This window comes from Lytechinus pictus, chromosome 14, assembly GCF_037042905.1.
Source record: "Lytechinus pictus isolate F3 Inbred chromosome 14, Lp3.0, whole genome shotgun sequence".
NCBI lineage: Eukaryota > Metazoa > Echinodermata > Echinoidea > Temnopleuroida > Toxopneustidae > Lytechinus > Lytechinus pictus.
The window spans coordinates 23,781,094-24,069,451 of NC_087258.1; the positions used below are offsets into that span (position 1 = coordinate 23,781,094).

General features: G+C 36.4%; 9 protein-coding genes and 1 long non-coding RNA gene across 13 annotated transcripts; 7 read left to right on the plus strand and 3 right to left on the minus strand.

The window, feature by feature from the left end:
* Positions 1-298: 298 nt before the first annotated feature.
* Positions 299-8,217, plus strand: LOC129276440 (uncharacterized). 2 transcript variants are annotated; one of them, XM_064109468.1, is made up of 3 exons: positions 299-619; positions 4,083-4,170; positions 4,715-8,217. In XM_064109468.1, the coding sequence occupies exons 2-3, from the start codon at positions 4,119-4,121 to the stop codon at positions 5,512-5,514; spliced, it is 852 nt and encodes a 283-aa protein (XP_063965538.1). In that variant the 5' UTR covers positions 299-619; positions 4,083-4,118; the 3' UTR covers positions 5,515-8,217. The 2 variants fall into 2 exon arrangements, with proteins under 2 accessions (XP_063965538.1, XP_063965539.1); XM_064109469.1 differs by having other exon boundaries at positions 303-576.
* A 13,470-nt stretch (positions 8,218-21,687) lies between these two features.
* Positions 21,688-67,091, plus strand: LOC129275676 (uncharacterized). Its single transcript, XM_054912176.2, has 4 exons — positions 21,688-22,256; positions 61,143-62,122; positions 62,515-62,725; positions 63,700-67,091. Exons 2-4 carry the CDS (start codon positions 61,361-61,363, stop codon positions 65,592-65,594), a joined length of 2,868 nt encoding a protein of 955 aa, XP_054768151.2. The 5' UTR covers positions 21,688-22,256; positions 61,143-61,360; the 3' UTR covers positions 65,595-67,091.
* Positions 66,424-78,816, plus strand: LOC129276901 (RB-associated KRAB zinc finger protein-like). Its single transcript, XM_064109169.1, has 5 exons — positions 66,424-66,474; positions 73,692-73,797; positions 74,297-74,470; positions 76,080-76,232; positions 77,849-78,816. Exons 1-5 carry the CDS (start codon positions 66,424-66,426, stop codon positions 78,814-78,816), a joined length of 1,452 nt encoding a protein of 483 aa, XP_063965239.1.
* Positions 78,817-83,996: 5,180 nt separating this feature from the next.
* Positions 83,997-104,740, minus strand: LOC129276438 (uncharacterized). 2 transcript variants are annotated; one of them, XM_064109454.1, is made up of 9 exons: positions 104,681-104,740; positions 100,676-101,312; positions 99,038-99,218; positions 96,482-96,600; positions 95,410-95,560; positions 94,196-94,354; positions 93,182-93,368; positions 89,426-89,541; positions 83,997-87,885 (listed from the first exon to the last, which is right to left on the minus strand). In XM_064109454.1, exons 2-9 carry the CDS (start codon positions 101,248-101,250, stop codon positions 87,706-87,708), a joined length of 1,668 nt encoding a protein of 555 aa, XP_063965524.1. In that variant the 5' UTR covers positions 101,251-101,312; positions 104,681-104,740; the 3' UTR covers positions 83,997-87,705. The 2 variants fall into 2 exon arrangements, with proteins under 2 accessions (XP_063965524.1, XP_063965525.1); XM_064109455.1 differs by lacking the exon at positions 104,681-104,740 and adding an exon at positions 102,148-102,167.
* A 6,114-nt stretch (positions 104,741-110,854) lies between these two features.
* Positions 110,855-136,985, plus strand: LOC129276437 (enolase-like). Its single transcript, XM_064109673.1, has 14 exons — positions 110,855-110,972; positions 115,093-115,190; positions 115,827-115,922; positions 116,570-116,628; positions 117,409-117,478; positions 118,172-118,305; positions 121,736-121,811; positions 123,015-123,104; positions 123,540-123,596; positions 125,732-125,877; positions 127,645-127,699; positions 129,967-130,168; positions 131,670-131,837; positions 134,947-136,985. The coding sequence occupies exons 2-14, from the start codon at positions 115,106-115,108 to the stop codon at positions 135,011-135,013; spliced, it is 1,305 nt and encodes a 434-aa protein (XP_063965743.1). The 5' UTR covers positions 110,855-110,972; positions 115,093-115,105; the 3' UTR covers positions 135,014-136,985.
* Positions 136,986-147,221: 10,236 nt separating this feature from the next.
* LOC135156704 (uncharacterized) lies at positions 147,222-147,372 on the minus strand. The gene is made up of 2 exons (XR_010295743.1): positions 147,328-147,372; positions 147,222-147,294 (listed from the first exon to the last, which is right to left on the minus strand). It is a non-coding gene; the product is annotated as an uncharacterized LOC135156704 (long non-coding RNA).
* A 1,826-nt stretch (positions 147,373-149,198) lies between these two features.
* Positions 149,199-171,266, plus strand: LOC129276436 (mesenchyme-specific cell surface glycoprotein-like). 2 transcript variants are annotated; one of them, XR_010295645.1, is made up of 14 exons: positions 149,539-150,037; positions 157,020-157,241; positions 157,626-157,766; positions 158,563-158,898; positions 160,007-160,166; positions 161,603-161,747; positions 162,857-162,971; positions 163,897-164,103; positions 164,669-164,734; positions 165,285-165,550; positions 166,892-167,109; positions 169,050-169,174; positions 170,019-170,412; positions 170,479-171,266. XR_010295645.1 is itself a non-coding variant. In XM_054912810.2 (13 exons), the coding sequence occupies exons 1-13, from the start codon at positions 149,740-149,742 to the stop codon at positions 170,117-170,119; spliced, it is 2,400 nt and encodes a 799-aa protein (XP_054768785.2). In that variant the 5' UTR covers positions 149,199-149,739; the 3' UTR covers positions 170,120-171,266. The 2 variants fall into 2 exon arrangements, 1 of the variants encoding a protein (XP_054768785.2); XM_054912810.2 differs by having other exon boundaries at positions 149,199-150,037; positions 170,019-171,266.
* Positions 171,267-190,733: 19,467 nt separating this feature from the next.
* On the plus strand, positions 190,734-209,301 carry LOC129276435 (mesenchyme-specific cell surface glycoprotein-like). The gene is made up of 11 exons (XM_054912809.2): positions 190,734-191,115; positions 195,848-196,069; positions 199,403-199,640; positions 199,833-199,974; positions 200,511-200,628; positions 201,504-201,704; positions 202,540-202,605; positions 203,616-203,899; positions 205,130-205,398; positions 206,617-206,741; positions 207,309-209,301. Exons 1-11 carry the CDS (start codon positions 190,905-190,907, stop codon positions 207,407-207,409), a joined length of 1,977 nt encoding a protein of 658 aa, XP_054768784.2. The 5' UTR covers positions 190,734-190,904; the 3' UTR covers positions 207,410-209,301.
* LOC129275675 (uncharacterized) lies at positions 208,819-212,555 on the minus strand. The gene is made up of 2 exons (XM_054912175.2): positions 212,294-212,555; positions 208,819-211,167 (listed from the first exon to the last, which is right to left on the minus strand). Exon 2 carries the CDS (start codon positions 211,162-211,164, stop codon positions 210,463-210,465), a length of 702 nt encoding a protein of 233 aa, XP_054768150.1. The 5' UTR covers positions 211,165-211,167; positions 212,294-212,555; the 3' UTR covers positions 208,819-210,462.
* A 26,393-nt stretch (positions 212,556-238,948) lies between these two features.
* On the plus strand, positions 238,949-254,170 carry LOC129276900 (mesenchyme-specific cell surface glycoprotein-like). The gene is made up of 12 exons (XM_064109170.1): positions 238,949-238,955; positions 240,278-240,496; positions 240,799-241,970; positions 242,599-242,918; positions 244,873-245,017; positions 245,677-245,788; positions 247,347-247,544; positions 249,044-249,112; positions 250,320-250,582; positions 251,555-251,772; positions 252,090-252,223; positions 253,483-254,170. The coding sequence occupies exons 1-12, from the start codon at positions 238,949-238,951 to the stop codon at positions 253,563-253,565; spliced, it is 2,940 nt and encodes a 979-aa protein (XP_063965240.1). The 3' UTR covers positions 253,566-254,170.
* The last annotated feature ends 34,188 nt before the right edge of the window (positions 254,171-288,358 follow it).

Consider the following 288,358-nt stretch of genomic DNA (forward strand, 5'->3'; position numbering starts at 1 on the left):
AAAAAATCAATATTCACAAGAAATATTCAATAAGTATTTAAAATGAGCGTGGCTTATTCAAGGCTGGTTTCCATGGTGATGCTACACATTACAACATTTGTAATGCCCAATTCCGAAAAATTCAGAAAATTTCCTTTAATTTGATGTATGATTTTGCTTTGATCCAGCCGGGGGGATTAAAGTCAAGAAATAAGGCACTTTTTGGCTTCTGGCCGCTCACCTAGTAGGCCCCCGGAGGATTATTTCGGAGGAAAAGAGTGCTTGATTTTGCAGAGACACCATAGATCTATTTACTCTTGCTGTTTATCGATAATTTCAGTAAGCCCATCACGTTTTCGTACGCATGCACGCATGCATCGCGCAGCCGCGGCTCGATCGACGGTACATGGTACGACGACGGATCGATCGGACGTGTGTCGCTCAAGTGCCCCGCAGCTCTGGCAGAGCTCAAGTCTGTTTACTGGGCCTACCCGTCGAACAGGAGAACAACCTTGAGAATGGCATTTACCGCCAGCTCCAGCTAGATACGGTACTCCGGGCAAATCTAACACTACAGTCTACAGTTCTCAGTCTGTGGTGAGTCCCTTGCCTAGGCTGAGTATACCAAGCTGAATGCAAGGTGAGGCCAGGGACAGTCAATTGCAAGCAAAATGGCAATGCAATGCCAATGCATGGGCCCATGGCCAATGTTGCTGTTGTGCAGGAGCCAGGACTCAGGAGAGAGGGGCAGACGCAGGCCAGCCAGGCTCCTAGAGAGTAAAAATAATTTATGATGGGGGGACCTAAAGCTACGCACTTTGTTTACAAACGATAAGTCAATATATTAAAAGACTATGGCAATTTTAATATTTGAATTTTTATCAAATCATCTTTCACAAATTTGTGATATTCTAAAGTTTGTATTATTAATCTAGTTAAACCTAGATTAGAAGTAGAACTTAAGAAAATATTAAAAAACTCACTAAGTCTAAGACTAAGTAAGACGAAAATCCCGCCGTGTTTTCCGAACACGTTTAGATTTCGCCGCCCGATGTAGAAGGGGTCCTAAACTAAAGCTACGCACTCATTGACTCAATTTATCATGCAAAGAAAAAGTATTTCCTCCTGTTCCCATGGTTCCTAAATTTCTAAATGATGTTCATAAGTTATAGGAAAATATGATTATGAAATCAAAGTGAATATAAGTAACTCCCAAATTCCAAACAGTTGCTGGTTTTCTCTGTATTTAGTGATTTATTGCAGCCTCTGTAGAAAAAACTGAATAGGAATCGTTCATCACGCTGCAGTAACAGCTCCATACATAGACAGCTGGCAGCCGTCTGTTTCGAGGAGTTTTTAAACATTTTTTGTTATTTTTTAAATTTCTCCTCATACACAGACGGCTCGCTATCGTGCAGCCACCATTAGGGGACTTACAATGCAAAATCCCCCCGTCGGGGCTCTTCAATTTTTGTCTTTAATGAATCAAACTTTTGAAAATTAACCCGACCGAAGTGCAAATTAATATTCCATCTTGGCATTAATTGCCAAAAAACGGGGATAATCAAGTTAAAAGGAACAAAAACAGTGACTTACCTTGGCTGTCGCGCAACTTCACTGCCCTGTTTTATCCGAACTTAATACACATAAACATATGGCCATTGAGTCCCCTGTACAGATCGCGCTAGAACTTCGGTCTCTGTATTTGGTGAGTGAAGCCAACGGAGTTCAGCTGAACAACCAACATAACAGAGACTGAAGATTTTGGTCTACTCCATACACAGAGTGCGCATTTTGCAATTGAAATTGCATGCGCATTGGAGTGGTGCGTAGCTTTAGGACCCCCTACCATACTAACGTATCCTTACCCTCCACAGAGCCAGAGATTGTGCACTCACACGTATTGCGAGGTTAGTATTAGTATACTAACCTCGCAATTGTGTCCCATTCATGTGCATGTACCGCGAAAAAAACCGAAAGTTGAAACTTTCGCCCCCGAGATTTCTAATTTCCTTCTACAACTTAGTTCTGAGATCTAGCCCTAAATCATGTAGACTCTTAACGTTAGACCTGAAATGGGATACAACTTCATTTCCGACATTTCTACGATATTGATTTCTTTTTAAACAAGAATTCATTAAAAAAGATGGGGAAAACTTGCCGCAATGTTTACGTCGCTTTTTTCTTTTTTGTTCTTCGCCAACGTTGCAGATGCATATTGAGTTATGCGTCTTGTAACGTTGGCGAAGAACAAAAGAAACAAGATGGCAATTTTAACATTGCGACAAGTTTTCCCTGTCTTCAATCATATTTTTCTTTTTTTTATGAATTCTAATAAAAAATGAAATCGATATCGTAGAAATGTCAGAAATGAAGTTGTATCCCATTTACATGATTTAGGGCTAGAGCCGCCTAGACTATCTTTTAGAAGGAAAGTCATGAAAGTAGAGATCTCAGGGGCGAAAGTTTTAGTTTTTTTCACGGCACGCACATGAATGGGATGCAATCCCTGGCTCAGTGGAGAGTAAGCATACATTAGTAAATGATTTTTACTTTCTAGGAGCCTCCTGGCTAGGGGAGGGGTGGGGAGTAAGCCTTGCTTGGCATTGAATTGCCATTGAATTTAAGATGAGTGTATGTTGGGAATCACCCATTCATAGTCAGAGACCTTGTGTATTGGAGTTGGGGAATTAGAGTTTGTATGTACAAGCTTGGATATCTGGGTGATCAAGTTGGGCCAACTGATATTGATGAATCCGCTGTTTCTTCAGAGTTTTTCAACATTTTCTGATTTTTTTTGTCCTCCTACACAGACGGATGACGGCTATGCTGGAGCGAACAACGGCCACTTAACTACAGCGTCTATGGAGAAAGGCTGCAATTCATCATCATTTTGCACCCTCCTCGATTACTCCTAAATTTTGCTCTTTGTTGATGGGGGAAAAAGGAAGGAATAATAAAGATAAATTTATATCAAATGCAATCAGCTCACCGCCTTTCTGAAAAATATGCTGGAATATTGAATTTTAATGACAAACAGATCGGGATCAGCGCCAGGTTCTTCGATTGCCGTCAGCTACAGCCAAGTGTACAGACGCGCCAGCGGATTGGCTGGCACGTTCGTATGCGCAGCTGTGCTGACAGCGATCGAAGAGGAACCTGGCTGATCCGGATCTGTTTGTCATCAAAGTTCATTAATTTCCAGCATATTCGGAAAGGTGGTAAGCTGATTGTATTTGATATAAATATTAATATATTCATTATTTCTTCCTTTTTTCCCAGTCAAAAAGAAAAATTTAGGAGTATTCGATAATTCGAGGAGGGTGCAAAATCGCACCCTTTCTCCACAGACGCTGTAGTTAAGCGGCGGTTGTTTGCTCCACCATTACGAGCCCAATGGTCGTCATCGGTCTATTGACGGAGGGGATGCCGAGGAGCCAGATGAAGTCTCAGCGGAGCGTACATGTATCCCTGACAGAAATAGACCTATTTATCGGTCTAGGACAGGGTCAGGGATATAGACCCTCGCCTTATGTATCAGGATTGAATAAAGTTAGGCCAAATCGTGGTAAGGCCTAGCTATATCAAGGCTAAGCCTAGGCTAGGGAACCAATCGTTTTTTTGTGTGTATTGGCGCACCTGTCTAGTGTACAAATAGGCTTAGTGGAAATAGGGAGCCAATGAACATGACCGAAGCGCTGCTGTATGAAGTGAACGGTGGTTTCTTATTTCACGATAATGCCAATTTAACTAGATTCTAGGACTAGGGCATGCGTTGTAGGGGTAGACAGAACATTTCGGCTAGCCTACTTTGACTTTGATTTTGTGAAACATACAATTTCGATAACTTCAGTTTTTATTTCAGCCATTGCCATTCTAGGGGAAATGATAGAAGGGGGGAGGGAGGCTGGGGGATCAAGGAAGGTCCCTAATATAATGCCATCTATGGTGATTCTTGTTTGTCCATTGTTATATCAGCCCAGGGCATGGGGGGGGGGTGGTCCCTCTAAGCCCCCTTCCCCAAGCCATGAGACTCGAGTCATATGGTGGACTAGCTGTTTTAACAGTTATATTCTTTGTTTTTTTCAATACTTGATATCCAGATATACCACAGAGGGACACCAACTTCAGACTACAAAATGCTGCGGCATTTTCTTTCAAGAAATTTCAATTCTCTCCATGGAATTTTTGGTAAGGATTTTTCATGTACGGCAATATTTACATCATAATTTCTAGTATTTCAATTTTACATTTTTGTTCAATAAATGAAAATGTAAGGTGATTATTGTGATTTTATGTGAATAGAGCAGTCTTGGAAGCAATCTTAGGCAGTCTCGGAAACCTGTGTGGAAATTCAACTTGTGATGTGCTTTTCAAGACCTCTCTGCCTGTTATACTGATTGAAGTGTAATGAGGACACAATTTATTTTCAGGAAGAGATCTTTCGTTGTTAGAATAATGAGTTTTGTCCAATATAAGGAAGATGATGTTAAGGGAAACAAAGTTAATGTTTGGGGAGGGGATTGGACAAAGGATATAAAGACAAAAGATTCTCCCCTAATGTCGTAAAGTATTAGTGAGTTGTAGTTTTTTTTCTTCCTCCACTTCTTCCTGTCCATCTGTTTCTTCTTTTTCTCGTACACATTCTTATTGTCGTCATCATTTTTGTCATGTATCACTGTGAGAATGATAACATTGTGACTAAAAATTCCTCTCTCTGATATGCATCCTCCAGGTTCATCGACAAATGTCCAAGCATGGAGAGGCCTTGGCCATGTGTCTTCAACCAAGAACCCGAGCAGTCCACCAAGGAAGCAGGAAGCAGTAAATGTGTCCTCACCAGCTGTCTGGACAGTCCCTGTTGCTGACCAGAAACAAGCACAGCAGCAAGAAGCTTGTCCTGATACCGTTAGCGTTCTTCTTTCTAGACTCTCACTCTCACCAGAGGAAGCTACTGCAACAGTCCGCTACACATTGCCCTCAAGGTCACCAGTGGCTCAGGTGGCCATCTTAGATCCGGTAGCAAGTGTCGCGATACCTTGGGATTGTCCAACCGCCGTCAAAGAGAACTCACTCGATGTCCCATGTCACCAGAGGATCGATGTCTTCATCGACGATCCTTCCTCTAATGGCACAGTCACAAAGAGAGCCACAAACATCTTGCAGAAGAGGCACCGGAAGATGAAGCGCCACCAGTACAAGAAGTGGCGCAAGCGCAACCGCTTCAAGCTTCGCACGCAGAAGCAGCGGCGCCGCAAGAAACAGAAGGAAAGGTGGGAGCGCCACCTGAACAGGTTCCGGTTTGTGGAGCTGAAACCATCAGAGGGTGAGCAGTATCTGGCCAAGAAACAAGAAAAGCTGCATCTGTATTTGACGTATCATGGTGTCGAGTTTGATGATGGTAAAGCAGATATAAAGATAGATACTGACGAAAGTAAGAAGAAGAAAAAGAAGGGACCTTCTTGTATTATACCATCTTCATTGCAAAGCAGTATAACACCTAAACCAATTTTGCCTGAGGGTGTGCAGCTGTAATCATATTTAGGTATTTATATTGTCAGTTGTATTGGCATAAGACAGGACATCAACTTCTCTGTAATTGGTCTCTTTACAAATAGCTTTCATACAACTTAGCCTTACAATAAATCCACACAGGCCCCTCAGTCTGTCTGTCCTGTGGTCAGTCAGGCATAGACCAGTTGTCAGAACCTGGGGCCCATCTTACAAAGAGATGCGATTGATAGGATCAATCGCAACTATGGAAAGCCAGCAAATTCAACATATAAAATGCATGTTTGTTCAAAAAGATTTGTAGATATGAATGTATATCCATAAATTCATTGATTTCTTGACAATTTGGTGTGTTCTCCTTTGTATACATACAAAGGACATTTTACAAATTTCCTGTATAAAAATTTTGACACTGATGGATTTCCATAGAGTTACGATTGCTTGGATCAATCGTAACTCTTTGTAAGATGGGGCCCAGATCATTGTTCAAATTGTTACTAATTTACTGAAACATGTCCTTCCATATATTTCACCAAAACAGCACTATAGATAAAGCAGCAACCCAATTTCAACCTGGTACAAAGTACATAGCAGATTAGCAATCAATTGCAAATTCGCAATTGATTTCAAAACTTATAATTGATTTAGGGACTGAAAATAGACTTGCAATTGATTGCGGGTTTCTTGCATTGCCTGAGACTTAAGTTTCAATTGGTAAATCCCATAAACATGATGGTCACTATTCTAATTGTTGTTTGCATGACATTTATGCATTTGCTGAAACTGTTATGGATGTTTGAAATCAATATTTTGTGATTTTACATGAAAATTTATTTAGGTTTTCAGATTGGTTTCCATGCCAAAACAGAAATGTGTATTTGGGGGGGGGGGGGGGGTTCATTTTGGTATAAAAAAATATTTCAAGCATGGACTGAGCTGAAAATATCTTTGTTTATAGTGTTCTTTAATAAAATCACTAAATATGTATATGGTAATGGATTTTTTTTCTCACATCTATTGAAGCCAGGGGAGTCCGAGTATTTCATGGATCTGCTTGTAAGCCATTTTACTTACAACTGTTATAAGCTACTGAAATACTTGCACCTGATTGGTGGAGCACCGAGCACAAATGTTTTGGTGAAATTCACTTGTGTTAGGCTTTGTGTAATAGTGAGCCACACTCTCCTTATTTTTTTTAAATCAAAATGGTAGTGCCTGTTTGCTTCCCTCTTGTGTCGGGATATTGGATTATCGATTGTGCGTGGAATTACTCTAAATTGGCAGTATAAAATAGAAGAGGATTCTTGGTTTTTACCTTGATTCTAAAGCTTAGATAATGTGTTGTAACCTTGACTATACATGTACATGTAGATCATCATCACTGCATGATGAGTGGTAATTGCAATGCATGGTAAAAAAAATTAGGAGCCCAGATGGTGTTACATAAAGCTGTTTGTAAGTTAAGAGCGACTTTAAGAACGATTGGTGAACCTTTCTTACGCGCGTCACCATCGCCAATGAATATACCATTTACCACAATAAAGGATCACCAGTCGTTCTTAAAGTCGCTCTTAACTTACGAACAGCTTTATGAAACGGCCCCCTGATGGTGTTTCATAAAGCTGTTGGTAAAGTTACGAACGACTTTACGCACGACTGGAACATGTTCTTAGGTCATAACTCAATTACATAGGGATATCACATAGCACAAGAAAGGATCACCAGTCGTGCGTAAAGTCATTCGTATCTTACAAACAGCTTCATGAAACACCAACCCGGGGTACTTAAACTTTCATGGTGACTGGATTACAATTCGCAGACACCAAAAGTTTTGAAATACCTGTAACATATCTTGATCTTTGAGGGTCAGTAAATTGGGCTCTCCCACCTGATACTCAGAGGCTTGCTTTGGGCATTGTTGGGCCGGGGACAGGGAGGCTGTGAATGTAACAGATAATGTAAAACTTTGGATGTCGGTTGGTCTTAAATCACAATTCCTTCCTGGGTGATTGATGGCACTAGTTTCATTCTGATTCTTTCAAATGAAAGTTGTAGGTTTGAATGCCTTTAATGTATGTGACACACTCTCAATGTACTAGTATTTGGAAGATATGCAAAATAAAAACGTCCTTCCATCTTTTTGTCTCTGCTAATACATTGTAGTTGCCCAATTCCGTTGTTACATTATGTATGTGGGCGATTCCATGCCAGAAAAATCAGCCATTTTCAGAAAATTTTTCAACCTGCTGTCCCAACGAATGAAGAACTTCAATTTGCTTTGTGGTAGTATCAAAGTACTACTGGGTAGACAAAAATATATTGTCCATATGTGAATTAGAGCTTAAAATGTTGCGTGTCGTACGGGACATTTCTGCGTCCCGTAGGACACACAACATTTCCATCTATAATTTACCCATAATAATTTTTTTTGTGTTGGTTATTAGTTTTTCACATGACAACCCACTATAGCTTTATCATTGACAAAAAAGAATATTGTATTGCTCAAGCATTCGGCTTGGAAACAAGAAATTGTCAAAATGTCCCGTACGACACGTATGGAATCGCCCATGTCATGTTTTTTTTATATATTTTTTTTAAAAGTAAATATGGAGCCCTGGAGAAATGAGGGCTCATTTAAGAAGGCTTTACTATGCCTATAGGTGTTAACCCGCCAACTGAACAAATAGTAAATAATTTTATTAGACATTAAGACAAATTTCAGTGTAATGATTTTTCAGATATTTTGTGTGAATTCATTCTCAGAGAGAGAGTGGAGAAGTGGAAAAAAGAGAAACATAGTTATTACAGGGTAGACTTAGTCCAAAAGAACATATACCAGACCCTCCATGCCCTTGGTGTAAAGTGTAGAATAGAAACTCCAATATTTCTCAATTCATTGATTTATTGATATGCCCAAATCTTTCTTTAATTTATTGATTCATTGACGAAAAAATCTAGAAAACAACAGTTATGATATCATGTGATGGAAAAGAAAAGTCTATGGTCTGTACGGTTCATTTCCAATTAATCTAATGCCAATTCGCCCAATTTCGAACTCGTCTACTATCATTTAGTCAACCATCATCAGTTTGTCCACTATACACATGGTCTAAATGCCAATTCGTCCACTCCCCATTTTGCCAATAACCAGTTGTTCCAATAGCCATTTAGTCCATATACATCTACCATTTGGTCTAATCGGACTGTTAATATTGTGCAAAATGAATGAAATGGATATTAGACCAATTGGTTATGAGACAAAATGGTGATTAGACGAAGTGATGATTGGACCAAATGGATGTTAGACGAAATGTCTAAAAAAAAGTTGTACATTGTTCAACTCTCATTTTGTGTGAAGTTTGGAAACAAATGACTTTTTTGAGCAAGAATCGTTTACTTGTGCTTATCACAATTTCTACAAAACAGTATCAATTAGCTTTCCGTGCCCAAACCGTCAGTCCTACTGTATATCAACCAGTGGCATTTTGAATTTTTGATGGGGTGACTAGATGACTAAAATGTGACAAAATTGTCCCCTCAAAGATATTTGGTTTTTACAGAATTTCGTGACCAAGAACTTTTTTTCAATGCCCTTCCTTCTCCCGTCTTCCTTTTTTTTTGTGGGGAGAGGGGGGGGGGGGGGGGGTGCCCCGGCCCCTATTGGTGCGCTGCTTCTGCTCTCGACACATCAAATATTCGTAGCCTCATCATGCCTATTAACAAATGCCCACTTAGCAGGAACTACCGTAATATTTTCTATGAACATTGTATGGCCTTATAAGAATTCAATTATTGGCTTTAATTTCGTTCTGGGGGCCCATTTCATAAAGGGATACAACTGTTGTAAAATGAAATGCCTCATTATGGCAACTACCATGGTAACAGGGCTCGGCAGCCTATCACAATCGAAGTTTCCATGGAAGTTACAGTCACGGAAAAATTTACAATCGTTTTACGTGTTTATGAAATGGGTCTCTGGTGATATCTGTCACTACGGTTGCCATAGTAACACAGTCGCGCGTGTTATACCGTTTACAATATGATGAGAAAAGTTGGGTAATATAACAGACGTGGAAAACAAAAAAGAAGCCTCTCACCATTTTATCACATTCCGGTTTCCTATTGCAAGCAATGATACTTTTGGGGTGAAATGGTTAAAATGCAAATTGGTTCATTTTTAGCTGGTTTTAAGAAGATATGGATGTTTTGCTTCTTATTTTTCATTCTCCTCTTCTCCTTCTTTCTTCTTCTTGTTCTTCTTCTTCTAGTTCTTCTCTTTTTCCCTCTTCTTCTAGTTCTTCTCTTTCTCTTTCTTCTTCTTCTAGTTCTTCTTCTCCACCTCCTCCTTCTTCCTCTTCTAATTCTTCTTCTTTTTCTTCTTTTTTGTTTTCTTCTCCTTGTCCTACTCCTCCTCCATTACGGATAACAATTTGCACAATAATATTAAACACGGATTAAAGTATAATATGATTTGATTTGATTTATTGTTTTCTTCTGAATCTATAACATTCATACATTATACATTTTTCATTACACAAAAAAAAATATATTGGTTATTGTTTTTTGGCATGAGTCATAGAGAAAAAAACATTACGAAATAAAATGCCATTCTGAATTTATGATCTACTACCAAGTGACCATCATAATCCATTGTTTTGCATCTCCTCGATATTATATTTAGCAAGGTGTAACAGAAGTCGTTTTATACTTATGAGAAGTACAAAGAAGACAGAAAATATGATGGGAAAAATAAATAGTTCGAGAAAGATGGGTAAAATGTATATTCGTTGATTTATTTTGTAAATTTACAAAGGAAGGCATGTAAAAAAAAATTATGACACTACTTTCTTATTTTTGAACTTTTATTTCAGATAATCTCAGGAACTTATTTTGTTTTTAAAATCTGAAGTAAAAAAGATCTTTTTTCAAATTCAAATTCAAATTCAAATTTATTTTTCATTCTTCAACATAATATAAATATGTACAAGATAATTGATTCAATTTAAACAAAAGCATGAACAAGATTCAACATTCAATAAGTAATTCAAATATAGATTAACGTGTATATCAATTTTAAATCAATATAATCAATATAATTAAATATAATTAAAATCAATATAAATATATATCAATGAGAAGAATGGAGGGGTCCACTAAAAAGCAAAGCTTGTAGAATGTGGACCCCTCAAAAACTTAGATACAAGGAATATTGAAATATACGTAAAGGAGTACATGAAAATAAGTAACATAAGTAAAATAAGTAAAATAAGTAAAATAAGTAAAATAAGTAGAGAGAGATAAAAAACTGCGGATTCCAGAGCAAAAAAATAAATAAATAAAAATAAATGGAATGGGCTCTGAGTATCGCTATACAAGTGGAGGTTAACAGATATCAATGAAAATACTTCGAAATTCATCAAAATAATGAACAGTATATATAAGCATGAGATATGAGTATAAACACACAGCTAAAAGTAATAATAAACACATTTCCTTCACCGTTGTCCTTGTACTTATTCAAGAGTGATGACTGCGAATAGATTAAATTACAATTAAACTGCTTACAGGCAGGGGCGTCGATCGATATTTCGGATTGGAGGGGAGGGGCAAAAAAAATGTCCAATAAATAAAAACTGAACTTGGCGCGCATAGCCGGCCAAAAATTTACAATTTTCTAAGTTTATTAGTCTTTTAGGCAAAATTTCATGGTTTTATAGAGCTTTCAAATAAATTTGCATTGCATATTATAAATTATTATACTTGGCAAAATTATGGGGTGGGGACTAAATCATTATGTTCGCCCCCAATATTTTCATGCAGGCGAGCGCCCCCTGTCATCCCCCAAGGATAGAGGCCTCTGCTTGCAAGGTCCTATAAATGGAGAAATACCTGTAATTTTTCAGTAAAAAAAAATGATCTCGAAAAAAGATTTCAAAGAATAAGAGGATTGGGGTTGGCCCCATGCCGCATACATTCGTAATTCCGAAGCTTCGTTATTCCAAAGGTTCGGATATTCCGAAGGTTCGTTATTCCGAAGGTTCGTATTTCCGAAGGTTCGTAATTCCGAAGGTTCGTAAGTCCGAAAACTAAATGAGGTACGTAATTCCGAAGGTTCGTTAATCCGAAAACGAAATGAGGTTCGTAATTCCGAAGGTTCGTCAGTCCGAAAACGTAATGATTAACGAACCTTATTTCGTTTTCGGACTAACGAACCTTCGGAACAACGAACCTTATTTCGTTTTCGGATTAACGAACCTTCGGAACAACGGAACCTTATTTCGTTTTCGGACTAACGAACCTTCGGAACATCGAACCTTATTTCGTTTTCGGATTATCGAACCTTCGGAATAACGAACCTTCGCAATAACGCTACAAATGTTCGGATTAACCATTACGTTTTCGGATTAACGAACATCGAGGTATATAGGCAATTTACGTGTTTCGGAATTACGAACCTTCGGAATAAAGAACCTTCGGAATTACGAAAATGCATGTCTAGATTACTGTTTTAGTATTAATGCAGTGTGTTCCTTGATTTTTTTCTTTCATAAACCATTAATGTCCCCTCGGGGCACCGATAAGATAGGTGAATGGACACCCATTTTCACGCTCTTCCCCAGCAGCAGACGTCAATGTCTTACCATAATTATGATAATGAATCGCAGCACCGGTTTTTTTTAATGGGTAACGTATATCATTAGGTTAGAATTGCCAGAAACGGATATAGCTCAGTCGGTAGAGTGAGGATTTCGGATTTCAGTGTCCCGGGTTCGATTCCCACTTGGTGTGCTATATAGTTTCTTTTGGAATAAGGCATTAGTCATCATTACCAGGTCTCTTGGAGAGGACTTTACGCCGTCGTTCCTCTGGTTGTTTGCTTACAAGCATCCTTTTTAGCAATTGTCTTTTGATATGGGGGTGGCGGGAAAGACGATTTTATAAGCGACGTCACTTTTATAAATGTCAACTAAATAACAAGGATAATAATTGTACAGTTGCACGACTGAGATCTCTCCTTTTTTATATCTTCATTCTCTTCTTTCTCTTTCCTCTCCTTTCCTCAGTTTTTTCTATGTAGGCGTATCCTGCCACAAGCCTTTATTTTTAGGGTATACGCAATCTTCTATAAATCTAACATGTACATATTTATATTCTTCATGACAAACTGATTTTGTATGAATTTATGTGTACGAAAAATGTAGAAATTTGTGAAATGGAAGGAGATAAATGTTTATTTGAATTGAATTCTTTAAAAAAAAAAACTTCTTGGGTAATTGGGCCGCCCCTTATACACCCCTGTATAGTACATTCGCTGTTCACTCTACAGTGCGTCCCAAAAAAACTATACACTTTTGAAATGGCTGCCAAATAAAAAAATATAGCACTTTCGAGAAAAACTCTTACATAATTATGGAAGCCAATTTAGTCAACTTTCAAATGACACCAAAAAGTTGGAAAACTATTTTTGCTTGAGCGAGCACTGCCCACTGAAACAAAGGGTATGAAAATTAGGATGGGCTGGAATTAGCCTTCCAATTTATGTCAGTTTTTGAGAGGCAAATCCTTTGGAACTTGCGAATTTTAGGGCGTTGTGATAAATTCATGATCAACCATGACCAGTTTTGGTTGTTTAAGCAAATTTCATAAATTATTAAATTGAACTTTAATGCATGAGTGAACACACAAATTACAATTTTTGGGCAGCATTTCAACTTTATCATGTGGATCTCAGCAATGTGTTCATGGGAGTCGGGAGAATTGGGGTGAGATAGGGCTTAAGTGGAGAAGTAGGTTGATGGAATAAGGGTCAACAGAACATTCTGCCCCCGCCCCCTCCCTACATATATTTCCCGCCCTCCCCTCCTGTTGAGAGACTGATGGCTATTGTCATGTACGCGGGAAGTCCAGAGCAGAATGTTGATTTAATGATAAATTCTGAATTGGGGCATCAACTTTTTCCTATCAATCATTTAATCAACAATTTATCAGTAAATCAACTCAACTCATTCAATGTGCAATGTGATTAATCAAACATTCAGTCTTTGTCAGTAAATTATTTCATTAATCATCATAATCAGTAAATTTCTTGGTAATCATTCTCGAAAAAATAAAACTGACCACCAGCCACCGGTCACTTGGCAGTTAAGTTTTGAATAGGCTACAATCCAGGAAGTGAGACCGTGAGAGAGAGAGAGAGAGGGGGGGGCTGGGAAATGGAGGTGGAGGGGTGCATATGATATTTAATTTGTAAAAGGACAAAAAGAAGAGGAATGCCCTTTTAACCAAGTCTTAGCTTATCTCGCCCTCTTGCTTGTAACAGGTACCATCACATTACTCTGACTCTCACGAACACACTTCTGAGGTCCACAAGATGAATATGCTACACTAAAATTACAATTCCTGTTCACTCATGCATCAAATTTCGATTTAGTAACTCATGAAATTGGCCGTATAAACCAAAACTTATCTCACTCATTAATTTAGCTTAACACCCTTAGCTTTGCAAGTTACAAAGGACTAACCACTCAAAAAAACTGTAAGGCTAATTCCTGCCCAGCCTAGCTGAGCTCAGTCTCTCAGGAGGAGAGAAGGGGGGGGGGGGTAGAGATGGAGGGAGGGGCTGCTAATTAATGTTCTGTTGACCTTTATCCCATCAACGTATAATTCACCTACTCAAGTCCTATCTTACCCCCTCTTTTCCTGATTCTCATGAACACATTGCTGAGATCCACATAATAAAGTCAAAATGCTGCTCTAACAATTGCAATTCATGATCACTCATGCATTAAATTTTTATTTAATAACGCATGAAATTTTCACAAACAACAAACTAATCACAACTGATCATTAACTCACCAAATAAACCTCAACTTTGCAAGTTTGCAAGTACCAAACAAAAAAAACCTGAAAGAAATTGGAAGGCTAATCCGGCCCACCCTTATTTTCATACCCTTTGTTTCAGTGGACAGTGCTCGCTCAAGCATGAATAGTTTTCCAACTTTTTGGTGTCATTTGAAAGTTGACTTTATTGGCTTTCCATATATATAAGTCTTTTCCCCCAAAATGATACATTAATTTAATTGGCAGGCATTTCAAAAGTGTATAGTTTTTTTGGGACGCACTGTACTGCATGCAAAGGGAAACACAGGAAGGGATGATGGATTCGTCCCACCTACAAGCATCTAAAGAGCTTTAATTCCAAAAGGGGCTAAATCCACTTTTGACCAAAATTGATATTTTTAATATAAATACATGCATCTTAGACGCGGGAATCAAATGCACCACATCGCATTTGAATTTTTCTTTTTGGGGGAAGGTTGGTAAAAATTGATTGCAAATTTGAGTTTTATTCCAAAAGGAGCTGAATTCAAAGCAGTTTTATTCCAAGAGGAGCTTAATCCACTATGTGGTTATCTAAAATTGGTTACTTTTGCTACTTTACATAAGTAATGCATTCATTTTTAGGCTGATGTTGCGGATACAAGTTCACACCATCAGCGCAAATTTTGATGAAAATAAACATAATTTTACTATTTTATGACTATTTTTGGATTTAGCTCCTCTTGGAATAAAACTGCTTTGAATTCAGCTCCTTTTGGAATAAAACTCAAATTTGAAATCAATTTTTACCAACCTTCCCCCAAAAAGAAAAATTCAAATGCGATGTGGTGCATTTGATTACCGCGATATCAAAAAGTCACTGTTCTTAGAAAAGATGATTTTTTTTTCTTTTTGTAATTTTAAATGGACAAACGTCAGAAAAGATGTGAAATGTACTCTGTTAGCAATATTTATGTGTTTCGTGTTCAATTTCCAATATTAAGCATGCTTAAATTTTGTTCCGAAAGGAACTAAATCTATGAAAACTAAAATTCAAAAACTTACTTAAAAATGATAATAAATGCTAGATTTTTAAAAACATTTAATTAACTATCATATATATCAAAACTAAAACAGCAGTGGATAAAGGAAAGGGGTGAATAAAAAACCTTGATTTACAGAAAAATGCCCAAAGTGGATTTAGCTCCTTTTGGAATTTCATTTCATCACTACAACCGATCTGCAGAAAATGTACGATCTCCAAAGTTATTCCCATATTAATGACTCATAAATATTTATTGTAAGTTAATCTTTATCGTAAAGTGGAACGTTTATTACCCCCTTGTTTGAAGCCCCGATGTGTGTATATGAGCTCCTTAGGCTACTTGATCACTGTTTTCAACTTGGCAATTTTCATCCATCTATCATCTAGTTTGTAGACGAATATTTGAAAGACTTTGGAAAATGTGCAGTTAAAATATAGCCAGTGGCGTATTGATTCAAAACATTTCTATGAATATGTGGATGAGCGAACGAGCGAGCAAAATTTGGTTTTGCCCCTTTTTAAAATACAAAAGTCTTATTTTGGGATACAGTTTGAAGCGCGAGCTCAATTTTTCTGATATGTTATGTCTATTGACATGAAAGTAAAACACTCTGAGCAGTTTTTGTGATCATGAATAAGATTAACTTTTTTAGAAAATAATTGCAAGCGCTAGCTGAAATTTTAATATACTGATCTGAAAATGAACCCGTTAATTATGGTTTGCAGTGACTGCATGACATATCTTACCGATCAAAATAATGCGAGGTCGAAGCGCGAGCAGATTTTTTTATTATTATTTACTTGAAATTCTAAGCACTTTTGTAAGCATGAACATAATGCTTAGGTATCTAACTAAACAATCGATGCAAGGTGAAGTAAATTTTTTTTTATTTCCCGACCAGAAAACTGGAAGTTATAAGCCATTTTTGTAACCATGAATAGGATTTGTATCTAATTTAACAATTACTGCGAACGCAAAGAGCGAGTTGGTTTGTTTTTAATTTTTCTATTCGAAAACTTTGCGTATATCTTTCCCAGTTAATCATGCGAGCGCGAAGAGCGAGCCGATTTTTTTGGGGATATTCTGATCTGAAAAGATGACACTTTAAGCACTAATTAAATAAACAACGCAGTGTGTAATCCAATGAACAATTAATTCGAGTGCGAAGCGCGAGCAGACTTTTTTATATACATAATTGAAAGAAACATATTAAGCACTGATTCTTCTCCGTATTCATATTCTTTTTTCTCCTCTTTATTTTCTTCATTTTTGTCCCTTTTCTTCTTTTTTTCTGCGTCGCCAATGGGGGGGGGGGGGGGGGGGGGGGATATCACTGTCGCTTCTTCCCCCTGGATCCGCCTATGCATACCAATATTCAGTTCCAATACTTCGTACTTTCTGACCGAATACCATGGAAACTCATTTACAGTAAAAAAAAAAAAAGAGTAACAGATGTTTAACTAGTAATTCTCACATTCATTATTGATTGATTGATAACGAATTTATTTCATTCCAAAATTTCAACAAGGTTACAAAGTAAAGCCAAATATAATATAACGTTATGAAATTAAATAGAAACCTTCTGAAAAGCAAAGCTTGTTATTGAAGGTTACTGAAATCATAGAAACATTAGGAACATTAAAAACCTAAGTTATTTGATAATCATCAAATATTTTGGCTTTAAATTAAGCTTTAAATTTGTAGTTAAAATCAGTAATAATATCCATGAATCAAAGAATGCATGAGGAGAGGCAAAGAGGAAAAATGGAAGAAGAAAGAGGTATGAGAGAGCTAAGAAAAGGAAATTACTGAGAGGAATAGATACAAAACATGAGATAAGAAATTAAAATGTAAATAATTATGACAAACACTTCCTAGCTGAAAAATTCTCCTCTGAACAAATGTAAACGTAAAGAAACAAAAGTTGTTAACAAAAACAATGAATGCACTGAAATAATTTGATGATTTTTCACTTCAGAATGCTGGCAGGTATATATATATATATATAAGTCCATTTCAGAAAATGTTGATCAATAGAGAAGAATCAGACAAGCATAATGCTGAAAATTTCATCAAAATCGGATGTAGAGTAAGAAAGTTATGACACTTACTTTTCAAACGTACAATTTAGTCACTTGCAAATGAGAGAACAGATGATGTCCCTCACTCACTATTTCTTTTGTTTTTTATTGTTTGAATTATACAATATTCCATAAGGACCAACTTGACTGAATAGTCGGGTAGATATGATCAAAATTAATAAATGACCGTCAAGTTGGGTATGACTGCGATTTTTTGCTGGAAGTTGTAGTATGGGGTGTCTTCTTCAAGAATCCGACGGGTGCCACCTGGGCACCCATGGGCATTTTTTTAAATTAACGTCATATAGGCCACGCCCACTTTTTCACATACATGTACCTCTTAAATATGAATTTCATATTTTAAGGAATAAACATGTCATATTTGGTATCAAAATAAAGCAAATGTAAATCTATGGATAACTGGGCATTTTAGTCACACATATAGGTCAGTTTAAGGTAATTTAAGGTCATAAAAGGTCAAATTGCTTGTAAATGTAAGAAATACATATATTGTAGAACATATCACGTTTTAAATACAGACAAGTTAGATATATTGTGAATCTATTGGCAAAGGTTAAGCTGAGGGTGTGCATATCAAGAATCCGACCGGTGCTACTTTGGCATCTTGAGGAATTTTGTTTTTGTGACGTCATAAACCACATCGACTTTCTTACATTCCTCTTAAATATTTAGCGGAATAAACATATCATGTTTGATATTGAATTAACTCAAATTCAAAATAAAATCCACTTATATATATTATATGAATCACTAGGCATTTCAAACTCTTCCAGGACAATCAAAGGTCATTTTAAGGTTATAAAAGGTCAAACTGGGCCACAAATGTAATTAATGCCGCATGTAATGTGGAATATCTCATGTTTGGTTGGGGGTGTATGTAATTATTAAGGATGTGACGAGTTCTGCCTCATCACCCTTTTATATTTCTGACGTCACGAACCAAACCCACTTTTCACATATATATATATATGGCCTATAAGAAATTATGACAGAAAGTGACACTTTACGTGGTTGGTAACTAATTTAAGCTTGTGGCAAGTAAAATGAAATTATAAAAGTTATAAGAGATTAAATACATGACAAGCTCACCTAAAGTGCAGTAATGTTAATGTAGGTCAAAAAATATCAGGCAATGTAACAAGACTTTGACCAAAACATGTAACATAAGCTTGGTATCATATCACCCATTTTCATACATAAAATAAAACTGCACAGTGTTTTTTTTTAGTTTATAATCATGCACAGTAAATAATGTATGACACAATTTCCGGTCTGAGATCAATTATGTTGGAGCCACCTAAATCACATTTTGTAGACAAGTATCCAATGAGACAAATTTGACATTTTACATCATCCTAACTCCACTACATTTTGTGCTCTCATTCATCTTCCAGACTGATTTCCCCCTCTTCAGTCTCAACTTCAGATTTCCTTGTATTTAGAATGACACAATGTTACTTACCATACATACGATACACGATAAGTGGCAAATGCTCACTCTGGTATTGGTGTGATGTTTTACCTGATTGCTAAGAAAGCATGAATGCTTGTAAGCAAGCAACCAGATGACCGACGTCTTAAGGTCCTCTCCGAAGGACCTGGTACTGAAGATTAATGCCTTACCAAAGGGCACTATATAGCGCACCAAGTGGGAATCGAACCCGGGTCACCGGAATACCAATCCCCCGCTCTACCGACTGAGCTATCGCGCCTCCAGAGCATGGTGGCCTCGATTTGAATCCACATGGAACAAGCTCTGATAATTATTCCTTGGGAGTAACTAATCTGCTATGAACAGGTACAGGAGTGTTCTCGTAATACTTCCCATCCCATCTGATCAGTTGCTCTCCAGATCAAGCTCCAGAGGAAGAGCACCTTTGACAATCTGATCATGCTCTTTTGCTGACTTGTCAGTTGGGGGTATATAGGCTCATGATCTTTGAATCATCTGACTTCTTGCTAAATACTATGAAGTAGTACCAAGTACATTTATTATATTAGTTAAGAAAGATGAAAAGTTTAAAAATTACCCCTTTAATTGATCCAGTCCTCTTCTTCACCATCGGACTCTATATATTAAGATCTTATTCGAGTAGCAAGTTTATTATAGTGGAAAACTTTCCCTTGCCAAATTGACACGACATGGTATCACAGCCTGAAAGGGAATTATCTGTTCAAAGCTAGCATTTTTCTCCAAACTTCAATGCAAAACCATTAATGTCAATTACTTTTCCATCAGTATGCAAAAGACTTGTAAACCCAAACTGAGAACAATGGTAGAACAGAAATGTTAGTGTCGTCAGAGAAAAATTATACATGCATCTAGACTACTGCCATTACATCTTCAGAAGATAGATGATAGTATATGGAACAGGATATTGGGTCTACCCGTACCTGTTCATGACACAGTTGCTGTTCCCAAGGAATTAAAAGAACCTCCTTGTCGATACAAGCCACAGCGTCACCCTGTTCTATAACTTTTAAGGATTAATGCAGTTGCTGGTCGGCCGTCGAAACACATATTCCATAATTCATACTGCAAGTGTGAATCAAAGTAACACAGATCTGGCAGAGGCATGTAGTTGAGATTGTTGGTGAAGGGGAATCTTATGAGCATCCGGTCGAAGAAGTATGGTACATAGGGTAGTTGTGAGAGGAATATAACAGGACATGGTGTGAAATGTTAATTGGTGTAGGTTATTTGGGATCCCATTAAATTATTTGATACAAAATGAGAAATTAAACGTTTTGTATAAAGTCCTGTGAAATTCAACCTTTCATGCGTGTAAATGACCCAAAGGACACCTCTACATGTGCTTCATTTTTTGGTAACCTTTATGTACATTCCATTTTCCATATATGCTTTAATCTGATACCAAACATGCTATGTTTATTTTGTACACTAGATAAGTCATCATTACGAGGTTGACCTATGTGAAAAGAATGGTGTGGTTTATGACGTCAGAAAATGACGTTGCCCAAGGTTGCCAAAGTAGCCCAGTTTCGTCAGATTCTTAATCTGCACGTCCTCAACATAACTTTCAGCCAAAATAGACCTACATATATAATGCCCAACTTGTTTGTATTCCAAACACGATATATTCCACATCATTTGCTGCATTACTTACATTTTGTGACCCAATTTGACATTTTATGTTCTGAAATGACCCTTAAATGCCATGGACACGTTTTAAATGCGTAGCGATTCATACTATGTGGATTTTATTTTGCATTTTATTTAATGTGATTTCAAACATGATATGTTTATTCCGCTAAATAGAAAAGTCATATTTAAGAGGAATGTAACTGAAAGTTGGTGTGGTTTATGACGTCAGAAAAATAAAATTCCTCAAGATGCCAAGGTAGCATTCATTGGATTCTTAATATTCACTTAACCTTCGCAAAAAAATGCATATAATACCTAACTTGTTTGCATTTAAAGTATGGCATGTTCCGCATTATATGTCTTTATTTTTTATTTTTGTAAGGCAATTTGACCTTTTATGACCTTAAACGACCTATAACTGACCTATGCGTGACTAAAATGCCCAGTAATCCATATTTTTGCATTTGATTTTTCATTAGTTTTAATTTGATACCAAAAATGACATGTTAATTCCGTAAAATATGAAAATCATAATAGGTATGTAAAAAAATGGGCGTGGCCTATGACGTCAATAACAAAAAATGCCCAAGGGTGCCCAGGTGGCACCCGTCGGATTCTTGGAGTAGACACCCTATACTACAACTTCCATGAAGAAAACAATCGCAGTCATACCCAACTTGACGGTTATGTTGGGGTTCTACTTGACTATGAATGATAGAAGGTAAATTGGTCATAAATGCATTGTACATCAACGGGGCGCCATTACTATAGGCATATTATAAGATATACTGAAATATTATGTCAAATCGAGAGTCAAAAATTCATTTTGCATAACAATTCAAATATTATTAAATAGGCATATGGCAGTGGATGTAGCCTAAATGTCTAAACTCATTGAATGTCTGTCTTTTGAGGTCACAAATACGAAATTACGAATATTGAAATAATAAAAGTGCGATCTTATGCATGTTTTCTTTGTCCCCGGATCATATTGTATTAACATGGCTTGTTGTCATCTTCCTAGTCTTCAACCGTGATAGCACTGCATGAATGGACTTTGGCAAGCACAATCTCATTAGCTAATTGGATTTCAACAAAGAACGAATTACCAACCCCCCAAAGCATTCCTATAACGAGAAAGGAAAAAGCGGAGAAGAAAATTGCAGTGCGTGTGTTTTACCCGCGCGGACAATGGTTTCTAAAATCCGTACACGCACCGTAACCATGAATAATTTTGTTCGTGCTGTGCGCTCTGCTGGGCGCCAAAAGCTGTGCACTTTCGATCGTTCTAAAACGTCTACATCTACGGCGGATAACATCCCGTTTACACACCGCATAATATTCGATAGTCATTGAGCGTCAACGCGGAGATTTACTCTTTCGTTTTAAAACATGCTCGTTTTCAACAGGTTGTATTATAATGTGGAATTCAACGCGTACCTCTCTCTTTCGCCGTGTTTTGACAAGGAATTTGAGGTAGCTTTGCACACTGTAAGGCCAACGGTGATTGAAATCCATACTGACAGAGTGTCAAGTGTATGGCGGGCTACTAATGCTTCACTTGAGGATTTAAACCTTTGTCTTAACCTCAATGGTTATTGGAATGATATATACCAATGATGGATATAATAACACCCGGTGACGAATCAGCAGAACAGTGTCCTTGAGCTTGCACCATAATGTCGTAAAAGTGTAAGTATTCGACATTATTAGTGCGAAATAGATAGGCCAATTTATGTATTTTTTTTTATTAAAAATGAATATATTTTATGTTTATACTGTTGAGTTTGTGATGACGAAGTTGTGTTTGTGACTGCATGAGGCCAATTGTCAGTTTTCCTTCTTTATATATACTACACTCTGAAAATGAAGTGCTAATGTAGCACTTAATTTCCTTGTATAGTGACTGCACTTTGAGTGCTGATTTAGACATTCAAAATAATTTGAACTAGAAAATCAGAACTTAAAGTGCAGTCACTATACAAGGACATTAAAGTGCTAAATTAGCACTTCATTTTTAGAGTGTAAATTGAATGTTTGTATTTAGCACTTTCACAAGCGAATATAATGACTCTTTTTCATTTCATGAAAGATAGCCACCACCTTGCAATAGCAAAAGTTGTCTGAAAATAATTTAGTGAACTGCGATCTCCTCATTTTTTCACACCAAAAAATACAAGCCTTAATTCTTCCAGAATTAAAGACACACCAATTGATAGCGATGTCAATCTATACAATTTGATGTGCACATCATCACAAAAAGGGGTGGTGATTCTTGTAAAATTAAGATATTGATAGTAATTGTAAACATTAAATGTTGAGCATTAAATTTTGATTGACAGAGTGTGAGAGAGATCCCTGAATTCGTGATCATTTTAATTGGGTCAATCAAATTATAATCCTCTTTTTTATGTACTTTCCTTTAAAACCCTCTGGCCCAATATTCAGATAGTTTAAAGATAATAAAATCTAAGTGACATTGATAATATCTATTGGACGCCACTGTCAATCTGAGGTGAAATATGATGCACTGGGAAAATACGAGTATTGTATTAAATGCTGGTAGAATACAATCGACGCCCTTTACCATTCCATTCCCACCCATGTCTAAAGAATGGAATATCATAATTCAATTGGATTCAATTTAAATTTGTTATGAATTGGGCGCGAGGGACTGCATGATGCAATGGAATATAGGCATACAATGTATGTCGATTTCAGCTGTTTCTCCGATATTACTTTGACGATTTCTGTAAAAATAGATATTTATGACTAATAATGAAATAATTATAACAAATTTAGTCTCCAATAGCGAATATTCTGTCAAGAAAACCCTCTAAAATACGCATCCTCTTAAAACCACACGAAACTCCTATGGTAATGAATACATTTCGATATTTAATTACGTTTATTACATTCATTAGAAAGATAGAATTAATTATCGTTGGGTACGTCTTTTACATGTTTATATCTAGTGCCATGAATGTTCTTGTTATAATTATAGATCATTGGCCATTACTGTAAACAGCGGGGGAGGGGGTGGGGGTGTTATTTTCTATATGTAAAGGGCACTTGTTTGCTGTCTTCCATATCTCGCTATAATGGTTTCGAGGTGACATAACATTTGCTCCTGCGACAATTATTGCTCTGGGCTTGATTTCGTCAAAGATGTAGGGTTATAGGCTCAGGGTTGCGATATGGTTTTACGTTATAGGTTTAGGCTTAGGTTTGGGATAGGGTGTAGAGTTGAAAACAGGATTGAATTTAGTCGATTCGTGTGTGAAATTCATAGCAGAGCAATAGTCGCTGGAGCAAGTGCCATACGACCGGTTTTGAACATTAAAATATTAATGGACCCCACTCCCCTCCTTATTCAAAATGTGTGCTTGCTCCCATTTTTTGGTGAGCGAAAAAATTGATGTGCCATGCATGTTCCACCACTTAGGAAGTACCCTAGCGGCTGCCGACATCAATTATGATATAAAGAATAACTTCTTTCGACATTTAAACCAGAATTCTTAGGGAGGTAGTCCATTATCCATACACTTTTAAACGGTTTGTCGGTGATTAACCAATCCTTAAACAACATTAACTGTCCAAACTGTGTGTAGAATTTCCCAAAATTCCAAACAGTTGGTAAGGTTAATATACTCTGCAAAAACACCAGTGTTAATTTAACACCAACCAGGTACATGTATCTACTGTATATAAAAAACACCAGATAAGTGTTGAAACAACACCAGTTTAGATTCAAATCGATATTGTTTTGACACTAATTGGTGTTGATTAAATGCCGATCTGGTGTTAACCTTACGCCAAACTGGTGTTGTTTCTTCACCTCTCTTGTTTTTCCGATATAAATATCAGAATTCAATTCAATTCAATCATGGTTTATTTCGTATAAAAACAATACATGTTACACAGCCAAAAGGCTGAAATTCGCAGGTTTACAATAAACGCCGGTGTTAATTTACACACTGCAAAAACTCCGGTGTTGATTTAACACCAGCCCGGAATCTATTATGTCCACACCAGAGAAGTGTTAAACAACATCGGTTTTGGTATTAGCCTAACACCAGGTAGGTGTTTATACAACACCAATTAGTATTAAAACAGCATAGGTTGATTCCAAACTGGTGTTGTTTCAATACATCTCTGGTGTGGACATATATAGATTCCGGGCTGGTGTTAAATCAACACCGGAGTTTTTGCAGTGCACCGGCGTTTTTGCAGTGTATGAACAGCAATTTCTCTACACAAATTAGTCGATGTTGACCATGTGTGGACATCCCTGTATGCTGGAAAGAACACAGTATCACACAGTGTGGTCACAGTGTGTTCACAGTGTGGACTCTGTGAAAATATTATTCACACTGTAAAAATGCTCAAATTCAACAGTGTGAAGAGATATTTTCACACCGTGGACACCTCGACAGTGTGACTGTTCACAGCGTGTTCACATGGTTGACTATGTGAATACGTGATTCACACTGTTGAAATGCTCAAATTTAACAGTGCATGTGAAGGTGATTTCACATCGTGTTCCACATTGTAAGCACACCGTGACACACACAAACTGGGACACTGTGTTATTTCGAGTAGGGATAATTTGCGCAGTTTTGCTTAGTTTCTATGAGGTGCACAACGAAATTCACCCAAAAGATTGTATAACAGAATTGTTCAAATAGATATTCCGCTTTTGATTTATTTAATTTACCTTGAAGAGCAGTGAGATATCGAAGAAATCGGAAAACATCACAATCGCAAAGAACACCGCCAATTAGCATGCTTGTGAGACAATATTATTACGCAATCCTTTCTTATGCTCTCACCGCGATACTTGCATTTGGGCTTGCATATTATTATTGAATGAGAAATTAGAAGCCCCAAAATTCCACGAGCTTGGAAAATATGAAAAGGAAGGGAAAAGCGTGGAATATAATATTATTTGTAGAATACCATGTCTAAATCTATTACAAAATTATATTGTTTTTGCTCGTTATACCACTTACTTAAATATATCATCTGAACATACGTTCACTCTAAAAAGATTGAGTAATTTTTTTACCCATTATTGATTTATAAGGGAACATGCATGTTTGTTGGGTAAGACTCTATCCCATAATGCAAAATTCACGTTTTATGGGTAAATTTCGACGAAACACGTCGTAAAATGTGCACAATATTTGGTTTCATTTTGCCCAACAAACATGCATGTTCCTTGTTTACTCAATATTGGGTACAAAGGAAAAATAACAAAGAAAAATTGCAAAAAACGTGCCATTATTTTTTTTTCACAATCATCTTTTCGGAAAAGATAAACGAAATCAAAATATAAATTATCAAAAGATTCATGTTCCGCAACTTATCATTTCATTAAAGGCGCGGGGGGGGGGATAAAAAACATCCTCAAATATCTTCAAATTTTTTTTTACACAGGCTGATAACGATTGGTATGAAATATATATTGGAAAAGAAAATTATGATTTCTTCTTTTCTGAAGATCTTTGTCGCGTCATTTTTCATTTTCTCCTGATGCTCAAGGCGCTTTGTGAAAACGAAAAAACAATGTAATTAAAACAATGATAAACGATCTTTCTTTGTGTGGAGTCTTCAAGCATATGAAGTGGCACTTGGGTACTGTATTGTGAAAAAATTCTTAATGGACTGCGTTTTTAATTTCCGTTGAAAGCAAGTTGAGTCTTGAGATACGAACTGCATTAATGTACCTATAACAAAGCCGGATATTAATGGGGTGTCATGGGCAGAAGTATATGTAAGTTATGCAAGGTAAATTTGATAGAAAACTTACACAACAAAAAAGACCCATAGACCAATCAAAACACCCATAGACAAATCACGATAGCTCTTTTGGTATTTTAATTTACAGTTGGTAAAATTTAGACCAACTGTTGAAAACAATTTTGCATATGTCTCGTAGGTCAGAATATTCAATCAACTGTTTCGTATGTTCAAAACAATATTAACGTAACTTTTTTTTATTTTTTACCTTTATTGCGGTGAATGCTTTCGAGTAAGTAGCGGGCGCGTCGTGGTCTAGTGGTTCTGACTCTCGCCTTTCAAACAGAGGGTCGTGGGTTCGCATCCTAACCATGGCGTGTTTTCCTTCAGCAAGAAATTTATCCGCACTGTGCTGCACTCGACCCAGGTGAGGTGAATGGGTACCCGGCAGGATTAATTCCTTGCATGCACTGAGCGCCGGTGATGGTAGCTCGAGCTAAAGCCGGGGTAATAATAGCAGCGCTTTGTATCCTTGGGCAAAAGGCGCTTTATAAATACAGCTATTATTATTATTATTATTAAATATCTTAAAGTTATTTACGTATATATACAAAAAACAGAGTCAGACTACCTTGACTTAATATTTCATTCAAAATGTTATCAAAAATAGGTACGCCATCAAATCTTTCTCCACAAATACATCAGCTCGGAAATCTGCTAAGCAATCAAGCTCCTTAATTTGTACCCTTCTTTCGACTCAAACAAGCTCAGTTTGTTTGGTTCTGGATGAACAAGCTATTACATATTCCAGGTCACAAAAAAATGTTTGTTTAGAATTCAGCATTTGATTTGAGGGTAAAACAGTTATAAAATGGGTATATCACTATAGGTCACAGTCCCCTACACATGCCTATACCACAGATACACATTTTTGTTGATTTGATAATAATTTGGTCGGGTAACGCACAATTCGGCAACAATAATATTTAATCATATAAAAAAAAATACAAATTTACATGAACTGACTCGACGACTGAACTATATATAGTCCACTATGATCTGGTTATGATTCTGGTCATCTTATACCCATCCTCGAGGAGACGAAAGATATATATGCTAACGTAAAGTGAGATGCAATGGATCGGAAAATTAGGAAACTGACCGGAGTTTGGCCAGCCAACCAAGCTCATGAATTTATCGCGAAGCTGCAAAGAGATGGGAGAATTACATGGCAGGCCTATACGGTACAGTTCTACCGGGCATGGTGGCTCAATGGTAGAGCGTCCGCCTAGGTGTCAGTTTTTTTTAAACCCCCCTGTAGGCGTCCGCCTAACTGTAGTGGCTACCCTGGGTAAATAAAACGTTATTGTTATTAGTACATTCACTCTACATAGTAAAAAGATTGATTGGTGTACATTGGTGTAGAGGAATACAATATTCATTTTTACTCCGGTGTTAATTTTGTTGGTGTGAGTTCACCACCTGTAGATTCTATTACAGCACATTTAGTTGTTTCTTTTAAACTCGTTGGTGTTGTGTTCAATTTCTAGGGTGTAATCCTAACACTTCGGCGTGGCCCTCTTGGGATACTAACTGGTGTCAGATTTTTTTACACCCAGTTGTACTGTGTACTGACAGAACGTGAACCATATTTAAGCATTCTTCGAGTCACAGGGACTTAAATAATAGGCCCATATCTCTATGGGATAATATCTTTGTTTATTCGGCAATTTCATAGTTATAAAAATACACAAGAAATCCAATACAAAACAGTAAAAAAAAATATCAAAGACGTGGAACACAATTATCGTAACAACTTCCAGAGCGCTAAATCTCGCAGCCTGCTGAAAAGAGAGCAACTATAAATTTACTTAATTATAATCAATGAAAATTTAATTTTGTGATGGATTTTGACATAATATTCAGAAAATGACATCATAATTTACCCTCCCCCTTTCCTTTTCTTCCTTTTTCCCCCTATTTTTATTTTTGGAACTTTTTTATCTTTCGGGATCACGTGACCCCACACAAATCCACTTCACACAGTATACACCACTGATGTATGCTATAATTTATACACATGCAACTTGTCACCGTTTTCGGGCCGGGTATCCCTATCATCAGCTCATCTTTAAATCAAATTAGCTTAGATCTTTTGGGAGAAGGAGGAAACGCATATTCGATGTCTCCAAACAGAATGGATGTCCGAACAATAATTGTACCGGTAGTCAAACAACATGACGTGAGGTATCATGATGCATCGCTCACCGTGTTGAACGTGAGGTAAAATAAACCTGGGGCCCGTTTCATGAATCTTGTTACAATCCACAAATCCGCAATATCAGTTAAAGGCTACTGAAATCCTTCTGTCTGATTGGCTGATGTTGAATTTGTCCTAGAAATTGTGCATTTGCTACTATAACGAGAATTCATGAAACGAGACCCAGATTGAGAGAGGGGGGTATATGAAGACAGGCTCCGATACATAAATGGAGGACATTTTGTTTTCCCTTTGAGTATCCTGAGCAATGAAACTTTGATGAAGACCTTCGCCTGGCTCGCGGCGCCCTGCGGGATGAGCGCAGGTGAGAGCTGCTAACACATCTATCATTTATGAAGACGCCATTGGGAGTGTGTGCAGCGCCGGTGCCTTGGGACCGGACGCGTGTATATCTTCGACATCAAATAACATGAAAACGAGTTGGTGGGACCGAGGAAAACAACTTGTACACACCTCTAACATCCCCTGACATGAGTGATCGTGAGCTTTTCTGTTTACGGAGAAGCAATGGCGTGGTGTAACAGATAGGTCTTTTACTAACCCTACAAGGGTAATGAATGGTTGGAGTTACTTCTGATGGAAATTACCAGAAATGGAAGAAACAAGGCGCTGTCAGCGCGAAGTAAATATGCCAATGGACACTTTAGTAACCCGGTTTAGTAATAAGATAATGGTTGTTACTTTTTCTCCAGAATATGAAATTACTAATTTGCTTCACTAAGCGCTGTGCCACAGCGCAAGCTTCATCAGAGGACGTTTAGCGTTTAACTTTATAGTAGATGACAGAGAACCGGGGCTCAAATTCCGTATTCTTCACAGCCACTTACTATCTTAATTTTACATTCATTAAAATCATTTAATTTATTGATCGCCATGTCTTCAGATAACACTTGTCAATGACAAAATAGCGTTTCAAAGATGCGAGGAAAGATAATTTCACCCCGTATCCCAACTTAATCAGGTTTTATCTGTTTTATTATTTGCATTTTAATTTATGTTTCTACCATCGCATAGAATTCAGCCTCACTTTCTAAAGTGCATATTTCCAATGTCAAGTGATGTCCGAAAAACGAACGATTTTCAAACTTTACCTTTCTTCAAATACTAATAGAAAATCTACGGTTGACCTAATAAATTTTGATACAATATGTTTGCCAATTTTTATTACATGTACTTCGATTCATATAAGTAATTTGAGCATTCAAAGTTTTTAGTACACAGTATCAAGTCAGATATGATTATTTACATAATTATGTAAATAACCGGGTACTAACATTTCTTTAAAGTAATTCAAGTATTTAATTTTATTTATTTATTTTTCACCACGGTTAAAAGCACATTCAGCATAGCTGTTTTTCAAAGGGCCGTGATACAATATACAATATTCAACACACAAAAAATGATCATAATTAAAAAATAAAGTAATCCATACAAAATTAACAATATTACACGAAGACAAACAACTAAAGTGTATGACTAAACACTACATAGTGCAAGCAGCAAGTGGGATATCAAAATTCATTAATCTTGCAATTAAGTTTACAATTAAAAATTTAAAGCAGCATTATTCCTTATATCCACTCCTTGTGTACCCCCGCCATTCTTAAGTGAAATCAAAATAATTCTTAATTATTATGTCTCATAAAAGCTTGAATCAAAGCACATCCATAAGTTATTAATGGTAGCCTCATGCCGAGAGAGGGGATTCGTATTTGTTTTTTGAAGCTGACAGTGGAGCTTTTTCTTTTCAAGTCATTTGTATGATCATTCCAGGCAATTGCACCTCTATAATACTCCAATCGCCTTTTCCTATAATTTGTTTTTACTCTGGGAATGCAAATACTATAATCCGATTTACGGGTTCGATAGTAAGATATTTGATAATTAAATCGTCTACTTATCATGCTTACATACTCTGGAACAGCTCCGTACAATATTTGCTGTATCAGCATTATCTTTCTCGTGCTAAGTCTTTCTGTGACTGTGTCAATTTGTATATAGTTAAAGATAGAGGGCTTCTGCATGTTAGATACCTTAGGGAAGCCATCAATACTTATGTGAGAGCTCGCTTTTGTAGCAAAGTTAGTTCTATATATCCTTTACCTGTATAACTCCAAACTCCATCACAGTAGTCTAAATGGCATTTTATAATAGTTTTATACAATATTGGAGCATTATTTTGGAATATATAAGGTCTATTTTTTTTCAAAAGATGCATACATTTAGCAATCATGGGTTTCATATGACTGATATGAGCTCCCCAATCTAGAAATTCGTCTATAACAACTCCAAGGTTTTTTTTTTCTTCTGGTAACTCCTATTAGCAATTGACCATTCAAAGATACAGTTATATCATTATCAACTTTATGAATACGATTTCGAGTACCAACAAGAACAAATTCACATCTAGCTATATTCAACTTTATTTTGTTACATGCAACCACATTGATACTGCTTGGAGATCACTGTCTTTCTAATTCTGATTTGATAACAGTAACGCTTTTGGAATTTAAATAAATGCATGTATCATCAGTATAAAAAGATTACTTGGATTTTTAAAATACATTGCCAGTGTCATTTTATTTAAGTAAATATTAAATATGATTATTCTATAAGTAAATAACGCAATTATTAAGTCTGATTTACATTATTTTATATTACTAATTTAAGTATTCAGTAAGTACTTCAGTATTATTTAAAAAATGATATACATTGTTAGATAATCATAAGTAAGAAACGTAATTATGATATAGATTATTTCATTAGTCTTCAAGTATCTCAGACTTTGATTGAAGCACAAGAGTGATTATTTTAAGTGATTTCAATGCTTAAGTAATATAAGCTCCTCATTACATTTATATCTTGAAAGTGTCTGCGCGATTTTTTTCCTGGGTTTTTTTCATCTATAGAACTATGTTAAATTCCACATGATTCAAAGAGCAGTGCTTTTTTTTAAAAAGGCCCTTGTAATGATAGCCTGTATGCATGCAATCGAATGTAAAGAGTATACTGCTCAGTTGGTTCACTTATAATCGAATCGTGAGTAAAATACTAATGATGCCAGATTCGCGTATCGATTTCTAAATCGATTTAAATGGCAGCCAATATCAAGATCATTTAGTCAGAGAAGCATGAATCTTACATGCTCAGCTGAAAACAAGAATTAGTTCAAACTGCGACATGAACTAGCTTTTTTGTGTGCACCAGCAATCATCAATTTCGTCACAACAAAATATCAACAGCAACAAAACAATTTAAATATCAAGAGATTGAATAATATTAATAGTAATTACTTCAGTATTTAAGAATGATATACATTAGTACATATAAGTAAATATCGTGAGTATGATACACATTATTTCATAAAGTCTTCAAGTATCTAAGACTTTGATTAAAGCATAAGAGTGATATAATTTCATATGATAAATGATTTCAATGCTTAAGGAATATTAAGCTCCTAATTACATTCAAATCTTGAAAGTGTCTCGACGATTTTTTTTCCTGGGTGTTTTTCATCTATATATTAAGCTCAACATGGGTCAAAAGTTCAGTACTTTTTTTAAATAAGACCTTTGTAATGACAGCCTGTATGCCTGTAATCGAATGTAAAGAGTACTGCTCCGTTGGTTCATTTATAACCGAATCGTGAGTAAAATACTAATGATGCCAGATTCGTGTATCGATTTCTAAATCGATTAAAATGGCAGCCAATATCAAGATCATTTAGTCAGACAAGCATGAATCTTATATGCTCAGCTGAAAACAAGAATTAGTTCAAACTGCTACATGAACTAGCTTTTTTTGTGCACCAGCTACACAGAGACGGGTGAGTGGGGGATTCTAATTATTAGATAGCAATTATCAATTTCGTCACAACAAAATATCAACAGCAATAAAACAGATTAAATACCAAGAGATTAAATAATATTAATAGTAAGTACTTCAGTATTTAAGAATGATATACATTTGTGCATAATTTAGTAAATAACGTAAGTATGATGTGCATTATTTCATAAAGTCTTCAAGTATCTAAGACTTTGATCAAAACATAAGAGTGTATAATTTCATATTATAAATGATTTCAATGCTCAAGGAATATAAGATCCTCATTACATTCATATCTTTCAAGTGTCTGTACGATTTTTTCCTGGGTGTTTTTCATCTATAGAACGATGTTAAATTCAACATGATTAAAAAAGCAGTGCTTTATTTTTAATAAGACCTTTGTAATGATAACCTGTATGCATGGAATCGAATGTAAAGAGTATACTGCTCAGTTGGTTCACTTATAATCGAATCGTGAGTAAAATACTAATGATGCCAGATTCGCGTATCGATTTCTAAATCGATTTAAATGGCAGCCAATATCAAGATCATTTAGTCAGAGAAGCATTAATCTTACATGCTCAGCTGAAAACAAAAAATTAGTTCAAACTGCTACATGAACTAGCTTTTTTTGTGCACCAGCTGCACAGAGAATGTTGAGTGGGAGATTCTCATTATTAGATAGCAATCATCAATTTCGTCACAACAAAATATCAACAGCAACAAAACAATTTAAATATCAAGAGATTTAATAATATTAATAGTAATTACTTCAGTATTTAAGAATGATATACATTAGTACATATAAGTAAATATCGTGAGTATGATACACATTATTTCATAACGTCTTCAAGTATCTAAGACTTTGATTAAAGTATAAGAGTGATATAATTTCATATGATAAATGATTTCAATGCTTAAGGAATATCAAGCTCCTAATTACATTCAAATCTTGAAAGTGTCTCGACGATTTTTTTTCCTGGGTGTTTTTCATCTATATATTAAGCTCAACATGGGTCAAAAGTTCAGTACTTTTTTTAAATAAGACCTTTGTAATGACAGCCTGTATGCCTGTAATCGAATGTAAAGAGTACTGCTCCGTTGGTTCATTTATAACCGAATCGTGAGTAAAATGCTAATGATGCCAGATTCGTGTATCGATTTCTAAATCGATTAAAATGGCAGCCAATATCAAGATCATTTAGTCAGACAAGCATGAATCTTATATGCTCAGCTGAAAACAAGAATTAGTTCAAACTGCTACATGAACTAGCTTTTTTGTGCACCAGCTGCACAGAGACGGGTGAGTGGGAGATTCTAATTATTAGATAGCAATTATCAATTTCGTCACAACAAAATATCAACAGCAATAAAACAGATTAAATATCAAGAGATTAAATAATATTAATAGTAAGTATTTTAGTAATTAAGAATGATATACATTAGTGCATAAATAAGTAAATAACCTAAATATGATGTGCATTATTTCATAAAGTCTTCAAGTATCTAAGACTTTGATTAAAGCATAAGAGTGATATAATTTCATATTATAAATGATTTCAATGCTCATGGAATATAAGATCCTCATTACATTTATTTGTTACTTGGATGGAGTTAGATACTATTCTAGACGTTGAAATCTTGCTATTGATGTGAAAATCTCAGTTATTTTGTGATCGTCTTCTTATGTCTACCTTTCTAAGGAATATAAGCTCCTCATTACATTCATATCTTTCAAGTGTCTGTACGATTTTTTTCCTGGGTGTTTTTCATCTATAGAACGATGTTAAATTCAACATGATTCAAAAGCAGTACTTTTTTATTAAATAAGACCTTTGTAATGATAGCCTATATGCCTGTAATCGAATGTAAAGAGTACTGCTCCGTTGGTTCACTTATAATCGAATCGTGAGTAAAATGCTAATGATTCCAGATTCGTGTATCGATTTCTAAATCGATTAGAATGGCAGCCAATATCAAGATTATTTAGTCAGACAAGCATGAATCTTACATGCTCAGCTGAAAACAAGAATTAGTTCAAACTGCTACATGAACTAGCTTTTTTGTGCACCAGCTGCACAGAGAAGGTTGAGTGGGAGATTCTAATTATTAGATAGCAATCATCAATTTCGTCGCAACAAAATATCAACAGCAACAAAACAGACGAAATATCATCAGGTTCAATAAGACTAATGCAAAGACGCCGGAAAAATATTTTGCTATTGGCTTTCGTGTTCCCCTCCGTTTTCATATTATGTGGATGTGAGTGTCCGTATGTGAGTGAGAGTGTGGGTGCCGGAGAGGGTGCTCGGACGTGTGTGTGAGTGGGGTGCGTGCGTGAGTGTGTTGCGCTCACGTAATACCCTTTAGTAAGAATAAATGAAATAAAAAATATAGGAAATTTATTTTGAGTGTAGTTTTTTTTTAAGAGAAGGAATTAAGGAGAACCCCAAAGGATTGGTATGGATAGGTGCAAGTCTATATACACTACAACAGATGCCTTATATATCTTTATAAACAAGAAGTTACAAAAGGGCGTACCTCGATTGACACGTACCTAGAGTGAATGAATTAATCATGACCCTTTTCCGGCAGCTCCTTCGTCCAGGGAGAAGGCGTTTCGAGGGTGAAACTCGTGCAAATTACGAAGAAATGTCAGTTTTGATGCAAAAACGTAGAATCAGTGATCAGGTATCGTATCCCTTTAGATTAGCCGTTATTCATTCCGTTTTGTAGTTGTCATGGTTGCAATATCTTGTTTTTATCTTCTATCTGGCGACATTACGCGGTACGCCTGGCAATTTCGAATTCATCACAATCACCATATTATCGCCAATATCATCATCATCACCATTATCATCACCATCATCATCATCACCCAACGCTTGCCAATGCTACAAACCGGCCCAAAATGCAATAATTCATGCGACAACTCAATCAAAGCTGTCGATGGGACAAATACCGTCTACAACTCTACATACATTTGCCCCCCCCCCATCCCGCCAAACCAAAGTAAAATGGGGGATAGAGTCTTAGGCCCGTATTCTGAAGTCGGGTTTAAATTAAACTCTGGTTTAAAGTTGTGGTTTAACTATAGAGAGCCAATTGGAGCACAAATCCCTACACATGACATCCTATTTATTAACTTATTTGACATAAACATTGTTCATCATTGTGTATTGAAGTATTCTAAATTACTTTTCTTCATTATGAAAGCAACATGAAACAAAATAGTAAACACGAGAGATATACAATACAAACATAATTTTTGAATTCTTGACTCCCCATAATTTGAGCACAGATCGAGTTAGACCGTGGTCTAAGTCAAACCCGACTTCAGAATACCAGCCTTACTATTTTAAGAAATAAAAAAAATGTATTCACTCTCATTCTGCTAGTAGATGTTTATTCTTGCAAAGGACATTTATGAATGCAGATAATGGCAATGTGAACGAATTTACCTTGATATCACTTATTTGAAACAAAATGACCAAGCGCAGGGACTCTCCATGAAAATGAACGAGATGTTATTAGCATCTGTCATGTACTTGGTGCTGTCGAAATCCTTTAAACTTTCACTAATTATTAATAGGCGAATGATTTTCTTTGATATTATTATTCTTATTATTATCATATTAAGTAAGTGTTTGGTACCGCAAATCGTAAAATAGCCTGAAAAACGGACATACTGAAGCTTTTCGACATGCACTCATCGGAGTAAAATCGCATGAATGACAATAGCCGATTTCACAATTGCTCGTGCGATTGTTTGCGACCATTTGGTCACAATGTAAGTTGCACAGAATCGCAATGGTTGTAAGCAGTCGCACACCAATGGTCTTACAACGCTAGAGCAAAACAATATATATAATAGAACCGAAACTAGACAATGGACGCTAAATGGTGAGCCATGATTGGCTGTCAAGGTATGTCGAAAAGCTTCAGTATGTCCGTTTTTAAGGCTATTTTATTATCATATTATTATAATCATTATCATTTTTATTATCATTATAATTATTATTATTCGCGAATTAGGCCTATTATCAGGCGAATGCCTTTCTTTATACAATCTCTATAATGCTCTCTCATTCTCATTTTTCATTTTATCAAATGGCCGCCATCTCCAAGCAAATTTAGAGTGAAAGCGCAAATTTTCTCTTGCTTTGAATTCCAAATCAAGAGGAATAGGTGTAACTTTGTAACCGTTCTAGGCCGTAATATTTCTGTATGAATATACATTTCTTTGTGAATTATACACCGGAAGGGTGTTTCATAAAGCTGTTCGTAAGTTAAGAGCAACTTTAAGAACGACTGGTGAACCTTTCTTACGCGCTCAATAATTACCAATGAGCATTTAACGGTGAATATTATTTACCACCGCAAGATATAGGACCACCAGTCGTTCATAAAGTCACCTTTAATTTACGAACAGCTTTATAAAACGCCCCCACCCCTGCTTCAATTCACTGCCAAGGATAGGGGTGCAGTACCCGATACGCCACCTCCATCTTCAGTATTTATCTCGCTATTCGTTGTGTTGCCGCTAAATGTGCAACACACAAAGGTGATGATACTTGATCTCACCAACTGAATCCCTTGTTTTCGTTCACGCCAATTTTCTCGGCTACACACGTAACCGGGCGGCAATCCTCTATGCGGCGTGCAACCTGTTACGTTCCCATGACAACCAATTAATGACTTCCATAGTGCAAATTAACCCGATATACATGCATGTGCACTGGTATCATTCCTTAACACTGCTGAACATGCTGGGTGCTGTCAAAATTTCGTGTATAAGCAGACGATCATGAAATGTGAAACATGACTGTGCCATCTCAACAGATGCATAATTACAAAATTCATCGTTTATCGCGCGCGCATGACGACTTCGTTCTGCTAGAAATCACGCGTCTACAATTTTTCTATAGCATGCCTTTCACTAATAATAGGCAGCGTAACATAAGCACTGATAGTCTAGAAACCGGTGCTATACTAATGCTTATATTACTAAGGCTATATTATTTTCCTTTGAAATAATCATCTAATGCTGCTACGCTCACAATAATACTTCAGGCTGGTAACGGTTTTTTCCTCGGGTAATAACCTCGATCTTCATTTGACCTTGCCGAGGGAATGGAAATGAGAGAGGCAGAGAGAACAAAAGATCGAGAGAGTAACAATGTGTGTGTTTATGGTGGTTTGAAAGAATGAGAGAGAGAGAGAGAAATTGGGGCGTGGGACTTGAAGAATGATATCACCGTGTAATTTTTACAATCTACAATACTAATTGAAATGAATCTGTATAAAAAAATACCAAGAATAGATTAAAAAAAAAAAAAAATCTGAATGCTCTCTGTAACGCCATCTTCCATTTGAGAAGTCTCAAGGCCGCGCTGCGTTGGTGGAGAGCCAGGGGGCAATTGCCCCTGTGCCATCAATTTTCAAAACCTGTGTTATTCATTTCACGTTCTCACCACACAAAAAAATCTACAAATAAAAAGGAATGCACTCGATGCCCCTTATTAATTTCTTATTGAACCACCAATGAAAATAAATCCTCCGTTGTAGGCTCAGTCGCTTTTCTCCCCCGCTAACATTATATTTCAAAGCATTCCGCCCCAAGGGAAAATAATAATGTGTACGCCCATTCCATGAGCTTTCATCATGTACGTTAATGTTTTTCTCCATTAGAGAATCGTGTATATAACGTTTGCTGGCCGGCCGATATGGTCATCGTTGGTGTATTTGTTTAGGTAAGAAAGCATCTTTATTCACGCATCATCGTCACTGTGACAACAAGGACAAAGGGCATTATGATTTGGAATTCAGAAAGCATCTACGATACAAAATTGAAAAAGACGAAGTTGGCGAGTTGAAGCAGAATAAATTACGTGAAATTGATTGCAGGTTTCACGTCGCATCTTATTTCATGATTCTCTTCCTGAAATCAGAAACGGATCTAGGTAGTAAGTAGGGATGATTAATTGGTCTCACTTTTCAGTGTTGTAGCCGGTGTATTGATTTGAAAAATAAGATATAAAGTGACTTCCTGAGCTCCTTCATTTATAGATACTGCATCCGCCCTTGTCACAAAAAGATAGGAGACTTGCATAAGCAAGTAATAATGTTTACTAGCCAGTCTCTATCACACAGGAGCCTCCCATTTTCTCAAATACGTTCCTCGAAAGTAAAAATCTGGACATGCCATGCTCAAACCGATGTCCCTGAACGTTCTTGATAATCAGTCACTCGAGGGTTTGGTTATTATGTTTTATAATCATGATATAATTGCATCTGGGTCCGGTAACACAAAACTTAGCAATCGCTGTAGAACATTTTTCTACGATTGATTGCATTGACTACAGTGTGCAATTAATCCTAGAAACCAATTGTATACGATCCACCGCTAACCTTATTTTGTCACGGGACCCATGTCTGTTTTTTTTTCTCCTTGAATAAACGATTGGACATCCTTTTCTTAGATCGATGTCCCTAAATGTTCTTGATAATAATTCACTCGAGGATTTGGTCATTATGTTTCACAATCATGATAATTTCATCTGGTTTAGTTTTCCTATCGTATAGAATGAAAACAATTATATGTCGTAAGTATATTCCATAAAACTGAGTAGTATAAATAGACTGTACAAACTACAATATGTTATCGTTTGCACGATGGATTATTTATTTTACGAAGTATTTTTTTGGTTTGACTTGTAGCTCGAGCTTGCCCAGTTGAAGTCATTGATCCCGAACTTCTCAAAGCATTTAGCAATTTTTCGGGGACAGAATTTTTCGAAATAATTTTATGTTAGGAAAATCATCCAGTAAGTGATCATACATTGTCAAACTAATCATTGTAAAAAATATGTTTTTTAAAAGTAAAATTTAGTATTTTGATCGTGCTCATTTATTTTCCAAAAGGTCATCGCTTTTCGTGTATTAAATATGTAAAACATTCGGTCGACTCTTAACTAATCTGAGTTCGATTTCTCAGAGGTCTTCCTAATTCGATTCGAATAATTCGTGGAGTTCTAAATGATCAATGTTCCATCGATCTTCAGTTGGGTTAGGTGATTAGTCGAATTTTGAAACGGTCCAACCATCAATTCCTTTAGGGCATCTGCGAGTTATCGAATTCAAAGAGGAAAACTTTTTCGTCATTATCTTAAGGATGAGTGGATTTTAGAAGTACTGTATCGAAATTTGGCATACTATCATTGGTTTATACTACTTTCATTTTTGTCGTAAAATGATGGAAATTCACCATTGAACGGAAAGAGAGAGGGGGGAGATCGAGAATGAAAGAGAGGTTTGAATTTACTTTGTTGGAGCTAAATGCATTACTTCGTAAAGATCTACTTAATGTAATTCAGACTACATTTTAAGGGATTTAAAAAAATTGTCGAGTTATGATGAAAGTTTATATAGCCATACAAAACAGAGAAAAGAAAATATAGAGCGAATGAATAAATAAAGTGGTAACATACTGATTATAATATCACTCCTGCTTTTTTGAACACTTTAAAAAGAACAAACTAAAAATAGGATCAACAACCAATTTCTTTACATACAAAAATTAAACAACTTTTCACCTATAAAAGAGAAATCCTAGAAAAAATCAGAACTATGTAATGATGATTTCATTGGTGGGGAGGGGGTATCTGAGCTTGCACTGCAAGTTCATGCACCTTAACTTTTATATCTCTTTATAATAATTTGAAGTTGTCATAGAAATTGTAATGTTAATTTAATTTTTTATATCCAGGGACCTCGGGGAAGAACAGATGGGCTATATTAATAGCCCATCTGAAACGAGTCATCCCTACGATACGTATAAGTTTTATATGTTGTATTATACTCATTATTTATGTTATGATTCTGTTTTAATAATTTGATCTTACAATGTATATTTTGTTTATACTTATATATTTTTATCGTGAATAAACCAAACCAAAAAGCCCAGAACACGCTACAAGAGGTATAGTTTACACATCAAAGGTGTGATGTAGTTGAATTGGTATTCTCCCCAGAATCACCCCGACGGGAATTCCCCTCTCCTAATTGGTTACGGGTGTTTCAATCAATAAACTACATTGGTTAACCACATTCTGAGCAGTAATTAGATGGCAGTGTATACGGTAGAGGTAAACTTGGAATATTACCACCACTCTCTTAAAATCCTTGGACCACAATTCAGAATCATCAAGTGGAGACAATTTGAAAACAAACCGCAACATTTGAGACTATTAATGAAGAAGTGAGCGATTAAAGAATAAATTATATTCTTTATTCCTTTTCGCGTTGTCACGATTGTATAGGTGCATATACATTTCCATATGAATTGGTTTTTATTGTGGAGTGTAGTACTGTACTACTAGTACTACTGCTCCTACTACTACTACTACATGTACTACTACAACTACTTCTACCACTACCACTAATTCTCCTCCTCCCCCTACTACTACTACTATACTACTACTACTACTACTACTACTACTACTACTACTACTACTACTACTACTACTACTACTACTACTACTACTACTACTACTACTACTACTACTACTACTACTATACTACTACTATGACTACTACTACTACTACTGTGACTACTATTACTACTACTACTACTAGTACTACTACTACTACTACTACTACTACTACTACTACTACTACAACTACTACTACTTCTATTACTACTACTACTACTACTACTACTGCTGCTGCTGCTAGTACTTCTACTACTACTACTAACTACTACTACTACATAGGGTCCATGCTGCTGTAGTCTTGTAGTTGTTTGATATAAAAATGTTGTGAGATGAGTGGGCAGATAGAACACTAGTAGGCGTAGCTTAAATCATAGATGCCCAGAGCTATCTTATATTCAATGTTATTTCTCACATGTAATAATTCGAGCTAAATCCGGGGTGATACCAGTTGCATTTTGGTATCCTATGGCAAAAAGCGCTACACAAGCCCACAAAGGCATATTATTTACATAATTATTGCTGTTAAAATAATACAGACAATGCTGATACGTCTTTCGATAATTTTATGGATATCTTCATGCATAACCTCAATTCTTCTATTCCATTACGCAGAAGCCGTGTTTCAAACTATAAAAAGACTCCTTAGCTTCCTTGGATAACCAAATCCCTACTTAAATCTATAAATAAGAAAAGTAACCTTTTTTACAAATACAAAACTACTCCAAACAACACAACCAAATCCAAGTATACTAGATATCGTAATGTTTTAACAACTTCATTGCGACTATAGCTAAAAAGAACTATTACACTTCACAATTCGATGCTCATAAAGGCGATTTAAAAAAGACGTGGAAAGTTATAAATGATGTCTTGAAAACAAAAGTAGTCTCAACTCTTATTTCGAGAATTCTAGTTAACGAAACCGAAGTACAGGAATCTCTCGCAATTGCTGAGGAATTTAATAACTACTTTGTTAATATCGGTCCAAATTTGGCGCGAAATGTCTTTGAACCTAATTGTAATTTCAAACAGTTTTAAAAAACGCCAAACCCTCAATCGTTGTTCTTAGATCCAATTTTAGAGCATGAAGTTTTAGACATAGTTAACAATCTGAAAATAAACAAAAGTGCTGGGTTCGATAGTATATCCAACTCTTTGCTTAAAAAAGCAATTGCAGAAATTTTATCTCCCCTAACATTTATTTTTAATTTATCATTATCTAATGGAACTGTGCCGAAAAAAAAATGAAAACTGCAAAAGTTATACAAATTTTTAAGAAGGGTAGTAAAGAAGATCTCGGAAATTATCGCCCAATATCACTTTTAACTGCACTCTCCAAGATTTTGGAAAAATCGATTTATTCTCGCACAGTGAAGTTTCTTACAAAGTATAAATTCTTATTTGATATTCAATTTGGTTTTCGACAAAACCACTCGACAACTCATGCCCTTTTATTTTTGGATAAAGTTGGCCGTGCAATTGACAAATCATCTCATACCGTTGGAATTTTCCTGGACTTCTCCAAGGCCTTTGATACCATCATCCATGATATATTATTGTACAAACTGAGTAATTATGGTATATGAGGAAAGGCCTTGGAGTGGTTCAGGAGTTACCTAACGGACCGCAACCAATGTGTGAGTATTAATGGTCAGAATTCCTACCCAAGACGAATATCCTGTGGCGTTCCACAGGGATCGCTGATGGGTCCTTTGCTCTTTATTCTTTATATAAACGACTCCAATATAGTTCTGAAATTATGTCATTCATCCTTTTTGCGGATGATTCCAACATATTCTACTCCCATCACAACCCCAAACTCTCCTCGATACTGTCAATAAATAGCTAAAAATGGTTCAAAGTTGGATAAATGCTAATAGATTATCTCTAAATGTTAATAAAACTCATTACATGCTCTTCAGTAATTCGCTCTCGACACTTCCTGGTAATTTATTTATACATAATACTCCTTTAGACCTAGTTGAGTCAACACAATTCCTCGGCATATATATAGATTCTAATTTATCGTGGAAGAATAATGTGAACTACTTGTGTAAATTATTGTCTCGCAACTCGGGAGTTTTAAATAAACTAAAACATGAATTTCCACACCATATATTACTATCCCTATACTTCACTCTCATATCATCCTACCTCAACTATGGTATTTTTGCCTGGGGCAACGGGGCAAAATTTCTGCTTGATAGGATTTTATTACTCCAGAAACGTGCAATTAGAAATATTAACAATGTTGGTTACCTATCTCATACATATTCATTATTTTTAAAAAATAAACTCCTTCGTATTTTTGATCTTTATATTTATAACTTAGGAATCTTTATGTATCAGTTAAATGCCAATGATATACCTTCTGTTATTGCCTCCCTTTTTTCAAAAAATAGCAGTGTCCATGGATATCCCACTCGGCAAAGTAATCTTTTTCATCTTCCTCGTGTAAGAACTTCGTTTGCCAAAAGGAATATCACTTTTACAGGTCCAAAATATTGGAATGCCCTCCATAATGAACTATTACATTCACCCTCAATATATGTCTTTCGACGAAAGCTGAAACACCATCTTCTTAAGGACTATACTTAGTACGAACACAGTTGTGTATCTTTCTATCAGTTATAGCCTCACTCCATTCGCTCTACCGGTTTATACTGAATTAATTTGTTATGTTTTATTTTCTCATTGCTCTTTTATCATCGTTGCGCGTGGGTTGTCATATCCTTGGAAGTCATGCCCCGGCGCAGGGATCTTTGATCATTTTGATCATTTTGATCGGACGTATTTTATCATGTGGTGGTACCTACTCTTACTTGTTGCCCACCCCCTTGTCGTCCCTTCCGCTCATTGCTCCCTGATGCCATAGATTACTATCATTACTATATATATATTTTTTTTTGCCACTCTTAGCAATAATTATTTCCATGCTCCTACAGGCTCTAATTCAATTTGTTACTTTTACACTTATTATTTTTACTCATTATTTATGTATTTGTGTATCCCCCGTTTTTGTTTACTTTTTCGTTTGCTCTTTTATTTATTCCTCTATTTTTCTTGTCGTATTGATATTTTTGTGGGACTCTCACTGCATATTCTTTGGAGCCTTTAACCAACACGCTCTGCTTTTACTTTTGGCTCCTCATATCCGCATCTCTCATTTTCTTTCTTTCTTTGTCATTATTCTATAACCAGTTACAAGAATACATTATAGTACTTTTTTTCTATTGTTATATTAGGTATACATTTCATATTTTACGATATTTATTTATGCTTATCAATGATAATTTGTATTGTATGATATTACTGTTTGTATTGAGTTGTTGATTTTGTTGAAAATGTGAAATGTTAATATGAATAAACCTTGAACCTAAAATGATTATTATATTATTATTGTTACAATGATTATTATCATTATTTCATTATTTATCCAATGTGGAGTGTCCCCTACATAAGCACACACACCCACTAACCCACCCTTACACCTACACAATCACACACACAATACACATATACAACACACACGCACACACTTTAAACACATACACACACATCCGCCACACATACAGAAGAATGAAAAGTCAATAATAGTCACAAAAATCGAATGATTGATAGCACTGTGCTTTCTATTCTTAATGCAGACAGTAGATCATGTAGATAGGCCAAACTCCTTTCACGAATGTACATTCTACCTTTCATCGTTATTGACAGGTCGGGCATGGTAATCACGATAATGGCGTCTGACACAATGCATCAAGATGCATGCCTTGGTGATAGTGCTACTTGCATCAATTCTTCATATCATCATTACTATACCCCACATATCAGCCGATTACAACACCCTTTATGCCCTTAGTGAATGTAAATAGGCCTTTTATCTCTTCACTGGATTCGAGAAAACCCGTTTTGTCGCAGTTCCATGATCATCCATTTGATATTCCATTTTCTCTTCTATTCCCCAAACACCGATCATGGAACACCTTTATTAGTACGTCGGAGATAGGGAGAGGGGTTGCCATGGCAACACTGATGAGCCGAGAGCAATATCTTCGGCCTCATTTTTTTTTGGCCAGAGTCAGAGAATCCCAAATATACCTGCCTCATAAGCATGCTGAGTTTCACCTTGTGAGAAAAACTGGGCTTCGTTTCACCAAAATGAAATAAATTGCAAGGAAAAGATCACACGGACAAGTGACACCGTGTGATCTCTTTCTTGCAATTTTCATGGTTGTATTCAGTAAAAGTGCTATTCAGCAATAATTCCCATTTATCATATATATATATATATATATTTCATTTTTAGACAATCCTGTATCTAATCAATCGGTTGAAGGTAGAACAGACACTTTGTCTAACTGGTGCACTGTAGCCATCTATCCATAGTTAACAGAATTAGAGAGTGTAAATCTGAATTATGCTGTGGCTATAAGGTAAGGTTGTGGGATTTGGACCCCACCTTTTATTATGAACCACTGGTCCACAGGGATCTGGAAACGATTTTTTTTTACTGGGGGTGCTGTAAGTTTTAAAAGCAAAAACAAAAAGTTGCACTACAAAATGAAGGTCATGTTTGTTACATTTTTACACATCTTCCAGAACACCTGGGGGTGCTGCCTTTAGAGAATAGTACACGCAGCACCCCCAGGAAATGTATTTGGGTGCTTCAGCACCCCCAGCACTCCCGCTTCCCACGGCCATGCTGGTCCACCATTATTACTCAAACATGCTTTTGACTTGTGTCATATAGCCTATCTAACAAAGTAACACGGGCTTCATTTAATCGTGCATGGTTATCCGATTGGCTATATCTACTCAATCAGTTTAATTTGACTTTTATCGAATTACATCAGCGTGCCCGACATGACCGAGATATTGCGTTGTTGGTAGTAGGGTCCTTGGTAGTACCCTATATTTTCGTCCGGGATTTTCGTCCATACACAAGCGCTCGGTACCAGAAATAGAAATGCGAATTAATAGAGTGATAATTATATATAAAATGTTATTTCTGTCCTATGTGGTTTTATAAACGTGCTTTAAACTTGTAAAACTTTTGTTTGTGTACATGTATATGTGTGTATATTTTTATTCAAATAAAGAAGACCAGTACTGGTTTAAAAGAAAAAAAATAAACGTGCTTTAACACTCGAAAACAGAGACCAATTCTATTCTACTTTTGTTTCACCAACATCATACAGAAAAAAAGGGAAAACATGAAAACAGGGAAATATTAGTGGCACAATTAATTCATAACATATTCGATAATGAGAACAAACCGTCAACCGCAGAACAATACACCCCCAAAGAAAAACAACAGTTAAATAGTCTGTGAGGCGTAATTTTTTTTCTTCCAAAATGTAATATTTATTTCAATACAAGTCGATTTTTCCATTTTTTTTAATAGGGACGGAACAATTAGTTAACAAGGAACCAATGAAACGATTTAAAGATATTAAATTATGTTGTATACTTGGGGATTTAACTGTAACTGTGCAAAATGAACATATTTGATGTTTTCCGGTGTGTTATGATTTATTCACTTAAATACGGTGATTTTTGAAATACCATCAGCCATAAGGCTATTATTCAGCAAGTTCATGAAGTCATTATAAAAGAAATGAACATAGATTATTATTACGCAACAAACAATCTTTTAAAACGTTTACCGTAGAAGTGAGATGCATAGTCATATATGCTGGTGGCATATTGTGTAATTGTGCACCATGGTGCGATCTTTTCCTTCATTATGAGATTATTGATATTGCCCGTAATAATGGCTGTAAATTAAATCGGGGGAAAGTCGGTGGGAGACGGCGATGTGAATTAATCCTGTACACCCAGGGCAATCATTTTCTCATTTAATAGCAGAAGCATTCATGGATGGCCCACTGGAACCGTCACACCAACAAAATCGTCTCTAAATCGATGGACAGTCTTGTCATTGAAAATGAGTGCAATCGTTTTGATCGTCATAGGTCTATTTGTGTTGGTGAGACTGTGACGAAACGTAGCAGGAAGATTATATCATGGGGATGGGTGTGCCGATTTATTAGACAAGGTGTGTTTCATGATGCATTTTGATCAGTGATTTTCCACTGACGAACTTGCTCTTGTGCAATCAGGTTCAAGGGTTTCGATAGCCTATTACACATATCATTGACTATTTTTTTCGTGAAATGCTCCCGAGGATTCTCAGTTTTTTTGGTGTGATAACGGCGTGATCAAGTGATCAAAGGAGAATGGGGGCACATCAGGGAGCACCATGCCCCCGATTATACGATGAAAAAACCTATTATGTAGAATCTGGCCCAATCTATGGAGTATACCTGGTATAGCGCATTTTCCATGTAGATTCACACTTCGTTACACCATGTTGGCCACTCAACAGTTCAGATACTTCAAAAGAATGATTCTGAATAAAGACTGTCATGCATCTTAACGTCGTGGCGTGCGCCTGTAATCCAAGCTTTGTGGGGGGGGGAGTTACAAATTGATGCAGAGGTTCGAGTTCCAGTCACGTCTTTCGGATGGTGACGTTAAAGGTCGGTCCAGACGTAAATAATCATATCTCATTGATACACGTCTGACAAAACTCAAATACACACACACACACACACCCACACACACACACGTTCCTCAATTGTTATACACACCGAAATGGCAATCAGTTGGGCAGAGCATAAGATATCAGTACTGTGTTCTTGTTCTTAAAGTACGACTCATCTAGAAACATTGATATGTAAACGAACCCCAAGACACACAATTCTTTAAATTGCCCCCTTCAACTTTCCCGCGCAAGGTCAGAATATAAAAGAAATTTCTTTTCATATTTTCATGTTGAATGATGTTTGTTTGATTACGGGGTGCCTTTGTTAAGCAGTTTTTCAAAATTGAACAGGCCAGCGTACCTACAATATTAAATGAATAAAACAAAATAAAAACAATACACAAATTAAAGAGACCATTTTGAGCAATAAACACATTCAAAGTTCATCAGCAGAAAAGGGTCTTCAAGAGCTTCCTGAACCGGTCCGAGGGTATATCAGCCATCAGGAAGGTTGTTGGTGTATTCCACGGTTTAGCAGCAACAATAGAAAAAGAAATGCTACCAGCAATCAGTATTAATCAGTGTAGAATTAATGAATGGACCTGGGCGTATCTGTTTTGTGTAAGAGCCAGAGCATTGTATAGGATCGCAATCACATCAATGAAACCGACTCCGGCCCGACTGATGATTATGTCATTGGAAATAACGTGATAATGCCATCGTCGGAAGGAGTCGGTTTCACTAGAGGTGTGACAGAGACATACATGTATCAGCCAAACAATGTTGGTGTTGAAAACGTAATTATTCAATTATGATTTTCTATTTGTATTTTGTTATGAAAGACACACTCTCCACGTGGTGACAGACCTACTTCTAACATGATAGGAGCAAGTGCTTCAGATTTACTTGAGATAGAGTGTTTTGTTGATGGCAAAGATAGATTCAGTAGAATTGTATAGGCCTGAAGTCAACGTTTTCATTTTATACCATGGATGACTATAACAAGGATGAGTATTTCAGTCCCATAAACCTCGCTTTTCATAATTATGCATCTTTCCCAAACTAAACCACCCGTCGTTATGTTTTTATTCATCGTATGTGTTTGCTTTCACAGTGGTACTTTCTCCAAAGGCGACGCATGGTATTTTAGATAAGAGAGGGTGGGGGAAAAGAACTAATCGGTGACGTATTTTTTTTTCTTTGATTGAATAACACATGTATAGTTAAACGAGACTTCTATCTTGGTTTCATGACTTTTGTTACGGCGATAATTGCTCAGCTCTAAATTCCACACAAACTTAAACCCTAGGTTTAACACTACAGTGCGTATCAAAAAAAGTTTACACTTTGAAAAAGCTCTGGGAATTAAAAAATATACAACATGTGGGTAATTTTTTGACATATAATCTTGGGTTTGGGTCTCATCTATCAAATGAAAGTAAAAGTTTTGACAGAATGTTACACTTGAGTGAGCACTGTCCATTTTTGTAAAGCTCGCAGAAATCTGTTTGCGCAGAAACGCTCGTTTTCACGCTGTGTCAAGGGGAAAGGGCGAAATCAAACTTACATTGTGAAACATTTCTCATACATTTCCCTTGCACTTTCAGTCAATTGAAATAAAACGGATACATTCAACCATTTTGTAACAATTTTCCACCCAAATTGAAATTTCAACACTTAGTAAGCACAACCTTTACAATTTTTGTGCCAGCTGGATCTGAGGACATAACTGAATCTGAACAAAAGTTTTTATCATTTAAAGTGGGTTTACATTTCATTTTTCATTTAATACTTGTTTTTCCACACTTTTTCCAAGCTTGAAAATGATTAACACAATGAAAATCGAGCCTAAGTTATTTCATGTAATTCACAGCTCAGTGTAAAGCAAATGTCGTCACGATGGCCTCGGTGTGTGGGGGAGTGGGGTGGGGCGCAATGCACTCTTCGAAGGGTTTTGGGAAAGGAAACAAGTTAAAAAAGGTTAAAGAGATCTTCAAATCAATTTTACTAGCTAAATTTCACTTGTTCTTCATGATTAAGGTCTACTTTTATTTGCATAACTATTTCAAAGTTCTGCGCAAATCATTTTTCACTAACTTTTCAAAAGTAAGTGGTGCTCACTCAAGCGGAAATATTTTTCGACAGTTATATCGTCATTTGATTAAATGGATCTGTACCAATGTTAAAATGTGGAAAAATTTTCAGGATATTACAAATGTATAATTTTACAGGATTTTTTTCTAAGTGTAAACTTTTTTTTGATACGCACTGTATATCATATCCTAAACCTAACATAAAACCCTTTTGTAACACTAACCCTACCTCTTAGACGAAATTAAGCCCGGAGCAATTGTCGCAGGAGTAAATGTCGTGTCATCTCTATCTTTGATGCTCTTTTTTCTCCAGTTTTTTTTATATTCACAAATAAAAAAAGTCTAAGGGGGCACCCCGCCGCCCCTGTATGCCTCCTAGCCACCGGCAAGGCTTCACCATTAACGTCGATAATGTCAACGCCCTTGGCTACATCACGCGGAACAAATGTTAGGGATTGTATGTACGTCATCCTGATCATTGGACAGTCACCAGACTGAATGATCTATTTATTTTTTTATAAGACAATACATACGTCAGAACAATATGGAAATGTAAACATATTATGTACAATGTGCGAAGTTGATTCTTATCTTCCGACATTTTCGGAGTATCATTATTGCGTCGATGATTTCAAATATTTGCAGTCACACAAGCTTGAAAGGGAATGCTTGCATCATTGTCATTTACACCTACTAATGAAATGCCAACCCGTGAAAAACAAGTCAGAAGGTTGAATCTAGATCTTGAAATTTTAGACATATTCGTGAAAAATACATGTACAAATCCCTACATAAATGTACATGTATATAGGACAGCTAGCTTATTGTAAGTGCTTATATGTGTTTGAAAAGGCTCTTGTCAAAGGGTTAAGATAATTGAGAGTTTTAAGTGTATTTTTCATAGTGTTAAATGATTGAAAGTTTATTCATCCAGTGCATTTTGCCAAAATTTCAAATGGTCTAAAGTGTATTAATCAAGTGTATTCACAAATTAGTGTTAAATGCTTTGAAGTGTATTAATCAAGTGTATTTACCAGTGTTAAATGTTTTGAAGTGTATTGATCAAGTGTATTCACCAATTAGTGTTAAATGCTTTGAAGTGTATTAATCAAGTGTATTTACCAAAGTGTTAAATAATTTGGAGTGTATTAGTCAAGTGTATTCGACAATTTAATAGTGTTCTATGCTTTGAAGTGTATTAATCAAGTGTATTTACCAAAGTGTTACATGACTTGCGGTGTATTCATCAAGTGTATACACCATGTTCATATCTACTCATGATAACCATGGGTCGTGGTCGAAATCTGCCCATCAATTGCTAACTACGTTCCAGTCGCGGTGTAGTGGTTCTAACTCTCGCATTGGGTCATATGTTTCAAATCCCACTGCGACATATCGTCCCTTAGTAAGGCGTTCATATACAATCTACCACTCCCAACCCAGGTGCTAATGTATTCCCGGTAGGATGTGAAAGCCTAAGTAGTATGCCTCCGAAAAAATAGAAATAGAAGATTAATCAGAACTAGAAGAAAAGATAATGTTCATATTAAATGCATATACTGTGTTAATTCTTAACAGTATAGGCGAGAATATAATGAACCACTGGTCCACCATCATCTCTCGAACATGCTATTGACTGGTGTCATATAGCCTATCTAACAAAGTAACACGGGCTTCATTTAATCTTATATTGTTATTCGATTGGCTATATACTCAATCAGTTTAATTTGATTTTAATCGAATTACGTCAGTATGTCTGACATACCTATAATAGTAATGGGAAATAAATGGTAAGGTATACGAAGGTATAAATAGTGCAATAGAGCGTTCCTAATTACGGATTATTATAATATTATTATAATTTGTGTCCCCATCGTTACAATTGTCATTATCATCGCCATCATTATCATTGTTGTTGTTATCATCACCACCACCATAATCGTCATCATCACCACTGTCATCACCACTACTATTATCATCATCACCATCGTCATCATCACCCATCACCTTCGTCTTTACGTGGTAGATTGCTACGTGTATAACCTCCTATTGGTATTATGATGCAGAATTCTACACGTACATTCGTTTATTCACTCACCATTCACTGAAATCGCTCAGAAAAAAATCTTATGTCTAGAACAAAAACATGAAAAAAGAGAAATAAACGAGATTGCCCTTTTAAGTCTATCTCTTGGGATATCCAGCGATATTTCTGGATTTGTTATTTCTGCAACGTGAATCTACGCACGTTAGCTTCAAGTCCATGCGATCCTATGGTAAGCCGTTGATGCCATGAACATCGAAGAGGAACAAAAAATATAGTTTGAATTCGTCTTCAAAATCGTTCCCATTATTCTGCCCCCTATTTTAGAGAGTAGGCGAAACTATAAGATATAGAAGAAGAGGTCCTCTTCTTTTTGCCATGCTGCGCGTGTACCCAAGAGCGCCATCATGACATTCTGATGGAGGGGGGGGGGCGAACAAAATGTGACTTCATTTTAATAATTCTCAGTAAAATTATTCAATTGAGATTAAATTTGATTAAATCAAATGATACACAAATTATACACAGCCACTAGGATTAAATTAATACACATGTATTATAATAATAATAACAATAATTGTATACATAATGATCATTCGTTAGTCATGTTAGTATATCAGTTAAACATACAGATACATGTACTCATTATCAGTATGCTTAAAAAGTAAATTTGCATCTCCAAAAATTAATTGTAGCGCCACTATGTGTTAATTGTTTGTGATTCGTATGGCGTTCCATACTTTATGGTTGACTCGGTCACGGTAATAAACTACCTTCACCCCTAACCTGAGATCGTCCGGGTTTTCCTTTATTTATGTAATGGCGTGGTGGCACCGTCGGGATCTGAACCTAGACCATTCGACTCAGTGTTATTCCAGGCTCCTAGGGAACTTTATCCAATCCGTGGGACCGGGCGCTCGAATGTAACTTTTTCGTGATAATGTCAGGTTAGCTCTTTTTCTTAGGTGAATCGTAGTCCCACATACTTCTGAAGATGTATGGATTTGCATCAACGCAGCGATGCGCCATTGCCGTGACCGGGCCCATTTTTGGTGATGCGTCGAAGAGGCGGCGCGCTCCAGCCCCCCATTTTCCTGCTGTCGTGCAGGGGCAGCAGGAGAGTGATTGCTTTGTACAAGTAGAGGTACGAAGTGGTTGTACCATTAATATGGTGAGCAAATCAGTTGTTGATCATTGTGTTATTGAATTCGATGTTGTTGATTATGACAGTGTTGATTTTTCCGAGTCTGATGCTGATGATAACATTCCTTCGGTTGGGGGATTCCCCATTCCCAGGTCGAGTGTGATTGGCAGTAGTTCTTTTGTGCTATCTTACGAAGATTATAACCTATGGTTTGATGGTTTAGTGATTGCAGATGACGCGTTTGTAGGTCTCGGTCTCAGAGGTGATATCCTCGTTAGTGCACCGTTCATGGAGCACAATGATGTGATGGTTAGGCCTTCCAAAGCTTTAATAACATTTGGTGACTTTGGACTTGAGTTCATTTACCACGATTCCAATGAACACCAGCCTACAGATCTCACACAACCACAGCATACAAACGGTAGCTTTATACAATACAAACATGAGAGGGAGCGGGATAATCCAACAGTTTGTCTTCATGACAAGACTGAGAACGAGATTGAATGTGCGATTGTTGATACATCCAATAATGCATGCCTGTTGAGTGAAGCTTTCTCTCATTGTGATGTGACAGTGAGTGAACATGAGTGTGATGCACCCCTCAGTGTCAGTAACCATGGTTACCAGGATTCTGGATATGAGAGTGATGATAATATCTTACATGAAAATGAAGGTGACACGATGAGTGATGATTATATCTTACATGAGAATGAAGGTGACACGATGAGTGACGTTAACATCTTGCATGAAAATGAAGGTGACACTATGAGTGATAACATCTTACACGAGAATGAAGGTGACACAATGAGTGATAACATCTTACATGAGAATGAAGGTGACACGATGAGTGATGATAACATCTTACATGAGAATGAAGGTGACATGATGAGTGAAAGTGACATGATATGTCATAACATCTTACATGGGATTGTTGGTGATATGATAAGTGACAACCTCTCACATGAAACCATGAATGAAGATGAAAGTGAGGTTGATTCAGTACTTAATCTCAATAAAATGTCTAAGAAAATACATGAGTACAACAATGCCAAAATCTTACAAGGTATAAGTAATGACATCATGCCTAACACTGAACACGATCTCTCAGACACATATCATTACATCAATTGCAAACCAAATTGTGTTTCAAGCACCCCCAATGCCTATATGAACTCCCTCATACAGTTATTGATGTTTACAGCAATCCTGTTGCTGTTGGTTTCTTGGCTGTGTATTGTCGGTTTGCTAGCATGTGTCGAGAGGAACATGTCAATGTTCCAAGTCCTCCGGTCTTTCTTACTGAGCATAGCTCTGGGTCTGTTAGTTCGTCACATGACGGTGTTGAGCACTCCGATGTTGTGGCTTTCCCCGAAGGTTACTCGCAAAAGAATCGTACAACAGATCGTTGCATGCCTAAGTGTTCGGTTACTACATACAATATCGATGATAAGACCATAGCCGATTCGCATCGCGACAGTCGTGCCAAACACGCTTCGGTATCCAATTCGTCTTGCAGAAGCGCATCATATCGCAGCTACTATGCCAATCGCAGACTAGCATTCGAGTCGTACTGTCGTAACCATGTTGTTGATCGTACACGAACAACAGGTCTCTTCGCGGTCAACACACCGGTCGTTGAATCGTATCATGGCAGCTCGAACGGATGTAAACTCTCTGACAACTCCATAGCCGCTTTGAGTACTTACAAAGTATACTCCAGCATTGACTGTTCGTATGGGACATCTCCAGAGATGAATAGCCGACGTGACCCCGTCACTACTAGGTCCGTGTCGATGTCCATAGATCGCGACTCGCACGCCTCTCGTGTCGTTGAGCCCGTGTGCTCAGTTCCCGGCATTCGTTACCATGACAACTATGCCACGCTTAAGCCGACATATCCTCCTGATGCCAATGTTCCTGCTTCAACTACTGACCCCATTCGTGGTAGCTATCTTGATCCATTTGGTCCATGTTCGGGAGATACAGATCTTCACTGTACTAGACAGCCTTTAGTTGAGTACAATGGCAAGTCCGATCTTGTGATGGGCGTTCATTCATTGCCTTCTCCGGTGACTAGCCACATGGTCACTCTTAATGACAGAACCTATGATTGTCATCGGCAGGCCTCTTTCACTGGTCATTCTATGCTAGACCTTGGCTTGTCTTCCTTGCCTGGTCCTACCTGCTGTGACGCCTACCTTACCTGGAGTCTTACCCCTTGGAACCGTGGACCCCGACCGCCCTCACTAGAAGCCGGATTGGATCCTTTGTCTGAGAGAACTCTGGCTGCCCTTCCCCATGCAGGTCCAGGTCATCTCGTACCCAATAGACATTCAGGAATCTTCCATGTTTATCGTTGGCCTCACCTTGTTGAAGAGCCCCTTCTTCACATTCTACTGGACTTTGACCCCACTTGATTGATGCCTATACTAGGCAGCCAAAAGGACTGATACTTTGTCATCTGGACTTTGATGATTTGGACTTGAATTTTTAACTTTTGTTTCCCAGTTATTTTGCTTTTACATGTCTCGCTCATTAATTATCTTATTTTTAGACTTTTGGTTTCTGTTTGATGATCATTTGTGATATGTGACTTATTGCTGATGTTTGTTGGTTACATTTAGTGTGTGTTCATGTGGGTTTGCATTACCTTGGTTGTGAGGTTGGTGCGTTTGTTACTTCTTGGTTGCACTTGCGAATGAAAGGTTGTGTAATTGCTGATGTCTTGTTTTAATGGATGCACTTGTTTGTTGATTGCGTCTATCTCTTGTATTTTTTATAACGATGATACCATTGTGTTTTTTTTTAATCATGGTTTTTTTACTGAGAATATAATTGATAGGATTGCCTTTTTTCTCTGCCTTTATTACCCAATGCCTTTGTTATACACTTGCATTTATGACATGACTTTGATGATGTTATATGTTGATGGTGTTGACAGTGCCTGTTATCCTTTTCATATGCAGTATTTTACATGTTTTATAGCATAGTGCCCTCTTTGCGGAGTGTAGTGATTAATTTCGTTTAGACACAGTATAGTTATATTGATTGCTTTTCTCCAGTCAGTTCCCTGAAGTCAGCAGTTATTTTCTGCCTGGTTAATGATGTTTGTTTCCTATCTTACTTTGTGTCCCCTTTTTGGAACGCGTATGTTTGTTTTTGATTTTTCTTTTATTTTTTAAGTGAATTGATATTTGATCGTATGGACATTGTTTATCATATGTTTTTAAGTATTGCTACAGGCTTTTTTATACATGTATACATGCTAGCTTGTGTAGAGTGTGCAGATCTCTTCTTTTCGGGAAGAAGGAGAGAAATGGTGACTTATAGTATATTTTGATTGTTGAGTTGCTCATACATGTATTTATCTTTTGTTTGAAATCTAGGCGTATATGCATTTTGTTAAACGAATAACATGCTTGTTGATATTGTTTGTGCACCTTGTTACTTGGCATATTAGTTTATGTAGTATGTCTTATTGAAATTTTGAACTGAAAACTGTTTAAGTTGTAATAGTGTAAAAGTTTTAGCCAGGTATAGAGTTTAGGTATGTTACCATGTATTGCCTATCAATGTGCATTTTCAGTTGTCAGTTGAAAGATATTTATGTCACAAGAGGCTATTCCATTAGCAGGTGTTTTAATTTACATTTTAAAGATGATAGTTCAGTTGGTACTTGTTGAAGGAAAAGTAAGATTGAAATGATTGTTGTTATAAAGTAAATGCCTGTTTTGTCATTGAGGTGTAGAGCTGTATTATGTTTTAATTCGATAGTTAGCTGTCAGTAGAAATTTTTGGATTTGCTTGTATAAATGTATACAATCTTAAATAATCACGGGAAGGAAAAAAAGTGGTCACGCCACTATGTGTTAATTGTTTGTGATTCGTATGGCGTTCCATACTTTATGGTTGACTCGGTCACGGTAATAAACTACCTTCACCCCTAACCTGAGATCGTCCGGGTTTTCCTTTATTTATGTAATGGCGTAGATAACAATCCCTTGGACAGAATACCGCTGGAATATTCAGAATAAAAACTACATTAATACATATAACTTTTAAAAACTAATCAAAATTATTATTTTTGTTCTTATGAACATCCTAGTAAATCAAACCTCAATGAAAGCGTTGGAATGACATTTGGCGTTGGTCGCCAGCCATACTGCCGGAGTAGCTCCATCACTCACGGTTGTATGGCCAGAGAATCGATTTAGTGACAATAACATTGCCCCATCAGCGTACATCTAGTACAAGGCCAAGTCAGTCTAAAATCGTGCTTTGCTCACGAATGCACAGATTCTTTAGGAAACATTAAAGGAGTTGATCTGACATTAGAAAGATAAATGGGGCACAATGTAAGTATCAGTAGATTAAATGAAAAAAAAGTGGTGTGTGACTGCATGGAAATTAAATTATATGGAAACGATGCTTTGGGCTTTAATAATAAGAATGACGTTTTTATGTAAGTCGAGAGACAATACGTATAGGGTCTAACATTATTGTGCAGAACACTGATTCTTATTCCATCATCATTTATTTTGCAGTACAGTCATTTTTAGAAAGAGCTGTAATATAAGAAAACCCCTCCTGGACGACAACCAGAGGGGTGAAAACGCTGTTTTAATTTTAATACAACGTAGTTTATTTTATGGACTACACTGTGGCTGTTGAACAAATTTAAACAACCATGCTTAATTTATTGAAGATTAAATATCAAATACTTTTTTTGTTGTTGCTTAAGATTTTAAACACGTGTTTGATAATAACTTATACACATTTTAAACAGCATTTGTACTGTGAATGCGATTCCTACTTAGGAGTGCGGGCGCCAGTGTATTATGAGGGGTGAGGCCGGGGGGAGGGGGGGGGGGTGCGCAAGAATATCTAAATGTGAGTTTTATATTTTTCTCACATAAATCATTGTGTTGAACGACATAAAGTTTTTGTTTAATACTCCTTTATTCCCTTTTCTTACTCGTTTTCCGTCCTCCTTCACTAAATAAAAATGATAGAGAGCGGTCGCCCCTGCCCCCCCCCCATGTCACCACCCTATATGTGATGATGAATACAGTATCACTGTTCGGAGATATATGCCTTCATAGAAAACTGCACATGCATTAAGGTTCAATTATACCGTTGCCATGAAGTACCAGTTAATCTTTGTGTTTATGTTTTTATATATTTTTTTATTTTTTATATTGAATGGATTTAATAAAGGGAAATTATTGATGAAATATAAAATCGTTGGGGTATTTTTACATTTCCCCGCATTATGATTTGGATGAAATATCTGCAAAATACAAGATAATCTCAATGATAGTGATATTTAGGACGCACGATTTTACAGCAAACTGTTTAAGTGCGCCTGTTATGAATAATTCAACAAGAGGTTCGATATTCAAGATTTAAAAATCTCGCAAATACTAAGATAGTTTTCATTTTCCTATATATATCTTTTTTAATGAATAAATTAACATAGTAAAAGGCTTTTAACAGATCAAAGGAATCCTTTGACGCATATTTTAACTCATCATCACTCTCTCATCGAACTCTGATATGAACATAAAAGCATAAGGAATAATTTCAGAATTTGCTCATCCCCCCGGAATTAAAATTTGAAGGTGCAGGATAATTTCTTCCAACTGACAAAAAAGATAGCGTGTCAGATATCAAAGAAAAACTATAATGAAGAATGACGTGATGATTATTAAATCCATTTGGTTATAAAAAGATCGTTACGTGTTTTTAAGTATCCCCTCCCCCCAAAAGAAGGTTTGCAAAATCAAGAAGATCACATCATAGAATCATGATGATGATGACGATGTTAAAGATGCCGATGGTGATGATGGTGATGATGATGATTTTGATGATGATGATTTTGATGATGATAGTGAATAATGATAGTGATGATGGTGATGCTTATGACGTCGATGATGATGATGATGGTTGTGGTGGTAATGGTGATGATGATGATGTAATGATGAAGATGATGAATGTTATAATAAGGTAAAGTTTACGACAGCTGTGAAGATAATCATAAAAAAATCATGATGTTGAATAATTGATATGATAATGAAAATGTATGATTTACAAAGACAATAATAATGCTGATTATCATATATTAAAGGAACTATTAAAACATTTTTTATTCGGGATATGTGAACAGACAAGAAAACTAATACGGACCAAAAAAAATTATACATACAAAGATATAATTCAAAGATGATGGATGACTACACATTGTCGAGGTTGCCTGGATAGGTTTATGTACAATAAAATACAAATTATTAGGTGCATGCAGGCATGAGTTAATTCCAAATTTTGATTAAAAAATCGTTTAGAATAGCGGTGGTAAGCACGAGATACTCTAAGTAGAACAAATTGACTTTTAGCATTAAATTTGATTGTGTAATACTCTTCTAGAGTGTTTGTGTGTGTTTTTTTTATAATAATAATAACACGGTATTGTAGCTCTGTCTTGTCCAAGCGATGAACATCTATTTCTCTATAAGCCCATCCGATCGATTAAATACGATAGAAATATTTTTTTTCCAGTAATTGGTGGTAATTTTGCTGCAGTTCGTGACGCCCAAATGTTGCTAAAATCATCGCTGAGTTGAATGCTCATTTATAAAAGCGTCTGTATAAACATCTTCACATTTCTTATAATATAAAGAATATTCTTTCAGATAAAAATTAAAATATGTACATTTTAAAGACCAAATTGCTATTTGGCATTTTATAGAGAACTTATCCTGGCGACATAATGTTGGATTTAGGATGGCAGGTCAAAATTATTGTAACTTCGCCTTCAATAGAAAGAATGATTCTAATTAACTGTTTTAGCTATTGTTACCTATGGTAGGTACAATTTGAGGGCAGATTTATTTACGATTTACAAGCATAGAAGAGCAAGAACAAAAATAATAATTGACACAACAAATTCAAAAGAAAAGTTTCAGTTTTAGTTCAGCTTTAATTTATTTATTTCCAGCATGTTCAAAATAATAATTAACATTTATAAAACAGAATAAACGTCATTAGAAAATCTTCAATTACATTTGATATCGTAGGAAAATGGTCAGTATATATACATAAATAGTTGTTTCAATAAATATTTAGAAAATTACACAAATTACAGATTACAATTGACACTTGAGAATGAAAATGAGGTAACTACTATTTAGACATTAAGATATCTTGAACAAATAAGTTAATTCAAAGATAATTAGATAAAAACTAAATATATAAATAAAAGAAGCAGAGCTTGTGTAATTGCCCCTCTGGATATATATATTATAGTAATCTTGATTATAGGTTTGAACAGGAGAATGGATGGAGGTGAACAGAAAAAACAACATGGACAATTAGGAAAACAACAATAATGACGGGGGAAATAGAGAAGAAAACCAGATTTAGTTAGCTGAACATAATTTACGCTGCGGGATATGGACATTAATGACGGCCGTTGACGGGAAAACAATCGCCAATCACCACGAGAATGATAATTTTGGAATAAACATGTTCAAACGCGAGAGGGTGTTCTAAATTATTCATAGAATGTTTATTATTTCCCTTTTCAGGTTCTGTGCAAAATGGAGATTTTTGACAAACCAACGCTTTTAGTAGGGTTGCTAAGTGTTCTATAATGCAAGGTTTTGTATAATTACCCCACGATGGAGGAACTAAGTTGGATTTTGATATTATACTTGGACGACGAGCGAAGCTGTGAAATTTCCCACTGAGCTAACACCTGCCACGGTAGAGCGATGGCGCCGAATTATTAGTCTTGTTCAAGTGTTAGAGTTTTATCATTATCGTTTTGGCTATGGCTGTTGTTTTACAGTCATGTTAATTTTTTATTATTATAACATGATCTAAACAATATCAATAATGGTATTATCATTATCATCTATATTTTCAATATCGAAATTGCTATACTACCTTATCATCATCATCATATTTCTTTTCATATTTATCATTATAATTATCATAATTATTGTCGTCATCATTATTCTCATACTCGTCATCACTATCAGTATAATCAATTCAATACATTTTTTATTCAATTAATGGTAAGTGATTGCATTTTTTTAAAACAGTTGATGGGATATACCATAGCGGATTAACCATTATTATTGAAAGGTGGCTCATTGTGTTTTATGGAATGAGGCAGTGTTCGATAAAAAAAAAACTATATTGGCCCCCTTGCCTCGCAAATGTATTGTTCGGAATCATTTAACCCTAGCTGATTAAACCAATTTGATTAAAAAAAAAATTTTGCCAAAAGAAGAAGGTTATTACGAATAAAGCAAAAACATATTTTTACAGCTTGCGATGCGTCTCGGCATAGGCATAATTATTTTCACCCTTTCTCCCTTTTCCCTCTTCTTTTACATCACAGAACGGAAGATGGTGCCATGTTACCAGATAATTCGATTCCGGAAAAATACGAAGACGGATGATAATGAACAGAGGGAGTAAGGGACAGATTGCGCTGTGCTTTAAATGATCCCTCCGGACTTTGCCTTCACGTCTCCTAGATATATTATAATGTATCTTAGGGAGCAGAATCGTAGATCGGATTTAATTTGATCGAAGATTTATCGCACAAAATCGACAATGACCACGTTCGGATACATGGAGGCAAACTCGATGGCGTGGCTGGTGACGATCCCAGCGGTCGCCGTCGAGAACCTTGTCGCCCTCGTCATCATATCTTCGCGTAAACGTTGGAAGAGCCCCGATGTCCTCCTCTTCTCCATCACCCTCGGTCACCTCCTGTCTTTGCTCCTACCTCTCCTCCTCTACGCAGTCATCACCTTCACCAAGACCCCGTGGTCGGACGGTTCATGCAAGTTCTTAGTCTGGTGCGTCATGAGTTTCCGCATCGTCGGCGCGGTCAACATCGCTTTCATCTCGCTAGATCGGGTCTGGACGCTGAAATGGCCGAGCTCGTACCGCTCCCATAACTCCTCCCGTCAGACGGCCCGCACCGCCGTCTTCATGTGGCTCTTCGGTGTGGCCATCGGGACGATTCCACTCATCAGCTGGAGCAACCTGGAAGTCAACCAGACCTGCAGTTTGGTTCTCAACATCGCAGGGTACGGCTACGCCATGTGCATTGTCATCATCATCCTAGGTAGCGTGATCATTAGTACTGGTTGTATATGTACCATCGTGGTCAACGTCGCGTTCGTTTGGCCTCTGCTTGAAGAATCGTCCGATCCCAAAGACACTATCCCTCATATCGTCATCGAGAGCGAAACGGGTGAGAGGACATCGGCGGTGGTTGGGTCAAGGGACTCACAGAACAAACAGATTTACTACCTCGTGTCGACAGTGGTCGTGTTATATTTCTGTATTAATGGATTGCCTTTTGTGGTGAGTGCCTTATTACTCTTTCTATGATTCCATTTAAATGAAAGCTAATTTTACACAATATATTTTTACAGTGTACACATTTGGTCATAATGTTATTTATGAATAACAATATACCCTAAAACGGGGTGAATAAAGAAACTACATGTAGAAAGACATCAATCAAACGTGGAATGGAAATATTTAGTTTAAAAAGAAAGATATATAGTAAACCTTTCATAAGTAATCCGATTCTTTCCTGGGTTGGGCAACGTAAAAGTTAAAAGTCAGCCATTTGTTGTATTTCCATTGCATAATGTAATCAGTACAGCACAGGGTGTTTTTACCCTCTCCTGGGGCTAAACACGAACTCACATGACGACACTGTTTCTTTTCCATTTCAAATCACGCTGCAGGTTATCAACATTATTGCCTTCACGGAGGACGTCCCCTCGTATTGGATGTCGGTTACGATATCGTGGTGTAGCGTAGTATCGGCCTTTCTTCACCCACCTCTCCTTGTTCTCCTGTGTAACCGATACAAAAAGGTTTACGTGAGGTTCTTCCGATATATCGGCGAGAGCTGCGGCTGCACCCATGTCACACCAGCGAGACCTAGTTTGAACGGTAAAGCAGTTTGCTGGTGGCTTTAACGTTAGAGGGAAAATTAATCGGGGCATCTCACCTGAAAGAAGGTGAAATGGGGTTGTGTGGAGCGAAAGAAAATAATTTTAGAAAGCGGAAGAAAAAGGGAAGGGAAATGAGGGAAACCGGAAAGTAGTGACAGACCTAGTCATGGTACACACTTAAAATGTTGGGCAACTTACTGTCCACTGTGTTGGATAATGTTTGTTGGTAAAAAAATATATGCAGTATATTCTGGGCAATCATCATTCATATGAGCAAATTTATTACCCAATTATTAGTTTTTATTACCCACTTTGGGCAGATTTTAACCAATAGTTGTGTGGACAGTATGTTGCCCAGGGTTGGTTAAAAGTTCGGCATTTTTGCCCAACTATTTCAAGAATGTAATACAGTAACATTTAAAACATTTTAAAGAGGTTAGAACATGGCGTACGAGGAGAAATTGGTCATTTGAAATTGAAAATCTAATTTTTCTGCTAGTTTTATTACAATGTCTAAGAAATAATTTTCATATTTTACACCTTTCCATTCTTTTCGGTCAAACAGTACCAAGGAATCTAAGTTCGTTTCCGCGTAGGCCTTTATATCCATGATAGGAAGTTTTTATGCAACGACACCCCCCCCCCGGGGGTGTTTAATGAAGCTATTCGTAAGGTAACGCGTTTTACTCATGACTGGAACATGTTCTTAGGTGCTAAATCAGTTACGAATGCAGGGTAGGGATACGTCAAGAAAGGGTTACCAGTCGCGTGTAAAGTCATTCTTAAGTAACGAACAGCTGTATAAAACACATAAGAGGTATGTTGTCCTTTTCTACGTCTGTATCCAAGGGTTATAGGATTGATGAAAGAAAACGTACACTTTTTTAAATTGCGTCAAACCTGAAGTCAAAAGGCATGAAACGTAAAATGTGATATTAATAAATAAATGTGATTTTTTTCTGTCCTTCCTAGGTATCACACGCCAAGAGACATTCGATTCATTAGATGACTTCTCATCCGATGAAGACGACAAGCTTCACTTCCCATCCCCTGATTGGTCGGACAGATCATTCACAGGATCGTTCGAGGAGACACCGGGTCCAAGCTCGCAGCCTACCATCGAAGTGACTGCACCAACTACGACCAACTTTCAGACCGTCACCGTTGTCGAACACTCGCAGGTCGTCCAGAATGGAAAAATACCACCGAAGAAATCTCAAAGAACTCCATTGCAAAGTGGAAAGTATACGCCCAAGAGTTCTCCAGATGCAGTCTCGCCGACCAAAACAGGAGTTGAGTATGACAATGCTGCGTTTGTCGTTGAGGATGAGAACAAGAAGGGGAAAAGCAAAAAACAACGAAGTCCAAAGCTAACCCCAGAACAGAAGAGGGCAATCTGGCAGGGCCACAAGGGCGCCAGGAAGAGGCTTGAGGCTTTGAAACAGGCCAGTGCAGAAAGGGGTTCTTCTTCTCACTCGTCGAAAGGGAAAAAGACCCGGAGCAAGACTCGACAGGAAAAACGGGAGAAGGATGCGGATAATATTATGAAAGACAGTATACCCAATAAGAACAAGCACAAGCGACTTGAAAGAATCTCAACAAGGCAACATTCTTTGGACAGTTTAACAGTTCCAACCAAAAGGAGAGCTCCCATGTTATCGTCGAGATCGTTTGATCAGCCTGATAATATAGTGACTATAAAAGTCGACATTGAAAACAACGATCGTCAAAACAATTTTACAGATTTCTTACGGGAAGACAAGGAAAAATCCTTAAGTGTGAAACCTGTAAAATCAGAGGGAGAGACCTCACGTGGCAAAAAGAAGCGTAAAAAGCCTGAAAAGAAAGAAGACCGGACTGGGAGGAAAGAAAACTTCAAGAAGGACAACCTCGACACTAAACTACAAAGGGACCAGAAACTCACAGTTAGCCCGAATAGCTCCCCAAGTGCACACGAGAGACGAAAAACAGACGGTAATTCTCTACGTGGGCCGCGTTTTGAAATTTCCCGTGAAAACTACAACTCTGATTTCTCCAGCTTCGGCTCAGGTGAGCTTTATGATATACCTGAGGAATCGCCAGAAGAAATATTGGTTGAAAGTTCAGGATGGAGTCCGTCGACCGTTCGAGCAATCAGGACGCAACATAGAAACGAATTGGAGCCCACAAGTGATGGTAAAAACCGTGATGGAAATACTGTACCAAGAAAACATAAGGAAAGGGAGAGACCGAGACAAAGGAGTAAGTTGGATCTCACGGAGCCTGGCCTTCAAGTAAAAGATAAACGACCAACAAAAGGCTTGCTGAGCAGGCAACTCTCCCAAGATCACTCTAGGACTCCGGAAGTGAATTTGATAGAAATGACGGAACTTAAGAAACCAGGTTCCATTGAAAATATACCATTCGGTCATTTGCATGATAACAACGACGAAATGTCCTTCAACGAATATAAAGCTGTTGCAGAGACTGCAGTGGATGCTGACCAATCGAAGTATTACACATCGGGAGATCTCCAAGAAACGCATGTGAAGCAAGGTGATTATGGAGTTGAACGAGAACATTCGATTCTTGATGATCGCCCGACAGATCTTCCCGCAGATGCTGGACATCTTAGGGAAGAAGCGGAACATCGTGGGTTTACACTCCATACCCAAGCATGGGCATCGCTTAATTCTCCGCCAGGAAAGACACTGACTGAGCTAGAAGAGGTCCCTTCCGAACAGAAAGGACACTTGAGCAAGAGTAGGTCAACTGGGGATCGCCCCTCAGCAAAAGACTTGAGGGAACGGTACCGGAAATCGCATCTAAGTATGGCAGCCATATTCGAAAGTATCCAGGATGATTCACAGGAAGTTGTATACCTTTGAAAATAAGATATTACGTAAAGAAGATAATTATACGGATGTTTTATTATGATTGTCATTAAGCAGTTATCTAAATAAGTTTCCTTTACTTTGGAAAGCCTGTCCGTTCTCTAACAGTTTTTATTCGTGTGAACAAGACGAAATACTGTACCTTACAAACTTTACAGAGATCGCACAGACATACGGTTAGGGAATTACCGATTCAGGATGAAAACCTTTCCGACTTCTTGTCGAAAAACATTCTACACGATGTAAAAGAAGGTAACATAGCCAATTGTAAGCTCATTCAGCGCATGCATATAAACGCGACCACACTCCGTGCTTTGGGGTTTTAATGACATTCAGACGAAATGTCATTGGATAAAAGAAGATCGGAAGATGGTGGCATAGACAAAGGCCAGGGAATATTTACACATTTTAATGAAATTGCGGGAATCGAGTGTAGCGTGCATTGATTTTCATTGTTCACAGATGAGACCCTTTAACGTAAACTCTCTAATATCTAGAATACTTCTTAGCAATTTATGCGTGCAAGCATTCTTTCCATAATCTTGCCTTGATCTAAACGTGATGTTAAATCGATTTTGTTAAAAGTCCAACTCAAATTACGTGGCTCGGAAGTAATTTCATTGTACAATTAAAGTATTGTCTATCCACCCTTCAGCTAAGGCTGTAATGCAAGGCGTTGCTCCCTAGGAAACGAGCTTGTGATTACTTTTTTTAAAAGAAACTTATACCATGGTCACATTTGCTCTACGGCGAGTCGCAAACAGTCGTTTTATTAATTTTTACTAAAACCACCTATATGTAGCTGGTACAAACAAATGTTAAAATGGCTGTTTCCGACTCGCCGTACGGCTGCCGTAGAACAAATGTGACCAAGGTATTAATCGTGTTGGCAAATGCATCGATCGACCTCATTGTTGAAGAGTAAAACATTTGAACATTTTATGTGGGTGGATAATACCGGTATATATATCGCCAACTAATAACAAGTGCAGATATCATGACTATATTCGATGTTTTGTTCAAAGTATTAACTGGATGAGATTATGAGTACAATATTTTGAGATATTCAGTTTTGTTCCTACAAACTATTACTTTGGTAGATATAGTTACGTTACTTGGTGTTCATCTATCATTAACGTGATTGGTATCGTTTTCTAAGGCGTTAGAGAATGGTTCCGCTATATACCTAATTCAAAATTCAGCGCCAATACGAAAACTTACCAACGCTAACACCACCACCAACGTAACCTTAACATGAATCATTGGCGGCGGAAGCCAAAAAATTTAGGGGAGGGGTGGGGTCCACCTGAAATTTTGGGATAGGCACAGGTAAAAAATTTGAAAAGCAAAAAAAAAAAGGTTAGTAACCAAAATTTTAGGGGGACCACAAAATTTTAGGGGGGGTCGACCTGAATGGGGGGGGGGCGCAGGAAACAAAATTGACAATCAAAAACAAAAGAAACAAAAAAGTTTATCAACAAATAATTTTTTTGGGGGAACAGGAGGACACCCCCCCCGCTTCCGCCGCCTATGACAGAAATCCTTACACTAACGCCAAACCTAACACCAACACACGCACGAATCCCATGCAGCATCAACACGGCACCCATGAATCACCCACTGTGTAAATTTAAAGTAACGTGCAATTTTTGTTTTAACTTTTCAATATGCAAGTGGGATTTGAACCTACTTTTATAGCCAAATAATCACTAGTGTTTTGCATTACAGGGCAATGCTTTCAGAAATCATCATAGTGAAAGCTGCGTCTTTTAGTAAAGCATCAATCCAAATTTGCCATACTCGACCCAGGAGGTGCGGGAACAAGTAACTTCTCGTATTTTTTTGTTTACTCCTGGGGAGTGTTTCATGAAAGGACATGTCGGACGTTTTATCCGACAAGTCCCATTTTATCCGACAGTTACCATAGTTGCAGTGCTTGTCAGCCAATCAGAATCAAGGAAAGTTGTCAGATCTGACAACTTGTCAGACAAAAATGTTGATGAAACGCTCCCCTGGAGTTATGCATCTTGGTCGGAGGAAGGTTAGAGTAACTCTATCTAGACGGGCACTACCCCGACCTTTCCTCCGACTGGGCTTCATCCTACCATTCCTCCGACGAAAACAACCAACTCCTTGGCCGTGGTAGGGTAAATATCTTTGGAATGTTATTCCATCCATATTAATATAATTTTCCTACTACTATAGGATTCCACGTCTGATCGGTTTATTTTCATTTGGTCCAATGCGAATTCGTCCAATTGCCAACTCGTCTACTACCATTTGGTCTACCATCAGTTCGTCCCCTGGCTGCTATTCTCTCAAGCATTTTGCTTACGATAGCTGGCCACTGCATTTTGTTTTATTTGTTATTGCTTACATGTGTATCTATGTAAGTTATTTTTCTATTATGTAATTGTCACAATTTATAATTCTATCATTTATTTTTGTACTTGTTTATATGCATTATGATTACTGTGATTCATGTATTGAAATATCAATAAATGCAGAAACACCTGCAAAAGTTCGTCCAATATCCACATAGTCTTATTGCCATTTCCTCCACTCACCATTTCGTCTAATAACCGGTTGGCCAATAGCCATTTAGTCCATATACCATTTGGTCTAATTAGGCTAAGTGTTTATTGGGCAAAAATGAATGAAAATTAAGCGAGTATTAGACCAACTGGTTATGACAAAAAATGGTCATAAACCAACTGGTGACTAGACAAAGTGATGATTGGACCAAATGGTTATTGGACCAAATGGTTGTTAGACGAAATGTTGATGGACAGAATGGCATTATACAAAATGAAGGTAGACCATGTGGTGAGTGGACGAGTTGGCAGTGGACGAATTGTCAATTTAATGTCCGACCGAGGCAATTGAGATATTATGGAGAATAAGTTGATAGATTTTATGGTAAGTGCCTAATCATTGAAGGGGTCGGTCTATTTTTACATGTACAGACATGAAATCATAATTTAATCATTTGATTTATTAATCATTTCATAATTTATATTGCATATAAAGCCACACTGCCAATTAATGTCAAAACTTATTGTTCACCTGCGGTTTACATGGTATCAAACCAATAGTGCTTTTGTATGTCTTTTTGCATTCACAACACTTTATTGTTGTCTCTGATGTTCTGAACAAAATACATCGATGTGTGCATTAATATGTCAACTGCAACTTAAATTGTATAGGCCTTTCTGCAGTCTATGTGAATATTATGTTTTAATAAACACAAAATATATCAACGGTAAATTGTATGATTTATAAGCAATGGCGGGAGTATGAGAAAATGCTAAATATCGAACATTTTAAAAATTATGAAAAAAGAAAGAAATGTTTTTAAACATTTCATAAAAAAAAAAACGTTAAGCAAATGATTATATTTACGATAAAAGCAGTCTTTTGGCATGTTTGGTGATATTGATCTCAATCGATAAATCGAGTCCTGTAAACTAAAGGGTATTTTTAAATTTCTTTTGAACGAAAATAGCCTTATAGAGTCACCAGTTTAATGATTAATGTTCTATGCACTCATGTCCTATAAGTTCACCCGTCCTGTATCCTCGACCTCGATGCTTTGGTTCATTCTAAGTTTTGATGCACTGCGAAACCGTTTCTGGTCGTCGGAAGTATACAGGGATGTAACGATACATATAGATATATCATCATTATTATTATTATCACTGGCAGATCCAGGGGGGACATCCGGCCCGTGCCCCCCCCCCCCCCCTCTTGAGAGGCATAATTAACATTTGTACTGTAAATTTTCCGTTCTAACTACCCCTCCCTCCATTTGAAAGCGAGGACTTTTTTTTCTTTCTTAGATTTTGGGTGAAACCCCTTTCTTTATATAGGGATGTAACATTACAGATATATCATTATTATTATTAAGGGGTGCTTGATCACTTCTTTTATAGCCACACAACGAATAATAATGCGCTCACATTTTCCCGAGCAATAAATAAATAATAAAGGGTTTACACGTTGTACACTTGTGTTAGAGCGACAAATTTACATTACAAACTTTTATTATGTCTCTCAAAGGAAATGGGGGGGGGGGGGGGGGCACGGACCGGATGTGCCCCCTGAATCCGCTGTGCTGATATTATTATTATAGACAGTTTAATTAGATTCTTTATTTCATTTCCAACTCAAACAAGATACAAAGTAATATAAATAAGATTCAAATCAACTGATTGCCATTTAAAAGTAAACAGTATAAAAATAGAGCATATATGGAAATGAAAATGTGGCGGGGGGGGGGGGGGTCCAATAAAAGCAATGTTTGTAAAGTGTGGATCCCCTTAAAACAATTAATTAAAACAAATAATAATAATTGGGTACATTGTAATATACATGCGTATTTATAATAATGAAGACAAAAACTGAAAAAACGGTGAATATCAGATTTAGATTAAAAAAAAGGGATTTTGAATTGCAGATGAGTTCAGTCATACAGAATTGATACATTTTCAAATAGCGTGAGAACTGCTCTCTAAATAAAGGAGTGATCGAAGCAAAAATATTTGTTAAGGCTTGACAAAAATCCATGAAATAATAAAAGAAACTTGTAAGTTTGTAATAAGATACATTTTGTAGGCCTACCCCTTTCTGTAAAATAATCTTATCATGTGTTATGTTCAAATAAAAAATGGAAATGTATGGAATTTATATCATACGGTAAATGGGAGAGCTACTCGCATAATGACGTCAACAATTAAAAACTTTGATAATTAATATCTCTCTAATATTCCTTGGTTGAATTAACTCTAAAAGCAAAAGAGCTAAGCTGGACCCTAACCACACTCCACTCATGCAGAGTGAGACGAGGGACCAGTCATTTTGGAGTGGGGTTTACATTTCTTGAGAGTGAGTTATAGCTCTTTATGGAGTGAACACTGTATATTTTTTAAATACATTTTCACTCCAAAAAGAGGTATATCCACTCTCAAAAGATGTAAATCCCACTCCCATAAAGACTGTTCCCTCGTCTCACTCTGAGAGGAGTGTGATTATAGGACCAGCTTAGCTCTTTTGCATTTAGAATCACCAAAACTCCATCAATATTTCCTCTATCTTTTCTGGTTTTATTAAAACTAACTTATATTCAGGGTGAACTTCCTCTTTAAGTATAGACTGCACTGCTGATTGTAGAAATATAAATTTAGTTGTATAGTTTTACACAAGATCACATGACTTAGTCACGTCACATTCCTATATACTACATTTGTTGTATGTAATGGTTTCATTACTTAGGTGTACCGTAAATGAATCTCCACATAAACTGCATTCTTCTTTATTTTCATGTTATAACGGTTTATAAAGACTGGGTCTGGTCTGCTTTAAGACACAAGCTGATGCAAAATTTTATACCATTGTGTTTTATTTTTGTGTATTTATTTATACCGTCAAAAGTGCAATTTTATCAAATAAAAAACACGAAGTCACAAGAGCTCTTTCGGTTTCTGTTGCGTTTATTTAAAATAACCATATTTTTTCTGAATATAGATAACTATTTGGGGGTCACGTTGGTTCTGAATGATAGATAATTATTGCAAGAATATTCTCGGTTACGGTGTTTCATAGTCATTTTCTATTTCATGCCTACTACATAAAACAAAATATTATTCTTTCTTGAAAGCAGGGCGGCCTCGGAAACGGGCGGGGTGGGGGGCTGGGTGATCTTCAGCCCCCACTTTCAAACCGGGCTTTCAAAACCGTTCCGCGGCCTCTGGAAAGGGTTATGAATTCAAGGTAAATGAAGCAACTCAATCACGTTTATGTTGGTTGGCCCGTATTCTGAAGTCGGGTTTAACTTAACCTCGGTTAAAGTTAAACCCGACTTCAGAATACGGGCCATTGTCTTTATTCAGGTCAATGGAGAAGAAATCGTAATTACACGGTAAATGGCGACCATATAGAGCATGTGTGTGTGTGTGGGGGGGGGGGGGGTGGACGTGTGTTTGTGTATTCGTGGCGTGGAGGAAGAGATTGCGCTTGGTTTTATATAAAGAGTCTGTTGATAGAGGGTGTGTATCTTCTAACTGCGAACGGAGCAATCGATATAAGAATCACACATTATATCTTTATGGTATCACATAACTCTGTTCCTATAAATGTTTATTAAGTCTGAAGTTAAACCTGTGTCTAATTATCAGAACCACCCCTCATAGGATATGCTCGCACCCATGCATAAAATGACAAAGCAAGAAATATCATGTTGTTTGATTAAAATATGAACTGTCCTTCCATCGGAATTATTTTTCTAAAGGCAGGCCAATGTTGTATAATAACTAGTAATATATCTCTATGTAATAGCTATAGATCTACATGTATTTTGAAAAATTAGAGGAACCTGTTTTCTATTTGTGGCTGAAAAACGTCATGAATCGCGCATAATATTGAGTGGATTACCACGAAAAGCTTTTTTTTTCTCTCCGTAAGATGAAAATCAAATGTTTTTGTCATTTGCTTTTCTTTTCTTTTGATTCTCGATTCTCCCCGATTCTCCTTGACCTTGGGAATTAACTGCATGCTAGCGCCTGCCTTGCGCCTATAAATTGCAAGCTTAAGTTAGGTGATCTACGCATGCGTAGATCTGTCATGACGTTGTTCGATCGCCAGCAGCGCATGCATGCAGCGCAGCTGTACGTTCGATCTTTCTTGTTTTTCTGGAATATGCGATGGGGCAAAAACCGGGGGCAAAAAGGGCAGGGAACTAAGGCGACTTTATGTTCTATCAAAAATAATTTTAAAGAGTGTAGTGTAAAGACTCAAGTTAAGGCTCTATATTGTCAGACACCCGCGGTCCACTCTTCACATAGTCAAAGCCCGGCAAGGACAAAGACAAGACAAAGCCAAGTCTAAGGAAAGGTCTGGACCCTGGTGGTGGGAGTGGGAGCAGCTAGCCCCGGCAGCCCCCCGACGAAGTAAGCCCACCGGGTATTCTTAGCCGCGCAGTTTTTAACACCAACAAGTCACCAACATAGTCATAGAGGTAAGCTTAAAAAATTATTATTTTATTATGTTATGTTATTCTTATACTATAGCTTAGTTGTAATAGGTTAAGAATAGATCTAGACTTAGAGTTAGAATCTTTTAAACAAAGTAGGATGGGGGGTCGGGTGTCCGGACACTTTATATTTTTGAAGCCTTCTTGTTTGTCTGACTTTGTATTAGGCCCTACACTAAAAATATGAATTCAATACTTGTAATCATCTTCTATTTTGTTCTTTATAATATTACCTAACATTTTGTACTAAAAAATTACGAAACTTCGCTGGTAAATTCTTCCAAATGACTTTCTAAAATTGATCGTCCGGACACACAACCTGTCCGGACACACAACAACTGGGTATACCGGTACCGGTAGCCTGAACTGAACAAAGTAAAATTAAAAAGTCAAAGTCAGGTACCGTACGGTAAAAACTATAATGCCTGGGTGGGATGGAAAATAAATTAAGGCCAGCCCAGGGCAAGGCCCAGGGCAAGTCCAAGGCCAACATGGCCAAGGAAGGGCTCTAACAATATGAATCTAGTAACGTTAGACTAGTAGAGTATGTACATTAAGATTGTTATTAATCATATTGGTGTCACATTAATTTAGAATATGAATTTCTTTAGTTTCGGACTCTTCAAAACTTAGTCCTGACCTTTCTGATATTTTCAAGAGTAGAACCTAGATTCTTTTCTAATTCTAGATTAAGTTCTTGCTTGTGCTAAAAAGATCTCATAGAAATATTAGCAAAAAATGAATTCCTTGCCAAATACCACGACATGTCATATCCAGATTAAAAAAACACACACACATTTACACAAACCAATGGCAATGCCATGGTACATACCCCATATCTGCACAAAATATTTGACACAAATCTCTTTAAAATACAGGTAACACATTCTCTTGGGCCTGGCATGGGAAAGTGATTTGAGTGTCTTCTTTGGTAAGATTCATTTAGGTACTTCCATGTGCAGACAAGCAGGGCAGTGAAAACTTGGGACACTACGGCAATTCCATATGTGTCCACAGACAATAGTTCACACAAAATATAATTCTTTTCTTTTACTTTGTTTCAGCAAGTTACAATGAGAATCAAACCAAAAAACATTGAAGCTGTAGTACGAGGCATCCATGCTAAGAAAAGTTCTTATGGTCCCTTCGCTACAGAAGAAGCCACACAAGGTAAACATGGTGCATGATTTATTTCTAGCTTATGCTTTGTAACATAAGCAATCAATAATCATGGATAATATTTATCAATCTTAGGTCCTCTGCGCTAAAAATCCACAAGGACTTTCAAAATTGAAGTAGAGAGTGTAGTTCGAAGAAGATAAGGGGAAAAAAGATTTTCAAAAGCATTTACAATTGGTCATATAATGGATTGTATCTCTTGATGTTACATGGCAACAGTGTTTGCAATTGATGATAAAATTATTTTCAATGATAAATACTGCAAATATTGTTTAAAAAATACAGTATTTTGAATACATGTAGAATTTAATTTATTGTTAGTAGATACATACAATGTAGATACCTGTATCAATGTTAATAAGATTTCGTTTTATTTTATAATTTCATGGGCGCATGGCTCTAAAGTGTGACTTGAGTCACCCTTGGCTCTTTGTGAAACAAAATTCAAGCAAACTCATTGTCGTCCATGTTTTTTATGATCTACTTTAAGGGGATCGCACTCAACAGAACCATCATCTCTACCAAACATCACTTGAGAACAAAGAGGGAGAAAGAGAGATGCAGAATGAACAAGATATGGACTTTGTCTATATCGAGAGAGACCCAAAGGACGAAAGCTTCAAAGCTCATGTGCTTGATGCAGCCGTGCTCTCCTCAGTAAAAGGTGAGTGCCACAGCCAATGAATCCCTTGGAACAACTTCCTGCAGATGCTCCCTACGGACACAGCATTTTCATTTTCTTAAACTGTTTTTCAGTATAAATATTCTGGAAATATTAATGTTATGAGGCAGTGGTGCATCCTTTGTGGCATGTTCACAACCCCATGCTTGTGATACATGTATTTCAAAGGATCTCATGTGAAAATTAGGCATACCTTCCATTTATTGTATGATCGAGAGAAGACCTTAAACAATTTGACATGCCTAGATCTTCTTTAGATGTAAACATACTAAATGAAAAAAAAACTTATTGCAGGGAGGCATTTATTAGTTTTTTGTAATCAAATAAAATCAATATTAATCAACATTGATTATGAACTACAGGTATAGGATATTAATGCCAAAATCACAATTATGTAAAGAAAATTATTAAAAAGAATCCCAAAACATGGTTTTATCCATAATTAAATACTAGGCAGTTGCAATGTATATCTCAAGGAGAATAGCTTAATTATTTTCTCCTTTGAGGAATGATCACTTTCCCATGCCAAGGGAATGTGTGATACAATGTATCATAACAAAATTTGTGTCAAAACAAGGCATATGTAGCACTTATTGTAGGAGAAAGGAGCCCTAAAGCTTATACATGTACATCTTCATTAGATGTAAACATACTAAATTGAAGAAAAAAAAAGTCTATTTGCAGGGAGGCATGTTATTTCCCTTTAAATTCTTAAGCAGAGGTCAAGGAATGTATTGCCAACAGTCCACTTACATGTATATAAAAACTTTGGAACAAGGATAGGAACCTAACCCATGTTTTTCCAATGGTTAAAACCAAGCAATAGCGTCTGAATTTTTTGTTTCTTAAATATCTTCTCCTTAGAGGCATGATCACTACCCCATGCCAAGGGAATGTGATGTTTGTATTCTAAAGAAATTTATGTGAAAAAAGGCGTATACTCATTATTTTAGGAGAAAAAAAGAGATCTAAATAGAAAAAATGATATACATATCTTCATTAGATGTATACATACTAATTGGGGAAAAACAACCTATTGCAGGGAGGCATTTATTTTCTTTGTAATCAATGTTGACTATATGAACTGTCCTTGATTAATTGATTTATTTGCCCTTTCTTTCTCAAGAATACAATAAAATTGATAATGAGTAGCATTTATTTCTCTTCATGTAAGACAAGTTGCCAAAGCAATAAACTTTATAATGATATTAATAATATCTTGTTAGAATGCTTGTCAAGGAGTGGAGAAAGTGCATGCATTGTGTGCGGACATGTCAGGATCTGATGACCGGGGTAATCTATAGATCGCTAAGAGACGCCGTTCAGATGTTTTAAGCGCTATAAAAGTGGAATATTATCTTTGAGAATACTTATATTGCATTTTCGCTCGTTCAACAGAACTGGGCGTTGTGGCATATGTGGGGAAGTTGCAAATTGATGCAGAGGTTAAAGGTTCCAGCCCTGGTCACGTCTTTCTGATGGTGATGTTTAAGGTCGGTCCCAGACGTAAATAATCATATCTGATTGATATGCGTCTGACAAAACTCAAATAGACACACACGCTTTATTTCATTTCTTATTTTGCTTACAGCTTCTGACCTTCTTCATGAAGAAAATCAGGACAATCTAGCATTGGAGCGCCCTCTATCAGACAACAAGATAGATGAATGCAACAACATGGATTCTATGGCAGTGCAAGATACCAGTAAGCAAGATGGGTATGAAGAACAAGTAATAGCAACAGGTATATTAAAATACAATAGATAAATCACAATTCCATAATGAGTTGCTGAAATTCACTCTCAAATAACAGTTGAATGATCAAACACTTACAAAAAAATTAACACAATTATTTGTTTATTTATGAATTCATGAGTTATTCAATTTATGATGCACAAAGAAAAATATTGTAAATCATTTTGAAGTGTGATGTGTTATAGATATTTGTTATCCTAATCCATTCCATGGTTAAACTGAGATGTGAAGCTTGATGAAAATAACATAAATATCTTCCCTTTTGAGACTTGTTTGCTACCCTTTTCCAATGATATGTGACATTCTAAAGAAATTTACATCAAAATTAGGGAAATATTAATTTTATTGTAAATTTGTAAAATGCCTATCTTCACAAGATATGAACATGTTAATCGGAAAAAGCCCTAAAGCAGAGAGGTTATTCTCCCCATGTTTGGTGTTGTCAATATTGCTTATTATTAAAAGGTTTTGGGAATCTCATATTATGCCCATTTTAATGAAAGGAGAGAGAGAGGGGGAAAAGAGAAACCGTGCAGTCTACAGAAATCTTCTAGAGTTGATCCTACTTGATTTTTTTTTTTACGTTGGGTCTCATACTTCTTCCTAAACCTTTATTCAGTAAATGTTAATTGAAATTGATATTGTCTATTTTTAATTGATTAGAATAATTTTTCTTAATACTAAATTTGATCAAGATTTTTAAGAGGAAAGCTCCTGAGTTCTGTACTGTCCCATGTAAGAATCTGTAAAATGCTTATCTTCACAAAATATGAACATGTTAATCGAAAAAAAGCCCTAAAGCAGGGAATTTTTTCCCCCATGTTTGGTGTTTGCTTATTAAAGGTTTGGGAATCTCATATTATGCCCATTTTAATGAAAAAGAGAGGGGGGGAAGAGAAACCATGCATTCTTAAGAAATCTTCTAAAGTTGATCCTACTTGATTTTTTTTTATGTTGGGTCTCATACTTCTTCCTAAACCTTTATTCAGTATAAAGTGTTAATTGAAATTGATATTGTCTTTTTTTTATCGATGCTTAGAATAATTTTTCTAGCTACTAAATTTGATTAAGATTTTTAGGAGGAAAACTCCTGACAGAGTTCTGTACTGTCCCATGTAAGAATCAGCTACACAAAAGACTTCTTTGCCACAGTCTCAAAACGTGGGGAGAATATTGTGATGCAATATTATATTCCCCGAGATTTGATATATTCCCATCAGATAAATCATGATGGGTCCCTAAGCGTGATAATGACAAATACTAGTAATGGCAAAATCATCCTGCACATCTGCCTTTGGCTATTAACTGGAATAGATGTATCCAAGATACTGAAAGCCTGAAAGAAAACATGAATGTATATCCCGTAATTTGTTCTTTACAAGTTGTGCCTAACACATGGGGGTGTTAGTATGTACTACAGAAGTATAGTATTTTCACCAGGTAGACTGGATGTAGTCAATATTTACGCCCTGCTGTTAAGGCAATAAGCCCATTTTTATTGCAAATACATAATTTTTTTTTAATTAATAAAAATGATATAGAAATTATTTTTGCTTTAATTTTTACTCAATCAGTACTGTTTCATTTCCTTTCTTTTGCCTTCAGATTCAGATCTTCATGAAGAGAACCAGGACAGTCCAATGTTGGAGCGCCCTTTAACGGGCAATATGAGAAATGAATGCAACAAGGATTCAATGGAACTGAAAGCTACAGAGGATGGCATCGAAGAACCAATTCTCCCAACAGGTATAGATGCCAAACAAACCAGTCCAGGTAAAAATGATACTGGTGATACCATGATAAGGTGCAGGACAGATCTTACAAAAGTGAATGGTGAAAAGAATGGTTCTCTGAGTAGTTTAAGTGGTGATGTTAACAGTAGCAATGCCTCTGAAAATGTGCTAACAGAAAGTTCCTCTTCAAAGGCCAACATGATGGCCAAGTCTAAGAGAAAGACTAAGCCATTGACACACAGTATTCCTCATATTTCTCCTGACTATCACAAGATAAGTTTTGTATCAGAGAATAGCCTTAAAATACGGTTCAAAAAACGAGATCGCCAGTCTCAATGTAGCATTTGTAAAAGGTTTTTCAAAATCTCTGTTCTCAATGCGCATATGAGGACACATTCAAATAAAAAGCGCCACCAATGTCCTCAGTGTGGCAGGCGGTTCCGCGTCAAGAACACACTCATCGTCCATATGAGGACACACAGCGGGGAAAAGCCCTACGAGTGTTCTGTGTGTGGTAGGCGGTTTTCTCAGAGTGGGGCCCTGACCACACACTTGAAGACGCACTCGGATGAAAAAGCTTACCAGTGTTCAGAGTGTGGGAGACGGTTCACTCTGAGGTACACACTCATTATCCACATGAGAACACATTCCGGGGAAAAACCTTATGAATGCCCCGTGTGTCAGAAGAGGTTTTCTCAATGCTCTGGCCTGGCTACACATAAGAAAACACACGTTAGGAAGGAGAAACCTTTCCAATGCCCACTCTGTCTCAAGAGGGTATCCAACAAGGAATCTCTTGATTTCCATTTTGCAAATGAACATACATTGGAAAACCCGTAAGATTGCAAAGCTTACAAACATGTACCAAGTTTAATACGTATGACAAATGTTTGTATACTTCATAAATCGCTTTGGAGAACCCATGAACTTGTATTCGTAAGTATTAAACCAAGTTTGATACTTATGATATTTGATTTGTATACCACATACTTTGCCTCCATGCAATAAAAAATATTAGATGGGAAAGAAACAAGAATTAATGCACTAAAATTATACCAAATCAATTGCTCATTTTCATAACCAATAATAATCTTCATAAAATAACTTCAGATAAATGCAGATTAGTATTGTGATACTAATCTGCATTTATCTGAAGTTATTTGACATTATTGGGCTAATTATAGATATAAGAAATATACAGTCAAACCCTGAACTCTGATCTTGAGCTCAAACATTTAAGAAAAGTATAATTGTACATAGATAGGTTTCAGTGCAAAATTAGCAGATACATGTACAACAAACAATTACATATCTTTGTCATACATAGCCAATGGATGAGTTCCCCTCCATGATAGCCCAATCCCCCCTAAAATTCCCCAAAGTGAATATATTGGCGACCAACTTTTTAAAGTTGCTGGAAGATCAGACGCAAACAAATTTAAAGAAAGTCCAGAAATCAAATTTTCTACATCCAGCAGAATCATTGAGAAGTTTTTACTGCATATATTTAATTTGCTTGTTGCAAAAAATCAAAGAAATTGCCCCTAAAATTTGCCTCAAAGTGGAAATAAGATTGCCCCTTAAAAATGAAAATTATTTCCCACCCTGCTATGATCCATGATCCTCCAGGTCCCGTTGCATAAAAGTTACTATTATGGTAACTTGGCCATCCAATGGTAACTACCATGGTAACGCTGTTCACCAACCAATCAAAATCAAGGATTCCATGCAAGTTACCATTGGCAGGCAAAGTTACTTTTTTGCAACGGGGCCCTGATGCGACTTTATAGTAAACCTTTATGGGGTTTTTATACATGTACAGAATACATCCCTTTTTTTGGAACTGCCATAATTGCTTGCCTTATTTATTAACTGAAATATGTATGAGTACATACATGTATATAGTACAGTATCTACATGTGTAAAGTGCATTTATTTTCATTTTGGTGGGGTGGGGATTTCAGGGCCCCGTCTTACAAAGAGTCGCGAATTGATCTGATCAATCGCAACTATGGACGGCCAGCAACGTCAACATGTATTATGCATGTGTGTTCAAAATATTTTCTAGCTATGATGCATATTCATGCATTATTGTTTTCTTAAAAATTCACTGTGCTTCTCTTTGTTTACAAACGACATTGTGCAAATTTCCAGTAAAAAAATTATGACACTGATGGATTTCCATACAGTTACGATTGATAAGATCGATTGTAACTCTTTGTAAGACGGGCCTCAGATGTGACCAGTTGCAAGTCTATACTACATTGTACTTCCATACTTGCAATCTGAAATTTTATTTACTTTGCATCTATCTGTCTGAAATTGATTCAAAATTCCAATGATAAAAATATTAAATGTAGGAGAAATTATAATAAAGATCAAAAGATGAAGAATAACATAAAAAATAGCACAAGGACAAAATCAGAGGTGTTGGTTGTCTCGGAAATGAGAGATAATTTTGAAAATCTCATGTTTACATTCTATTTTATGATATATATTGTACTTCAAAATTTAATTGATATTTATTGCACTTTATAGTATATGTGTATTTTTATACAAAACTAATATATATTCATAAATATAAGGAACCTCAGGCCTCTGAACTTGCCATCTATAACTTTGATGTTTAATTGATATTCCTATTTGTGTAGATACCTGCAATATATGAAGTATGTATTTGAATGATTGTGCACCTGGGAAGACAGGGAATAATTTTGCTTTACAAATTTGAATACCGGTAGCATTTTTGGTCATCAGAAAAAAGCTCTCAACTATTAAGTAATGTACAGTCCTATGTAAAAACATGCTGTACAAAAGACTTTATGCATAGCAGTCTTTCAAAAAATGTGGAGCAAATTGTGATGCGATACCAGGAAATCCCTGGAAGATATGGCATAATAAAGCTCACATACATGCATATATTTTGAGTACCAAGTCAATGGCATGTTATGAGACAAAAAAATATCACAGAGGAAGAACATATATTTATCATGATTCCTGGGCCTTTGCAATAAGTCCGGGGTTCGATCCCCGGCCGCGGCACCTAAGCCTGTGAGCAAGGCATTTACTGGGCAATGCTCTTATCCTGCTTTCAAATAAATGGAAATGCTATAGGCATTATTGGTAACTTGGTGTGCACTTGTTTAAAAAAAATAATTAAAAAAGATGTGTAGTGTGGACCAACCAGTCTTAAAAAGTAAGCACAAATTGTGATTCAATTAAAGCTCATGTAAACTAGTGGTAGTAAGCTTATTAATCTGCCACTGAATGAATATGTGACCTGCCACCCCAAAACCAACAATAAGTCGACCAAAATGAATATTGAGATTATTATTGAGCTTAATAATTCACTTTCTAAGCTTTAAATTGAAATATAATGTTAAAATTGACCAACAATAACCATTACAAGTGCTTGATTGATTGTGGAGGAAATACAGCAAGAGCTTTAAAAAAAATGAGAAAACAAGGTTTGAAGTTCAGTGTTCACTCAAGCATGAGATGTGCATACTGTGTAATCTCAGTGGAACTTCTTAGCAGTCCAAAAAAAGTAGTGTCCAAGAAGCTCTTTCATCTTTTCTTTTCTTCAACTTCACGACTTCAAATTTTCACAGTACGAAGAAGAATTGCTCTTTCAGATAAGCTATTTTTTTATTTTGTGTTTTTGGAGGCTAAATTATACTATTTTGGCTATTTACAGAGAAGCTTACCTGGCGACTTATTGGTGGTTTTGGGTGGTAGGTAACATATACTGAAGTAAACTATATATCTACCTTTATTTAAAGAAAAATGTTTGAGATCATCTGAAAGTTTACTTATGATTTACGAGAAGTTTAATCCTGTTCTGAAAGGTGCCAAATGCTAATATGACTGCTTCTAATGAAATAAATAGCCAGGCTTAAAAAAATGTATTCTTATGAAAGTAAAACCCATGCAAATCTGGTTTGTTCATAATATTTTTTGTTAAATATGTAAAAAAGTATGTTGAATTTTTACTTTCTTGATCTTGTTGGTTTTGTATTTTATTGGGATTTCTAAAGTTGTTTTTCTGACAGACTTTTATGGTTATCTGATTGTTGATCTCACTTTCGAACAAAATGTCTTTTACAGGTTTTTTAGAATAGGTTATGTTGCTTTAAATCGACGGTCATCTATAGCAATCATTAATGTTTAAAATAAGGTGCAGTGTCTCATACACGTATGTTAATAATTATTGCATAGTATTCCATAAAGATAAGCATGCTTGATTTAAATAATAAACATGCTATTCAGCATTTTCCTAAACACTAAAAACACAAGTATCTAATGCCTGACAAGTAATTCTATAATGCATTAATTTCAAGTGGCAATCGCACAAACATGTACATAGTTTTTATTAAATCAAATGTACTTTTTATACTTAAATGAATTGTATCTCATATTTTGTACAGGATATGTATGTATTTTGAAGCCTGTAATTAGTTCACAGAAGCTGAACTCAAGTTATTGATCCAATTCAATTTTTACAAGAATATTCCAAATGTCATTTGACTTCAACTCTTGAGGAGTTATGGAGACTGATTTCTTGATAATATCTTTTGAAATTTATTCATTTTACAAAAGAATTGTACAGTTCAGATCTTCAAAATAAACGATCTTAAGTGACTTATTTATATATAAAGATTTTTCCTACTTTTTCAAATTATATTGTTCTAGAAGATGTCGAATGGTGTCTTGCTTTATGCCTAGAATGTTAGTATATTTTATAGTTCTAGGTTTCTCTTTTGATAATGTTGACTTTTTGGGTTGCCATATATAAACTGTTGATTTAATGATTTTGATGACATCTAAGAAGGCAATATTGATTATACATTTCATTAGAATAAATTTGAAATATTTTGTTTATATTTATAAAAATGCAGATTTTGGTGTTATGTATGTAAAGTTAGTTAGTACAACTGTTGTGCTATCTTTTGGCTTTAAAAAGAGTAATTGTGTGAGAGGTCATTTAAAATGACAAGTCTTACAAAGCACATGCAGATTTTTAACCAATTACATATCTTTCAAGGATTGGTTGATTACTTGCATCGAATGGTTAGAACTAAATGTCCTATATTCAAATTGTTTTATTTTTCATGTTTTACATCAGTATGTTAATATTTAGTAAAGAATGTATTTTTCTGAAATCAGCAACTATTTGTACATTTTCAATTAAAGTATTTATTTGAAAATAGCCATATTTGTTTTTCAATTGTTTTCTATTTCAATTTTGTTTTCTATTTCTATTGTTTTCTATTTCCATGACGGGAAAAAGCATACATACATGTACATGTACCATGCAATGCACTACCATTACTTGTTTTATTTAGGCTAGTTAATTTTTAGTTTTGAGAGACCAAAATGAAACTGTACCATTATCTGACAAGAGACTTGTAACCCCAAAACAACAATATTATATCAATCTCCTTATCTCTTGTCAGTTGCTAGTTCATTTCATCAGATATTCTCTCATTTCACAAGGTCAAGGGTTCAAATCCCATCGCAGCTAACCCAATCCCAGTGCATGAGCAGAAATAATTGTGAAATGGCTTTATTATATACTTTTCAATCATCCGATATCACACTGCTGGTTAGATTGTCTACATGTATGTAAAACACACGTAGGGGAGCATTTCATCAACATTTTTGTCCGCCAAAATGATGTCTGAAATGACGACTCTCCTTGATTTTGATTTGCTGATAGTTCCGATGGTAACTGTCGGGTAAAACATACTTTGTCTGATAAAATGTTCAAACAAGTCCTTTCATGAAAATGCTCCCCAAGGCCATGAATTAAAGTAATAGTAAATGTATGAGATTTTCTAGACTTCAGCTGATTACTGATATTTCAATTCACGGGTTGTTACTAACCCATTCTGCTTTCAGCATATTTTTCTTTCTCCCCCACCCACCCTCTTTTTTTTTCATTACAGAAGCACAACATCTACATGTCTTTCTTTTGCTATTTTGCATACAACTTAATAATATCCATGGATAACAAGTGTTCTATGACAAGATGAAAAAAAATTTATTTCAGATTAATATCACCAGAATATCCACCAATAAATACATTAAAGTATCAAATTATAAACTTGAAGCTTTTTATAATAAAATATGAATTTCAAATATATAAAAGTAGAAATAGTTCATACCGATTCAATCAATATACATGTATAATGAAATATTTGATTTTAATATTTCAAATTAGTATTCAAATACTTAATATAAAATGAAAGACAAGATTAAGATTTTTATATCAATCACAGAAGTATGGAAATGTTAAATCAAAATACACACAATTGCCAAGTTAGTACAAGAAATATAAAGGTAAAAAAGTAATAGGAAATACAGAGGACTATGCGCAACTTCACATTCATAACTGCCAAATCGCCCCTAAAATTAGACAAAAGGAATGCTTTGGGGCAACTATTGTATTCTAAACTTTCCCTTATATCTGCCACAAACAATATTAAAGAACAACATAGGAAATCATTATTCTACATACAGCACAATGAGATGTGCTTTAACAGCATAGCTGCATCGTTGAGCAAAAAAAATAGTCTGAAGTTTTCACAAAACATGTATGCCCAACACCAATGATATGCAAATGAGAGAGTAGATGCTGTCACTCACTCAGTATTCCATATTATTTCATGATATGAAATATAAAATATTTCGATTTTTGCAGATTTGCCAATAAGGAATCATCTTCATGAATTACGATAGGTTGCATAATTTGCAATGCCACATATTCAAGGAGAAATAATTAAACATTGTTACACACGGGGAAAAAAGTTTGATATTTCATGTAATACAACAAAAAAGAAAAAGTGAGTAATCAGTCCCCTCATTTCCATATTGACCAGAATGCGCATATATCTGTTCTGTGAAATTAAGCAAAACTTCATAACTTTCTTATATTCAATCCGATTTTGGAGAATTTGTCAGCATTATGCACATCTGATTTTTCTCTTTTCATTCAAATAAACTTTTTGCTGGGGTGAACTTGCCATTTAATAATAATAAATATTAATATAGGATTTGTATAGCGCACATATCCACCTCGGCTTAGCTAGTCTACCGATTCCGGTGCGCACAGCTTTTTGAGGAATTATTTCCTGCCGGTACCCATTTACCTCACCTGGGTTGAGTGCAGCACAATGGAGGGTGAATTTTTTTGCTGAAGGAAAACACGCCATGACTTGGAATCGAACCTACATCCTTCAGATTGAAAGATGAGAGTCTTAACCACTAGACCACAACGCCCCCATTTAAGGTACTGGCATATATATGAACAGGATATGAAACAGAATCATATGCACATGTTGAGTTAATACTACAGTAAAAATATATTCATTTATTTTTTGCACGTAGCATTACTAATAGAAAATCAAAGTACTTTAGTATCATACATTGTACAGTGTATATATGGATTAGCATAGGAAATACATAAGGGGCAACGGGCGATTTTGCCCTGATTGCCAAAATTGCCACTGAAAATTCCTCCACAATGCATGCTTGGGGGAAACCATTCTTTCTAGAGTCACCCAAAGATTTGACACAAACAATATTCAAGATTATTTAAAAAAATCAATATTCTAACTATGGCAGAAAGATGATATTTGAATTAAATGAATAATTGCATGTAGCCCTTAACCCTAAAAGGACTGAGCTATTTGAGATGTATTGAGGACTGGGGGGGGGGCATGATGCCCCCCCCCCCCTTCTGATCTCTGCCTCCGTTCATGGGAAATTTGGAACGCACATTCTTTACCACAAAAACTACAACCTATCTGTAGTATAAAAAAAATTCTGAAAATATTTTTTGTTTATTATGAATAAAATATGCAAATCATGGCCCCCCCCCCCAGTCCTTTTAGGGTTAGATTTAAAAAAAAAATATCCCCAAAATTCCACAATCGCCCCAATGTGGAAAAAAAAGAAACCCCTGAGAAATAAAAAAAATTATTTCCTGCCCTGATATGGAAGAACTGTATATTCATAGATCATACAACATTTTGATTAAAAATAAGACAGTTGAAACTTCCACGATTGCAAAGTCATCATCTCAAGACTGAACCATTCAATATCTAACAACATTTTTGAACTTGTATTTGAAGCAAATGTGTAATATAATGTGGCAATAATATTGTTTGAGTTGTAAAGAAATATCGAGTTCATATTTATGCTTGTATGTTATCGCTTTAATATCACAAACTTTAGTACTGTTATTCCTACTCTTAAAAAAAAAAAGAATTTCCCAAACTAAAGATTTGATGCATCTACATATTGATATTTTATTTTGATCGCATCCAATCAAAATATGTAATATGTAAGTTGAAATCACCAAATTTAACCAATATGACTCACATCTAAGCAATTTAAGCAACATGCGTTACTGAATGAATATGAAAGGCAGGGTTTCAAACCAAAATTAAATGAATAACGTTCAATGAGCCATGCCATTTTTTCATAAAAATATTTCCTGGATACAAATAGTATGTACCATTCAGGTTTGTTTGGTCAATTGCCTTTTCACACTGATATACGGACTAGCCATGCAAATTCCTTGACAGCAATTTTCTTTCATCTTTACTTGGCAGGTCTTATCTTGATTCCCGTTACTATGGAAACCCTGTAACACTAGTACTGAATGCTGATTTGACATCTAAAGGCGACCGCACACCTTACGACTGGTCTGCGACCCGATTTTAGAATAAAATGTAGTAGAATTTGATGCTAATATTGAGACTTGGAATATCTTACTGTGTAATGTTCTAAATCATCGTACGAATACCTATGATAAAATCTGTGACTATGGTATCACCCTTCTTAGAATAAAAGCGAATTTAATATCTAGTCGTAATGACGTCATAGCAGTCGTCCGATTGGCTACGATTTGAAACTAATTTGGCCTTTACTAAAAAATAAAGGCTTGCAAACTTTCAAAATGGTTATAATATTATTCTTTCAATTAATTTCTACCTCAAATAAAATGATATGTTCCATTCACATCTTCAGAAAATGAGCAAAATGCGATTTGTTCCAAAATCGGATCGCGAACAGTCGTAAGGTGTGCGGTGGCCTTTAAACAACCCAAAGGCCAGAATTCACAAAGATGAATAGCAAACCATGGTATTGAATCCACCAAACCGTGGTTTCAAACCATGGTTTATGCAGATTTCATCCTCAACACTTTTTCAGCACGCATACTGAAAAAGAGTCCAATAATGAATGCACACTTTTTGCCATTTGAGCTAAATTAATTCTTGTTGCTAAGGTTACTGTAATAATGAGTCTAGTCATTATGTAAATCAATAAAAACAACAGACACATTAATGATGTAACCTTGAATAGTAAAAAAAAAACAATTAATTTTGTGCACTGTGCTAAAAGTGCACATTAATTACTGGACGTTTTCTCAATGTAAAGGTTGAATCAAGTGTATTTAATCACTTATTACATGTAGTTTTTAAACTTATTTTTTTGTAATAAGTAATTGATCCAATGTCACATTTTGTTTTTTATTATTATCATGATTAAAGACTGCTTTTATACAGTCAGGATTCTGCATCCTTAGAATTTTTTTTCTTGTACAAATAAATACCAAACTACTGCTACTACTACTACTCAATTCAAGAAATTTTCATAAACCTTGATTTTAAACCATGGAATCAAAACTACCTTTGTGAATTTGGGCCTTTGAGACTAAACCTACAACGCTTCACGCAATCTCTGTAGATTTCTCCTGTTCCCTTCTTTCAACTGATGCTTTAGGTCCCTGAACTTATTCTCCAACCACTCTTCCGATCTATCAAGGTCACGTTGGTGGAACGTCGCCTCCTCAATCTCATCAAGTAAATCGTCCTCTGGTATACCAAAGTCCTCTATATGCTGCAATAACAGAGAGGAAAATTTAGATCTGATTAATCCCCCCTAACAGTTTTCTCTACAAATCTGTAACGCGAAAAGCTGGCCTTATTTAGTTTATTAGAGCAAAGGTTTAGTTTTGTGCAAAAATTAGAATAATTAATTAGTTATGAGACGTTTCATAGAATTTGATTACAGAGTTTTGTAGATTATGTCTCGGGTAATCCGTGTGCCGATTTTCATTGACGGCAGAGATCTTAAGTAGGATGAATCAGCGCCCCCCCAGTCTTGACCCTAAGAAGACAGGGGGGGGCTGATTCAGCCACCTCGACATTTTTCGCGATAAATCTGCCACGCAAATTTTTTTACCGCGTCGCTCGCTGAATTTTTACTTTCAAGTCTCGCGCAAATTTTGAGATCAAGATTGTGATCCCCGGGTACGCAGTTCTGAAATTACGCAACATTTTGTAAGTGCATGCAGACCCAAAATTGTACAAAAACGTGAAATTGTGTACAAATCCAAGCAAATAGTGTTTTCCGCCAAAATTCACAAATGCATCATTATTTTTCCTTTTACTGATTAAAATCAATTAATTCCATCTTGTTTATGGTCAAAATAAAGTCCACAACAATTTCCATTGAAGAAACAATAAAAAACACTTGAAAAACAAAGGAATACATATACAATTTTGAGAAAAATAAAACACATACAAAAATAAATAAAAAAAATAAATAAATAAAAGTACATTTGATCAGATTCCTATAAAGAGTTTGTGAACCAAAAATTAGCATTTTAGGGGCTGTATTTATTTGATTAAAGCATACTTTTGATTTTATGCATAAATCAGCATAAAAATAGCAATGAGATTTTTCACATAATTTGATCTTATAGTTTTGTAGATTATGCCACGGGTAACGTACGTGCAAAATTTTGTCGCAATCGCGCGAGAGACAGAGATAATACCGAGTTTTCATAGTCCTAGTTAAGGGGAAGTGGTGACACCGCTCGTTCAGTATCGCGTTCGTACAATAATGAAAACATTTTTTATTTCAGTCGACGTACCCGTACCAGGCCACAGCATAGACCAGCGTGATAGCGAATGGTCCATGAGCAGATGCTCGGCTGGAGGATCAGGCGTAGCACCACGCCACGAACCGGTGGGATGACTTGAGGTTGCGTCATATTATTGTCATCAAATTTGGTACCCACAGGCAAAATGTAGGCTGGGTCATTGTCGCCATGATAATTGTATTCATTTGTCAAATTTCTGTGTGAGCTGTATATATCGCAATGACGGATGACGCGGTGGATGTGCTTGGCCGCGCGACCCGCCAAGCATCTCTAGTTTTATTTATTTTTCACATAAAACACATAAACAATATCAACTTACACTTTTATATTTCTTACAGGAATGCTAAGAAAGGGCATGCAAGGATTGAAATTATCTTTAAAACAGCATACATTCCATAATGCTCTATGAAATATTGACATAAATTCAATAATAGTTTGGTTTGCCTGTGAAGCAATCCGACCATTGCAATGGAATTATATAATTATACATACCTCTCTCAACTTTTTTATGATAGCTGTCTTTCTGCTAACTGCCAGTTTAACGGCGAATGAGAATCTTGGCTTGGTGTAGCCAGTGCTAGGGGGCCTTGCAGAGTGGGGTATGTGTCCTGAAAGAGAATGGATTGAAATCTTGCTAACAATATATTTAAAAAAAACCCTACACACAATATTTTGACAATACTGAGCATTCCCATGCGTCACAAGCAGTCATATTGAAGCGGAACACAACAACAGGTAACCTGTGCACCAGATCATAAAACAATGCTTTACCATGGTTTGATGAGCAAGTTTATATTGTTTAGTCCTCCAATGTGAATGAAGAATGACGTAACTGGGAAAAAAAAAAGATAAATGCCCCTAAATGTTTGCTGTGACAGAAAAATTAAAAAATAAGAAGCCTCAAGATCTTTCTTCCTTGTGCATGTGGTGGAGACTAAACGCTATAGTCATGCACAAGCACAATACACATAAAGCGTTGTGGTGTAGCGGTTCTGACTCTTGCCTTGCAATCAGAGGGTCATGTGTTCAAATCCCACCATGGCCTAGCATCGTTTGGCAAGGCGTCAATCCACAATTTGCCACTCTCCCCCAAGGTGTTGAATGGGTATCCAGTAGGATGTAAAAGCCTATGTCGTATGCCTAGCAAATGAGTCTTGGAACTCTTATTGGAATGCTCCCCAGGGAGTGGAAAAGGTGCATACATTGTATGCGGGCATGCCAGAATCCGATGACTGGGGTAATAATATATCTGTTAAGCGCTTAGAGACGTTGTTTCGATGTATTAAGCGCTATATAAAAGTGGAATATTATTATTATAAGACGGATATCAAGGGTCGATCGGATCTATGTGGTGTTGCAAGAAAATTGCAATTGATCGCAAAAATAAAACCAATTGAAAGTCATGCATTTCATTGCAAATTTGCATACTCAAAATGTGCTTTACATGGGCAGCGCCCCCCCCCCCAAAAAAAAAAATATATATACAGTGCGTCCAACAAAAAAACGAAACCGAGATTTAGCGATGATTTATCATAACTTAATCATAAATACAATAGACAAATGACCTATCAATGTAAAGCTTAAAATCTCTTCTTTCATCTGATATTACTTAGATTATTCCTCATTCACGCATGAGTGAGCAAAAACAATTTGAAGAAAGGTTACCAAAAACTCATTTGGCGGGGGGGGGGTATCTGAATTTCAAAAAGAAAATCACATGCCTATAAAGTTCAATATCTGCTCTTTTATTTGATACCTTAATCACAAAAGATGGTCAAGAAGTAAGAAAGTTATGGTCCCTCGAAACAATGCTTGTATTTCCATAATTTCATTAAATAAACGTGTTTTCACCGGTTTCCCACAGAAGCTATCGCACGGTTAACAAAAGACTTAATGCATGGCTGATCGTCAACAAAACGGAGTGTCGAGTGAGTTTGAACGCTAGCCTGTAAAACCTCTTCATTTTATGAAATTAATGACATTCAAGCCTTATTTGAAATAAACAGAACTTTGTTATTTCTTGACCATTTTCTAAAATTGAGGTATCAAAATAAAGAGCAGATATTGAACTTTTAAAAAATGTGGTTTTCTTTTTGAAACCCAGATACAGCCCGCCAAATGAATTTTTGGTATCCCCTCTTCAAATTGTTTTTGCTCACTCATGCGTGAATGAGAAATAATCTAAGTAATTTCGGATGAAAGAGGAGATTCTAAGCTTCACAATGGTAGGTCATTTGTCTATTGTATTTGTGATTAAGTTATTATAAATCATCGATAAATCTCGGTTTCATTTTTTGTGGGACGCACTGTATATTGTATTTTTATGATCTGCTTCTTGCATCAAAGAGTATAAAATTATTTCCATTTGTTAAAAATTGATCTATCACTTGTAAAATAGCATCTTAAATATGCAATTGATTGCAAATATTTTCTTGCAACACCCCCTATAAGTGTCTTGTGCTTAACCCTATCTAGGCCGGGGTATTTTGGGAGTTCATATGGCCGGGGGGGGGGGGGACTCCCAGCCCCCCCTTGAGATCTCGGCCGTCGACCGCGCCTAAAATTGGCACGCGGGTTGCCTAGGACGTAATTTACAAAATTGTATAGTAATTCATTTCATGCGAATCGCTATTAAAGGAGAATGAAACCCTTGAAACCAGCTGAATCCATATCAAAGAGAAAAATCAAAGAAACATATTGTTGAAAGTTTGAGGAAGATTGAATGAATAATAAGAAAGTTATGAGCATTTGAATATTGAGATCACTAATGCCATGTAGATCCTCCCATTGGCAATGCGACCAAGATCTGTGATGTCACACACGTACAACTCCCTCATTACTTTAGTACTTATTTCACTTATATTCTCACTTTTATAGAGTCTATCACAAGGTGAGGTGTTCTCTTTATGAGAGGACAAGTACAGATGTTTCACAACATTATATCATTGATGGATCGTTTGTCATATGATTAGAATGAGCAAAAAGAGATGTTTTGGGGTATATTTTCAGTGTCCAAAAGGGGAGAGTTGTTCATCTGTGACATCATAGATCTTGGTCACATTGCCAATGGGAGGATCTCCATAGCATTAGTGATCTCAACATTCAAATGCTCATAACTCTTCTAATGCTAGTCCTATTTTACTCAAACTTTTGTTGATCTTATTCTTTGATTTTTCTGCTTTCACAAAAGCTAACTTGCTCCAAGAGTGTCATTCTCCTTTAAGTGATTATGCTAATTTATGCATACGGTAATTAGTATGCAAAATCATACTTTTTCCTCTAACTCCCTAAATAAAGCTCCAAATGTTCTACTTTTTGGTATAGAAACTCTTTGTGGTGTTCTTAGCAAGTGTACATGAAAAAATTGCAATATCAAATCATTTTATTATGTATTATATTGTTTTTTGCAATTTCTTATGTATTTCTCTGTTTTTTTTTACCTTTTGTTTTTCATTGTTTTTTCAATGAAATTTGTTGGGGACTCTTCTGAGATCATACAAAGCAAAAAATAAATACATTTAGACCAGCAAAACTAAAAATAATCATACATTTATGAATTTTGGTTGAAAACACAATTTGCATTGACTTTGTACACAAAACCACGTTTTTGAGCAATTTTTGGTCTGACATGCACTTACATAATGTTGCATAATTTCGGAACCACGTACCCGGGTGACGCAAAATTGGTCTCAAAAGTTGCGCAAGACTTGAAAGTAAAAAGTCAGCAAGCGTCGCGGTCAAAAAAATTCGCGCGGCGAAAATATCGCGCGATTCGTTGAGGGGGGCCTCCGAGGCCCCCCCCCCGGCCTAGATAGGGTTAAGATATAGACCAATGATCTATTGATTCATTCAGGAGCTTTAAAAGAAAACATGAAGGAAATCACTGTCAGTCAAGGAGAAGGAAGAAAAATGTGAATTCAAGAATGAAGGTCGGCAGGTTTACCTATTAGTCGGTCAGGTTATGGCAAACAAACTTCTTATGAGTAACCAAGGTTCAGGGATGTCACTTATGATTGAAAGGAAGTATGGAATTCAACAAAAATCCATTTCATGCAAAATGAAAGTCTTTTCTATGAAAGAAAAAAAAAGATTCCTACATGTTTCTGGAAAGTGGCATCCACGATGGTTTCAAATTTTCTTTGCAGATTTGGCCACAACATTTTAATCTTTTTTTTGGGGGGGAGGGGCTTTTACAAATTAAACTAGACTCAATTCCACTGGTAGGATCCCTACTAACAGTCCACCTACCATCGAAAATGACCAGGCGTCCAAATCTTGGATTGATGGCAGCGAATGCATCGTAATCCCGAAGGCTGATGCCCTCGTAAAGCTTTTTAGAGTAGGCGTCGAGGGGTTTGGTATTGTAGAAGATGGTCTCGCCGTAGTCACCTTGCCCAAGATCAGGGTTCATGTACACCACCATTGTAAATTCATCCTTTAAAGGTAAAAAAACAAAATAAACATTGAGATTAAACATGAAGAGGTGTTGAGGTTCAGTGGTTAAGTCTCTGGGCTGTGAACCACAAGGTCCGAAGTTCAACCCTAACACAGCACTCGTGTCCATTGGCAATTCGTTTATCTATGTTTGCCACTCTCCACCCAGGTGTAGTTAATGGGTACCCGGTAGGATGAAATTCCTTGAATGCTAGTGCGTCCGATCAGGGTAGCGTGCTGATAAGAGTAGCTGTGATAAAGTGTAGTATTCAACTCTTAGAAACATTGTATTAAGTGCTATACAAAAATATCACATCATTATTATTGTTATTAACATATATGCCAGTAATTGTGGTAATGATCTAAAATGAAATCAAACAGAATCCAATTATGGACTGACCACCTGCATTATTATGTAGCCTATCATAAGACAATATGAGCACTAAATTTACATATCTAATAATTGGATATCAAAAAGCTCCAACAAAGATGATCTCTTGAAATTTTCAGCCCATTTCATACTTGATAACGAGTTAATATTAAACAAGATTTAACTTTACAGATATTTCATTGCAATCCAGCACCCGATCAAAATAAATTTTGATGTAAGAACTGTAAACTTATCCCAGAAAACACACTGTTAGATTATATCATTCACATCACAACTGCTTAATAGGGCACATGCATTCCTACATGTATAATCTAGTAATGAGTTGGAATTCTGACATGTAGTGTGGGGGGGATTTATCAAAACTAAAGGTAGGCTTTCAAATCTTGCAATTTTGAAAAAGTATACATTCATCATCTTTCACCTGATGACTTTCATACCTCCCATTCCTCGCAGTCTTCATGAAGTCTCGTGTGATCTCCAGAGCGAACGATGTTGAGGGAGACATCGTAAGGAAACCATGCCCTCTGCTTTCCAGTGGCATGGGTAGCGACCTGCGAAAGAACGTCCCAAGTACTGCTCTTTTGGAAATCAAACTCCTGTGACAGGAAAGAAAAGAAGAAGTTCTCGTGATTATTTCACAACTGAAGTTTGCTCTAGGGCCCCTTGTGTTAAAGCAACTAAGATGGTAACTTTACCATCCAATGACCTACGATGACAATTATGCCCACTGGCCAATCAACATCAAGGATTCCAATGAAATGAAGGCTTCTATTGGCACCCCAAAACCAACAATAAGTCAACCAAAAATGAATTTTGAGATATTTATTGAGCTTGATTTAAGCATATTCTAAGCTTTATTAAAAATGACATACAACTTTCCAAAATTGATCAACAAAACAAGTACTTGATTGAATGTAGAAGAGATTCAGAGAGAGATTCAAATAATAAGGAGAAAAAATATTTGAAGTTTCACTCAAGCATGAGATATCTCTATGGGACTATCAAGCTGTGCACAAAAAAATTGTGAACCAAACACTTCTGTATCTCATCTTGAGTTTACAATTTCAAATTTTGACAGTATGAAGGAGAAAAATTACTCTATCAGTCAAGTTGGTTTTTTAATTAAAGACCAATTATATTAATCGCTAGAGGGTATTCATTTGTCTCGCAATCTACTATGGTCAACAAGGAAATTCGTGATCACTCTTGCAAAAAGTGTTCACTAGCTTACAAGTGCACCAGCTTTCGAGTGCCACTGCAACTCTTTATCAAGTGACGAAAATTATCTGATAACGTAGTCTATTTATACCAGTCCCCAGGACCGTACACACGACTGGTATAAATAGACTACGTTATCAGATAATTTTCGTCACTTGATAAAGAGTTGCAGCGGCACTCGAAAGCTCGTGAACTTGTAAGCTAGTGAACACTTTTTGCGAGAGTGATCACGAACTTCCTTGTTGACCATAGTAGATTGCGAGACAAATGAATACCCTCTAGCGATTATTTCAGTCCGCAATAATGAACCTATTTAGTACCAATTATATTTTTAGCAATTTACAGAGAACCTTCACAGGTGACTTGTTTTGTGGTTTAGGGTGGCTGGTCATTGAAATGCTACTTGAAATGTATCATGATCACCTGGACTTACGTCAAAGTTTTTAAGCCATGCCACATTGTCAGACAGCTCATACTGCTCCAGATTATAGCCTTGAGAATTGGTAATTGGGTATGACAACAGGTACGACCGAAGTGCCTCCAGGTGAACTCCCTCAAAGACACCATCATAGATTTTCACCTTCCTGTAAGCATAAGTAAAGACAAAAGGGCAATCCACAGGGTAGCGGACAAGGTACCGAAATAAGAAATCTGCCTCATATGTGAATTGTTGATTTATCACGAACCTAACTTTATAGACATTAAAATATTATTCCACATTCTTTCAAACTGAATGATTTTTTTGCTGTTTGTTTCTGATTTCAGATATTTCTCTTGAGATCTCAAACCTCCATTAAACTTCCATATATGGGACTGGGAAAAATCACTTAAGAAGGGAAAGTAAACTCTCAGAGCATGCCCCCTCTAGGGTCCGCCAAGGCACTGGCCAATTAACCCGTTGCCTACTGGAGCCGGCTGGTCCCTATACTAAGCCAATGGGAATTACAGAGTTGTCAATGGGTTAACAGACCCATACCCCCTGCCTGCCATTTTCCACTTCAAGACAAACCTGCCATTCCGCCTGCATGCAGCCTGCCATGATAGTCCTCCTCATTAATTGTACTGATGTCCAACCTTTTCCAATACAGATTAACTTAATCAGTATATGTAGGGGCATCGTGGTCTAGTGGTTATGCCTCTTGTCTTTCAATCTGAGGGATGTGGGTTCGATTCCCAGCCATGGTGTGTTTTCCTTCAGCAAGAAATTTACCCACATTGTGCTGCACTTAACCCAGGTGAGGTAAATGGGTACCCAGTAGGAATAAATTCCTCGATTGCTTGGACGCCTGTAGGCAGCATGGCTGAAGCCGGGGTAATAGCAATAACATTATCATGTATGCACTTTGAGCACTCCTCGGAATGGATATGTGTGCATTAGATATATCGTTATTATTATTAATATATATTTTCACACCAGAGTGTACAAAACTTAGTTAAGAGCGTTTCTCTTATTACCCAAAATTCTAATCAAATTTGGTAAGCAAGATAATTTCCTGAATACTAACCTGCCTTCAGTATCAGTAAACTGTCTAGTAAGGTGATTGTCAAGACTAAGCTGTCCTACAGAGTCAGATAGATGAGGAAAGGACTGCTTCAACAGTTGTTCCTTCTGTTCCTCTAATTCCTATTGAACAAAAAAAAAACACCATAGATGTCTTGTGACATGTTTTTATTTATTTTAGCTATCATCTCATCATCATCATCATCAATTTCAGTTAGCATTTTCCCTCATAAGAAGGGTTAGTTACTGACTCCTGTGCAATCAAAATCCTTTGGAAGTGCCTAGAGATGTTACATGCCCATACATGACATGTGCCGACGAAAAACAATGATGTAGTGCTGCAAGTCAGGCGCCATGTTCGGGTTCGGTTCGGTTCGGCAAGGTTCGGCAGAAATTTGCCGAACATTGGTTCGGTTCGGGGTTCGGTAATGATAGACTGATAAAGCTATAGTTCATTCAGGTATACGTAGCGTACCGGTAGACAATTTGTACTTGATTGACTGCATGTGCTCGCGTGTACCTCTGTCACATCAAACCATTTTATCTCTATCTTGTTGACATGAAACTATGAAAGTTATAGCGCTCAACGAATCAACTGTTATCTCGAATTTGATTATCTGATGACAGATTAATTGGGTAACTCACAGTTCTAAAATGGCGACTCTTCCATACCTGGACCACACTTTGGATACTTGCCAAATTAACTACGCTCGCACTCGTACCAGTACCAGCTAGGCCAGCGCATGCAGTCCCCTTGTAGCGGGACTCTGAGCTCATGAATATTTATATATACAGTCCGGCCAAACGTGATTGGCAATTGCATCACATACGAGGCGGCCAGCGCCAGTGCAGTGCACTGAACTGTAGGCATAGTAGGGCCAGGGGCGTGTCGAAGAAAGCGTGCTTATGTAATGCGCCTTTCGCTAATTGGCTCGATGGGTGAACTAAAACACCAATCGCATGTCGCTGATTGTCGCATCGGCACATACAGCCACGTGCTTTGTCTGCTCGCGAAACTCAGCTCACTGATTGAAGAGCAATTCCCGAGATTTCTATGATTTCATTGGTCAGATTTCATTCGACCATGAACATACAGACCAAGTGGGATGCAAAGTTTTATGACTGTAATGGGACAGGGGGAGTAGAGTGATCATCGAATTGTTTATGGTTAATTTTAGAAGTTGATAAGAAAGGAAAACAAAAGTAAAGATTGGGGGTCATTTTCCCCCAAGAGATGAATGTTTCCGCATGGCTTTATCTTCATTCAACTTGTCAACGAGGGGAAGGGGATCTTGCTATATGCTATACCGTAATCATTCATGAGTATTTGATTTTTATTTTCATCTGATTGTTAATAATAAAAAAGATAACTTCACCTCATCTCATTTCTATATTATTTGTTTTGCGTCTCTCCTTTCCATCTCTAACAGTCACTCACTTTATTTCCCACTTTCACTTGATCTCTTGTTTTCAAAACTCTTTACTTCTCTCTAAAATCATGAAAACTAGACAGTAGCGAGCCGACACCTCAATAATAATGTCAATCACCTCAATCAGATCTTTATTCTCCGCCGCAACAATACACGAGTTACGATCTTAATCACATCGTATCGTAATTCGTAATATTAATGGTACTTCATCTTTCACTTTCAGTTTATTGAGCTCGTTCATTCAAAATACTTTGAAGATTTTCAAACAAGAATCTTGTTCGCCACCTAAAAACAACAATATTTTAGATAATTAGATTTAACCAATGAACACTCATACAGTTTTGGTTTTCTTTACCATGCTTCGGCGATTCGGCCACAGAGCGAGAGATGATGAAAGCCAGTAAAATGATTATAGCGCAAGCTCGCGCAACATCATTCATCGGATCTCCTTTCTTAATCAGGGCCGTAAAAACCACAATGTCAACATGAAAATGAAAACAAAATCTAGTAACCGCAAAATATGCGCATACTTCCAACATAAAATTGCAAAGAAGATTCAATAGAGAATGCGCAAATATAATGATTAGAAAGGGTGTAAACTTATAAATTTATTAGCTGAAAGCCGTTTTTTTTTTTTTTTTGCCGAACTTCCGAACCAAGTCTTAGTGTTCGGTTCAGTTCTGTTCGGTTCGGAAGTGCCATGTTCGGCGAACTACCGTTCGGTTCGGCTGTTCGGCTACAGCACTACAATGATGCATCTTCCCAACAAAGTCAGAAAGGCAAATGAAAGGGAATATACATGTATGTAAGTCAACAGAATCACAGATTAATGCATGATCGATCAGTACATGTTTTGACATTGATTTGAGGTGCTAGCGATTTGAAATCACTCAGAGATACCTTTACAAATGATGTCTTACTCTTCTGGAAGACACATAAATAACTCACCTTCCCAACAAAGTCAGGAGGATACATGAGGGGACAGCGATTTCTAAGGTACTTTCCTTTTCATGAATTAGCCGGTTGGGATATTGGATCCCAACCGCCAAAACCGCTTCAGGTTCTGAAACAAAACAAAAACCTGTCTTGACCAAAGTTTACCCAGGATAAAGTAAAATTGTTGACTGTACCTGCCAGTCTTTGCAAGCAGCCTCAAATTTCTCTTTTGAAGTTGTGAGCTGTATAGACACACTGAGGAGATCCTCCAAGTACCCCATGGAAGGAGGACGATAGAGGGTCGGTATCGACGCATCCCAGAAGACAACACGCCCAGGATGTGGTCTCACCGTCAAGACAATGTCATACTTTGATCTGGCATAGAAGATAAAGAAAAATTCTACAGTCAAGAATTGAATTGACTTTATCAAAGGGGAATAACCCATGTAAAGTTGCTGTAAAATTCAAAACAAAACTAAGAGTTCTAAGCAGAGACGGAAGAACTGATAAACAAGATCAAGGAACAAGTAAGAGCTGATTAAACAAGGTTTCACTGTCAGGACAATGTCATTCTTCGATCTAGCTTGGAAGAAAAAGAAAAACTGCTGCGTTCATGAATTGAATAAATTTATCAAAGGGGAATATAACCCATGTGAAGTTGCTATAAAAGTCAAAAGAAAAACCTAGAGAAGCAGGGAGGGATAAGCTGATAAACAATATATAAAGTAATGCTATAGTCACAGATACCTTGACAAACACCATACAAACGATTTCATACTTATTGCCATGCATAACAACTGTTAGGCAATAGTAAAGGTATTTGTGAATGTGACCATACATGTAGGTTGTAGCATAAGATAAAGTAAGATCAAGTTACAAGTAAGAGCTGGTTAAACAAGGTTTCATTGTCAGGACAATGTCTGGCATGGAAGGAAAATTTATCTGAAAAAGGGATCGTCCCATGTGAAGTTGAGCTGTACAAGTCAAAAGAAAAACCTAAATAAGCAGTTCTAGGTAAGAGTTAATAAGAATAAGATCAAATAGTAAAGTAATATGAATGTTAAGTTTTTTTTTATACAGCTCACAACAATTGTATAGCACCCAACATTACTTGTAATTTTTATTAACCTTGCATTACATAAGTACATGGACTATGCCTACAAAAGGAAAGTTTTTCTCTCACACACAGTGCAAGTATCGTTGTGACTAGAGTTGTACAGGAGAGGGCTAAATATTTTCTATAACTAAAAGGCAAACTTTATATCAATTCAAAGCATTCGATAAAACATGTAATCACAAATCCACAGATATGTACAATAATGGGTTAAAAAAGACAGCAGAAAACATAACAAAAGTACAACTTTTGCAAACAAATCTTTTAGTACGGTACTTCTTAGTTTTAGGCCTGTATTTATATTCTAAAGTCTAGTTTAATTTAGACCATGGTCTAACTATGTGCTATTAAAGTTATTGGTAGCCTGAAATATTGAAACATTTGTTTAAATTGTACATTTCTTAAATGTGCTCTTCCTCATGCTTTGATGATGAAGAAAATTATTTTATTCATCATTTCCCGACAGTTATGGATGATACGAGACTCAAACAAGCTGATGAAAAGAATCTTTGGCATTCAAGATTTGTGTTATAATTGGCCAGCCATAGTTAAGCCACAACTTCAGAACAGAGTTTAAATCAAAAATTCAGAATAAGGGCCTAGTAGGAAAAAAACAATCCCTTCAACACTTCTCTACAACATACAGTACTACACTCCCTAAAAGTAAAACCCGATTTTACATGTATTTCAGGAAATAATGATTTAAATTGTTTCTCACCCTTTTGTTCTGTTCTGTAATGACGACACATAGAAGGACATATCTCCATAATCATCCTTTCGCCATTCTGACACAAGGAAGATGCGTAAAGCATATTCTCTCGAATACGGTGAGGACGCAACAACTCTTGGGGCAATGTTATCTCCTCTCCGAAGCACTTCGGACTGAATGGAAAATGGGTAGACGGTGGGACTACTATCGTTTGTAGCATAGCTGATGGCTTCAACCAACCTTTTCCAGGTGCGTGTTTGTGAGAACCATAGGGGATCTAGTCTCCCTGTCCATGGGATACTAGATGCTGCTGAGTTCTGGCAGTCGGTCTGTCCCGTCTCAGTGACCAACGTACAATGCTCGGGTTCATGACCTCTGACCTCCCATCGCACCTGACCCATGACATAGCTTCTGAGGAATGAGATGATCTCTTTTGACAGCAGCGAATCAAAGGCAGTGATCACTCGGTCATCTGGCGGAAGCGATCGCTGGACTACTACATGTTGTCCAAGGTCGTCTTGGGAAGTTGACCAAGAGTCATTGATCATTAACAAGATGAATAATGAGATGAAAACTATCCTCATAGTGAAGCGATCTTCCCACAAGACACTTCAGGAAAACCATCCACATTAAAGGCCACCGAGTCCTGTATTTAAAAGAAAAATAAATAAGTGTGTAATTAGATCAAGCTAAATTGGAGGAAGTAAAACTATTTTGAAAACTTTCTTGATGAAACCAGTGACTTCATGACTCCGAGCAGTAATTATTCACGAATGTCATAGCAAGTCCCTCAAGGCTCAACCACATTTCAAGGTCAATATGCCCACTGCTTTCCAAATATCATGATCGGGAACGACTGTATTTTGGCTTCGATCTCGACATCATTCAAATTCTCAGTCAGACATCGCTTGGCTTCGCCATAATTTTGATATGCCATATGGACCGAAGTTAGCGACCATTTCCAATAATCATGCGAACAAACGAATGGGCTGCAGGCAAATCAATGGTCGCTGACTTACGTCCATATCAAATTTACGGCAAAGCCAAGCGAAGCGATGACTGACCAAGAACTTGAACGATAACGTTGAGATCGGAGCCAAATACAATTACAGGCTCCGTTCCCGATCGTGGTAACTGATATTATGAAAAGCAGTGGGCATATAATAAAGTTTATTGACCTCGAAATGTGACCAAGACAGAGACTTGCAATGACATTTGTGAACAATATCTGGTGGGAAAATTTGCTCGAAGTTGCTGCGAAACTGCATTTGCACTTTTCACTCAGTCAGCCAGCCTGTCTGTAAAAAATCATTACACAAAATTACAGTTTACACTGATGATAATGTCATGTCAGACATTGTCACCATGTCCATGTCCATGCACTACAGTTTTCTTATATTATTTACTTTGACTTCTGAAAAACAAGCTACTGTATTTCTATTTGATTTGTTTTAAAACTAATTGTATTTGGATGTACGTACGGTATGGCCAGATCGCCTAGGCTAGGTCACCCAAGGGTTCATTACATGCCGCCGCGCACAGAAAAATCAAGCCATAGAAGTCGTGTGTTGTGGACCCAAGAAGTGAGATCCCAGCACGCGCGACCCACTAGTTAGAATTCCACTGCCAAACGCGGTTCGTGGTGCGAGGTTAGTATACTAATACTAACCTCGCAATACGTGTGAGTGGGGTCGGGTCAACTTGGACCACGGGACATCTCGGACCGCGGGCCGAGTTGTCCCACCCATTACGAGATTTTTTTTTCACAAATCTGCGTCTATTTTTCTGTCATTTCGTAATTTCTTGTAAAGATTTTCTAGAGATATGGTCTGATGGTAATGTTCTTCACTTTCTATTGCTTTTTTTTTCGCTGAAATAAAAAAAAAGGTGTAATTTTAGGCGTTTTTCGACAGCTCGCGATTCCCATAGGCGCGCGTGTATTAACTGTGTCGGTGCTCGGCTCGGCCCAACTCAACAACTGACTTGATTTTGTGATCATTTCTCCTCAAGTTACCACTTTTATCGCAGAAGGTGGACTTTCTTGTATTCCATTAACTCCATTTTCTCATCACAAGAATAAAATTTGGTGCATTTGCACGATTTTGTTAAAGTTTTTCACCTTTTCTCTCTGGTCGCAAGAAGCGAACAACCGATGAACGGTCCGCTGCTCTTCATCGCAATTCTACGTAGCTCGGCCGCCTAAACTGGCGGGGTGCAGCCGGTGGGATTCAGCCCGAATCCTCAATGGAAGTGGGCATGCACAGTCAAAGAGCTGAGCTTGACTGAGTGAGAGAGTGAACTAGAGCTTGAAGCTTGGCAGTGTCGTATAGGCTCTGCCTTTTTTTTGTAAATATTTATATATATTTTTTCATTTTTTCTATTTTTATTTTCCCTGGTGTAGAGTTTTAAGAGCTTTAATTTAATATACTTCAATTTCTTTGACTGAGTGTGTGACTGTGGTGTGGATGTTTGAGTCACACAAAAAATACTTTTACGAGGGTGGGGGCTCGGGGCGATTTCACTCCTGCCCCCGAAATGTGAAAAAAATATTCGCAGTGTAGATGTGTGGGCATGCCGGGCTGAGGGTAGCCATCAATAATAAATGTTTATTTGGGGGCTTAATTTTTAACTCAAAGTCAAAGAAATTGAAGCATATTGATTATTACAACTTAAAACTCAGCTCTCTACACCAGGGACACTCAATATAAAAAAATAAAATAAAATGAAAAAAGAAATAGGCCTAAAAATAATCAATTTGAAGTTAAAAATTAAGCCCCCAAATAAACATTTATTATTGATGGCTACCCTCAGCCCGGCATGCCCACACATCTACACTGCGAATATTTTTTCACATTTCGGGGGCAGGAGTGAATCGCCCCGAGCCCCCACCCACGTAAAAGTATTTGTTTGTGCGACTCAAACATCCACACCACAGTCAAAGAAATTGAAGTATATTAAATTATTATCTTAAAGCTCTACACCAGGGAAAATAAAAATAGAAAAAATAAAAAAATATATATAAATATTTACAAAAAAAAGGCAGAGCCTATACGACACTGCCAAGCTTCAAACTCTAGTTCACTCTCTCACTCAGTTAAGCTCAGCTCTGTTTGACTGTGCATGCCCACTTCCATTGAGGATTCGGGCTGAATCCCATGCACCCCGCCAGTTTAGGCGGCCGAGCTACGTAGAGTTGCGATGAAGAGCAGCGGACCGTTCATCGGTTGTTCGCTTCTTGCGACCAGAGAGAAAAGGTGAAAAACTTTAACAAAATCGTGCAAATGCACCAAATTTTATTATTGTGATGAGAAAATGGAGTTAATGGAATACAAGAATGTCCATCTTCTGCGATAAAAGTGGTAACTTGAGGAGAAATGATCACAAAATCAAGTCAGTTGTTGAGCGGGGCCGAGCCGAGCACCGACACAGTTAATACACGCGCGCCTATGGGTATCGCGAGCTGTCGAAAAACGCCTAAAATTACACCTTTTTTTTTATTTCAGCGAAAAAAAAAGCAATAGAAAGTGAAGAACATTACCATCAGACCATATCTCTAGAAAATCTTTACAAGAAATTACGAAATGACGGAAAAATAGACGCAAATTTGTGGAAAAAAATCTTGTAAAGGGTGGGACAACTCGGCCCGCGGTCCGAGTTGTCCCGTGGTCCGAGTTATTCCTGATTCGTATGAGTGAGGCTAGGTCTAGGACAAGTGCACTCATCCTACGAACGAGGTTATAATATATAATTATAAGTACATGTACATGCTCATGATGCTATCGGACATTACCCGGTACACGGCCCGGCTCTTCCGGGGAGCCAAGTCTGCATTACCCGCTGGCTTGTCGATTGAGGAGCAGCCTGGCGTGACCACCAGGTTCGATTACAGGCTGAAATTCTATAAGCCGCAGATTAATAAGCACATTTGACTGATGGCCAAGGGTTCCTCGGTTTAAAAATATAATTGAACAATTAAAATTAAATTACAAATACATACGATTGATGAAAACTCACTTCTTACTCAGACAGGTCCGCTTTGCTATTGGCCCTTGCAAATTGCGCCCCCTTCGCTTCAATTCGCAGGGGGAATTCCCGAAGTTCCCGAGGTTCCACGTACGTATACTCGTACTTGGTGGCATGTAGGATTTGATTTGGATTTGAAATCAATAAAATAAACTTGAAACTTGTAGGCCTATGTGCCACTCCAATAAAACGTTACTTTATGGGTCTCTTTGGGGGAGAAAATCCTTTAAATTGGTAATTTGATACACGGGGGGGGGGGGGGGTAGGGGGTTTAACCAACTGGACCCACCTTGGGCTGCCATATATTTATATAGTGAACCCCGCCCCCCTTTTTTTTTGCTTGTAAAAAATGTCTCACTACCAAAGTGACCTCAATTGGTAGCTAGTGAATCCCCCTTTTTTTGTTTTGCTTTTCAAATTTCTCGGTCAAAACCCCTCCTTGGAAAAAAAAGAAAAAAAGGAGAAACCAGATCCTAGATCCGCCCCTGCCCCGGCGACAATCACACCCAGGACCAAAATCCAATTGAAACCAGTTGGATTTCCAACTGGTTTCAATTGGTTTCAATTGGTTTTAACTGGTTTCAATTGGTTTTAACTGGAATTTAACAATTTCCAGTTGAAACCAATTGAAACCAGTTGGGCAACTGGAAATCCTAACTAGAACCAGTTGGGTAACTGAAAATGACTTCCAATTGGAAATGATTTCTAACTGGAACCAGTTGGGCAACTGGAAATCCTAACTGGAACCAGTTGGGTAACTGGAAATGACTTCCAATTGGAAATGATTTCTAACTGGAACCAGTTGAGTAACTGGAAATCCCAACTGGAACCAGTTGGGCAACTGGAAATCCTAACTGGAACCAGTTGGGTAACTGGAAATGACTTCCAATTGGAAATGATTTCTAACTGGAACCAGTTGAGTAACTGGAAATCCCAACTGGAACCAGTTGGGCAACTGGAAATCCTAACTGGAACCAGTTGGGTAACTGGAAATGACTTCCAATTGGAAATGATTTCTAACTGGAACCAGTTGAGTAACTGGAAATCCCAACTGGAACCAGTTGGGCAACTGGAAATCCTAACTGGAACCAGTTGGGTAACTGGAAATGACTTCCAATTGGAAATGATTTCTAACTGGAACCAGTTGAGTAACTGGAAATCCCAACTGGAACCAGTTGGGCAACTGGAAATCCTAACTGGAACCAGTTGGGTAACTGGAAATGACTTCCAACTGGAAATAATTTCTAACTGGAACCAGTTGGGTAACTGGAAATCTTAACTTGAACCATGTAGTTGTGTAACTGGAAATCCTAACTGGTACCAGTTGGGTAACTGGAAATGACTTCCAATTGGAAATGATTTCTAACTGGAACCAGTTGAGTAACTGGAAATCCCAAATGGAACCAGTTGGGCAACTGGAAATCCTAACTGGAACCAGTTGGGTAACTGGAAATGACTTCCAACTGGAAATAATTTCTAACTGGAACCAGTTGGGTAACTGGAAATCTTAACTTGAACCATGTAGTTGTGTAACTGGAAATCCTAACTGGTACCAATTTGGTAACTGGAGATGACTTTTAACTGGAAAGATGGGTTACTGGAAATGAATTCTAATTGGAACCAGTTGGGTAACTGGAAATAAAACTGGAACCAGTTGGGCAACTAGAAATGATTTCCAATTGGTTTCCAATTGGAAATTTTCCAGTTACCCAACTGGATCCAATTGAAACCAGTTAATTTGCATATTATCTGCCAGTGTGCACAGATTAATGTTTTATGAGATTCATCATCATTAACAATGCATCTATTTTTCTCTTTTCAATTTCAAGTACCACACTTTTTAAAGATAAGTATTTAGAATACTTTGCAGTGAAAACCATGTTCATAAATGTTATAGATTATAATTAAAACAGATTAAATGATAATTAGTACACCACTAACTGTTACCAAATTACATCAAATAAAAATACATATATCTGAAGATCTTCCATATAAATATATACATATGAAAGTCTGTATTTTATCAATGCCCTTTACATTGGTTTTAATAGACATATAACACTGCTTCTGTGTTGGCATGAGCAATAGTTAGTGCAAATGCTAATTAATTTGTAACTAATTAAGTTCATTCCAACTGGAAGTTCCAATTGGATCCAGTTGGAAACCAATTGGTTTCAACTGGTTCCAGTTGAAACCAGTTGCCTCCAATTGGTTTTAACTGGAACCAATTGAAACCAGTTGCCTCCAATTGGATTCAACTGGTTTTAATAGGGAAATTGGAACAACTGGAACCAATTGACACAAATTGCCAACTGGTTCCAGTTGCCCAATTGGTTTTAACTGGAACCAATTGGCAACTGGTTTTCAATTGGAACCAATTGGTTTTAACTGGAACCGATTGGCAACTGGTTTTCAATTGGAACCAGTTGTTCCAATTTCCCTATTGAAACCAGTTGGCCAACTGGTTTCAATTGGTTTTGCCCTAATTGGTTTTAACTGGATTTTGGTCCTGGGTGCAGATCTAATTCCACCGTGGGGTCCATCCCCCCCCAAAAAAAAAAAAGAAGAAAGGTGTGAGTTCAAGTACAGTGTTAACAAAACCAACACCATGCCACAACACGTACCGTTCTTGAAATCCAGTGGCGTAATTGAGCCCCCCTTCTAAAAAAAATTGAGGGGGCCATGTGGTGTTGGGCAAAATTAATGTTGTGGGTGAGCGAAGCAAGCCAGCAAAAAATTTGACTTTTTTTTTTTAATTACAAAATAGTCAAATTTTGTGATATATTTCGACAAAATATTAAAAAAAAATATATTACATTTCACCATTCTCTCTTTCCTTTTCTTTCCTTTTCTCTTTTGTTTTCCTTGGTAATTTTTTTTGGAGTGTATGACCTCAAGCTCCCCCCCTCCATCTGTACGCCAGTGTTGAAATCACTCAATGTCAATTTTCATTAAGTGACAATGAAAAAATTTTAAAAGGAGAAAAAAGGATAAGAATGGCAGAGGAAGAAGAATAGAGGAAAGGAAAAAAAGATAGAAAGAAAAGAAGTTAAGAAAGGAAACGGAAAGAGAAAAGAAAATGAAGGGGAAAGAGATAGAATGCTGCACTTTACAAGCTTCGCTTTCAGCAGCCTTCCCCCTTTACACCCTGTTTGTATGGTTATCCTAATAAATTCCTTGTTTTATTGATCATGTATGAAAATCCCTGGATGGAACAAAACTGGTTCTAAATTATTGTTGGAAATGGAAATAAATTAAATTAAATTAAAAGGAGAAGGGGGAGAAGGAAAAGGAAGACGGGAATCTACGAGGGGGGAAAAAGGGAGAAAAGGGAGGGCCGGATAAAGAAAATGAAGGGGTACGTAAGAGAGAGAGAAAGGAAGAAAAGAAGATCTAGGAGCTCATAACAGTAAAGGGAAAAGAGAGAATTTGAGATATGAAAGAGAGAGAAGGGGGAAGAAAGGATATAGTGAAAAAAGGGAGAGAAGGGAAAATGATGATGATAATAAGAGAGGGAGAGAGAGAAATAGAAGAAACTGAAGGGAAACGGAGAAAGAGAGAGGGGGGTATAACAGGAAAAGTAGGGAATATTTCAGATAATTTATGAAATAGGGCCTATTTAAAAAATAAAATAAAAGAGAATCAACTTCAGGGACGTAAATGCGCATGCATGATTAAACAAAATTGTTACCTTACAAATTAGGGCACAATTCACTATAAAAAATATACATGTTTTTTTTCCTATGGGATTTTTTTTTGGAGGACCAGTGTCCCAGTTCGATCCCCCCATTCCGCTTCCCCTGCAGAAAAGAAAGGGCGTTGATTTTTCATGTAACCTTACATAAACAGAGTGGAAATTGAATAAACTATAAAAGGGGCATGAGTCAGAAGTAATCATAAGACAAGGATCAACGCCTTTACATGCCTATCCTTTATTACACTTTCTTCTCATTTTCTCGATTTACATTTTCCTTCTCCTTTTTCTCTCCCTCTCTCTCTTTAAAAGGGCACGTAGACTTAAACATACAGATCGAGCTGGGTAAATTCTAACGAACACTTTATGCCTAAAAAGGGCAGTTGGCTTGTTACCTTCCAGCAGTGGCGCAATGAGCCAACAATTTTGAGGCGGCAAGATAGCGTATTGGGCAAAATTATTTATTTTATTATTATAAAAATCAAATTTTATAAATAAACTTTTGACATGAAATTCATTGGCACCCTTCTCTTTTCTTTCTAAAGCCTCCTTTTCTTTCTTGGTCGTGATTTAATTGTGTTTCTTTCAGTTGTGATTTTTTTTTTTTTTTTTTTTGGGGGGGGGGGAGTGTCACTGCCTTACAGTGCCCTCGGGAGGCAGTCGAGTGCAGATGTCTCCATATACTTTTCATGGATGCATGGGCCTAGATCATTCGTGTCATATATCATACACCTTTCTCCTCAACCATGAACTCCCTGTTTCAACAAACCAAATAATTTCAAGCGGAAATCCTACCTTTGTGACACGCTACAAAAAGATAATAAAAACATTAAAAAAAATAGAGTTGTAATCAGATCTAGCAGAATAGATCAGAAAGCAAGTTTAAAAACTTAGAATTTCCAAATTTTTAAAAACCGCTCAGCTAGCTCGGCCGATACGCTCACTCGCGGGGCCTGGAGCGGGGCGGGTCCGCCCATTTTTCATGCTCTTCTAATCGTCATTAAATTTTCTTTAGCAGGAAGGTCGTGCTTTAGGATGTATAAAGGTCTAGCTATAGATAATATCTACCCCATTCCTTATTTTCGGCGAGGACATGCTTACGGTTTTGGCAAAAATAAAGAAAATTATCGCTGCAGGCCGGGTGAACCTCAGAGCCCGTGCATCCTGGGGCAAGTTCGCCGGTTATGATATTATATAGGCGGAGCGAGTTTGCCCATAGGGAAAAACAGTGATATGAAACAAAATGATATGTTCAAAGACAATAAACACTTTTTTATTGAAACAACAACGCGACTTATATAGTTCGATGATAATCTATGAAAAGTTATCATGATTTATCCCGACATATATACTTGCATGCTATGTCATGTTTATATAAGGATATTTTTGCAGGCCTATGAGTTTATATGTAGATAATTATAGTGGGGCGGACCTATACCCTGTCAAAATAGGAGCGAACTAGCCACCCGGCCGCCCCCGCGGGCAGCCATTTTCTTTTCTCTTGTTTTTTAAAAAATGTACAACATATCAAATGGCATATTTCACGGTAAGCAAATACATACCTTTATAACAAAAAATGTTATAACTCCATTCATGAGTGTCTATGAAAAAATACAAGAAATTTGAAAAAAAATTCTTTTTTTACAAAGTGGCCTCGAAATGGACGAGTCGCCGTAATTCCGAGCACTACTGACCTCTCGCCAAAACATATGTTGCTACCTTGGTCAGGTTGAATTACATCATCAACAAAACCTTCATTCAGTCACAGCAAAGTGGAAAATCATGTGGTGGGCGCGGACCTACCCAGGGGTGGATATATTAGCCCCGCTCTCCCCGAGGCTGTATTTAAACTTGCATATATGGTATCACTCATAAATCAGAAATCCCCTCATATGAGATTATATGCCCATATGAAATTAAAAAACGAAACGCATGCACAGCTACATCAGACAGAAATGTAATCTGATGTGGAAATAATTATGTTTGCACCTATTTACCAGCATTTGACCTACTTGTACTGTAGGCCTATCATTAATGCCAATTGGCTTTGCCCGGCCCCCGGCCGCCCGGCCCCCTCCCCCCTGACCCTATATTTATTAACTTTTGTACAGAAGGAATTGAAAAAAAAATATTTATTCTTCTTTGCTTGGCTTTATAGTGGCAACTAGACAGAATTGACTATTTTTTCCCCACATCGTAAAATATAGGCCTATTATGTTCATAAAAATTTCAATCTTCAAAACAGTGGAGGGATCACCTAAGAGATCAAGCGAGGACGTCTGCGCCTGCAGACTAGGTTCTATGTATTAAGACTCAGTCAATAGTAGTTTGATAAAACGTTGATAAAACTAAGCGTTTTATATTATTAAATTAAAAATCAACCAAAAATATAATGTATTATATTAATTTTAATAATTCCTATTATTTCTTTTCTAAATATTTAAAAATATATATTTTATAAGATAATTTTTAGAAGTAGATTTCAGGCGCCGACCTTTGACCTACGTACGTACCTGCAGCAGACTCCTAATTCGTTGTGCAATTACTCCGAGGGCAGTTAGGATTTACCTCACTCGGTCTTTATAATCTGTGAGTAGACTTTATTAAGAAATGTAAAAATGTGTATTATTGAATGCTTTTGAAAATGAAACCTTTTAGTCAAATTTTTACTTGTTATAAGTGATCTTTCACTCGAGAAATCGGTCTCAGGAGGGACCGGTCGCGATCGTGGATCAGGCTAGCGAGGTCTACGTGCGAAACCAATGCAGCTGCAGAATCGGTCTGATGACGTGACCTGAGTTGACCGAATGAGGCCAATCACATCGCTATCTCCTCGATCGCCAGGCCCAGGGTCTTCCGCCTCAGCTCACGGTGCATGCCATGACATGACACGAGCTCTGAGTCTGAGCGTGACGCCAAAATTGGACATTTAATAATTAGATCTTGTCAAAACAGACTCTAAAAGTCTAATGTTACATGCTCAAGTCAAAAAATCTAGTCTTCCTAAAAATCCTAGACCTAGTTAGGCCTAGGCCTAACTAAAATAAAAATTAAAAATAAATGCGGAAGGGGAGCATTGCCAAATTTGCAAAAAATTCCCTTCGTCTTTAATTGAGCTTAACATTAAAAGTTAGACCCAGGCCAGGTTTAGGAAGGGCATAAAATAAAGAGAAAGAAAGAAAGAACAAAGTCAAAGAAAGAAAAGAGAGAACAATTAAAGAAAGAAAAAGAAAAAATGAAAGGAAGAAAAAAAAGTTCAATTAATAAATGAATTAAGGAAAGGAAAGACAGAAAGCAAAGAGAAAAACGAAAGCAAGCATGAAGGAAAGTAAGAAAGAAAAAAAAAAAGAAAGAAGGGAAGAAAGAAACTAAGAAAGGAAGAAGGAAAGAAATGAATGAATTCAATGAAAGCAAAACAGATATGAAGGATGAAAGAAAGTCCTGATAGAAAGGAAGAAGGAAGGAATTAATGAATCAATAAAGGAAATATTGAAAGGGAAAAAGAGGAAGAAAGAGAGAAAGAAAGATAGAACAGGGAAAGTAAGAACATAATTTATAAAGACAGTAACAAAGAAAGAATGAATGAGAGAAAGTCAAAAGGGCATGAAAGAAAGAAAGCAAGATAGAAAAGAATGAAACATTGAATGAAAGAAAAAAAAGATACAAAGAAGGAAAGAAAAAGGAAAGAAATGACAATTTGAGAAAGATCATGAGAAACGAACAGAAAGAAAAAAAGAGGAAGAAAGCTAAAACAAAAATGAGAAAAATCTCTTTAAATCCTACTCATACCATACACACAAAACACACTAAAATAATTATATGGAACCATATACTAGCCTATGAATTTGAGTGTGTGTTAATACCACAGATACGTGGTTGATACAGACACAAAACTCAGTCTTTTTAAGCCATAACAGAAGTGGTTTATTTCTCCTTTTACTGCTTGCAAATGACAGAGTTAAACCATTTTAAAAAGAAAACAAACATTTAGAAAGAGCATTTCATTGGTGTGAACTTTTGGTATTTATGGATAGAACAATTTTCTATGACTTTAAACTTATTTCAAGGCCTTTAAAAATATGATAATGATTAGCATCAATCGCTCGCACCTCAGCGATCGTGAGACATACAATAAATCACGCTATCTGAAATGGATTAAGGCATGCATGTAGCGTGCAATCGCTCCCATGAGCCTTAAAATTAGTCTCTGAGAACTCCACATGTATGTAATAATGTCGGTAGATTATGTGCAAATGTCATGAATATGGAATGAATGTATTATAATTTAATTTAACTTTTACTCTTAGGGGCATTAGTCAGTAAATTATTTGCACACAAAAGTGGTCGCTATCTTCACTAGATTTATCTGAGCATAGATCTACATGTTATTTATTATTATGGCATCTCCTTACAGGGGATGGCATTGCTACCTTGAATATTTCGATGGGGGGGGGAGGGTATTTTTCAATTGCATTCAGGTTATCCTGTAGGTCTATTCATTTTCAGTGAAATAATCAATGAATAGCCTCCCCCATATCAAAATATTATGGTGCTACTTCCCCAAGAGGTGTGTATCAGGGACTCGATTTTAAGGCGCGCGAGAGCGATCGCGCGCTACATGCGCGCCTTAATCCATTTTAGGTAGCGCGATTAATAGCGCGCCTCGCGATCGCTGAGCTGCGCGGAAATCTGAATGTCGCCCGGGCCCCCGGAATTACTGCCGAGTGATAACAACTCAACAGCCCACTAGCGCCATATGCTCAAGCTCCGCTTACCATTTAAAAATCATCAAAAATCCACACTCAAAATCATGAACAAGCCTTGAAAATAGCGAGGAGCGCAGTTTCAAATTTTGCGTCTTTTTTTCTGTACCACGTATTTCCATACACATGGTACCAGGTATGGAAAAAAAAATCAACGCAACGGTCGTCGCGGCCGGGAAACAGTTGCATGTAAAGGGGTCCATTATGACTACCACCATGTGCAATTTCGAATGCACATGTTTCCCCTAAAAAGGCCTACAGATATCACAATTCTGTGATAAAAGAGGAAATAAATACCAGAGTCTAGTAACCTAGCATTGGTGAGTTGTCATTCGGCTTTGCTTTTCAAAACGGCCTATTACATCCAAAATAAGTTACCTTATTTATCAATTATAACTAAGAAATCATTTGTTTTCTTTTTCTAGGGGATAAGGTAAATATCAGACAATAAATCATCAAACAAAGCTCCATCTATTTTACAAGGCCGGCGGCAGGCTCGCGCACGCATTGGCGTTTGTTCTAGCTAGCCAGTCGGAGCTCTGTCTCTCTGCCAGAGCTCTGGGGGACAATTCGCTCAGTAAAGGCCTCAATGATGGTGATTTTCTGTTTCAGACAGAGTTTACATTTCAGGTATATTATTCAAAACTGCCAATAAAGTTTGATGATTTCTTCATTGTCATGTATATTTAAGTTCTTAATGAATACATTCTCACCAAATTTAGACTCCCCCAGAGAGAAATGCAATTTTCATGGAGATCTGCGTTTTCAAAGAACTTCAGGAAAAGTTAGGGTATGTCACTCATCCTACGAACGAGGTTATGTGGGCCTTTATTACATGTACATGGCCGAGTACAGGGTATTGTACTGGAATAGACGGAGTAGAAATTAGATATTGAATTCATTTACATGTATATCCAAGTCCAACTCACAGTCACACACACACACACACCCACATCCACATCCAAGATTCTAAGCATGAAAAAATAACTTTAAAAATCATACAATATCAAACAAAAAGTAATATAATTCATTAATAAGTGAACAGGTATTCCTCAAAATACAAAAAGAGCATTTGAAAATAGCCCCCAAAATGCAAAAAGTAGCCCCCGAAATTTGACAAAAATTTAAAATGGAGCCCCCGAAAAAAAAAAATTTTCAGTGACTTAACTTTTAGCCAAAGTCAAAACCTCACTCAAACAGGTTTTATAACACACAATCTCATTACAATACATTGTAAAACAATTATATTTCAAGAATTACAATAACATGTTCAATGAGGTACAGCATAAATATTGCATAATCGATTATTTCCTTCCTTTGGTTGTTGATTGTAACTTAGTACATATATTTCCTCCATCCGTTTTGTTAATTGGACAAAACGCTCCTCTTGTATGTTGAAGAAGAGCTTTTTGCAGTGCTCCTCTACCGCTCTCCTTAAAAGTTCTAGGAGAGCTTTTTATTGCTCCCCTCATAATTATTAAACTGAGTCCCTGGTGTATGTGGGGGGGGGGGGGCTATTCCTTAATAAATGATAAGTTTTATAGATCTATGCTTTGATGAGTTTTATGACGTGAAGTTAGGGGCCACCTATGTGTACAAATAATTTAGGCCCCTAAAACCCAAGATTACCAAAATTGATAAGATAGGATTTGAAAAAAAAATAAACCGACCCTTGATCAGGAGTATATGATGGTCTCAACAAAGATTCGTGTATAAAAAATGAACATGTATACATAGTAGGCCTACAGGTATGTGTCTTTTACACCAAAAGCTGCAGTGTAGTTGTACAACTGGTCGCTCCGCTGAACTACCTTGGCTACCCTCACCAGTAGATAGACTGGAGTGTTGTATGTCTATGTTATCAAAACAGTGCATTAGATTTTAGAACTGAAACTGTACAGTATAAAGTGAAATCATTTTCTGCCTAAATTTTCTATCCTTAACAGTGCATAGTACATCATGCCAGTCACAAAGGTTTACGCCCGAGAGATCTTTGACAGCCGTGGAAACCCTACGGTAGAGGTTGACCTCACAACTGAAGTGGGTAGGTAGATTCCAGTTCAATTACAAGGTGACTTGGTAGAGGTGTATATGATATGCTACCCTCACTATGATGATACGATGTGCAGAACAATGTATCATTTAGATTTTATGTATTAAGATTAGCTTGAAATATTTATCATTAAGAATATGGAGGGGAAAAAAACCAAAATAACTATTAGATGTACATAAACCAGCCGTGAACTTTTGTTTTTTATTGAGAAAATGAGAAGTATTCATGGTTTATAGTAATAAAAAGAAAATGCCAGTTACCAGTGTGATATGAATGTCAATTGATCTTGATAATGAAATATAATGAAAGAATGTATTATACAAATGTTATGAATGCAGAAGAAAAAACAAAATGAAATCAATCAAATCTGTAATGAGTATCGTCAGAAGTTCAGAGCCGCTGTACTAATGTACCCGGTTATAAAAAAAAATTCAAATGATTGTTATTGTTACCAGGTACCTTCATAGCTGCAGTACTAATGTGAATGTCATTTGATTGTTATTGATATTAGTTATACTGTGCTAATGGAATAAAGGAATGTCATTTAATTGTTATTGACACAAGGTACCTACAGAGCTGCTGTAATAATGTTATAAATGAATGTCATTTGATTGTTATTGATACTAGGTACCTTCAGAGCTGCTGTTCCTAGTGGTGCTTCAACAGGTATCTATGAAGCCCTGGAGTTGAGGGACAAGGACCCTAAGAGATTCCTTGGCAAAGGTGAGATACTTTCTAGCAGAAACAATTATTTGTCGTGTCGGTGCAAAAATGCCCGTAACACCACACTTTTCGCGAATTGCATGTGTGCAAAAACGCCCTTAGCAGCATGCATAAGTGCATTGCATAAGGGCTTTTCTGTATGGACACAAAAAATTATACCTTTACAAACTACAAGATGAAGAGATTAAAACTTGTGTAAATGATAACCACCTTTTCTTAGAAAAACTCAGAGATTTTGTCTCACCTGCATAGCAGAAGCGAGACATAGGCCCAACTTAATGTCTTCTGATGATGGTGGTTTAAAAATGCGGCCCTTTCCAATGACTGGTACGGTTAGCAGTTAAGGCCTTCTGATAAGGTTGTGACAATATTTCATCACAACGGTTGTAAATGTAGTGGGGAATTATAGTAGGCATATTATATCATTATTGTGATAGAAGTGTTGCATCCGGGGTAGGTTTTCAGGAATTACTTGAGTAGTCACAAAGGTATTGAGCCGGCACTGTTCAAAGTTATGAAGTATTAGATTTAAGTATATTAAGTAGTTCAGAGACTGGAACCTATTTTAGTGTACTGTTATGATTGTATTGTTATTATTGTATGTTTTATTTATTTTTTTCATTTGTTGTCATTGTTTTGTATTTTAGGTGTCCAGAAGGCAGTCAGTAACATCAATGACATTCTTGGTCCAGCACTTGTTTCCAAGGTAAGTTACTGGTTTTTTATTTCTTTGACAAAACAGTTTGTTGTTGCATTCTGTGTTGTATCTAATCCAGCTAGATTCGCGCCTGGGCACCACTAAGTTGTCAAAATCTTTCACAAAGTTAAGTTTTTGAAACATCATCAGAACTTGGTTTCAAGGTCATTGGTCATAGGGGTCTTTAACATACATGTACATAAATATATCTCATGTATGCATATGTGCATGAGGAGGATCTGATAAGATTTGGAAGGCTCAAGGTGATAGGTCAAAGGTCACAGAGGCCATTACAAAAAAGCTAGATGTGTAGTTTATTCGTTCTGCCATCTAGCAATAGCTGAGGCATACATTTTGACTGCATGCAGTTGAGAATCCATCTTGTCATTTCTTTTTAGTATGTCAATAATACTTTATTAAAGTCCTTGTTTTTTAACACAAATAATCCTTTTTAATAGAAACCAAATCCAAGGAGAGAATCAATCCTCTTGGAAAAAGAATAATGAGAGGAGGAATTTAGAATAAGTTGCATCAAAATGGGTTGTAAAATAAGAAAGTTATGGAAGTTTGAAAAGTCTTGTTGCACTTTCTATAGGCATCATCAAATTGGCAAACATTCTTTAAAAATGGCTGATTTTGTGGACAACTCTCTATTTTTTTTCAAGTTGTTTAAAAATTTTCCCCTGTATTTTACGTATTTCTGATTATCTCCTCCTGACCTCCGTATGTGTAGTTTAAGTTTCCTTTAATGTCAGTATTGTAATTATGTATTTTTTTTTTTCATTCCAGAATGTTGATGTGACCAAACAGACAGAGGTTGATCAGATTATGCTTGACCTTGATGGTACTGATAACAAAAGTAAGTCAATCTTGCAAGGAGTTGCGATTGATCCCATCAAATACAACTATGGAAAGCCAGCATCCCCAACATCTAAAATTGCACCATTCTTTTTACTTTTGAGAAATAACACAATGTACTAGTATTTAATCCAATGACGGACTAATGTTGCACATGACTGCATTCTTGTTGCTTTCTCTTTTAACTCATTCTTCTTTGTTCATATTTTTTTTGAAAGTTTATGCAGCACTAGTTGTTATTCTGTCATTATTTGATGAAACTATATTGTTTGTGCCTGTACACCTTTGTAATTGCTGTCATGAGAAATGAAAAAAAAAAGCTAAATTTGAAATCAAGATATGATTTGGGAAAGATTGGTTTTCGATATTTGTCCCTGATTTAAACATTATTGCAATCTTGGGGTAGAAAGAATTGCTGTAAAAGATTAGTCTGCAAGCACAGACTCACATTTGGCACTTTAACCAATAACAGGTCTACAGTAAAGACTATATGCCAAAGGCTCTGTCTGTAGAGCCACCCACATTACATACTGAATCTAGTCTTACAATTTCAGACTCTGCATTATGCACTATGTAAATTGCAAAAACCAAGTGTCTGTGCCAGCAGACTAGTAAATGGTTGGCAGGAATGCCTTTAAAGTATTAAATTATATCACACTAATGGTGAAATGGTTGTGTGTGTTTGTTGTTACAGCTAAGCTTGGAGCCAATGCCATCTTGGGCGTATCTCTTGCTGTATGTAAAGCAGGGGCTGCCCATAAGAAGGTCCCACTCTACAGACACATTGCTGATCTTGCTGGAAACAAACAAGTTATCTTACCATGCCCAGTAAGTGCACTGTTGATGATGAATGATTATGATGATGGATGTGATGTTGTGTTGGGATCGTTCATATCTTAGTTGGGAGCATCAATGACCACACAGGAACGTTAGATGTACAATTCAATCAAGAAACTTTATTAATAATCAATCTTCAGCGATATTACATGTAGAGTTGACAAGCATATCACAATTAACGTACGTCGATGTAGATCTTAACTCTGTGATGATCTTGACTTATCTAATCCTCAACCCTTGGGTGTACACTCAATATATATTCAAGCTTCTACATAAATTATAATCCAAGTGTTTGGGTATAGGACAAAAGGGGGGTTTGATTATTGGGAAGGGGAAGGCAGTTCTTTGTTCTATGATTAGGGGCTGTTTGAACTATTAACAATAAGGGTTTTTATTGGTGTGGATTAAATAAATGAATAGGGGTTCTGAGAAGGGGGTATGGACATAAAAGGGATGGTTCTGAGAAGGGGTATTTTACATTATGATGTCTAGGCTATATGTATGTAGTGATTTATACAATCACTACATTACAGTGATGATGATGATGATGATGGTGGTGATAATGATGAATGATGATGGTGGTGATAATAATGATGATGCTGATGATGATGGTGATGATGGTGATGGAGATGATGATGATAATATTGTTTATGGTGATGATGATGATAGTGATGATGGTGATGATGGTGATGACGATGATGGTGGTGGTGGTGATGATCATGATGATGACAATGATGATAAATGATGATGATGGTCTCTACGCTCTTACACACATTTAATAAATGTGCGTAAGATGCAAAAAATAGGTGTATACCTCATGTCAACAGGTCATCAAGTAATCGATTCATGCTATCCCCTTTACATTCACTACACTGTACCGCATCTGAGCAGGCGCGTAGCCAGGGGGGGGGGGCGGTGGGGGCGGTCGCCCCCCCCAAAACGCCCCAAAAAGAAAAAAAAAAGGGGAAAAGGAGAAAAAGAAAAGGGGAAAGAAGGAAAGGTATAGCTTTCCTGTATTTTTTTCTTCTTTTTTTTTGGTCAAAAGAATAAAAACCTAAATGAGACGTTCTACTCTCTTCATACAAAATTTTGCTTCCGCGCTCTGCGCGGGAAAACTATAAAAATTGCCATTCCCTTTTGTTTCTCACACCTTTTTTCTTCTCCGTTTTTACCCTTTCCGGCTGTGGGAATCGTATATTCTTGCCAGAAGTTATAAAGTATACATGGGAGTAAAGAGCATGAAAAGTATTTTTTTTTCATATTGCATTGATACAAAATTTTGGCTCTTCTGTTCGGAGCGGGTAAACATTACCATCACTCCCCGAATCCCCAAATGCTATTTTCTTCCGCTTTTCAGCAAGTAATTTTTGATAGAGTATCTGCTCAAAGGGGGAGGCATTAAATTTGTGCCGTGCTATATGCAAAAGTATGTACGATATTAAACTTTATTCTATATCGATGCACATCCATCCCCTGTCTTGTTTTGCGCCATTGATTTGACATTTTGATTATCACTGAAGTTTCTTAAACAAAAGGAAGCGCTTAATATGAGCGAAATTACACAATTGTTTTTTCTTCCAAAATAAATCACAGAGGTTTCCGTACTTCGCGAGCAAGGGAAAGGAAAAGTCTCTCTTCTAGCTTGCGCCATCCCTTTCACATTATGAGCTCGTTTTTCTTCTCTAAGAAATATCAAAATTAGAACAGGTTAAAGTTTCAGAGGAATTTCTAAACTTCAGAGCTTCAATGCCATTCGCAGGAAGGAATAGGGCCTATTTCCTTTCTTTATATACCCGTCTTCTACTCTGTTTTGCGACTTGAGTTAACGAAATTTTAACATTTTGCAATCAAATCTGATGTGACCAAGGTAGGCACAATATTGTAGACTTATCATTTCTGTTCTCTATTTTTGTGAAACGTTTTAAGCTTCCGCGCTTCGCGCGGTAAGAGGAATTATTTCAAATTCTTCAATCTTTTCCCATTTTTTGGAAGCTCATAAGCTCAGAAAACTATTTTTTTAATCAAAGCAAGTCAATATTCGAGTTTATAAGGGTACTAGAGACGCAAGAAACGCCTTCTTTTGATTTGAATTTGATGAGATATCAAAAACTTCGCGCTCCGCGCGGTAGGGGGCAAAATCCCCTCTAGGGAGCGCGCGTGCGCGCGCTCTGTAAGTGTTGGCACGCTTTGCGTGCACTTACGGCCCCCTCCAAAATTAAATCCTAGCTACGCGGTGGCATCTGAGATCACGTGTTAATTGCATTGCCACATGAGTATGGCTTTTATAGTCAGACTTGCATATTTGTGAAACACCCCTCCCTCTGGGCCTCTGTGATTGATGAAGGTCGTTAAGAACACGTTGATATAGATCTCCATTGATAGCCACATACAGGAGTTGACTGGGGACCTTGTACATGTAGGTGACCTTGTAAGTGACACAGCCCAAGATGTACAGTGTGTACAAAAAAAGGTGATCCACACTCATTCTGTTGACTATATAGGGAGCTCAAGTGGTATAGAGTTATGAAGAAGAAAAAATGTTTTGTGAAGATTTATGTTCATATCTTATTGAATATTACTAATTGATTTTACCAGAACATGTGAAAAAAACTTCTCAGCTTTTATGGGTACCTCTAAACACCACATATGGATGAACTCATTATAATGAACACAATAAATATGATTTAATTTTTCTGGCAAGTCAAGCAGAGATGGAAATGAACAATTTCACTTGCACATGATCATTTTGAAAATCCCTTTTGCAGACTTTTCCAATTAACCCTTTCGAGACTGAGCCTGCATATATGTTGGCTGGAGTCTGTGGGAACCGTACTGTACTGCAAATTCAGTCTCCAACAGGTTAATGCAAGATTGAAATCATTGCTTTTCCATACTGACTGATCACTTTCCATTTATTTCACCCATTTCGACTGGAATTAAGTAATTGAAATGGAATCTGTACCTGTGTCTTCCATATTAATTAATACAATTATAATAACAATAATGGTTATAATGATAATGATGATGGATGATGATGATGATGATGATATATTGGTTCCATGACATTTGCTCCGACGACAATTGCTCTGATGGAAAATCTGCACATTAAGTCAAACATAAAACCTTACTTCCAAAACTAAATAAACCCTAATCCTTATTTTTACATTAGGCTGAACCAAAAACTCTATTACAATCCTAACTCTAACCCTATACCCTCTAAGATATTAAGACCAGAGCAATTGTCGCAGGAGCAAATGTCGTGTCACAGATATATTAGCTCTCTGAATTATAGATGACCTTTCTTTGAGTCACCTTTATTTTGACACACTCTGTACTTGATAACTACATATTAATGAATGGGATACCATTGTAACTTGACACCATGATGCTGTATCATATGATCTTCTCATCAATCATGCAGGCTTTTAATGTGATCAACGGAGGGAGCCATGCTGGTAACAAGCTTGCTATGCAAGAATTCATGTTGCTGCCCACAGGTTAGTTCATATAATGGCCGTAAGCAGCAGGGGAGTATTTGCCCCCAGAAATTTTGAAAATGTGCATTTTTTTACTGATAATTTTCACAAAATTCACCAAAAGTATGCACAAAATACTCCAATTTCACTTAACAACATGCCAAAAAGCGTCCAAATGACCCAGCCACAAATTTCTGTTTACGACCATGGTTAGCCTTCCTATGAACTTTGTAGGCCAGACAAAGGTAAAGAGGAGATATACAAGGTTGATATGTAGAAGGCCTTGACATTGAAATAGTATACATAGAGTTATACCATTTCATTCCCCCTATCACTTATTCGAATCTACATAACATATGATATTAATTGTTTAAAGACCTTCCAAGCAAATATATGGATGTACAGTGAAGAGTAAAAGAATGAATATCATATATTAGGCACCTTGTCAAAATTCAAAGCTGCGTATTTCCCTCAGAAATCATGCAAGCGTCTTTTCATGACTAATTTTCTTATTTTTTCATAGACGAAATAATGGGGAATGCAAGAAAGCCGCTATGAAAAAATGCAATTTGTAGCAGGATTTCCCGCTAAAAGATGCAGCACAGACTTATGACAAGTTTACTATTAAAGGGGAAGTTCACCCTGAAGAAAGATTTATTGTAAAAATAGCAGAAAAAAATGATTAAATATATTGGTGAAGGTTTGTGGAAAATCCATTTAAGATTAAGGAAATTATTAGAATGTCAAATTTTGGATTGTGACTTCATAAACAAGCAGCTGCCCCATATGTCATGCAATATAAAATGCCTAAATTTCAATTTTTTTAATGGCTTGTTATGACCTTTTTTTTTTCTTTTTAGGAATGGTTGTGAAATGATTTGTCTATTGATATACTGAATGTACAGTGAAAACCATTTTCATTGATTTTTTACCGCTCGATATGTAGGAAAGCTGCTCACATATGACATCACAAATCAGATTATTAAAATTCTAATAACTTTTTTTATTCTTTGATGGGATTTTCTCAAAACCTTTGGCATTATTATTATTTCTGCAATTTTTACAATAAAATTTTTGTCTGATAAAAAAACCAAATAGTAAAGCATCGAAAGTAAATAAAGAAAAGAGATTAGAGAGTGGGATTGATGACTGAACTAATGTCATATCTCCTGAATTATGAGTGTAAATCAAATTGATTTCAATTTCACTTTGATTTTATGTTAGGAGCAAAATCATTTCGAGAAGCGATGCGAATGGGAGCTGAGATCTATCAGAACCTGAAGGCAGTTATTAAGAAGAAGTATGGACAGGATGGTAAGATAAACTCCTCATCATGCTTCAAAAGTCGTGGATGAAAGATGAAGATATACTACTCGTCATGTTTCAAAAGCCATGGTTGTGTAATACCTCATTTTACCCGTTCATTTTATAGATGAAAGGTGAAGATTTACCTCATATATATTCATTTTATAGACTTTCAAGTTGGTTTGAATGCAACAGAGTATATTGTATAATGTGATGTTTTGATATATGGATATTTTTTGTTCAATATTTTCTGCATTAAAATGATACAATTCATGTGTAAAATGAGTTTACATATATATATAATGATATATTAAAAATAATAGGCTAACAAATATTGCATTCTGGCAAACAAATATCTGGAAGGATAATCAATACAGTGTTTAACTTTACATGGAAAATAATGTCTTCTTATGTGTAATAATTGATGTTATTTGTTTGATGCAGCTACCAATGTTGGTGACGAAGGTGGATTTGCTCCCAACATCCTGGAAAACAAAGAAGGTAAGCAAAATAGCGCCATCTCTTGATGGAGCTGGTAACATATTCCATGAATTACTCACATGAAATAGGACCCGGAGAGGTTACCTGTTTCATCCTTCCGACTTTGATTCCCTTTTAATTCTTTGATAGATTTATACTGTGATTTTTTTTTCTGCATTTAAATAATATAATACATGTAATATTTGTGAATCACCCGTCCCCCCACCCCTGTTTTGCTGAAAATGAATTTGCATTTGTTTTAATAGATTATGCCAAAATGCTAGTTTTGTTCAAGATCACCAGACCCCAAATGGCAATTACATTATATCTGCCTTTGCATCAGTAACTTGGCTAACCCTGGTTATTACTCCTTGTTCGTATTTGTGTCTCACCAGTACTTTCCATTTTTAAGACTAGATTGAAAACCTGCCTCTGTAATCTGTAATAAATCAGTAATTTTCATTGTTTACCAGGATGTATTATTATATGAGTGGTATTCTGATAGCCATGGTCTAGTTTAACCTGGATTAACCCTTATTAAACTGGGGGGGGGGGGGGAGGGGTCGAACTTTTTGACGATGCTGCTCGCTGACTTTTTACTTTCAAGTCTTGCGCATCTTTTGAGACCAAATTTTCGACGCCCAGGTAGTGGTTCCAAAATTACACAACATTTTGTAAGTGCATGTCAGACCCAAAATTGCTCAAAAACTTGATTCCGAGTACAAAGTCAATGCAAATTGTGTTTTTCAATCAGAAATCATAAATGAATGACTATTTTTACTTTTGTTGGTTTAAATGGATTTATTTCATGCTAATTATGATCGCAAAGGGTTGATAAAGTTCATCAGAAAAAAACAATAAAAAACAAAGGTTTGAAACAATAAAGTACATGTACATAATTAATTATATTTTTGCAATTTTTTGTAGATATTTGTTAAAAATGTAAAAATTGATTTTCTCACCAAAATTTGCATTATACTAGCTATATAAATTGTGTTAAAGGCAAAAACAAAATTTAGGGCAAATTTCATATGCTTATTTGCATGATTAATACAAAAAATATAAACAATCAATTTTTTGAAAATTTTACTAAACAGTCTTGTAGGTTACATCCGGCTCTACGCGCGTGCAAATTTTTGCGTCCATCGCACAATCAGTGGCCGAGATCTGGGGGGGGGGTTCAATTCGACCCCCCCTCCCGGTATATCCTGGTCTGAAAAAGCCCAGTTAAAATAGGGTTTACTTGGAATACACTTTTATCGAGTGCCAGTTATCAACTCATTCACCAAATAAAAATTATTATTATCCTGCTGCAAAAAAGTTATAATTGCCATGAATATGGAAGAAATATTCTGAAGCCCAGCTCTCCATAGCAGTGTGGTTTTAGAATTATAGATTACAGTAAGGTTAGCCTAAGAAGAATGGAGGGGGGGCTGATTCAGCCCCCCCTCAACATTTTTTGCGATAAATCAGGCGCGCAAATTTTTTTGACCGCGTCGCTCGCCGACTTATTACTTTCAAATCTCGCTCAACTTTTGAGACTAAAATTGCGACCCCCGGGTACGCGGCTCCAAAATTATGCAACATTTCGTAGGTGCATGCAGACCCAAAAATTTGAATTTGTGTACAAATCCAATGCAAATAGTGTTTTTTAGCCAAATTTCATAAATCATTATTTTTAGTTCTACTGATTAAAATCAATTAATTCCATTTTGTTTATGGTCAAAATAAAGTCCCTGAGAATTTCCATTGAAAAAACAATAAAAAACAAAAAGTAAAAAAAGAAAGAAATACATAAGAAATTTAGCAAACAATAAAATACATAAGAAAAGAAATGTGATGTTTAAATTTGTAAAAGTACATTTGATCAGATTCATATAAAGAGTCTGTGTACCAAAAATTAGCATTTTAGGGGCATTATTTAGTTAATTAGAGCAAAGTTTTGATTTTATGCATAAATTAGCATAATTGATTAGCAATTTTTGCAGAATTTGATCGTTTTGATAGTTTTGTAGATTATGCCATGGCTAACGGGCGTGCCAATTTTCGTCGCCATAGCACGATCAGAATACCACCCAATGTGTATTCTGTGCTTTATGAATATGATGTGCTGTCATTATTATCTTTTTTTTTTCTTTTGTTTAAATGATACACAGCATTGAACTTGATCATGGAAGCTATAAAAAAGGCTGGTTATGACAACAAGATCAAGATTGGTATGGATGTTGCTGCTTCAGAATTCTACAGGGATGGAAAATATGACCTTGATTTCAAGAACCCCACCACAGATCCCAGCAGATTTGTAAGTTATCACTTTATTCACTTTTTTGTCTCGCCCACCAGAGGTGACGGCGATCCAATTGTCGTCCGTCCGTCACAAACCTAATGACACATAACTCCACAACCGTAAGTCGCTTTTCAACCAAACTTGGATGGTAGATGGACTTGGGGGACCTGCATGTTATGCTGCAGTCGGAGGTCACATGGTAAGGTCAAATGTCATTTTTAGGTCAACGTTAAAGTTTACATGCAATACTCTCTTATGACACCTAACTCCGCAACCGTAAGTCACTTTTCAACCAAACTTGGATGGTAGATGGACTTGGGTGACCTGCATGTTATGCTGCAGTCGGAGGTCACATGGTAAGGTCAAAGGTCATTTTCAGGTCAACATTAAAGTTCACGTGCAAGGCTCTTATGACAAGTGTTATTCCATCCCAGTCATTTCACAATGAAGTTTCAATTCTGTTGCGTGCCCTTGCAAATCACGATATTTCTGGTTATTTTCATAAGTGGGCGAGACACAAAATCGCTTTTGCCTTGTTTTCAATTTGATTCAATTTCATGTTATAAAACAACATATACACATTTTTGTAAAGTGTATTATATTATACAAACTAACATCAAATTTAAAACGAAAGAACAAGTGAAAGGTTGCCTTGATTTATATATTAATATTTAGATAATTTAAACATGTAATGAAAGAGAACTTGAAAAAAATACAGATGACTTGTGAGAATAAGTTCTCAAAAAAATAAATTATAATATATTTTATCTAAATTATACATATCTACATCATTACAGTAACAAAGAATAAGACACATCAAAAACATAGGATTAAAAGAATAGGGAGATCATATCAAGTATAATTCATTTTATTAAGCGCTTTGATTCACTTTGCAGATTAGTTTAGAGGTAAAAGACAGTAGTTGCAGCAAACAATTATTTCATGAGAAAGTCTTTTAAATCAAGGTTTATTGTCAAAATTTTATCATGCATCTAGACCTGGTACATTAATTTATACTTATCTTTGTAAAATCATGAAATCTTAGCTCAAAATCTATAATTCTGATGATCATTAACACAGAAAAGCATATGTGGGACAGTGTATTAATATTGCTTCGAAAAATAGCGAACGTTTGATAGAATTCGGTGCTTATTTTGCTCATTTCTCAGCAATTACGCATTTTCTTCCAGAGCTATTGGCACATATTTTTTATTTATACATACAAACACTTTGGTGGTAATTTCATTGGATTCTGTTTGAACTCATTTTGAGATCGTTACCACAACTGGTATTTACCTTTTAAAAAAGTACTTGTCATTAGTAATTGAAATATGTTCTCTCCAAAATGTTCCTTTTCACCTACATGTAGTAAACTTCTTCAGAAAATTGAACTTCTTACCAAAACATATACAAACTCTAAACTATGTCTACAACTGTTAATTAAAAGACATTTTCGTTAAACTACCTTTACCAGACTATGACAGGAAATAAATAATATTTCACACATATTTCCCACAGTACTTACATACAGATCAATATCAGTCAACAACTCTCATTTCATCTAAATAACGAAATGATTAATTCTAACTGTAGACTTGTGATTTGTTACCGTGGCAATGGTCTTATTCTTTATAAGGTAATCAAAGTGTATTCCACTCTTCTATCATTCTCTCCCTCATCATCATATTTTATGAGCGTTTTATCACTTTCTTCCTGTTAAAAGAAAAGGTAGAAAAGAAATCAGCCTATGAAACAACAGTATTTGTTCTTAATTTCTCACAGATCTCCTCTGACCAACTTGCTGATATCTACAGGGGTTTCATTAAAGATTATCCAGGTATTTATCGAAAGTACAAGATATGATTTCAGTATATATACACTTTTTTTGCAGACCCTAGCCGGAGCTAACTTATGCCAACCTGAGCATATGTCTCGACTGGTTAAAGATATCATGTAGTTTAAAAATCTGAGCCAAATTGTTTAAACAACCTTAAAAATTGATCCAACAGTATACAAAGAGTGAATAAGAATGATTGCAATAGTACAATATTTTGCATGAGGTGAAAGACAGATGCTTTTCAATTTAATTCAATTTATATTTATTTTTCACTCATAAAAAGCAACAAACATATACACATGCAATATATTTGACATGAATGCACAAAAAAATCTAAAGGGAACATGAGTTAGGGCAGTGGCAATAAAGGAAGAACCTTATAAACGCCAACCCAAAACACTGAAAATGGTAAAAATTCAAATAACATAGAAATTGCCCTAAAAATAAGACAACAAAAAGCCAAACAAACCCTAGACAATTTCTTTTTGAAAACATTTAGTGATTCACTTTTTTTACAAATTTCAGTAGGAATTGAATGCCAAATGACAGGACCTTGATAAAATACAGTTTCTTCTGGACCATTCCATTGTGAACAAGCAAAATATAATTTCTAATTGTCGGGGCTACTTTTTACAACTTACTGCCTAAATCTGCAACATTGGTTAAGCTTTAACATCGCAATGAATGAGGATTTTCCAGGGCTATTTTGAGCATTTCGCCGTTCCCCCATGTAATTTTTTCCCTGATGGTGAATCTCCCACATCCCTTTTCCCCATAGTAATCACTTTTTATTAAATGATATTTTATTTGTTCCTCTTAATAATAATAATAATAACATAGGATTTGTATAGCACACTTATCCACCTTCCTAGGTGCTCAAGGCGCTCCTATATTACCTTGGCTAAGCTAGTCTACCGATTCAGGTGCGCACAGCTTTTTGAGGAATTACTTGATGCCGGTACCCATTTACCTCTCCACAATATGGATAAATTTCTTGCTGAAGGAAAACACGCCATGGCTTGGAATCGAATCCACGTCCCTCAGATTGAAAGACGAGAATCTTAACCACTAGACCACGACGCCCCCATCTTCAGATCCATCAGTTTACAATCACAAGTGATATAAATCAAGACCCTATACATGTACATAAAACAAAGCTCTATCTCTCTATCAACAAGACTACAAACAAACTTCAGAGTTACTACACATGAAATACAGATGTACAATTTCTCTTACATAACAATGTCAACGACATATAAGAACTACCTAGGAATCTTGTGTAAAAGATGACTTTAAATTTGTCACCAGCTACCCCAATACCAACTGTAAGTCGCCAGGGTAAGGTTCTCTGTAAAAAGCCAAAATAGTAATTTGGTCTTCAAAAAACCATGAATTTGAAAATGAATTTATATGAAACAGTGATTCCTCTTCTTCATACTGTCAAAATTTCAAGTTGTAAAGTTGAAGAGAAAACGAGATACAAGAGTTTATTTGACATGATATTTTTGCAGACTGCTTAAAAGTTTCACTATGATTGCACAGCGTGCTCATCTCATGCTTGAGTGAACCCAAACGTCACACGTTATTTTCTCCTTATGTTTTTGAAGCTCTTACAGAGTTTTTATCTGCATTCAGTCAAGTAATTGTTTGGGTTATTGTTGATCACTTTTGACAAGTTATATATCATATTAAAGCTTGGGATGTGCCTTTCAAACTCGATCAAAATCTCAAAGTTCATCTTTGGCGAGTTGGTTTTGAAGCGGCTGGTCACATTTAATTGAAAAAAACCCAAAACAAGTTCAAACCTAATTGTCCTAGAATGCATATCATTTCTATTTATTTGAATTCAGGATAAAAGATTACTGTCGATTAAATATCTTTCTCATGGGTATAGGTGCCGTGGAGGGGATCGAACCCCGGACTTTCAAATGTCTAGTGGGTGCCCTAGACCACTTGGCCATGGCACCTCCTTTAATTTTTTTTTAATGCTTTTTAGCCTTTATTCAGATAATATCACATTTTTCATGCATACAAGGGAAATAAATAAGTGAAGTACATGTATACAGCAATGTAACAAATGAAATATTATACATTATGATAAACATCTTTTTAACAAAGATTATCACAACCCATAATACAAACGGAGAAAACAGTTATTTTCACATGTATTTACTGTATAATAATGCGGGATTGTATGATAAAAAAAATCCAAACATTAATCCAAACATTTAATGATTTATTCATTTGTTGTCTACTGCCCTCTATAGTTTTATCGATCGAGGATTGCTTTGACCAAGATGACTGGTCCGCCTGGACTGCTTTCTGTGGCAGCACCGATATCCAGATCGTTGGGGACGATCTAACCGTCACCAACCCTAAGCGTATCCAACAAGCCGTTGACGTCAAGGCGTGTAACTGTCTCCTCCTCAAAGTCAACCAGATTGGATCGGTCACAGAATCCATTAAGGCGTAAGTCATCACCAGGGCCCCGTCTTACAAAGAGTTACGATTAATCCGATCAATTGCAACTATGGACGGCCAGCAACGTCAACATGTATTATTCATGTTTGTTCAAAATATTTTCTAACTATTATATATATTCATGCATTCATTGTTTTCTTGAGAATTCACAGAGCTTCTCTTTGTTTACAAAGGACATTGTGCAAATTTTCTGTAGAAAAAATTATGATTTCCATACAGTTTTGGTTGATCGGATCAATCGCAACTCTTTGTAAGACGGGACCCTGGTCATCATCCATAAGAAAATATATGGAAAAAAGGGTATTTTCAGGGGTGGGTGGTGGGGGCAGGGGGGGGGGGGGCGGGGGGGCGGAAGGGTTACTTCCATTGAAGAGTGAACAGCATCCATGAGAAAAAATATGGAAAAAGGGGTATTTTATTTTTAATATTATCTTTTTATTGGTTTATGGTTATTCCCGTAGGAACTCAGCAGGACAACATTTACCTGGGAAACGCCAAGCTGGTATATAACCAATTACCAAGGAAACATTTTACGTCTAGGTTAATCAGTCATAGTGGCTGACCTTATAGACAGATATTACTCTCGGGCCTTTTTTCAAAGTGGAGACAATGGCAGAGTGGGAATTCGAACTCAAAACCTTGCGATTATGAGTCCAATGCTCTAACCACTGGACCACACGACCCGGGGTAGGGGGGGGGGGGGTTACTTTAATTTAAGTGTGGACAGCATCAACAACAAGAAATTGTGGAAAAGGGGTAGTTTTTTCATGGGTAGGAGGGGGGGTTACTTCAATTGAAGATTGGACATCAACTGCGAGGAAAAAACATGTAGAAGGGTGTTTTTTTACGGGTAGGTGCAGAATGCGAATAGAGTGTCAAAAACGCGCCAAATTAGAAAGAAGGCTCCTACATCATAAATTTGAACGCGAAAAAGGTATGTAATATGCAGGACCTTTTGTAACCAGACCCATGGAGGGAAAATCCTATACTAGTACTGTACACCACCTTGACAAAAAGGCTAAATTTGAAATGGAATTCTTAACCACCCATACCAAACAGGAACCCAAATCCCAGATACTGTATCACAGTGCACAGTGCTTGTATGAAAATGGGAATATCTGGTTTAGGGTATTCCAATAATAATGAAATCACTGGTGGGGTGTGTAAATCTATGAAATCTGCACATAATCTGTGGTTAGGGTGCCGTTGTGGCCTGTCCTTTAATCCTAGTGTAGGGTACTTTCAAGGGCCATTCTTGTTAATGCTGTACCTTTTTCAAGGGAAATATTTTTTGTAATTTTTTTTTTAGATGTAATCATGCCCAGAACAATGGATTGGTTTTTATGTACATGTACATGAATCTTACTGCTAGGAATAAACAGCTTTTTCATGTTTTTTTAGATGTAAGCTTGCCCAGAAAAATTGATTTTTTGTTGTTGTATGAACAAGAATCTTAACTGTCAAAAATATTATCATGTTTTTATTTTAGATGTAAGCTTGCTCAGGACAACGGATGGGGTGTGATGGTGAGTCATCGCAGTGGAGAGACCGAAGACACGTTCATTGCTGACCTGGTGGTCGGTCTCTGCACCGGACAAATCAAGACCGGGGCACCATGCAGATCGGAGAGGCTTGCTAAATACAACCAGATCCTAAGGTAAGTACAGTAGAGGGGTCCCACAAGCAGCCGTGTTGGAGGAAGAACAATAAAAATCGCGGAAGTGGTTTATGGTACACCATGTGTAAAGTCCTGGAAGGACCGAGATAAAAGTGGATATAGATAGAGTTGAAATGGAAAGGTGAAAAAGTGGAGGTTAGGAAGTAGAGTATTCTTTTCAGAATGAGTGTAGTCCTTAAAAGGACCGTAAACCAGAGGGAGTAGAAAGCCGAGTAGTAATAATAGTTGTATTTATAAAGCGCTTTTTGCCTGAGGATACAAAGCGCTGCTATTATTACCCCAGCTTTAGCTCGAGCTACCATCACCGGCGCTCAGTGCATTCAAGGAAATAGTCCTGCCGGGTACCCATTCACCTCACCTGGGTCGAGTGCAGCACATTGTGGATAAATTTCTTGCTGAAGGAAAACACGCCATGGCTAGGATTCGAACCCACGATCCTCTGTTTGAAAGGCGAGAGTCAGAACCACTAGACCACGACGCGCCCACTAGTAGGCAGGGTGAGAGGCTTGAGTAGGAGGCTGCTTGGGCTGGTGAGTTGAGAGAGGCTTGAGTAGATGAGAGAAGGCTGGCTTGAGTCGGTGAATGGAGTTGTATAGCTGGAGCAGGAGAGAAGTCTCTGCGTTTCAGGCTGGTTGACTGTCCATCTTCAGTAAAATGTGTGATGATGATGATGATGGGTTCTTGTATAGCGCCGGTATCCGCCTCAGCTGGGCGCTCATGGCGCTTGCTCAAAAATAGGAAATATCTCACAAATTTCAATGTCTTTAAACAGTGCTTAGGATCATCATTCAGTTCAAGTACTGTCCTAGTAATGCTACAATTGAGTTATTCTTGCAATAATGTTGGAGTGGGGAACAGAAAAGTCTTCAGGTAAGACTCAAAAGTTGATTGGGTCTCTGCTCTCCTGATAAATTGAGGAAGGCTATTCCACAGCTTTGGTCCAGAGATGTAGAAGGCTCTGTCACCCCAAGTTGTGTGGCTGAGAGATTCTGTCAGCAATGCTTGATCTGCTGATCTGAGACTGCGTGTTGGTCTATGCTGAGATAAGAGCTCTGATATGTAGGGTGGAGATTTATCGTTAAGCGCTTTAAATACGAGGACCCCAAGTTTATAGGATATTCTCTGGTTGACAGGCAGCCAATGTAGGTCACGCAGAATTGGAGTAATGTGGACTCTCTTTCTTTGAAGGGATACAAGACGTGCGGCCATGTTCTGCAGACGCTGAAGTCTGTGCAGTTGATGTTGAGTCAAACCAGTCAAAATTGAGTTGCAAATGTCCAGTCGGGTTGTTACAAAGGCATGAACAAGGAGTTCAGCAACTTTCTTAGTTACATGCTTGCGGATCCTTCCAAGATTACGGATAGAGATACAGGCAGCCTTGGAAGTGCCTGTGACATGCTGCTCCATTGTAAGTGAGGAATCAAACACTACTCCAAGGTTTCTCACTTGATCAGAAGGCTTGATTAAAGAGTTGCCAATTCTTAGATGGTTTATTGTAACTTTGGCTCGTTGTTGACGAGATCCCACAATAAGGAATTCCGTCTTGTCCTTATTCATTTTAAGATAGTTATTAGACAGCCATTCCTGGAGGTCAGCTACACAGGATTCAATGCGCTGAAGTCCTAAATTGACCTCAGTTTGAGATGAGTTGACGGTACAGTAAATCTGTGTATCATCTGCATATCGGTGATACTGGAGTCCGTGTCTCTTGATGATGTGAGATATGGGCGAAGTGTACATGCTGAACAACTGCGGGCCGAGGACAGAGCCTTGAGGAACGCCATACTTCAGCGTTGATGAGTCGGATCTGGCACCGTCAACGGAAACATAGCTCGTCCTTCCTGTGTGCCAAAACATGATCAGTCGTTTTTATGGTCTGATGCACAGGTTTCTCATTGTTATGTTCTCCAACATAGCTGCTCATGACGTCACTTTGGATCCGTCTATGCTTGACTTTAACCTTTTTAAAAAATATTACTTTAATATAGGAATGGTCCGGGCTGGAAAAAATTTATATCTAAATAAATAGAGTAAAATTCACAAAGCAAAATGCTGAAAATTTCATAAAAATCAGATAACAAATAACGAAGTTATTGAATTTTAAAGTTTATCAATATTTTGTGAAAACAGTTATATGAACATCGTCATGAATATTTATTAGGTGGGCTGATGATGTCACATCCCCACTTCCCCTTTTCTCATGTTATTACATGATATCATAAATGTTTCATTTTTTCATACATGTGTAAATGATGTGTCTCCATTATGATGAAATAAGTTGCTGCAATCAATAACTGATGTACTTAATCAGTTGTCATTCCAATTGTTTTAGTTCTTGGCAGAAAAATTTTGAATAAACCTAATTTCATATAATAAAATACAAAAAACAAGTGGCGATATGACATCCTCAGCCCATCTAATGAATAACTTTATTTGTTATCTGATTTTGATCAAATTTTCAGCATTTTGCTTTGTGAATTTTACTCTATTTATTGAGATATGAATATCTCCAGCCTCGACCATCCCTTTAATGTCATGGCTGCGTTATAAAACGGTGATATGGGTCCTAATCAATTGATTGTCTGAAATTTATCATGTGCCCAGCTAGGTAACAGACAAATTTGCTAGTGACTGACTGGTTAACAAAGACTATTTCTATTGACTTGTCATGGTTTTGAGATGAGGGTGGTTCATTCAAATGACTCGCATCACTAATTTATTGACCTGTTTCTTGCGGGAACCTGGTGGTGCCTATAGTAAACCATTGAGAAACATGGATTCTAATACACTGCAAAAACTCCAGTGTTGATTTAACACCAGCCCGGAATCTATATATGTCCACACCAGAGAAGTATTGAAACAAAACCAGTTTGCAATCAAACGGATGCTGTTTTGATACTAATTGGTGTTGTATAAGCACCTATCTGGTATTAGACCAAAACGAAACTGGTGTTGTTTAACATTTCTCTAGTGTGGACATGTATAGATCCCAGGCTGGTGTTAAATCAACACCAGAGTTTTTGCATTGCAGGGAATGGGTTAAGTGTCACTGTAATATAGTTTATCCCCTGTATTGTTTTATCCACAGGATTGAGGAAGAACTGGGTGCCAATGCCGTCTTCGCTGGAGAGAAATTCCGCAATCCTCTCCTGTAAAGCTGTCCCTGTGAATGGCTGAAGGATTTTGGGTAACATTGTTGACGCAAGTAGATATAGCCATAACGAAGAGTTATACTGGTATTTTGTGACGATTTGAATGTTTCCCTCAGTTTGGATATGTGCTCATAGATTATGTAACTGATAGGATTTTTGCATGGTAGGTGAACACTAATAAACTTGACCCACTGAAATCTCTTCTACCTGTGATTGTATGAGCGAAAGTATATTTTATATATTCATGGTAAGATGTTCAAAATGTCTCCCTCTATAATCCAATATATGTCAGGTTTCAAGGAGCTTAGCATCCATGTAGGGTTTTACATGTAAATGTGAATAGAATAGTGCCCTCTTAAGGCTCAAACCTCCCCAACGATCATAGCTAAACATCACATTATTTGTCTTTTTGTTAGCTCATATGTATGGAATTAAATTTTTTATAATGTAATGCTAAAAATGGGGAAATTTGCTATAATCTCCTCCAATTTTTTAACTGAGCACGATCTATAGTGATCAGTGAAATGAGTTCCGGGATATTTTACATTAGTGCAAACAATAATTGAATGATATTGCATTTATATATATTGATCCCTACATCAATAATAAAATGGCTGAATGATACCTGCTGTATTAAAGTATTGGGATTTTTTTTCAAACACTGCCTCAATAAAACAAGAAATTGATTGGCCCAACGATAGTTGAATGACTTGATCTACAAAGATATGGCTCACGTATTAAGTTGTCTGAGGTCTCATCATGAATCTAAAAGATTTCCAGAATCAGATTTCTGTTTTGCGTATAAAGTGTTACTTCTCCGCTTCTGCTATAATGATTTGAATGTGTTGTATTGAGTTTTTGTACTTGATGTCTCGCACTAGAACATCTAAATGAACTTTGTGCTGCAGTATTACCAATGTGTTGCTGAGTATACAGTACTCCAAACTCCTCCTCTTGTATCATCAGCTCAAACAGGGTTCAACTCGTCTAAAGAAACGACAGCCAAAAACCACCTAATCTCTTGTGATAGAATGGAATTTTATGGTACTAAGAATACATTAGTAGTAAAATGATGTCAAACATTAAGTTATCATTTGAATAACATCGACTTTTACGGTATTAAGAATATATTATTAGTAAAATGATGTTATATATGAATAAAATTGAATTTTATGGTATTAAGAATACATAAGTAGTATAATGTTTTATTTGAATTATAATAAATGGGGAGTAATGTGTTTGTAATGTATCTGTTGCGATGCTTCCAGGATAGCTTCAATCAGTCGACATGTTCATTATATCATCATTAATGCATTTTACCCATGTAAACAAAGAATATATATCTGAAAGATAGATTTATTTGACATCTAGTGTTGTATCGATCCAAAAAGGACGCATTAGGCCAAGTAAAAAATAAAGAACATGTTTCTCGTCCGGGTTTCTCTTGAAAAAGGAAAACAGGCCATTTTATTTCCTCATTTTCATTTTTCTAGATGGTATCTATCAGACATTTTGTTGATTCAAAATGTCTGCTCTTTCATCTCCAAAAAACATCAAAATGGAGCAAAAGTATATTAAGTTGATGGAGACCATCCATGTACCTCTAACCCAAGGCACATGCCCCTTTAATATACAAGGTTTTTAGAGTACCACCTATAATGGCATGAGAACACATTTGTAAGTATATCAAATTCATTTTAGCTTAATAATACAGAGTTCTTGAAGGATTTTCATGATTTTTCAATGCCTTCAAAGAATACTTTTCTGTTTTATCGAAAATGAATAATACTTATAAAATTTTACGAAGCCTACAAATAAGTGCGGACGGGAAACGTGTTGATGTATTTTTTATTTGTCCACATTGAAATGGTTTTTATGTTACCTTTGAAGGTAGGTTTCCTCATAGAGGATGATGAGGTTATTTGATAACTGTTTGATGTGCAGTAATAAAATGGGAAAAGAGAATGAAAATGTGTATCTCTTCCAAGTTTTGTTATTTTTATTACATTTAGCTCACTAAAGGTAAAAGAAAGTAGTTGCAGCAAATCAATCATTTCACGAGAAAGTCTTTTAAATCAATGTTAAAGGTAAATTCCAGTTCTGGTAACGATCTCAAAATGACTTTTTACAGAATCTAATATAATGACCACCCAAGTGTCTGTTTGTATGAATAAAAAATATGTGCCAAAGGATTCTGGAAGAAATTGTGTAATTGCTGAGAAATAAGCAAAATAAGCCCGGATTTGGTCACTTCCGTCGGGTCTTTATTCCAGCAATAATAATACACTGTCCCACGTGTGCCTATCTGTGTTGGCGATCTTCAGTGTGATCGTATTTCAGCTTAGATTTTATGATTTCACAAAGTTCAGTTTATGTAACTGTACCAGATCTAGATCCACGATGATATAGTCATACTTAACCTTGGTTTTACAGACTTTCTCACGAAATTAGTGTTTTACTGCAACTACTGTAATTTAGCTTTAATGCTACCATATTATCATAGATCTAGTTCTGGTACATTGAAATAAACTTATCTTTGTGAAATCATGAAATATTAGCTGCAAACCAATAATTCTGATGATCACTAACACAAAAAGGCATATGTGGGACAATGTATTAATATTGTTTGGAAAAATACCCGACATATGGAATTCTGTGATTATTTTGCTCATTTCTCATCAACTACACATTTTCTTCCAGAGCCATTTGGCACATTTTAAAAATTTATACCATGTAGTAGGTGCATGTTTATACATACAAACACTTGGGTGGTTGTTCTATTGGATTCTATTCGAACTCATTTTGAGATCATTACCACAACTAGTATTTATCTTTAATATTGTCCTTGCGTGATGGATCTGTCTGGGAAGTGATGTATATGGTTATTAGGTAGGTCATGTTTATGGATGCAACAAGATATGAAATGTTGCATGTCATGGACTAGTTGACAAAATGGAGAGGGGGAAGAAGCGAGAGGGAGAGGGGAAGATGTGTGTGTGTGTGGGGGGGGGGGTAGAGAGAGGGAAGTAGAGGGGGCGGGGTATGTGGGAGGTGTGATCTAGGGTCAAGTAAAAAAAACATCTGTGAAGATAAATATATCTCATGAAATTACGTCCTATTAGCATTCGAAAGGATTATAGCCAGTATTTTTAAAGAAGAGAGAAGTATCATGGGGGTATGGTGCTTGGGGTTGTGTGAGGGTGTGCTTGTTTAATACATGAGGGTGTCACATTCCCCCACCCCCCCCCCTCCCTCCCCCTCCCCATTCCTCCCCCGACGATCAAAGCCTCTGAATGACCCCGGCACGGTGACGCACGATCTTGCCAACATTGATCAGGGGCCCGTTGCAGAAAGAGTTGCGTTTAAACGCAAGTCAGAAAATCAATCGCAAGTCCAAAATGCGCGCTGTTGATTGGTTGAAAATCAAGTTGCGCATGATTTTTTGACTTGCGATTGATTGCAACTCTTTCTGCAACGGGCCCCAGGTTATGAGTCACATGCTGTGCTAAGGAGCATGCGACTCGAGCGTAATTCCTTCTAAGCGTCAATTCGTTATCACCCCCACATATAAGCAACATTTTCATTGCCAAAATACTACTGGGGATTGTGTATCTGTTGGGAATTACCCCAATAGTTCACCCAACTAAACTCCTCAAAACAAGTTTGGAAATCTGACTTTGATCGATAATCCCTCCTCAGTTTTAGTGAATATTAATGTGTCGTTGATACCAATAAATATATCATTTAATTCTCTTTAAAATGACACCCTACATTATATGATTATGGTTCACATGGAGGTGCAGTGCCTTGAAATGTGGGGCAAGGTCGAAATTCAAAAGTTGCAAAATGATATGCGGTCCAAACTTGTCTGTTGTTATCTGTTTCTGTCCGTTGACGTACAATCACCAGCATCTGGTTGTCGCTATGTGATGATACTAAACTTGTCGGTCCTGCCCGTTGCCTGAACATCAACGATTTATGGAAGAATGTAACTGTCTTGAATAATAAAAAATAACCAATAATTATTTGACATCAAATATCAAATAAGGAAACGAAGTTTTAATGTTTGTTTATATATTTTTATTATTTGAATATGTTTTTTCAGTTTCTCACTTTCATTTTTTTTTTCGTTGATGCTCATAACCCTCCAACACCCTCCCCCGTGCATGTGAATAATATAAGTACAAAAGGTTACGATTACAAAGTATGGCGCAATATACATGATACACCTGATACCACTCAAATTGAAAATGATGTCAATTATCGCCTTGGGTTGTAAATTAAAGTCTCAATCTATACTTGTGTAGTGCATATAGTCTTAAAATTATGTTCCTTAGGGAATTTTCTCCTATCATTTTTTTTCTTCCACTTATTTGTTTTTCCTCTCAGTTTATTTCATCTTCTTAAGTGCATTAGTTTATTTGCTTCTATTCTATAAATAGTGTGTATGTTATGCTTTACTATCTGCCAATTGGAAAGGTCAAGTCCACCTCAACTTGACTTCAATAGATTTGTTCAAATCGTATGTAAAATAAGAAATTATGGCATATTGAATTTTGCGTAATCTTACAAAACACAAAACACTGTGTCCGGCGTTGGTGATATGCAAATGCGATATAATAAAAATAATGGCCCGTATTCTGAAGTCGGGTTTAAGTTAAACTCGGGTTTAAAGTTGTGATTTAAGTATGGATGGCCAATTGTTACATAAATCACTAACAGTAGAGATATCATATTTCAGCTCATTTGGCTCTTAAATCATTCATAATTATCTAGGAAGTATAAATAGATGATTGTCTATACCATCGATGCATCAGGAAAGAGCAGAGTAAACATAAGAAACGTACAACTTAATAAAAATTTTGATAATTTTGGCTTCCCATACTTAAACCACAATTTTAAACCTGAGTTTAAGTTAAACCCAACTTCAGAATACGGGTCCATGAGTTTACACACCTTTTTTTCTTTTATTCTTATGATACGAAATATGAAAGTATGGCATTTCACTTTTCAGTGTGTAGATGTATATCTTCACCAAATCATGATACAGTGTAAGTTCAAGTAATGGATATGATAATAATTTACACACTCTAAACAGATGTTTTTGACAAATAACACATTTTGCCTCCTTTCTACATTGGAACAAACATTTCCCCTCTTACACGCATTATGATATTTCTCCTTTCTCCTTATGACTGTTCTTTCTTTCTTTCCTTTTTCTCTCTTTCTTTCTCTCTTTCTTTCTCTCTTTCTTTCTCTCTTTCTTTCTCCCTTTCTTTCTCTCTTTCTTTCTCTCTTTCTTTCTCTCTTTCTTTCTCCCTTTCTTTCTCCCTTTCTTTCTCTCTTTCTTTCTCTCTTTCTTTCTCTCTTTCTTTCTCTCTTTCTTTATATCTTTCTTTCTTTATCTTTCTTTCTTTCTTCCTTTATCTCTTTCTATTATCTCTTTCTCTCTCCATTCCCCCCTTTCCCCTCCCCTCCATCTCTCCCTCTCTCTCCTTCTCTCCTAATTTCCTTTCAATCTATAGTTTTTCCTGTTATCCCCATCCCTAGCAGCCTCCAATTCTCTGTTGCTTTCTCACGTGAATGTGATATGTACAAACTTCTAATCACTAATTTCCTTTATGGTAGCCGGTGTGCAGTTATTGACCAATTCTTAAAGTACTTCTTATGTCTCCGCCTTGATCGAGGAAGTTGCATGTTTTTCATTAAGAAAGATCACTATGATTTCATTGCCCTATACCTGAAATACATCAAGGATTGATACTCCTACCAAGGAGTTTTCAATACTGGAGTTAATAGGGGCAACACATTTATTCTAGTATCTGCCCATAAAGGAAATAACATGTCGCCTTTGATGTTCGAAGTCGCAACTTACATGGGGGAAATTGAAAGTTATTTCTTGAGGAAAATTAATCTATTGTATAAATATTTTTCATCTTTTATTCTAATAATCAAACTTGAATTTGATCACAAAATCACGATAAAGCAGCAATACCAAAAAACTATTGCGCTAAGGAATTTAGCTAGATCGTTTATCACTGTTTAATAATTAGTGAAAAGAGCAAGAATTTGACGATTATTAAATCCGGATTTTGACACAGTTCCCGATATCGCTCCCGAATATTATAGAAGGTATGATGAGTTAATACAGTTCAGTTCATTTATTCATTCTGTTCGAGAAAAAAAATCCCCAACCATTAGGGCCTACATAGAGATGCATATAGGTACAAGTAAAACAACGGAAAGTACACAAAATATATAAGAACTTTAACGAGGTAGTTCCTAGCAAAAAAAGAAATTGATAAAATTTGCATAACTGAAATATTTATCTAAATTGTTGCAGATTAAGATCACACCGACAAACACCAGCAACCATAATAGGAGGGGGAGGGGGGGGGGGGGGGCTGCATGGCAATGGTTAATGTAATCATTTGGAGTTTGGATATTCGTCATTATATTTTCAATCTTTGATGGAATTTATACTTGTTGAACTCTTTACATCTTACGACGATTATTCCTCACTATATGGTGGACGGTTTATTTCCATTTGGTCTAATGCAAATTCCGTGTAATTACCAACTCATCTACTGTCATTTGGTCTATCATCAATTCATCCACTTTTCACATGGTCTAATTGCCATATCGTCCATTCACCATTTCGTCTAATAACCAGTTGGTCCAATAGCCATTTTAGTAGTCCATAAACCATTTAGTCTAATTGGATACATGTAAGTGTTAATTGAGCGAAATGAATGAAAAGAAAATGTGTATATACAGTGCGTATCAAAAAAAAGTTTACACTTAGAAAAAATCATGTAAAATTATAAATTTTTAATATCCTGAAGATTTTTCTACATTTTAACATTAGTACAGATCCATATAAGCAAATGACGATATAACAGTCGAAAAATATTTCCGCTTGAGTGAGCACCACTTACTTTTGAAAAGTTAGTGAAAAATGATTTGCGCAGAACTTTGAAATAGTTATGCGAATAAAAGTAAACCTTAATCATGAATAACACGTGGACTTTAGCTAGTAAAATTGATTTGAATATATATTTTGCCTTTTTTAACTTGTTTCCTTGGCCAAACCACTTCAAGGAGTGCATTGCGCCCCACCCCACTCCCCCACACACCGAGGCCATTGTGACAATATTTGCTTTACACTGAGCTGTGATTTACATAAGATGGCTTAGGCTTGATTTTAATTTTGTTGTCAAGCTTGGGAAAAGTGTGAAGAAACAAGTATTAAATGAAAAATGAAATGTTAACCCACTTTAAATGATAAAAACTTAGTGAAAAAATGCTAGAGATGTCTGGTATAAACTTTTGTTCAGATTCAGTTATGTCCTCAGATCCAGCTGGCACAAAAAGGGTAAAGGTTGTGTTGACTAAGTGTTGAAATTTCAATTTGGGTGGCAAAATTGTTAGAAAATGCTTGAATGTATCTGCTTTATTTCAATTGACTAAAAGTGCAAGGGAAATGTATGAGAAATGTTTCGCAGGGTAAGTTTGATTTCGCCCTTACCCCTTGACACAACGTACAAACGAGCATTTCTGCGCAAACAGATTTCTGCGAGCTTTACAAAAATGGACAGTGCTCACTCAAGTGTAACATTCTGTCAAAACTTTTACTTTCATTGGATAGATGAGACCCAAACCCAAAATTATATGTGAAAAAATTACCAACCTGTTGTATATTTTTTAATTCCCAGGGCTTTTTCAAAGTGTAAACTTTTTTTATACGCACTGTATAGACCAACTGGTTATAGACGAAATGGTCATAGACGAACTGGTGATTAGACGAAGTGATTATTGGACCAAGTGGTTATCGGACCAAATGGTTGTTAGACGAGATGTTAATGGACGGAATGGCATTAGACTAAATGAAAGTAGACCATGTGATGAGTGGACGAGTTGGCAATAGACGAATCGGCAGTTTACCTAGTGGACCGACGTGGCTGAAAAAAAAAACTTCGTGTTTTCACTGTACAGGGTAATAACATTTATTACTTGATCGAGCATTGTGATCATGGACCCAACTATTTACAGCAAACTTATGGGAGATATTAGATGAAATAATATTGAATGCACGTAATCAATACTGTTCCAACTCAAACGTGTATGCATTTCATGTTATATTTCGGGATTTTAAACGAAGAATAATGACCGTTAATGTGATCAAAAGAAGGATTTCTGCATATCCTTAATAGTTTCTTTTGTAATTTACCATGACTTGTGACCTTTCGGAAAACTACTTAGTAAATAGGTCTTAATAATTGTGTTGAAATGAAATAAAATGAAACGGCAAAGTGAATTCATTGGCATTTTGAATGATTTTTTATTAACTATATTTTAGGATCAAGCTCAGTGCAAATAATGACGTCAAAGTATTCAAGGGGACATACAAAGGATGTTGATACCAAAGGAGTTGTTTCTCTAGTGACTATCTCTTGTTTTAAAATCATAACATCCTGTGTTAAGTGCTTAATAACCATACTTCCACGAGAAATACATAAGATGTCTTATGAAAGATTTCCTTTGGTAACCAAGTCTACCGCTCGGCTATACATATTGCGTAATCACAAAGCATCGACAGCTTTCCGCACTAATGAATGGTCGTCAATAGTAGGCCTATTATGATATCACCCATCTGTCAACATTTTATATATATTGGTGAAAAAAATATTGAAATAAAAACAGCATCAATAAATGTAAGTTGTAATAAACACGTTAAAAACAGCAACAGAAAACGCCCAAAATGATACAATGACATTACTTCTCATAAAAGACCCTTAAAAAATGTTGACTCACCTTTTGTATTTGTAGTCTGGATTGTAGTGTTATGGAAATAGAGAATTCATATTTACAAAAAGTATATCTTTTAACAAGAGCGCGGTTTAGAATATATATATATAAAGTAAAGCCCAGTGGATATTTATGGGCAATTAAATAAGAATATAAAAAACTTACCATAAGAATATCTAGTCAAGCTAACCCTAATGATCTCATTGTTGGTTTTATTGAAAAAAAACCCGAAAATAGATATAAAATCAGTGAAAGTTTGAAGAAAATTCATCCAAACACAAAAAAATTATAAATTGTTAGTTTTTATATCTGTGACGTCATACATTACGCGAAAAGCTGTCCCGTAAATCATGAATACCCCTTGTGTTCATAACTGATTTTTTTTCTGGGGATAAAGTGAATCGTTTTCATTATGATTATGGTGAGAAAATGGCGCTTTATAAAATAAGGAGGAGGGGGAGGTGGTGGGGGGGGGGGGCTACTCCCATTTGCACGTCAAAAAATACAATAATTTTTTTTTATTATGTTAGCTTTTATCACAACATATTTTACAGAAACGATGAGCTTCCCCTTTAAATTGCCTCTTGTCAAAATCTCACTCAATAAGCATCTGATAGGGCTATAATTATTTTGATGACGTCATAAAAGAGTGACGCACTGCCCCATGATCCCTGAGTATGGACAAAATTATATACCCGCAATTTTCGGAGATAAACTCCCCTGTTTTAAGAAAGTTTTCTTTAATTCTTCAAATAGTTCATCTCTTTTGTTTTAAGTCGTGTAATGTTATCTGCAATCCTCGTCACTGGCGTAAATTCAAGCGGCAAATCTATTGTTCAGGGGGAAAGGGGGGGGGGGCGGACTTGAATAGCATGGTTTCGCGTACTCACGCCAGTAATTGCCATTAGAATATTAAATTTGCTCATATTTTACATTCTGAAAACTAGGATTACTGTTAAAGGTCATGTCCACCTCAGAAAAAATGTTGATTGGAATGAATAGAGAAAAAAAATGGGTGGACCTGTCCTTTAAAGTTGACTTGGCTCCTTCAAAACAACAATTGCTTTCATTATGATTATTAAAATTCCTTCGCTCAGTCTCTTTGCTTAATCCCACTTTAAAAACCTGAACAAAAGGAAGGAAAAGTTGTATTGTGGGTGCGTCGTGGTCTAGTGGTTCTGACTCTCGCCTTTCTGACTCTCGCCTCTCGACAGACCTGAGTCTTCTCTCCTGCTCCAGCTCTACAGCTCCATTCGATGACTCAAGCCACCCTTCTCTCATCTACTCAAGCCATTCTCACCTCTCCAGCCCAAATAGCCTCCTTATCAAGCCTCTCACCCTGCCTACCAGTGGGCGCGTCGTGGTCTAGTGGTTCTGACTCTCGCCTTTCAAACAGAGGATCGTGGGTTCGAATCCTAGCCATGGCGTGTTTTCCTTCAGCAAGAAATTTATCCACACTGTGCTGCTCTCGACCCAGGTGAGGTGAATGGGTACCCGGCAGGAGTAATTCCTTGCATGCACTGAGCGCCGGTGATGGTAGCTCGAGCTAAAGCCGGGGTAATAATAGCAGCGCTTTGTATCCTCTGGCAAAAAGCGCTTTATAAATCCAACTATTATTATTATTATTATTGACTTGCTGATGACACTCATCAGAGTATTGAAGTAAACTACATTTAGGCTATTTTTTCTCAACTCTATGAATTGTGGAGCGTTAGTCTTCTGACTTTGAAACAGAGGGTCGTGGGTTCGAATCCCAGCCGTGGCGTAATTTCCTTCAGCATTGCGCTGCACTCAACCCAGGTGAGGTGAATGGGTACCCGGCAGGATTAATTCCTTGAATGCATGAGCGCTGAATGGCAGCTCGAGCTAAAGCCGGGGTAATAATAATAACAACAACGCGCATCGGAATAGAATATTTCTAGAGAGATGGCGCTATATAAATGCCTATAATTATTATTACTTATAAACGCAAGATACTGTATAGAAGATCATGTTATGGGTCTATGAATTGATACGCTTGCAACTTTAGCCGCCAATGACATTCAACAATTTAAATAGATACAGTGAACAGAAGATCAAAAATATAAACTATATAAATAAAACAAAAAAATAAACTTTGAGCAATATACTCATATAAATATCTGCCTACCGCTTGTCCTTACCCAGAATGCGGTATATATGTTAATTATCATAAAATCCGAATAATAACCGTCAGATAATTGCACAAGAAAAAAAAAAAACGATGTACTTTTTCGAATTATTGTTTGAACTCAGAATATTTTTTTTCATCAGATTCCTCCTTCTTGAAATCAAACTGTTCTTACTTTGCAAGTGTTTTTTATTGTTGGAGATCAAGGTTCTTCCCAATGCAACTTTATTTCAAGATTTTTAATGAATTATTTACTAATTCCTTGGAAAACTCTCAGTGACGGTCACGTGTCTGGTTTATTAATTTCCCTTATTCCCTTCCTGGTGAGACTTTAAACAAAACTATTATTTCACCAGTCTCAATGGTTTGGTATTCATTCGTTTTTAGTCATACCGAAAAAGGATCTGACAGGAAAACTCGGTCGAACTTTTGACGCTGTTTTTGACCCTGTCTTCCCGGGCCAGGCCAGTCGATTTGACTTCATAGAAAGTAAATCCGAGTCTAGTCTCAAAACACATATCTACCAAACATCATTTATTAATTCATGTGTACATCGATATGAATGATTTTAATAGAACAGAATCACTGCATGATATTATTTGATAATCAAAGCGAGATTGAAAAGATTTATACAGTCATGAATAGATGATGGTGTGTATTAGTCGAATGAATCTGAATTAAGGATAATGTTATCAAAGCACAGCCGACCTGACCTTGTTTTATGCATAATGAAGCCTTGCATGACATGTAAATATTCCCGGAGAAAGTTCAAATCGGGATTTTTTCAGCCTAAAATCGTATAATAATTATGATATTAGGGTTACACTTCGTAATTCCGAAGGTTCGTAATTCCGAAGGTTCTTTATTCCGAACTCCGAAGGTTCGTAATTCCGAAACACGTAAATTGCCTATACCTCGATGTTCGTTAATCCGAAAACGTAAAAGGGTTCGTTAATCCGAACATTTGTGGCGTTATTCCGAAGGTTCGATAATCCGAAAACGAAATAAGGTTCGATGTTCCGAAGGTTCGTTAGTCCGAAAACGAAATACGGTTCGTTGTTCCGAAGGTTCTTTAATCCGAAAACGAAATAAGGTTCGTTGTTCCGAAGGTTCGTTAGTCCGAAAAAGAAATAAGGTTCGTTAATCATTGCGTTTTCGGACTAACGAACCTTCGGAATTACGAACCTCATTTGGTTTTCGGACTAACGAACCTTCGGAATTACGAACCTCACTTTGTTTTCGGACTAACGAACCTTCGGAATTACGAACCTCATTTCGTTTTCGGACTTACGAACCTTCGGAATTACGAACCTTCGGAAATACGAACCTTCGGAAATACGAACCTTCGGAATATCCGAACCTTCGGAATTACGAAGCTTCGGAATTACGAATGTATGCGGATATGAGGACACTTACATTATAAAACTCGGAGTTTGTTAGCAGTTTTATATTTCAATGAATTATAATTTGTTTTACCATATGCAATATTGTGCTATGGCCATGGGCTTGGTAAATTTGAAAAAAACTGATGGAATATCAGAATATAAATAGTTTTATTTTAGGCTGATTTCTGTGTTCTTGATCAAAATTAGTTACAAAAAACTATAGTTTTATTGATGTTTCGAATCAAGGCGGATCGTATTATTTTGGTAAATATAAACATCATTATAGTTGAAATGAAATCGGGAAGTTGAATTTTTCTCGCTCGCTTCACTCACTCTCATCAATAGCTATGCTTTTCTTGGGGTCCTTCCGATTTTTATTTATGAATTTTGTATTTTTTTTATTTTGTTTGAGTTTTTAATGGAAAATAAATGAACTGAACTCTCAATATATTTTTTAAAGAGAAAATAGTTGAAAGGCATAAACTAACTTACATAATGGTGTATACACACATACATACACACCCTCATACCCACACAAGCACATCCACTGACATATAGATGTGGGAGGGACTTGGAGGGCACTCCACCCTTAAAAGAAAACAGTTCCAGAAACCAAGAAAAAAAAGGAAAGAAAAATGGTGAAATAAGATTTATTTATTCTTAAAATGTCCAGATCTATCGCAAACTGAAATTTTCATTTTAAAAGGTCAAAATTTTGCTCTCTCGCTTCGCTTGCTCGCAACTTGAAAGAAAGTGATACCCAATATGCCATGTTCTGTACCCCTCAAAATTTAATAACATCACTGCACACAACCATATGGTTGTGTGCAGTGATGTTATTAAATTTTGAGGGGTACAGAACATGGCATATTGGGTATCACTTTATGTATATATACATACGCACCCTTCTTTTCCCACTCACACACATACATGCATTAGGTATACATGTGTATGCATCATGCAGTTGGTCGATATGGTCACCCCCCCCCCCCCCGTGAGAGAACATGACTTCTTGTAGAATCACGGTGGCCTGCTACCCATACTCCCAACTCTTGGAAGGATAGGGCTTTTCTACATATTCTATACATAAACGCGAAGAGCTACACGTATATTTCTTTCAAACTACAAAACATTAAGAAAAATTACAACATTGCTTTCTAAAATCCATGATGTAACCAAGAAGACGAAAATAAATTTGCTTTTAACGCTGTTGTTTCTTCTGTTTATTCTAATTCTATTTCATACTTTCATGGTTAAAGAGATTATCTAACATATTCTTCTTCTTTATCCTTCCCCAGTATTGTTTTCCATGAGCACCACAAATTATCACAAGTCCAATAGATATCCTATCGCATTAGGCCACACGCAGTCTGTACACAGTTAAAATGATATATTGGCGTTTATATTTGATGATGATGCAGAATAAACATGTAGATCAGAGGGTAAAGACCCTAAGATTTTAGAAAGAAATTACAATCAAACATTATTTGCTTTCGTCATGATATATTCAGGAAATGGTTACGCCCAACCTAGATGTATAAGTGCGCACCACGTCCCCGCCAACATCATCAACCGTGGCAATGTACTTTTTCTAAAACGTAGTCGTTTCTTTTTACTGCTAAGTACGTAGTCCCTGAAAGCCAAATCAAACCTGACTGAATGCTTAGTTGGATCTAAACAAAAAGTTAAACAAGCATAGCAGTAAATACAAAAATATCATTGGAACCGAATAAAAAATATAACGTAGTATCAGCCTCTGCCTTTCAATTCAATGAAATCATTTATTAATGTCATGGGGGAGCTGCACTCAAACCTGAAAAGTGACCATAAAACGTTCCAGAAAATCATTCAGAAAGCTGATAGGGGACCAAACGTTGCCGAATTGTATGACACTCAAGACAAATAATTGTCAAAATAGGTTAACAGTTTCAGGAACATTCGTATTGTCAATTCTGTAATATAATATAACTCTTTATCATTGGTCTGTATAGTAAAATAATACACCTTCTGGTCTTGCACCATGCATGCTTTTACATTGCTGGTTTCTATTTTTAACCGAAAACCCCTTTCCCCTCTTCATTAATACCCGGAAGAGCCTTTATTTTCACCTCTCTATGCCCGCTGGAGAGGGTAATCTACGTGTGACAAGGCGAGCCCTATTAAAAGAGGAACTGCTCATCATCGGCAATCACAAGTTGAGAAGTTTTGGCGAGAAGAGCACACAACAAATTCCGTCCGCACCAAGTTCTACCGGCGGACTGAGAACCACCTACACTTCGACTGGAAAAGGAAAACTTTGAGAGAGATAAATCAACTCCTTTGGAATACCCTGTTTATTCCAAGAATATTTGGAGATATTTTACATTTTGGTAACTTGTGACTGAAATATGCAATTGGGAGTATCATTCGTGCTCCTCTGTTTGGCCCTCGGGTCTACAGAGGCGACTATTTCGTTGAAGCCGTTATCACGAGTGTACCTACCTTTTAAAAAGTTACCGCCTGGAGCCGGAGGGACAGGAGGAGGTGGAGGGGGAGGAGGAGGAGGAGGAGGAGGAGGGGGAGCCGGCGGGAGAGGGAGAGCAAGAGAAGGACCTAACGGACCAAACCACGAAATGTATGGTATAAACAAAGGCGCAGCTTTCAAAACAGCTTATGACATGGACAAGAAGTTTGCTTATGTTGGAGGTAAGAATGTATATATGCTTCATTAATTGGTGAATCTTTGTGCCATTTTGTCAATAAATATTATAACGTTCTAGCTTATCAAGTGTGTCTAATAGGCCTGCGTAGGTATTGGTCTCACGCCCGGTAGTAGGAAGTTTTGGGCTGACTTAAGAACAAAATGAATGCATTATTTGTCAAATGCCCGTAAAATGACAAAGTACATCAAGCCTTTGTCGACAATTCGTAAATCGGAACTGCAGTTTCGTCCTAGCTTTAGAGCTGATGAAAACTAGCAGATATGTTATTTGTCCCGGAATCAAGGACTAAACTGCTGGTTTGATTCATCAATTTTCGACAAGTATTTCTTTGTTGGTCATGACGGGTATTTGTTAAGACATCTTGAATCCTCCGTACGTCGCTGAGTGAAATTTCCATCATTACCTGTAATTTGGCGGCATCTTAAGCTATGGTTACAAATGTTTGTACGAACAAATCGTTCCTACGATTCTGATTGTTCTTACGAATTATGAAGTTCGTAGAAATTCGTGCGAACGCCAGAACAACCAAAGACCGTCCGGAGAAACGAAATGATTTTTCGGTTATACAATGGCCCTATAATTCTTACGTTTTCCTACAAATGCTTTGAGTTATTCTTTTGTCAGACTTACGATTTCTGATGTCAAGTAATTCGTAAAAAAGACTGTAGGATTTAAGAAATAGTGTTTTAAAATCCTGTAACTGATGATATTTTGATGCTTTCGAGATGCACGCCAAGAGTCGTTCGTAAGAGCGCCATACGATTTTACGTTCTTAGGGTGTTGCTGCGAATGCCATAAGAGCCCTCTATGGACAGCCTTAAGGGACTTTCACAATCGCTCTTGCGATCGTTTGGTCACAATATGTGTTGCACATAATCGCAACGGTTGTAAGCAGTCGCACCACCAATTGTGAAAGGGGCTTAAGGCGTTCTTACGACCAACGTAAGATTTTATGTCTCTCGACCCTACAAAACCTTGCGTGGTTCTTACGATGTTCTTACGACATTCGTGAGGCCACCTTACGAATAGAGGTTTTCGTACGACGTTAACAAAATTTTGGACAAAACTATCGACCAAGATGCAAACAGTATAGACTGCATCACTAAAAAAAATCGATCACGGAAAAAAGAAGGAAATGAGAATTAATAAGTTAGTAGATTATATACATGAAGAAATGAGAAGCTAAATGTAGTACATTTTTCTTCGTCAGTCTGTATGTCCTTTTTACTTCCACTTGATATTTGTCTTCAGATATAAAAAAAAATTATAATTAAGAAATCTAATGTAAGAAGATGAAAAGGCGGAAAATTTAATAAAGAGTTTTCCCAATCAGTCAAACAATTTTTTCTAGTCTATGACAGTCCATTAATATTACTATAACCTTCGATTCTGTACTTTATAAGAGCTAATTCTCGGTTTGTTTCTTGAAAGAAAAATTAACACCACCAATGTTGTCATTGTTACAATAAGAGAACCTATTTAATTATTCCAGAAATGTTAATTTTGTTAGAGGTAAGGCAGGAAATGCAATATGCAGGGGCTTATTACTAGAGCATTCCCACCAAGTTGTCTTGCCGTTATTTTACAGTTTCCTATTTTATGCGTTATTTAAAGAAAAGTAACCCCGAAAACAGATAGCGCGACAAAGCAGTTATAAGCTGGTTTGTTGAGTGCACTATGCTGGGTGTGGGAGGGAGGGGAATGGTCTGCAGACAGGTGGGTGTTTCATAAAGCTGTTCGTAAGTTAAGAGTGACTTTAAAAACGACTGGTGAACATTTCTTACGCGCTAATTAATCACCAATAAACATATCATTTACCACAAGAAAGTATCACCAGTCGTTCTTAAAGTCGCTTTTAACTTATGAACAGCTTTATGAAACGGCCCACGGGTCTCAAAATAGTTAAGAATGATGTAAGTCATTTCCTGCCTTTCTTAAGATAGATCTCATGAGAATGAATCATTCTCTCCGGGATGACAAAATAACACGATCATGAACCGAGTTGGTGCTAACTTGAGCTTTGTTCATCTGAAGTTATTTCAAGATGATAAAAAACTTTAGAAGCAATTGCAAACATCGCTACAATCTTTTTTTTCCCTGAGTTTTGGTGGTCTGGATCTATTTCAAGGTAATCCAAATCTTTAACAGCAATTGCAAACCTCCATGGATAAAAATATAATTTCTTAGTATTGTTCATGCTATTACCGTCTATAATTTTTTTTATTCCTCTCAAATGTTATATTCCAAACAAGGAATAATGGATTAAACTTTAAAAAAACCTATCATCTTCTAACACGTTTGATATGCTTTGCTAATCACCCACTTGTCCACTGTCTTACAATTACTAACCACCCAGGCGCAGATCTGAATGTGAGGGCCGGGGGGGGGGGGGGTGTAAATGGGGTATGAATATGTACCTGTCATTTATAAAGACCCTTCCCTTTATTTTGGCTGGTTAGAATCTGTGCCCCCTCATTTGAGTATATCCCACGTTTGTCTCTCTTTACATCATTGGTTATTGATAATTTTACCATTATATATATTTTTTCTTGTTTAATGTATATCATGAGAATGAACAACAAAAGTCTGTTTTCAAATAATTTCAATGACAAGGAATGATTTAAGGCCTAATTACTCAATGCTGTTGCGGGTAATTGACATGTGGAGGATTCTTCCATAGCTGATATCGGTGGTGTGGTTAGCCCCCCCCAAAAAAAAAGAAAAAAAAAAAAACTCGAGGGGGCAAATAAATGGCGTATGGGAGAAATTTTGCTGAAATGTTGACCTCTTGATACAAAACTCTAATTTTGTGATAGATTTTTACATAATATTTAGAAAATAACTTCATATTTTAGCCATGTTCCTTCCTCCTCTTTTCTTGATCGTGGAACCTTTGGGGGCCCATGCCCCCCCCCCCCCCCCATCTATAGGCCAGCGGCTGATATTGATTATTGTCTTTGGGGGTTAACAGCTCCATCAGTGAATAATACCATCGTCAGGCTATACGTTCTAGGGTGATCTAGTTGTGATTTGAACGTGGCTGATCAACGTGACGGATGTGAGTCAACACCAAAGATAGCTCCATGGATATTATTCTCATAATATATAGTTGAAAAAATATCCGGGGATAAATACATGATTGCAATATGGTTATTAATTATATCGAGATGCTGGGGAGCGGAACAGGGTTTTCAATTACGCTTGGTTCACGACTCGGGCGTACAGAGGGGGGGGGGGGGGGCAAGGTTCCATGACCTGGGGTCCGTTGCAGAAAGAGTTGCGTTTAAACGCAAGTCAAAAAATCAATCGCAAGTCCCAAATGCACGCTGTTGATTGGTTGAAAATCAAGTTGCGCGTGATTTTTAGAGTTACGTTTCATTGCAACTCTTTCTGCAACGGGCCCCAGGATACAGAAAAATAAGGAACAAAAGAAAGAAAATAAAAGTAAAGACGGTAAACGATATATTATTTATTGAATGATTATATCAATATCCACACCACAAATGTTACATTTTCGTTTTAAAATGGTCAAAGGGTTCGCTCGCTCTCTTTACTTGCTCGCTACTTTTAAGAAATTTTCCCCACACAAGCTATGCTTTGCCATCTGATGTTTTTGATCCATTACACCATTAGTTAACGGTTCACATGTTTACGTATTGTACAACCAGGCGCCGAACCGGAGGGGGGGGGGTGGGAGGTGAAAAGGCGAGCTCCCTATCCAATATTTGTTTTTGCTTGCTAGTTTTTAAACAGGTTTTCGAGCGACGAGCAACCAACTCCATACCATAACCTGGTTAAACATGATTGGACACAAATTCAGTAATACGCCAGAGAGTTATTGTTTTACATATAAATTTGGAATAATTCGAGCGTATGCTGATCAGGGGTCCGTTTCAGAAAGAGTTGCGTTTAAACGCATGTAAAAAAATCAATCGCAAGTCCCAATGCGCGCTGTTGATTGGTTGAAATCAAGTTGCGCATGATTTTTAGAGTTGCGATTGATTGCGACTCTTTCTTCAACGGGTCCCCGATCAGCTACATAATCAGAAAAAAAATCATCCTTCCAAATAAAATATGGTATTCATCTTGAAATGCTATATTCCAAATATAACTGAAGTTGAAATGAGATCAGCTGTACATGTGATCCGTCGATTTCTTCACCAGATTGCCTTCTGTCTGGCTGGGAGATTAAACATGCCTAACGTCTACTACGTGTCTGTGTGTTCTTCCACGTATTTGTTGATTGAATGTCACACTTAGAATACATAATGTATTTGATAAGACATCTTAATTCCATAGCTTAATTATGATAAGATAAGATAAGATAATTATCCGTGATCGGATTCGATATTTGTTATCAAATATTATCTTGATACCACCCTCTCACATCATTTAAAAACATAAGCGAAACATAAGATGCCGGATATAAAAAGAAGCAAGACATGTTAAATTTGATGCGTTTATATCCTTTTTTATTCATAGATTAGTGATAAGCTTGATTGAAAATGTTGCAAACAAAACAAATCTAGACTTATTTTACTAAATGGATCCACTATCGTATAATTTTTATACTTGGAAAGCCCATTCCTGCACTGTATCATTTTCACGCGCCGTTGCAATATGATTGCAAGTACATTTAGATGTATATTATAAAATGCTCCTTTTGAAAATATTGAAGTGCCTTCTTAGGGGATACACTCCTTATAGACACACATCTGAGAAATTTTTTTCCCGAAAATGATAAAAATTGACACCATTCATCTTTCTTAGAATTTGAACTATGAAAACGCATCTCACTGAGCAACGAATGCTTGCGACTTTTTTGGATTCGACTTCTTTTCTAACGAGTATTGCAAACCCTTTACGAATGTGTTGCAGTAGGTTTAATGATGAAAGAATGTCTCATTAACTTTATAATACAATATCGTACATTATCTGCGATTAAGCAGGTGTTTATTATGAACGATACATCGATACATTCCACGAATTCTTCCAGGTTCAGTGCAGAATAGGGCGTATACTATTAATCATCTTCTCGAGACTTCGGAAACCTCTAATAAACACATTCGTCATTTTTGTCGGGTTCAACGGCAAGTGATTAAGCCCTGGCCTTTGTTTGCGGATTAACAGGCGATAATAATTACTTACATCCCATCACGTCTTTTCCACTCATTATTTTTATAAATAAATGAAAAAGAGATCGCCATGACGCGCGCAAGTAATACGTCACGTGACTAACATGGGCAGGAAATAGGTCTCAGAAACTATAAGGGTCGATTCCATCGTCCGTCCAATCACGACTATGCATAACCACCATACTCCTTATGACGTCACTTTCATCCCTTTAAATTAATTGATTGATATCCCTTTCCTTGACCACTCAAGTTGGACAAGGAAAGTGCTCTTAATATGGCAAGGGATTATGTAGAGAGGTTTCTATAAACTGACTGAAGGTCCGATATCAAACTAAACAAACACACGCACCTTATTTTTTCTTCTTCGAAAAGGTGCAGACGATTGTGTCCATTATACATGCAGCATTTTTCATTTATTTGATGCAAGATAAAAGAGACAGGTAGATAAAATGCCTTGCTCAATGGCCGTGCCGGGAATCGAACAGCGGTCTTTACATGTGTGCATTCAGCAGGCATCTTAGACCACTCGGCTAAGGCATATCCACGGCATCCCTATGGCACACACACCACACACACTCGCGTGCACACACATAATTTGACAATCGGGGACTCACTTATCATAAATCACCCAAGTGGGGACGTGCGTTTGCGGTCTGATAAACTTTAAAAAAAAATAATCCACTAACCGAGCTCAATTTTTGACATTACATGAGCATATTTCGCAAACCTTGGAGGGTTCCAACCGCCCCCCCCCCCCCGCACACACCTTGTGTTTAATTGGCAGAACGGGAATCATATATATATATAAATCATGTGTTTACTAAATGAAACGGTTTGAAATGAGATGAAGAATTTATTGATTGGCAGTGTGATATGGACCGGGGACGTCCCCGGTTGATGGGTAAAATGGAAGAAAATGTCCCCAGAAGCACGTTATTACAAGCTCAATAATGTAATATTTTAACATAATTGTTTTGAGGTAAATAATTTACCAAGAGTATATCTATACTTATGGACTAACCATGCTAACGTCTGTTTTAATATCTGATTGATCCACCAATTAAGTCACATTAAACAGCTGAAAATATAACTTTTCAAAAGTCACTAGCCAAATTCTTGTCTAGTTCAATGACTCAGCACTAGCAATGACAGAATATTTATCGTTTGACCGCATATATTTTTCCCTTTTACATTTAATAGGCTTAAGCTAAACCTAAAAGAACATTATTTTTTCCTCATTTTTTCTGAAGTTCAAATTCTGCACAGCAGCCTGTCTCATCCTTACCCCACCCCATCCCCGGGAGACAAAACATCCAACAAAATCGCCGCGCATGGTTATGCGCCAAATAATTCAATATCATTTATGCTGTTTGACTTAAAGAAAATAATATACCATTTAAGATGACATTTAGTCTTTGTGAAATACCCCTTATTATCATCATTTCTATATAGCGCTCAGTGTATTAATTCAATAATAATAAAAATTATCATTATAACATTTGTAGGTTAATACAGACATTTCTAAGCGCTCAATTTTCTGCCTATCACTTAAATTACCAGGGAAAATAAAAAGTAGTCTTAATGAATTCAAAAAAAAATAAATAAAGAAACAAACGAAACGTAACTAAGATGTGCACCTCCATATAGACCAACCCACAACTGATATTTAGACATTGAAAAGGTGGGTCTTTAGCAAGGACTTAAATATTATTGATCAAGGGAGTTGACATTATGGATATAAAATGGTAATTTTATTGCACTCGATTGGAGCAAAAAAAAAAGAAGGCTCGATCACCATAACTGGTATTTTTATTTGTCTTTTCCTTTCAGGTCGTCGACTTGTTCAAATCGTGGACTTCAGGGATGTAGTTAGACCTAAGATCGTAGAACAGATCCCTACATTGGGTCCAGTAGCAGACATAGCTGAATGTGGTGATTTGGTAGCATTTCTTCAACCAGGAGAGTCTCATTTCACGGATGTAGGCTCGCTGAAGATATACGAGAAATACAACCCTGTCACGAACACGATGAGAGAACTCTGCGATGTTACAGGTAAAACATACTACATTGCATTGTAGAATGGTAGCTACGTAAATATAACTTCTGATGATAACAGAATTCAGAGTCCCTTAAAACAAGGGTTAGCGATTAATCGTCTGCTTGATATTCATGATTAATTGTACATCGTATGCATTTCAATCAATCATAAATAATGTTCTACGATTACTGCTAAGCTTTGTATTACGGGCTCCAGGACATCCGACATACCAATACGTATAAAAAAAAACATAGAAAGAAAGTTGAATTAGAAATTAAGACATTATAAAGGAAATAATGAATGGTGGGAAAAGATCAGTAAAAAGGTTCATTACAGTAAACACCTGATAATTAATTAATATTCACAATATATGAATATACTTCTTACGTATTTTCCAGTTGGATCACAGCCGATAGCCGTCCGCTTCGCCCAGGGATGCAGCCTCATAATTGTTGCTAATGAAGGTGCCATGGGAGAAAATATGATTACTAAGCAATTTGTCAACCCTGAAGGAACCATTACTACAGTACGTCTTGCAGGTTAGTTCTCTGTCCACTTTCTTTCTAACTAGTCATACTATAATTTATATTAATTTTTTATTATCAAAGTAGTAATTTAGTAATTTAATCATTGGCTTAGTTTAATACATTGATAAGTTTAATTTACATTTCGCCTTCCTTTAAATATTTAATAGCTTTATTCAAATATATTTATATCCATTCAACCAACAATTCCAAGTGTACATGACTGGGTAGCAATAAAGGAATTGAATTAAGTTTGAATTGGATTGAAGTTAGATTTGCCATTAAGATTTGTGGTCAATTCTCGATTAAACACCCGGTGACAATGGTGACATGAACTCAAGATGTAAAGATGTCAAGACCTTTGCTCTGATGCATCTACCCTATACTGCCCATTCCAAGTTATTTAACTAGCCAGATGCAGGCAAGCGATTCCTTATCGATATCATTGGACGTAAGCCCCCCCCCCCGTTGAATTAATGCGAGGGCAATATTAGGATCACTGGCTTATAGATCCCCCCCCCAAAAAAAAAAAAAAAAGAAGAGAAAACGAAAGAAAAGTAAAGGATGCTCATTCGCTTCGCTCGGTCGGGACTTTTAAGACATGTTGCCACCCATGCCATGTTGTCCCTCTCAAAATGATTGCCTCATTTCCCTACTGATCAGGGTAAGGAGGGAATCTTCAGACCTTGGAAGGAACCTTCGTCGATGTTACCGTTTCTGTTCCTTTAGGTTATGTCCTTCATATGAAGAACCCCCCCTGGAAAAAATGACTAATTTATGTGTAATTAATGATTATACCGTTGCTTTTCAGGTTCAGTTTCAAATGGACCAAGTCAGCAGATTGTCAACACCACGTTTGGAGTTGGTGGTCAGGCAACTACACCATTCCCACCGATGCAAACCACATGGAGCCCCAATACAGGACCCGGTCAAGGTGGTCAAGGTGGTCAAGGGGGTCAAGGTGGTCAAGGTGGTCAAGGGGGTCAAGGAGGTCAAGGTGGCCAAGGGGGTCAAGGTGGTCAAGGAGGTCAAGGTGGATTTGGACAGGGTGGACGAGGTACCGGACAAGGCACCGGACAAGGCACCGGACAGGGCACCGGACAGGGATATTATCCTGGTCAAGGAGGAGGCGGCTTTGGCGGTGGAGGTAAGGCTTTTGAATTTAAGCTATTCAACTTCTAATGAATAACAATAGGGAGTCATTGCACCGCGGCGGAGAACGCATTCACGAACACAGTAAATGTATTGGAAATGCCCGTCAAATGACAAAGACCAGCTGGGATATCTTTGTTGAAATAGAATCGGAACAGCAGTTTTGTCATAAGTTCGGAGGTGACGAAAAATTGCAAATTTTTTGTTTGTCCAGGGTCCTGGACTAATTCATTCCCCAATTTTCGACAAAGACTTCTTGTTGCACTTTGTCATAAAAGGCATTTGACAATACATTTTCTATGTTTTTTAATCATTTCTGCGCCGCAGTACGATTTTTTTTAGTACTAGTGTAGCCCTAGTATATTAAGTGAAATAAAATGTCTGCTCCTTCAAAATGCCTTTATCCACAACACTCCTTTTTCATGGTCGAAAATGAATTCAAGAAAGTTTTATGCGCAGGCCAAATGAAAATGTCAAAAGGAAATGATAACGTTAATACCTTTTCTTGGTATCTTAAGCATTATAGGCTTTAAACTGTATACAGATTTCACTATTTATTTTTATTGATATTTCATACTTGATACTTCATAAAATAATCCGTCACAATAGCTTCATCGATCTGAATGGTTTCATTACCTTTTGTCAAGTTGTCAGATCTGACATCTTTCTTTGATTTTGATTGGCTGAGAAGCACTGTTACTATCGTTACTGTCGGATGAAACGGGACTTGTCAGACGTTTTATACGACAGGACCCTTCATGAAATGCTCGCAGATTTTTTTTTCATTAGATATTAATGGAGGTTTGATTTTTCAACATTCTCTATCTGTTCTCTTTATGCACTGTTGTTATTCTCATCACTATATAATGAATGGTCATAATTCTCTTGATATATTTAACATTTTGTGTCGATCATGTTTATATAAATTATTTACAATTTACTGCAAAAATAAACCGGTGTTGATTTAACACCAGCCCGGTATTTATATCGGAAACACCAGGGAATATTGAAAAAACAACGCCAGTTAAGAGTCAAACCGTATATAAATGTATATATAAAGATAATAATGATTTAAAAAAATTGTCTGTTTTGCCTGGATTCAGGATGGGGACAAGGAGGTGGATTTAACCCGGGTAATAACTTCCCTCAGTACGAACCTGTTCTCCCTACCACACCGCTACCTGGAACGATTTGCAATGGAACATCAACCATGAGCTACGTAGTCAACCAGATCGATTTCAAGAAATTTAACGCACCAGCTGAGTAAGTAGGGCATTTTAGCAACCACTTCGGAGACGCTCTCTATAACGCTGATAATCTCTTGTCGAAAGCCCTTCATGACAAAGCAGCTTTTGTCGAAAAGAGGTGAATCAAAACAACAGTGTCGTCCTGGACTCTGGACAAACAACATATTTTCAGATTTTCGTCCGGTCCGAATCGAATTGGGCTGTCCCGGTCCACCAACTTTCGACAATGACCTTTTATCCGTCCATTGTGATTTGACGGGCATTTTCAATAGATTCTGAACGTTGCTAAAAGCGTCTGCGAAGTGGATGCTAAAAAAACGCTATTATTCATTCAAATCCGCCTCATTGCCATCGCATTATCACAACCATCTTACTCATCATCTTTGTCACTTTCACGACCACAACTACCAACTTTTACGGTTTACCGTAAGATTTTGGGACTTTTACCCTATCTTCAGCATTGGATTGGTAAATTTTGGTAAATTGCCAATTCGTCTACAGCCAACTCGTCCACTCATCAAACTGTCTACCTTCATTTGGTCTAATGCCATTCCGTCCATCAACATTTCCTCTAACAACCATTTGGTCCAATAACCATTTGGTCCAGTCATCACTTCGTCTAATTACCAGTTCGTCTATGACCATTTCGTCTAATAACCAGTTAGTCTAATACCCATTTTCTTTTCATTCATTTTGCACAAACACTTTAGTTTAAGTAGACCAAATGGTATATGGACTAAATGGCTATTGGACCAAATGACATTGGACTAAATGAAAGTAGACCATGTGGTGAGTGGAAGAACTGATGGTAGACCAAAATTTTAGTAGACGAGTTGGCAGTTGGACGAATTGGCATTAGACGAATGGATTTGGGTCTTTCGTTAAGTTTTACGCTATTTTCATCGTAAAATTGGAACGAAAAAATTACCCTTAAAAAGACTAATGTAATTTTTTTCAATTGTATTTTTCTTTCTTGTATTGTATTATTTTAAATCGGTTTTGGGTTATGTATTCGAATTCCATTTGTAAAGTTTTATCATCAAAATTCTGCCTTATTCGAATTGCTAATAAATTAGGTTCATTCAAATTCAATTCAATTTAGTCCAGTTCAATTCAATTCATTTCATTTCCATTCCATTCAATTCATATCCATTCAATTCAATTCACTTAATGTATTTGACGGTCAGTCAGCTTATCGACGAAAAATTTGGCTTTTCGCTGTAAATTTAGTTTATTACTCTATAAACTAAGTCTACAGATAAAAGCTAGGCCTATTTTTATCTGCAATAATGTGTGTGAGTGGGTGTTTTTTTTTTTTGCGATGACTGACTTTATTGAATTACTGTGCGTATTACTATATCCTCTGAGGGAGGGCGCTATGACACTGTGACGTCATATGCATTAGGCCTTTGCAATGCTTTTTACATGATTATTCCTCTTGTTTTGTACCAGGGTACAGCGACTGAAAGCCCTCCATATTCGTCAGCCCTACAAAGGTCAACTAGGTGACCCCGGTCCAAACACATTCTCACAGGGATTGGAACCCCAGCACATCACATTGGATGCACGAGAACAAACCGCTTACGTCAGTTTACAAGTAAGAGATTTACGGGATACAGCTTTGTCGATCTTGCGCTTCACAGTGTCTGCCGGGTCCACGATCAATTGGGCAAAAATAATTTTCCGAGTATTTCTATGTCAGATTTGTATTTCAAACAATAAAATATGGACTTTTTTTCATTTTCAAGACTTCAAACAAACAATAAGCGTTTCTTATCAGTTACAAAAAACATGCATCTCCCGATAATTCTGCACGTTACTTATAAAACTATGCTCACCACACTGGCCTACAGATGGGATGGGCGGGGGAATGGGGCTTGGGGCCATGCCCCAAAAGTTTCACAACCAAGCTAAACGGGGAGATTAGGAGAAGTAAAAGGAAAGGGATAAGGTTAAATATGACATCATGTTATGAAAAGTATGCCAAAATCTATCACAAAGATTTTGGGTCGTTCGTTTCACCCGCTCGCAGCTTTTCAGTTGTTTTGCCTACATACGTTATGTCTGGACCTCCTCATGAATGGATTAATTGATTAATTAATTAATATATCTATTGGTCTCGTTTTGATAGCTGTACATCACAACCCGGTATGCACATGAATTTATATGCGTTAAGTGAAACAAATACCGTTGGTGAAACTGATTACTCAAAATATGATTTCTCACACCATTTAGATATAGTTAACTTTCCGAAGCAAACCCGAAATAAGATCGCGTTTACATTCGTTTATTTCCTATAGGGAGTGATAACTTTTGTAGTCTACTGAAAACGAACACTGTTGTATAAAAAAAAATGATAACAGCATTCTACTGTGTATAAGTCGATTTCATATGGGGGCGTCTTGGTCTAGTGGTTAAGACGCTCGTCTTTCAATCTGAAGGACGTGTGTTTGATTCCAAGCCATGGTGTGTTTTCCTTCAGCAAGAAATTTACCCACATTGTGCTGTGCTGTTAGATGAGTACCGGCAGGAAGTAATCCCTCAAAAAGCTGTTCGCACCGGAATCGGTAGACTAGCTCAGCTGGGGTAATATAGGAGAGCCTTGAGCACCTAGCAAGGTGGATAGCGCTATACAAATCCTATATTATTATTGCTTTATTTATATATATATATGATATTGAATTTTGATAATCTTTTTCTTTTCAGGAAAACAATGGCATTGCCGTGATAGATTTGGCCAACAACACTGTGATTGATATCCTTCCTCTGGGTCTGAAAAGTTGGAATGGCCTTAATATAGATGCAAGCAATGCTGATGGAGGTAAAAATAATATTTAGATTTCTATTATGGGTTACGCCAGTGGTTTTCATCTATTGCAGATTGTTTAATTTGACAGGGCACGGTGTCCATTTTCTTTCACTTTCATTTAGACTTTGTATATCATCAAAGACAACTCATGCATTCAACCATTCACGTTTAATGCTTATTTCATAAAAAAAAATTAATATCGGCCGGTTTTCTCTTGAAGACAATATTGCCATCGCTTTTAATGATAGAAATTGGTTAGGTTTTTGACCTGCTGTTGTTACGTCTATTGCTGGAATTTATCCAATAATGGTTTAGTCTTAAAATGACAATAGTAATACATGTACGTCAGAGCCATCTCTCTATTATAATCTACTCTGAGGAGCACTATAGTAGGGATTGTTCGCATCGCGGCACACGACGGACTCTTAAAAGAACACAGACAATGTATTGAAAATGCCCGTCGAATGACAACGAACAGATCGGAGGTCTTTGTCGAAAATCGGTGAACCGGAACAGCAGTTTCGTTCCAAGTTTCGGAGCTGACGAAAAATTGCAAATATGTCGTTTGCCTAGAGTTCTGGACGAAACTGCTGTTGTGATTTACAATTTTTTGATAAAGTCCTATTGCTTGTTCATTGTCATGAATGGCAGTTGACAAAAAGATGTGTATGTTCTAGAATACGTCGTGGGTCGTGGAGCAACAATCTCTATTATAAGGCTTATCCCGGCTTAGGCTCGAGAAAAAAAAATGTTCCTGCACGGTAACCACTCACCTCACCTGGGTCGAGATCAGCACATTGTAGGTAAATTCTGCGCGGAAGGTAAACATGTAATGGGATTCGAACCCATGATCCACTGATTGAAGGACGAGAGTCTTTACCTTTTGACCAAAACACGCCCACATTTGATTTTCTACTCATTTATCTCTATTATGCAGGTGCTATATTCCAGCAATATACAGGTCTGAACAGCTTCCCCATGCCAGATGCTATTGAAACATATACCGACGCGATGGGAGACCTTTACGTGGTAACTGCCAATGAGGGCGCCGCAACCATGCCCGTTCGCTGTTCTCCTGACGCTTGCCCGGGCGGTCCCGGAGAATTCGAACAAGTAGAAATTGGAGAAGAATTCATCGTGGAAGGTAGGCAGTCTTTCGTTGATAAAGACTTTATGCATTTGACGTCATAATCTCATTGCCCCCTCCCTAAGAGGATATATAAATACGCGCGTACACGGAGATGCGCCAGGTAAAGATCACCAACACCACTGCTAGGCAAGCTTCAACCTCGAAGATGGCGGCGTGATGACGTCAATTCATACGGTCTCTAATTCGATTTTGTGATGATTTCTTAACTAAGCTCGTCAAGCAACTGATACAGATTATCATACATTTTATAGTTGAAATTAATAATAATCCGAAATGAGACAAAATTAATACGTATTTTGTCTTTGTTGGGGTTGTATTGACAATGGGTGTCAGATGTGGGTATTCATTAAATCAGTGATCATGGTGAATGATGTTTCCATGAACTCTTCCGATTGATTTAGATATCAAATGAAATAATTTGTTGTTTTGTATTTGGTCTGAATATTTATTACATATTATTACAAATAGAGGGATAAATTATTGTGATCTGCATTCTACCATAACAATTTTTTTTAATAGTGAACCTGTAAGTTATTGAGACCTTTTTTGTTCTTATCAGAGTTACTTCCACAACCTGTGATAGACAGTCCTCTTGGAGAAGCCATGGCACAGGAAACGCAGTTAGGTGAGTGCCCAAGTTTAATCATGTGCATGCGCAGTGGCGTGCGCTTTTATCATTCTTTTTGTGATTCGCTATTTCGTAAATCTTTATGTGCTATGCTCAATAAAGTTAATCCTTTAAATGTTAAAATGTAACGCCTTTTTTTTTCAAAACAGACGCATCACATATGCTGCCTCGTGTACGTATCTAAACCTGTATAGTGTCCACTGTCCAGAAAATCTAGCCGACGAATATGGCACTTGGGGTCTGCTTTCAGCGTTTGTTTAATTACTATCATGCTCAATATCGTTTTCTAATCTTCGTAATACCTGCCTCGACTTGGCTCGACTTGAACATTTTTTTTTAAAATCGACTCAACTTCTTTTTTACTCGACTAGGCTAAACTCGAGTTCGACCGAAAAATAGCCTGACGCGGCTCGTCGAGCCTAGACCTACTTTCGACTCGTGACTCGAACACCAATTGACTCCGACTCAATCTGTTTTGATTCGACTCGACTGCAACGCGGAATTGATATCCACTGATGCATGTATCTTTTTTTCAATGTTTTTACAGGTGGAGCTCTATTCAGTTTGGTCGATGGTAACAATCCCAACGATCCAGAACTCTTCAACTCTGTCTACATGTTTGGTGGACGCGGAATTTCAGCATATAAAGTTGATCCAATCACTAACAACATGACCCTCGCTTGGGATAGTGGTGATATCATTGAGACAGAGATTTCAAAGCTGGCCCCTAAGATCTTCAACGGAGCTGCCTTTGCCAATCCAGCTGCAAGGGTTAGACCAGCAATGACAATGGATGCAAGGTCAACCCAAAGGGTAAGATGCGCATGCTACTACTTCTTCTTCTTCTTCTCCTTCTTCTTCTTCTTTCTTCTTCTTGTTCTTCTTCTTTTTCTTCTCCTTCTTCTTCTTCTCCTTCTTCTTTTCCTTCTTCTTCTTCTATTTCTTCTTCTTTTTCTTCTTCTCGAGTCACTATAAAACTCCTGTCCAGTGGAGGGTACAGGATCTAGCTTTCGGGTTGAAAGATCTTTGGCGGTGCATAGCTCTGGTAGGAGGGGGCAGACCATAGGGACTGGTTTTGCGTCGTCTGATCCTCCCCACAGTCGCATGCAGTGTCTACATCCCTGCTGTAGCCCCATTTCTGCATAAGGACTTAGCACCGTCTTGTTCCAGACCGTAGGCGATTGAGATTTGAGCAGACTAAAAGGACTTGTGTTGCGTCGTCTGATCCTCCCCACAGTCGCAGGCAGTGTCTACATCCCTGCTGTAGCCCCATTTCTGCATAAGGACCTAGCACTGTCCTGTTCCAGAGCGTAGATGTAAAGCCTGGTTGGCCATTCCTCACTTGAACCTGGGGTAGGGGGGGGGGGAGTGATTCGCTAGGTCCATAGGACAATCTGTGCGTCACAGACTGTAGGTGGTTGAACCATAGGATGACCCTTTGACTGTGAGCAGGGCCATCAAGGGATTCAGTCGAGTGAAGGGAAATAAGTCTTAATTTGAGTCTATTTTTGGCAGGCTCATAGTTAAACAGTGTTTCTCTGTATACAGTATCATATACAAAAAAAATATAACTGAAAATGAAACGATTTTCCTAAAATATCAAGCTGTAAAAGCAAAAAATAAGCAACGTCCAGTCTGAATGGAACATATTTGAGCCGTTTTTGTCTATATTGCCTACACATTTTTATTCAAAATATTACTTGCCTGTGTGCTTTGAATACTCCTTTGATGACCTATGATACTAATGTGTAATAAATATTCTTTTTCTAAATGAATATTATCATTTGAAAACGTGCACAATATCACTGGATGCACCCCCAAAAATAACACTATAAAAGAATATTGAAGCAAGTATCATGAAACTTGTATTGTTATTCAATTCAAGTAAAAAAAAAATTCTTCGAATTAACATGTCTTATTTCATATAAAGTCATACAAATCAATTATTATTAGCATTGTGTGAACTATCTTTATCACAATTACCAATATTATTAGTATAAATGCTATGTTATTATCTTTATCATTTTATTAATTACCAATATTCATAACAATATCATCATTACCATGAATATTGTTATGTCTAGTACTTGTAATGTAAAAAAACTCCTTAATTCAGAATAAAAAATTACACTCTTTATATATATTTGATTGCAGGGACCGGAATGTGAGTCTTTAGCTGTCGGCGATGTTCAGGGCAGAAAAATCATCTTCGTTGGTATTGATGGAGTCAGCGCTATCGCCATCTTCTCGGTTGCCCCTGGTAACAGCACGCCCGCGTATGAATCCATCTACAAGGAGGGAAAAATCAACCAACCGTTTAACGCCCTCTACAAGGGACAAGCAACTGGAGACCTGTCACCTGAATCAATCACGTAAGTACTTATCGTCTGCTAACTAGGATGTTTTCTCTCCTTGATGTAGGGAGGATTCAAGAAAACATAATTGAAAATGCATGTCGACAAAGATCAGCTGGGAGGTCTTTGACGAAAATTTGTGAACCAGAGCAGTAGTTTCGTCCGTTGATGGGCGTCAATCTGAATTAGGTTATTTCTCCAAATAAATACTCAAATCCCCCGAAATATGACAAATTAACAGGTATTCTGTTTTAGTCATCAAACTTCCTGGTCCAAGGGGCAGGGTTTTTTGTCATTACATTGGCGGTTCCAGCCAAGGGAATGTTAATGGTGTACAACTGGCTTAGTGACTAAAACGAACATTCGCATCATCTAAAATCTTGAACAAATCAAACTCTAATGTGTACTGCAAACAAAAGACTATGATTTTCACCATCGTTGGTACTCTTTAATCATGAAAGAACATACGACAAAGTTGGTCAATATAATGACAATGAAGCCGGGCTAAGGGAAAAGTGACCAATGGTTGGTCACAACTTTGTCCATTTGTCCGACGTGTTCAAATCAACAGTTGACTGAAATTTTAACCAAGAATTGTTTCATTGGTGTTTTGATCGAACTTTCGACCAAGAATTGTTTCGCTTGTTATACTGTATACAATATCAATGCTGGTAAAAAAAGTTTTTTTCAGTGTACGATATCGTTCTGTGTAAGCCTTGCGAATGAGATGTGTGTGATTGCCCGTATAACCCACCCGCAACAAAGTTTTGAGCATGTTCAAGAGTTTTTGCGTGCAAATTAGACTTGCGTGCGAGATACGTGCAACTATTGTCAATGCGGGCGACCTGCGGGTTACAAAAATAGTCACCGGAAAGTCACGCACGGCTTGCACGGAACGGTGTAAAACATCGAAGAGAGAAACTTTCAGTCGAAAGGTCATTAGGAGGATGGAACTATTAAGGCGTCGTCTGTGATCTTATACTAAACCGTCATGTTTAATAGGCGGTTGCTATGGTAATCAAAACACGTTCCATGGTTTGGATCGTCATCGCAAACCACTCAATATCAGGACATCTTTCGTCTCTAGATACAAACTTAAAGATTAAACCACAATTTGAACTGAGTAATCTACATGGCCCGTAGTACTATAAAATATACGTGTATTAACATTGCGAAAATTAAGGATATTCTTTTAAAAAGGAGAATTATCAACCGAAGAATATGTTTTTCACAAAATCTAACTTTAATGTTCCACAAGAGAGATCTTACTCCAAAAACTAATATATTGTAAATTGAAAAGGAGTCACTTTTTATCGGATTCTTAAATTCAAGAGAAATTTCAACTCTATGTAATCTCATTGCATGCTATATTTTAGTTATATTTTATTCTTAGAACCATACGAACTCATTTTAGGAATGAATAAACTGATATTCTAACAAGACTCAATAATTTTGAATTCCATTTTGATTCATTTCAAGCTTCAAAGACAATAAATATATGTTACAACACAATGCATGAAAATGGTAAGATGGTCGATAGCCAATCGGACATATATATAGAATACTAAGAATAAGAAATAGCAATATCTATAACCAAAAAATTATGGAAGGTACATGCATAATACAAAAAAATAGTTAAATTGTGTAATTAACACAACAAGATACACACGCACATACACGCAACACCCCCACATACCCATACTCGTGCCATGACTAGAAAGATAGAGAGGAAGAATAGAAGAAAAATAGAGAGGGGAGGGGCAGAGTAAGATTGTAAAGCTTGTAACAAAATATGTAAATATCTGTTTAGATTTTTTTTTATTACACCAATCTTTTCAACATCGAATAAAATCGTTTTTATCAACCGCTTCACTTGATCATGTTGATAGGAACATTGCTGTATAAAAATGCGTCCCGGACTAAGTAAGTTACATTTTCTTCCCCACTTTCAATTTTAGATTCATTCCTCCCGAAAAGAGTGGAGTTAACAAGCCTTTCCTTCTTGTGACTGGTCGCGTGAGTGGAACAGTATCTATGTATGAGGTGATCGATGTCCCCTATTGGATGTTGCTGAAAACACTTGGTGAGTATAATATCACCCCTAATTGGGGGGGGGGGTATGAGGGGGGGGGGGTAATGTCCCTACGGCTTTCCAAGCTGTGAACAAATAGGAGAAATTGGGACACAAAAGACAAATAGGGAGACGAAGAATAAAAAAGTACAATAAATGCCTTGAGTGGATTAACTCATTAATTCTTTCTTCAATTGACAGATAATGACGTGACTTTTTGGTCGTCTTTAAAAAACCCCTACTCTTATCAAAATGCCCTAGTGCCACCTCTGTCTCTCATGAACCCATACCCGCAACAAATATCATTGCTTTTATTATAGTTTTTCATTACAGAATATGCAAGAAAAACTTTCGCTCGCTGTTCGAAAAAATGTCTTTGTTTTAAGACTGTAGTTTCCCATGTTTTTCTGATAGAGATGCATTTTTGGAACTTTCAATTAATGTTTTTATTATCTTTGCTATTTCATAAAGTTATTTTTATCATATTTATGGTCCTATATAGAGACATGGATTTTTATTGTTATAATTATCCATAGGTTATTCATATAATTTTTTAAACTCTTCTTTCCACATACTCTTCGCTTTATTTCGTTTATTTTACACCTGAACGTACATACAAGAAAGCATTTTAAATTAGTTGGAGTGCTGAAGGGTTTCAGTGTTTTTCCTTACTCAGACTAGGTATTTTTTAGATCAAGTCTTATTTGGAAAGGGAGGTGCGCTGACCCTGGGGTTTAGAATTTAATTTTGAAGTATTTGTATTTTGCCTTCTCAATGAAGCAAAGATCGCATGCAAATATATATCTTAATATTTGACGCGTATGTTTTTCTTGCTTTTGTCACTACTTTCTGACAGGTACCAACATGGAAGGAAGCGCCATATCTGTGACGTCATCAACATTCAGCACGTTCCTCGCGTTTTTGGCGGGGATATTTGCTATCTTCATGAGAATATAATATACCCTAAATAAATTCTGTGCAGCTCTATCTCTAAGAAACTCTACTTCAATCAAAACCTGCTAAAGAGACAGTCTTATTACAGATTTCTTACGTTTAACCCATTTATTATCTTTTTATACAGATGCAATCCAATCTTATACTTGATAAAGGCAAGTCCATGAAAAATGCCACTTTCCTATACTTCCCAAGCTTCTGTTTTGCTTGTTGTTAAAGTCAGTTCAATATTTTTCATTAAAAGTCACTTAGGTTGGTATTCACCTGCCATTTTTAAGGATCAACAATGTACTGATGTAAACCATCGCTTTGTGTATTTTTTTGGAATGCAGAGAATGCAGAAACAAACAATCAAATACTAGGAATTGCTATTGAGTAAATATCTATTTTGGTGTACCAAAATGTATGGGAAACTGCTGAAAGTTAAAATAACTACTTGTGGAATTACCCATATAAAATAAGATCATGGTCACCACTGAATGATTAATGAGAAATATGCATTTTAAAAACACATTTTCGTGTTTATTAATTCTCATGCAGGATGGTAAAGAAGATATTTTTGTATCTAAAAAAGAAGGACATTGTGTATGAAAATGGATTATATTTCAATAACTTTATAAAACATGTGATTTTAATTTCCCCAATTGGCATACGACAGGACGCAGGTAAAACAAAATATTGATACATATACACTTTACAATAAGCTATTAAACAATCTACCAGAGGGATTTAACGATATTCTTATTTCATTTGTGTAGTTATGACATAATATTTGTGTTATAATTCTATATTGATGTAACTGAGCTTTTCTTGAACTACTGTACGTATTTGTATGTGATATTTGTAAATGTGCAATCGTAACCGGGCTTTTGCCTGTATAAATTAAGTCAATAAGATTTGTATAGGCTCCAATTTTTTTGTACTCAAACACTTAATGAATTCACATATTTATTGTGAACTTGCAAAACGGGGTTTGCTATAGATTTATATATCCAGACATTTTACATGTGATTTTGAATACGGAAATATTAGCAATGATGCATCTACTATTCATAAACTCTTAAGCTTATATTGTTTGATATTCATTATAAGTGCAATATTTTGTAAATTTATGGTCAACAAAAAATAAATCGCGTATTAACAACATTAACATTATGTTTTATAGATTGTGTTTATTATGATAAACAAGTCGGTGTTCGTAGGCACGAAGGGTGTGTATAAATGCAGCTCTATAAGTGGTTAGATCAGAGGATATATCGACTGCGCATAGACATAAATGGTAAAAGACGTCTCTTCCTCTGCAATCTGTATATGTAAATGTGTGCGTGTGTGTTTGTGGGGTGGGCATGTGGGGATGGGTGTAAATTTGTGTGTCTGTATTATTAACATCATATTATATTCATCCACACAGTTAACTCATTACGTCACCATCGAATCATTGAATATGGCCGATTAAGGTAAACGGTATTTTCATTGAATCCTAGTCATAATGGAGGAACCTACGCGGAGGAGTATACTTTGTACATATAGGGAAATAATTTTTTTTTGTCAGGAGGATCCTACGCGTACAAGTAGGGAAATGTAGTTTCGTATCAGTGAATGGGATGAAAGGGGCAACAGAAAATGTGATAAAGCAAGGAACGGCTACAGGACCACCTTTTCTTCTTTACAAAATATCCTTAACAAATCTTGCATATAATTTCTATGAAAAATTCATTCAAAATCCTCGTCATTTCAAATCCTATTTCGAATTTGAGTTTATGAAATGATGATAAGATAGGAGTAACATTTTGAGGGAAAAGGCTTTGAACGTGATAGATACGTTAAGAGGGGAAGTATAATTATGACATTTTACTGTTTTTTTTTTCACAGAGTAGAATATATTCAAATTTTATTATTCTATTTTATAGTCGCGTAAAGTTTAGAGATAAAGATTTCCTATCAGAAGTGGAGTAGAAGTGTAATTGTTATCTAGGACTGTCCATGGGTGGCGTGTACCCCGCCCTTATGGGGCTGATGACGACTCACGGGTTCAGTTTGACCTCGTTTATATCTCGATTGTAATTAAACGTAGATTAAGCTCGATCACGAGTGGCAATAGGTTGAGAGTGTTGGCTTGCATTGCAATGAGACGTTTAGTGTTTTGGCACCCGTTGTAAAAGAGTTACGATTAAATATACATATATATATATATATATATATATATTGGATTTTATTGCGATAAAACTATCAAAATACAATTACAAGCAGTCAAATACTGAAATGTGTGACTGTTTACATGTACAAATAGCAACATAACAAAATATAAAGTTAACATTATAAATAAATATTCAAATACAACACAGATTCATACAGATGAAAAAGATATGTATCATAAGTAAATGCCAAAGCCATAACATAATCACTACAAGGTGTCAACAATGAAGAAAAGGGGGAGTGAAATATTGAGGATGAAAGAGGGGAGAGGAGAGGAAAAGGATGAGAAAAGGGAAACAAATAGAGATAGAGTCAAAAGAAAAGGGAAAGCAAGAGGTGGAAATTGGAAGGAGAATAAGATGCAATCTTGAGAATAAAAACTCATTACACAATACAAGACATTTGACAATGGTCACTAAAATGTAGGTTACGTAGTAATTGAAGCAAGCACACAAAAGGGAAAGTAGAGATAAGGATGCAGACTCCCTGTAAACTGACAAATGTTTAACATTGTCATTATTATCACCATTATAATTGTCATGCAAGAAGTGTAAGCACTATGTTGATTCTTGTTATTTTTATTATTGCACATGAAGAGATTAATTGCAAGTATTAAACGTGTGCAAGGCAAATCAAGCAAATCCTGGAAAAAAGTCGGGACAACATTGCTATGTATAAAACTTTGCTCTATCAACTCAACAAATCAAGTGCGACTCACAAATTAGGCACTTCTGATTGGTTAAAAATCAAATTTGCGTTTGATTTCTGCAGTTGCGTTTGATAAAGAGCTGTTCTGCAACTGGCCCCAAATAGATTAAAACTGTCAAGAACAGGAACTTAATTACTACTTGACGATCATCAATTATAGATGACGATTAATTGGGTACATCAATGTTTTATTTGATAACTCAATAGGCTTTCTTGACACCATTACTTCATAATGAAGATTCTTTATTTAGGCGACACGCTTCATTCTCATTGTCTGACACTGAGTTTGTATTGTACTTAAATATTATGTCACTCTACACCTTTTATAATTTATGAAGCGTCGATTCTTTCTAGTGGTTGGGAATTTGTGTTGGAGCCTATTAGCAAGGTTCTTTTTCAAGTCATTCTTGAATTCCTGGAATAATTTGAATATTTGAATATTTAAACCTACTGATATAGTTCCAGAATTAAAATATGATGAACATGTGTATCCATATTCGCATTTGTATGTTTGTTTGAAAGTGGAATAAATTGAGATGAACTGCAATGCGAAACCGAATGTGACTGAGTATTTTAAAATGACAATGCGTGGTTCAAATAGATACGTAGCTCTGCGAATCATTCTTAATATAGTATCAAAGCTCATAAAGTTCATCACGTTTATTTCCACAGTACATTCGTACATAAAAGATGTCAAAGGCTCGGGGGCAGACAAATATATTGCTGTACACATGCGTGACCAAAATAAAACGCGTTTAAAGGGAAGCTTTTTCAGTTTTTGACGCGGGCCGCGCGTGCACTCGTCAAGGGTATCAAAAACATCAATTTAAAAAAAAAAGTGGTTTGAAAGACTGGTCAGTGGTCAATCGCGGGGTCAAACGTATTCAGTGTATGTTCTTTTCCAAAACTTTTTAAGACTAGCCAAACGTGTTTGTCTATTTAAGCTTATTGTTAGCAAGTAGAAAAAACTTGTTAAGGGGTCATGCTGGCGACAACTTGGGCAAAGGCACTGGTGGTGTTCCTCAACAATCAATTAGTAGACAAAATATGCTTTTTAAGCCCCATGAAGTACGTGTATTTATTACTATTAACTCATTGAGTATGATTGAAGGTTTTCCTTTGAACATGGATGAGTGAAGTCGATAAAACCCTGGAATGAAAATAGACCGTCGACTGTGGAAAGCTTAGTCACATCCACGCAGTAATTGTCTCTTCCTTTCTCTATGGGATAGGTCTAAGTAGGCCGAGCCTTTTCTGACGTCAGCCGGCACTGTCTAGGGAAGAGCTGGGCAGGGTAAGGTTTTCCTTTCTGAGATTAGCTTAAGTCCCAACACCTGACTTATAGGATCAGTTTGCACTTTCCATTGTTGTATTACCCTTTGATTTGACCACCCAGTTTCCTTTGTCCAAATTTCTTACACCAAATAAAATTGATAAAAACAGTAAGGCGAGAATTATCATTATCATTTTTTTTAGGTGCAGGTTTTGATAAATGTTGGAATATAAGCTGATAAGAGAAAATTGTTATTAAGAAATAAAAAAAAAAATCCGGCACAGAAATACAGATCTATAAAATACATTTACAACTCTAAAATACATTTAATACAACTCTAATCATTTCCCTGCTTATGATGTGCACATGCATGACGAAATAACCCCACATGATCCAAAACTTTATTTTCCCCCCAAAAAAATCAACTTTACTTTTGCATTGAAAATACATGTATAACCACGAATAATATTTCATATGTTTTTAAAGGGGTGATTATTTAATTCATCATTGAACCATGAAAGATGGTAAAATCTATGTAAGGTGTAGTTTAATTTCGTTGGATGTGTCGTCACAGGGTACGTATTTTAACCTTTGATGGAATCCGTCACCCCTCCGTTTCCCTCTTTCTGCTTTTAATAAAACTATCTTGACGTCACAGTGGACTTTTCCTGAAATAAGATTTAAGAAGCAGCTGCAGGGCAAGCGGAAACATGATATATCATGTGACTGAGCTTGAAAGTAGCGCAAGAACAATAAAAGGTGAAACGTCAGACGATCCAAGTATAGGTTGGGATGAGTTTAATTAACCGTGACCGAGTCATCGTTAAACATAAAATACAAAGCATCGTAATTGTGTACAACACATGACATGTATGGAACGCCAAGAGGCGTAATACTATAAATACAAATAACTCATACTGGCGTGACTACTTTTCTCTTCTCTTTTCAATCATGACAATGTATGCACAAGAACTGTTGCCTAAAATAAAATCAAACCAGTATGAGTAAACTTAACGTTATCGTTTACAAGCAACCTTAACACATGTTGGAAACTGCATGAGTAATAAACGTAACAGCATGATCTTTTTGCAAGCAACCTAAACATACGCTAAAAATCGTATGTTAGAATATCTGCATGGAAAAAAACAATCAAATATTATACAATGATTACGTTTCCTAAAAATTTACCATCATAAAAGATTGACCATGCAATAAAACTCAGTAACACAATATTTGATCGTTAGTATCTAAACTATACCAAACATCCTGATCTACATACATCTGCATAATATCATTTAAACCAATAAAGTTAACGCATACTACAACTATCAAATTTCTAAAGTACAAATCAATTTTTATTTACACCAGCAGGTCCTTATCAACAAGTACAATCCCAACTACTTGTAAACAATGGTTACTTAAGGAATAATACCAAAATCTTTGAAACTATCATAAATTAACTTCTGTACATCCCTGCTACACATATCTCCCAGTGGTTACCAACACTTAGCAACACTGCATCCAATGATCTGAACATGCACTATGTATAGGCATATCACGATTTATTCAAAATATTACAAAAACAAATTGAACTGATAATTGGCGGTAACTGTTCATTGTTCTCGCATCTTGACTATTATAAACAAATCATAAAACTACATGTAAATAATCACTTCCCAGCTATAAAAATAAAATATGCATCTTTTGTAGCATGAAGCACTATACTGAATTCAGCACACATATTATTGTATAATAATATAACAACATATGCATAAGCCGGTGTAAAACACTACCAAAAATTGTAATTAAACACATTTCTACTTGATTTTTTAAACATCCCAACAATAAAACATAACACCATAGCATGCATCAGCACACATTGCAGTCAACACATTATGAACATCAACAACATTTTAAGGTCAGCAACACAAACAATCAAACCAAACTTGGTAGGCGAGAACCCAAATTCACTCACACAAGTATAGGCCTACCACATAATTCCACAAACAACCAACTAATCACAATGTCTGCAACAGCTAAAAATGCACGATTAATATAAAAAAATTAATACACCAAAATTTAATGTCATATCTGCCATAAAACAACATTAATCGGGCACATGTATATACAAACTTATTGTCAATAAATGTAAACATATTAAGAAAGCAATAAAAACCTGCTAATATGCTAATTAAAAAACTAAATGTATTATTATAAAGCAACTTATAATTCCGCAGTATCTACACAATCCAGCACAATCAAGGTAAAGGGGTGCAATTAAAACATAAAGCAATAAACAATAAAGAACCAGGTAATACACATTATGACATGCATGAATAAAAAATAAGAGATCATGAAAAAACAGTAATCAGCAATCCAATGTGATACAGGTTTAAAATTTTAAAGACCAGCAAAATAATTAACCAACATTCCTCTGTGTATGAAGTCCATATCATGATAATATGAGTCCATAAAATTCAACTTCCTCGTAGACTGTGATGTAAAAATAGGTAGAAGTCCATGTAAGCTGTAGACTAAGTATAAACTCAAACACTATGGGGGCAAGTCTGATAGCACACAAGAGTGAACTATGTCCATGTAAGCTACGTCACCAATAACCAGGGCAGGATTCAGAATAACCCACGCGGGCTCGGTGAGGTAGATCCAGCTCGAGGCATACAGAGATCTCTCATGAGAAAGGACCCAGCTAGATGAAGGTGGGCGAGGTCCAAGAGACCAGATGGTGGGATTCCCAGTAAGGCATGAGCGATGGCCATCAGAGCCCGTGTCACAGGGCATACACTGTGGGACATGGTGCGTGGAGGACTGATCAAGGTCACCAGAGGTGCCATTCACAAGCAAGTGGTCAGTCAGTGAAGGGACTAGGAAGGCAGAAGAGTGAATAGTTTGGCCAGCAGAGTTCACACTATCCACAGGGGGATACCAACTAGGAAGGCAGGAGAATATGTCCAGAGCTGAAGATTCAGTGATGCTTGGGATTGTATCAAGTGCGTCAACCTGCCTGGAGGATGGAGGCAACGCTTGGACATTGAAGATGGAGAGATGATACGGTCGACGTCGCATCGCTGAGATATCCCAATTCTGCATGCGATCATGGTAGAAGATGGTATCACTGCAGATTTCCACGGGTAAGGAATGATACGGTGCTGGTGAGTACAACACTCTCTTACTGCCAATCATGTTCTGGTGATGCATCGCGAGAAGCGCCTTTATCGAACGGCCGTCGTTACAAACTCCAATACGACTGGACGGAGTAATAGCGATAATGTGACCGATTGAGTTGCGATCGATACGATTGCCACATAACTCGGTTATGGCCACGGAGCAGACGGACTCGCTACGGACAAACGAATCAGATACGAACGTAGTATTTACGGTATTGCTATGGTACGATATGTCAGATTTGCGCCCGGATTGGACAGCACTTTCATCAATGCAATGATGACCAACAATGAGTTGCTGCATATCAGGAAGAACTGCGGAGTTGTAAAATCCAGGGCTACATGTAAACTGATTATCATAGAAGCTGCACTTTGGAACTACAGAGCTATGCTCAGTACTTGAAGTCACTGTACCAGGAAATTCCAGAGCACTGCTCAGTACCGGGACCACATGTACGTTACTACTATCCTCCTGACTACCAACAGTAATATCGCAACCGATATCACCGAAGACTTGAGCTCTGTTCTCTTTACAAGAGAGATCAACATTACGGTAAACATCACAACTCACATGATTATTCTCGTCTCCACGACTCTCATCACTCAGATTATCTAATTGAGTACATGTTACCTCAACAGACTCAGGGAATTCAGGACTATGTGTATCATTACTACTCTCACCATCATTCTCAGGTAATACGGAATCTGGATTAATGTACTGCTCAACATGACAACACTCAAACTCATAAAGGACTGGGTCTGGGCTTGCATAGTATTTGCGATCATTACCGTCACTATCACTCTCCTGAAGGATAAAATCATCATCACTCTCACTCCTTTGACAGACTGAAACAGGGGTCACACAGCAATCAACAACATTACCCTCGTTCTCACTCGTCTGCAGGACTGAAGCCCTATGACTCTCTGGGTAATCATGCATGTCAGAACTTCCATAATCCGCACCACCATTTACATCTCCTTCTGAAATGACAGCACAATACGTGTCCACTGGGTCAGGACCAACATCAGCATTAGCATTCTTAGCAACACTCACTCTCTGAGAGGTTACAATTACGGCGCCACGTTCACACTCGCTATGACTCAAATGATCGTAGGGGCTATTGGGAACAATGCGATTCACGCTCAAGGCTGGATCACACTCACTGGAATAGGAACCATAAGAGTAACTGATGTCATAATCGCCAAACGTGATCAAGCGTTTGGATGGTCTAATCAATACGTCATTGCATTCCATGAAAGGAGCACCTACCAAGACATCTCCGCCATAGGAATCCATGATCTCGTCAGTAACAACAAATCCATCAAAAAATAATTCACAACCATTATGAATCAAATAAAAGCTGCTGAAGCCAATGATAGATGACTGTGGTACAGGGACCACTTCAGCAGAAACAAAATAGGACTGAAAATCATCAAAATCACAATCATCACCAACAATATCAAGACCGAGGTCGTCAGCGGTCGATTGTCTCACCATACTGATTGTGGAGGCACTAAAGACATCAATTTGCAAGGTTTGTTCAAAATCACATCCCTGAATCACGGCAGGGAACCAAGGCCTACTGCTAGGACCACTAGCGCGTCGCCGCTTCGACGCAGTGCCCGTGGGCGTGGACACATCCGCGGGCCCGGCCACGGTTAAAGCGCATCTGTGTGTCGACGCAACGTGCATCTCAATGTATGGGACTGCACTTATCCACCCTACCCAATCAATGAAAACTATACCTGGGTTATCACCGTAAGTTACAACGGAACGCCTGATCCCTTGTTTATGGGCGAGATTCACCTCCGTCTATATTAATGGTAGCTTAATTTGGCCTAGGTTATGACCACCGCATGACACCACGCAAGAACAATAAAAGGTGAAACGTCAGACGATCCAAGTATAGGTTGGGATGAGTTTAATTAACCGTGACCGAGTCATCGTTAAACATAAAATACAAAGCATCGTAATTGTGTACAACACATGACATGTATGGAACGCCAAGAGGCGTAATACTATAAATACAAATAACTCATACTGGCGTAGTGGTTATTAAAATCTTATAAAGGATATGTTTTAATGCACAATGTAACGATTCTCACAAACATAGCCGATATTAAAGTCTTGTTTTGTGATATATATAAGCTGTAAACCACCCTAGGTTTTTTTACATTAAAAAAGTCGACCTTTCCCAAGAGAGCAATTCGAATCGGTGGCTCTCATCGGCATTTAAGAACTCCCTTCATAGGTCTCTCGAATAGGGAATACTTCTTCCTGAATTTGTCAGCGTTTTGGCATATTGATATCATAACTTTGACAGACAGCTTGTTGAATTACTAGTATCACGTGGACCATGTGGAAGTTAGCTCATTCCGTTCAGACCTGACTATTAATGAAGTTCGGTTCTATTTGAAGATTCTATTTTATCCGCTTGAACGGAACCAACCAGGCTACATTTCAATGCCTATTGATTTCAGATCCTTCAGGAGTATTTTGATTGCCAATTATGAATTAATTCACTAATATCAAAATGCAGAATGAACTAAAAATAACACTCTAAAAAGATTGAGTAAAAATTTACCCAATATTGAATAGAAAAGGAACAAGCATGTTTGCTGTGTAATTTTTCCCCCATATTGGGTAAAATGCAAGTTTTCAGGGTAAATTTTAATGTCTTCATGAATATTCAATGAGCAAATTGATGATGTCATATACCCACTTGTTATTTTGTAATTTATTATATGAAATTTAGTTGAATCGGAAATGGGGGTTCCCGTGCACCATTATGATATATTTTTAACCAACGTTTTTGTATTGCCTGACGTGTCTAGTTAATTAATCTTTATGTGCCCTTGCCAATTCGTGTCCAATGGGGTTCAACATTGGCAATTTTGGCGGCCATCTTCAATTTTTCATGAAAATCAATTATTTTCATATTTTTCCCACAGACAATGGGAAAATCATGAATGTAAATGTGTTTCACTATGGTTTAGATAGTAGAAATCGATTGCAATCGTTTTCTTGACAGTCCGAATAATATTTTTTGAAAGAAAAAAAAATTATGAAAAATTGTTAATGTTTTTTGTCGAAAATTTGCATGTTCATTGATATCTGTCTGTTTTATCATAAATATAAAAAAAAACTAACGTAAAATATCAGCATTTGACACGAAAGAGGATATATTAACGAAAATATTGATATACTTCATGAGAGTATATTAATGTCTTAATTTGCTCAGATAGAGGACAAATACCTCCAAATGAATTACTCGATATTGCGATAAAATGACAGCATAAAGCGACCTCCGTGTCTTATTCCCACTAATGATACCGACTACAATGCGATCTCTGGCAGACATCGCCTTTGTTGGTGTGACTAACGCGCAGAAATGCATGTGAAATGCGTAGCGATGGAAAGGATAAAGGTACATGTAATGAGGATGAGGGCAAAAGGCGTTTTCTACAATTAAAAGCAACTGCCGAAGTCACCCACCCCTTTTCCATATTTTACCTATTTATGGGAAAATATGTCCATTTGTAGCCCCCATTAAGGCAAAAAGCGTTTCTGCTATGCAGTAGAGCCACTTTTATTGTTTTGAAATCATTTGGAGAGGAAAGAATATATATCAGCTACATATAAAGAACAGATGGCACATCGAAGCCTACTCCCTCAGGTTGATGCCGTAGTCACCAGGGTCACCCACCCATTCTACGTATTTTGTCTATTTATGGGAAAATCTGCCAATTTAGAGCCCCCATTGAGCCAAAATGTGTTTCTGCCATAGAGCATAGCCACTTTCATTGTCTTAAATCCACTTGGAGACGAAAGAGGAGGTTTTTCTTTATCACCTGCATGTACATATAAAGAAGTGCTGACACAGCAAAGCCTACCGCATCAGGTGGCTTCCGAATTCACCCACTCCTTTACCGTATTTGTTCTTTTTATTGGAAAAGTCGCCACTTTGGAGCGTCCATTGGTGCAAAAAGCATTTTCTGCAATGTAATAAAGTCAAATGCATGGTTTTGAAACCACTTGGAGACAAAAGAGTAGACTTTCTTCTATCAGCTACATATAAAGACGTGCTCTTGCACCGAAGCCTTCCCCCTTCAGGGGCTGCCGAATTCTCCCCACCTTTTTGCAAGTTTTCCCTCTTTATAAAAAAAAAATGGCAGTATTTGAGCCTCCATTTTGGCCTCAATGGGGGCTCCAAATTGGCAGATTTTCCCATAAATAGGCAAAATAAGGAAAATGGATGGATGACTTTGGCAGCCCCCTGAGGGGGTAGGCTTTGATGTGCCAGCACTTTCTTATATGTAGCTGATAGAGAAAAACAATTCAAATCAATTCAATTCAAAATTTATTTCAATCAATCAATCATAAAAAATACAGGTATATACAAATTAGATAAAAACATGGGATTGGGAGCCCCTGGAAGTTTTCATTAAAAAAACTTGTGGGTGGGGTACCACCATGATACAATTAAGTACAAATAAATATAAGACATACATAAAGAGTGAACAACAAATAACATTGAAATACCAAAAAAAAAGAGAGAAAAAAGAAACAATGGACTAATATAGGGGAAATAAACAAACAAACAAACAAACAAGGAAACTAGAAGTAATAATTATAAATCATAGTGACCTACAGTGTGCTATTGGCAGGAGTTCTTATACTGAGCGAAAAATTCAACTTTCAAAAGTCTTTAAAACTTAATTATGGTTTTACTTTGTTTAATATCATTAATTAAATCATTCCACAGCTTGATTCCTCTATAACGTAGAAAATTTTGGGTAATTTTAGTTTTTTGGAAGATATTGGTGAAGATCTGCTGAATGACGCGTATAGTATGAATGGTAAGAGGCATTTGTTTTGAAGAGATTATTAAAAATATTTGGCAAGAGATTTGAATGGTAATTGTACATAAATATATGAGTATACATAAGAGCCACGTCACAAATTTTCAATATTTTACAATCAAGAAATAACTTGTTTGGTGACTATTGAAATGTGCATTACAAACTGTTCTTATTAACCTTTTTTTAATAAGAAATAATCTATGTAAATGTGTTTTGAATCCATTCCCCCATAGCATACAGCAATAAGTGCGATGGGGGTAAGATAAAAGTATTATAAAGTGAAATTAATACATGTCTGGGTAAAATAAACTTCAGTTTGCGGAGGACACCAGCACTTTTTGATAAACGAGTGCATAAATCATCAATATGAGGTTTCCAGGATAGAAATTAATTTATCTTGATACCTAAAAAATTGATATTTGATACCTGGGAAATAATCTTGCCATCTTTTCTTCTTATTTGTGATGATATCATTATTATGTTATTATAATAATGATAATAATAATAACGGTTATTTATATGCGCTATACACAAAAAGTATCACAGCGCTTACAATTGTCAGAAATAAAATATAAATATAAATCTTAAGTAACAAAATAGTATAGAATTGTATACATTAAATTGCATCAACTATTGGTGTTCTCAACTGCGCCAGATGAGGCCTGGTGGCCTCTTGCTTGCTGCTTCGTTCACCAACAATTTAAGGGACAAGCTCGGTCAGCACATCATTCACAGTAGCTCTAGTATAGCACTTGAGGCCACCAGGCCCCAGATGGGTTAGCCAAGTCAAACCAAACAGTGATAGCAAAAATCATCAAAACAAATACATATTAAATAAATGAAAATAGAAAACTAGATATTTGAAAAGAGATATGACTTGAGTTGTTGTTTGAAAGATGATATGGTCGGTGTTGTTCGGATGGTAGAGGGGAGTGTATTCCAAAGTCTAGATCCAGCTATACTAAAACGTTTTTCTGCTGTGGAGAGGTTTGTTCTCGGAATAACAAGTTTGGAGGTATCATTCAGGCAGGGACCTGGGAACGATTTTTTTCAGTGGGGGTGCTGAAATCTCTCCTCGATCAAAGGTGAGGGGGGGGGGAAGACACAATTGAGTTTTCCATAATTACACACACACACACCCTCACACACACACACACATATATATAAATATACATATATATGACAGTCACTTCTTAGCTTTCTTCTTATAAAAGAACATAAATATATAATTAGATAATTTGAGCGCGAAGCGCAAGCTATTTTTTGTGGAAATTTCATGTATTATGTCCTGAAAATTGAACATTTTGAGCAATGTTTGTGGTCCAAGATGCGTATGTAACAAATAATAATTGTGAGCGCGATCAGCGCGAGCAGATATTTTTTATATACGCTCTGCATGGCCTGATCGAAAGGGACGTGTTATAAGGACTGTATTGCAGTTACCCATGAAGACGATACATATATCAACGATCAAATAATGCGAGCGCGAAGCGCGAGCTTAAAATTTGACATTCCGACCTAAATACTGGACATTCTAAGCACGTTTTGTAAATATGAACAAGATAAGTATATAACTATACAATTGATGCGAGCGCGAGCGGAAACAAAATTGAGATTTCAGACCAAAAAAACGAGAGATTCTAAGCACTTTTCTAATCATAATGAGGATAGCTATAAATTTATACAATTGATGAGAGCGCGAAGCGCGAGCGGAAATAAAAATGAGATTTCAAACCTAAAAACGAGACATCTAATGCACTTTTCTAATAATGAACAGAATAGGTATATAACTATACAATTGATGCGAGCGCAAAGCGCGAGCGGAAACAAAATTGAGATTTCAGACCTGAAAACGGGACATTCTATTCATGTTTTGTAAATCAAGAAAATGATGGGTAATTGGATATATTCTTAAATTAATAATGTGAGCGCGAAGCGCGAGCAGAAAATTTTTGATATTCTGATCTGAAACTCCACACTGAATGTAAAATGGTTTGAACAGATAAAAAAAACTCAGACGAACATAAGAATAAAGATTTGATCAAAATCAGACAAGGAATATCACAGTTATTGCATTTTAAAGATTAGCATTATTCCAGTGAAACATTTTTAGACATGTCTTCATTAATATTCAATGAGCAAACTGGTGATGTCATATTCCCACTTGTTCTTTTGTATTTTATTATATAAACTTAGGTTTATTCAATATTTTCCTTTCAAGAACCAAAACAGTTGAATTGACAACTGATTTAGTCCATACGATATTCTTTGCTGCAACTTATTTCATTATAAGGGAGACATATCATTCACTCTGGTATGAAAAAAATGAAACAATTTTGATTCCACAAGAAACAGGATATTGGGAATGTCACAGCATCAGCCCACCTATGAAATATTTATGACGACATGCATATCATCATTTTCATAAAATATTGCTAAACTTTAGAATTAAATAATTTAACTAATGGTTATCAGATTTTGATAAAATGTATTTGATATAAATATTTTCAGCCCAGAGTACCCCCCCCCCCCACCCAATCAAGCTGCGTATCTGAATAAACATGCCTGCGCGTGTTCAGAGTTAGACCTAGTATCTGGGCATTCTAAATACATTTCATTTTATTATATAAACATCAATCATGTGAGCGCGAAGCGCGAGCAGAAAATATTAGATATTCCGATCTGAAAGAGGGTGAATTTAAACATTATTTCCAGTAATGTGTCGGAAAATTCTGAAGTGGGGGGGGGGGGGGGTTCTACAAAACGTCGTTCATTTTCATTACATTTCTGTCATTTATCATACCAACCACTAGATTTCCAGGTGCGCTGCCTATGGAAAATAACACGCGCAGCACCCTAAAAGAGTTGCTTCACCCCCAGCACCCCCGCTTCCCAGCCCCCAGGGCCATGGGGCAGGGCGAAAAAGACTAGTGAAATTTGATTTATATTATCTGACTTGTAATTTTTGTATACAATACACGGGCGGTCGGGCGCGGGCTCACTTGATTCGACATAAAACCTGGAAGTTTCAAGTCCAACCACCCCCATGTCCTTCCCTGCTATCGAAGAGTGTGTATGGTTATCACGTATTGCGCGCGACCACGTCTGTATCGGAGTGCTGCCCCGCTGGAGCTTGATTGAGTCGCGTTATAGGAGGGATGTTATTGGAATATGTGAAAGACTATGTAAATGATTTGCGATTGTCGGATGTGATAATTATGTACATTATAACATATTTTAAAAAATACAGGGGGGAACCCGATTTCGTGGGGGTGCTGCCTATGGAAAATAATACACGCAGCACCCCCAGGATAATTTCTAGGGGTGCTTCAGCACCCCCAGCACCCCCGCTTCTCAGGTCCCTGCATTCAGGGAACGTAGATTATGAGCAGGTGTGTAATGAGCAATTGTGTTTACAAGATATGAAGGACCTGGGGCCCATTTCATAAAGGTACAGCGTCAGCGTCAAGTCCCAAAACAGCGTCAAATTTTCACTTGCAGCGTCAAATTTGATATTTGACGCTGCAGCGCATTTCATAAAAAGTTGACGCTCCAGTGGGAGCGTCAACTTTTTACTGGAGCGTCAAGTATGGTTACTGGAGCGTCAAATAGGGTTAAATATTTGACGCTGGTCATGGGGGAGCGTCAAGTTGACACTATAAAAGGTTTTTCATTGTGAAGAATGGCATACGTTGTGCTCAGGCATGCCCAAAGGGCTCTTACAAGAGAACGGATATCTCGAGCAATGTCTATGATAATAATGCTAATGAAGAATATATTAAGGTAATGCTTTCTAGTAGAAATGCCGTTTCTTTTTTTTTTGTTCTACCTATCCCCCCCAAAAAAAAAAATGTTAAAAAAGTCCTCCGAAACAGCAAATTTTTCAGTCTTTCCCAGGGCAGGCAAAGGGAAAAAAAGGGAGGTTATAGACAGACTTAAAAAAAAAAAAAAAATTGAGAGGATTTTTTTTCTTGTGGGAAAAAATAGAGGAAGGTAGATCTATTATGTGGAATGTTTAATTCAAGGCCTAAATTAAAAAAGCCCTAGGCCATAAAAAAGGTTACACTTCGGAATTCCGAAGGTTCTTTATTCCGAAGGTCCGTAATTCCGAAACACGTAAATTGCCTATACCTCGACGTTCGTTAATCTGAAAACGTAAAAGGGTTCGTTAATCCGAACATTTGTGGCGTTATTTCGAAGGTTCGACAATCCGAAAACGAAATAAAGTTTGTTAGTCCGAAAACGAAATAACGTTCGTTAATCATTTCGTATTCGGACTAACGAACCTTCGGAATTACGAACCTCATTTCGTTTTCGGATCTACGAACCTCACTTCGTTTTCGGACCAATGAACCTTCGGAATTACGAATGTATGCGATAAAAAAATGATTGCTTTTTTTTTCTGTTTCTGACTTTCTAAAAAAAAATGTTGTGGCCATGGCATTGTTGAATCCATTTACTGAATGGTTATTCACCGTTGAAACCGATAACTTAAAAATCATTTCCATTTTGAACAAAAATAATCTTTTAAGGTCATTTTCGATGTTTCATGCATAATTAGAGCCTACAAATTTACTTGCTTCAGGGTGATTTTTAACAGCACTGCACCAGCAGTGGCCTGTGCCTGCCTTGTTGTTGATACAACCTTGCATTACCGACACAAATAGTCAAGTGTGGGACTGGGATTAAACTTGTACGGTAGAAACTTTGTTGAAGGTGAAATTTCGACCGGCAATAATCATGCCTTTTCACTTTTTTCAAAATAATTTTTTCCATGGCATAGGGCTAAAATATATCAATTCTCTGAAAACTTACACAATGGAGGATAATGCTATGCCATCCCAGGAAAAATTAGTATTTTCTTCTTACTCTCTTCTAGAATTGCAAGCCAGGCATCACCATAGTTTAGAGCCATCACTCTGTATCAACGGCTAGTCTTATGCTGCAGACCCTGTTTGCAGCTGCTAAATAACAATTTCGCTCCCAAAAAAAATTACAAGCAAAAAAATATATATATTCTCCTTTAATTTTTTTTCTTCTAATTTTGCTTCTCAAAGGTGGGGGGGGGGGGGCCACAGGCCGGCTGTGCCCCCCCCCCAATCCGCCAGTACTTTCTACCTAAACTTATGACTTGAATTGAAAACAAAAAAACTGGAGAGAAAGGGGATTTCCCCCTAATCAGCCTCGTACATGACTATTCAAATAATTCGCTGGAAAGTCAAGCTGACTTTCCAGCGAATGTGCTTTTATGAAATGCAAAGTTGCTAGCATAGCAAGCAAAAGCTGCTATTCTACCAGAGTTGCTATGATAGCAACTTGCTATGATAGCAACTCTTTATGAAATGGGCCCCAGTACTGTTAACCAATTTATAAATGTACAGACAAAGTTTGAACATGATACGTTGAGAAAAAGGGAGCCAATGGAGTTCCCTAATCAAAGGAGACGTATGTACATTGCGACCAACTGAACACGGCACGATTCTGAACAGTTTGAAGTTTTTTCTGATCTTTAACACAAAGAACTGAAAAGAGACTGTTACAATAGTCAAATCGAGAAAGTACAAGTGCCCTAACTGCATGATGGCAAGTTTTTTCATTGATAAATCTTCTAATGCGCCACAGATTCTTAAGATGGAAATTACAGGTACGTACAGTATTACTGACATGAGATGAGAGTGTAAAGCACGAGTCGACACATATGCCAAGATTCTTAACTTTAGAGGATAGTGCAATTTCATTATCACATACATTGAGTTTTACGTTGGAGAGATTTTCATTTATTATTGGTTTTTCCGACATAGTACAGTGAATTCAGTTTTAGAAACATTTGATTTGAGGAAGTTTGAAGTCATCCACATGTTTATCTCAGCAATACATAAAGAAATTCTTTCTAACACTTCTTGCATACTTGATGGTGAACGAGGATCAAACGCATCATATAATTGAATATCATCGGCATAGATAAGATAGAAAAGATTGTGCTTACGAATAATAGTTGAGACAGGAGTGATATAAACATGGAAGAGTATAGGGCCCATAACAGACCCTTGGGGAAACCGTATTCGCAAGTCCAAGGAGCTGAAACTTGCTCTGATTATTTAACACGGGATGTCCAGCCAGTGAGATATGAGTGCATCCATTGTAGAGCAACATTTGACACCTTGAAATTTGATTCAAGTCGTTTTACCAAGATCTTGTGGTTAACCGTGTCAAAGGCGATTCAAGTCGTTTTACCAAGATCTTGTGGTTAACCGTGTCAAAGGCTGCACTCAAATCCAGAAGCACAAGAAAAACCGTCTTTCGTTGGTTGAAATGAGATAATGTGTCATTTTGAAACTTTAGAAGAGCAGTTTCAGTACTAAAATTCATTCGATAGGCTGATTGAATAGGATCGTATAAGTTGTTAGTGAGGAGGTATTCAACCAATTGAGACGCTGCAGCTTTCTCAATAACTTTAGCTACATAACTTAAATTACTGACAGGTCTATAATTTTTCAGATCTTGATAATCTAGTGTAGTTTCCTTAAACACAGGTGTGATTAAGGCCTGATGACATGCTACTGGAAAAACTCCTGATTGGTAAAGAGGCATTGACCGCCTTGGTGAGAGCCGAGATGTGATATAAAACATATTTCTTTAAATGCCACGTTGGTTCAACGTCCAACGAGCAAAAAGCATTAGACATTTTAGTGATGATAATCTTTAAATTTTCTTCAGAGATAACATCTAAGGCAGAGAAAGAGCATGTATTGTCACTCTGAAGGCATTGATCAAGTTCCTGATATTATATATTATTCTTTTATCGTCATCATCATCATCATCATCATCTTCATCATCCCCATCACATCATCATCATCATAGTTATCGTTATCATTTATATTAGTTTCAATGTGCATTTTTGCATTTATTCAACTATATTATGTTTGAGTAGATAATAGTCTGCACCATGTACCTTCTTTCGTAGAGTGCAGGAGGTCATCTGGCTTCATTCCATAAAAATATGGAAATTCGGTATTACCATATAATAACCGCTAACAAATAATGACCAAATATGTTCAATATTGAGAATCACGTCAGCTTATCTTGATCTACACAGGAAGAATATAGATAAGTGACCACCCGCAATGCTGACCTATTTCTATCGTTTCATAATTGTAGTAGCATTTATCTCACCCCCCTTCTAATTAGTTCCCTCTATCTCCCTCTTTTCTCTTTGTTCCCTCAGAACAGATCATCAATAGGTCAGCATTCATCAACTTTATTTAAGCATGTTCAGAGTTGTATTGCAATGATGCTCAGCCTTTGAATTAAGGCGGCTTAAGATATTTTTTTTCTTCAATGCCTTAATTGGCCTTGTATTTTCTTACGCCTTGGCTTTTACCTTGAAGTTTTTTAGCCCGATAATGAATATGTATATAATTTATTCAATGTTAAATTTTGTTCATGCTTTTATTTAAATTGAATTAATTTATCTTGTATTTATTTGTATCATATTGAAGAATGAAATATAAATTGAATTGAATTGAATTTTAACGGCATATCATATTTTTGCATTGTGTGTGGTTACGAATAAAAGAAGTGGTGGAAGTAGTATGAGTACATGTAGACTAACCTGTAGCTATGGTAGCGGTAGAAAGACAAAGGCATTGTTTCCCCACATTTTAAAACTCATCCATAGGGACACTTTTTACGGATGACAATTGCCTCATTTTAATGTTTATAAGTATGACAATTTGTTGCAGTGCCTCTTCTTACAGTATTTTATTTCTACATCACACCCTAGTGTATTTTGCCTTCTAATGTGAATCTCATTCAACAAATCAGTAACTCCCTTTTCAAGCAGGAAAACCTACCTTGCTTTGACTATCTAGTGTCCATTTGTTCTGTAATCTGACCCTTTAAATTAGAACCCAGTTTTACAGTAAGGTAAAAGTGCCTTTGCCGAAATGGGAAGATAAATCTTGGAAACTGTAATGTATATATAAAGACGGAATTCCCAAAATTGTGAAAGTCGATCGCAAGCTTAATTCAGGCAGAAAGGGGATCTCTAAACTTTTTTTATTGTAAGTTCGATAAATATGACATCACGAAAACGTCAGGCACCCTAAATACAAGGTTGAAAGGGATATTTCCGGGCTTTTTAAGTGTCTTTGTGTATGGCTATTACATGCCCAATTACGTTAATAACAAGTTCTAAAAACAATTCAGCAACTGTCAATGTCCGGTGGCATTATCACTCTTGCCAATATATTCAAACATCGATGTTTTGAGTCTGATAATATAAATAAACGGATGGGTTCAATTTATATTGGTTCAGTCAACAGGGGAGTCATCGGAGACCTTCCGCTTGGTCGGCAAGCCAAGAAGCATTGAGGGGGGCAAGTGGTGAGGTATCACTCGGGCATAGAGTGTCGATTGCGAACGTAGATAGTTGGTAGCTGCTTTAGTCTGCGAGCATCACCCAAACTTTCACTCAGGCGCAAGCATCCGTCAACATCATCACGCCTCTACGGCTCCATCCCGTTCTCTCGTCAGTACCCGCAGGAGGTGGCGAAGTGCATCAAGCATGGCGGTAAAATCATTCTTAATTGGCCTTTTCATGGCCGCTTGTATCGATGTCTCGTTCTCGGTGCTCTCCATGATACCTGTCTCGAACCTGAAGATCCCCTGGAATATTGTACCGAGAGGGGGTAGGACTGAGAACCTGTATGGCCTCAACAGAGGTGCCGCAGAGAAATCTGCCTTTGACGTTGACAACATGGTCGCATACACAGCAGGTGAGAGATCGCAATTGATTTACATAATTCAATATTCATTAATTACAAATATTCATATGAGGATATTAATGGCATACTGCAGTATGAGTGATAGTGATCAGTGCATTTATATTTAGGTCAATACAAATAGACATGTATATATCTGTTATGCAGTCCTTATGAAATATATCACACCTACCAAACTGCTAACTATTTGATCTATTCAAAAATGTATTCAAAGCTAATCCAATTCCTGTACTCTAACTATTATTTAACCTTGAACATGTCAAATCCATAGGCTAGCATTGGTTCGACTTTAAAGAATCTGAACTCAAAGGTCCCACTATTCACCTGTGCCTGTGATATGTTATATAAAACGAAGCACACACAAAAAATCGCACCGGAAAATCATTATTTAGTGCTTTAAAAAATAGTGAAATATAAAGTGGCCGGAAACAACATCTTTATTTCCTCCAATGACCTATCATGTGTTATATTAATCTCCCCAAGAGATTTAGTAAATGATGATTTTTCCAACACAGATAATCTTAAGGTGTCTACACGAATTTGATTTCTCATTCTTTGTGTCCTCCTAGGTGTTTTATCATCCATAATTATGAACAATATTAAATACAACAAGGAGTTCAGTATCTTTAAAAGACCTTTGTAATGTTAACGTATGCCTTTAAGCAGATATCATCCATGTTAGAACCTCCCCAATAATAGATTTTGTAATGTGGCTTGATGACTCCAACTATCGGGGACATGCGTCAGCATTAACCTGCCCGGTTGCATCGCGGAAATCCAAACCAACAAGTACTAAAATGATCCCCACAATCATGACAATTCTCATCGGGGTTGAAATACAAAAATGCGATAGGAAGGGTAGGTTTAACTAAAACTCGGGCGGAACAGGGTGGTTCATACATTTCAACTGACGACCTTGAGCTATTAAGCCTTTTCTATTAAGAATGACGTCATGATGATGGTCATCGTAATGATGACCAATCTTATGACGTCATAGTAAGTAATAGATCCCAAGTTACAGGCTAGGCCTTTACTGACCCACATTCGAATAACTAGTCTCCCGTTTCAATTCCAAAGACGAGCAGGAAAATAAAAAGAAACTAAAATCCATACCTCTTCAGAAAATAATCATAAAAATCAGTGATACTGAGAATCGCATCACAGGAACTGATGAGGGCAAATAGTTATTACTTCTTGAATAATATCTATCTTGATGGCCAGGCATTTCTTTATTATGAAAAGTAGTGTGAAATAGCTAGTACGCTTTAACGGTATATTTGATGAAACTATAAATAAAGAATTGTGTCCAGATTTATTGTATATGGGGAACTGTCGATGGGAGGAAGATATTGGCTTATTTCACTATGGTTCTTATTGTAGTTCTTTGACCATCATGAACCGCCCATCGTGAACACGGATTGTGGCCTTTTCGTATGCGAATCTCTGGGGGTACGTTTCGTCAACATTTGTCATCCGACAAGCTGTCGGGTCTGATAACTTTCCTTGGTTATGATTGGCTGAGCGGCACAAGTATCCTTAGTACACTGCAAAAACTCTGGTGTTGATTTAACACCAGCCCGGAATCTATATATGTCCACACCAGAGAAGTGTTAAACAACACCAGTTTTTGTGTTGGTCTTACACCAGATAATTGTGTATACAACACTAATTAGTATTGAAACAGCATCGGTTTGATTCCAAACTGGTGTTGTTTCAATACTTCTCTGGTGTGGACATAATGATTCTGGGCTGGTGTTAAATCAACACCTGAGTTTTTGCAGTGTATAAAGGCGACCGCACACCTTACGACTGGTCTGCGACCCGATTTCAGAATAAACTGTAGTAGAATATGATGCTAATATTGGGACTTGGAATATCTTACTGTGTAATGTTCTAAATCATCGTACGAATACCTAGTTTCAAATCTGTGACTATGTTATCATCCTTCTTAGAATAAAAGCGAATTTAATATCTAGTCGTAATGACGTCATAGCAGTCGTACGGTTGGCTATGACTTGAAACTAATTTGGCCTCTACTCCAAAATAAAGGCTTGCAATCTTTCAAAATTGTTATATTAGTATACTTTCAATTAATTTTAACCTCAAATAAAATGATTTGTTCCATTCACATTTTCAGAAAATGAGCAAAATGCGATTTGTTCCAAAATCGGATCGCGAACAGTCGTAAGGTGTACGGTGGCCTTAAAGTATGGTAATTGTCGAATAAAAGAAACTTTGTCGAATAAAACATCCAACTAGTCCTTGCATGATCTCTTGGTAGGTGCGGAGATCCATGAATGTTCAAGTCTTTGAGATTACCTTCTTCCGCAATTTTTTCTGCATCATCAACATCAATATCGCGATGTATAACTCCACGATGGGGCCGTGTTCACATCGTGAAGGAAACCCTCAATAACGGATTATATCAAAATAAGACAGTTTGAACATGGATCTTGTAATGTAATGCGAGGAAGGAGATTCTGTTCTTTACCAGATAAACGCCATTTGAGCACGGTCCTCTTCAAACCTCCTTGGTCCAATCAAACTTACATGTTAATGTTACTTGGAGTGATGACGAGATAATGAAAAAAAATACCATTCTACTTTCATATACGTGTAGCCCTTAATCCTCTCTACGCGTTTTTAAGATATCTCGTAAGACATGATAAGAGATGACACAAAGTCGCATGTACTTTACTGAAAACAATACAATGCGGCAAACCACTTTCATAATCCCAGCCAGCATTGATCTTTTCATGGTCAAAGTATTGCGAAATTTAACCCTGTCTAAATGGTGGTTGAGATAAATTTCTTAAATAACAAAAATGTGATTCGTCATCATTTCTTTATTTCCTTTTTCTCGCCTAAAGTTGCCAAATTTATATTTTTTCCATTTTTCAAAAGATAATTATAAAGTAGGCATATAGTAATAGCAAATTTGGAATCAACGAAAAGGTTCCGATGGAAACATAAACCTTTTAAAACATCGTTTAATGTGAATCTCTTTATAATTCATTTTACATGATTGTAACCAGTCTTACATTTTGTAGTATCGCACCATCCATGAAAAGGGCATTTTTTTTCTTTTCATTCCCTTAAAATGTGACTACTATGTTTTATTAGAATGAAATACGACACCAACTAAATCTTTTTGCCAAATATTATTATTTTTAGAAATCCATACCCGGAGTTTGGAAGTCGGCCATTAAGGACATCCAGTTTAACCATGAAGTTTCCTATAATTCCATGGATTAAAAACGACGTTAATGATAAAAAGAAAACGGAGGCTTAAGGGTCAAAAGGGTATAAATAGCATAAAACTACTATTCAAGATCTAATCTTTTACTATAGTTTGAAGGCATCCAGTTCTGAGCAACTTATGTACCATTATGGCGTATGCCCGTAAGAATAAGCAATCTACCCGCTTTGCCCTTTACATCTATCCAACAACTCCAAATTAGAGCACACTTCCAATTATCTATAACTGTCAGCAACCTGTCATCCAATTCTTTTTTTCTTCTCCTTTTTTTAAACAAAACTTCAAAAATTATCTTTGAACTTTGTTTCAAAAGGTATATATTTACATGATACATCAATTGTCAATTCATGTCACAAAATGCTTACGTATCCAGGAATTATATATAAACTATCAAGACTGGCAATGTATTCAGAATCATTTCATTCTAAAATTGGACTATTATTCATTATCTATACTTGTTTATGTAGCAGTTTTTAAGGTGATATCGTTTTGTCTTTTTCAAATCGGGAATCACTTAATTTGAATCCCTTATTGAACAAAATGCTTAATTATATCCTGTCTGGCTTAAACTGGTTTAATGGAGTTGTTATGGGATTTCAAACTAAATTGGATATGACGGGAAGAATTAAGCCAGTAATTGTTGGTGAAAGGGTCGACTTGAAAGAACACAGTGTCCCCAGTGCCACAGTGTGTTCACAGTGTAGAAATAAATGTAAAATCACCTCCACACTGTTGAATTTGAGCATCTTAACAGCGTGAATAATATTTTCACACAGTCCACTGTATGTGAACACACTGTGATCACACTGTGTGACACTTTGTTCTTCCCAGCATATCTCCTATAATATTTTGGCGTCGGTATACGTCCACGTTTGTGTATTTGAGGGTGAGTGGGGTGCGTGAGAGGGTGAGTGTGTGTGTGTATATATATGTGTCTGTGTGTAGGAGAGAGAGAGATCACCCTTCTGGCCAAGTCAAACTTGAGTACGTCACATTTTTTTAAAAGCATTTCTCAGGACCTATAGGGGACTCGCTTTATGTGAGAGCCCCTTAAGCAAATTTTGAAAAGCTATGAAAAACATATTAAATGCATGTTCTTTGATAACTGCATTACATCAGACGGGTGGTATTCAGTTAAGAACGTGCATTTTTTTTCTTTTAAGTGAAGCGTTAATTAATGCCAAATTTTTGTCGAATACCCTGCCTTTAAACAATACCTTACCTAAATGAGATAATAATAATATAATATAGGATAATCTATTGATTTTCACTGTATCAAATGCTATACATGGTATATGGAATATCGATCTTATATGATAATGTGCAGTGTTTTATCGTCACCTTTCAGCTTCATTGTACTGTATGTTGTAGGTCTTATCATTACAAATTTATGGTTGATTTAAGGTATCATAACAAATCAGGTGTGACTAATCATGTTTGATAATTTTGATTTTCATTTAATTGCAGGTCATCATCTTATTCATATTATCAACTTCACTGACGTGGTCAGACCGAAGATCGAGCGGTCATTCCACGTCAATGATCCAGTGATAGATATAGCAGAGTGTGGCAACCTTGTAGCATTCACGAGTCGACCGAGAAGAAGTCGAGGTCTGAACCCACTCGACCCCGGAACAGTTCATATCTTCCGAAAGTACCCAGTCTTCGACAGTATATGTAATTTAACTGGTGAGTGTTTTAATTGAGGGGTACCTACCAAACTTGGGGCAGCGAGAAGGTAATTTAATAGGACGAGCGGGGGGGGGGGACGATCAAAGGTAACGTCATCTTTTGGCAAGTGGAAAAAAGTCCTGATAAATGGTCACATGACCCTGGTCTGTCTCTTTCTTATACTCGTCTTTTTTTTCATCTTTTTCCTCTCCCCTTTTTTTATTAGCAAAATCATATGGGAATGCCCCCCCCCCTTCCTTTAGCGCTGCCCTTGTAGCAGAAAAGTGAGATTTTAGGAGATAAAACAGTTTCCTCTAAATCGTGTTTGAGGATTCTTGGGGAAATGTCAAGCAAATACTTAGCTTGGAGGGATGACAATAGATTTCTGCCTTACCATGGAGATACTGTATCCCCATGGCCTATAACAGAATACCTCTCCATGCCATTTACAAGAGAGAAGTGTTTTAGTAATAGTAACTGGTTGCCCCCGTTGCTTCAATGAACGTGACGTTTTATACAAGGTCTATTTTTAGGGAGCGAGTAAAAATAATGCAATACAATTAAATATAGTGTTATTCGACATGCAAATTATATTAAATACCATGATGATCTCGTTTGTATGAAGATAATGAAATATTGTTCATAAAGTTTTTTTTTCTTCATTTGATAAAACAGAGTTGTCTGTTTTGGTTTGAATTCATGTATTGCTCTTGATTTTTATTTCACAATAACAATAAATCATAATTGAGAATCAGCCTCCGGAAGTGAACTACATGTATACTAATTCGAAAATGGACATTGTAATCTGTGAGGTAAACATAAAAATAAGGGTTTGAAAAAATGGTGGAATCTTGATTAATACACTAGTATCACAATCTTTTCCAAGTTTTAATTATTCATGACCAGTGGGTACAAATGTCTGAAAATTTAATGCATATTGATAATGTACATTGACACACTCATGGATCATTGAATTTATCTGAAGTTTTGGAGATCATTTGCTAGTTAATCAACTTATTTAATATGTATACAGGTCTGTTATGTATCAGTACTTCCCAGGCAATGGGTTTCGTGAGTTTGTTACATTAGAAGTATCTGAATATCCAATCTACATATCCTTTATATCTGGCTATTGCATACAGATACAGTGCAGAAAGTAGACCTACACATCACATTTGGAGTTTTAAACACTTGAAAACAATTCTCTCTAATGATTTAATATAGATGACATTTTTAAAACCCCTAAAGCATCATCAACTCTCAAACAAAGGCGCTTACAAATAGAGGTTTAACACGTTTAATATGAAGCCGGTAAAATGTAGGATCAGAGTTTGTATCAGATTCATTTTGACGTATCCTAGGAAGTTGACTAAGAGCTCAGAGACTTTCACAGGAAGACCCCTCTTCGTCTCCATCCACGGTAACCATAGAACAGGGCCCCGTCTTACAAAGAGGTATGATTGATCAAATCAACCTCAAGTATATGGAAATCCATCAATGTCATAATCTTATACAGGAAATTTGCTCAGCCTCCATTCTTAAACAAAAAAGAATCACACTGAATCTTTAAGAGAATGATGAATCCATGCATATACGTCATATCTCGAAAATGGTTTGAACAAACATGTTTTTTAGATGTTGACGTTGCTGGCTTTCCATAGTTGTGGTTGATTGGATCAGTCGTAACTCTTTGTGAAGACTGTTCCCAGATGTGATGGTGATAAGATCATCGCTTGGACACAGACATCGATCCACTTAAATAGATTATTGGTGAACTTTACGGAGAACGGGGTCTCAACTTTTTATGTATTTGATGTACAACGATACATTCCAAATTTAACAATACATATTTTAGAGAATGATGGTGATGATAATGATGATGATGATGATAATGATAATGATGATGATAATAATAATAATAATAATAAAATAATGATAATAAATATGATATTAATAATGATAATAGTAATAATGATAATGGTAACAATAATAACAATAATAATAATAATAATAATGATATAGGGTATTTGGATAGCGAAAATGTCTATAAAATCAACGTAGTTGGGTGTTAGTTTGCTTGCTTTTGATATAGAAAAGTGTAATTCTAGACGTTATGATTAGAACATACGTGATAAAAGAGACTTTAAATGAATTGCACCAAAACCAATCTTGCAACTATAAATTCTACATGCTCTACGAATCGCTATAATGATGACCAAAACATCATATTCAAAATATTGTGAACAATGTTTTACTACATTTTTCCAATGCAATAACGGAATAGACACAGATTTAATGTTCATGCAAATTTTCTTAGTTCAAGAAAAACTAAATGAAAAGTCTAAATAAAAAGATTTTCATATTTTAGGATTCAGTGTCACACCCATGTTAAAAGGGATAGAATTAGAAAGTTGGTTGAATCATTTAACAACCTCCAAACAAATTTGACGACATTAGTCTTCCAATTTTCTACTCTTTCAAAGACAATTTTTCAACAATTTTAGGTTAGGGTAAACGTGATGGAAACCTTAAGTTTTAATCAACATCCTTCATTCAGAGAGCTGCTGATTATTTGGCTAATTCTATTTCTGCATTCACGTCAGAGTCAGAGATTATGCATATATACATATACAAGAAAAAGTATACATATGCATTATAAAACAAATCAATAAGATAATATTCGTTATATAGCAATGCAAATAAATATCAAATAAAAATAGCATAACAATTCAAATTAATGCAGGAGACCGCCATTGTTAAGCGATTAAGCTTGATAATGATGGCGGCCTCCTATATATATCTTCCTTCGTTGATCAAGTTGGTGCAATGCAGGTGCAGGTGCAGTAGAGAGTATTTGAGCAATTTACTTGAAGATTTGGATGCATAAAATTATATAGTGTTTATTTGAAGAGTATCTTTCAAGGATTGTATTGTAGAGCATGACTTAAAGGTACAAGACAGTGCGTTGCAGCTAACAATTATTTCATCAGAAAGTCTTTAAAATCAAGGTAAATTGTCAAAATATTATCATGCATCTAGATCTGGTAAATTCATGTAAGCTCATCTTTGTAAAATCATGAAATCTTAGCTCAAAATTGATAATTCTGATGATCACTAACAGACAAAAGCATATAAGAGAGTGTATTATTATTGCTTCGAAAAATACCCGACATTTGATGGAATTTCGTGCTTATTTTGCTCATTTATCACCAATTACGCATTTTCTTACAGAGCTATTTGGCACATGTTCGAACTCATTTTGAGATCGGTGCCACAACTGGTATTTATCTATAATATTTTTTGGAGAAATTGTTAATGTTATTGTTTTAACGTTTATTCTTTTATCATCAGTTGGGAGCAACCCGAAGAGTTTGAAATTCGACTATAAGTGCGACACCATCGTGATCGCGAACGAAGGTCCAGCGGCTGAGGATGTAGAGCAGGAGGTCTTCATGAACCCAGAGGGCACCATTAGCGTTGTTCGTATCAACAATACGATGGTGAACCCAGGAATGTCTATGTGTCCACCCATGCCCTATGGATCTGATGTCAGGCACTTGGATTTCAGACTCTTCAATGACCCTATGCTGTAAGTTTCTTGGGTTTTTTTCAAAGACATATTCATTTATTTGATAATAATGATAATAATAATAATAATAATAATGATAATAATGATACAAATAATAATGATAATAATTATGATAATAGTGATTATAAAAGTAATAATAATGATGATGATCATTATCATGATGAATATGCCACGACTTCTACTTAATTACAGCAAACCTATGATGGATGCACAATTCATTCGACACCCTTACAAAGGCCAGTTGGACGGAGAACGACACACTTTCTCAATGAGCGTAGAACCTGAATATGTTACGCTGGATCCATGGCAACCGGTCGCGTGGGTATCCCTTCAGGTAAGCCCAGTCTGGGTCCCGTACAACGAACATTAGCGATTAATCACATGCTCTATTTTTAAGATTGATTGTACATTGTGGTTAATGCAATTAATCGTAAAGATATTCTTCTACAATTATTGTTTTGCTTTCTGTTACTGACCCTAGAGCGTTTGCTTTTTACAACAGACAGTGACGTCACCACCGAGAGCGGGGAGGAGGGGGGGGGGGGGGACATAAGGGAGCACGAGAGGACACATGCCCCAATCGACTGCAATATAAAGATCTAGGAAAATAATGTTCTTCAGATCACTCCCGTCAAACTCCTTCACCACTTTCTCAAAACATGAATGCTCGACTCGTTTTAAAATCCAGGGCATTTAGCAAATACCATCGAAACGTTAATTGGTTTTGATTGGCAAGACACCCGAGAAATTCGAATCGATGAAATTTTAGTATGTGCGGTGCCATTGTTTTTCTCTTTGATTTCTCAAAGTTTTCATGATTTGGATTAATTAGGCTTTATAACATCTTTTTTCTTTAAATCTTTGCTAAAGGAAAACAATGCTGTTGCTGAAGTATTTTATGATAACATGACGATGCTCATTCATCCTATGGGACTCAAGAATTGGACAAATTATTATATTGATGCCAGCTCAAAAGATGGAGGAAGAAGTGAGTATGAATTAGAAAAAAAAATGGCAATTCAAACTTGGTACTGACCTTATGCATATGACGTCATAATCTTATAGCGCCCTCCCTCAGAGGATATATAGGAATATGTGTAAAAAGAGTAGTCAGAGATGCACCAGCAGCAGATGAACAACACATGGAAGGCCGTGGCGATGTCGTCAATGTACAAGGTCCATTAACTTAAAAGAAATGTTTCTCTCCCTCTCTCCATCTCTTGTTGGGTTTGATGTCCAGCCTTTTTTTTTTTAATGTTGTCAATAGAGTACTGAAGTTTGACGTCATCAATTTTTCCTTTTTTGCATTTCAGTGTTTTTGACACTATATTTTGGTATAGCCTGATGAAATACAATGACAACCCAAATTTGGTGGGAATCGGTCCATCTAGCCCCAGGACATGACCTCAGGATTACATAATTAGCCCATTGAAGTCAATGTATTATCAGGCCTTGTTCTAAATGCTATGAACCAGGTCTGTAATACATTGATTTTAATGGGGGGGGGGGGTTATGTATTCATAAAGTGATATCTTGGGGCTCCACATGGACCAATTCCCATCAAATTTGGGTTGTGGAGGTATTCCACCATGCTTTACCAAAATATGTTATAAAAAACGCTGAAATGCAAAAAGAGGCCTTTTGTGACGTCATCACTTCGGTACTCTATTTTAAACGATCAATTATAGGGTGAATCGTGAGTAATGTGTGGGGTTATCCGATAAAACATCGGCGTTCGCGTAACCTCCGTCCTTCTTCACCGATTCTTATGACGTGGTTGATGATAAGTAAGTTTCAAGGTAGAAACAATCACATAGTTCTTATCTGAAAGTTTTTTTTATCTTTTCTGTTTTCCTCTTTTAGGACAAGGTGGACGAGCGATTCACTATGGCCGCTACCCAATAGAGAGCTTGCTCCAACCGGATGCTATTGAAACGATGACGATAGGTGGTGACCAGTTCCTGATTACCGCCAATGAGGGCGCCCCATTGAGCTACGTGTGCGAATCTTGCGAGGTGGAAAATGAATACATTGAATATGAAGAAGCAGCGGAACTCGCTGGAGGTATGTAATTAATACTTTCTTTCAAAACATATTTTGCCATTTATCAAACTACGTAAAAACTAATATTTTGAGAAAATTTATTTACGATGTTTTGAATCTTAAGTTTGAATAGGGGCTGTTGGTTTGTAAGGACAAGGCTAATATAAGGTTGGTACTATTTGGTGACGGACGAATTCTCATGGTTTTTTTTTCACGCTGAAAAACAATATCTTAGGTAAAGACAGATGCATGAATGAATATCCTGCTACAATACAGATACCCAAGACAACTTCAAATAAACAAATGAATAACTCAAAATCAATGATGGTAGCATTCGCAAGATTCCCACCACCCTTCTTTTTAAAACATTCACAAGATTGATCAAACATCAAATTTGGACCGATAATAAATTAAAATTCAGAATAAAGTGTCTGATGGAAGTAGATGCCTCATGACTTGATAGAATGAAAACATTTTTGGACCACTGACTCTCCTAAAAATTCAATTTTCGGGCAAATTGAATCATTCTCTTTCATCGTAAAAATGCTCAATAGATAACCAACGTAACTTGCCTATCCCAAAGTGGCACTTACCTTATTTTCAATCTTGTCTAAATAGTCACATGGTGACTTTACGATGTTCCTTTTGAAAAAAATATGCACTCTTCACTTCGATAATAAAATTGCCTATTTTTTTTTCATTTGTCCTAAGGTTTTAGTTGATAATCTATTAAAGTCGTTACAGAACAGGCCATGATTTTAATGCCCGTTTCTCAAAACGTACTTATAAACATGTTCGAAGGCTGCCTTTAGCATTCATAAACCTGTTACGAACCATGATTATCTCTCTCTTCTAGATTATCTCCTCTCATCGAACGTCCCTCAAGGGGTGAGGAGAGCCATGACCCGGCCTAACCAGCTCGGTAAGACACTTTGTTTTCCTTTGTAACACTTTTTGAATAATATATATTTGGTTTTGATTTTTTGCTTTAGTGGATTTTTACTAACAACTATCGCGCGAACATAATGTGAAAAAAGAAATGGTGATCCCATGGATGTATTTATTAGATAAATAATAATAATAAAACGTTTTATTTACCCAGGGTAGCCACTTCAATCATACGACTGCTCTACCAGCGGGCCCTGCATAACATAATATGTTATTATTACCATTCTCCAGTCTAAATGCTGAGCGCCTTGCAAGAAGGCAGAAGGTCCCATTTTTATAAGTCTTTGGTATGACTCGGCCGAGGATCGAATACACGACCTCCCGTTCATGAGGTGGACGCTCTACCACTGAGCCACCATGCCCGATACTTTAGTTTTCAAATCCCTTAATAATCAGGCACCCCAATTATTATATTGTTTGACACTATATTCCCCTGGTAGGAATGTATGAGCCTCCAGTGACCCACTCCGTCTCACATATAAAATCACATGGAAACTGGCAGGAGATAGGATGTTCACCATACCCGCTTCCAAATATTGGAATGGGTAACCTCTCACTCTCTGGCAATCATTATCTGCCTCTTCATTAAGAAGCCATTTAAAACATTTCTATTTTCCAATCCAGATATATTTTGTTTTAGAATTGAAGGTTTCATTTATATGTATCATTTTCCTTTTATTATCATGCTTATTGTAAGCGCTTTGGGCTATTTTGGGGAAAAAACGAAGTACAGATGACAATGATAGATAATCAGGGGCCGCGGAACGGTTTTCAAAGCGGGGGGGGGGGGGGGCTGACCATCAAAAAATCACAATCATATGGTAATTTTTACGTTTTTTTACACGGTTTTGGAAAAAAAGTGAAGGGACCGAAGCCCCCCCCCCCCCCGCTTCCCCGGCCCCTGATAATAATAATAATTCGTAAAGCAAACGCATTAATTGCGATTTTCAATCACTCTTAAATCTTTGTGCACGACCCCCACAGGTGAGTTACGTATCAGCACAGTCGACGGTCTACAGCAGGGCAACCCAGAAGTGATCGACAGACCCGTGTTCTTCGGTGGGCGTGGCATATCAATGTTCCATGTCAACCTCATGGGGAGCTTGGACCTGGTGTGGGACAGTGGAGATGTGATCTCTAAGGGGATCCAGGACTTGCATCCTAATGCGTTCAACCATCCACCCTTCGGGAACCCTGAGATCAACGAAGGAGTGGTCGTCCCTGACAGCCCCATCAACAGACAATGGGACAGTTGGTCCCCGTTCACGGTAATTCTATACTGATGGCCTTGTTACAAATCATTTCCATTAGGTTATAGTATGCGATTTGGTAGTCTGATTGGTATGGTGGGTATGGTCGGCATGATGGCCCAGTGGTAGAGCGCCCTCACGAACGGGAGGTCGTGGCCGAGTCAAACCAGACTTTGAAAATGGGACCTTCTGCCTTCTTGTCAGGCAATCGTTATTACAAATTACATCTTTTAAGTTTGTATTCTTAATTTGCTTGTATAACCACGCTATATATTTGAATGTATGTGTGAGTAAATGTTTTCATTTATGTTAACTTTTTTTTGTAATATTTATTGATTTTGTCTTATAGTTGTTGGGTCAACGCTCAATAAGGCTATCTGCTCTTTTTTGTTGGCCCTCATTCTCATAAATATGTTTTTTGTATGTTGTCACAATGTTTTACTTATGTACCTTATGTATGTTTTTCATGTTTTTATTGAGAGTGTAAATAAATTAAATTGAATGGAATCGACGTATGAGAATGGAGAAGAGTAATAATGTCATGTTATTATGATTATTATGATTATTGGTCAGTTTGTCTGCGAGATATCTACCTCACTTACTCCTTCGGTTTTTTTAACAATAATATCCTTACATCGTGCTTTTTTGACGTAGAATATGCGGAATATCTACGTTGTGGCTCCATCCCCCTTTCAAAATATAGCCTCATGAAATTTGGAGTCAGAATGTATATATTTCCCATTCCCATACGAGCTGCTTGAACAGCATTCTGTTGAAATATGACAGCTCCGAAATATAAAGATTGCAAAAAAAAGTTAAAAAAATCATTACACTGTAGAAACAAATGGCAGGCAATTGAATTGAATGTACTTACGAAATATCAATTTCAAATACATTAACATTTAATCATAAACTGGACCATATAGATAAAGGTAACCGATTTTTCTATATTTTGGATTTATACATGGAATGAAAATGGAATAAATATGTTTAAAGCAGTCCTGGCTAAGGAGTGTGTAGGTCGAACGTAAATACCACGAATAAACACGTACTAGTATATCAATCACAGCTTGGGGGAGCTAAGAAAGTTATCTGCAAACAGAAAATTTACACTCAGGTAATTCTTGTACCAAAATTATTCGCCAGATAATTTTCCTGTAAATATACATGCAAACACTTATTAATTATCATTCTATTACAATTAATCTTATGATCCTTACCAAAACTGATGTTTTTTCTTTGATGCAGGGAGCGGAGTGCCAGTCACTCGCAGTCGGTCAATTTAACGTGACCCACAAGGTCATCATCGTGGGTATAAAAGGTGCTAACGCCCTCGCTATATTCACCGTTGACATGTTCAACAACTTTACGCTTCCGGTATTTGAGTCAGTCTTCCGGGATGGGGATATCAAGGGAAACGCCAGGCCTCCCAAGACATACAACCAGCTCTACCGTCAAGACGTCCGATTCGGGCTTGGAAGCAATGGTATAGGGAACCTGGACCCAGATTCTATCGTGTAAGATTCATAACTGCATTTCTGCAACCATTCGGGCATGACGGTGCAGGAGCTCTATTGGTGCCATCGGCTTGACGAAATGGCGTCTTATTTTATCTTGCCATGTCGACATTGTATCGATATTACATCAGCAGTGCAAGATACGATATATTGCCAAGTTGACTTACAAAAGTTATGTGTCAACATGCAGAGATAGCGTCTTGGCAAGTTGAGTAATAAAAAAAGTTATATGTTGGCATGGCTTGATAAATACACCTCGTATCTCGCCATGTTAACATACAATAATTCATAAGTCTACTTCTGTTGACAAACAACTTGTATATAGGTAGACTTTGCGAGGTGTTGTACCTCACCAAGTCGACATTCAACTTGTTATTGGCCAATTTGGCGAGATGGGTTATTTTGTGCATCTCTTCAAGTCGCATTCCAACTTTTTTAAGTCAGCTTGTCAAGAGAACGTATATGGCCATGTCAACATAATATTAAGGCTGTTTAGTCGACTTGGCAAGATATTTCATCTCTCCACTTCGTCAAGCCGATGGCACAAATTCTTTTCGCTAGATCCAATACCTGATGAAAATTTACACAAATAATTCAGATGATATCATTGACACCTCAATACCTGGTAATATAAGGTTCATCCCAGCACCAGCTTCAAGACAGAAAGGTGCATACTTCCACCAATAAACGTGTTTCAAGACAAAAAGGGCATAGTTTCACCAATAAAGGTGTTTCAAGACAAAACGTGCAAAGTTTCACCAATAAAGGGGCTTCAAGAATTGAAAGATGCAAATTTTCACAAAGTGAGTTTCAAGACATGAAAAATGTAATGTTGCACCTATTAAGACTAAGAGAGGTCCAAAGTTGCACCTTATTAAGGCACGCCCAGTGTGACATTCGGCTGCACCTTAAAATGTGCAGCGCTGAACCTTTGCTTTTATCAACATGTTCTATCTTTCTAAATAATTTCATGATTGTTTTCAAAGAAAACCCTTTATGTTTTGTATAACTGGTGGGTGTTTCATAAAGCTGTTCGTAAACTAACGCATGCTTTTTACGAACGACTGGAACATGTTCTTATGAGCTAAGACAGCTACATAGGGATATACATGTACCATGTAGCATGAGACAGGATCTACAGTCGTGCGTGAAGTTATTTGTAACGGACAAACAGCTTTATGAAACACCTGAACTGAATTTTTGTGATGCTAAATACAGGTTTATCCCTCCTGAAAAGACACCGGGTCGTGTTCCTATGGTGTTGGTAACTAGTCGAGTGAGTGGGACTGTCAATCTCTACAGATTAACCGACTTTCCAAGAAATCAGCTACTCAGGCAACAGAGTAAGTGATTTTTGTTCTTTTATTATTCTATTTTTGTTACTTTGTATTATTGGGCTTATTATTATTATTATTAACATTATTATTATTGTTATTGGTATTATTAATATTTTTATTTTTTTGTCGTTTATGGGTGTCATTCATGACTAGATAGATTGATGTAAAATAATTCTCAAGAGTTACACAATAATTTTAGAAAAACACGGAACAAAAAATTTTACCCAAAAGATGTTTCAGTTGAAAATTAATGTCATATCGACATGAGCTTGTCTCTTTGTACGATGTTTTAAAAAGTGAAATGCATTTATAATATGACCACAATGGCAGATTGAGTTTTTTTCGGATCCAGCAATAGTAGAAATATCTTAAATTAGTATGTGCATTTCTCTTGTTTTATGTTCTTGCATATTATCCGTCGTCTGTATCTATTTTATGTTAGATCATGTTTGATTAGAGCAGGTAATCTGGGCTATTGTCATAATTATTATTCTTTTGTATTATCGAAAATGTGATTTACCAAATAAACGTAAATGGCTAGAGTATTCTCTCCTCTCTTTTCATAAAATACAGGAACGGCCCTTCATGGTGATGCTAGATGTATAGCGCCCTCTTTGGCACTTTCCTTGTTGGTTTCCATCTTGACTCTCTTCTACGTCACACAACGTCACTAAACGTCAACCAAGTCTTCTCCGAGACTGGTCAGACTCTACTGATCACGTGACTCTGCTTGTATCCACCTGCAATCGCATCGTCCAATAGCGTATTTTCGCATCCACTTTGCAGACGCTTTCTGGAACGTTGAGAATCTATTGAAATCAAATCACAATGGAGAGATAAAAGGTCATTGTCGAAAGTTGGTGTACCGGAGTAGCACATCGTCTTCAAATTCGGACCGGACGAAAAACTGCAAATATGTCGATTGACCAAAGTCCAGGACGACACTGCTGTTTTGATTCACCGATTTTCGACAAAGACTGCTCTGTCATGAATGGCTTTTGGTGCAAGATTCTCTGCGTTATAGAAAGCGTCTGCATAGTGATTGCGAAAATGCTTTATTAAATTTCGATTCTAAACCCTGGTTCAGAGCTCTTAAAAATATACATAAGAGTGTTTTTCATATATAATCTGCACTTCTTTTAGTATCGAACTTCGTTTACACAATAGTTACATATATCTATTCAATTTACCACACGTTAGTAGATCCAATAAAATAAAAATAAGAGAACAATAATATTAATCCGCTTTTATATAGCGAATGACGTCTCTAAGCGCTTTACATATATATCATTATCCCGGTCATCGGATCCTGGCATACCCGCATACAATGTATGCACCAATTAAGAATGTAAAACGAATTTGGATTTCAGGCATTTTGAATAATTTTTTCACTAAATTTTATGAGCAAAATTTGTTCAGTGTCATTGAAAATAATTCCAGAAATTATTGAATCGTGATCTTGAATTGTTTTTATATCAAGCATTTACAGCAATATCTATGTGTATATAAGCCTTTCGGTAGCATTTAGTGTATATAATATTGTTGGGAAAAATTAAAATTGTTGCTGATTTTATGTTTCATTCAATTGAGTAATGGTAATGTTGAATCAAATGAATCATTTTAGCTGTTGCAGTTGTGTTTCATTATTGTGTAAAGTATATTCCATTGGATTTTTAATGGTCATTTCATCGTACTTTGCGATAGAGTTATTCATATTTTTCAATATCTCTATGGCTATATTTGTTATTAGTCTTACTAATGTTTTTTTTTTCATTGTCAATACATCTCTCTCCCGCCCTTATGATCATCGTCTCGTACAGTACATTGGAATCTTGCATGAAAAATAATTTTCTATAACAGGATTGTTTGTTATGTGTTTATTTCCAATACTTATACTGGAGAGCAAGCATTACTCGCGCTGTGCATCCCAAACCCAAATGTTCTAGAATTTCGTATTCTGGAATTACGGTATTACGTAACCCGCGCTTGATTGGGGGAGGGGGATATCAATTGCGGTACATGCATCATAATTTCTTACAACGTTATACTTCAATGTCATCACATTAAATAAATAGGTCTCACGTTTAGCTGTATATTAGGAATGCTTTAATTATGATATATAATGTGTATTTTCTTGTACAGTTCAAAATAATCTTCGGACAGAATACATGAAATGTGCAATAACAGTAAAGACAACAATTTACATATGCATATCGATAAAAAACTATAAATATGTCTCAACTTTGAATCTTTATACAGGTATAATTTCATTGCATACGACTCTCATATACATTTAAAAACACACCCTAAGAAAGAAAGTGCTAAATTCAGCACCTTGGGAACTCGTATAGTAAATGTACTTCTGATTGCCAAATACAGCACTTACAGAGCTTAATGTAGAACGTTAAGTGTTTTTACCACCATTAGTGCCTTACTGTATTTACATATATATAGAAATAATGTTTATATTGTCAATGATTTGCATATTGCACACATTTAATGATTGGATGTTTAACTTGTGATTTGAATATATGTTTGTATTAAAGATCATGCTTTCCTTTTATTATACCACCGCTTCATTGTATTTGATTTTTTTGCGAATTGAAAGCCTCAAATTTATTTAAAAAAAATGGTATTCAAGGTTTTATCAGAAAGCATACGATATTATACAAATAATGCACAGATGTGAGTGCATCAGTAGGTTTTGTGGGCATGAGGTAACTATGGGACTGTTAAAAACCACGAGACGCAGCCGATTGGGTTTATACTAGTTTCCATATTTACCGCATGCTTAATAGTCCTGTGTATTATTTGTTTTATAGAATGGTGACCTTTTTTTTGGCGAAAGTCTTTTTTTTTAACCGACGCATGGCTAGCCATGCATCCGCTAAATTTACCATGCATAAGTAATTATCAACGCATGGTAAATTTACCATGCATAAGTAATTATCAACGCATGACAAATTTACCGGATGCCTGGCTGGCCATGCGTCAGTAATTGCTTATGCATGGTTGCCATTCTATAAATGACTTTTACATCATAGACAAACTAAAACAAAACTAGCAGTACTATATATAGAATAATGCTGGTAAGATGCGACAGGAAGTAAATATAAAAACAAAAGATGTAGCTTGAAGACACATCATCATGCGTTTTACACTGCAGGCCTATATCATCATACAAGTATTTGTTCACTGCATATTTTTAATGAAAATTTCGATTATTTATGTAAGTTTTACATTTTCAATACCATACACTTTTCAAAACCCATGCAAAGACAGGAATGTTAAACGCATCTGTGTATCGGTTCAATGTTCACTATTAGTGTTTTTGGAATTCGGGGGAGCGTTTCAGAAAAGTCCTGTTTTATCCGACAGTTCCCATAGTAACAGTGCTTCTGAACCAATCAAAATCAAGGAAAGTCGTCAGATCTGACAACTGTCAGACAAAAATAGTTATGAAACATTCTTCTGGCTATTCATATTCAGTCTACATTCCAAACGTTACGACTGCAATTAGAACGGCAGTCAAATGGTCACCTAGTACCTAATGGTCAAAATGCATGTTACGAATTTTAGTTCGATGTGAGATTCCTTCATGTATGTCACACAGTTAGAAAACAATACCCTTTCCAGCTATTCAATCTGATTCTTTCTTATTGTGCTGTAGATATGGAACATGAAGTGCAGCGGGGCTTTAAACTTTTAAGATATCAAACGCTATATTCTAAGTGAAATGTGTTGTCTCCGTTTGAAACAGACCCTTCGATTTTTTGAGAACTTTCATTCCTTTCTCCCTCTCCTTCCTTTCTGCTATTCGCTTCCGTAGTCTGTCCAAGACCGCTTGTGCTTTAGCTTTTCCAATCAGTTCTCTAAACCTGGTCACGCTTTCAAAAGTGAGTCTCTCCGAAAGTGGCATGTCTTTAGCAGTCAGAATCTGTTCAGTGGTCAGACTCCTGTTGATATTGACATCACTCTCTGTCCGACACTCGACGACCAACTTGGCCGTTTTTTCCTCTTCCTTATGCGAGAACTTATGATCAAGACGATTCATGGCTGACGTCATTCTGGAATGGGTTCGACCGCTGTAACGTCCAAACGGCCTCATCTCTGCGGTTGGCGGAATACTAGGTAAGAATGCTTGGCGTTTCCGAGATTTGTTCTTTGCGCGGACGCTTTCTTGTAAAGCGGTGTTGTAGAGAAAGTGATCTTTTAAGTTTGATTTCAGTTGTTTCTCCGTTATGTCGTACTGAGATTGTTTTAGGTTCTCTTTGAATTTTAACTGTCTTGTGACCCGTTCAAGCTCACGATCTTCCATGGTGTTGAGAGTACCAGCTCGACTCAGTATCTTCTGGCTTACCTGTTGCAGAGCAAGCCATCGATCATGGCCGCTAGCGAAGTCGCTACCAAACCCTTTAGCGCCAGCCATCGTCTGCAATACAAATAAAAAAGAAATACAGCAATCATAGTCACTCACTGCACAATGACAACCAAATAATATACAAAATACATGACACAGTTAATAAAGGATGAATTCATTAATATCCAAACACAGGGAACATTTGAGTAAATTTTTGCTTGAACAGGTATGGAATTCCCCCCCCAAAAAAAAAACAGACTACTGTAGCTGGAGCCCGGAGTAGGAAAATGTTTTAAGGCTGAATTTAATTTTGATTATTTATTTGGAATAGTTACAGCTGCCATAAAATCACATATCCACCTTCTGTAGTTCGATTTTTAACAGCCTTAAGAAAAAAAAAAAAGAAATGATGAATTCACTTAAAAACTATATTTCGCACATGATATACCTTTTTAAAATATAATATTGCTTTCCGGGATATTCAAAGAGTATTAGGGCTATGGCTGCAGAAATGGTTTCAAATATAATTATATCAAATCTTGAAACTTGATTCTGGTTAACAGATATCGTAACATTTTAAAATAATAAAATGGGCATGCAACGTGCAGCAATTTCCTAACTTTTAGCACTTTTGGCATACTTATCCCTATTACATATATTGTATTGATAAAAAAATAGCTCCGTACTTATAGGTGTATATAGAACAAACGCATTGTGAGATCAAATATAACATACATTGTTCATTTTTAAGTATCATTATTTTTTTAGCATTTCGTAACTATATGTGGCTTTTAAATCTTCATAAGCGTAATTCGTTCTCATGGAACAAAATAATTAATGAATATGGTTAGGAATATGTAAAAGGTTTAACTCTCATCGTTACACTCAAGCTGAGGATTCTAAATTGTAAAATCCCCTGATTCGACAAAGTCATATATTGCACATGTTTTAATACGATTCTCATTTGTTTTATTTTGAGATATTTGGTTATTTTGGAAAATTATGGGTACATCATCATTGATATCAACGGCATTGGCTACAAGGTAAAAAAAATTATTTTAAAAATCCAGAAATAATACCGATAAATTTCGTAATCTCCGCTACTGAGAATCGTAAAACGGAAGTTATGATCATGCTCACGAGAATTATTTTCTTTGAAATCAAATAACAAAGGTATATTGTCAGTCTTGCTCCTCACCTAATTATGTTGTCCTTCGGATTCAAGATTTCACGTCATTTCACTGGCTCTATTTTCACGTCGAGGGTTCCCAAACTAGTAAGAATCAGAAGGGGTCTTGGTGGAAACTGGTATATCAGTATCAGGTACAATATATTATGTTGTTCGGCACACCGTTATGTTGGTCACTGCTATACTAACATTCCCTATCATCGATTATATCGATTGATGTAAAACTAACACAGAATGACGCTGCACGCCTGCAACTCAGACGAACAACAAAGACTTTAACACGGCTAACTTCTCCCCCTCCTTATCGACGTTTTGTTTTCTGAAGGGGGCAGCACGGGGCAATCAATATGCAATAATAGCGGTCGCTAAGGTTTAGATGGATTAGGGATCTTAAAATACTTGGTGAGGCTACGAACCGTGAACCATAGAATAGGAAGTATGTCGAAGATATACCTCCTACTAGACAATAGTCAGGAGGATTTCACCTCTCAATATTTTTTAAGCGCGTTAAGATGTAAATAGAGGGTTCGATTTGTCGAGGTAATATTTCAATTTCCAAATCAACGCGTTTGCAGGACTCTATAAAGACAAGCGCCCTCTATGACAACATCACAGTGAATGGCTATTGGATGTTGTGTCTTCATGGGGAAAGTTGGTTCAGAGGTTTGGGGTTCGAGCCCTGGTCACTTCTATCGTATGGTGAGGTTAAAGGTTAGGTTAAATCCTAGACGTAAATCATCATATCAAATTGAGATATGTTTGCAAAAACCTAATTACACATCATTTCCATTTATTTGAATGCTGGATAAAAAGAGCATTGTCGATGAAATGCCTTGCTCACGGGAATAGGTGCCGCGGCCGGGAATCGGACTTTCCCCGGACTTTCAATGTATAGTCAGGCGCCTTAGACCACTCGGCCATGGCATCTCCACTAACCCACTCACCCACACACACACACCTTATAACATGACTACCCTCAGCGAATGCCCTAACGAATAACCCATCATACGGAACAAGGACTTCGGACGCGATGATGTTCAGTCCCTTTCTTTTTTCCGTACCACAAATAGCCCATTTTTGAAGACTTCAAAATCGGGTCGTACGAACAAAATAGCATGCCAGCACTCAGGACAAAAACTCCACCAGAAGTCCGCCCTCCATTCCACGCACCCCCTAACCCGAACCACACACACACCCACACGCACGCGCAACAGTCCTCTTCTCCTTTCCGTAGCATATCTGACACACACACCCAAACACACAACACTTCTCTTCTCCCTCCCTTCCTGAGCATTCCCCACCACACACATAAACACACCCTCCCTCACACACACACAAACTCTCACACACAACAGTCCTCCTCCCTTCCTTCCTTAGCATAACATCTCTTCGCGACTTGCAAAAAACCGTAAGAATCTAGAGATCTTGGCTAGAGATGTGACGAAAACACAGGGGGGCACATCCGACCGAGTCCCCCCCCCCCCACCCCTTGAGAGGCATAATGCAAATTTGTAATGTAAATTTGCCGTTCTAACAAAAGTGTAAATTTTACTGAAAACCATTATTTGTTTTGGTTTTTTGCTTGTCAAATTTTCTCGGGAAAATGTGCCCCCTCAAATTTGGAAAATCCTGAATCCACCCCTGCTAGAGATTACCAATGATGCACCAAACACTTTTCATCTTGTATTCGTAACGTTTTATATTATATCGGTTTTTTTTTCGTATGATGATTCAAGTGTTGGATCCATCAGAAGAGGGATAGCCTGGAGTAAAAACAAAGTGACAAATTGGAAACACAAGCAATAGACCAGTATCTACCCCCCCCCCTTCTGCCAGCACCCCCCAACCTGAAAGGGGTTGCAGGGCCTGCGGAAACGGGGCCCCTTTTTCCAAAACCGTGTACAAAACATAAAACTAACCATCTGATTGTGATTTTATACATGATCAGCCCCCCCCCCCCAACTTTCAAACCGTTCCGCGGCCCCTGAGTTGGTGTAATTGGTGTAATGAATTTTGTTTCTTGCCACACAATTTAGGAAGAAGAAGTGGGGCCCCTTGCGGACCCCTACTGGTCAATGCTGAATCCGCTATTGAATGATTCAGGAGTATGCGACAGCTCTGGGATACATTCAGTAAATCTACAATAATTACCTTTTTCGTGTCAACCCATATCAGCGTTTATCTTCTTTAGTAAGTTGCCAAAATTTGTTTTAGTCTATTTTTTTTCTTTAAATACATAATCGGAATTAAGGCCAATATTGTGAATGTTATTGAAGGTGAATAATCTTTAGCCTGATCGGAAAAAGGGAAACAAATAATTAACCTAATAAAACTCCCAAAATGGGTGTAAATATAATTGAATCATAATTGAAGATTGAATGATTTCACATTGAGAAAGTGGCTTCTATTTACTACTCCACGTCATTCACACTAACACAATTCCATAATTTCTGTGACTTTTCTTTCGATCAGAAATTCTTCATTTGATCAATTACGAAATGTTCTAATTATGTAAACAGGAACACATTCAGGATTATCAAATCTCTCTTGGCATGCTTGGGAATAAACCTCTTTTTCAAGTATCTACACGTGCGTTTTTCTCGTGACATGCCCAACTACTTATCTGTTCGTATCATTCTGGTTCCCACGACAACCAATATAAACTTTTGAAGGCAACAGCTCCGGTTCTATGCGTTCATTAATGTTTACATTTTATCAGCGTCGTGCTAAAATGATTTTGCGTCGGATTGTTTTTCTTTTCTTCTTGTAAAACTGAGGGCCATTATATACCCACTGCATATTTAGTCATGTGCAGAGCATGCCGCTGTTAACAGATTCTTAGTATACATATCAACCGCCAAGTCTGACGAAATGATATGAACAACATTCATGACATTATAAAGCGGCACCTGATATGTTTGTAACTTGGAATCATTCAACTTGACGCAACACTATTTCCGTGCTCATTATGTTTGATTAGAGCTCTATTTGGTGATATGTTTTGCAATGAAATACAAATTATACATCATGACCGCTTTCTGAACTCCTTGAGATCCCGATTGGAATCACAAACTTCGTACGATTGTGGAGCAACAATATGGAGGTGCCGTGGCCGAGTGGCCTAAGGGGCTTGATTGAAGGTCTGAGGATCGGGAGTTCGATTCCCGGCACGGCACTTATGCCCTTGAGCAAGGCATTTTATCCACATTGCTGTTTTATCGTTCATCAAATATATGAAAATGCTTTATACATTATGAAAACCAATGTGTTAACTTATGCACATCATGTGCCCCCCCCCCCCCAAAAAAAAGGGGAAGGTGGGAGGGCAGTGGCGTACCTGGCATATTTCGTCAGGGGGGGCAAGCGACAAGGATGAGCAAGGTTGAGGGGGTATATGCATGGACATATAGGCACAATTTTTTCAGGGGGGCTGAAAATCGTTGCCCAAATATCAACTTCACAGTTTAAAATTTTCGAGCGAGCGGAGCGAGCGAACATTTTTTTTCAAATATTATTTAGCCCTTTTACATGATGTGAAACGTGCAGAAATTATACATCCGGTCATAAAATTACCAATACACGCTCCCCGGGAGGGTAAAAATCACCGATTCGGGAGAATTTCTTGCTATTAACATGTCCCAAATGAACATGGTTAGTCACGTTGGGGAATAATCTAACGTTAATCATTTTTGGATGTGCTATGACTAAACAAGTAGGTAAACATACTAACATAATCAATGGTCCATTAAAATGAGATCGAGACTACTTTGTCAGGGGAAAATGTATTTAAAAAGGTACATGGTGGACAATAAGTGTGTGACAAAAGGATTCCGAACTTCCTGAAGATGACTGTATAAAATAAAGAAAATTAGACCGTGTCTTGCCGCCCTTTCACATGGTAAAAAAAATCTTAATTTTGATGATTATTCCAGTGAAAGACTAATGACGAATTTTTAGCACGTGTGAAACCAAACTATATTCACGAACGCTAATCACAATCACACCGTCAAATTCTACTTCGGAGGTGAATTCCAATTAAGTTTCCTGGAATTACGGTACGAATTTTCAGTGTGAAAGGTTCGATGATTCTAAAAACGAATGGCAAGCATCATTGCATTGAAGATTCACGTGTGAAAAGACCCCCAGTAATGCAGGATAATAAAATACTTTTTCGGATGATAAAAGTTAATCACGAGTAACACTTTATTTAAACGGGGGTTATTCACCCCACCAAAACACATACGCACGATCACCCACACACAAAAACAGTTGAAAACCGTTTCAATAAAAACTAACAATATTTTATTTTGGAGCGCTAATACATTGACATTACTGTTTATGGGTATTGTTTTTTTAAGATGGCCCCCACAAATACAAATTAATTTGTTTCGTTGTTAATTCCCATATTATATTTGACTTATATTGGATATCATTATCATCTCATAACTTGTATAACACTGAGTTATTTTGAACATCTTACATCATCTTTATTAAGTGTTTGGTTGCATTAGCCTATCTGGATTATCTTTACTCAATATCGGAGTACGAATCTGCCAAAAGTTTGATTTGAGAGTATAGAGAGCATAGTAGAGAAGTAGAAATATATGTTCATTTTGAAAGGTACATTTTATGTGAAAACTAAACAATGTGAAAGATTTCAACAAGAAAAGGGGGTATGAATTATTTTATGAAGTATGAATCACTAGTACTCTTTCATTTATAAAACGAATTTTAAATTGTACGATTTGAAGAAAATATTTTAAGGGATGGTCCGGGCTGAAAATATTTATATCTTAATACATAGAGTAGAATTTACTGAGCAAAATGCCGAAAATTTCATCAAAATCGAATAACTAATAATAAAGTTATTGAAGTTTACAGTTTAGCAATATTTTGTGAAAACAGTCGTCATGAATATTCATTAGGTGGGCTGATGATGTCACATCCCCACTTTCCGTTTTCTTATGTTATTACATAAAATCATAATTTTTTCATTATTTCATACTTGTGTGAATAATATGTCTCCCTTATAATGAAATACGTTGCAGCAATAAATATCTAATGTACTAAATCAGTTGTCACTCCAATTTTTCTAGTTCTTGGAGGAAAAAAATTGAATAAACCTAATTTCATATAATAAAATACAAAAGAACAAGTGGAGATGTGACATCACCAGCCCACCTAATGAATATTCATGACGACTGTTTTCACAAAATATTGCTAAACTTTAAAATTCAATAACTTTGTTATTTGTTATCCGATTCTTATGAAGTTTTCGGCATTTTGCTCAGTGAATTCTACTTTATTTATTAAGCTATTAATACTTTCAGCCCGGACCATCCCTTTAAGAAGTATTTATAACAAGAATGAATGTTAAAGAATACATGTGAAGAATTTAATTCGTTATTGTTTTGTTCATATTATAAAATAAAGGTTCTGTTTGTTCCTGGAATAAAAATAAATTAAAAACAAATGATTTGAGGTAGTTTACTCAAGATCCACTTGAATAAATAGAAGAAAGTAATTATTGTATGCTAAGCATATATCACCACTGTAGGAACTTTTGAAAATGGGAAAGGGGGTGGGGCACTTGGAAAATACTATTTTTGATCGTCGTTGAACCACGGGAGGGCGTACAAGGGTGGAAGGTAGTCCAGCTGACCATGAAGCATGGCCTAGGATTATATCATATCAATAGTAGCACCGTCTTTCCAATGTTAGTGACTTGGATTTGGGAAGCCGCGGCAAATTTAGACTCATTTCCTGTCAGCATAGCGATTCATCCGCCCGCCAGTGTTCACGGGACGAACCAACGCGGAAGACACGTTTAGTGACTCGCTGAGAGCTCTTCATGTCCTGGGCCTATGCTGTGACAGCCTTGTAGTCCCATTCAGTCTTGTTCGGACTGCAGAGATCCAAGGCTCAACTTAGCTCTTATAACTCTATAATCGTCTAGGGATGCCGCCAACACGCCGGTGCTCAACCAGGTTTTGATTGAGGCTAATGTTTTGATCCAGAGAAAAGACTTTTGCACTTGGAGACACAAGAAGATACCTTTCGTCATGTTTTGTTTTCGCGCGCTTTTGATTCTGTCTGCATGTGTGGTGTACGGGCAGAAGAAAGAGAAGACGAATGTGTTTACTCTCAAGCCAGTGTCATCCATTTATCTTCCTCATTATGTGAATGGAAAGAAATCATGGGGAATCAACAAGGATGCAGCAGTCAAAACTGCTTACGATATGGATACCAAACTGGCATACAGTGCTGGTAAGAAAAAAAAATATTTTGTTATGTTGATATCTATATATAGATAATGTTGTTGCCATTAGCTATTATTCTAAAAATAGACTTATCATTGTTTATTGTATCATGATGAATATCCAAGTGGAAGAGTGGAGCGAAACCTGGAGAAAAAATAGGAAGAAAATAAATTTAGATAATATTGAGCTACCTGCAGGTTAATTGGATCAAAACTTCTAGTAACGCAGACTTTCCTGATAGCATCTTGGTTTTATTTATCAATCATTTAAAGTCTTCAGTTGAGATGTTTTCATGGTCATATCATAATCCTTAAAACATTTATCAGTTCGTTTAATTATGCACGAGCTACCATGATACATCTGATTCCGAAGAATAAATCCTGGGCCATTATTTCATAATAAATGTAAAGAATCTCCGTTTAACATCTCCAAGAAGAAGTTGATTTGAATGGGAATTACTAACACTTACGAAACTGCAGTAAACATACCTTCCATGTCTTAATCATTCCAACTACAAATTATAGTTCTGTCATGAAATTTATGACTATGCGAGATGAGAATGTCATATAAACCTGACCATGCTGGCGGGCAAGATCAACTCTGTACATTGACGTTTATTTCAACTTTTCTTGATGAGCAATCTTTGAATGCGCGATTTTAAGAGTAGGCGCAGATGCTGTATAATAATCGACTAAAATTGGCTTATCACACGGAGGGGCAAGCCTTCCTTACTACAGACACACCCTACGACTGCTTGACTATATAATCTATTAACACCGCGAATACCCAAAGACGTGTTTTAGCTCTCAGATTGTGTTCAGTCTATAAGCAAAGAAGGGGCGGAGACGTGCCCCCCCCCCTCCTCGAATGTCAAATTTCGTACATCAGCCTATGGGAGAGGATCGTCGCCCCCCACCCCATAGAGAGACCAAAAATCTTACGAAATCCTATACGATACCAAGTATTACGAAAGTCTGAGTCGGTATGAAATCCATGTTTAGTGACGTGCATTTATGCATAGGCAGTGCCCAAGTTATCCCAACTTGCATTAAATATTACAGTGTGTAGTTTGAATAATACTGAATGATCGCAACAAGTTTATTGATTTCGTAAATTGACTTGCCTCTTAATATATATTTTCGTCCAAAATTGCAACGGGTGATATTTCATTGAAATAGATTTTGTAGCAGAGGAAATACATTTCCTAGCGGAATCACTTATAGATAAAACAGTTGCCATATGCCATTAGTCCTTTATGCAAGGATGATTTCATAACATTTGCTCTGGCGACAATTGCTCCGATGGAAAAACAGCACGTTAAGCCAAACATAAAATCTGAAAAATCCAAAAACTCCTAACTCTAACATTATACCCTCTGAGATATTAAGACCGGAGCAAATGTCGCAAGAGCAAATGTCGTGTCACCGCAAGGGTTGTTATAGCAAATCCTGTTTCAGAGCCCATGGGCAGTGCAGCCTCCATGATCTTTTACCTAAAGACAACCGTTCCAGTCACACTGGAAAAATCGACCTCACGAGTACCAAAGCTTTTACGTTATTTCCAATGACATACAATCGGTCGGTTTAGAGTCAGGTTGGCTAGTGTAACTGTAGTATTTGCTTGTATTAAAACCTATACTCAAATCAAGTATCATACCGTATATATAAACAATACGACGCAGTAACACCAAACCCCCCTCTACTTCACCAGACATGCTAGTATGGAAATCAAGATATCCTTCTCCTGGGACTACAGCTCAAGTTCAATTCCTCTTTAAGACCTCATAAGACATGCCCGGAAGAATGACTCATAGTCTTTTAAAAGAAGAATGTAGGATGTTTTATATCCACTTTAAGATGTATGGAAATATGAGAGTCAAGGCTTTGTATTCTTCATAACACATTTGAATACATAGGGTAGCATTTAATACCAAAGTCTTAAAAACCTCCCCTATCTGACCAGCTTGGTGTGTGTTAAATTTAAAAATCATGAAGGAAGAACAAACGAACCACCGAAGGTGCAGACACAAGATATCTGTGGCGGAAAATAAAAATAACTTGATCTATCTCCATGCGAAATCTATTGCACCACATGTATTAAATAAATGGAATAAATTTGGGATGGTCTTTCTGGTCACTTTATTTTTCACTCTGTTGAACCACTACTTAATCATTTTCGAGTACAATTTTTATTTCAGGGCTACATGTTTACAACATATCACGCCAACGCAGGTGTCAAATGGGACAATGCAGACGAACTTTTTTTTAAATTAATGCCTCTAAGTTTCATTTCTACTGAATTACTCGTCTCCCATTTCTACATTGTATCTTTATGAACAATTGGGATTGCATAGAGTGGTGATGACACTATCATTAGTCATGTTGTTTTAATAATTCTAGACGCACGGCTGTGATTGTGTTGCCAACTGTTCGTTAACTTGACCATGTTAACAGAATATAGTCGAGTAGAATCCTCGTCCATGAAGATCGCATTTCATCTTTTGGTGGGAAGGGGGGGGGGGGGGGTCAGTTTTTCATGGTCCTAGTGTTAGGAAAGGCATTTCAACGTTGCTTATTTACAGTTCTAAACCTAGCACAATTATGTTTGTACGATGTGTGAAGTCTGTGATCCCTGATGGAAAGAACACAGTGTCACAATGTGTTCACAATGTGTTCACAGTGTGTTCGCAGTGTGTTCATAGTGTGTTCACAGTGTGTTCGCAGTGTGTCCGTAGTGTGTTCACAGTGTGTTCGCAGTGTGTTTGCAGTGTGTTCGAAGTGTGTTCACAGTGTGTTCGCGTGTGTGTTCAGGGTGTGTTCACAGTGTGTTCGCAGTGTGTTTGCAGTGTGTTCGAAGTGTGTTCGCGTGTGTGTTCGCAGTGTATCACAGTGTGTTCACATAGTGGACTTTGTGAAGATGTGATACACATTGTTAAAATACTCATTATCACAGTGTGAAGATATTTTTACACTGTGGACATCTCGACAGTGTGACTGTTCACGGTGTGTTCATATTGTCAACTATGTGAATATGTGATTCACACTGTTGAAATGCTCAAATTCACCAGCGCGAAGGTGATTTCGCATTGTGTTCCACACGATGAGCACACTGGCACAAACTGAGATCTTTCAAGTAGGGATAAAATCCAGCAATGTAAACAATGGCATAATGAGCTTAGAAAGAATTGAGGAGGGAACACCATGTTGTGTTGGGCACACTTTAAAAGAAGTCACGAGGAAGCTAAATTTTATTCTTCCTGAAATGAGAATAAAACTTTGTGATATTTTTTCCCAGATTTCACTCGCTGCCTTTTCCTTTTCCTTTTCTTCTTTTTCTTTCTTTCTTTTTTCTTTTATTTTCTTGGTCGTGAAACTTTGGGTGGGTCCTGAGCCCCCACCTCCAATATTTACGCCAGTGACTAAATACAAATTAAAGCCAATGCCATAATTATAATCATCTCACATTTCTATTTTATCACTCTGTACACAATCAAGTTTAATGAATATTATTTCCTCTCAAAGCAAATATTTGGCACGTTTTGAAGTGAGTCCAATTATTACCTGGCTCTCCTCCGCAATGGGTAAAAATAGAACAGATGATAAATTAGGGCATTTATCCAATAAGGCTTAGAAGTAATAGTCATCTCTGTGTGGGTCTGAGTTTGGGGGAGGGAAGGCAAGGGGTGTCATCTATTACTATCTATCGTCTGCTCGGCGAATATAGCTGACCCTGGTTCTATCTCATGAAACGTAATGAAGTAATATATTTATTCTTTATTTATTTATTCATTCGTTTATTTTCCGTCAAAAATACGAACGAAAATTACAAAGTCAAATTTTCAATCAAACAGAAACTATAATAAGAAATATAATTTTCAGGAATTAAGTCAATCGCTGAAATCAAAACGTTACAAGTTTAAGAAGAAAAATCTGAATAAGCTTTAAAAGAAATAAGTACAAAGCAAGTACAGGCATTGATTGGCTGATGTGAATTTGTTGCGGAAGATTGCATTTGTGTGGATTGTTTTGTAAAACCTGGGTCCCGTTGCATAAAAATTAATATTATGGTAACTTTGTCATCCAATTGTATCTTTCATGAAATCCTTGATTCCGATTGGCTGCTGGGCATCGTTACCATAATAGTTGTCCACAATATTGTAACTTTTATCCAACGGGGCCCTGAAAGAGCTTTCCGTTCATAGGGAAGTTTGGTGTGGAGCTGGTCCAAGGTATTTGTTCCTAGAGTCATTTTCTATTTAGGATATTAGAATTGATTTGGCAGCATTTTAAAGCTCAAACATGTCGCACATTGAATTTTCCAAGATCTGTACAAGAAAAACAAAAAGCAAAGTGACTTATGAACACTATTATGACTTTGTCTTTTTTTTTTATTTAACGAATAATTCAAAGTGTATTTTCACTCACTTGCTTTTGTCAATAAATCATGTGATTTTATCTTAAGACTTAACCAAATTTAAGAATTATTCAATATTTCCATTCGAATTATTTATGGAAAAAGACACACTTTCACCTGTGCACCTTGAGACATTAATCACTGGCAATGTCCATTAAATCTGGAAGATACTTAAGAGTAATGTTTATGAATGCCAATATATCTCGCATGGCATATTTAATATCTACAATCACGACCTCCCTCAAAGTATCTTTATGAATTACACCCACACGGATAATGAAGCAAATTTGACCTGTGTAGAGGCATTCGGGGTTCTGTATCACAAAGTTTTAATAATAGCAATGATCTTGTTATTCTCGGACGACTCTAATATGTCTAAACATCTATATTTTTAACAATGAATTACGGTGTCATTATTCGCTCGCCAAGAAAATAATGGTATTGTCCGAGGTTATATTATACCCTTTTAAGTATGAATTAAGATATTTTATTCAATCTGACTTTTAAATGAAAGCGTGTAAAATCATCATTGTGCAAGATGAATCGTCGTCAAGATTTCCGATGTCTCCCTAGTATTAAAAGTCTTTTCGATGCCACAATCGATTGGTTAAAATCGTCGCCAGATGGTTTTCTATCATAATTCAGCTTTGTCCGTGTAGGAGACAATAGGAACAGATAGTCGTTTTGTCTATTGATAATTGTTATGTCGTCTGTAATCATATAATGCAGTCTTTGTTTATTTATTTCTAAGCAAGATCATAACAAGATTATAATGGAACTCCCATTATGGAAGCATAACGTGGTTTACACAAAAATGAATAGAATAAAATAACCCCCCCCCCCCCAGCAGAAGCATGAATTAAATCAGAATATGCCATTTTTTCCGACAACTATTAATTAACAATATAGTTCAATGAATTGTTTGACACCGTGTTCATTGATGTCCAATATATTTCATGTTCATTTTCTATATATGTGATCGTACTCTGTAGAGGGATCAGTTAAAAAAAAAAAGTTTTTAAGTGAATCGGGCTACTCTCCGCCGTTTTGATTTGTATAAGTTGTAATGATTAAATAAATAAATTAAAGGGATGGTCCAGGCTGAAAATATTTATATCTAAATAAATAAAGTAAAATTCACAAAGCAAAATGCTGAAAATTTCTTCAAAATCGGATAAAAAAATAATCAAGTTATTGAATTTTAAAGTTTATCAATATTTTGTGAAAACAGTTATATGCACATCGTCATGAATATTCATAAGGTGGACTGATGATGTCATATCCCCACTTTCCTTTTTCTTATATTATTACATGAAATCATGATTGTTTCATTTTTTTCATACATTTGTAAATGAGGTGTCACCATTATGATGAAATAAGTTGCAGGAATTAACATCTAAAGCACTAAATCAGCTGTCAATCAAATTGTTTTAGTTCTTGGTAGACAATTTTTTGAATAAACCTAATTTCATATGATAAAATACAAAAGAACAAGTGGGGATATGACATCATCAGCCCACCAAATTAATATTCATGAAGACATGCCTAGAACTGTTTCACCGGAATATTGCAAATCTTTAAACTTCAATAACTTGTTATTTCTTATCCGATTTTGATCAAATTTTCAGCATTTTGCTTTGTAAACTTTAGTCCATTTATTGAGATATAAATATCTCCAGTCTGGAACATCTCTTTAAAATGATAAGCTTTTGCTTAAAAACGTTTACAATATGCTCAATGATCGAACTTATACTTTTTTTAAAAACGATGTTGCTGAAAATTACAGCTTAACGTGGTTTTACAGGCCCTATTCGTTAATTGAGTGTGGATTTATTCCATTGGATGAGTATAGCACATTTAGGATGCAAAATAAGTGTTTTGTTCAGTGTAGACCTTATTAATGCGAATATCTTTACTTTTAATGCACGATAGGATAGTATACAGCGTAAAATATTTTCATACCCTGATATAGACTTTCTAGGGTTAAAATCAAGCTTTGCCATGTTCTGATCTCCCAATTCCTTGTCAATTTGTCAGGCTCCTTTCCCGTCAGCGAAATCAAATTATCATTTGAAGCCATTTAAGGTACTGATTTTATCGCTTTTTAAGGTACTAATTTTTCATCGCTCGCTAGAAATTGAGTAGTAACGAATGCTTTAATATTTCTTTCATGTTTTATATTTATGTTTAGTATTGATAAGGCGCCCTTGTCAATCAACTAGCAAACAACTGTATAGGCGACTAGTAAATTTGACGAATATAATGTGCTAATAATGTAATAGTTACATTACTGAATCAATCAGTAATAGACAGACACGGTACATTTATCTCCTTCCTCATGTTTGGGTGTCTGTATATCATTTCTTGTACCTAAGACTAAGGTTCACACCATCGAGGCAATTTAGAACTGCGTTGGGTTATTTATTTTCACATTAAGAGATAATTTTTTTCATATATTCACTGAAATATTAATTTCTTTATCAATTTTATTCATTTATTAATTAATTTATCCATCCATCAATTGATCCATCCATTCATTCATCCATTCTTTCCTTCATTCATTCATTATTTATTTATTCATTGAAGTTTTTATTCTTTCGTTCATTAATTCATTCAAAGACTTATTTACGTGTGAGGTCACTCTTTGTTTATCATAAGGGTCTGAATTTAAATCTTGAAAACAAAATGTAATTTGCAGTTAATAAAGAGCAGTAGTTTGTAGTCATGATATTGAATTTCAACATTTTTAATCAAGTAAAAGGACTATTTATATAAAAAAATCTGCCAACTTGCCATAAATTAACGTGGAGTGCTATCATTCTAAATATATACTATACCATATTTTGTAAATATCAGAGGGAAAAAGCAAACTTCCTCGCCATTTCATTGAACGTTATAGTATTCTGAATTATCTTCGGGAATAAAAAATTGTCCACATACAATTGGCGAACTTGACATAAATTGGTACTACGTTACTTTGCTAATTGTTATTTAGTGAAGAAATGGAGGGTAATATTAAATTAAGACTGCTATCTGGATTTTTTAAAAACAATGTTGAAGATCACTGGAAAGTGACAGGTGGATCGGACATAGTCTTTAGCAGGATATTCTTGACTATATCGGGAGCACGGAAGTTTATCCTTGACCACACCGTCACGAAAATAGACGCCAGACATGGCGGGATGCTTGTTCGCGTGAATCCGCTCACAACAGCAGCCTAGCTGGCGAGGAGAAGTGAGGAAGGCATTAAAAGGTGTATCATGTGCTTGATACTCTGAGACCCCTCGTGAAGGTTCCCCTCACCCCGACACACCCCTTGTGATATATGACATATGACATGGTATCATACAAACTTTTGTAATCAGGAATTGGGGGATGAACTAATCATTAAATTTGGCCGCATTTATAATGAAAGATGGCATGCTGGCTACTAAGGTTTACTAATTATTCCTGTACAACTTGATAAACATAAACCAATAGTTGTAGATCAAATATAATTTTCCTTTGCAAAAATTTATAAAGTTAAGGAGATGATGCAAACATGTATTTCAATTAAATACGTGCAGTAAGTGTTTTAGATAGTGGGAAATGTGATTATAAGTTCAAAATAACAAAAAATACATTATCAAAATAGGAATTGAAAGTCCATCTTTAAGAAAAGTACCAATGACAACGAAAGTTAGTGAGTCAATTTCCCAGTTATCATGTATAGTAAACATTTTCGTCCATTTTGAATACCAAGCAGTTCATTCAGTCAAGGTTAGCGACCTCCATGAGTATTAGACCTTATGAATATTGCCCGTGTTCAATATTATCATGGATATGAAGGATCCATTATATTATCAATAGAGATTTATGGACCCTCTGATTACCATTTTTATGTAATGACGAGCGACCCAATGGATAATACCCCGTATAAACAGTGATCAGTTTCCCTGTTAAGGCTAGGGGGTCATTACAACTAGCAGATAGACTCAACCATTTCCTCCCTCTAACTCTTCCATCCTACACCCAAAAATAAGATTGTCAATAAACGTATCCAGACGTGCCCCCTACGTAGTCTGCAGGCACAGACCCTGATTGAAACTTTGATCAGCAAGTGTGTCTCCACGCAAAGACTAGCACATACAAAACTTGCTGTTTCAATTACTAGCGAGAGGGCCTTCATTGCACAAGGCATGAGTAGGCTGCACATTCAGACCCTTAACTCGAGTGAAGGGTTTGCACAGCAGACTACCCTCTACGTGTTTTGTGCTCCTTCTTAAAGGTCAAGTCCACCCAAGAAAATTGTTGATTTGAATCGATAGAGAAAAATCAAACAAACATAACGCTGCAAATTTCATCGAAATCGGATGTAAAATAAGAAAGTTATGACATTCTTAAGTTTCGCTTGTTTTTCACAAAACAGTTAAATGCACAACTCAGCGATATGCAAATGAGAGAGTCGATGATGTCCATCACTCACTATTTCTTTTGTTTTTTATTGTTTGAATAATACAATTTTTCAATTTTTACAGATTTGACAATAAGCCAGCACCAACTTAACTTAACCATAAACTGTTAAAATAATGGTAATTCCACATGTTCAAAAATAAAAGTTTGTTTCACTTGAAAAGGAAGAGAAAATTATAATATTTCATATTTCATATAATAAAATACAAAATAAATAGTGAGTGGGTGACGTCATCAGTCTGCCAATTTGCATACCGACCAGGATGTGCATATAACTGTTTTGTGAAATTAAGCGAAACTTTAAAATGTCATAACTTTCTTATTTTACATCCGATTTTGATGAAATTTTCAGTGTTTTGCTATTTGGATTTTTTCCTCTTTTTCAAATCAACTTTTTGTTGAGGTGGACTTGTCCTTTAACTTATATCTGGTTTATGGAAATCATTTCAAACTGTGACAGAGTGTGGATGCATTGACTCATCGCGATGTGTATGAGCATATGTCTATCAGACTTAAGAGTACACTAAGGAAATAAGCCATTGATTCTGTTTAAAAGGAAATTGTACGGGAGATAGAGTTGAGGTACACGTAGGGTAAAGGTATCATTTAAAAAAATATGAAAATGATAACATCATCATTAGTCGTGTTTTCAATATATAAGATAAAGAGATGAAGAAAACGTTAATTGGAGCGGAAAACTATCACACATAGCGGGTATAATAATAATAATAAAGATAAAGAAATAATGATAATAATAATAATAATGATAGTAATAATAATAATAATAATAATGATAGTAATAATAATAATAATAATAATGATAGTAATAATAATAATAATAATGATAGTAATAATAATAATAATAATGATAGTAATAATAATAATAATAATGATAGTAATAATAATAATAATAATGATAGTAGTAATAATAATAATAATGATAGTAATAATAATAATAATAATGATAGTAATAATAATAATAATAATGATAGTAATAATAATAATAATAATAATGAAAGTAATAATGATAATAATAATGATAGTACTAATAATAATGATAGTAATAATAATAATAATAATGATAGTAATAAAAATAATAACAACAATAATGGTAATAAGAAAAATAATACATCGGATTAAAATAACGCACTTTCTATCTTCATTAGATACTTGAGGCGCTTCAGAACAAATTAGAGAGAGAAAATAAAAAATACAGTACAGGTTCGAACTTCACTAATGAATACGTAAAAGGTTGACTATCATAGTGTACTCTTAGACAGGTATGTCTCCAGGCTACCCCTATAAATGGGCACAATAGATTTGTAAGAACAATTTAGGAAGGTCGAAAAATGATTGGAAGGATTACAGATGGATAGCAGTCAGAAGAACCGAAATTGCCAAGAAAGGCTGATTCATAAGTAATAGCAAAGAAAAACGTACACACCAGTTTATTTCATTAATTCCACAATTACAGCCAAGTAAGTGTAGTTTGAATATTTAGAAGTCATGGTAAACACTATTAAAATTTACTTTGAAATAAATTAATATACAATACATTCAATGATTCATAAAAGAAGTCAAATATTTATTTTAAAATCAAGTAATTTAAAAGCTGTCTTTTGGAGGAAATCATTGAGAAAGCAAAGCTCGTAAATCAGTTGGTTATCTAATTGATTTATTTAAAAACAGTCGGATGTGAAATTCATTCTTGAAAGCTTTACATTTACAGATTCGGAGCCGCCACCGTACACGTCTGTTCTGTCGTTACATTATCTGGGGCTCCCCTCAACATGGAAATTTGGGATTACATTCTTGACATACAACATGACATTGTACTGCCTAGCCTTTATCATATTCCGCTTCTCAAAATAGCGAGAGGCCTCCCATTTCTATTTGCTTCCGAATTCTATTTGAGGAGTTCTAACTCATTGTAACATTTCGGAACCATCCATAATAATTACGGACATGCACTTCAAAATTTCGTAGTGAGTCAATGATGAAGATTATGCGGCATAATCTATAGCTTTAAAAGGGTTTTAATGGAGGCCAAAGATAATTACTTGAAAAGAAAAGTAACTAAATTGTATGCAGTCGCAGTCGCGAAAAAATGTACAATATCTTATGTCTCCTTTTAAAAAAGTGTACAAAGCAGTATCGTTGGTTGAATTAGAAGGGAAGCAAATAAATTAAATTAGAGAAGAAAAATCACAATGGTAGTTATAAAAAAAGGATATTGATGATATGAATAATGAGAAGCGTAAAATACAAATTTTATGAAATTTATTCATTGTGATAGCAATATAAGTGGTTCTTATAATGAAGATGGTGATAAAAACAATAATTATGATATTGATAATAATGAAAATTTTGATAATGATATTGACAATAGTAATGTTGATAAATAATGATATCGAGAAGAAGAAAAGAAAAAGAAAAGAAGATGAAGAAGAAAAAAGAAGAAGAAGAAGAGTAGGAAGAAGACGAAGAAGAAGAAGAGGCGGAGGAGAAGTAAGAGGAGGAGAAGCTGAAGAAAGAGAAAAATTAATAATAGTAGCTTAGTAATAGGAAGAGGAAAAATGAAATTAAAAAAACACAAAGTAGAAGAGTTGCACCTTGGATATGTTAGATGGCCCAATGTCGAGCAGATAGGAATAAAGTGTTTATCGCAAACAATAATGCAAGTAAAGAATGATATTCGTGATAATTGAAGCAATAGTCAAAGAAAGAATAATGTTAATTGATATTAACTGTATCAAGCGAACAGGCGTTGAGACAAAGAGAATGGTGCGAAATGTGTCTGGTGTCTTCCGTACTTTGAATAATATTATCATGTGGAAAACGTGTCAGTCTGTTTTGAATAAGATAGATTTATCATGGAAGTTATCAATTGAATTGAAAACAGTTGGAAGTTGTTGGAGGCGGTCTAGTCTTATTAACAGATGATTCCATTGAAGGTGTTAATTATCACTTTAAAAATGGCGCTCCCATGCCGTCATTAGGGAACATGATTTAGCGTTTCTGAGGGTGGGTAAGGGTTTACCTTGACACTCAGGCTGTATCCATAGGGAATAAAAAGAGCAGTTTCGGTTGAGACTCGGCTGGGAGTTCCTGCCTCATCAGATTTCCACTTTGTCACCGAGACAGCTTAAAAAGGACCTTCAGGCTGTAGTGTTCCGCGCCTTCCGCTTCTATTTTAAGTAATTCTGAAAAAAATGAGCGTAGAAGTTAGCCAGAATACCATCAAAATTATTTCTACCAAAAAAATTAAACAAAACCTTCTTTTTCTCAATTTAAAGAGAAAAAGGATTGTTACCCTGTTATGGAAACTTAGGACAAAATAGAAAAACTACTGTATTACTTCTACTATTACTACTGCTACTACTACTGCTACTACTACTACTACTACTACTACTACTACTTCTAATACTACTACTACTACTTCTACTTCTACTTCTAGTACTCCTACTACTTCTTCTACTATTTGTAATTTTACTACTATTATACGACTACTACGTCTGATTCTTTCGCTAACTCATAGGCGGCAATTTCGTAAGATATTTGATTCATCTAGGGGGTTGAGACGACCCTCTCCCATAGACTGTTGTACAAAATCGAGATGGGGTTGACATGTCCCAATAAGGCCGATACTGCTGCTTCTACCACTAAAATTATTTGCCACTGACTGGAATGTATTTTATACACTAGGTTTAGTTAAGTTGGTTTGTGCCTTTAAATAACAACATCGCTGTCACAATTTTTATCGAGAATTAGTACTCCTACTACTTCTTCTACTATTTGTAATTTTACTACTATTATACGACTAATACGTCTGATTCTTTCGCTAACTCATAGGCGGCAATTTCGTAAGATATTTGATTCATCTAGGGGGTTGAGACGACCCTCTCCCATAGACTGTTGTACAAAATCGAGATGGGGTTGACATGTCCCAATAAGGCCGATACTGCTGCTTCTACCACTAAAATTATTTGCCACTGACTGGAATGTATTTTATACACTAGGTTTAGTTAAGTTGGTTTGTGCCTTCAAATAACAACATCGCTATCACAATTTTTATCGAGAATTAGTGACAGAACAATTGATTATTTTGATATTTCAAAGAGCAAGCTCTTCTAAGGTGATATTTACTTCTCTTGATAACTGACTTTTTTTCCATTTGGAAATGCCAATCATGCCATACTAGTATTAAGTTGCAAATCCCGAAAGTTCTTGCTAAGATTCATCTCCAATTAGTAATGAATTTAATCTTACATTTGACTGCACTTGACCTAATAAATCTTTGAATCCGACTGATTTGGTTCAATTGAGCGACATGTTAATGCTTTGCGGTAAAGACTGGCTGAATATACTGTCATTCTATACAGATAATAATAAACAAGTGAACTGATTATACTGTAATGTTGTGTGGTTGAATGTGTATTTTCCTTTTTTATTTGAAGTAGAAACAAAGAGGTGAGGAAGATCAAGATGATGCAGTGGCGACAAATTAATTAAATTGATATTGTTTTGTGCATTCATAACTTTTTATTTGAAACAAAAATCTATTGTGAAGAAGGCTAATGTCTTATCTATTTTTATCACCCAGTTCATATTTTATCATATTGTTTTGCAAACTTGCGTCTATGTTTGGTTGGGTGATTGGTTAGTTGTATTTCATTTGATTCACTGAAAACTCGTATCAGCCATAATTCTGCTTTCTAACAAGTGTTACAAAAAACAGCCAAAATATGATACGGAAGCAAAAATAGCTTAGATTTTTTTTTAATTATCATTCATCAGCATCAACATATATTACGATTCCAGTATCGAGTAACCTTGGTAACAGGAAAGGCTGCTAATGTGTTGCTGATTATAGCACCGCACAACCATTGAATGCATCATAGAGACCGGTATTGATGTCGTAAGAGACAAATTGAAGGAAGGGTAAAATTAAAGAGATGTAGAAGAAAGTGTGTGGGTGTGTGTGTGTGAGTGAAGAGAAAGTTATAGAGATAGGGGGATAGGGTGGTACATGTATGGAAGAAGAGAATAGAAAGGGAGAGGGGGAAAGATGTTGATATGATTCGACTGTGACGTTTAGTCTAACCCTGCCCTCATGGAGAGAACGGGGTGGAGGAAATCATATGCTTTGATTTATGAAAAAAAAACACTGATGCCAAGTGAAACTCATTTAATGTTTTGGTTGAACCAAATTGAAAAGTGTGTGGAGGTGTGTGTGTGTGCATGCGTGTGTCTGAGTGAGAGATTGAGGAAGTGTTAGAGAGAGATAGTGAGAGGGGTGGTATGAAAAAAAATGAAGAACAAGGGGAAAGAGATGTTGATATGGTTCAACAGAGGCGTGTATTCTAACCCTGTCTTCATAGAGAAAAGTGGATGAGGGTGTGTGTGTGTTAGTGATAAAGAGAAATAAATCATAGAGAGAGGGAGAGAGAGGGGGCGGTAATATGATTTAAAAAAAAAGAAATAGGGAGTGAGAGAGATGTTGATATCGTTCAACTGTGGCGTTGAGTCTAACCCTGCCCTCATGGAGAGAATGGGGTGGAGGAAATCATATGCTTTGATTTATGAAGAAAAAAAAAATGAACCGAGTATCAATCGAAACCTAAACGGGCTGCACTTGTTACTTCCTAATTATGTAAATACTAGTATTGCCTGCAGTATATATATACTACATTTGAATTGCCTGAAATGACGAAATGAAGGGAAGGAAAATTGAAATAGAAGTATTAAAAAAGTTTGTGTGCAAGTGGGGCATGTGCATGCATGTGAGAGAGAGATAGTGAGAGGGGTGAATTGAAAAAAAGTGAAGAGCAAGGGAACAGAGATGTTGATATGGTTCAACTGCTGAGTGTAGTCTAACCCTGTCTTCACAGAGAAAAGTGGGTGAGGGTGTGTGTTTGTGTGTGAGTGATAAAAAGAGAAATAAATCAAAGAGAGAGGTAGAGAGGGGGCGGTTCTATGATTAAAAAATGAAGAGAAATAGGGAGTGAGAGAGATGTTGATATCGTTCAACTGTGGCGTTTAGTCTAACCCTGCCCTCATGGAGAGAATAGGGTGAAGGAAATCATACGCTTTAATGTATGAAAAAACACTGATGTCAAGTGAAACTAATTCAATGTTTTGGATTGAAGTATCAATCAAAACCTAATCAAGCTGGACATTTTTTGTATTTCTTATTCTGTAAATATTGCCTGCAGTATAAATACTACATTTAAATAGCATGAAATGATGAAATGGAAGAAACGAAAATGAAAGAGAGACAGAGAAAAGTTTGTGTGCATGTATTTGCTTGTGTGTGTGTGTGTGTGTGTGTGAGGGTGTGGGTGGGTGTGTGTGAGGGATGTGTGTGTGTGAGGGATAGAGAGAGACACACACACACAGAGTGTTATGAGAATTAAGAGAAAGGGTGGGAGAGGTATTAATATGATTCAATTGCAGATTTTAGTATTCATGGAGAGAACTAATTGGAGGAAGTCATTGGCTATGATTGTTGTAAAAACACAGATGTCAAGCGATATAATAAATTAATGGTTCGGACTGAACAAAGTGTTTATCCAAAACTTAACAAGCTGCAGGTATTGACGTATAACTAACGTTAAGATGGTCTCCAAAATACATACTGTATTTGAAATATGATTTAGCAATATCTCCTGGTTTGAGGCTTAATAACATGATATTTACACCACTTAATCTTTCCCAGTCTTAATGGAGAGAAGGGGGTGGAGGAAACTAAATGGTTGGATTTATATGCTAATTTTATCAACCCAGATATTGATTTCCATCAAACGTTGAACTTTTCACCAGTAATAACTAAGACTTTCTCCTATTATTTGTCAGGTTTGCAGTCATGAAATATGCTGTATGGAATACTTTCCGAAGATATAAGTAACGCGCAATTGCAGAAAGCAATGAACGCAGTAAACTGCAATACCAAACAAGAATCATCTCTTAGTAGTTTTTTTCGGAATCCGAACACACAAATAAAGTGGTCTTTTGCTTCAACTGATTAATTATATGTGGACTACCTTAATCAAAGCATGTATTTATAAAGGCTTCTATCACTATGAATTATTTCAAATAATTTTTGTCAAAATTGAGCGCAGAAGTACTTAGAATTATATCAACCGATAAACTTGAATAGCCTTGACGATCATCATGAAGACTACCCAAATACATGAACATAGGGTAAAATTATATCTACAGAATCAACTTAATCACCTCAGTGGCAAATTCAATATTGCAGAGGGTGAAAAACAAACTGTTAATATACTCCATATATACTATTATTGATTACACACTTGAGAGAAGCATGAAATAATATCTTTGTTATGTCTTTTAAATTGGCATGGCTTAGCTGCACAATAATTTCAAAAGTTTTGTCTAAATGGATAAAAATGTGAAAATAAGATTTATTGTACGCGGTCACAGCAATAAAGATCCATATTTATGCATCCTGTATAATATCATGCTAATAAAACGGAGTTAAACTAATTTTTCAATAATTTTCATTCACCCACAAGACAACTCAATATCTGCATCAACAAATATATCTAGTAAAGGCCTATAGACCTTAGTCGTTATATGTCTATGCCTTTTCTTTATTCTCGTCGTGGTTATGGGGGGGGGGTTCAAATAACCATATTGTAATTTTAAACCATGTTAGTTTAATCACTAAGTGAAAGCAACATAACTAATATCCGTTGCCGTGTCTTCGAAACAAGGTCAAAGGAAAGAACGGGGACTAAGCGGACTTGTAAGGGGACTGCAGAAGGGGATTAGAGGGGGAGACCTTTCTCAGTCAGTAACCATGGTACTTGGTTACTATTCTCGTGAACGGTAGAGGAGCCTTTGCATTGTTTATATGTAGGCCTATACAAAAATAAGGACAAATTTCTGCGCACAATGCAATCAAAAAAATCTTCCCTGTTATGATTCTGTTATGTTTTATGTCAAACATTTCAGTTCTTAGCTTCGCATTGAGGTGTACCTTAAATTCAGTTTGAGGTACTCTGCATTTTTCTTGCAATCTGGAAAGCATAATAAATGCCATCAATTATTCACCAGATAATGATAAAATTGACCGTAAGTTAATTTAGACCACTCTTGTTCTGAGTCTCAATTGCAAAGTCACCCAACAGAAACAGCTTCTGAAGAAGTGTTCATGAAAATTAATTTCGTAATGAAATGTTTCGTACGTGCCCTTTTCCATACCTCCCACCTTCATGAACAACGTAGCTTTAATTTTAACTTATTTTCTCCTTCCATTGGCACTAGAATTAAAGTGACATTTAAATAAGCTAGTTGATTGCGGCCGCTTAACAGGAAAAACATGAGAAGAAATTTTCTTCGTGTGAAATCGTTATAATGTAAATCTTTAGAATTAAATGTGTGGTTTATTCTTCCTAATCGAATTTTATGAGTTTGACTATGGATTTTCTTTTTTGAAGTAGAATGTTATTTTTACATCCATGGGCATGAAAGCTGAGTTAGGCCTGTAAGTTTATATTACTAACCTTATAAATTCTATGAAGCGCACCACGGTGCGAGAGAAGTGCAAAATAGAGAATGAAAACCAATCAGCATGGTCTGAGTTCAACGACACTAAGGTGACGAAATAATGTATATTCGATTAATCATGTTTGCAGTAGCATCGAAGGTTTTGATTTTAACAAAAAATATAATGAGAGAACATCATTTGCAGGAAGAGGATGAATTATTGAACATGCATTACGTACAAAAAGGGTCCAGTACTAATTTAAAGTACAAGGCCAACCCAACAAAAAGTTAATTTGAATAAAAAGAGAAAAATTCAGGCATAACAGTGAAAATTTCATCAAAATCGGATGTAAAATAAGAAAGTTATGACATTTTAAGTTTCGCTTAATTTCACAAAACAGTTGTATGCACATCCTGGTCAGTATGCAAATGAGGGAACTGATGACGTCACTCACTATTTTTTTTATTATTATCTGAAATACGAAATATTCTCCTGCGAATCAAAGTTTTATTCCTCCCTGAATATGTGAAATTACCATTGTTTAAACACTTTATGGTTCCGTTAAGATGGTTCTTATTGTCAAATCTTAAAAAAGAAATAGTGAGTGAGAGACATCATCGATTCTCTCATTTGCATATCACTGAATTGTGCATGTAACTCTTTTGTGAAAAATAAGCGAAACTTTAAGATTTTCATAACTTTCCTATATTACATCCGATTTTGATGAAATTTCCAGCGTTATGCTTGTTTCATTTTCTGTATTGACTCTAATTAACATTTTCTGGGGTGGACTTGGCCTTTAAATCATTACGTTTATTCAACGGAAATGTTGTTTCGGTGAAATCGAATTCGGGGTTATAGCAAAATCGTACAAGGAATTATGAATAAAGTTAATCTTTGAATGCACGTTCACTGTGGAGTGGAACATGTGTGAAGTCATGCCATCACAAACCGTTCTCATTTATAATGGATTAATAGTGTTTAGGAAGCGTGTGAGACTGATTTGATTTCACACCAGCCCACCCCTTGAATCAGGCGTACTAGAGGGAAGTGATGTCATTCCCCCCTGAGGCTGAGGTGAGGTGAAAACTCTTCTAAAACGGGAAACTTCTAGCCGTGACTGGTCAATCTCAATTACTTTACTGTGCCTCCTTAAGACTGGCACGTTTCATAGAGGAAGTAATCCACTGCGGTTCATGGGTTTCCTTTTCCTACGATCTTTTTTAAAAATGCAAAGTGATGAAATATAGAACTGCCATGGCAATGGCTTACATTATTAAGGGTGGTTGGTAGGTATTTCTCATTAATTGCGAGTATTCACATGTATACTATTTTTATCCCGATCATGAGAAATAGAGGAGATTCGAAATATGGTAATGGGCAAGTACAAACTAAATTGCAACATTAGTTGCGTCTCTTCCACTCTACCAGACACATTTCATAATCACGATTACTTCAGCATAATTATCGGATATTTTGAATTATTACATTTACATGAACTTTAACCGTATCATAACATTTGAATAAGTTGCCTGTGTATGAATGACAAACAGCTCTGATTATTTTTAAATATATTTCCCCGTAATTTGTCTGAGGCTTTGCTTGGACACCTCCTCAAGTATCCTGACATTTACCGATCACAACAGCGACAACCCCTGATATAGATAAGAGGTTAATTTGGGGTAGTAGTAGTAGTAGTAGTAGTAGTAGTAGTAGTAGTAGTAGAAGTAGTAGCAGCAGCAGCAGCAGTAGTAGCATTAGTACTAGTCGTAGCTGCAGCAGCGGCGCAGTTGCAATAGCAACAGCAGCAGCAGTAGAAGTAGGGCCGTAGTAGTAGTAGTAGTAGTAGCAGTAGTAGTAGTAGTAGTAGTAGTAGTAGTAGCAGTAGTAGTAGTAGTTGTAGTAGTAGGAGTAGGAAGAGGAGGAGTTTTAGTAGTAGTAGTAGTAGTAGTAAACAGGCCTGTTACTAAAAGTAATCCTAGGCCCTTGATCCATCATTTTCTCTCTCAATCATGTGAATACCTTGAACGAATATGAATTCTTTGAATTTTGGCGCTGATGGCAACTGGGCTATTAGCGTAGAAATTGCAATCGTTTCTTGAGGATGTTGAGTAGTATGTAGATTAGGGATGTGCACTTGACGGATTTCATTATAACTATTAGTTGTAAATTGAATTCCCACTCTTGGATAAGATCTGAAAAAATATTTTTGAAAAACGTTGCTTTTAATGTCAGGACCATGATGTAAAACGGTTTTTTAACCGGTTTTGTCATTCTGATTAAATATATTAGAATAAATAAATAAATAAAACATTACATGTTCTTAGAAATACCATTACACCTTATATCTTGATAAGATGGCGCTGTTCATTGCTTGAAGGAGAAATTCAACAGCATATTCAACACACGGTAGCATAACAAAATCGTTGCAAAGGAATAGGTAAAATATGACAAAAATTCATTGTTTTGATTTTCGCGTAAGTTTTTATGCCAAAAAATATAACATTACTTTAATCACAGTCAAACTGTTGAACATAGTTGCTCAATACAGATGGCACAGCATTAATTACCAAAGATCGAAACCTGTAAAAGTTAGTGTTTGGCCTTATTGCATTGGATGGTAACATAAGATATACAAAGACGTTATTCGACCTGATAGCGCTACTGAATGTGTACATGATATAGCACTCCACCTAGTATATTGATTAGCATAACCGGAAAACGCAATTAAACGGATTTTAGTGACATGCTTAAACTAAAACTGTTAATATGAGATTGCTGGCTGCCATGCCAAGGTTCGTGAGACCCTTAGTATAAAAGCACATGTTTCAAGATTAATCCTCAACGGTGAAATATAGGGCTCTGAATTAGTGACCCCAATCAATTACGCTATTTTAGAATTATTTATTCGGCTCATTTATAACCTCTAAATACAAGCAGAATGGCCCCAAATAACATTTCCATGAATAATAATGTTCAGGTTCAGGTACAAAATGTATGACATAGCATGAATTCAATGCGAACATGATCAGTAAATCACACGATACCATCCCTCGACATTAATCATTAATTAAAACTGCCCCCAAAGACCTTACAAGTATTTATTCAAAATTGATAATATATAAATCATAATGTATTTTAATAGTATAATATAAATAAGTAAGAGTTAATATGCTCCACAGTTTAATATCAAAATTAATTGTGATGGACTAGGCTATTTCTGAAATCGATTTAGTCATCATGACAGAAAAAAATTATTGATATTGTTCATTATACGACATATTTTGCATCATTGTTTTTCCCCCCTTTTCTTATCTTCCTCTTTTTAAGATTTTACCCTCTTTTTTCACTTCTTAAAAATCAAAGGGGCGATAACCCCCTGCCCCCTGCAGCCTTGTTCTGGGTAGCACTTGGGAATAAGAGAGACCCGCTCATTTTGATCACATCCGACCTTGAACCCAGTATATCTATACTCTATCTATATCCCTTCCATCATTCACCCCTGTCTCCGTTGGAGATTGTCAGTTGCAGAGCCTTGGAATGGTTTCGAACGTTTGGTAAGTGGGGGGAGGGGGCTGAGCCGACAGTGGGGGGGGGGGGGGCGGAGCTGACCATGAATTGAATATGGCAGTACGGTTAGCCATTGTATACTACAATATAATATACACAGGCATGACAAAAAGACTAAGCTGATGGTATAGAATAGAAGATCAATTTTATCTAATTTCCTCCACCATTGTACAAAAAAATGAAATAAAAGGGAAAGTGTTGAATATCAAATTTCTCGAAATTATGTTAAAACCTGTCATAAATCAAGTTTTCATTTTAAAAAGATAAAATGTTTTGCTTGCTCTCGTACGCCATGTTTGGCTCATAAATGTTTTGGCTCATTACACCACTGATTGCAAAGCCAACTAGATAAATATATCTTTTTTTTCTTGTTCTTCGTTTTCTTCTCCATTCTTCTCCCCCTTCTTCTTCCTCTCCTCCTTCGCCTTCTTTCTTTCTTCTTCTTCTGCTTCACCTTCTCCTTCTTACCCTAGTTTTTTTTCTTCTTCATCATCTTCTTCGGCTTCTTCTCTTCTTTTCCTCTTTTCTTCTCATTCGTCCTCTATTTTTTCTTCTTTTTTATTCTTTATCTTCTTTATTATTCTTCCAGAAGTTTGCATAAACCTCCAAGGAGTATCGTCGGGTATGAACGCTCGTAACAAAGCTTTGAGAGAAATAGGACAGAATGAACGCATTTACGCTATTCTCAGATTGCCCTCTCAACTTTGCTTTACCATATGGTACCTTGCCTAACTTGCTGCATTGCCCTTTTTTAAACCGCTTTTCTGATATTTTTTTCTTCAGGTAAACAATGGATCCACGTTGTCGACTTTGCGGATATCTTCTTTCCCAAGATCCTGGACAAGTTCGATTCCCCTCAGCCTGTGACAGACATCGCAGAGTGCGGGAATTACGTAGCATGGGCTGTGGAAGGACAAGAAATAACGGACAGTGGAACTGTAGTACTATACGAAAAGTTCTCAAGGGTCGATCGAAAGTGGAATAGAAAATGCGACTTTGTTGGTAAGTTAAGACCTTTTTTTTCTTGCGGTTCGAGTTACCGCTATATTCTTCTTTCTCAATATCATCATCATCATCGTCATTATCATCGCCATCATCATAATCATCACCATTACCACCACCATCACCATCATCATTATCATTATCATCATCATCATCATCATCATAATCATCATTATCATCACTATCATCATCATCCTCATCATGCAGGCAGTGCTGTAGACGGAAAAAATATAAATGCCATAAAGCATACGCATTAGAGCTATTAAATGAAAATAGTATGTTTATTATTTCTAATTTTACAGTTGGAGCCAGACCAAAAAGCATCAAATTCACAAAGGATTGTTCGACAATCGTTGTTGCTAATGAAGGTGTTGCTGCTGTAGCCGGTAAAGGAAGTGGGTCTCAGTGGGTCAATCCTGAAGGAACAGTCAGCATCATTAGACTGTATGGAAGAATGCACCAAAGACAAGACCAGGGAGGTAACAGATGGGGAAACCAAGGTCAAAATAATTGGGGTAATGCTGGCGGAAGAGGTCAATGGGGCAACAATGGTCAAGGAGGAGGACCAAATAATGGTCAGCCTAACTGGAACAACAGAGGAGGCGGTGGATGGAACAATCAGGGTCCAAACCAAGGACCAAATCAGGGTGGAGGCGGCTGGAACAACCAAGGCCCCAATCAAGGACCAAATAGACCCAGATGGCAGGGACCAAACCAAGGACCAAATCAGGGTGGAGGCGGCTGGAACAATCAAGGTCCTAATCAAGGATCAAATAGAGGAGGACCTGGATGGCAGGGACCAAATCAGGGTGGAGGTGGCTGGAACAATCAAGGCCCCAATCAAGGACCAAATAGAGCAGGACCTGGATGGAACAACCAGGGCCCTAACCAAGGCCCTAATCAAGGGCCAAATAGACCTAGATGGCAGGGACCTAACCAAGGACCGAATCAGGGTGGAGGCGGACGGAACAACCAAGGCCCTAATCAAGGACCAAATAGAGGAGGACCAGGATGGAATAACCAGGGTCCAAACCAAGGACCAAATCAGGGTGGACGCGGATGGAACAACCAAGGCCCTAATCAAGGACCTAACAGAGGTCAAGGATGGAACAATCAGGGTCCAAACCAAGGGCCAAACAGAGGTGGAACTGGATGGAACAACCAGGGACCCAATCAAGGAGGCGGTGGTCCTAACCAAGGCCCGAACACAGGAGGACCTCGATGGAACAATCAGGGCCCAAATAGAGGGGGTGGTTGGAACAACCAGGGTCCTCAGTTTCCCAATCGTGGAGGACCTAACCAAGGCCCAAACCAAGGACCTAACCAAGGACCTAACCAAGGACCAAACGCAGGAGGAACTGGATGGAACAGAGGACAGACCAACAGACCTAATACAGGAGGAAGGGGTCCACAAAATAATCCCGGCCAGGGCCCTTGGCTTATACGACATGAACTTGGTCAACTCCGCCGACAGGTATAGAAAGCCTTTTAATATCAATTGTATTTATTTAAGTAAACTTTAATTACATTTTTTAAGAACGAAAAGGAGCCGGTTGCAAGTAGTGTAAATGTTAAAATTTACAATGAACGTATACAGAAGCGTACTTTTTGGCCCATACCACTTTATATATTTTATTTTATTTTTACATACAGACACCTGGGTGATCATTTTATCGGATTCTGTACGAACCCATTTTTTTTTTTCGTTTCCTTAAATGGCATTTATCTATTTGGTGTTCCACTAAACGATTCTTATATTTGGCCATTTTACTTAATATAGGGATGGGTGTAAGGCCCAAGTATGTTGTTGATATCTTGCATTTGGGTAAACTTTCATGCCCCCTCCCCCGACACAATGAAAAATAGGGATTAACTTTGACGCATTGGTGGCACTTTCCATCAACACCAAATGTAATTGTACTTTCAAATTTTCCTTCTGGGATATAAAACGGTGATCACGGAAGCTTGTTTAAAGACAAATTAACAATATAATGCTAAATATTATAAATGAACAGATATAAGGATGAATACATAGATATAATGATATAGATTGATTTATCTTCTTCAACCCTTTGTGCTTCTACTACTTGTACTACTCACAGAAACGACAGTACCCTCCTCCTCCACAAACACCACAATATCAACCACAGACACCACGATGGCAACCACCTCAGAGACCTACCTTTCCTCAGACTCCAGCTAGGGGACCTGGTGGAGGGCCGGGTCAAGGTGGACCAGGTCAAGGACAATCACCATGGAACAGACCTGGCCAAAGACTGTATCCTCAAACCCCTGGAAGGCAGAATCCACAAGGACCACAAGGACCTCAGCAAGGCGTGACAACCAGCAGAGGTACCTGCTCTCGAGATGGTAACTTCAATCCGACGGTGACAACAATGGATTTCACTAAATTTAATGCAAGGTGGGTAAAACTAAATAAAATTGATAGATGGATAGATAGATAGATAGATAGATAGATAGATAGATAGATAGATAGATAGATAGATAGATAGAGGCGGAGAAAGATGTAGAGGAGAGAGCGCGGGAGAGATAGATACCATATTACTACTACTACTACTATTACTACTACTACTACTACTACTATTACTACTACTACTACTACTACTACTACTACTATTACTACTACTACTACTACTACTACTACTACTACTACTACTACTTCTACTTCTACTACTACTACTACTACTACTACTACTACTACTAACAACTACAATATCTACAATTACAACGAGTATTACTACGTAACTACTACTACTTTTGCTACCACTACTACTATTATTACTACTTTTATTTCTACTATTAATACTGCTGCTACTGCTGCTACTACTACTAATGCTACTACTACTACTACTACTACTAATAATAATAATAATACTGTATACTACTATTAAAGCTGGTGCCACTACTACTTCTACTACTACCACTACTTACAGTTTAAGGGTATATAGACGTGAGACCGCGAAACTCTTATTGATATGTTGTATATCGTATATGAATATATGTCAAATATAGGAGAGAGATTAAATGGCTTTGATTCTATTCACTCGTCTGGTGTTGATCTTCAAGTAGAATAGGTCCTTCTGTTTTAATGGTTTCGATTACATGTACAAAGATACAGGTATCGTTAAAGGACAAGTCCACCTCAACGAAATATTGATTTGAATAAAAAGAGAAAAATCCAACAAGTATAACACTGAAAATTTCATCAAATTCGGATGTAAAATAAGAAAGTTATGACATTTTAAAGTCTCGCTTAATTTCACAAAACAGTTATGTGCACATCCTGGCTAATATGCAAATGAGATGACTATGACGTCACCCACTCACTATTTCTTTTGTATTTAATTATAGGAAATATGAAATAATCGTATTGTTGATCTCCAAGTAGAATAGGTCCTTGTGTTTTAATGGTTTCGATTAAATGTGTAAAAGATAAAGGCATCGTTAAGCTTGTTGAGAATTCAGCCGTGTAATCGAATAGAAATATCCAGAATGAAAATATCGCCACCTAGAATTTGTCTGATGCTGTCGGGGATTTTCCACTCGGAATACACGTACGGTTGAGATTGACCCAATCAATCTTAACTGTATAGAAATCCATCCATACCATTATTTTTTTTCTACAGGAATAGTAAAGTAAACATGGAGAATCACAGTGAATCTTCAAAAGAACGATGAATAAACATCATAACAAGAATTTTTTTGAAAAAATTTGAATTTTAGATGTTGACATTGCTGGCCGTCAATAGTTGTGATTGATCGGATCAATCGCAACTCATTATAAAACGGGGCCCAGGACTTGGCCAAAACTGTAGTCTTTAGAATGCACTTCGAGTAGACAGTAATATCCAAAGAGATATCACTCTGACCGTATTCTGGCTTAATTCGTCTCTGTTCTAACTCGAGTTCGGAAACTAAGTTCGAAGAGAATTCTCGATATCAATTGGGTAGGCCTTTAATTGACCCACGAGACACAATTTGAAATAAACCATGAATAAAAATGATGATGATAACAGTTATAATAGTAATAATAATAATGATAATGTTGATAAAAATAGTAATATTATTATTGATAATGATGATGATAATAAAGTCATTATGATAATAATAATAATAATAAAAATAGAGAGTTCTCGCTATAAATTGGGTAGGCCTTTAATTGAGCCACGAGACACAATTTGAAATAAACCATGAATAATAATGATGATGATAACAGTTAAAATAGTAATAGTAATAATAATAATAATGATAATGTTGATAAAAATAGTAATATTATTATTGATGATAATGATAATACTAATAATAATATTAATACTATTATTAATTAAAATAATTATGAATTTACTTTTTTACAGGACTGAGTGGTTCACGTCTAAGCTAGTAAGGCATCCCTACACTGGTCAGATGGGGGACAAACAACCTAATACATTCTCACAAGGTCTTGAACCTGAATACGTCACCTTTGACACCATGGAAACCACCGCGTTTGTTAGTCTTCAGGTAAGATTTGATTAGGATAATATGGTGGCCCTGAAGGGACATCGCAAATAGACCAAATCGCGAATATTCACGACGAAATTGGCGACGAAATTCACGACGTCGCCAATTTCGTCGCCAATTTGAATATTCACGACGAAATTCACGACATCGTGAATTTCGTTGCCAATTTCATTTGATGACTAGCTTACATTAAAAAGAAAAAAAAACCCTCGTATGGAGCACAGGTATATCTCTTAGGTTTTCATATTGTTCGGGGTAATACTTTACAAGTTCGTTTGTAAAATATCGCGCTTCATAAATGGTTCATTTGGCTTTTTCATGATATTCCATCAAGACAAAAACAGAAATACAGGTTGAATATTGGATCCGTGCTCGATGGTCAGGAAGAGGTTCCCGTACCCGAATACAGAGGGAAGTTACAGACGAGGGTCTATGGATGTTATGAAAACTAGTAATGCATATTGAAGCAAAATAACTGCTAGCCACTATTAAAACTCAAATAATATAAGTGCACAGCTTGAAAAATGCTTGAAAGATAATTAACCTTTACACAATAATCAATGAATCCTGAAACCTATAACTATAAAAATTGAACTAAAATGAATGATATCTTTAGAATAGTGTTTTCGATTCTTATATTTCTGTTTTTTTTCTTGCAGGAAAATAACGCCATTGCTACCGTTGACCTGTTTGCGAATGAAATTACAGGCATCCATCCACTCGGTGCTAAGCAATGGAAAAGATATGACCTGGATCCTAGTCCTGGCAATGGTAAGAAACAATAAGAATAGGATTTTAAATAATTATTAATGAAAATACACACCAGGATCTCATAAAATGTGGGGGCTATTGGGGTCCCATAATAAAAGCAGTTGAACAAACATGATAAATTTATGAGAGGTCCACACCCACTTCGTCCATTTTCCATATGGTCTTATCCTACTTGGTTCTAAATCCTAGTTCGTCTCCAACCAGTTCGTCTAATATTTTGGTCTAATCGCCAGTTAGCCCATTTATTTATCTGTAACCAGGTGGGTGTTTCATAACGCTGTTCGGAAAGTTACGCACAACTTTACGCACGACTGGAACATGTTCTTAGGTCATAAATCAATTATACAGGGATATCATTTAGCACAAGAAAGGATCATCAGTCGGGCGTAAAGTCATTGGTATCTTACGAACAGCTTTATGAAACACCCACCTATTCGTATAATATCCAGTTGATCGAACATCACCTGATCTACCATGTCTATCATGTCTATGGTCTACGTGGTGTTAGATGAGTTCATTAACCAATTTTTCATCTGACGAAGTAAAAAACAAAATTAAGTGTACGAAATGGACACTAGACTAACTGCGAAGTATACAAATGAGAATTAGACAAATTGGATATTATGCCAAGAGTACTTGAAAGCCAGTCGGCAATCAATAATATTAAGAGTAGACCAAACGGTTTTCACTTCACTTATGTGATATTAGACGAACGGAAATGTAGATCATTATTGTAGACCAAGTGAATATAAAGCGAATATAGAGGTAGAATCTGTCGACATCTACCTAAACCTGAATATCTGACAAACACGCCCAAAGAGAAATCCAGTAAAACAACAAAAGTGGGTTCATCATGTTCAAGTCCAAAATAGGTTGACAATATCCTCCCAGAAAGTCCAACAGGCTCAGGGGAGGGAGGGGGGGCATGGGTCATCACGGTTCCAGGGATAGGGCTCATAGTGCCGTCTCCAAATATTATACATGTATATCCCTATATTGCCAGGTCTTCCTGATGCGGGAACCTGGGCCTCGGTCCCCTTCCCCCGTTCGCATTATTTTGGTTTGTCTAGTCGGTCATAGCATGATTTGATTCCATCTCAGGAGATGCAGAACCGGGGGTTCCACTTTTTCCAAAAACCGTGTACAAAAACGTAAAAATTACCATCGAATTGTGATTTTTTGCATAGTCAGCCCCCCCCCCCTCTTTTAAAACTGTTCCGAGGCCCCTGCATATAATAAGAAATGACTACTTCTTTAAAATTGATATTTAGAGTATTTTGCTTCCCGAAAAATATGCATGAGGTTGGATATTGATATCCTGTCCCTCTTATCACAATAGTTTTGATATTTTGCGTTTCTGGAACATATTATCTCCCTCACTCTGTCTTAAATCCTAGCACCGCAACTTTGATGATGGGGGTGATAACGAAGCAGAATGTTAATCAAAGATTTATTATTTAGATTTTCATGGGCATAGTGATCATGATAACCGTTTCATGCTGAATTTTCAATTTTAATGTTTTATAAAAAGAATAATCAATATTTTTCTTGACCACAGGACGAGGATTCCAGAAGTACGACGTCGAAAGCTTCCGCCAACCCGACGCGATTGAATCGTACACTGCTGCAAATGGAGAGACTTATATCGTTACAGCGAACGAGGGCAAACAACTTGAATACGCGTGTAATCTTCACGCCTGCCCACCGGGCGGTGGAGAATTCGTTGAGTTCGAGAAGGGGGATGAGTTTCCTGAAGGTATACAGGTCTAACATACCATTCTCAAAATGTGTCAACGTTCAATGGCGGAAATATCTTATTATTTTTTTTTGCTAAGGGGGGGAGGCGTGACTAGATGGTTTGACCCAAATAACGATGAGCTGCAACGTAACACCCTCCCATACATCTGGGCCCCGTCTTACAAAGATTTATTCTTCATTCAATCAACCACAACTATGGAAAGCCAGCAACGTCAACATTTCAGTATGCTTCTTCTTGTTTTCAAAGGACATTTTGCCAATTTCCTAAAGAAAAAATTATGTCATTGATGGATTTCCATTTACTTGAGGTTGATCGGATCAATCTTAACTCTTTGTAAGACGGGGCCTTGTTGTGCGTGTGCGACCCTCGTCAGCAGGCAATGGAGTATTTGATTTTGACCTCCCCCCTTCGGGAGCCCAAGGGGTGGCGTTAACTCTAGCACCCCCCATTCACCTCTGACTCTAATAAAAGTTTCAAGTTTATTTTTATTGATTTCAAATTCAAACATAAAGGATTACAATCAAAATAAAATTAACCTTTTTTACAAATTATCGAACATCAGTTACAATGATAAATTAACATTTCTAACAAACAGAGTCACAAATTAAACAAAGCGAAAATAAAAGGAAAAACATAACAGGACAAAACAACAACTAAATGCTGTTTCACTCGGCTGTCAATTAACAGGGCATAATTATTCTTATCAAAACAATAATCATCAGGTACTAATACATCGTTCTAATTTATCAACTGCAAAAATTATCATATCATTTGTGAAATATTTGTCATTGCTTTAATTTGAGGCCATGCTATTGATATACTTGGATCGCAAAGCATACATTTTATTCATTCCAAATGAGTTTTGACTGAATTACGAGTGAACGCCATCATCCAATATTCATTCTAAAATTAAAAAATGACTAAAAGTAAATATTCCACCCTAAATGTGAGAGTGAATGTTATTTCTCAGTGTTTAGTGATCATCTTATGAAACTACAACTATGGCTTATAGCTAACGACTTCTAAGCTAAATGATTATGATTATTTTTGGTTTAAGTGACTTGTTACTATAGAAAACTATAAAACCGGTCTGAAGAGGGGAATGTTTCTCACTCTAATTAATCGGAAATTGTCGGATATCTAATTCATTAAACACTTGTTTATAATAGTCTGTAAATCACAAGATTGTTCTTATTCTTTCTTTAAAGTCGCCCTGTCGCACATGCACATGCATTCAAGATGATTTTATGAAAGTTTTTACATTAGAATCGCTACGTCTATCATTATGATAATTACCATTGAGGTGCCCATCACAGGATTTGCTTAGTTATTATTTAGTGTGTTATTATGGCAAAACTATATATATTCCTTTGTCGCTTTCTTCTCTGGGTTGAAGAAAATGTAAATAAAGAAATTGTTAACTAATGAAATTTATTTAACCAATAATAAAGCATGATTTATGTTATTATACTTGTCATTTTATTTCTCTATCCTAGATTACTGGTTGACAGCCAAGCTACTTGAAAGAGTCACCAATGAAGAAATGTTAGATGCGTTCAGACTAGGTAAGCCACATGTCAGAAATTACCTTGAAGGTAATAGAATCACCATGCACACCTTCCATTTTTATCTTTGTTTTCATGTACATGCTTAGAGTGATTTTCTGATGGAAATCTTACTTATATTGGCTGATTCTTTCTAAAATTTTGTTCGAAATGTTTTTAATAATTATGAGAAACGTCCCGAGTCGCAAAAATATTTAAATTGTTAAAAATACTACAGGAGGAATAGTATTGTATAAGTTTGTATAAACTGCCTAGAATGACGGTTTTTTTTTTGTATAAAAATTTATTAAATAAAGGTATTCCTTCTGTAAATAGTGTTAATACGTTCGTAAATAATTGTTATGAATCAGTAAAATTAGTATCGAAGATTACGTACAAATATTTTATTTACTTTGCATTTTTTTTTTACTTTTGTAATGTTCCCTATTCTATAATAACATTATTAAGTTGACGCATAGCTCGATTTGAATGTTGATATTATGTTGGCTCCAATTACCAAATGTTTTCCTCCTTTTTTAATGTGCTGTAATGCAAATGTACTTGACAGTAAGATTTTGGTTACAAAAAATCACGTCGATTTCTTCAGACTCTTTACGTACTGCGGGATTTAGATATTTGGTAGTCTGATTACACTATGTCGAGATTTTTTTACCGTACATGGTACTCAGTGGTAGAACGCCCACTTCATGAACGGGGAGGTCGCGGGATCGATTCCCGGCCGAGTCTTACAAAAGACTTTAAAAATTTGACATTCTGCTCTCTTCTCAAGCGCTCGACGTAGGAGAACGGAGATGTGTAATAATATGGATTTTTCGTTCCACGACGACGACAGATTCAAGAACGCAAATGCCCTTCAAGACAATGAACAACTAAGAAGTCTTTATCGAAAATTGGTGATTCAAAACAGCAGTTTCGTCCCGGACTCTAGATAAACGACATACTTGCAATTCTGCGTCATCTCCGAAACTTGGGACAGATCGAGCTGCTGTTGTGGTTCACCAATTTCCATGCTGTTCTTTGTCATTTGACGGGCATTTTTCAATACATTTACTGCGTTCTGGAATCCGTCGCGCATCGCGGTGCGAAAATTTTGATCCTGTTATGTAGGGCCTGATAGAAGAACAGCTTACAGCTGAAGTGGCTACACTAGGTTAGAAATATTAAATTAATTTTCTTACGATTTTATTGTCCTTTTTTTTTTCTCCAGGTAATCTTGAATTCAGTCGCATCGACGGTCGCAGTACTGAACAGCCATTAAAACACGATAACGTGTATTTCTACGGTGGTCGTGGCATCTCGGCGTACCGCGTGGACAGAGAGTCAGGCAACCTCACCCTTGCCTGGGATAGCGGGGATATCATCGAGAAAGCCACTGCTAAATACCTACCCAGAATACACAATGGCAACAACAGAGTAGGAGATCCGAGCCTTACTATGGTCAGCACATTCGACTCGTGGTCAGACCAAAGGGTATGCATTCCAAGAAATCTTTTAATTACATTGTAAAAATTCTGTTAAAAATTTTAAACACATTGTTTCAGCCTGTCAGTCTAACAACTTTTGTTAAACGTATAAACATTATTTAAACTGAAAAATACTGTCTTAAACTTTTAAGCAACTTGCTTGAAATCCCAAACAACCATAAAAGTTTAACCTTATTTGTTTGAATGACGGTTTTAGACGACATGCTTATGATTTTAGACAGCGTTTTCACAATGTATTATGCTGTTTGTATTTTTTTTTTCATTATTTTATAATGAGTTTATTCTTTAAATTACTTATGCTACACGTAAGTCACTGTTTTTTGCAAATAATGATAAAAAATGAAATTGAAATAATGATAGACCTTATAATGATATTGATGACAGAGGTAATGAAAATAATAAAAATGCGAATTAATATCAGTGTAAAAAATGATTGCAATATTTGAAGTAATAAAGACAGTAGTGATAATTATATGGGTATTAATTTCACAATGAACACTGTAAAAACTGTGGTGTTAAAACTGACACCAGTGGGTGTTAATAGAGGACCACATCCTCTGGTGTTAAAATTACACCCTAGAGATTGAATATAACACCAAAGAGTGTACATGTAACAACCAAAGGTGTTGCAATAACACCTATAGGTGCTAAACTAACACTGTTATTTTAACACCGGTGTAAAATAACTGGTGTGGTCATCTATGTACACCGGTTAACACCGCAGTTTTTGCTGTGAATTAAATCAACACTATGATTATACGAATATAAAAAACATTTACCATTCCAGTTTATATTGACAAAATATGACAATTCTTCTGCGAGAAATACTTGAAATGCTTGATGGCGTTCTTTTATTAAAATATCATTTTTCTTTTCTTCTTCTCAATTTCGTCTCATTTACCGGCGGATTTCCTCTGTTTTGATCTCTCTGTCTTTCTCTTTTTAATCGTAATTCTAGGGCCCCGAGTGTGAATCCTTGGCCATTGCGGACGTACAGGGAACCAAACTGATATTCGTCGGTATTGATCGAATTAGTGCCATTGCTCTCTTCAGCGTACCACCAAATGGGAATTTACCCATATTTGAATCGATAAACAGGGACGGGGATATTGATAAATCTTTCTCAGAGCTTTACAGAACGAAACGATTCGGAGATTCGGATCCAGAATCTTTAACGTAAGTTGACATTTTTGTAGTTATGAAATGATTCCAACAACATGTGATATGATTCGATTTCCACATCTTCATCACTTAAATATATGCGGATAATAATTTTTCACCATTGCATAACAATAAACAAAAATGAATTGAGACATACAAATTTTTCACGAAAGATATTGCTTCATACAAAAATATAAGACTTTTTCGTACAATTTTATGGGTTATGAATGCACTTTATTATCGTTATGTAATACTGAGCCGAATGAAATTAGCAGTATGATACCAAGAAAAATTTGGATTTCTTATTGACTCTCCTTTTGTCTCATTAATAGGGTTATACCTCCTGAGAAATCAACAGATCGAAGACCGTATCTGATGGTGACGGGACGTGTGAGTGGAACCATTACCATCTATCAAATAAGAGATGAACCAATCTGGATGTTACTAAAAAATAAACCAAGTAGAGGTGAGTTTTAAAGAGAAAGGGATACATCTATTTTACTCAAATTTTAATTGAGTAGAGATGAGTTTTAATGACAAAAGGAAACATCTTTATGTAACTCAAATTTGAACAAGGTTTTAAGGTTTATTTGGCATAACAGGGAGTGTAATTATGAGATGAGTTTTAATGACAAAAGGAAACATCTTTATGTAACTCTGAAATGCAACCTTGTTCAAACCGTTTTGTAAATTATTATGCTGTATATTCATGCATTCATTGCTTTCTTGAAAATTCAGTGTGCTTGTTTTTGTTTTCAAAAGGCATCGCGCAAGTTTCGTGGAGGAAAAAAAAAATTACATTGATGATGGATTTTCATATACTTGAGGTTGATCGGATCAATCGTGACTCTTTGTAAGACACTTTTAGTCTTTTACACTCTGGTGTTAAGTTCCATCTCTGGACTATTTCTTAACACCTCAGGGTGTGGTCCTCCAGTGTCATCAACTGGTGTCAATTGTAAACCAAACCAGTTTTTAAGGTTTATTTGGCATAACAGGGAGTGTAATTATGAGATGAGTTTTAATGACAAAAGGAAACATCTTTATGTAACTCAAATTTGAACCAAATAGAAATAAATTCAAAATAGAGAGGGAAAATATAGATATTACTCAATATGAATCGAGTTGAGGTTTGAAGTGAGTTTAGAGAAAAGGAAACATCTTGATGTAACACAAAATATAAATCGGAGAGAGATTATTTTAATGACAAGGTAACACCTTAAAGTAACTAAATACTGACTCGAGTAGAGATACCATTTTAACTTTACTAAAAAAAGAAGCAAATAAAGATGAGTTTAATGAGATATAACTGAGAGTCAAATTGAAAGATCTCCATGTAATTCAAATATGAAGCAAGTACAGGTGAGTTTAAATAGAAAGAGAAACATTTTGATGTCTATCAAATGTTAACCATGTAGAATTGACTTTAAAATTAAGGAAAACATTTTGTTGTGACTCAAATATGAACCATATAGAGATGTGTTTAATGAAAGGGAATCATTTTGATAGAACTCAAAAAGGTAGAGAATACTTCAAAAAGAAAATTAAAAACCTTAATGTTACTCAAATTTAAACCAATGATGGAGATGAGTTTTAATTTAATTCGAGCTTTATGGAAGTAGCTCTTGTTTGGAACTATACTTGGGTATATCTTGAAGAAAATAAACACCATTTTGATATTTCCTAAATGTTATAAACATCATTTTTATCTTTCTTTTTTTACAGATGTTCGCCCGATGGGTTCCCTTCCCGTTGTTCTTTTGGCTACTCTCCTCGCAATATTAGCTGGTTACAGAAGATTAAAGTGATATTAGATGTTATCAATCTCAAACTATTGAACTATATATTAGTGGAATGGAAATATATTTCAATTCTTCAATATCATGAATAGTTAGATGCTTTTATTTTTGCATTCTGATGAGTGAGACACTAGTACCATTAAGGAAGAGGACATTTTAACTAGCACGCTTGAATTTTGTACTGAAAAGAAGCGAAATTATGGCGTCACTACTGCAACATCATTGGATGGACATTGGATGATCAAAGAGCAGAGTGGAAAACAGAAAAACGATTGTGGAGGCAATACGGTTAATTCGTACAATAATAAGCATTTTACAGTCACGATTAAGGATTTACAGTACACGATAAAAAAAACTGTCGTGTTGACCAGTGTACATGAGGACCATACTAATGCATTTTAATCAGGGCCCCGTCTTACAAGGAGTTGCGATTGCTCCGATCAACCACAACTATGGAAAGCCAGTAACGCCAACATCAACATCTGAAATGCAAGTTTGTTCAAACCATTTGTAGATAATCATGCTCTTTATTCATACATTCATTGCTTTCTTGAAAAATTCAGTGCGCTTGTCTTTGTGTTTAAAAAGCATTGCGCAAATTTCGTGGAGAAAAATGACAATGATGATGGATTTCCATATACTTGATGTTGATCGGATCAATTGCAACTCTTTGTAAGACAGGCCCTTGTTTTAAATCTGTGGTGTTAGTTCAATGCCTATGGGTGTTACTTTTAGTATTTTACACTCTAGTGTTAAGTTCCATCTCTAGAATATTTTTAACATCTCAGGATGTGGTCCTTCAGTGTCATCAACTGGTGTCAGTTGTAAACAAACCAGCTTTTCAGGTGTATTCGGCATAACAGGGAGTGTACCAGGATTCCTAGGAGGGTTTCAAAGAGTGACTATCATAAGAGTATTGACGTAGATGGCGCTAATGTAATACATTTAGTTGTTTCAACCAACTATCATACATAGAGATTCATTTAATCAATGTCGTTTATTTGTTGAAATTATCTTCAACAATAACCGTCATTACACCTAGTACGTGGTTGATGTATATCACAAATTGCAAAAGTTAACTTACAAACTACGTAAGCGTGAACATACATCGGAAGCTACCAGTCTCAGAAAAAAAACGTAGCAAAATATTGACTAATACTTTTTTTATCTGTAAAGGCTTTATACAATGTAAAACCAAAATGGGTTTTATCATTCAATGCGGGTTACTTGTGCGATCTGTTTTCATAATTTCCATAAATGTGCAATATTGATAATAACGAAATATGAGTATGCCTGTATTACAAAACTTTCTATGCAAATAGGAGCTCTTTTGAAAATTACTATGTATAAAAATTATGCTGATAGATTCGGCGAGTGTTATTTTTGTTTTAAAAAATGTGATTTACACAAGTATGTATGCATCCATTTCTATTCACTTTGCACCTCTTTCACCCCCATACACTCTCTAAATCTCCCTCTCTCTCCCCCCCCCCCTCATTCATTAAATCTTTCCATATTGTATCATATATTTTTTTCGTTCTCTTTATCATCATAGCCAGCCTGTTCAGAGTATATTATATATTATACATGTATATATTGTTTATCAACACCACATAATGATCTTGTCATATGAATAAAGAGAATTAGTTTTTTTCAAAATATCTTGAAACTATTTAGCATTTTCCATTTGTTCATTTCACTTGCTCTATTTGTTTTAATAGTTCCCCTCGACCCATAAACTAGTAAGAAATTATTTCTTCCAAGCAAAAGCATTCTTGTTATTAATTTGATTTGATTTGATTTATTGATTTGAGTTATCAACAAGTCACTCTTTAAACAGCGATATGTGTGTTTTGTATGAGATTAAATCAATGAAAAGGCCATGCAAGAGTAAACATGCATTAAGGATCATAAATTATTGTCACTTTTAAAAAGTCACTGGAATAAATTCTTATACCATAATAGCCCGATTTTGCTTTGTTGATAATCTGGGGCCCGTTGCAGAAAGATTTGTGATCAAACGCAACTCAAAAAATCTTGCGCAATTTAATGTTCAGCCAATGAAGCATCCATATTCGGGACCTGCGCTTGATATTTTGACTTGTGTTTAAACGCAACTCTTTCTGCAACAGACCCCTGGTGGGTGTTTCATAAAGCTGTTCGTAAGCTAAGAGCGACTTTAAGAACGACTGGTGATCCTTTCTTGTGGAAAATGGTATATTTATTGGCGATGATTAAGCGCGTAAGAAAGGTTCACCAGTCGCTCTTAACTTACAAACAGCTTTATGAAACGGTCTTCCTACAGCATGTGGTGACGCAATTTAAGGAGAAGCATTCTTTTAAAGATATAAAACGTAGTGGATTTCACGATTTCAAAACTTAGAAATGATCATTTTCATAACTGTGGTCACTGAAAACGACGACGGGATCAAATATTTTTGTTAAAAATCGGCACATTGCACGGCCTTCCTATTTGCAGCCATCAGGCCTACATTGCTCACTGAGATTAGGGCACTGGGAGAGGTGAGATATGGTTTGTCGAATTGATCACAATTATTCTATCTATCATTATTCAATAATTTACTATAAATGATTAACAATAGCGCTAAGTCATACATTAATAATTCAATAATAAAATTGATCTAAATCCTGTTTCACCTAAAGCACCCCAAAAGGCTGGCTTGCCATTTCCAAAATTAAGTACAGTGTATTAAAGTACGATTTCTGCTCTCTCATGCGCGGCTTCACAAATTAATTCCATATGCCAAGAGAAATTCATAACTATAAGGGTAAAAACAACCCTGCCAAAATATTCATTTTTTAATAGAAAAATTGTGATATTTTGGTATGAAGAACTATCTTGCGTGCATTTATGACATTAATTATTTATAGTATTCGACCATTATAACAGAATATTGGAAATAATGACTGTATGCTTTAAGCCCCTTAAACAATTGGTGGTGCGACTGCTTAAAACCGTTGCGATTGTGTACAACATATATAATTGTGACCAAGTGATCGTAAACGTTCGCAAGAGAAATAGTGAAAGCCCCTTATTCATGCGTCTTTCGGGGCAAAGCCAGGGTATGACGACCCCTTTTTTCTCCTCTTTGTTCTTATTTTTCTTCTTTTTTTCGGTACTTGAAAATGTGCTGCTACTTCTGCCGCCCAGGTCTTCATTTGCCTTCCTAGGTATGTAGTACTTCTTTCACCGTCCTCATAATTAAATTTCCTTTACTTTTCAGTTCAGCGATATCTGGTACATTGAAGAGGTGGGATTAGTAATGTGTTGTCTAATGTTTGATGAATAAGAACCTAATAACTTCCTTTCTTGGTTTCTATGGTTACGTTCCAGCGATTTAGAAAAAAGTCACCTCTCCCTCGTACTGTTTTTTTTTAAGGCTATTCTTTCTCAGTATTGTAACTTCTTAGGGGGTGTTGCAAGTCTATTTGCAATCAATTGCAAATATTCTGTTGCAATTTTACAATTGATAGATCAATAGATGTAACCAATCAGATTACACTCCTTCTTGCAAGAAGATGGTCAGTAATTGATTGCAAATTTACAATAAATTGCAAGACATATGATTAATTAAGGGACCAAAAATAGTCCTGCGATTGATTGCAGGTTTCTTTCAACACTCTATTGGATTGAGAACGCAAGTATATAATTTACAAAATTGTAACCCGTAATGACTTAAAGTATTATACAAATAATGAATGTTTATTAGTGCAATGGACAGAATACTTCATGAGGTGGAAGATGAAATGATCCATTCAACGAGGCATAGCCGAGTTGAATGGATCATTATTTCATCTTTCACCGAATGAAAAAACATTCATTATTTGGTTTATATGACACCTAAAAATTGTTGTTGTTTTTTCATATGAAATTTATGAATTTCGATGCAAAACACGCTCATGCAGTGCGAGTTCGGTCTGTTGATTGTTACATCATTACAACATGCGCACTGCTGGTGCCTGCAGCTGCAGTCTCGGTGCGCGAGTGCAATGGACAAAATCGTATGGATCTAAAATTGCACGATGAATGGATCAAAAATTGCACGGTTGATGACGTCATTGCAAAGTGGGCTGAATGAACGATATCAAACAACCAATCAAATCACAAGGATCTATCTAGGTGTCATATAAATCAAAATATTTAATAAATAGACATTTTCAAGCAATGAAAATAAATGATAATAAATCACTATAAATATACGGTTGATTATGTTTTCTTTATGAGACCAACTGGAAAGCAAATGAATAGATGAATGGATAAATCAAAACGTAATTAAATATATGTAAATGGAGAAATTAATTTACAGATAAATGACCAAGTTAAGTACATAACCTAAGTGAAAAAGGGGCAAATAAGTAAACAATGAATGATGAACATAAGCATTGTTTCATTCATTTTCTCCATCACTCATCATATTCTATAAGGGACTGTTATTTGACCTCAATCGTGTCAATATGCTTACATCTATTGATTATAATTGTTCGCTGGCAGGTGCAGGTCAAATATTGGACTCACTTGAACATGAAATCGCTTTTACCAAATTAAAAAAAAATAAGATAAAAATATCCCTTTCCGAAAAGTCCGGAAATAATTCATTATTGTGATGATAAGAGTTCAAGGGCATGGGAGCATCTGAGTCTCTAGTATAACAGGTGTGTTACTGGCGGCGTCGGGGTGTAGTGGTTAGGACTCTCGTCTTTCAATTTGAGGGACGTGGTTCAATTCCAAGCCATGGCTTGTTTTCCTTCAGAAAGAAATTGTCCAACATTGTGCTGCATTCAAGTTGATTCAACCCAGGTGAGGTAAATGGGTACCTGGTAGGAATTTATTCCTTGAAGCGCAGCGCGCGTAACAGCTGCTCTGCTAAAGCCAGGGTAATTATGCTGCATTCCGGTAGATGGTTAGAGACTTCTGATAAAGTAAGTGTTAAGCGCTATATAATCAAGTATGATTATAATGATCATTATTGCTAATTATGAGTAAGCAAATAGGTGCTAAGAATTAAGTAATCACAAAAGTATCACAACACGGAATGGATTTAAATCGTGTCAACATAGTGACTGGATGTGTTATGCTTCGTTTCCTTTGTGAAACTAACACTAGGGGGCTTTTCACATCGCGACGCAGAACGGATTCAAGGAGATAGAATGTCAAATGCCCTTCATGCCAAAGAGCAACCAAGAAGTCTTTGTCGAAAATTGATGAATCAAAACACCAGTTTTGTCCTGGGTTTTTGGACGAAAGATATAATTGCAATTTTTCATCAGCTCCGAAACTTAGGACGAAACCTTTGTTCCGGTTCTCCAATTTTCGGCAAAGACTTCCCAGCCTTTCATTGTCACATTTACTGTGTGCTTGAAATCGTTTTGCACTGCTTTGCGAAAACTCCCTACTAAAATAAAAAGGGAAAAAAAAACACAGCTACACTCTTAAAATGTTGGGCAACATACTGTCCACACAACAATTGGTTAAAAAGTTATCAAACTCTGGGTAGTTTTCAACCAATACTGTGTAGTTTTTTCCCCAAAGCACACATTATTGGTTTAAAACTACCCGCCCAGAATTGGATAAAGTTTTAATCAATTGTTGTGTGGGCAATATATTGCCCAAAAATTGTAAGAGTGCATCAAGAAGAAAGGGGAACGCGAGAAAGAGATAGGGAATTGGAGAAAAAAAATACACAAGAACTATGAAAGGAAAATTGAAAGGAATAGATAAATGAATCGTTTTTGTTTCTCCAGAGGTTAGAGTATTCCAAAACCTTCCGAATGCGAATCTTCGGAATAGCGAGCCTTCGGAATAACGAACTGTAACCGAACTATGCCGATCTCGGATCCCGAGCCAATTAATAATTAAAAATATAAAGACACTAAATTTCTTTGAAAAAATAAAATGCCCTTAGATGGTTATACAATTTTCCCAACAATTATATTTTTATGGCAAAAAAAAACCCAGATAGAGAACGTGAAATGTTATAGCAATTAAGAAGCAACTCCGATCCCCTCATGATAAATCAATTAACACAAATATTCCCATTCAATCTCTGTTTATAGAATGATTCATTAATTACATCCCCTTTAACATGCATCAAACGCCTCTGTCTATTATCAAAGTTGACTAAACATGTGGTTGTAATTATGATTTTGAAATCGTTATGAAAATGTATATTTTGGTTGATAAGTGATCTTAATATGGGAGGTACTCGGTTAATACTTGTTAAGTCATTTTGTCACATTTGAACAGCCGTATTATTACAATTCTCTTAAGGTTCACGATTGTGAGCTTCTGTAAAATTAGAGTCCTGTACTCCTCTTATATTTATTAAAATCATGTCAAAATTTCAACCATTAATAACGATAGTTATAAAAACAATAATCACGTTAATGATAATATTGATAATACTAATAATGGTAATAACAATGACGATGATATTAATCATGGTAATGGTGATGGTGTATATCCCCTGCAATAAAGCGCTGTATAAGTCCAGCTATATTATTATCATTGTTATCGGTATTGTTGAAAGAGGTTTTATTCAGAAAAATTAAAATCATATAAAAACGACCTTAAAAATACATGGAAAACAATAAATGGGGCCCTAAACAAAATTAACAAATCTAGTGCTGTTCATAAATTATGTGTAGATGGAAATATGGTTGAAGATACTCATTCTATTGCAAATGAATTTAATACATATTTCTCTCAAATTGGACCAAAGTTAGCTGGAAATATTATGCCTGTAGAAAATTCGTTTAAGGACTTTTTGGATAAACAAAATGAAAGTTCAATATTTCTTACTCCAGTTCATAGAGAAGAATTACTTGAGATTGTATTTAATTTGAAAGCAGAAAAGACTCCCGGTTATGATGGCATTACAAATAGAGTTGTGAAAAACATTATACATTCTCTTGCTGATCCTCTGCTTCATATATTTAATTTGTCGTTGCAGCTTGGCCAGGTCCCAAAGAAGATGAAAATAGCTAAAGTTATACCCATTTTAAAGAAGGGAGACCAATTAATTACTAGTAATTACCGCCCAATATCTTTGTTAACTTCGTTCTCAAAAATTCTTGAAAGGATAATTTATAAAAGGACAGTTGCTTTCCTTAAGAAATATAGTATTATATGTGATAATCAATTCGGTTTTAGAGAAAAACATAACACAACTCATGCTATATTGACATTAATAAATAAAATATCTACTTCTTTTGACGATTCTGATCACACCGTAGGGTTATTCCTCGACTTCTCAAAAGCGTTTGATACAATAGATCATGAAATACTATTATGTAAGCTATCAAATTACGGTATCAGAGGGACAGCTTTACAATGGTTTAGGAGTTATCTTACTGATAGAATTCAGTTTGTTACAGTAAATGAATCAGAATCTCCAACAAGGCCAGTTTCCTGTGGAATTCCACAAGGTAGTATTCTTGGCCCTTTGCTATTTGTACTTTATGTTAATGACATGAAAAATTCATTTCATGTTCTCTCATTTATTCTCTTTGCTGATGATTCCAATATGTTCTTTACACATCATGATCCACATGTACTTGTGAGCACTATGAATGCAGAATTTAAAAAAGTAACAAACTGGATTAAAGCTAACAAACTGTCATTGAATCTGCAAAAAACTAATTATATGCTTTTTAGTCATTCATTGAAACATCTACCCCGACATCTACCGCATCAAATACTTTTAGATAATACTGAAATCAAAGAAGTGCAAACAACAAAATTCTTAGGTCTTACTATTGATCACAAGCTTACGTGGAATGCTCATATCAACAATATTTGCAAAACTGTGGCAAGAAATATTGGAGTCATCAATAAGCTTAAAAACGCTCTTCCAGCACAGGCGCTATCCATGCTGTATTGTGCATTAATTCTACCATATCTTAATTATGGAATTCTGGCATGGGGTAATGCCTCTCAAACGAGACTCAATAAAGTCTTGCTACTTCAGAAAAAAGTACTGAGAATAATATGCAATATGTCCTTCAAGTTTAGAGCTCATACAGATGAATTGTTTCGTCATAAACGTATCCTTAAAGTCAATGACCTGTACCGCTTGCAACTATTCCAATTCATGTATCAGCTAGATAGAAATAGTGTACCTAATGTCCTACAAAAGAAATTTATGAGAAACAATACTTTACATTCATATAATACGAGACATTCAAATGACTATCACTTACCCAAAAGTAGAACAGTATTTTCTAGCAAAACTGTATTTTTCACAGGACCAAAACTCTGGAATTCTCTGGACAGAGTAATAAAAGAGGCAGCTAATCTAAACCGATTTAAATTACTCATCAAAAAATTTATTCTGAATTCTTATTGATTCAATCAAATATTTTGTGAACCTCATACTTACCCACGGTAGTATTGATTATTTTAAAGTCAATATTTAATTTTGTATATAGTGTAAATACATTTGTGTTACAGTGTTTATATATAATTTTATAGAATTTTGCTGATTATTTTACTCTACTTATATCATATTACCCTTGTATAAAATTTTGATAGGGGGTCTACATTTTACAAGCTTTGCTTTTTAGTAGGCCCCTCCACTTTTTTCATTTCATTGCTACGTTTCAATCCTGCATGTGTTATGCATTTTTTTCAGTGTTAAAATGATTTATTATAAATGTACTTTGATGATTGTGGAATATGAATATATCAATAAATAAATAAATAAATAAATGTATAATATGTTTACAGCCAATTGACACAGTCACTTTGAACAACGCTATTTCAAGTCTTAAGCTATTCTTATAGTTCTCAGTGCACCCTTACCCAAGATGCAACATTTTTATCATGTATAGTCTTTTATTACATACCCACCGGAATTAATCAACACCACAGTATTCTCAAAGTTTAAACACAGTGTATTTTCCAAGCATCCCTTTTTCAATAAAACTGATCTTAATTGCCATGATAATTTTCGAAGAAAAAATCTTGTTTTATGTAGAGGTTGGAAGTATTATACACCTTCTTCTTCTCTATAAGTACAGGCCACCGTCTGGCGTATTGTCGTCTTGTGAAATAAGACCATCTTAATGCACTTTGGCCTACACGGACCTAATGGCTGAAGATATCATGTGTGCCAGAGGTCATGCTGGTAATTATTATCGAGACTCTTGTAACATTTTGCTGCAGGAGTGTTTATGTCATTCCATGTGCAATATTTATAATACTATTCATTTATTTGTCTGTTCATTTCCATTTTATTAAACCAGGGTAGCCCACTCAGCAATAAGCTGGTCTACCATTGGGCCCCGGAATACCAGATAAAAACAAGTATAAAACAGTGAAAATGCATTTTTAATATTAAACAAAATTGATATCAATAACACTTATGGTATCATAGCAAAAACTACAAAATGGCGAATATAAGACATGTTTAATACAAACTGTTGTGAATTACTAAAATTGCACTAAACAGAATAAATAAACCAGATAGACATAAAAGATCGATTTTTTTTTTATAGAGAACACACCGTCCAAAGACGCTCATGGCGTTAGCCCAGCAACTGTTCTATTGTAATTAATATTCAAAAATTCTCCAAAGAAACATCAGATTTACTCAACACAAAAAATACAAACATAAGTACAAACACAATTATCAAGCATATTTCTGATAGCGTTGAAAGATCTTTCATATTTCATCTATTCATATTTATGTTTATGCAGGTTTAAAAAAATGCAGAATATGATTTCATTTTCTGTTTGTAATCGTAAATTGAGTAACATGGTGTCAATTATCTCAATCCACGGATACCTAATAGTTAATTAGCCCTGTCATGTCATTCATTTTTCGAAACACAGGTGCGTGAAACATACGGTGTCAATTTCAGCGTTAAATTGGTAATTCCTCTGCAGGTTTCATCATGAAAGATGAGTATTTTCGAAAACGTTTCAAACTTTCAATCAACTTGATGCACATGTTTACATGGTAGTTATGGATAGTCATAATGAGGAATCCGGTTTATCAAGAATTAATCAACCATAGTGAGTTTGTAATAGTAGTTTCTTCAGAAGTACTCATTGTCATTACGCTGTAGGGCGGCCGAACGGAAGGGGGGGGGGGCCTTCATCCCCACCTTTATTCAATTAACGTAACATTTATCATCAGATTGTGATTTTTTGCATGACCAACCCCCCCCCCGCCCCTTCAAAACTGTTCCGCCGCCCCACCGATGAGTGTAATTCAATCAGTACATCAGCGCAGAAATCTGGAATTCGTGAACAAATCATTAACCATAGTGAGTTTGTTATAGTAGTTTCTCTAAAAGTACTCGTCATTACGCTGAAGGGTGACGAAACGAAAGAGGGGGCTTCAACCCACCTTTATTCGATAAACGTAACAATTATCATCAGATTGTGATTTTTTGCATGACCAACCCCCCCCCCCCCCCGCCCCTTCAAAACTGTTCCGCCGCCCCACCGATGAGTGTAATTCAATCAGTACATCAGCGCAGAAATCTGGAATTCGTGAACAAATCATTAACCATAGTGAGTTTGTTATAGTAGTTTCTCTAAAAGTACTCGTCATTACGCTGAAGGGTGGCGAAACGAAAGAGGGGGCTTCAACCCACCTTTATTCGATAAACGTAACAATTATCATCAGATTGTGATTTTTTGCATGACCCCCCCCCCCCCGCCCCTTCAAAACTGTTCCGCCGCCCCACCGATGAGTGTAATTCAATCAGTACATCAGCGCAGAAATCTGGAATTCGTGAACAAATCATTAACCATAGTGAGTTTGTTATAGTAGTTTCTTTAGAAGTACTCGTCATTACACTGAAGGGTGGCGAAACGAAAGAGGGGGCTTCAACCCACCTTTATTCGATAAACGTAACAATTATCATCAGATTGTGATTTTCTGCATGACCCCCCCCCCCCGCCCCTTCAAAACTGTTCCTCGGCCCCACCCATGAGTTTTTATTATTCAATCAGTTTATTATTCAATCAGCTCTGCTCTACTCTTCCAATGATATGTTTTTGCTGACCAAGATGGGTCTTGTTATTTTTGTACATGTAATTTACATTGATATTGACTGCACATTTGCACCACAGACATGCATGAACACCCATTCAATCACTAGCAAACGCACCTACACCACAAGCACCCTTGCAGTTGACCCCTTACTTAGGTACTTTACATTTTATCAATTTTGATGGAGTCCCTCTCTTTTATTCTTGATAATTACATAGAAAATTCATGTGACAGCAAATACTATACACCTCAAGAATTTAATAACATGTCTGATAGTAATCCCGATCATATTTCCCTTTTACATGCAAATTTAAGAAGTCTCAATAGAAACTTCGAATATTTTGAAAATCTCTTACACACATTAAATAATTTCAAATTTTCTGTTATAGGTATTAGCGAGACATGGTTGCATGATAATTCCCCAGATTTGTTTAATTTACCAAATTATAAGTTGATAAGGGCAGACCGCAAAGGAAAAAGAGGCGGAGGCGTGGCCTTCTATATTATTGATAAACTGAAATTTAAGATCTGTTCCGATGTGAAACTCTTACATGCAGAGTCTTTGTTCATTGAAATTGAAAACACAGGATTTAAAAATATCATCATAGGTTTGATTTATAGACCACCAGGCTCTAATTTTGATTTGTTTTATGAGGAACTAGAGCAATATTTATATGCAATAGGAAATGAAAATAAACATACTTTTATTCTTGGTGATTTTAATATCAATTTCCTACCCTCAGTCGACAATAATCACTCAATCAATTTTATGAAACTAATGTACTCATTCGGCTTCCATTCATTCATCAATAAATCCACTAGAATCAACCCAAATTCATCTACTCAAATTGACAATATTTTTTCCAACGTACATAGCAACATGAATAACAAAATGATAGGAGGAATTTTATGCTCTGAAGTTTCAGACCACCTACCAATATTTTTAACTTGTGAATTGAAATTACCGTGCCCCAAATCATTTAACCAACGCTCATATCGAAAAGAATCTAAACGTAATATTGAATTAATGAAGCAAGACTTATTACTTGAGGGGTGGGAGGATGTCTATAATGAAACTGACGCAAACACATCGTATAATCTCCTAAATAATAAATTACAACATTATTATGAAAAGAATATTCCCATAGGAAAGGTAAAAAATAATCGAAAAACACCCAAACAACCCTGGATAACAAAAGGTTTATTAAAATCGATACAGACACGTAATTGCCTTTACAAGTCACATTTACGCAATCCTACTGAAGCCAATTCAAAAAAATACAAAGTATATCGCAACAAGTTAACAAAATTAATTCGTTTATCACGTAAAATGTATTATACTAATAGAATAAAAGATGCCAGTTCAAATACTTATACTACCTGGAAAATCATCAAAGAAGTAATGGGAACAAATGCAGATCCCCCACCTACCGATAATATCACTTTAAATGGTTCCAAAGTTGACTCTTCCCTTCATGCAAACTCACTAATTCATTTTTCACAAATATCGGACCCGAACTTGCAAGCAAGATCAATAGCCAAAATGCGCATTTCACGGATTATCTCCCCGAACCTAATCCACATTCATTTTTCTTGAACCCTACGAACCCCACAGAAATTCTCAACATTACAAGGTCTCTTAATAGCTCAAAATCTCATGGGCATGATAAAATTAGTATGTCTCTTTTAAAAGAAATAACTCACCCGCTTGCAAACCCTCTTAGTCATGTTTTTAATAAATCTCTATCACAAGGTATATTTCCTGACTTATTCAAAATCGCCAAAGTCAATCCAATTTAAAAAAAAGACAATCCTCATGAAATAAGCAATTATCGCCCTATATCTCTACTCCCTAGTATATCCAAAATCCTCGAGAAAATAGTATATAATAGACTTTATGAATTTATCAACAAACACAATTTATTAATTTCTAATCAAAATGGCTTCAGAAAAAATTATTCAAGAAACTTGGCTTTAATTCAAATTTACGATAAAATAACAAACGCCAAAGCTAACAAAGAGCATGTCATTGGTATATTTTGTGACCTCAGTAAGGCGTTCGATACACTTAATCATAATATTTTACTTTCAAAACTTAATCATTATGGTATACGAGGTCAATCACTCCTTTGGTTTAAAGATTATTTAATAAATCGAAAAAAATATGTCACATTTAATGGCAACGATTCTAGTTCACTTTCAGTTCAATGTGGTGTCCCTCAAGGCTCCATTCTAGGCCCGCTTTTATTTTTATTATATGTCAATGATATTATCAACACATCTTCCACTTTATCATTTGTATTATTTGCTGACGACACAAATATCTTTTTTCTCATAAAAATATAACTTCCCTAAACAACATATTAAATCTTGAATTGATTAAAGTTTCACAGTGGTTTAAAGCAAACGAACTATCCTTGAACTAAAAAAAGACCCACTTCATCCATTTTAAACATTCTCATATTACCGATACTCCAATTCACTTACAGATTGACGGTACACCATTAGAGCGGAAGACTCACTCTAGATTTTTAGGCGTCATCATATATCAAGCTTTGTCTTGGAATGAACATCTGCACCATATCATTATATGTATCTCGAGAAATATTGGAATAATTTCCAAGTTGAAATTTATTTTACCTCATAAAACTTTACTTCTATTGTATAATTCGTTAATACTCCCGTATATAACATATTGTAATGTTGTTTGGGCTAATTGTGGTTCCACAAAACTTACTTCTATTTCTAAATTACAAAAAAGAGCAATTCGCATTTGTACAGGATCGCATTATTTGGCTCACACCGATCCTTTATTTTTTAAACAAAAGACATTAAAAATTGCCGACTTATATACTATTCAAATAGCTATAATTATGTTTAAATATATTAACAATCTGCTCCCTTCGTCTTTTGATAACATGTTTAAATTTAATAGTTCTGTCCATACTAACCCAACGCGCATATCCGGAAACTTTCATCTCTCTAACCCCAGGCTGTTAATTGCCTCTAAATCAATTCGACATCATGGTCCAGACATTTGGAATGATCTTCCAAAAATATTAAAACTTGTTCAACCATATACTCATTAAAAGCCACTCTAAAGAAAACTATCATTCAATCTTATCAACCCCTCGCTCCAAATTAAAACATTCACTCAAATATCCACATTCGCTATTTAACATTCTGATTTTACTCAACTGCTATACAGCACCTGCACCTGCAATGCACCCACTTGACCAGTAAATATCAATCTAAGTCACGAATCTTTTTATGAGGCCGCCATCAATTCAAGCCTAACCGCTCACGATGGTGGTCTCCTGCGTTCATTTATTACATTATATATATATGTTTACATTTATAAAAGATTAATTTATACTCACACTCTTATTTGTATTTATCATGTAATATGACTACATTGTTTATATTGTGAATTATTTTGTATGTTGTAATTGTAAATATTTTTGTATTGTGTTTTTGAACGCAGAAATAAATGCAAGTAAAAGCAAGCAAGTATATATCAGCACAAGAATATGGAATTCGTGAACAAACCACTAGGATTTATTTTGTTTGATTTTTTTTTGTGTGTGAAACGAAATTTTCATGTGACATGCCAGGAGATCGTTATTTCATCAGTTTATAGGGTTGTAACGGTGTGACCAATGGCCGATAAATGTTTAAATATGGTAAATATAAATGGCGCATGTTTATTGTTCCATTTATCATTATCCACTATATCTATTTTTGCATTTTATTTAAAACTTTTCGATAACGCCTTTCTGCTTCTGCTAGTTGCTAAAGTTTACAAGATAATTTGTTCAATATGACAAGCTTTACAGAAAAAGATCTACCTACATTTTTGTCTCTGTTTGATAATGTTTCAGTCTAATGTTTTCCTTACAACTTAAACTGCATTGTATACAGCCAATCAATGTCAAATGACTCACTGAAACTGCGGATACCATATGGTTTCCATGGAAACGTAAGAGGATGTCTGGCTTTTCCCTTGTTGAGTCAATTACTATTCGATACCTAGATCCACCTTACCATCATTGATCATGTGACCTTACGATCATCATCTAGGGGACTACTCTCGTCTTGTAATCAGAGGGTCATGCGTTCGAATCCCATCGCGGCCTGGTGTCCTTTGGAAAGGCATCAATTCACACTTTACCACTCTCTACCAAGGTGTTAAATAGGAAACTCGAGTCAGAATACTCCCCCAAGAAGACTAGTGATGAAGTGAGCAGCTTTGAGCTGTACTGTCGAATGATTCCCACCATGCCAGATCATCGTTTGGCAAGGCATCAATCCACATTTTGCCACTCTTCACCCAGGTGTTAAATGGGTATCCGGTAGGATGCGAATGGGGGTGGAATATGCCGAGCGATTGAATCTTGGAACTCTTGTTGGAATGTTCCTCAGGGAGTGAAGAAAGTGTATGCATTGTGTGCGGGCATGCGCCAGAGTCCGATGACCGGTATTCTGTCAAGCACGTTAAAGGGGAAGTTCACCCTGACGATAAGTTGGTTTTAAAAATATATAATAAAGAAATATGTTGGTGAAGGTTTGATAGAAATCCCAATATCCCATCCTAATATTTATGATTTAGTTTTATATTTATGACGTCATATTCGAGCATCTTCCCCATATATCATGTCGTGTAATATATATTCCATACAATATCATAATCAGGTTTTTTTTTAGAATAGTATGAATACAGATACTTTTCTTATTGAATGGGGTATGAATTTATTTATCTGATGAAATATCCAACGCACGAATAAAATCACTTTCATTTGCAGGGGGGTTATAGCACACAATTTAGGAGCTGCTAACCTGTGATGTCACAAAATCCAAACTTTCATAACTCCTTTATTTTCATCAAACCTTCACCAAAATTTATTTTTCTGGTTTAATTAAAATCACTTTAATATCAGGGTGATCGCCCCCCCCCCCCTTAAGATGTTGCTCTTATGTATTAAGGGGATGGTCCAGGCTGGATATATTTATATATAAATAAGCAGAGTAAAATTCACAGAGCGAAATGCTGAAAATTTCATCAAAATTTGATCAAAAATAACGAAGTTATTAAATTTTAAAGATTTGCATTATTCCGGTGAAACAGTTCTAGACATGCCTTCATGAATATTCAATGAGCAATTTGATGATGTTATATCCCCACTTGTTCCTCTTTATTTCATTACATGAAATAGGGTTTATTCAAAAATTTCTACCAAGAACTAAACCAATTGGAGTGGCAACTGATTAAGTGCATTAGTTATTCATTGCCGCAACTTATTTCATCATAATGGAGACACATCATTTACACATGTATGAAAAAATGAAGCAATTATGATTTCATGTAATAACATTAAAAAAGGAAAGTGGGGATGTGACATCATCAGCCCACCTAATGAATATCCATGACGATGTGCATATACCTGTTTTTAAAAAAAATGATAAATTTTAAGATTCAATAACATCCGATTTTGATGAAATTTTCAACATTTTACTCTGTGAATTCTACTCTATTTATTTAGATATAATTATTTTCAGCCCGGACGATCCCTTTAAGCGCTATATAATCATGATAACAATGTTTTATGTCAATGCCTCCCACTGTAAAGAGTGATGGGGAAGAATACACCTACGAGCAGTTAAATTGCATTTTGCATCTTCAATTTTGATTCTTTTTTCGTTTTTCAAGTCGCATTATCGAATTCAATGGGGATGACTTGGCAGGGACTGCACTCATTGTTCCCTCTCGCTATGGAAAACATATACAAAGGAATATATGGAAGTGCATCATCTTCCTCTTGGAGAGAAGAAACATTTCTCTTTGACAATGGATTCTCTCTCTCCCCCTCCCTCCCTCTCTCTCCCCATCTCTCTCTCTCTCTCTCCTTCTCTCGGAGAGTTTATTTTCTTTATTGATTCTTCTCCAAAACCGAGTTATTGTCACCTTTTAAACTTCTTATTTTTGTCACTTTTTATATAATTTTTTAAAGTTGCCTTCAAACATGAAAGACCAAAACAAAATGATAAGCTCTTGCTCTAGAAACGACACTCTAAAACACTGAGTAAAATTTTACCAAATATTGGGTAAAAAGGGAACATGCATGTTTGCTGGATATTTGATTTACCCCATATTCATGATATTGGGCTATTTCAACGCAACATATTTTTATAAAATATTGGGTATCTTTTTACCCAACCAACATGCATGTTCCCATTTTTCCCTATATTGGGTAAACCTTTTTTTAGAGTGGAAACATTAATTTTATGAACTATAGCATTCGTTTGTTTATTTGTTTGTTTGTTTGTTTCTCCATTATCTAGATTGATCGAGACAACAAAGAACATGCTTGGCCATTGTGTCTAATCCTGGAAAACAGAAAGGTTTTTTTTTCTTGCAAGAGGTAATAATCATCTTTTATGCTCATTAAATAGAGTTTTAAAAAAATCATCATTTGGGGGCCATATCTAGGCTAATGAAGACTTTAGTTTGCTTATTGATTTAAAATTCAATTCATCATCATTCCTCAATTCAATAAAGGATAAATAGATATTCTCTCACTTTGCAAAACTAAAAGTCATTCCTACTTTATGTTTTAAATTCTATTAGGTCTAAGGTCAACATGTCGTTTGCTGACCGCGGGGGAATTAAACCGTGATTAGACCAATAACAGCACATTGATATATATGTATCTAGGAAGATTTACATGGAATATAATTTACAATTTTCAAACACAACATGAATGTAGGTCGAACTCTTCCCGCCGACTGCTCGTAATGAATCATGAAAGTATTATAATGATTTCTGTCTGGGGAATAGACTGACAAGTTGACCTGGAAGATTCACCCCTAATCCAGAATCAATTCACTGTACATCAATGAATGACGAGCTATTCGAAGTCAAATCCAAGAGGAAGTCCCCTTCCACACCATTTATATACCAGGAAAGGCCTAGGTAAACGCTAAATACACATGCGAAATCAAAAGAATGAATAAGGATTCTGCAAAGTCTTGAATAAATTATGGTAACAGATTCGCAAAATAAAAAAAAATATTTAGGTAAAACATTTTTTTGTATCAATAACATAATTTTTAGTTAAAATGTGCACAAAGCAATTCTTGGATAATCCCAAAGACGAAAGACCTGGGAAGCGTTTCATGTAAGGACTTTTTGGACGTTTTATCCGTTAGTTACCATAGTAACAAGGATACTCAGCCAATCAAAATCAAGGAAAATTATCAGATCTGACAACTTGTTGGACAGAAATGTTGATGAGTGCCGCTGCCTTTAGGTTTATGCTATTGCGTCACACATCTATCCTACATTTCAAATAAATTATTCAGCAATAACTAATAATCATAATCTATTAACGATTTGTAGGCCATAACACATTGATAAATTGATATGAACGAAGATCAGGGGCCCGTTTCATAAAGAGTTGCAACTGTTGTAACTTTGCCATTATGGCAACTACCATGGTAACCTTGATTTTGATTGGCTGCTGAGCCCTGTTGCCATGGTAGTTGCCATAATGGCAAAGTTACAACAGTTGCAACTCTTTATGAAACGACCCCCAGATAGATACTAATTAATGTAAAACAGAGAGAGTGAAAAAGACGAGAGATGGGAGACTTGAGAGAGAAAGGGAGAGAGATATAGACCGTGTAGAAAGAGAGAGAGGGGAGGTAGAACAAGAGAGAAAAAGGGTGAAAGAAATTTCTTCATTTGAGATTAAACATGATAAACTTACTGTGTTGAATTACGTAATTGTAACGGAACTGTAATTAATGATTTGATTAGAAACAATTGGAAATATTAATAGAAGGTTTTCCATGGAGTGTTTATATTACTTGGCTGGGTGCCCGGTATTATAGTCAGAACAATACATCTGGTGCGCCTCATTGTATTACTCACCATAGTTGAACAGTCACGGTTTGTGTTTTAATTGAAATAATTTCTACTAAATAATATTCACTGCGTGTACCGGTCAAGCCCTACTGGGATGGGGCTCATACGGCGCCCTATACAGGGCCCCTCTGAGAAATGTCTTTTGGGGGCCTTCTGTATGTTCCACGAATGTTTTATAGGTTTTTTTTCAGTAATAGATTGTACATATGATTATGGTGATAATTCAGATGTCTTACAAAATACAGTTTATTCTTCCTTTCTTGAAAATATTTTCCGGAGCTTATGACCAACATACAAATTAATGAGTGTAAATTCAGTTCGAGTATCACTATGTAGCCCATTTATTAATAAGACGTTGATCGAGTACTTTTACTTGATTTCCAAGGAGAGAGAGGGGGGTTTCTTTTCATCCAATCTGCAGTGGAATAAAACATCAAATAAATGAATGAATATGATTTGTTTTTCTCTTTGCGAATGACGTCATGCTTGAAATCTGCAGAAATATATGATAACCAGTAAACAATGTTCCGTATTAAACAGGCATAACGCTCCATTGTATATCACATTTTCCTATCACTGAATTTAAGGTCATGCATCGTCATTAGTCCAATGATAGACAATGACTTTCGATTATTTTTGTCTAGACGAAATACCTTAATCCACTTTCTTGATAAGGCAACGAGGATGAAATGTGAATTTAGTGACTTAAAAACTCTTAAATGATTTGATTAAGTTCTTATACGTTTCCTGGAGCAGACCGTAGCCCATTACTCACCAATCAAAGTGCTCCTGAATACATCCGGTCCTTGTTTTCAGGTGTCCGAATCTCGTAGCTATGGTAACCACTGTCTGACATAATTATGTGTGTTATAGAAGCTAGAAAGTCAATCCAGAATGCTTAGGCGTTATAAAGTCATATTACTTAACATGATTAAAAGTGGTGAGAACTCTTTCTATCAATATCGTAATGAGCAGAGAAATTTGAGGGGGCAAAATATGGCGTCTGTGACAATTTTTTTTTCAGTCACGAAAGAGCAAAAATCTAATTTTGTAATAGATTTTTAAGATTCAGAAAATAATATCACATCTTACTCTTTTCCCCTATATCAAGTTCATCTTCTTTCTTTTTTCTCTTTTTTTTTTTTTTTTTTTTTCTTAGTCGTGAATATTTGTGGGGTGCATGCCCACCAAAATCCCCATCTGTGCGCAAGTGCCTTCTATCGTTTAACGTCACACAATAAAGCACACTTTTATACTGATTTCCTGTGGAGTCAAAATTGAATCGGAGTGGACTGAGTTTGGAGTCAATTTTATCAGATCTCTACCGACCTAGGGTGAATAAGATTTAGAATATATTTGACTCTAACTGGAGTGACGCATGCCGAAAATCAATTAAATTCCGAGTCAAAGTATTTAAAGGGGAGTCTTTTTGACTCACAAGGTGGCGCCTTCTGAGTTAAATTTGACTTCTCTGAAATAAGAGTGTAAGCTTATTGCGAATGCCCTCCGTGGAAGTTCTTGTTTAGGTAAGAGCACTTTGATATATATCAATAAACAACTATGTTTGAAATATTTTTTGTTCCAATTTTTTTCTTTACATTTTTGTAATGCTGTTTCGAGTTGTGTCAATTATTGAGTATGATTCTTTTGATTTTTTTAATAAAACACAAAAAAGAAAGAAGGAAAAAATATAAACTTGAGTTTAAGGGTGTGGTTAAGGCGTAGCTTACCATCTAGGAAATCCCATGTTTATCTCATTCTCTTAAGTTCCCTTATTTTGTTTGATCTCTTTTATCCTTGGGATTAATTTCCCTATTCACCTGTTAGAAGTTATGTCCTAACTTTGTAACCTTCCGACTCCCCCTTCCCCGTGGATTATATGTAACCCACCCACACACACACCCTCACACACGTAGTGCAAGGTACCGATAGGCAACATTAGTCTATCCATCAGACCTTGTAGCTGGCCATTATGTTTTACAGAACGCATTTACTGCAAGGGACTCAATGAATTATGAAGATTATTGGGCCTATGTTTAAATCTCTTAATTGTCCCTTATGATTTCCAATATCCTGGCTTAGATTCCTTGCTTATAATCAATTTCACTCACTATTGATATCAAGTAATCAATTTGACCCCTCCCTTATTATTTTGGTTGTATGAAGTGGAAGGGTCGATTTTGATAGCGCGTAAATTAAGTAGATGATCAAAATTTCGCAGCATGCAGTAACTCAATTTACAAGAAACTTCTAATGGCATAAAGATCTAATTCATCTGTTGCGTTTTTATTATATCAGTGAAGAAAGTCAATAATAATAGTAATAGGCCCTAATATGCAACATTTGTATAGCGCTTAATACAATATTTTTAAGTGCTGCATACTAAAACTTTGATAATGTGAAGGGAAATGCTGTTAAAAATGCACTTATCATTTGGAGCACTATTGATTGAGACCCATCCCTCCTAGTTACCTCCATTAAAATTAATCAAAGTCGTAGAAAGAAAAGGTCTATTCTACAAGACTATCGAAGTGTAACTTTCGGCCAATCACTATCCAGAGCGAAACCAAGGTTAACGCGCGCACTCCACGGGATGAATTTGTGTGCGGGAGATTCGCGGGAACCGTCAATCCCATATCTGTCGTCTGCTGTTTTGCATCCTTAGCTAAAGCGTGGAATTGATACCAGTAACAGAGGCTGCGTCTTGCATTTTCTTTTTAGATTTTGTTGGATAAAGGAGGAAAGATGCATCTATCTGGATGTTTGTTAGGAGCGAGTGTGTGCTTGCTTGCCCTGCCGGCAGTGCTGGGTATGTGTCCACCAGCTGATCGGGTGATGATTTCTGGTTGGTTCCAGTTTGGAAGAGCATGCATTGGGTAAGAATTAATATTTATATGTTCTGATTATATTTCTAGTTTACTTTAACAGTTCAGGCTTGTAATTTAAATATTAACAAATATTACGATAATCATAACGATGAAAGTGTATTTATATTGTACACCCATCTACATCTTTATGGAGTCAAATTGCTGTTATAAATTATTACCTCCATAATTCTCTAAGCTAAGCTATCGATTTCAGCATTTGTGTAAATATTGGCAGCCAATTGACTCAACCGGTTCTCTTGCAGAACGATGTGAATGAATTTCTCTCTCTCTAAAGCCTTGGCTTGTACATTGCACCCGATTAGGGCCTACAAGCAATTTCGATTGCTGGAACTTTAATTTTCAAAGCATCGTTAAACAGGGCAAAAAAGAAACCGAAGCAAGTTACCATTTATTATGTTGTTAAATGAATGTTAAACAAGTGCTATTAACCTCACTGATGAGTAACAGAATACTCTTCTAAAATTACACAATCATGAAAGAACCTAGCGATTAAGGCACACCAGGCTGTTAGCAGGTAGGAGCTGTCGTGGTCTAATTACGAGTTCTACATAAGGTCACCGTCTCACCAACGAAACCGACTCCAACCCGACCGATGATACGCCATTTGACATAACGTAATAGCTTTGATCGGTCTGGAGTCAGTTTCGTCGTTTCGTCGGTGTGACATGCCCCCATTAGAGAACACCTGTAGGAAATGTGATATTACTCCGCGTTGCAGGAGTAGAAGATCGAATCAACCCATAGGAAACCCACACGGCATGGCGTCAATCACTGACTCGTTGATAGGACTAAACACGTGTCGTGCCCACGATGACTGCATTTGTAATACACGATGATGTATTATATACACCCTATCACCAGATTTGTTATAAGTGTTATACCTTACTCACAAGTGGCGATGTGTAACTTCGGAATTTATTTCACACCGTAGAATAATCTTCATCATATACTCTAGGAAGGGAGAAAATTATTTTTGAGAGCCCCCCCCAAAAAAAAAAAAAAAATAATAATAATACTAAAAAAAAAATAATAATAATAATAAGTCAAACTGTTTTTTATATCCAGTGTAGCCACCAAAGCTATTAACTGACTTGTCACGTGGTCCTCATGACACTATTATCACAATTTTTAAGTCAAATATGATAAGCGCCTGGTAAGAAGTCTTTGGTATACGACTGGGCAATAGTTCGAACCTATGACCTCATGAATAGGCAGCTTTCCCACGTAACACTTTCCTCGTGTAAATTGAGGTGCTGTGATTGTAAATTGCGTAACTTTCCTATATTAAAAAAAGATAATTCACATTTATGATTTAAGTTGAAATTGAACTAGCAACAAGATGCGCATATTTTATTTCGTAGCTTTGTTTCCATTATTTGCAAGATCGAGCAATCTTAATCACTATCGCGCCCCCTCTGCTTCACGGGGGGGGGGGCAGATTCGGCGCCGAATTGAAGTAAGCGTAAAGTCAGATGCGAAGAATATGAAAAAATAAAATAAAGACTCTGATCTCTTTCATCGCCTTTTGTTATGCGTTTCTTTATTATAGTTATCAAGTCTGCATAAAAAAATCCAAATATAAAACATTTTAAGTGACAAATATTTTCTTGAAACGAAGTTTTAATTAGGAATTGGCCGATGAGTATGTAAAAAAATCCGTCGAATTCCCTTTAGTTTGTGATCATCCGAAATTGAAAGAGCAAAAGGTAATATATAGAAATTATAGAACGGTGGAATATATCAGGACTTATCAGAGGAAGGGCTATACGAGATCGGAAGGTATACCCGCCTTGAAGAAGATCAGCCCTTCCCTTTAATGAGACGGTAACGATCACGATTTCAGCTTCCCCATCTTTCATCTCAGAGACACTCCTCCCTGCCGGGTTTGTACCCAAAAACAGATCGTACTGACTGATGCCGATTCGAATTCTTGGAAACCATTCTATAATTACTCGACTTAGGGGAGAACTTAATGAGTTAAGCTGAGAAACGTGCCGGTGTCAACAGAGAAAGATGAAAGAAAAAGGACGGGAAGTAACAAGGTATAAACAATCATATAAAGTTAGTTAATAGAATAGAAACAAAAAGAATATAATTAAAGATAAAGTTTGTTTAGTATGCAGCATGGGCGAGGATACCGAGGGACGGAGGACGGCCCCTTCTTATTTCGAATTTAGTACAACAGCATATGGGAGAGGGTCATCCAGCACACCCCCCCCCCCCCATGGACCAAAAACCTCATGAAGCTGCTGAGCGTGGTGTGCGAGATGGTATTGGACGGATGTTAAATGCAAATAGGGGTCAAAATGGTCTGGAAAAGAAATAGGACCTACCAATTTAAAATGAGCCGTAGAAATAGTGCATTTTATTGCTTATTAAGTTTGGAAGCCTTGCTTGACAAATTACCCAATCTGCAACAGGTCCAATGAACACATTTATAGAAATAAGGCTGACAAAAACTCACTCGGCCGACGGAAATGACATGACATGGAGGACTAAAATGGACTCACCTGGCTTGCGAAAAAATATTACTGGATGAGAAAAGAAAGAACACACCTAGAAAATTGATTATTTTGTAAGTCATTAATGATGGACATTATAATTTTATACCTTGTTAAATTTTTAACTCAAATCGTTTGGAATCATTGTGTCCAGTGGCGTAGTGAGCAAATTTGAGGGGGCTGGATATGACGCATCGGGCGAAATTTATGAAAACTTGAGAACGAGCGAGCACAAATATATACATTCTATTTTGTTTAATGTAATAAATTCCACCCTTCTCTATTTCCTTTTCTTTCCTTTTCACTGTTCTCCTGGTCTTGATTTTTGGGGGAGGGGGGAAAGCGCCCCTAAGCCCCGCATCTATACTCCACTAATTTATGGTGAAGACGAAAATGAGACGGTCTATGCATGTCTTTACTTGGTAATTCCCATTGTAAGTTTCTCCCGTTTGAGACAACCATTGATCTGTCTTGTAATCATGGGTGTCAAATTTAGCAGGAAAGCCGGGTGGAGGGGGTGGGGGGAGTAGTAGTCTGCTGTGCAAACCCTTCATTCGAGTTAAATGGTCAGAATATGCAGCCTAGGATCCCGGCTAATGCTTGTATCGATACTGGTATCTATGGTGTTTTCGGTATCGGAGTGATATTATTATCCATCGTCTGCTTGTAATTTTCGTCCTCTCCGATAATGAGCTGTGCTGTGTAGAATTGATGTGATGTATTAAAATCTATCTACAGCTAACGATTTGAGGCATCATGGGTACTTTTAAAACACAGATGCTATATATGGTAAATTAGGGTAGTGCGTGTAACGATGTAATATGCCAAATGAAATTAAATTTTCCACGATGGGTCTGTGTTCCACGATAACTAATGGATCGCTACGCATCTAGTGAAATTTTGCTTAATATATGCAACTTGAGTTTAAGTGGCAGATCGATCTTAAATTTCCAGATTCTTGAAACAGAAATGGGTTCTTCAAACAATTCCGAGTCTTGTTTTCCTTCTCTTTCAGTATTGACTAAACTTCCAATTGACTCTCGTCATTGAAATCTAGTTTATCGATCATCTCCAAACAATCACTTTCAAACAGGATTGGTTACCTGCGTTCGCCTAGAAAACTTTGCCACGAAGATGTATTACACTCGTTATTCAAATGACGAACTTGACCCTAATGTACTGACTGGAAGACGTTTGAAACTTGGTTTTCGACAGGTCTTAAAAGAAAAATTATTTTCCCAAGCAACATAAACAAAACATGCGGTATGCATTCGAAAGTGAAATTATAGAGATTGTAAAATGAGATACAGAATGTGATGTGTTGTGCATGCATAGTTCATGATCAGACAAAAGAAAATGACAATTTATCGCTCACAATTTGATATCTACCTATGTTTCTATATATCTCCTGCTTTTCGTCTTTATGTATCTCCTTTGTCATATTTAGTTTTAAGGTTAAATGATTCGAATTCGTAATGCTTCAGTCACATTTCCCCTAAGACCGCGAGTCGAGAACGGCCGTTTTCTGTATATACCAGCTACATTGTTTGAATGAAATTAGATAAAATAGTTGTTCTTTTATGCAGCATTATTCATTTAAACCAAATCAATAGGACGTTTGAAAATAAGACGTCGAAACGGTTTACGGTTTGAGGGGGAAAGATATTGCGTATCGGGCAAAATTTATTAAAAGTTGCGGGCGAGCGAAGCGAGGAAAAATTTCGACATCTTCATACAAAAAAAAATTATGTGATAAATGTTTACATAGTCATGATAGTATTCAAACAATGATCACATATTTCACCCTTCTCTCTTTCCTTTTCTTTCTTTTTCTCTTTTTGTTCTTGGTTATGAAAAATTGGGGGAGGGGAGCTAGAGCCCTCGACCACTTGGTGCACCCATCGAGTGAAATGATGTAACAGAACAAAGAAAATTTAAGTGTTTATTGCCAGCGGGATTTGTTAAGTTGTTTCTTTGTCTTTTCTCACAACTCTTAATCCAATCAAGGTCACAGAACTGTCAAATATATTTACAGAAAATGAAAGCAAAACAAAACAACAAACAAAGCTTGTATCAAAGTGTAAGGCTGCAAGAGTCAGCAGGTGGCTTGCATTTCTGAGACAAATATGAGAAGGCTTTTTTTTGTACCTCTTTCTTTCCTTTTCTTATATCTAGATAAACCAAGGGCATGCAGAGGTTAAGGACCTCGGAGTATAAGCGTAGTCCTGAGTCATATATTTTTGTGTAACCTTAAACTTCCAACTGAAGTTTTCGAAGGATCATCAAAGTTTGTAGTCTCAACCAACAGTATCCCCTCAATCCCCTGGACCATAACCAGGGCCCCATTCTAAGGATGAATGTTATAAAGCTCAATCTGGATTCCCAAGCTCACGTTAATCTGTTCAATTCGACAGGCTCGTCTGGGAGACTCGACCACAAGCATGGCAAGTGGCGTATAACTGTAGCGGAGTTAATCGGGGTCGATCGCTGGGAGATGGAGATTAATTGCGTCGAATCTGCCATAATTATCAGGACTGATACTTATGTCTCAGAAAATGCAAATTTATTATCAAAAATCACGATTTACAGTGACCTAAAATAAGACAATAATACATAGTCTTCATATATAGGCTATTCATCATTGAAGTAATTTCATTCAGTTAGCCTACAGATGGGGAATCGGGGTCGGGGGCCGTGTACCCTAGAAAAATGTTCACGACTAAAGCCTAGCTGCGCACACGATGCGACATGGTGATTACACTGAGATGCGATTTACAACTTGTTCCAATCGGATCTTAGTGCTATCTCATTGCCGCATAATGTGCACTAGGCTTAAGGAAAAAAAAGGAGAAAGGGAAAAAAGGGAAAGGGTGAAATATGATACTATTTTCAAAATATCATGTCACCATTTATCAGAAAATTACTTCTTCTTTTTTGCAAAAGGTCAAGTTTTTTTTGCTCGCTCACAGCTTTTAAGAATTTTCCCAATACATCATGTTTGACCCCCTCAAAAACTTTTGGCTCTTTATGCCATTAATTTATTCAGTTTTCTTTTTTAGAAGGGGGTGATAACTGGTGAGGGTGGGAGGTCGACACGAGAAACTCCCTTATAGTGACGCCCTGGGTAAATCCCAAATCTCAGAAATTGAAGAGATAATCCAGTGACAGATTATCGTTAATATCATTTCCTTGGTATCCGTTCTATTCATGATATCGCGTTGTTCATCAATTCACTTACGATAATGTTCAACGTGTACTAGAACCACAATTTTTAGAATAGATGACCTCGACCATCAGGGATTCGTTTCATTAAACGTCTTATCATAACAAATTTACAATAACAGTTAAAAGCTACTGAAATCTTTCAATCTGGTTGGCTGATGTTATATGTGTTATAGAAATAGTGCAGTTGTCGTTAGAACAAGTTTATGAAACGGGACCCATATTTCCCCCAAAAGATTCGCCTGAAAGTGCAGTAACATTTAGAATATTAGGGATATTAGCAAGACCTCAGATATAAATTGTAAAAATGTAAAGTGTGATAACGAAAAACAATCTTAATTTGCGTAAAGGTTATTTCTGATATAGGGTCGAAGAAAACAGAGGTTTTGGGCTATAAGTGTGTCTAGTATCTACTTATCAACTATAGACTACACTTATGATTTGAGATGAGTTCTAGTGGATCGAAACGTCTTTCAAGTTTGTTTATATCTCTCATGTCCATTCGTTTTGAAATCATTTACATGATTACCAAATGTTGAATTCAATATATTTAATAGAATTTCTCTCAATTAATGAGAACATATACGCGAGGTAAAAAAAATATGTCAATATAACGAGGCAGTAGAAATTACTTTCTTTCATCTGTGTTTTTTAACAATGTTGTCCACTTTAAGTTTAGACATTGTTGGAATAGCCTTTGCTTCACTTCCCACTTCGTTGGTTACTGAGTTATAAAATGACATCATCCATTGCTCAAAATCCTTTACATCTGTATTCCAAGGTAATTTTCGACAACATTAATCCGAGGATCAACAACTTTGGGAGAGAAATCAAGAATGAGAATGTGGAAGGGAGTTACGGGGATGTTGTGAATGTGACATAACCTCGTGAACTCCAATACATCTGTTATGTAGGTATTAGAGATGACATTATGCTATTTATGGAATAATTCATTTCATAGGACCGCCTTTTTATATCCAGCCCGTAAATAAATGAGTTCTTTCGAGAAAAAAAAATGTCTAAATAAAAAATCTAAAACTTGTTATAGTAACCATAGAAATTTTAAAATAATGTCACTAGTCATGCTAGTTGTAACTTTTCAAAATGAGTTCTTACAGATTCAAATAAAATGACCACCCAAGTGTATGAAAGAATAAAACAAATGTATATACGTAACTGGTAGAAAATGCGTAATTGTTGAAAAATTTGCAAATTAGGCATGTCATTCCAGCCAAATGTCGGGTCTTTGTCGAAACAATAATAACACTCTGTCTCGCATGAGTTAATATTTATTGGCGATCTTCAGTTTATTCGTCTTCAGCTTAAATTTAATGATTTCACAAAGTTCAGTTTATGTAACCATACCAGGGGCCCGTTGCAGAAAGAGTTTCGATCAATCGCAACTCAAAAAAATCTTGCGCAACTTGATTTTCAGCCAATGATGCACCCGTATTCGGGACTTGATATTTTGATTTGCGTTTAAACGCAACTCTTTCTGCAACAGGCCCCAGATCTGTCGATCTAGGATTGGTAGATTAATATGGGATATAGAACTTGATTGGGAAGGGCTGTTGACTACTTCAGTGCTAGGAGTATAAACCTTTGCTAAGTTTCAATATAAAAAGGAGTTGAATATAATAATGATAACATAGGATTTGAATAGCGCACGTATCCACCTGCTCAAGGCGCTCATATATTACCCCGGCTAAGCTAGTCTACCGATTCCGGTGCGCACAGCTTTTTGAGGAATTACTTCCTGCCGGTGTCCATTTACCTCACCTGGGTTGAGGGCAGTACGATGTGGGCAAATTTCTAGCTGAAGGAAAACACGCCATGGCATGGAATCGAACTCACGTCCCTCAGATTGAAAGACTTAACAACTAGACCACGACGCCCCCACCTAATCTTTATCCTAATCTTTAAAAGTGCAGATACCGGTTTCTGCTATTTTTTCATCCATTAGTTGTTTGTGTAAAGAAATATAAATGTTACATTTTTAGGATATTAGCACCTTGATTCATCGATATTTTTAGTTTGTTTTCCTTTTATCAAAAAGGGCCCCTGAAGATTTATTCTACAAAGTTAGTACCATATGCATACAAGAAAGCAACAAAGACTGCATCATTAAATTTTCAATTCATTCCATTTTTGCAAAATGGTTAACAGTTATATTGGTCGGGATTCCGAGTAAAATAAGCATTAATTTAAAATCACACAATACATAAAACCAACAAAATCATGAAAACTCGTTTTCATTTCCCTTTCATACCATATTAGTGTTAGGATAAGCACCTTCATATAACGTATTAATAAACGAGAACAGTCATTTTCAATCAGGGTTATATACCAAATCTAATATAGAGAGCCCTTGAGCTCTTGTTCGTGATGTTGGATGACTTTTATGTAGATATTTCTGTATAAGATGCAAACAAGTGTAGCCTACGGCTATATTTTGTTAAAGCAATGTGTTACTCCATGTATTTCTGACCGGGATTTCTGATTTACTTAACTGTGACAAGTAGAATATTTTGAATTATAAATAATGGCAGTATATAACGTACAATGACATCTGCAACTTTAATTTTAGATAATTTGGTTTCCTTAAAGCCCCCATCACACTTATTCCGAATCAAGCAGAATTGGCCTGAATGAAAGGACTATTGTTTGACCACCAGTTGGTCATTTAAATCTACTTCGAACACCGTTCGAAAATATCCCTCGAATGTTTTGAACATGACCAAAACCTTCGGGACGGCCAAAAGAAATGACAAAAATATTTCGAATGCAGTCAGGATATTTAGAATGCCCCTAGAATGTCCAAGAATGTAGCACGAATTATCAATCTGACTCCATTGCGGTTCATTTTGACTTGTGTATGATGATACACCTGGTCAATTTACTGAATTTCACCTCCAGTTTGGTGCATTCATAAGTTCCTCCCAAAAATTTCTAGATTTTTTGAATATTTTTTTCTTTCCAGCTTCTGCTTGATTCCTGCTGATTCCGAATAAGTGTGATGGGGGCTTTATCATTTTATATGCAAATGATTTCCGCCCACGACCTGTCAGAATCAGAAATTATGCAAAGTGTGAAATTTCATTGGGGATTATTATGTAATTCTGTGTTTTGAAATGTAACAGGAAATGTGATGTGTATCTTTTAGAGGATTAAATACACGTCTAATGCCTGTATTATCTCCTTCGGATTAGATGATCGTCATGTTATTGAAATCTTTCCAATTCAAAGTTTGAGGCACCTAGTACGACTTCCTCGCCCGTCAAAAGCAATTTCCATCTTATAGGCCTACTGTCTTACAGCTATAGCTTCTGTCTTATAGCTATAATGATACTCCCAAGATCCAATTCAAGGTTTATACCGGAAACAATTGAAAATGATAAGAACTACCTAGTCTGTGGTCAAATTATTAAACTAATTTTTATTATCATCCTTTTTATGTGTCTTGATTATACTTTTAATCCTGCCCTTTGTAACCCATTTCGTGTTTTCAGCTTTTTTGTTTAGTTATGTTTGGTTTGGTATTTCAAAGATACGTTAGATTATCCTCTGCTATATAGTGGGATAATTACATACTTTTTAGAGGGATAGAGGGATAATTACATAATTTTTTAAAAAACAATTCGAGGATTAATAAGCTTTGTATACCCTCTTTATAACGTATTTTTGTTGATTAGGCATGGACCTATCCACGGAGGATTATTGTATTGTTACTGGTGGTGCAGGGCATTGTCACAGCACCCCCAGTAACAATAGATAATCCTCGGTGGATAGGTCCATGTGGTTAGGATGTATGTAAATTGTCTTATTTATCATCATTCAGCTGAATTAGATCATAAATGGGAAATAGAACAAAATTAGTATATTGAGTGAGTGATTGAATATATATTGCAAACGCTAAAGTTCCCATTTTAATTCCTAAGAAAAGGATAAAGAAAGAGAAAAAAACGCGTTGTATAAGGGGCACGGGGATTAGGTGTATGTAAATTTCAACTCAAAGAATTGTATTAAAAAAATGAAATAAATTGCAATGAAACTTGGCACGTGGGTACAAAAGGGGGAAACGAATTCGCAACCTATGGCAAGCCTCAATTGGATGCCCCCTGGAGCAGATCAAAAGTAATTGATGGGATATCATCCTAGACACGAAGTTTCTTAGGCGAGAATCTTTTTAATTCCTACAGATCCGTTAATATGTAATAGAGAGCAGCAATTTGGCTTAAAGTCAGGCCAAGCAAAATGCATAGCTTTTCAATGTTATCTCAAAAAGAATTAAAGGAAAATTAAATATAGTTTAAGGATTATTGTTTTATTAGCACAGCACGACAACTCCTCCCCTTTGCATAACATCTTACCACTTTTTATGAAATAGTTTTGAGCAAGTTTATGTCAGGAGTGTTCCCACATTCATCATCTGAGATTGGCCCGACAATGATTGAAGACAAATTAATTACTTTCTATAAAATCACGATTTGTATAATTATGTTCTGTTCCAGTGGGCACACTTAAAATTTTGAAATTCTTTTTCCAACATGTCCAACTTTCGAAATTTGGAAATTTATGAGAACAAATCGACATGTACATGAATGAACTTAAGAGCCTGATATCTATTCATTAGTGTGTACACTTGCAGAAATAAAGCAAATATTTTATCACATTTTGGCAATATGAATTATTCGTTAGACTTTAATTTAAGAAGTAAAACTTGGTCTTTATCATTCATACATCACTTTATGGATAACAAAGGAGTAGGTGCTATTTGCGATTTGATTCGACTATGTATTTGATATCTATTACAAAGAGAAAAACTGGCAATTTAATTGTAAGTAAAAATGTGGTGCGGGTTCTAAGTTGTATCCAATATTAGAAAGTAATTATTGTTTAACTCATCTTGCAAAACTATCCTCCATGCATTATATTGATTAAAACAAATCAATTCTCACTATTTCAACAGACCTGCTCTCAAGAGAGAGATAGGGGAAACAGATTTGTATACCCTTGAGCAGACGGTCAGGGAATGAAAATAAAGTTATAAATATTTAAAACCGTAAAATTGTAACAATTGGTAACGTTCTCTTTATAATTATGCTAATTTTATGTTTGCAGGAAAAAGAATTTTAGAAAAATACCTATCAATTTCCACTGTTTGAAAAGGAAAATTAATTTATTACTAAAGGGCTTGAAAAGATGAGGGGAATAATTTCAAGGACATCATAATCAGCTTAGCTTATTCATGTATTAGATCATCAAATTATTGTATTTTCATGGTATTTCGGGTAAAAAGGCAAAGAAGAATGCAACTCGTGCAGTACTCTGACAGCGTCTCGTAAGAACAATAAAGCCATTAACAACATCAGAGTTTCAAATACTTCCATGTACAGTATTTAGCGAATTTGTTTTTCAAATTGGGTCTATATTCGTCACTTTGTATTTAGTGAAAGATTCACTTACATTCTTTTACAATTGTTCTCCATTTTTTCTGGTAATTTGAATAGAAAAGGGGGTTTCCTATCCTGATTGAACTGGATTTCCAATCAGTCGGGCTGTCGTTGAGTTACATTCTGGATTCCCTCATATATGTCAAGCATGGTTAGTGTAAACTGAAAGCATTTCCCCCCAAATTTCCGCTTTGACAAACCCCCTGATACGAGGGAGAGGAAAGACTGATGGGTGTGTGTGTGCGTATGGGTGTGTATGTGTATGGGGGAGCGCGCACTTGTGTGGGATCGAGAGAGATGCATCGCGTACTGGGAGAAAACATACATCCCTGAAAAGATTGATGAAAGTAAGTAAGAGAGAAAGAAAGAAATAGAGAGAGGGGAAAGAAGTGAATGAGAGGGTGAGAGAGGGGCCCCTTATACCCTTTGCAGCAGGGATATGTATGATCGAGGTCGATTCCAAAACAAAAACTGAACGCTCGAACTCTTATTGGTACACACCTGTTATCATGTTTTAGTGATAGATTGAACGAGAGTTAAGATTATAATCATGTTGACTGCTAATCCGAAATGAGTCATAAATATTCCTACGCCATGTGTGCATTGTTTATTTCGTAAATTGATTTCATACACGATTAGACTCAAGGAAGAAAAAAATACTTGTTTGATTATTATTGTTTTCATATTTGCTTATTCTTCATTGATTTCGTACGGGAGAGGTTCGTTTAAGGCAATAGTTTAAAACTTTCAAATAGTTTAGTGATATTTCCTCAGGAATTATATCTTTGATGAGTAGTTTTTTAATATAGATGCAAGTATTATATATGTTTCTTCATTTTTCTTCTTTAAAATATGGGAATTTGCGTACTTCGAAAAGAATTTACGTCTATAGTCAATTACAATCCTATACAATCAAGTTTAATAGACATCGTGGTTGATGATCTCATCTTCCAAAAAGAAAAGAAGTCTAGGTCTAGCTTACTCTAAAGACAATGTTAGTTGCAATAAGAGGTATTCATGAAATGGGAAAATTTCTCTGAAATATTGGATACAGTTGGTAGAAACTTGGCAACTTTTATTCACCACACAAAATAATATTCACTTTGACAAGAAAAAAGTGTGACATTTGCAAATAAGAACAAATAGGACAAATCATAAACAAACATAATAGTACAGAGTCCATTGAAAAGTGGCTTCCAGGCAGGTTGCTCCATCATTTGTTTAAAGGTCAAGTCCATCTCAGGAAAATGTTGATTTGAATCAATAGAAAAAAATCAGACAAGCATAATGCTAAAAATTTCATCAAAATCGGATGTAAAATAAGAAAGTTATGACATTTTAAAGTTCCGCTTATTTTTCACAAAATAGTTATATATGCAAATTAGAGAATCAATGATGTCCCCCACTCACTATTTCTTTTGTTTTTTTATTGTTTGAATTATATAATATTTCAATTTTTACAGATGACAACAAGGTCCAACTTGAATGAACCATAAAATGTTAAACAATGGTAGTTCCACATGTTCAGGGAGAAATAAAGCTTCGTTTCACAGGACAATGAGGAGTAAATTGGAATATTTCATATAATAAAATACAAAAGAAATAGTGAGTGAGTGATGTCATCAGTTCCCTCATTTGCATACTGACCAGGATGTGCATAATTGTTTTGGGAAATTAAACGAAATTTTAAAATGTCATAACTTTCTTATTTTGCATCCGATTTGATGCAATTTTCAGTGTTATTCTTGCTGGATTTTTCTCTTTCTAAGTATTCAAATCAATTTTTGATC

Bases quoted from the DNA above. Each gene is read 5' to 3' on its own strand.
- LOC129276438 (XM_064109454.1), bottom strand. From the start codon at position 101,250: ATGAGGATAGTTTTCATCTCATTATTCATCTTGTTAATGATCAATGAC. The intron at 95,561-96,481 runs GTTAGTATTCAG...TTATGCTTACAG, and splicing joins TTTACTGATACTGAAGGCAG to GAAGGTGAAAATCTATGATG. The intron at 93,369-94,195 runs GTATGAAAGTCA...TTACCTTTAAAG, and splicing joins AAGACTGCGAGGAATGGGAG to GATGAATTTACAATGGTGGT.
- LOC129276435 (XM_054912809.2), top strand. From the start codon at position 190,905: ATGGCGGTAAAATCATTCTTAATTGGCCTTTTCATGGCCGCTTGTATC. The intron at 201,705-202,539 runs GTATGTAATTAA...TCTCTCTTCTAG, and splicing joins AGCAGCGGAACTCGCTGGAG to ATTATCTCCTCTCATCGAAC. The intron at 203,900-205,129 runs GTAATTCTATAC...TCTTTGATGCAG, and splicing joins ACAGTTGGTCCCCGTTCACG to GGAGCGGAGTGCCAGTCACT.
- LOC129276901 (XM_064109169.1), top strand. From the start codon at position 66,424: ATGGCTGTTTCCGACTCGCCGTACGGCTGCCGTAGAACAAATGTGACC. The intron at 74,471-76,079 runs GTGAGTGCCACA...TTTTGCTTACAG, and splicing joins CGTGCTCTCCTCAGTAAAAG to CTTCTGACCTTCTTCATGAA. The intron at 76,233-77,848 runs GTATATTAAAAT...TTTTGCCTTCAG, and splicing joins AGAACAAGTAATAGCAACAG to ATTCAGATCTTCATGAAGAG.
- LOC129276440 (XM_064109468.1), top strand. From the start codon at position 4,119: ATGCTGCGGCATTTTCTTTCAAGAAATTTCAATTCTCTCCATGGAATT. The intron at 4,171-4,714 runs GTAAGGATTTTT...TGCATCCTCCAG, and splicing joins TTCTCTCCATGGAATTTTTG to GTTCATCGACAAATGTCCAA.
- LOC129276900 (XM_064109170.1), top strand. The intron at 247,545-249,043 runs GTATACAGGTCT...TCTCTATCCTAG, and splicing joins GGGGGATGAGTTTCCTGAAG to ATTACTGGTTGACAGCCAAG. The intron at 250,583-251,554 runs GTATGCATTCCA...TCGTAATTCTAG, and splicing joins ACTCGTGGTCAGACCAAAGG to GGCCCCGAGTGTGAATCCTT.
- LOC129275676 (XM_054912176.2), top strand. From the start codon at position 61,361: ATGACCACGTTCGGATACATGGAGGCAAACTCGATGGCGTGGCTGGTG. The intron at 62,123-62,514 runs GTGAGTGCCTTA...ATCACGCTGCAG, and splicing joins TTAATGGATTGCCTTTTGTG to GTTATCAACATTATTGCCTT. The intron at 62,726-63,699 runs GTAAAGCAGTTT...TGTCCTTCCTAG, and splicing joins AGCGAGACCTAGTTTGAACG to GTATCACACGCCAAGAGACA.
- LOC129276436 (XM_054912810.2), top strand. From the start codon at position 149,740: ATGCAATTGGGAGTATCATTCGTGCTCCTCTGTTTGGCCCTCGGGTCT. The intron at 161,748-162,856 runs GTAAGAGATTTA...TTTTCTTTTCAG, and splicing joins CCGCTTACGTCAGTTTACAA to GAAAACAATGGCATTGCCGT. The intron at 164,104-164,668 runs GTAGGCAGTCTT...TGTTCTTATCAG, and splicing joins AGAAGAATTCATCGTGGAAG to AGTTACTTCCACAACCTGTG.
- LOC129276437 (XM_064109673.1), top strand. From the start codon at position 115,106: ATGCCAGTCACAAAGGTTTACGCCCGAGAGATCTTTGACAGCCGTGGA. The intron at 116,629-117,408 runs GTAAGTTACTGG...TTTTCATTCCAG, and splicing joins GTCCAGCACTTGTTTCCAAG to AATGTTGATGTGACCAAACA. The intron at 130,169-131,669 runs GTAAGTCATCAC...TTTTTATTTTAG, and splicing joins GTCACAGAATCCATTAAGGC to ATGTAAGCTTGCTCAGGACA.
- LOC129275675 (XM_054912175.2), bottom strand. From the start codon at position 211,164: ATGGCTGGCGCTAAAGGGTTTGGTAGCGACTTCGCTAGCGGCCATGAT.